Raw genomic sequence first — 288,358 nt, forward strand, 5'->3', positions numbered from 1 at the left:
ATATATATATATATATATTTATTGATTAAACAGATTCATCACATTTCTTATTATTTGTGTGTACAGCTTTTTTATTGAGCCATTTATTAATTTTGATTTGGGCTGTTCTGGTCCTACACAATTAGCCAGGGTGACAATGAGTTTAACTAAAGTTAGACAACGTAAAGTAGTCGGTGATTTATATTTTTACATGTCGTTTTGCAACCTGGTAGCGCTCCGCTTGGGAGCGCTATTGTAACATTAATGGAGTGCGTAATTGTATGCCATGTGTAACCCACATAGAGCTAGACGGGTCTTGTTACATGAAGGGTTTAAGGACTTGTTCATCCAATTTTTTCTTAACGAAAAGGTATTTTTAAAACAAGTATATACAATTGAGTCCTTTGAAGTTAAAAAGAAAAACCAATCGCGCCTAAAAAGCTGATCAATGTGGTCTGACACCCACTAACAAGGCAGCATCTACATAGCATGAATAAAAATGTCATGTTGAAGTGCTCGGATAGTGACTGGCATGTGCCATAGTCATAACTTGTTTACTTATTTTTACCGTGGGCGGTGCTACTGCGCACCAATTGATCGCACTACCCAATTTGCTGGATACCCCTGCTTGTGTAGTAATTGAACGCTTGTTCACCAATCGGTTGTAATGGATGGAGGGTGAGATAGGGGTTATCGCGCCTGTTGGTCTTTCCTAGTGCAGAATGTTGCACGGGGGGTCTGTTGCTTTGCCAGTCCCCGAGATGGACATTTGGAATTACTGAGGAGGCAACGCGGCCAATACGACTAATTTCTTCGTTTTTACAGAAACGATACGAGTAGAGCTCGGCTTGGACATCAACACGCAATACGATCGCCCGGGTCGATAATTACATTTTCGGCAATTTTCAGGGGGAGGGGGGTTCCTTTTTAGATGGGAAGTTCTATGCTGGAATATTCTTTTTGAAAAGGAAAGGTTTGGAGAACAAACTGGAACGCTACTCCTGGACCAAGTGTATTGAACGCGTGTGGAGAGGATGGCGTTTTTCGTGTAGCTTACCGTGGTGTGGAAGTGACTCCGAGCTTTGTTGGATCCTTATGGTGTTGATTATTGAATGTTTTCTACTTTGAAAACTTTATCTAAGAAGAAACCAAATTAAAGGCCAGCATTGGAGGGGAAATGGCCAGTGAATTGAAACCACGGCTTTGTCTCATGACAAAGAGTGAGTACGGGTATGGGTTTCACTTGCACGGCGAGAAAGGAAAGAGCGGGCAGTACATTCGCAAAGTGGAGCTCGCGTCGTCTGCGGAGGCGTCCGGACTGCGTGCGGGGGACCGTGTCATCGAGGTGAACGGGGAAAATGTGGAGAAGGAGACGCACCATCAAGTAAGTAAAGCACAATCCACTGTCCCACTACATTTGTTTAATGCTCACTGACATTATCTCTACATGTAATCTACATGACATTATTATAATAATTGGCCCTAATCATAATTACCTGATTTAATCAACTTCAGGAAAATCTTGAATTGAATTACACAGCAAAAACAATGCAGACAAAAAACAATGTACCAACAGAACATTACAATTGCTTCCCCCTACATGCACTATTACCTAACTCAGTGACATGATGCAAAACACCCCAAAACCCCTAATAACCTATCCGGACCAAACTATCCACCTTTTTCCAGTAGCCTAACTAGGACATTAAATCCATCTGCAGACACAGTGCAAGGTATGAGAAAAAGCAGACAGTCTACACGGCCTTTCAGCACTAGATAAAAGGATAGCAGGAGGTTGCTGGAAGACATCACAGACCTCACTATGTCATCTGAGTCTGGTCACTCTCACACACAAGGGACCCCCAATTACCAACTCTAATATATTGTGCCTCATCATCAGGACTGCCCGGATCTGTATCCACCACTTCTCATGTGTTGTCTCACTATTGTCATTGTTTATAAAAAAAGATTCCAAGGACGCTGGTATCTTCCAGACATGGGTCACATTTTATAAACATTAAATGGAGGAAAACCAACTGAAAGTGCGAGGGAGTTCCCAGCCTGGCCTGAAAAGAATGAAACAGCTTGATGCTGTTTTCTGCTGCGCAACTGCTTGAAACATGTTTTAAATATCTTGTTGCCAATTGATCAATCAATCAAATGTATTTCTAAAGCCCTTTTTATAAAAGCAGTTGTCACAAAGTGCTTTACAGAGCGATCCTAGTCTTGGCGGTGAGAAGGAGTTGAGTACATTTTCTTACAGTAACAAACACGGAGAAGGAAGTAGCTACTTTACTGTGTTGCTCTTCACCAACAGTCTCTACAAATAAGGCCACCTTGTTCATGCAAGGCAACTGCTATCAGGATAGTAACCCCAGGTCCTGACTGAGTACTGTATTGTACCTCAGAAGGGAAACCTTAAGGTGAGGACAACGCACGCGAACACAGTCACGGCACGACAATCTATTTCAGTCAAAGCGGGTCCATATCCCTTGTTGGGTCACATACTCCAGCGGGTCTGCGGGGGGGGGGGGGGGGGGGGGGGGGGGGTTGTGTCCACACCCATGTTCTTACTGAGGCCTTGAATCTAATCTCGCTGTCCTTTTCCTCTCCTCGCTCCCCTCCTCCCGTCCTCGACCTTCTCCCTCTCCTTCACCCCAATCCCTCCCGACCCTCCCTCCCCCCCGTCCCCTCCTGCCAGGTTGTGCAGCGTATCAAGGCGGTGGAGAACCAGACCCGGCTGCTGGTGGTGGACCGGGAGACAGACGAGTACCTCCGAAGCCTGCGCCTCGTCTGTACCGAGGAGATGGCCGTCCACCTGGCGGGACCCGCCTCGGGGTGCCCCTCCTCACGCCCAGACTCGCCCTCCTCGCCCGCCGCCAAGAAGGAGAACGGCTCCGTGTCCAAGCCGCCCGCCGCACTGACCAGAGAGGTGCCCAAGCCCACGCGGCGGTCCCCGTCAAGGTCTGCTAAGAAGGTATGTGTCCATGACTGAGGGTACAGTCCCAAGCAGCTGACTTCGAGGCATTATATGATGGTTCCAGTGTTAGTGCAGGGCGGGAACAAATACAGCTGCTGATCATAAAATTAGAATATCATCAAAGAGTTGATTTATTTCAGTAATTCCATTCAAAAAGTGAAACTTGTATAATGTATACATTACACACAGACTGATATATTTCAAGTGTTTTTTTTCTTTTAATTGTGATGATTATAACTGACAACTAATGAAAACCCCAAATTCAGTATCTCAGAAAATTTGAATATTACTTAAGACCAATACAATTTTTTTTTTATAAATGTTGGCCAACTGAAAAGTATGAGCATGTACAGCACTCTACTTATTTGGGGCTCCTTTTGCCTGAATTACTGTAGCAATGCGGCGTGGCATGGAGTTGATCAGTCTGTGGCACTGCTCAGGTGTTATGAGAGCCCAGGTTGCTCTGATAGTGGCCTTCAGCTCTTCTGCATTGTTGAGTCTGGCGTTTCGCATCTTCCTCTTCACAATACCCCATAGATTTTCTATAGGGTTAAGGTCAGGCGAGTTTGCTGGCCAATTAAGAACAGGGATACCATTGTCCTTAAACCAGGTACTGGTAGTTTTGGCACTGTGTGCAGGTGCCAAGTCCTGTTGGAAAATGAAATCTGCATCTCCATAAAGTTGGTCAGCAGCAGGAAGCATGAAGTGCTCTAAAACTTCCTGGTAGACGGCTGTGTTGACCTTGGACCTCAGAAAACACAGTGGACCAACACCAGCAGATGACATGGCACCCCAAACCATCACTGACTGTGGAAACTTTACACTGGACTTCAAGCAACGTGGATTCTGTGTCTCTCCTCTCTTCCTCCAGAGTCTGGGACCTTGATTTCCAAAGGAAATGCAATATTTACTTTCATCAGAGAACATAACTCCGCAGCAGTCCAGTCCTTTTTGTCTTTAGCCCAGACGAGACGCTTCTGACACTGTGTCTTGTTCAAGAGTGGCTTGACACAAGGAATGCGACAGCTGAAACCCATGTCTTGCATACGTCTCTGCGTGGTGGTTCCTGAAGCACTGACTCCAGATGCAGTCCACTCTTTGTGAATCTCCCCCACATTTTTGAATGGGTTTTGTTTCACAATCCTCTCCAGGGTGCGGTTATCCCTATTGCTTGTACACTTTTTTTCTACCACATCTTTTCCTTCCATTCGCCTCTCTATTAATGTGCTTGGACACAGAGCTCTGTGAACAGCCAGCCTCTTTAGCTATGACCTTTTGTGTCTTGCCCTCCTTGTGCAAGGTGTCAATGGTCATCTTTTGGACAGCTGTCAAGTCAGCCGTCTTCCCCATACTAGACTGAGAGACCATTTAAAGGCCTTTGCAGGTGTTTTGGGTTAATTAGCTGATTAGAGTGTGGCACCAGGTGTCTTCAATATTGAACCTTTTCACAATATTCAAATTTTCTGAGATACTGAATTTGGGGTTTTCATTAGTTGTCAGTTATAATCATCAAAATGAAAAGAAATAAACACTTGAAATATATCAGTCTGTGTGGAATGAATTTATACATTATACACGTTTCACTTTTTGAATGGAATTACTGAAATAAATAAAGTTTTTGATGATATTTAAATTTTATGACCAGCAGCTGTACTTGCACATGCAAATAAGTAATGGGCCAAATGAGGCCGGATAAGAGGATGTTGTTTTGATGGGATGATGATTACAGTCAGCGGATGCTGTGTGGCTGTCGAAGGGTCTCCTGTCATGTGTTTCCATGACTTCCCACTTCCTTCATCCCTGGTTCTGTGTCACACCTCCAGGTAGTCTTGGCACTTCCTCAGTTATTTTCACCTTGTGTGTTTCAGGTAAGCTCCAGTTTAAACCTAGCTTAAGGGCACAGCAGTTAACCACTAATTGCTTTGACAGTGCTATCCGCTATAACATCATACCTTTCAAATGACAGTAACATTGAGTAAGTATTGATATATTGGAAAGATGTTGCAATTTTATTTACCCCCCAGAAGTGGTTTGAATGCTAAGGGAAGATCACTCCATTGGTCAGTGAAGAACAGCGATTAACATGAGTCAGAACAAATCTGTTATAATGTGTTATGTCTGGACTGGACGCTGCTATGATCACATTGAGGTGGACGGATAGAAGTTATAGGGGTATTTTCCTTAGCCTATGAAAACAACACAAGTCATCCTTTCACACACACACACACACCTACACAGTGCGATACAGTGAGAGGGTGCTGGCATTGGATTCAGCACTCTGTTGCTGCAAAAGTCAGGGAAGCAGATGCATAGCGTCTGATTTATCTGTAGTTACAGATCTAGGATCAGCTTACCGTACGCTAGCCTGACGTTAACCATTTGAGGGGTGTATACAAAAACGGACCTAAGAACAGTGTGGAGAGGTCACATCCTACACCTGCTGTACAAGAGACCCCCCCCCAGCTGTGATTTGGCACTGATCTACGATCAGTTTACCGTAACTGTATAATGGTCTCCACCTTTGGTGGTCCCCATCAAAGTGGCCCTAGATATCACTGCCTAAGGGTGACTTTGCCCGCTGAGATCTGATTGCATGGATCTTGTTTTCTATCTGCTTGACTGAGCTCTTCATCCTGATGGCCTAGATTAGATTAGACCTATTCTCTGCATGAGGAGAACCCTGTCCAAGGCCTGTCAACACCGTGTGTGTGTGTGTGTGTGTTTGGCTGCTTGTTATTATCCTGCGGATGGCATGATTGGTTCCAGATTCCTTTCAGTTGTAGAGGTCAGAAGGTCACCAAAGTCTTAGGGATTCTGACCTGGGACAATGCTTGCAATGTATATGTATGTCTCTGGCCTCCCAATAGTGTAAAGGTAACATTGTGGAGTAATTGCTTTTTTTATCGAGGTATGCTGAGGTCTGAAATCCAATAGCCCCAGGTTACGAAACAGCAAGGGGCCTAGAGTTTGATTTTTGCAATTCCATAGAAGTATTCCATGTTGGTTTTGAAAACAAGATACATTTCCGTTATGTCCCTGTCTTCCTGAAAAATCTGCTCTGCTTTTGTTTTACATCTGCCCTGTGTGCAAGATGATGAAGCTTCTCCACTTCTGTTTTCTGCATTCACAGAACATGTGTTTTCACTTACACTAGGTTTGCCAATATGCGCACGATCCAGCACTCCGTTTCTACATTAGCTCTGACAAGGCGTGTGTGTGTGTGTGTGTGTGTGTGTGTTGTTCAAGCTCAGCTGCATTCACTTTGTGTGCGGCGTAGAGAAATCCCAGCAGTCAGTGGGGTCAGATGGCCCGGCTAAGCTCAGGACATTTCCTTTGTCTTTCTTTCTCCATTAATGTCCCTGTACTCCATGCTTGTACAGAGAATACACAGACTCCAGAAACAAATCGTTCCAACGGGGGACAGGAGGTTTATAAACGCCTTCTGTAAATGCCTTCAGGCGCTGTACGCCAACAGGCATGACAAACTAAAAATAAAAGGATTTGAAAGACAAAGCCCTCCGTTTGGAATGGCTGGAACACTAAAGCCGCATGTCGGAAGCGTCTTTTCAACATGTTACTAAACTATTAAGTTTAGTAACATGCGAAGGGGATACTTGCCAAAAGAAGGGAAGCTAAAACAAAGTGACAGTAACACTGTGGTCAAGTCTTCCTGTAAGAGGTCTGTAAAACATAGAGGTCATCCAGGGGCAGGAGGATTGTCCAGGATGTGACCCAGTGATGACAACCCAAACTGTGGGACCACGTCACTCTGACTGGATGTACTTTATCGGACATAGAAATTAATGGGAGAATGGACTGATGAACGAGTTGGTGAATAACCGAACCCAGATTAAACTTTTCCTTCCATCCATTCATCATCAAATGACCAGTCTATTGGTCTGTGTTGATGTCCTGCCCAGATGGGTGACAGTCATTTCCCGGCTGTTTCTACAATCACCTCATACTGGAGGACAGGCGCACGGCGCAGCTAGTCATGCTTATTTATGTTGATACATAATGAGGTGGAGGCTGCTGACCGGAGGTTATTTCCTGTCTTTTTGGAGGGATTACAGAGTATTCGGTCGTGCGCATGCTTCCATGCTCATGTGTGCGTCGTCTCGGATCTACAGAGCTGAAAGCATGTGTTTAGTCATTGGTAAATAGCATGTGGCCAGGACCCATGATGAAACGATAAAGAGAGAGTACCTAGTCAGCAATGTTCCACTGTCCCCAGCTACTACTCTGTCAGTAGTAATAGTACTACCTTCTGTCAAGGGTCTCCGTTCATCTGCATCGCGGTAGTTCATTGCAAATATCTTTAAGGCTCTGTTCTCATATTAGTCTGCGTTCACGGTAAACAGTGTTACCCTTGACAGGAGGTAGTATTATTACTTTGTTAATGTCCCTACTCGGTTAAAAGTCACATTTAAAATTCAGGCACTGTATAAACATTCAGGCCCTGAATGTCCTCGACACAGATCAAATTGAGCCCCACCCAAAACAAAAGATGGATTATTCCGCTGTAGTGTTGCCATTGTAAACTGCTGAGGTTAACATTCAAAGTGAGCAGAGAAGTCTGAGTTAAAACAGCCACATGAGGAGTGACAGTCATTGGGGGACCATAGCTCACTGAGTGGAGAAAAAACCCAGACCATACTACTAGCCAGACTCTGTTTACAACTGTAACACAACATCACTTTTATTACTTCATTTTATCAACTGGACGTCCCCTCTAGATGTCACTGCTAAGCAGCGGCCGTCTGTCTCCCATCCCATCTCCAGTTTGTGTCTGTTTTACCACCACGGCCTCCGCTGGGGGCCATAAAACAGCAGTTTACATATGACCTGCTGGTCAGAGGGAGGGGGCGCAGGCTGGAGCTCTAACTTTCACAGTGTTTTTCACCACAAAGAATGTGTCATGATTTTCTCCCGAATAAGAGTGCGGTTAGCTATAACACATGGCTGCATAATGTCTGTCTGCCTTCTCTAGTAAGGGCAGAAACACATCTGAGGCTAAAGCTCTGGAGTTGGTACTCAGGCCCAGCAAAATCGGAGGCTTAGGACATGGGATCTCATCTCATGCGAATGCAGTGAGGGCAGCTTGCTACAAAACATGTTGTCAGGGCAGCCAGACTCCTAGGGTTACCTTGAATTCCAGGACTTCCTGAGGGGGCGGAGTCAGGGCTGAGGGAGCAGACGGGAGTGTTGTTTTTCTGGCCTGGGGAGTGCTGCAGACTTGGCCTCTACGGAGCTCCACAGACCCCCTGTCACTGACCGTAATCACTAACACATTGGCCACTTACACCTCTGGGGTGTGGAGATGGTTGGGAGTGAAAGAGAGAGTGGCTGCATCTGTGTCTGCGTGTTTGTGTTTATGTGTGCGTTCGCGCGCGCATGTAGAAGTTATACGACTGTGTTTTTTGTTGTTGTTGTTTTCTGGCTTTTATGGTCCTTCATCTTCTGGTTTCCTTTTCCTTGCATTCCTCTACTGTTTACACTCCTGAAGATTTGTGAGACGGCTAAGAGAGTCCAGGAGAAAACTGAATCCGAACCAAATGATTTCAGGCTGTATTGGACGCAACTGCTTTTGGAACAATGTTCACCCGTTAATAGAAAATGATGTACAGTACATTTTACAGTGTATGGGTGATATGGTTCTGCAGGAAGACGAACTGATAGAAGACATAATACAGAGAGGGGATCTGGGAACGGAGAAGGGGTGGAAGAGAGTTGGAGGAAGAGAGAGCGGAAGATGGAGGGAGACACATGGTTGTGATATTATGTACGAATGTAAACATCTGAGGATATAAAACCCGAAACAGGACGGAGAACATTTTTAAACGTTCTTCATTTCAAAACAAAATAGTCAGCCATAAGCACAGCGGGCAACTACATGAAATGCATTGTCCAGCTTTAAAATGAATCCGAAGACTCAGAACCCTTGTAGAGTCCTGCTGAGGACTCAGTCTGAAGTGAGTGGGAACGTTATATAAGACAAATCAACAGGGGGCCTGTTTATCTGAAGGCCGCTCTTTCACGCGCGCTCGCGCACACTCACACCGAGTTATCCAATTTCTCCCAGAAGATAAGACACCAAAAACCACGTAGGCCCCACAGTGAACGCATACATTTCTATTAGAAGCAACTAAACAAAAATGTGGAAATGGATGCAGGCTAGACCCTTGCATTATTTACCTATAAGATAAATTATATTGTTTAACGTTAACTTGATAAGGCATATGGGACCATTAAAACACAGCAGCCTCTGGATCCCTTGTCTGTTCTTCCTGTGTCATCCAGTATGTTTGCAGATATTGCTCATCTAGTTATGGTGTTAGCTAGCCTGATGAAATAAATACAATAGTATAATAGTGTATTATTGTGAATAATGGTGTATTTATTGTAGTATAATGTTGTATTAACTGTGGTATACTGTAGTGTATTTACTGTAGTAAAGAAAAATACATATATCTCAAAGGGTGCATACTGGATGCAAAAGATTAGCAAACAACTGTCTAGATTTGTAGAATATAATAGACCAAAAATGACAAATGCAGCATGCATACTGGAAAATGCTGTGACAGGCAACGAGCAGCAAGTCAGAACAATTAGCTATCTTTCCTAAAAAATAAGTATATTTCCTTATCAGTCAGTTTTCAGCCTTGACTAGAACAGGTAATCAGCTTGTTTATCTAGATCACTTCCAGGTCACACTGTACAGTTCCTCCAGATATGTCACAGGTCGGAAGAGCTTCAGACTGACTGTTAAATTGATCAGCCAAAGAGCCCGAAACTGTTATACATACTGTAGTTATACTGTTTTAGACATTACTGTAGTAGGACAGTGATTTGAAACCTTCAATTTAGCATCTCTGCTCTTACTGTATGTACTGTAAGAAACATACAGCTCCAGAAGAAATTAAAAAGGACATTTTTGAGTGAGGAACAGAAGCGTTCAATTTGCAGTGGTCTCTTAATTTTAACCCTTCTGTTCCTCACTCAAAACCTTCCTTTTTTACTTATTTGGAAAGGAAAGAAAAAGGTGCAGTGGTCTCTTAATTTTTTCCGGAACTGTATATATGGTGTAGGGAGAGACACACAGTTGTGATATTATGTGCAAATGCAAATGGATATAAAACCCACAACAGGAGGTAGAACATTTTTTAAGTTTTCCATGCCTAGCAGACAGCAACCCATAGTCAATGCGTTGCCCAACTTTAAAATGAATAGTACTATTAGAATCCTGCTGAGGCCTATGTCTGAAGTAAGCTGGACTGTTATATAAGACATATCCACAGGCGTCTGGGTATACCACACAAATGCATGTATGTACCCCCCCCCACACACACACACACACACACACACACACACACACTCTTAAGGGCCTTACAGCAGCTAAAAGCTTCTCAGACACATAGAAATGTAATGATATGGAAGTGTTTGCTGTTCCGTTGTTTTTATGCTCCTCAATTTCTCTCTTATTTCAATTTCAATCTCTCTCTATTCACACAATTCCCCATCAGTCCCGCTATTACAATTGAATAGGATTAGTGAGTTTTAACTTGATTGTTAATTGGAGAAGGGAATGAAAACCAAACCATGTGGTCATGAGGATGTATCCTTTTACCTTTCTGCACACTTTAGGCTGCAGCTATTACCTATTAACACTTAGTCAGTCATGCGCACACACACACACACTCACTCTCACTCTCTTCTCACACTGAAAGTGTTCTCCAGAAAGGACAGGGCTTCAGTCTTGTAGTCTGCCAGGACCCGTGGTTGTGTGAAATGCCACTCTCTCACTGAAAAGAAGCCTCAGCCAGACACACACACACACACGTAGCCAAACCAAACCCCCAGAGAGATTAGCCTTCTCACTCATACACACAGTGCTGCTTCTATTTATCTGGGGATGGGAGATCCTTGGGAAGCAGTGTAGAATCACAACTTACTGTGGGGTGGTCAGGCTAACTCAGTTTTCTCACTTGTGTGGGGTTTGCCACTAGTCGATAGAAGGTCAATGGTTTTTGTATTTTAGGGACCTGTGTGAAAAATAATCTGTTCACCTTAATGTCTGTGAAGCTCTTGCGTCATTTGTTTCCCAAAGGAAAAGTGTATCATTACATATAACATACACGTCTCCACATATTCCATATTTTGGAGCTTTGTGGAAAAGTCTCTCTGACATTTGGAGGAAGAGGGAGAGGGCAAAAAAAGATAAAGAGCTATACTATTGAGGGCGAAAGATGGACATACAAACTGTATATGAGACATGAAAGCCAACACAGAATGACACATTAACCCCCCGCCTTGTCATCAAAGCCCTAGTTCTGATGCCGTCAGTCCACTGATGCCTCTGAGGTCAGCCGGGGAAGTGTTGCTGTTGACCTGGCTAATATACCCGCAGTGGTAAGAGCCAGGGGATGTACTGTATGAACTGTGCCTTAACGCCACTTCTGTTCAGCCCCTCCATCCCTTTGGGGCCTCCTGCTAGGACTCCCCCTTCTGTCTCTCTCCCTTTCTGCTGCTCCTTCTGCTGCTCCTGACACCATACGGACCCAGACAGCCATACATCTGGGAATAACGTCCCCCCTGTCAAACTGGACCACTTGGGTTTTGTTGTTGTTCCGTCAGACTCGGGTTGCAGTTGGGTTGTAGAGAACAGTAGAGTAGTGCAGAGGAAGTGAAGATTTCAGTTAGGAGATTTAAATTAAGGCGACTAAGTAAAGATGTAGCGTCTGAAGGGATATGTTTATCACACTACATAGAGTGATTTGTTGATCTTTTGACTGTTTTCATGTACATGGTGTTTTGATTGTATTTACATGGAACTTACTGTCCCTTTCATTCGTAATGCCTTTGGCCAGGTTGTCATTCTACAAGGTTGTCATGACCTGGTTAGATAAAAGTTATAATAAGGATGTGTGGTCACTACATGCATACAACACAAGCACCTCCCACATTACCAAGAACTGGACGACCTCCAAAATGTATGAAAAGACGAGAAAACTGGTCAGGGAGGCTTCCAAGAGGCCTACAGCAACATTAATGGAACTGCAGGAATTTCTGGCAAGTACTGGCTGTGTGCTACATGTAAGAACAATCTCCCGTATTCTTCATATGAATGGGCAATGGGGTAGGGTGGCAAGCCTTTTCTTACAAAGAAAAACATCCAAGCCTGGCTGAAGTTTGCAAAAACAAACATCAAGTTCCCCAAAAACATGTGGGGAAAATGTGTTATGGTCTGATGAAACCAAGGTTGAACTTTTTGGCCATAATTCCAAAAGGTGTGTTTGGTGCAAAAGCAACACTGCACATCACCCAAAGAACACCATACCCACAGTGAAGCATGGTGGGGGCAGCATCATGCTTTGGGGCTGTTTTTCTTCAGCTGGAACCGGGGCCTTTGTCAGGGTGGAGGGAATTATGAACAGTTCCAAATACCAGGCAGTTTTGGCACAAAACCTTCAGGCGTCCGTTAGAAAACTGAAAATTAAGAGGAAGTTTACCTTTCAGCACGACAATGACCCAAAGCACACATCCAAGTCCATAAAGGCATGGCTTCATCAGAAGAATATTACAGTTTTGGAATGGCCCAGCCAGATCCCAGACCTGAATCCAACTGAACATCTGTGGGGTGATCTGAAGAGGGCTGTGCACGGGAGTTGTCCTCGCAATCTGACAGATTAGGAGCGCTTTTGCAAAGAAGAGTGGGACAATATTGCCATGTCAAGATGTGCCATGCTAATAGACTCCTACCCAAAAAGACTGAGTGCTGTAATAAAATCCAAAGTTGCTTCAACAAAGTATTAGTTTAAGGTTGTGCACACTTATGCAACCAGGTTATTGTGAGTTTTTTATTTTAAATATTTCCCCTTCAAAGATTTGTTTGTTTTTCAATTGAACTTTTCATGTTAAAGTTTACATTAAAGGTGGAAAAGTTCTAACATGATTTATCATTGTCTCATTCTTTTAGATCACAAGAACCTGGCATTTTAACAGGGGTGTGTAGACTTTTTATATCCACTGTATCATCCAGTGGTTTCTGTGGGATTGTGGTTGTTCCTTATGTCTTATGTGATTTCTTCCCCAGCCCCCCCAGTTACCATACAAATTCAAATCTTAACTTAAAAGAGATTTTCTTTATGTTTTTTAAAATGTTTTTAGTTTGTAATATATCAATTCACATGTCCTGTTATTGCAGGATAGTTTTCCTGTGTGTATGGTTTTCTTCTCTTCAGGACACATTCACCAATAGATCCCAGCACTGAAAACATAAAACATTTTGCAAAACTTTCTAAAATGCTTAGGTTGAGGATTATTTTGAATATTGAAGTTATGGTAAGGTTTAATTTAGTGTAGCGATGAGTAATGAAAAGTCAAGAAAACCTGTGCGGTTTAAACTGTTAGCAGTATCTCTTCACAGGTGTGCCTATTGTGTGTACACACACACACACACACACACACACACACACACACACACTCTCTTCAGGTCAGCATGTAGCCCATGGATCTTATCCAGCCTACTTCCATAAGAGGTTAGATGTTCTTACTGCAAAGTGAGGCCCAGGTGATACTTCTCTCTCATTTTACACACACGCGCTCACACACACACAATGTCCCTTCTTATGTCTTAGAACATTATGTTGAGGTATATGAATTTGACTAAATGAAGGAAACATCTGCTCCACTCTACATTTCCCATGTGTTTCAACAACCCCAGAGGTGTGGGTGCCCTGATTTATGTGTTTGTGTGTACATAAGCATGTCCGTGTGTGCTCATGTATGTGGTGTGGTATTTTTATTTCAGGTGATTGTGAATCTAGAAAATACACACAGTAAGCTGTGGATGCTCACTGTATGTTTACTCAGTCGAAGATGATGGGGCAATAGACTGGAATCTGATCCATATTCATATGTCCGCCTTAGTCCTCCTCTGCAGGGCTGCTGGTGAAGCAGTGGTATAGAATCTGCGTGGGAATTAATGAATTTTGGCAACATGGTGTCGGGTCCGGTTAAGGTCAGAGGTGAGGATGGGTTAAAGGAGATAAATGATAGGGAGGAGGAAGTGAGAGAGGGAGGAGTACAGTATAAATTTCTCAACCACTCCACAGATTTAATGTTAACAAACTATAGTTTTGGCAAGTCGGTGTGGACATCTGCTTTGTGCATGACACAATTCATTTTTCTAAGAAGTGTTTACAGACATAATTTCATTTATTATTCACTATTTCACAAGTGGGCCATAAGTCTACATACACTAATTGACTGTGCCGTTATACAGCTGGGAAATTCCAGATAATGATTTAGAAGCTTTTGATAGGCTAATTGACATAATTTGTGTCAGCTGATGTATTTCAAGGCCTTCTTGCCTCCTTGCTTGAGATCATGGGAAAATCAAAAGAAATCAGCAGAAACCTCAGAAGAAATTGTAGACTTCCACAAGTCTGGTTCATCCTTGGGTTTCCAAATGCCTGAAGGTACCACATTCATCTGTACAACCAATATTACACAAGTATAAACACTTTGGTACAACGCAGCGTTCATACCGCTCAGGAAGAAGACTTGTTCTGTCTCCTAGAGATGAACGTACTTTGGTGCGAAAAGTGCAAATCAATCCTAGAACAACAGTAAAGCACCTTCAAAAAATGCTGGAGGAAACAGTTACAAATCTACACTCACCTAAAGGATTATTAGGATCACCTGTTCAATTTCTCATTAATGCAATTAGCTAATCAACCAATCACATGGTAGTTGCTTCAATGCATTTAGGGGTGTGGTCCTGGTCAAGACAATCTCCTGAACTCCAAACTGAATGTCAGAATTGGAAAGAAAGGTGATTTAAGCAATTTTGAGCGTGGCATGGTTGTTGGTGCCAGACGAGCCGATCTGAGTATTTCACAATCTGCTCAGTTACTGGGATTTTCACGCACAACCATTTCTAGGGTTTACAAAGAATGGTGTGAAAAGGGAAAAACATCCAGTAAACGGCAGTCCTGTGGGCGAAAATGCCTTGTTGATGCTAGAGGTCAGAGGAGAATGGGCCAACTGATTCAAGCTGATAAAAGAGCAACTTTGACTGAAATAACCACTCGTTACAACCGAGGTATGCAGCAAAGCATTTGTGAAGCCACAACACGCACAACCTTGAGGCGGATGGGCTACAACAGCAGAAGACCCCACCGGGTACCACTCATCTCCACTACAAATAGGAAAAAGAGGCTACAATTTGCACTAGCTCACCAAAATTGGACAGTTGAAGACTGGAAGAATGTTGCCTCGTCTGATGAGTCTCGATTTCTGTTGAGACATTCAGATGGTACAGTCAGAATTTGGCGTAAACCGAATGAGAACATGGATCCATCATGCCTTGTTACCACTGTGCAGGCTGGTGGTGGTGGTGTAATGGTGTGGGGGATGTTTTCTTGGCACACTTTAGGCCCCTTAGTGCCAATTGGGCATCGTTTAAATGCCACGGCCTACCTGAGCATTGTTTCTGACCATGTCCATCCCTTTATGACCACCATGTACCCATCCTCTGATGGATACTTCCAGCAGGATAATGCACCATGTCACAAAGCTTGAATCATTTCAAATTGGTTTCTTGAACATGACAATGAGTTCACTGTACTGAAATGGCCCCCACAGTCACCAGATCTCAACCCAATAGAGCATCTTTGGGATGTGGTGGAACGGGAGCTTTGTGCCCTGGATGTGAATCCCACAAATCTCCATCAACTGCAAGATGCTATCCTATCAATATGGGCCAACATTTCTAAAGAATGCTTTCAGCACCTTGTTCAATCAATGCCACATAGAATTAAGGCAGTTCTGAAGGCGAAAGGGGTCAAACACATTATTAGTATTAGGGCTGTCAACAAATATTCAAAATTCGAATATATATTCAAATAGTTTTTAAAAAACGAATTTCAAAGGTGAAAATGAATATTCTAATAAAATAATAAAATTTTGAAAAAAACATTTGCGGTAGCAGAGGTTGTCTGGCTATCTGCTTTGCGAGTGGGCGCGCTAGCGCGCCTGACGGTACAGATCCATATGTCCGACACAACTGAAGCGTGGTGTCGCGACGTCATACAGCCATGGTTGATGCTCCACGCCCCTGACCAGCAGCTGATTGGATGAACGCATGATGTGGGTCTGGCTACTCGAGAATTTCAACAGAGTGTCATGGCGGCTCGTTGAGAATACAATCTCGTATTTTACAAAAATAGTTCACTGAAACTTGTTTCTGATTTTTTTTTTGTGAGAAACAGGCCATGCAGTTGCTGAATCTGTTAATTTGAAAGATATTCATCTACTTCTACTGGATACTCTACAACTGTGAAACTTCAGTTAATGTTAATATTTGTTTCAATCACTGAATGAAGCCTGCTATATTTGGGACAATAGTCGCAACCTTATATTGCTTGCACAAAACTCTTGATCAGCATTCAAAATGTTTATTGTTGTTCATTTTAAATAGTTATTGCACAGACAGCGTGAGGGCGAGAGAGAGAAAGTGCTCGAGTGAGTGAGCGAGCGAGCGTGATGTCTGCGGTCTTGGTCATCATTTGATTTAATTGTTTTTGTGTAGGTAATACGTTGTCAAATATATTTAAACTTAAATAGACTACCTATACAAGTAGTTATGTCGCTTTGTATTAATTTGTCCTGTTATTGACGTAATGCGCATAATTGACAAAATGCGCGTCATTGACAAAATGCGCATGCGCAACCAGATGTTCGAATAGTTCGAATATTATGTGTTTTTTTTAGAGGGAATATTCGAATGTCATTTTTGAGGAATTTTGACAGCCCTAATTAGTATGGTGTTCCTAATAATCCTTTAGGTGAGTGTATATCCACAGTAAAACAAGTATTATATCGACATAACCTGAATGGCCACTCAACAAGGAAGAAGCCACTGGTCCAAACCCGCCATAAAAAAGTCAGACTACGGATTGTAGCTGCACATGGGGACCAATAGAACTTTTTGGAGAAATGTCATTTGGTCCGATGAAACCAAAATTTTTACTGTTTGGCCATTATGACCAAGGAGGAAAAAGGGGAGGCTTGCACGCTGAAGAGCATCATCCCAACTGTGAAGCACGGGGGTGGCAGCATCATGTTGTAGGGGTGTTTTGCTGCAGGAGGGACTGGTGCATTTCCCAAAATAGATTGCATCGTGAGGAAGGAAAGTTATGTGGCTATATTGAAGCAACATCTCAAGACATCAGTCAGGAAGTTAAAGCTTTGTCGCAAATGGGTCTGCTAAATGGACAATGACCCCAAGCAAACTTCCAAAGTTGTGGCAAAATGGATTAAGGACAACAAAGTCATGGTATTGCAGTAGCCATCACTGTTACGCATGCAGGTACTGTTACGCATGTATGTGCGTTTGTGTTTTTCCCCTCATGCCGTTTCCACAGGTATCCTTTATGTTCCTGATTGTGCTCGTTGGTGTTTCCCACCTGGTAGCCATGAGTATTTCCCACCTGGTAGCCATGAGTGTATTTCTGATGGCAGTCAAAGTCAGATGTCTTCAGCACTCAGTGGCCCCATTCTATGAGTCTACGTGGTCTACCACTTTGTGGCAGGGCTGTTGTTGTTCTTATTGCTCCTTAACGCTTCCACTTCACAATTACAGTTGACCGGGGCATATCAAGTAGGGCATACATTTTATGAACTTACTTGTGACAAAGGTATCGTCTTATGACCAGGGTTGGCCCTAGGCATAAGCGACATAGGTGGTCACTTAGGGCCCCTGACACTAGGGGCCCCCAAACCGCTAGTGAGCCCTGGACCACTAAGGTACACTGCCTGGCCAAAAAAAATGTTGCACACTGATATTTGGTTGGACCGTGTTTAGCTTTGATTAGGACGCGCATTTGCCGTGGCATTGTTTCGACAAACTTAAGCAATGTCACTACATTTGATTCCGTTCAGTATTGTATATATTTTTGGCCGAGATCTTGTATGGATGACTGGAGAATCAAACCACTCCGTTAAGTCTTTTTCAGCACATCCCAAAGACTTTCAATGGGGCTAAGGTCAGGACTCTGTGGTGGGCAAATCATGAAAATTATTCTTCATGCTCCTTGAACCACTCATCCACAATTTGAGCCTAATGAATCCTGGCATTGTCATCCTGGAATTAGTCCATGCCATCAGGGGAAAAAATGTATGGGATAACCTGGTCATTGAGTACATTCAGGTACTCCGCTGACTTAATGTTATTGCCACATAACGTTGTTGAGTCTAGACCTGACCAACTGAAGCAACCCCAGATCATAACACTGCCTCCAGAGGCTTGTACAGTGAGCACTATGCATTATGGGTGCTTTGCTTCATGTGTTTCCCTCGTTGCCCATTGCTCTGGAATAGGGTAAATCTGGACTCATCAAACCACAATCTTTTTTCATTTCTCCAGAGAAAATTTAATTTTTCTGGTTCGTCTCCCTAACGAGTGGTGGACTATTTAGTCCCAATCCTGTGAATTCTCGTCGCATCGTGCGTGTGGAAATGCTTTTACTTTCACAATTTAACCTGGCCGTGAGTTTTACTGTTGATAATTTTTGCGATTCCGACTTCACGGAGCGACTTCACTGAGCGTAAGTGATCTCTGATCACGGTCATTCAAGATCATTTATTTCCAACCACATTTATTTCCCGCGAGGTTGTCGGTTTTCACCACCATCCTTCTAGGTTTTAATAATGCGTTGGGCACTTCTTAACCCAATTCCAGTAATTTCAGCAATCTCCTTAGTTGTTTTCTTTGCTTGATGCAGGCCAATAATTGCACCCTTCTGCAACCGTTACATCTTTTCCACCACCACGGGATATGTCTTCCGACATGGTTGTTTTTAGAAATAAGAGGCTACTCACTGCGTCAGTTAGGGTTAAACGAAGTGTTGCCAGCTGAAACATTAATCACTGCAGTAATTATTCAATCACAGGCTTTTTAGTGTTTGCTTATTTCAATCTGTACGGTCATTTTGTTTTGGCCAGGCAATGTAGTTTTGGCCATATAGTGTATTTTAGGATACACTTCTAAATATGTTTGGAATACCTATTTTACTGTGTGACCAATTTGTTACTATTCGCATATTTTAAAATGTTAATGTTTTCTAGTATAGGAAATCAATGAGGAAGGGAGGATGTCCGTGGAAGTGAGGGAGAGAGAGTTGTGTGTTGGAGGATCTGACATTGGGTTGTAGCTATAAAAGACAAATAAAAAGGATACATGACTAATGTGCTTTTTGAATAGAGCTTTACAGGACAGACAAATTACAATTACGAAACAGAAACGCACACACACACCAAACACACTGCTCTCCATTGTGATGAAGCTCAGCAGTTTTTCTGGATCACAAAATTACGACATAATGACCCTTCTTATATTTATGCAAGTCATTAATTTTCATACTGCCCTCCTGTGGGAATAGAACCCACAACCCTGGTATTGGAAGCACCAAGCATCACAAACTTAGCAGGATCTGTTTCCACTTTTCTTTTCTCTTCTTTCCTTGTCTCTCCGGCACTGTGTGACAGATTTTTGTTTAAATAAACACCAAATGCATTTCAGAAATACATGAAAAAGGAAATGGTTGTATACAGTACATGATTTTCTTCAGGTGATGGAAGAAATGCATGTGGTTGGTTGACTTTCATTTCAGTCAGAAAGGAGATGGAGCTTGCATTTGTCAAAAGGCCAATGAGAACCCTGTTCTTCAAATCCTAACCTTATCCCTTACTCTTAACCCTAACCTGAAAAAGTGGTGTCCTGTACACAAATGTCTTCCTTCAGCGCCGATCTGAAGAAATTGTCCTGTAAAAAAGTTTTTTGGGGGGTGATTATTTTTTTTTGGCAATGATTTGTCTATTTTATGAAAAGCTGTGATTGTATGTTGTGTTTCTCATCTCTATCTGCATCATGAGTAAAATGCTCCAGTCTGGGGTGAGATATAGATTTTCTCTTGGCTTGTAACGTTCCCTTCCAGTCAGTCAATCAGTAAGACTCTGTCTGGGTTATTATGACGTCCACACCTGAACACTCTAAAAAGTCACAATTTCAAGGCCGTCATACCTGAACAGACATAACGATCTTTAATGCCAGTCCGTTCTAATGAACATATAACAGGCAGACGGGTACGTTACATATCAGCATACAGAATGTTTTCATGTATAAACTGTAGGTATCTTTTAGGCAGTCTTCTGGAAATGTCATCTGGCTCTTTGAAGTCTCACATCGTCTTAGAGTCCCAGTTTGTCTCTTGTCAGTTCTCAGTAATGGGATAAATATGAGGGTTGTCAGCTCCACTCTAGAGGCACACCGTGTAGTATCACCGCAGTCTGGAGGGGAGAGCTGAAAGCACGATATTCACGATTTGTCTCCAATTTGTTCAGACCATGATTAATGTGATTATGGAGAGGTGAAACCTGATCCTTGGTCAGAACCTTGAGACTGGTGAATACAGACCCATTAACCAGTGAGTTTGTTACACACTGATGGCATATCTCACCAATATCTTCTGACTCACTGACAATCCTAAAAACAGGACATACTTTATTTGTGGTCATTTTCACTGACTACATGGTCTGTAATGGTGATTAGTCATGGAACTAAGACTTTGCGGACTTCTTTCTAAAACATAGCCCCCTTAGTCGTCTTAGTTCTTTCCTCCTCCACCTCCCCTCTAGCCTCCCCCTGCTCCCCTGCTGAAAGCCAGCTGTGTTATGTCCAGATGTGGGGGTCGTAGAGGCCTGGGGCTAAGGAATGCTTGTGTCATGTCGGGTATGGGGGTCTGGTTGGCGGGGGAAGGGGTTAGGAGTATGGTAGAATTTGTGCGTGTTTGTGTGGGAATACAGGCGTGTTTTCCCTGTGTTATCGCACCAGGCATGACTGCATGGCTGGCTCTGAGGCCGTTCCCCTGTTAACCCAACGCATGCACGCACGCACATGCACGCAAGCACACACGCACACAAAGTGACCTGTCTGTTGCACACACACACAAAGTGACCTGTCTGTTGCTCTGTTGGGGGTAAATGGTCAGTGGTCCGAAGGTTGTGACGTAATCTGCTGGTATGGAATGCGGTAATGGGGTCCATGTTACTGTTCGGTTTGAATACTGTTACATTTCTCATTGGTTGTTTGGACCGCCATATCATTGGGAGTATAGTTTAAATGGCTTTTGGCACAGACCATACCAAAGAGAAGATGGTTGCTCAACATTCCCATGCCCTCACGCTCTGGTCTGCCATGGTGAATCAGGAATGAAGCCTACAGACACATGCACAGCTGCGTGGTTTGGAGGTCTGTTAGCTAACCACACATGGGCTGAGACCTCTCTCTTTTGGTCTCTCACAAACACACACAGACACTACAGAGCAGGGCTAGAGGACTGTGTTATTCTTAGGAGTGACTTTGTGACAGCTCCCAAGTGCTGGCTATGTCACAGATTAAAGACTACTTGATCACAGTTGAGAAAGCGTAGAGATATCTAATGCTAGCTTACTAATTAACCCAATTACCTTATGATAAAAATTTTATTTCACATTGCTAAATGTGAAATGAAGTATAGCGTACTATAACTGTACGAGTGAAATACAATCAAAACAGTTGAAACACAAGTTCCTGCTCAATAAGACACCCATAGAAACACAGCATTTTACAACCAGCCTGAAGATAATATACTAATCAAAACATGTAGCAGAAGGTGCTCACTGGCAGGTAATGACGTCACATCTAAATTGACAGCAGTTCAAGAGAAGCCTCTTTTCATACGCACATATGCGCACACACACACACACACACACACAACGGTGATGTAACAATAGAACTCTCTGAATAATGCGTAGGTTCTTTTAACCAGGAGAGGATCGATACAGCGGCCCACTCATATCCTGTGGGAACAGTGAAATGAGGGAATAAAAGTGGGAGGGAGGAAGAGAGAAGGCACTTAAAATAGGATGTGCAGTAGGACTTGTTCTGTACTGTAGGTGTCATAATTAGTGGATTCATAAAGCCTCTTGGAGGCCCTTGAGTGGTGCAGTGGTCTAGGTCACATGCCTCCGAGCGCGTCTTCGTCACTGGGTCCAGGTGTTTCAGTGATGGTTATCCCTGCTGTGCCTTGGGGTCCGGCAGAGGGTGGATGTTTAACGGGGCTGTCTTGGCTTGTCGCGCAGCAGTGACTCCTTGTGGCAAGTCAGGCGTCTGCGAGCTCAGTCGTTGTTGCCATTGGCCGGGAAATGTGTTCCTGAGCGTGTGCTGGTCAATACTTTCTGGTTGCCAAAAACACCAACAGCTACAAAAAATTTTTAAAACAACATGAACACACGTTCACTAGTAGAATATTTTTTCACAATAGTGTTTTGATTTTGTTGTAATGTTGTATTTACATTATATTTAGATATAATTTACACAGAAATTCGAAAGTAGGAAGATGTGAGATTTTTAGTTGCAGTTGACAGGCCCTTGGATAGTCTTTGTAATTAGATGCATACAGCTGCTTCCAACCCCCACATCTCCACAGTAATTCAACTCATCCTAACATCCAAGCTCTCCAAAATTCAACACACACTTTCCCACACTTCAAACTCTTCTCCTCTCTCAGCTGTTGTCACAACCTAAAACTCTACCACCTCCACCAAAAACCACCATTACCCGCACAATTTTGTCATCCATTTTATTTACAATTTAAAAACGAACAGAGAGACATTTTCATATTATCTATCATAACCCCTAATCTTGAACCCACCTTTTCTCTGGATAGATTTTTCACTGTCAGCCAATGAATGGAGCTTTGGGATGAATATGATTCAGGAAATTGCTTTCTGGATTCGAGGGAATGTGGAGTGGGCTGGATCAGGACATACAGGAATAATACTTTGTATCCCTATGGATGAGTAGGAGTGCTCTCGATCCAGCCGTCCCTCCCTGGGTTCCTGGGGTATGTTAGGTGGGTTGGATTAGACGGAAATTAAATTCTGTATTCCTGTGTTGTTGTGAACAATGATGCACTGGAATAATGCTTACTGTGTGGATTGGGAGAACAGGGATGTATGGGAATAGCGGTCTTTGGATTGGGTTAGGAGTGGGATTAACTCAGCAGCTTCAACACTCCAGGGATTAGCACAGTGAGACAGTGAGGTGGCATGCATGAATTACACTGGCCCTAATGCAACTTTAATAGGGCATGGCGTAAGAAGTTAGGAATTCAGTCTAATTGATTCAACATGCCGTTTGAGTCATACTTGTGAAGGGCTGGTTGAAATTCCTGGTGCGATTATAACTTAGTTTTGTGATGTAAGAGGAGCCTTGTTGGTTGAAGTGTCAGATGTTAATTTGAAGGTTAAATTTAATTTTGGATGAATAGGTGTTATCTGTCATTATCACTCTTCTGTATATCCTCAGTATCTCTTCTATACCTTCATTAACACTCTTCTATGTGCAGTATATCATCAGTATCACTCTCTTCTACAGTGGGGAGAACAAGTATTTGATACACTGCCGATTTTGCAGGTTTTCCCACTTACAAAGCATGTAGAAGTCTGTAATATCATAGGTACTCTTCAACTGTGAGTGACGGAATAAAAAAAAATTATGAAAAAAAAAATTATGTATGATATTTAAGTTATTCATTTGCATTTTATTGCATGACATAAGTATTTGATACATCAGAAAAGCAGAACTTACTATTTGGTATAGAAGACTTTGTTTGCAATACAGAGATTATACATTTCCTTTAGTTCTTGATAGGGCTGTCAAAATTGCTAAAAAATGACGTTTGAATATTCCCTCTAAAAGAAACATAATATTCAAACTATTCGAACCTCAGGGTTGCGCATGCGCATTTTGTCAATGACTGGCATTTTGGCAATGACGCGCATTTTGTCAATAACAGGACAAATTAATACAAAGAGACATAACTACTTCTATTCTATTTAAGCTAAACATATTTGACAGCGTATAACCTACACAAAAACAAGTAAATCAAATAATGACCAAGAACGCAGACCTCACGCAAGCACTTTCTCTCTCTCTCTCGCCCTCACGCTCTCTGTGCAGTGTGCAGCTGTGCGCATAACGGTTTAAAATGAACAACAATAAACACATTTTGAGTGCTGATCAAGAGTTTTGTGCAAGCAATTTAAGGTTGCGACTATTGTCCCAAATATAGCAGGCTTCATTCAGTGATTGAAACAAATATTATTAACATTAATTGAAGTTTCACAGTAGCCTATATAGAACCGACATTGAACGCTCCGAGCGAGCTGTGCTGTGGTAAACATGGAGCTTTTCCTTGACATGAAACGGTAAATAATCAAACCGGTGGAAGCAGTGCATTTAACCTTTATTCTTGCATATCTATTCAGTCGTAGCATACACTTTAGTAATGTTTCTGTTTAACGTTAAATAAAATGAGGCACACAATTCCGAGAAATGTGACAACAAATAACTTTTACCCTGAGGTTCATAAAAAATTAAGTGCTTTTAAAAACGAAAAAGGCTACTTACATTCTTGGCGCTTGATCTCGTGATACATGGCCCCATCCATCCTCCCCTCAATATGGTACAGTCGTCCTGTCCCCTTTGCAGAAAAGCATCCCCAAAGAATGATGTTTCCACCTCCATGTTTCACAGTTGGGATGGTGTTCTTGGGGTTGTACTCATCCTTTTCTTCCTCCAAACACGGCGAGTGGAGTTCAGACCAAAAAGCTTTATTTTTGTCTCATCAGACCACATGACCTTCTCCCATTCCTCCTCTGGATCATCCAGATGGTCATTTGCAAACATCAGATGGGCCTGGACATGCGCTGGCTTGAGCAGGGGGCTGCAGGATTTTAATCCATGACGGCGTAGTGTGTTACTCTTTGAGACTGTGGTCCCAGCTCTCTTCAGGTCATTGACCAGGTCCTGCCGTGTAGTTCTGGGCTGGTCCCTCCCCTTCCTCATGATCATTGATGCCCCACGAGGTGAGATCTTCCATGGAGCCCCAGACCGAGGGAGATTGACCGTCATCTTGAACTTCTTCCATTTTCTAATAATTGCGCCAACAGTTGTTGGCTTTATACCAAGCTGCTTGCCTATTGTCCTGTAGCCCATTCCAGCCTTGTGCAGGTCTACAATTTTATCCCTGATGTCCTTACACAGCTCTCTGGTCTTGGCCATTGTGGAGAGGTTGGAGTCTGTTTGATTGAGTGTGTGGACAGGTGTCTTTTATACAGGTAATGAGTTCAAACAGGTGCAGTTAATACAGGTAATGAATGGAGAACAGGAGGGCTTCTTAAAGAAAAACTAACAGGTCTGTGAGAGGCGGAATTCTTACTGATTGGTAGGTGATCAAATACTTACGTCATGCAATAAAATGCAAATTAATTATTTAAAAATCATACAATGAGATTTTCTGGATTTTGGTTTTAGATTCCGTGTCTCACAGTTGAAGTGTACCTATGATAAAATGTACAGACTTCTACATGCTTTGTAAGTATGAAAACCTGCCAAATCGACAGTGTATCAAATACTTGTTCTCCCCACTGTATGTCTTCATTATCACTCTTCTACCACCAGTATCACTCTTCTGTATCCTCATTATCACTTCAGTGTATAACCCCAGTGTCACACTCTTCTAGCTTCACTATCCTCCTCTGTCTCGTCGGCAGAGTGAGGGAGTGCTCTCCCTAACTCAGTGACTGTCACTTTCTGTCGCCTGCTCTTGGCTCCCATCACTGTACATCCTGTTTGGTTTCTAAAGTTTCTTGGTGGGGGGTTATGCCGGGGGTGATGCAGCTTTCTCCTCTTACATCCACCACCCCCCCCCCCCCCCCCTGACAAACACACGCACGTACACACACTCCCACTTACACACGCACACACCAGGTTTTCTTTCCCTGTCAGTCGCAGGACGCGTGTTTTCATATGGAGGCCTCACAGGGTGTTTTATCGCGTTGAGGTCACACATGCGTTCACCCAAACACAGCTCAGCCAGAAAGGCCCTGTAGAAGGGGCGGCTGTGCTAAACTGATAACATGGGTGTGGAACCATTTGTGACACACATTATTGCACCAGGAGACACACAGAGTAGTAGTTGGACAAAAGAGAGTCCAGTTTGGAGAGCAACATTGAACATGAAAGAGAGAGTGAGCTTGAAAAGCAGACAGAAAGACACATGGGTGCAGAGAATTCTAAACCAAAGGTCTTTGCCAGCTGTTTGGATTCTTCACTCTGTTAGATAACAAATTGAAGAGCCCAAACTGAATTAGTCAAGCCGTTATGGCTGTTTTTAGTTGCGTGATATATACGGTGTGTAATCTCTATTCAGTTTGATGCTGATATAATGGATGGCTAAGGCGTTACAAGTCAGGTATTGTTTCAGGTTCATTTACTGACAAATGCATGCAGTTTTTTTACCTAACTTTAATTCAGAATGACTTAGAAAACAAAGGCAGCACGTTTCTATAGGAATGTGAGTGTTTTGTGACACTCATACTAACGCGCGCACACACACAGACACACACATTTCTTAGCAGTGCAGGAGACAGAAGGTCCAGTTGTAACATTCTGATCATGTACTCAATTGCTCATAGACCATTGAACTATGCCCATCACTGTTTTTATTTAATAAAGGACAATATCTAATCCTAATCATAGCGTTACTATGCCCTCAAACCCAGCAGCCACAACAAAATCTCTTATATCTAGCAAAAGACAACCATCCTGACCCACATCAGTTGTGCAGATTACCAGTCAGACATTTGGACACACTTACCCATTCACTTAAAACATTTAAACATTTATCCATAAAACCCACAAATAGTTATCACTCTAGCTTGTTTCTGTTTGGAGTTTGTCTCACTGTTAGTGTTTACCCCACTCTGCTCAAGTTTGATATATTGCACTGTAGGCTGTTTTCTCAAGAAAATCAAAGCTCTCTCTAATGCAACTTGTGTCGATGCCACATGTGAGTTTGTGTGTTTTTTTAAAGTGAGAAAAATTATACTATTTGTTATTGACTGATAACATTACATAGCTAGACTTTGTTTCTATGGCCCATATACTGTAGCTTGTAGTTCTTTCTCCGAATCCCCACTAGAAACACTGATAAATGGATTACGCAAAACGCACAGAACTGGGTCCACATTAAAAACGTTTCAGAGTAGGAGTGCTGATATAATTCCATTGTGCCTTAAAATAACATTGTATGGATGACCTGATTCTAGATCAGCACAATGACACTGCTTTATATGGACCCTGGCAATTTTATTCCACAGGAAACTGAATGAACCGACCATTATGGTAAGCAATGGAATATTTCAACCCAACATGCCAAGAATAGCTGCTTTGATTTGTTTTAAATGGACAAATCTATTCAATGGTAGATCTGTGTCTAAATAGCTAGTTGTTTAATCTTTGCTTTCTTCATCCTTTTTTTCTTCATTCTTTTCAAAGTGCATTGGAGGAAATTAGCATCAATCTACCTCTTTTGGATTTGGTGCTCCAATTAACTTTAAGAGGAATTAAGGAATCAAAGGAAAAAGCAAGGTCGAGACCAGGTCATACAGACCGTTAACTAGGAACCAAAGTGACGACAACAGAATGAAACACGGAGGAAGTAAGTACTCCATCCAATTATACATGAACATGTTTGTTTTCAGTTGCAAAACTTAGTAAACATCCTCTTTTCTTTGCCATTATAAATTGATAACTGGTGTAATCTCGGTTCCCAACAGCAGCTTGTATAAATACAGTTTGATGGACTGTTGCGCTGTGGAAAGAGTGGGTTCATATATTCCAAATATATTTCCACATATTATTTCTGTGTATGGGGTTCCACCTGGTTGTGATTGGTCACAGTTTCGACTTCATATCTGTCTTTCCGCGGGTTTTTAAAGGGCTATGTTAAGCATGGAGGGAATATGTTGGGATAACTCCCACCAGATGAGCTGCACTGCCACCTGAGCTGAGTGGAGTTGATGGGTGTAGAATAGAGATGCAGGGGAGGGTGGAGGAGAGATGCAGGGGAGGGTGGAGGAGAGATGCAGGGGAGGGTGGAGGAGAGATGCGGGGGAGGGTGGAGGAGAGATGCGGGGGAGGGTGGAGGAGAGATGCGGGGGAGGGTGGAGGAGAGATGCGGGGGAGGGTGGAGGAGAGATGCGGGGGAGGGTGGAGGAGAGATGCGGGGGAGGGTGGAGGAGAGATGCGGGGGAGGGTGGAGGAGAGATGCGGGGGAGGGTGGAGGAGAGATGCAGGGGAGGGTGGAGGAGAGATGCAGGGGAGGGTGGAGGAGAGAGGCGGGGGAGGGTGGAGGGAGACTGAAAAAAGTCCCTATCAGGGAAAGAAAAGAGATACTGTATATGAAGGGTGGTGGGAATGGGGGAGATATGGAATGGGGGTGAGAGGGAATGGGGGTGAGAGGGAATGGGGGTGAGAGGGAATGGGGGTGAGAGGGAATGAGAGTGAACGGGAATGAGGTAGATGAATGGGAGAGATATAGAATGAGGGTGAATGGGAATGAGGTAGATAAATGGGGGGATATAGAGTGTGGGTGAGAGATGGTTGGGTATTCAGTTGGGTACAGATGGTTTAATTCGGGGAGCATCTCCAAAAACTGCAGCCCTTAATTTGCTTTTGAGATAAGAAACCACTTGCCCATAATTTGCTATTGAGATATTTCAGTGTCCCAGTGGAGTTGACCTCATCCCTTAACGACCTTACCTAGTCGTTTGTTGTTGCTCACTGCCTGGCCTGTTGTCCTAGAAAGTCAGCAAGCTAGAACAGATTAATTAGCTAGCGTTTTCATGCTGTGTGATGCTGTACTGGGTTTCTATAGTCGTCAGCACATTGAGTTGTGTTGTGCTTCAACTGCCCTGTCTCGTTGGTCACTGGGGATTCAAGCCCTTTATTTCAAAGCTGAACAGGCTGCTTTGACAGGACTAAGATGTGCTGCCAACACCATTCTGTCTGGCAGTTGGCGGTTGTTTCCCTGTGCTGACTGATAGTTTGCCCTTAGGACATGCTTTAAAATTATTCATGATGCTTGACATTTCTACCAGCTAGCAGCACTGATTGAGAGACACTTCACACGGTGACTACTGTAAATTGTGTTGGCATTTTGAATATATATTCTCACTCACACAGAGCGATGTCTGATTGTATTTTGTTAATGTAGCAACAACAGCAGCTACGGTTATAAGTAAACGCAACCTACATATTTACATATACGCACTGATCAGCCATAACATTATGACAACCTGCCTAATATCGTGTAGGTCCCACTTTTGTCGCCAAAACAGCCCTGACCTGTCGAGGCATGGACTCCACTAGACCTCTGAAGGTGTGCTGTGGTATCTGGCACCAAGACGTTAGCAGCAGATCCTTTAAGTCCTGTAAGTTGCGAGGTGGGGCCTCTATGGATCGGAGCTGTTTGTCCAGCACATCTCACAGATGCTTGATTGGATTGAGATCTGGGGAACTTGGAGGTCAAATCAACACCTTAACTCGTTGTTGTGTTCCTCAAACCATTCCTGGACCATTTTTGCTTTGTGGCAGGGCATTATCCGGCTGAAAGAGGCCATATTTATGCCATCAGAGAATAATGTTGACATGAAAGGGTGCACATGCTCTGCAACAGTGATCAGGTAGGTGGAACGAGTCAAAGTAACATCCACATGAATGGCAGGACCCAATGTTTCCCAGCAAAGGGCCAACCTTCACTCCCCACATGCCTCAGTGAGCCTTGGACGCCCATGACCCTTTCGCTGGTTCACCGCTTTTCCTTCCTTGGACCACTTTTGATAGGTACTGACCACTGCAGACCGGGAACACCCCACAAGGGCTGCGGTTTTGGAGATCCTCTGACCCAGTCATCTAGTCATCACAATTTGTCCCTTCTCAAAGTCACTCAGATCCTTACACTTGCCCATTTACTTGATTCTAACACATCAACTTTGAGGACAGATTATCCACTTGCTGCCTAATAAATCCCACCCACTGACGGGTACAATGATAATGAGATCATCAGTGTTATTCGCTTCACCTGTCAGTGGTCATAATGTTATGGCTGGTTTGTGTGTCTGTGTGAGTGTGTGTGTATACATTTAATCTCTCAACACGGTCATATGTAATCTGAAGCACAATTGGCAGCAATCACAGCCTTGAGTCTTTTTACGTTTGCCCTTACCCGCTTTGCTCTCCTAGATTTGGGCAGTCTCTCCCATTCTTCCTTCCAGATCCTCTCAAGCGCTGTCAGATTGGAAGGGCGCATCGGTGAACTGCAATCTTCAGCTGTTGAATGGGGTTCAAGTCTGGGCTTTGCTTGGGTTCCTCAAGGACATTCACAGACTTTTCCTGAAGTCTGTGAATGTCTTTGCTGTGTGCTTTGGTTCGTTGTAATGCTAAAAGATTAATCTTCTCCCTAGGCTGAATTACTTTGCCCTAGTGATGGCCATTCGAGGCTTCTTTACCATTGTTCTAGCAGCAGGATATTATGCTAGCTGCGCTAACTCAGATTTCCTTTTTCAAAATACAAGCCATTATTGAAATATATAAGGCAATATTAATCTAGTCGTTGCATTTTATGTTTACTGTCTGTTCCAATGTAGCTCGTCTGTTCTCCTTTACAGACTATATTAACTATATTGCCTTGTAAATTTCAATAATGGCTTTTATTTTGAAATAGAAAATCTGAGTGCGGCCAGCATAATATCCTGCTGCTAAAATAATGCTAATGAAGCCTTGTTTGGCCATCACTACTTTTCCCTTCTGAATTTACATTTGAGTCATTGAGCAAATATTTTACACCCTTCATTCTTCCCTCAATCCTGACCAGCCTCCTAGTCCTTCCAACTGAAAAGCCTCCTCATAGCATGATGCTCCAACCACTATGCTTCACCATATGGATGGTATTAGTCAGACGTACTGTAGGTCTTGTCATCCAGACGTAGTTCTTGTTATCCAGACGTAGGTCCCGGCCGCGTGTTTATTTTTCTCTGGACTGGCTTCCCTATAGCTACTTCACCGTAAAGGGCTGATTGATGGAGTGCTAGATATGGTTGTCCTTCTGGCATGTTCTCCTACTTTTGAAAATAAACTCTGAAGCTCTGTTAGAGTGGCTATTGGGCCCTTTTTGCTGGGTGTCTTAAGAGCTCTCAAGACTGCCAGCTCTAGGAAGAGTCACAATACACATCTGAGCTCAGTTTGCCATGGTAATGTGTCTGTATTATTTTGTATGTACATACTCATCTTTCATTTTCAATAAATATATGCAATTAGAAATGTTTAATGTTGTCAATCCTTCTTTCAGTGTTTACAAAAATATTTGAGCTCTTAAAAATCCCTGGTGCAAATACAACTTCCAAATCAGTTACTTATCCACAGCTGATGAGTACCACATTGAGAAGGCCAGCAATGAAGTACAGCAGTGATAGGCATCCAGCAGCTAAAGAGATAATTGACAAAAAGTTATTAAGCTATCAAAATAGCCCAGTTGCACAAAGCAAAGGTTAACATAATATAGCAGCTATCTACAATATACACTCACCTAAAGGATTATTAGGAACACCATACTAATGCTGTGTTTGACCCCCTTTCGCCTTCAGAACTGCCTTAATTCTACGTGGCATTGATTCAACAAGGTGCTGAAAGCATTCTTTAGAAATGTTGGCCCATATTGATAGGATAGCATCTTGCAGTTGATGGAGATTTGTGGGATGCACATCCAGGGCACAAAGCTCCCGTTCCACCACATCCCAAAGATGCTCTATTGGGTTGAGATTTGGTGACTGTGGGGGCCATTTCAGTACAGTGAACTCATTGTCATGTTCAAGAAACCAATTTGAAATGATTCAAGCTTTGTGACATGGTGCATTATCCTGCTGGAAGTAGCCATCAGAGGATGGGTACATGGTGGTCATAAAGGGATGGACATGGTCAGAAACAATGCTCAGGTAGGCCGTGGCATTTAAACAATGCCCTTTCCCATTCTGACATTCAGTTTGGAGTTCAGGAGATTTTCTTGACCAGGACCACACCCCTAAATGCTTTGAAGCAACTGTCATGTGATTGGTTGATTAGATAATTGCATTAATGAGAAATTGAACAGGTGTTCCTAATAATCCTTTAGGTGAGTGTATTTTCTCCTTTTGCGGAGAATGGACCAGGTCCAAACATGACCATCAACAAAAACAGTCAAGTTTTAAGATTTAACTTTGCTAGTTATCTAACTGAAACACATTGTCATTAGATGTTTATTTGGGGGTCTGACATAATTTGCATTCATCAGTAGGTGTGTAACGGTACGCTAAATTCATAGTTCGGTACGTAACGGTACGCTAAATTCACTGTTAAGTCACGGTTCGGTACGATTTCGGTATAGTGGAAAAAGATATGCTAAATATAACATTTCTTTCAATTTATTATGAAGTTATACATTTTGCCCATTGCCACTGTAGTTGAAGCTGCACTAGGTAGGATTTTTTCAGTAAATAAAGAATTACAACAATTTTGCCAATACACACAGGTGAGAAAGTGGTTCTGCACCAATGCCCAATAGAGAATGAATTTCCGAATAATAATGTGAAAAATAGAGAATCTTTTATTAAATATGCGCTCAGAGTTCAGTGTTATAGTTAGCCTTGCTAATGTTAGCTTAGGGCTCCTGGTTGCAAGCTGTTGAAAGCTAGTCTAAGTCTGCTGTAGTAGACGAGGGAGAAATTGTCTGTTTGTCATCCTGTCATCCTCTAGCTGACATTATAATTTCTTACAGTAAGCAAACTTCGCTCAGAGTTCCGTCCCTGGGGGAAACTCTGAGTTTAGAATGTTATAGACTATTTTCATTCGGAACACAACGCGTACCCAACCAAATGTCCTGTACAGAACGGTACAGTACGGATATATGTACCGTTACACCCCTATTCATCAGCTTTTTTACAGCAGCAGTTCAATACATTTATCTTTTTTGACATATTATCCATTAGTTTTTCACTTCAATATGATTGGTTAAAAGATCTCATGAAAGGTGCTAAAAGGACCAGCAAGGTTTGTCTTGATTTCAGACTTTTTATAAAAAGAAGATTAATTTTCATTAAGAATGTGACAACCTCATATATCCACTCTAGTCCAAAAACACAACCCAAGGTCATACATATTATAGAAAGACGTGCACTCTTTCCCGCTACATTGTTTTTAGTTAAATTAATGCTTGTTAATTCTGCTGTAGCCTAGCTTTGTGAATAGCATCATTATCATCTCACAATGTCAGCTTATGTTCCAAAGAGTTCAAACTGCGGTGTACATATTTAGTTAGTTGTTTTTAAATGCATTTAATATGCTGGGATAACAGTTGATTGAAAGGCTATGTGCAATGCTTTTGCATGTGTGTGTCCTTGTGTATGTGAGTTCTTGTGTATGTTTTCAAACCAGCACCATTTTCTGTCAGAATATAATGAGTTTCATCTGAGGCTTGGCCAGTGCTCCCATAGAGAAAGCCTTAGAGCCTCTCTGGATACGGAGTGCTAGAGATGCTGGTTCCAAAGAAAGCACATTGCTGAACACGTCACAAAGAAACACTTGGAACAGTGTGTATGGAGCTACACAAGGACAGACCCACATACACACAGAACTTCTAAGGAACACACACACCTATTCATGTTGGAGATTACTGATTTAGAGGGTATATACTCTAGGCCTGCTCTGTACCCAGTAACCTAGTTCCTGATCCTCCATGGATCGTTCACACTGAGGTCAACCATCTTCCCTTTTGACTAGTCTGCCATTCATTTTTTTTATTCCAGTCCTCTTTTCATCCCTCTCCCTATATACCCCTGTGGTCAGAGGGAGGTGCACAAAGTTTTGAGGTCACATCGTGATGCAATTAAATGAGGTCACATGGAGGTGCACGTACACGTGAGGTCACAGCGTGGTGTTCGTAGACGTGAGGTCACAGCGAGGTGCACGTAGATGTGGAGTCACAGTGAGGTGCGCATAGATGTGAGGTCACAGCGAGGTGCGCATAGATGTGAGGTCACAGCGAGGTGCGCGTAGATGTGAGGTCACAGTGAGGTCCGTCTTTCGCTTCTTGGCAGTTTTCATAGTGTATGCTGTAGTAAACAAGGGAGGAATTGGCAGTTTGTCGTCCTGGTCTGTAGCTGCCATTGGTGTTTCTTAGAGTAAGTGAACTTCGCTCCCGTACTTATGCTATCCATCCAGTTCATAAAATAAGCCAAGGAGGAATGCTCGCCCCGCAGAAGGCGATTGGCTGGAAGGTCCATCCTCACAGAAGGCGATTGACTGGAATGGGATTGCTGGAACAGAATTGGCTGGAAAGTAGCGGCATACAAATATTATAAATTGACATTCCGCTGGGACGGTTTGCAGCCGAGTGTGAAGCGGTGGGGATGAGAATCAGTACCTCCAAATCCGAGGCCATGGTCCTCAGTCGGAAAAGGGTGGCTTACCCACTTCAGGTTGGTGGAGAGTGCCTGCCTCAAGTGGAGGAGTTTAAGTATCTAGGGGTCTTGTTCACGAGTGAGGGAAGGATGGAACGGGAGATTGACAGACGGATCGGTGCAGCTTATGCAGTAATGCGGTCGATGTATCGGTCTGTCGTGGTGAAGAAAGAGCTGAGCCGCAAGGGGAAGCTCTCGATTTACCGGTCAATCTACGTTCCTACTCTCACATATGGTAATGAGCTTTGGGTCATGACCGAAAGGACAAGATCCCGGATACAGGCGGCCGAAATGAGCTTTCTCCGCAGGGTGGCTGGGCGATCCCTTAGAGATAGGGTGAGAAGCTCGGTCACCCGGGAGGAGCTCAGAGTAGAGCCGCTGCTCCTCCACATCGAGAGGGGTCAGCTGATGTGGCTTGGGCATCTGTTTCGGATGCCTCCGGAACGCCTTCCTGGGAGACCCCGGGAGGAGACCCCGGGAGGAGACCCCGGGAGGAGACCCCGGGAGGAGACCCCGGGAGGAGACCCCGGGAGGAGACCCCGGGAGGAGACCCCAGGAGGAGACCCCGGGAGGAGACCCCGGGGAAGACCTAGGACACGCTGGAGGGACTATGTCTCCCGGCTGGCCTGGGAACGCCTCTGTGTCCCCCCGGAAGAGCTGGAGGAAGTGTCTGGGGAGAGGGAAGTCTGGGCATCTCTGCTTAGACTGCTGCCCCCGCGACCCGGCCCCGGATGAAGCGGAAGAAGATGAATGAATGATGACATTCCACTGGCCCTGAGCTGTCTGTGTTGCTAAACAACTTTTAGAAGGCCTCATTAGCTTACACAACATGTATATAGGGGACAGTTTTTTTTATTGGAAAATCCTACCTAGAGCAGCTTTAAGGCTACACGTCCATCTCCAGAGACCTTTCTGTTCCTGTTTTCACCGTATATAATGTTATCAAGAAATTTACGTGATGAAGGATTACAGCGAAGGTTTGTTTGAATGTCGGTGAAAGCATCGCAATCCACTGGCACAGAGATTCCAGCTGCTCATCAGACACAAGGTACAATTGTTTCAACTCGCGCCATCCATCACCATCTCAATGAAATCTGGTTGTATGGCAGGAGACTCAATGCTGAGAGAGAGATATAAGACTGCAATTTGTCAAAACTCAAACGAACATGTCACAATGGTTCTGGGAAAACTGAGACTAAATTAGAGCGTTCTGGTGAGGCTCACTATCTCTATTTACAAATGAAGGCTTCAAAGTAAAGAACACCTTCCCCACAGTCAAACATGAAGGGGGTCCAATTATATTGTGGGGTTGCTTTGCTGCCTCTGACACTGGGTGCCTTAAATGTGTGCATGGCGTCTTAAAATCAGGCAAATACCAAGGCATTTTGCAGGGCAATGTTGAACCAAGTGTCCTAAAGTTGGGTCTCTGTTGAAGGTAATGAGTCTTCCAGTAGGACAATCACCACAAACAAAGCACCAAGGAATGGTTCCAGCAAAACCCTCAGCTGTACTTGGTAGGAAGTCTTCATATCTGTAAAAGAGTGGGCCAAACTGCCAGTACAAAGATGAAGGAAGCTCAACAATAACTAAGGGAAGTGCTTAATTTGCTACATAATATATAAAAATAAGTTTTGTTATGACAATTTTTTCAGTACAGTTTCTGCTCACTTTCTGATTTAAAAATATATGTACGGTTCTTCAAAAAGACAGGTTGTGTAATATCAACAGTGAAATACAATTATGAAGACCAAATACTTGAGTCAGTTTCAAGTACTTTTTAGACAAAATTGTCATTTACTTGAAGTGGTTTGTATTTAATATATTAATGCCCAATATATTCAAATACCTTTCAGTTTTATCAAAATGTAATTGCATATACTGTAGATTCGAATTTTTGCTTGTGAGATCCCTGGAAGTGAAGGGGTTAACAGTGGTCTTGATCTAACTATACCAGCAGTCTCTTAATGAATAATTCAGCAAGGGAGACTATCATTTTCCATCAAACCAACGCAAACAAACACAGAGTCAGACTGCGGACACATTGGAGAAAATGACACACTGACACATGCTCAATCATAATCTTACTCACACTCTCCACATACATACACTCAGGGCGCACGCAGTCATACACACGAAGACGGGGAGACAGTACAATGCCTTATTGTGACAGGATATTGAAGTGCACCATGTCACAGCATTGCATCCATTGATAGTTCTTTAACACTCTGTCAACAGTGCAGAGTCGTTGGGGCCGGTGGGTCAATGAAAAAGCCCAGGGGGCTGTGGAGGGAACTGGGGAAAGGCTTCAGACAAGGCAGAACACAATGCTCAATAATATATTTTTCTTATTTTTTTCTGGCCTGGTGACCTAACCAGGAATTGTATTTATTTTATTTGACCTTTGTTTTACCGGGAAATAATGTTTTTGTTGTAGGCTGTAACTATGGCCCAGAGTTTTTCCTGGTGTGGTCATGAGCTGCGGAAAACCTCCAGCGGTTTTTCATGGGAGAAAGCTTTATGATGGTGGAAACTTTTGTTTTGGTTTCCCTGAAGTTATCATTATGAGTGTGTGGATTAGTTTCCACTGGCTGTGTTCGGAACAGAACTGTAACAGAAGCTTGCTCATGGAATCTGAGTGGAGCATGGAATTCTGTACAGACCGAGGACTGTAGTGTTGCTCTTCCCAAACAGAACACAGGATTTTCCAAAACACGGATTGAGTTCTCCCCTAGGACAGATTCCATGATAATAGGCTAGTTTGGGAAAATAGGGAAAATAAGTTGATTTGTTCTGTTTCCCGTCAAAATATCTATAAACCACATATTAGAGCTAAACATTATTGAACATAATGGCCCCCACCAACATTTTTAAAGTGCCCTCGAGGATTATTGGCACCCTAGGTAAACTTCTACTACTCAAGGTAAACTTTTTTTTTTTGTGCAACATAGTTCTAAACTCTACATAAGAAAATTGCTTTGACTACACTGGGCCTTTAAATGAAAGAACCTTCTCATTAACTTTCCTCTTTTTTCTTCCCCTTTACTAAATGTTTTTCTGGCCACTGTAACAGTAGAAAGCAATCCCACAAACGACTGTTGAAGAACAGACATTGGATCAGTGCTATCACAGTGCAGAAGTACAGGAATCCTATTTAGTTATGTTGTCACGGCATTTCACTTTGAGTGCTTGACTTCGACCGATACGCAGAAAGGTACACATCCAAGTCTGTAACTGCTTAGACAATGTATTGTTTCTTGTCCAATCCTAACCCAATCATCAGTCTTTAATAACCCTTCTTCCCATTCGCTGCACCTGACTTGTTTGGCTCTCACTAACGGTCCTAACAGAGCCAAGTGTTCTTTCGTACAGAAAGAGGAGACCCGATATTAATATATGCACATGTATTAAGTAAAACTGAAATGGGTGATCAATTAAACAAAAAATGCTTTAAAATTAACAATTATCTGTGAATTTATGTAAATACAAGGCGTTTATTCAACAATCTGTAATTGGCATATAGTGTTATGACATTATGTTATACAGTTTATATTCTGAAACCAAAACATTTCTGTGGAGATTATTACATAATGAAGACAGGAAAAATGTTTTACGTTGGAAAATCTTTTCAGTGGCAGCGGACAGAAGAAACAGGCAAGATAACGCACACAACCAAAGTCACATGTACTTTAAACATACACACAACCACACGTACACAACACACACCCTCACAGAGGGATGGATGGCATGGGCCACGCTCCAGGGGGTCTTTAGAGCGTTTATATGCAGTCAGAGTTTCACCTGGCAGGGACAGCCGTCTCCCCTCACTAATGTCTGCCAGCTGGGCTGTTCTCACTGTTTATCTTTCTTATAGACCCTCCAGCACTTACTCTCACTCTCTCTCTTTTTCTATTTGGTCTATCAATGTCTCTCTCTCCTTTTCTCCATTTGGTCCATCAATGTCTAGCTCTCTTTCTCATTTGGTTTAACTTTGTCTCTCTCTCTTTCGCCATTTGGTCTTTCCTTGTCTTTCTCTCTTCCACCCTGGATTCATCCTGACTTTTCTCATTTGCTCTCACTTACATACACAGACAACCTATTTCTCTATTTCACTTTATCATCTGTCTCCATCCCTCTCTCCCTTCTTTTTTTCTCTCTTACTCACCATGGGGTGGCAGGTCTGAATAACTGAATGCCTTTAAGGCCATTTAAATAGGTCATTGGTCAGAATGGTCAAATATGTACTTGGCCATGGTAATCACTGATCTTTCCCGCTACATTTTTGTGCAAAAATGTGTTATTATTGATGCTATGAGCATTACAGAGACCCCATTTGAAATCTTCAGGCCCTACCGGTTCATTAAGTAAAGAAAAGACAGGCCTTTCATTAACTATAGCTGCAGTTAGTGTAAATATAGCATTTTACACATCTTAGTGTTTATATATAGAATTTCGCACATATTAGTGATTGTCTGGGACATCTCATTGTGCTATTAACTTTTTGTTTTCAATTAAACAATCTAAGTAAAGTCGGTAAAAAATTGCAGTATTTGCAGAAAATTGTACATTTGTCCATTTCAAACTCTGACCAATGGGAAAATTAATCATTTGATATTATACTTCACTTGGTGTGCCATGCTAATCATAGTTTTTTTTTTCTAGCATGGATGCCCTCTTATACCTCACCTATTTTAGTTTTCCAAGCTCTTTTATGGGCTGGTCTGCTAAAAGGCATTTTATGGGTTTCCAAATATGAGATGAAAAGTTTGTTGCTCATTATCATGCCCCAAAAGTGCGGTTACCCCACGTCTAAGTAAAAATGACTTAAGTGTATTGTGTTATCGAAACTCAGTGTAGCACTCTGCTGGCTGTGACTCTTGAGTGGTAGGCTGAGGGACAGGGGGCCGGTGAATAAACCTAGATGCTCAGTGTCAACTGTTTTGAATATACTCAACAAAACATTGGTTCATTTTGCTATAAAATGTTGAATGGTTCTAGCATTATCAGGTCTTACCTTGAGTGTGGTAAGTGTTCAATTCAGCTGTACTGCAAGACCCCATACATATAGTATTGATGAATTTCCATCAGTCCAAATCATGATATTGTAATGGTTCCTCATTCGGTTCCATCTTTGCCAAGGAACCCGACGGTTGCAACCGTTTCACCTCCCTCCCGGAACCGGTGTTCAACATCCCTGGTCTATTATGAGCCACTGAGCGAACGCACCTCCTCACACTCCTGTCTTGTCAAAACCCACACCTTCCAGCCATCTGTTTAATCACCCAGGGAATTTAGTGTTTGTCTTGTCTGTCTTCACTTGTTGAATATTCAAACTGTAAATGTCTCATGCATTACATATACTGTTGGAAATCTTCTGTTCTGTCAGAAGCCCCTTTTTGATTCTTATTACGTTTGAGGTCCATTCTCATATATATCTAACTTGCACTGAGTTTGCATTTCCTTAATTGGCAAATCATTACACAGTAGTGGAGCTCTGTGAGAGAAAGCCCTGCCTCCAGCTGTTTGTTTAGAGATTCTAGGTACAATTAAAAGGCCTACATCTTACGATCTAAGGTTACGTGTAGGTATGTATGGATGGATCATTTCAGCAAGGTAAGTAGGAGCAGCCCTAACCCTAACAGGCAGCCAGTGTAAAGAGGCTAGTATGGAGTAAGGTGTTCACATTTTTTTGTTCTAGTTGGGATTCTAGCAGCCGTGTGCAGCACTTATTTAAGTTTATTTATTGATTTGTCAGGGTAACCGGAAAGAAGAGCATTGGAGTAATCTAATCTAGAAGTAACAAAAGCATTGATTAGTTTTTCTGCATCAGTTTTTGATAGATAGTTTCAGATTTTTTGCAATGTTTCGAAGATGAAAATAAGCAACACTTGAGACATATTTTATATGTTCTTCAAAGGAGAGGTCAGGGTCAAGGGTAGCGCCTAGGTTTTTTACAGTTTTTTGGGATACGACAAATGCAGCCGTCGAGGTTCACAGTGAGATCTGCTAACAACGCTATTTGTTTCTTGGGTCCTAAAACAAGCATTTATGTTTTTCTTGAGTTTAAAAGCAAGAAGTTCTCTGTCTTCCACTTCCTAATATCTGAAACGCATGCTTCCAAAGTAGCTTATTCTGGGGCTTCTCCATGCTTCATTGAAATATATAACTGTGTGTCATCAGCATAACAGTGAAAATTGTGATTCCGGATTACATCACCCAGAGGCAGCATATATAGTGAGAACAATAATGGGCACAGAACTGAGCCTTGAGGAACACCAAAACATACCTTTTATTTGTCAGAGGATATGTTATCCACACATACAAACTGATATCTTTCATAAAAAAATTTGAATACTATCTTCCATGACTACAAGGTCATGGAAACTCATTGAGGAACATTGTGTATGGCGTGGGGGGCCTGTAAATAGTAGCTATGTAAAACAATGTATCAGCCTGGTTAACTTTCATGAGTAAAACATCAAAAGAATGAAAACCAGTGATGTGTTTGAGACTATATTTATATTTACTGTCATAAATATTAGCAACACCCCCTCCGTTTTGGGATGCACAGGGGATATGATTACTAGTATAGCCAGGAGGAGAGGCCTCATTTAGGTCAGTGAATTCATTAGGCTTAGCCACGTTTCACACAAGCCAATAACATCTAATTAATTTACCGCAACTGCCTTTGGAGCAAGGGATCTAATATTTAGGAGTCCCATTTTGAGATACGAGGTGATACAGTCATTTTTATTTATGACCAAGGTGGAGGGATGCTTTATCTTAATAAGGTTGCTATTGTTAGCACTTCCTGGTTTAACTTTTCTCAGCCTGGAACGAGTCAGAGTTGCAATAGGTAAAACTGTACTAACTACTCTGGCTATGCTATTGACAGACTCCACTATGCCAGCAGGCTGGCTAACAGCCTGCTGCCTGACCTGCACCCTATCTCATGGTGAGGCTATAGGAGTGAGACTCCTGTCAATGTTCCTAGATAAAAGTAGAGCACCACTCCAGCTAGGATGGAGTCCATCGCTCTTCAGCAGATCAGGCTTGGCCCTATTTCTGGGTAGAGTCACAAAAAGAGAGCCAGTTATCTACAAACTCTACCTCCTGCTACGGGGCAGAACTCAGTTTTCAGCCAGCGAGTTGCGCTAGTCTGCTGTAGAGCTCGTCACTACCCCTAGCTGGGAGGGGGCCAGAGACAATTACTCGATGCCGACACATCTTTCTAGCTAGTTTACACGCTGATGCTATGTTCTGCTTTGTAACCTCTGACTGTTTCATCCTAACGTCGTTGGTGCCAACGTGAATAACAATATCTCTGTACTCTCCATACTTGCCAGTTTTAGCCTTCGCTAGCACCAACCCCGTCGGTGGCTCTGCCCCCCGGTAAACAGTGTACGATCGCCGGCTGATTCTTTAGTCTATTACTGCGGGTAATGGAATCGCCGATGCCTAAAGTTTTCAGTTTTCCCGGGCCACCGGTAGAAAATGCCTGCCGATTATTCCCCTCCGAAGACAGCTCGGGCCTTGACTACGACTCCAGTGGGGAAAACCTGTTGAAAATCTCACTCGGCTCTAGCAGCGACTCTTCCCAGTGACCAAGCGAAAGTTCTTGCCCGGCTTCGGGAGCTGTGCCGGGGGACTAACAACACTGTTGTTTCTTCCTGGTGGCACTGACGCAGTTTTATCCATTTCTGCACTAACATAATCCTTGCCTGACATTTGCATCTGAAGCCGAGCCTCTAACTCATTGGTGAACTCTTAAAGTAGAATTTAACCAATTAGTTTAACCAATAACACTGATAATCCCGTTATCATGGCACCTGTCAGTGGGTGGGATATATTCGGCAGCATCGGAACATTCTGTGCTCAAATATGATGCGTTAGAAGCAGGAAAAATGGGCAACCATAAGGATCTGAGTGACTTTGACAAAGGCCAAATTGTGATGGCTGCACAACTGGGTCAGAGCATCTCCAAAACTGCAGCTGTTGTCGGGTGTTCCTGGTCTGCAGTGGTCAGTACCTATTAAAAGTGGTCTAGGGACAGAAAAGCAATGAATCGGCAACAGGTTCATTGATGCACATGGGGAGCGAAGGCTGGGCCATGCAGTCCGATCCTACAGACGAGCTACTGTAGCTCATATTGCTGAAAAAGTTAATGCTGGTACTAACAGAAAGGTGTCAGAACACACAGTTGATCGCTATTTGTTGCGTATGGGGCAGCGTAGCCGCAGACTAGAAAGGGTGCCCATGCTGACTCCTGTCCACTGCTGAAAGCACCTACAATGGACACGTGAGCATCAGAACTGGACCACAGAGCAATGGAAGAAGATGGCCTGGTCTGATGAATCAAGTTTTCTTTTACATCACCTGGATGGCCGGGTTTGTTGCTTACCTGGCGAATACATGGCACCAGGATGCACTATGGGAAGAAGGCAAATCTGCAGATGCAGTGTGACACTTGTTCTGCTGGGAAACCTTGGGTCCTGCCATGTGGATGTTACTTTGACATGTACCACCTACCTAAGCATTGTTGCAGACCATGTGGCTCCCTTTCATGGCAACGGTGTTCCCTGATGGTATTGTCCTCTTTCAGCCGGATAATACACACTGCCACAAAGCAAAACATTTTCCGGAATGGTTTGAGGAACACAACGGGTTCAAGGTGTTGACTTGGCCTTCAAATTCCCCTGATCCCTGTTCAAATCGAGCATCTGTGGGATGTGCTGGACAAACAGGTCCGATCCACGGAGGACCCACCTCACAACGTACAGGACTTAAAGGATCTGCTGCTAACGTCTTAGTGTCAGGTACCACAGCACACCTTCAGAGGTCTAGTGGAGTCCATGCCTCGGGTCAAGGCTGTTTTGGCGGCAAAAGGGGACCTACACAATATTAGGCAGGTTGTCATAATGTTATGGCTGATCCGTGTATATCTAATATAGTTGTAGAATAAAGCATAACTGCAGTTGGTAGAAAGAGCTGTTGGTTGATACATAAAGCTGTTTGGTTGCTCGAAACCACAAACGATCAATAAGGGATATATGCCGTAGTCTCAAACTTCTTTGTTCGCCTTAAAAACGATACACCTTATGCGTACTGTATGACCACACTGTAAGAAATGACGTATCGTTTTCTGTGTTCCCTGTAGGAGGCATTAGCCCAGGCCCATTCCCAGGTGACGGCGGCACCGGTTGACCCATCAGACCTGCTCCCAAGACTGTGTCACCTGGTCCGGGCCGAGACGGGCTACGGCTTCAACCTGCACAGTGAAAAGTCTCGACCGGGCCAATACATCCGCTCCCTGGACCCAGGGTCACCAGCCGACCGCGCTGGACTCAGGCCGCAGGATAGACTGATAGAGGTGAGCTGAGGTTCGATTTCTACCGCAGCATCAAGAAATACACGAGAATGGGTGGTTGTGGTACAGGGTTGTGGAGGTTGTGGAGACAGTTTGTGGAGAAGGAGTGGAAGGAAGAGAAGGGGAGGAGGTGGGGGAGGAACGCGTGGAGAAAGTGGAGAGGTGAGGAGAGTGAAATCTGATGTTGATCATGGATAAATGGACCAGGAGAGATTTAAATGTTACCCCGAGGGTAAGAGGTAACGAGGCAGGCATATATCAGGTATTTTCCAGTTGTTTTGAGAAATGAGGTAGGCATTCTTTTCCTTTTGGAACACTCGAATGAAAGAGTTTTTTAGAAAATGTCAGTGAGAGGGTGACTGAACATGTGTACACGTTGTGACCAGAAGATGCCTCCTAGTCCCCCAGGTACTGTACGTACTGAACTTTGGGGCTGGCTTGAATGTTTGGGCTTGTGGATCAGTGTGTGTGTGTGTGTGAGTGTGTGTGTGTGTTCATGTGTTTGTCTGATGCTTATGTTTGTTGATGCGTGGCAGTGAGCTTAACGCTCATACGTCATGAGTGTGCCGGGTCACATGTGCCTGGTTTAGCCCCGTCCCGTGTGGGGGAGTCCCTGGGGGGAGTGCAGGCCCGCAGAATGAGAAAGCTATGCATGTCAAACTTTTGGGGTCTCTAAATACATTTTCAGATTTGTTTGTCCCAAAAACGAATCAGGGTTCATTTGAAAAATGGTTAGTTTGAAAAATGAAATGGCCATTCCAATCCCAGAAATTCATCGGATTCAGGAAATCTTGTTCCCACTAATTATTTCTCAGTGAAATCAATGTATGAAATGTTTTTGCCTATTCTGTACTCAAAAATAATATATGGAAAGACTGTATATTTTAAACTAATATATGCGCATGCATGCAAGGGACGAAAGTCTGTTTGTCAGTTTGACTTGAGGACCCAGACAAGAAAGAAACAGAGGGACTACAGGATAGAGGCACAGGAGATGCACGGGAGAAATCTAAATATAATAGAGGTATATCATAGATATAAATATGTCTGGTTTTACCAGGAAGGGGGGTAACACACAGTGTGAGTGTGACGAAGAAAACCATATTAGAGGGATGGAAGTTGGAGGAAGAAGAGTATAGGGAAGGAGGAGAGGACAGGATGTACACATTACGGACACCCCGCTGGGAGAGAAGATTATGGATGATAGATTGTGGATGATGACAGAACATGGATTATCCATTATAGATCTCACACTTAACGTTACATGTACTGTACAGGCATCATAAACACTACCCATACTATACAGCCATCATTCATTCTGTAATTCATCTTTCTGTTTTCTCCCCTCTGGGGCAGACGGGTTGACCCTGCTCACCATATACCCGCTCAATCAGGGCACCAGACACATTCCCATGAGCCCTGACCCCAAAGAAGTACATCAGGGCCAAATCAGAACCAGATCTGGAGTTAGACCCAACAAACACAGTTCAAATTCACAGGGTGACACACAAGTCACTCTGAGACATACAGAATCTAACAAAGCTGAACTAAATTTTCAATAGCTTTTAGTATTACTAGAATCCATACCATACATAACCTAATAGTCTAATACAGTGGAACAGTACAAACCTAATAGTCTAATACAGTGGAACAGTACAAACCTAATAGTCTAATACAGTGGAACAGTACAAACCTAATAGTCTAATACAGTGGAACAGTACAAACCTAATAGTCTAATACAGTGGAACAGTACAAACCTGATAGTCTAATACAGTGGAACCGTACAAACCTAATAGTCTAATACAGTGGAACAGTACAAACCTAATAGTCTAATACAGTGGAACAGTACAAACCTAATAGTCTAATACAGTGGAACAGTACAAACCTAATAGTCTAATACAGTGGAACAGTACAAAGCTAATAGTCTAATACAGTGGAACAGTACAAACCTAATAGTCTAATACAGTGGAACAGTACAAACCTAATAGGGTCTTATACAGTGAAACAGTGCAACACACACACACATCCCATTCCATCCCGGTCCTGTCTGTACTTAATGTGTAACATAGAAAGGGCACACCCGCTGGAGGCAGAGGCAGAAGTTGTTTTCAATGCATTGATGTCTCTCTGACAGTCCAGCAACAGGAAGCATTGACAGTGCTTTAGCTATGGGAGTTAGCTTCCTGTGTCTGTCTATACAGAGGACAATGGAAATAGCAGACAATGAAAGTAGACTCCCTATCTTTGTGCTATATGCTCCGTGAATTGACTTTCATGCTTTTTGCAGCTAGTTTGCACTGTTCTGTGAAGGGAGTAGTACACAATGTTGTACGAGATCTTCAGTTTCTTGGCAATTGCTCATATGGAATAGCCTTCAGACTGACCAGTTTTATTGCTTTTTTAATCAGCACAACAGTTTTCAGTGGTGCTAACATAATCGCAAAAGGCTTTTCTAATGGTCAAGTAGCCTTTTGAAATGATTAGGGATTAGCAAACCCAATGTGCCACAGGAACATGGGAGGGGTTGTTGCTGAAAATGGGCCTCTGTACATCTGTATAGATATTCCATGTATAGATATTATTTCAGCTACAATAGTCATTTACACCATTGACAAATTCTACACTGCATTTCTGATCAATGCAATGTTATTTTAATGGACACTTGTTTTTATTTTCGTTCAAAAACAAATAAACTTCTTTGTGACCCCAAACATTGAAACAGAAGTGTGTATAACGGCTGTATGTATATATAAAGTCACACACTCACGGACATTTCCCTACCAGGGATATCAAATGGGGTTTCATTGGGTTCCAGTTGGTTTCAGAATAGGTTAAGGCAGCTTGCAGGGAATTCCACTGAAATGCTTGGCAATATGGAAAATGTATATTGCAATACATTTCCCTAGATTGATACGATGCAGATAAATGGAATGGGTTTATTAATATTATTTTGTTTCACATGTATTACCTGTTTAACTAGTTTAGCTAGTAATTTGATTATGGTAGACATCAGTTCACCATCACCCATATTGGCAAGAATATCTTTTTTCAAACACATTTTCCTATAGGCTACTTGTCATTGTAAGTTGTCAATAGTGTTGGCAGTGTTGTTCTTTTTCAGTAATTGTGTTGGGCTCCCCACTCCCTAGATACTGTAAGAACACCATACATGCACTGTCAGTGTCTGCTTGGCTCTTCAGCCCATACAAATGGAATTCTATTTATATGCTTCCATCTACCCCCTATACAATATGCCTGTAGAGTGCCATTCAACAGCCATCTGTGACATTCTGCAAAATCGCATTCAATAAGGTCTTTGTAGGTAACGCACCTGTTTACTGTAAGTGTCCTCTTCTGATCACAACGCAGTGAAAAGCCTTGGCCTTTTCCTTCCCTACATGAATGGACTCCACACTAGGAGTCTCAACCACTTCATAAATCACAAGAAAGATGATTTAGACACCTGTCCTCTAAGATCGCTCTGAAATCAGTCCTGTATTCAGTCACAGATTTGATAAACATTCCCAAAATATTTGTTTTGCTGAAATCTGACATATCTGAGAAATTAAACTGATTTAATCCAAATAGGCTTTTTTAGTTTATAGCAGTGGTTTTAAACCCTGCTCCTGCCCCCCCCCCCCCTGCCCTACATGTTCTAGGTCTCTCCCTGCTCTATCACACCTGATTCAAATGATCAGCTCATTATCCAGTCCTTGATGAGCTACATCAGGTATGGGAGGGCAGAGAGAGATCTGAAACATGCAGGGCAGGGGGCCTCCAGGAGCAGGGTTGAAAAACACTGGTTTATAGAATTCACATAATTATGTAACTATGGTACACAATATCTGAATTGGATTAAATATCTAATAAGAAGAATGTAAGAAACTATAAAAATGTCCGGAAGCAGACCATCTGACCAGAAACCCATCCTGCTGGCCAATATACAGGATCAGTTCTCTATGTTTAACAACTAATATGAAGCAGTGGCTTGGATAATCATTTATTCAACCTAAGTAATGTATTCTCTGTGAATTTGGTGATGTTTTCCCATTAACTTGAATTAAATAATGGGATCAGTTTGACAGAGAAAAAGCTAACTAGCTCATGGATGCAAATGGATCCATTAATGGATCCATCTTGTCCAGACTACTGTAATACTTTGTTTACATGCCTCAACAGTAAGCCCCTCACGTTGAACAGAATTCAGCTGCCAGACTTCCAAGGACTAAATAAAGGTCTCATATAACCCCAGTGTTGTCAGCTCTACATTGTTTACCGGTGAATTTCAGAGTAGAATTTAAAATTCAATGTATCACTTTTAAGGCACTACATGATCTGGTACCTGATTACATTAGTGACATGCTCAACACATACTGCCCTGTTAGGCCTCTCAGATCAGCTGAAAAAGGATTTCTGGCTGTTCCGGAGGCTAGACTGAACACTAAAGGGACTTTGCTGTATGGGCCCCTAAACTCTGGAACAGCCTACCACAGAATGTCAGAGATGCTACTTCAGTTAATTATTTTAAATCTTACCTAAAAATGCCTTTTTATAAGATGGCTTTTACAGATATTTAATAATTTTGTAACTCTATATTTTTTTTACTACTTTTACATTTTTCTTTTTAAATAATGTTTTTATATATACAGCTCTGGAAAGAATTAAGAGACCACTGCACCTTTTCTTTCCTTTCCAAAAAAGTTGAAAAGGAAGGTTTTGAGTGAGGAACAGAAGCGTTAAAATTAAGAGACCACTGCAAATTGAACGCATCTGTTCCTCTCTCAATACTTTCCTTTTCAACTTTTTTGGAAAGAAAATAAAAGGTGCAGTGGTCTCAGAGCTGTATATTTGTATTATTATTTTTATGTATTTCAATTTTTACTGTGTGTAAAGCTGCTTGTGTAATTGTACTTAAGTGCTGAACAAATTAAGTTGTTGTTATTATTATTATTATTATTATTATTATTATCTCATGGAATACTTGCATTGTCCACAGTTGTCAGTAGCCAAGCCTGATCATAAGCCTGGGTGGTTAATTAGGTTTCACCTTGGATGTGTAAGCAGTCCCACAGGCACAGCAGGCAAAGTGTTTTTGTGAACACAAACACAAGACAAACACCCAAAACCAACTTTTGTATAAATGCAGTACTGTGAATGGGGAATCATCAATTGCTTTACCCCTCCTGAAAACCCTGGTACTCCTCATTGCTTTACACCTCCTGAAAACCCTGGTTCTCCCCATTGCTTAACCCCTCCTGAAAACCCTGGTTCTCCCCATTCAAGTGTGTTATCGGAACTACAACCTTTACTCACACAAATCATGTACATGCAAAGGGATTGGCCCGTCAAGGTTTCGGATCTATCTTCACCAAAAAACGAATTATTCTGCATGTGCATGTAGCTTAACTTGGAAAAGCACTTTAGTGCATTGTTAAATGTTACGGACGACTTTTAGCACGAGCATGATGCGCCACAGAGCCATTTTCTCCATATATTTTCAGTGTCAGTGATGGTCCTATTTCAATCAGTTTGTGGTTCCAATGCTGGGTCTGTCAGCTACCGCTACGTTAAGGCTAAGTGGCTAGGCCACTGTACCCACTGGATCTGCAGTCGGAGCCCTTGGTTTGGCCTACATAACCTTAGACAGGTGTTTCTGGCTCTGCGGCTGACTGGGGGTTGATTATGTGGTTGTTATTCTCTGTGGGTAATGGAGGTTGTCCCTGACAGAGCAACGGGCGCTACGACACACTGCTTGGTTCATCTGTCAGCAGCTTGTTAGCGAGGTGAAGACCCATGACAGACCTCTTGCTTCGATGAGGATGGCAACGTTGAGGCTCTCCTCACTCGCTCGTCCTGTCATAGCCAAAGCGACCTCATGCTCTCTCCCTCTATCATTTTCCTCTGTTTATCTCTCACTCTCTTTCTCTCAGTCTCACCCCCTCTCCATTTCCTGTCTCGCTCCATTAACCTGGAGCAGTTTGGATGTCAGCGCTTGGCGTTACAGTGTGTATGAGAGGGAAACCCCCCGGGCTGAGACATGGTGAAGTGTGACAGTGCTGTGCTGTCCTCTCAGGGCTGTGTTAAGGATGTGTTGTGACCAGGGCTGCGCTGTCCTCTCAGGGCTGTGTTAAGAATGTGTTGTGACCAGGGCTGCGCTGTCCTCTCAGGGCAGTGTTAAGGATGTATTGTGACCAGGGCTGCGCTGTCCTCTCAGGGTGTGTTAAGGATGTGTTGTGACCAGGGCTGCGCTGTCCTCTCAGGGCTGTGTTAAGGATGTGTTGTGACCAGGGCTGCGCTGTCCTCTCAGGGCTGTGTTAAGGATGTGTTGCATGCATACGCACAAACCCACATCGAAGATCAAAGTGAAACCTTTGTAATGATTCCATGGTCAACGACCTATAAGCAAACATTTCTGATAATGCCTTGAAAACGACTGCTAAAGCATTTAAAACGACCTCAATGTAAATCATGTTTGGCCGTCCAGCGCCACCCTTTTATTGTGTGGCATAGTCACCTACTGAACAAAAGCCCTGTGACCCTAATTAGCTTGAGTGGGCTGTATTGCTGTGTTTTCTCGTTAAGCATTGCTCCTATGAAACATGAGACAACATCTGCTCCCCTGACCTAACACAAAGGGGACCTGTTCCTCCTCCTGTACTACGCTGTTGTGATGGGATGAGGCTCTGAACAGTTTGTGATGACCCCCGAAAGCCTTGTGACACCTACTCTAACAGAGAGGGAATGAATGGCCAAACAGCTGTTATTTCGTTCCTATCTGCTGTTATTGTTTTGGATATTTCGCTCCATCTTCCTCTCTCTACCTCTCCTACACACAACAGATGCGCATACTGCTCCCCACATCTCTTAGACATTATGTTGTTCTCTTTCTTTCGCTCTCACACCCAAACTCCCCAGCTTTTCTCTCTCACTCAATGCCTTCTTTCACTTTTTCTTTTTCCTTCCCCGCCTTTCCTTCTTCTCCTAGTCCATGCCTAGCAACCATAGTCACTCCCTGGACTTAAACCTGTGAGTTAGTCATGAGGGGGCAGACGGCTAGCCGTGCTATCAAAACTGTATTAGAGGAGCGTGTTTGCCAATCACCTCCGACTTCCCGTGTTATAAGCCACGGGGTTAGTGAATTTTAACCCCGTATTTTAACACCCCCCCCCCCCGCCCCGACACTGATACCTGAAACCCACACTATTGCCGGAGCAGAAGCTCTGCATCAATATTAGATGGCGTGTCAGTGGTAAGGCAGGTAAGGCACCGTGTCACCCCACAGCATCACTGAATAGAGTTAATGGAACAGGCAGTAGGTCTAGAAAAAGTCACAGAGAAACTGGTTGAGGTGAAGGTGAGAGGGCACCTTTTCACCTTTCTTACAAACTCTTTATTTTCTCTTACACGCACTCTCCCCTCGCACTCTTTTCCAACTGTCTTTGGAGTTGAACTCACAAGTTGCTGAATCAATGTAAAAGTGGACATATGGAGGGGGGAATGTAATGTTTGAAAATAAATCTTTTTTTTTTTTTTGTTAGTCTATGACATGTTTATGTTTCATCCCTGTTTTAATGTGGAATGGTTAGGATGTTTTTTTTTAATTTTTTTTATTGGATATCATTGAGGAAAGAAAGCACTTGACTCTCTATTCATCCTCAAGCAAAGATGTGTGACTGACAGCTCATAGGTTTTGTCCTCACTCCTCATTGGCTCAAGTGGAAAACAAATGTTTTGGCGCATAGCACCCTCTACTGGTTTGACCAGGTGGCTGTTTGCATATTCAGATCATCGTCTTGATATCTAGAGCTCTGGGAAAAAATTAAGAGACCACTGCACCTTTTTCTTTCCTTTCCAAAAAAGTTGAAAAGGAAAGTTTTGAGTGAGGAACAGAGGCGTTCAATTTGCAGTGGTCTCCTAATTTGAACCCTTCTGTTCCTGACTCAAAACCTTGCCTTTTCAAATTATTTGGAAAGGAAAGAAAAAGGTGCAGTGGTCTCTTAATTTTTTCAGAGCTGTATTTTAGGCTTTGCCATGGTTTTGACTTTTCAAATGTGTTCTCAGTGTGTAGAGAAGACCAAAGAATGTTTCACTGCAATGAGATTGCAAGCGCTTCCCCTATCCAATGTGCGTCTGTGAGCAATCAACTGTATTCACTCAAAGCCTCCGTTGACAATCACTGTCAAGGAACGATGGCGAGAAACACCGCAATGTGGACGGAAACAAACAAGTGGTTAGAAAAAGGCTATTAGTGTCACTGGCGCTTAACTCTCTTTCTCAATGGGTCTTCTCCCATGTGCAGGTGAATGGGGTGAACATTGAGGGAATGCGCCATGCAGAGGTAGTGGCTTTCATAAAGAGCGGAGGGGATGAGACCAGGCTGTTGGTGGTGGACCCGGACACAGACGAACACTTCAAGAAGATGGCCGTCACCCCGTTGGTCAGTCATGTCAAAGGTAAAGTGTGAACAACGTCAATCACTCAAAATGTATTTTATAAAGCCCTTTTTGCACCAGCAATAGTCAAAAAGTGCTTTTACAAAACACCCAATCCCGAAACCCCAAAGACCAAGCAAAAACATGGTTGAAGCCCAGTGGTTAGGAAAACTCTCTGAAAGTGCCCGAAACTTAGGAAGAAACCTAGAGAGGAGCCAGGCTCTGAGGGATGGTCAGTCATCTTCTGGCTGTGCTGGATGAACATTTTAAGAGTACAAACTGTAACAATTAATAGATGCAACATCCTTGTTTATATTTATTTCCGCTGCCCTGTCTGTTGTTATTGCTTTGTCTGTCATTATGGCGTTAACCCTGAAATCTTGCCAGACTATGCAGGTCCGTCCATATCCAATGGCTCCCCCAGTCCTCAGGTCAACGGGAGCTCCACCACCCGCTCCATCCAGTCCCAGAACTCGGACCTGAGCAGCCTGGACAACAGCATGCAGGTGTGTGGCTTTTGTGTATTTCCTGTCTATTAACAGTGGTGGTTCCAAACTCTGCCAAAGTACGGGTCAAATTAGATTGCAGATCTAATTGCAGACATATTTTATTCTCAAAAGAAATGTACATAGTACTGAAACTGATCATTGTTTTATTTGTTTTTAAATTTGTCCCTTTGTTGGTTTGTTTGTTTTTTAATTCTCCAGTTATCAATCGGATGCTGTATTTAGAAGTTTGCAAGAAAAATACCAAATGTTATTGTTTTTTTCCCTCAAAGGGTATTTATTAAATATTTATTAAATGTATTTCCCTCAAAGGGTATATTTTCTCTGATGTATAGCAGCAGTTTTATTTACCTGCTTTTTGTTTGTTTTTTCTTAACCCTCAATTTATAGGCTTAAAGGCTATGCCAGTTACTTGGGTTACACATACATCTTCAGAAATGTTTTAAACAGAAGGGCTAAAATGAAGAACTTTTTTGGAAAGGAAAGAAAGGTGCAGTGGTCTCTCAATTTTTTCCGGAATTGTATATGTAAACATTCCTGACAAGATGGAAAATCTCATTAGTTACATCTCAAACCTATAAAAAAGGACTAGGGGTACAAACCCTTGAAGATTTATGAAATGTAGGAGATGATTTCCAGCACTAGAGGGAGACAGTAGGGGGAAACAATGAAATAACTAAGAAATCCTTTTTTTTTTTTTTTTTTTTATCCACAAGATGCTATCTGGTCATTTATTCATATTATGTGCAATTGTGCACGACAATTATTTTTGAGTTTTACATTGCTCTCCTGTTTTGTTGCTGCTTGAAACACATCAGTAAACATGTCAGTGGAACATAGAAAGGTGTGGCCACAAAACCTGATGGCGAAACAAAGAAAAGAAGCTTGTCCTGAAATAGAAACTCTCAGAACTATTGGAATAAAAACCTTTTTAGATGTTGTTCTTTTGAAACTCTCACCGGCTAGCATGGTGTTAACTGATTTCAGAAACATTAACAATTTAAACTGAGGGCAAAATAACACAGCATACGTTCTTATTTTCTGCACAATCATGGCTTTTTGACTGGAGAATGCGCTGAACTCCAACCGTGCGCTTCCCAGCAAGAAACGCGCACCCACCAAATTAGGCGTTTGTGTTTTAATTTACAGCGGAGATCATCTACAGTCTTCCTCTCTGGTAACCGTTGCCTCTCTATCATTGTGTCTAGCTGGGGGAGGACGAGTCAAGGCGTCTGGGGGACCCTTTCGCTGAGATCGGCCTGCTACTGAGTCCCACGGCAGCGGAGGCGAAGGAGAAGGCCCACGCCAAGAGAGCCAAGAAGAGGGCCCCTCAGATGGACTGGGACAAAAAACACGAGCTCTTCAGCAACTTCTGAAGTCCGTCGTCGGTCGGAAGTTGATGGAGGAACTAAATGTGTCAGTGTACTGGCTGGTATAGAATAGCAATTTGTCTTTCAATATAAAGTAATACCAGGCTCCTGCTGACACCACCGCATTACTCCACCGTCATCCTGTTTAATGGGAGGATACCAGAATGACTGTTTCTCAGTAGCTTCTGAAACTGTCCTTCCGGCCACAAGTTCAAGCGGGACTCCAGCCCGGTTCTGTCTTGCTTTAGCAGCTGCTGCAAGCTTTTCTTAGCGACTAATTCGAGCTTCCCCAATAGACTGGAAGGAACAATGAACTCGAGCCTAGATCAAGAAGTCTACTTGTAACCCCCCCCCCCTTCTCTTCAGCCCTCCTATTCGTCCTGTGTCTGTCCACATATCCCAAAGAGAGTGGGTTTGGCTCTGCAAAATAGACTGCTGGACAGGAATAAAGCTGTAAAAGAGTCAAGATTTACAGCGTGTTTGTAATTCTCCCATCGTCTTCCCTTCTTTCCATCATCCCCCTTTCCCGAAAAGTTCCATTCCCATTATTTTCTACCACTAAATCCCACCTTCTCTCAGGACTGTCCTGGAGTGAGGAGGAAAGTTATTTTTGTATTTTCAAAAAAGGAAAATAAACCAACCATAAGAAAGTGTTAGCCAGCCCACCTATATGGATTTCGGGAATACAGACTGTGAGACTTTTGTCAGCACTGTGACCTGATCTTTACCCCTGGGGTCTTTGTTGACCCTGTACGTCTGGAGAAGGGACAGACGCCCAGATTGTTATATCTCATCCTCCTTTGATTCAATTGTATGATCGATGCAACTCAGATTGAACTCATTTATTCACCAGATAAAGCACAAAGTAGAAGCTTAATAGCATTGCTTCTGTATCATCTCTAATTTTGTATTCCTATCTTTTCATCTGTCGTCTAGTAATTTCTGGCCGTGAACGTTTTTCTCCAAATGTTGGATATGAACTGGTATTCATATATTATGTGGTGTTTTACATGCATAGACAATCCAAAGACTTACTCCATCTTATCCTTGTCCATATGATAAAGCTTATACTACATTGAGCACATACTCACAGACAGCTATGACTCTTGAGCCTTTAGCCTGCTTTACTCAACTGTTTATTTAATGAAAAACGATCATAAAAACATCCTCTTCAACATCCTCTCCACTATTATGTTGGTGTATATACAATATATGCCATTTAATATTCATATCCCGATATCCTGAACACTATTTGAATTGGAATACTCATTGAAAAATTGTGTTTCTATGGGGCTATTAGTGTTATACCAGCCTGATCATCCAAGTCTGACCAAATGAATCAGGGCATTATGGCTAGGTGAGTATTATTGGAATACGATCAAAGGAACTTAATGAAGACTGAAGCAGTTAGTCTGCTTAAACCAGATGGGACGCAGTGCAGATCAATACAAAGTAAAATATCTGTTTGGATTCCATGCTATGCTTTTCTGGGCAACTTTTTTTTACATTGCCTGTTTAGTACACCAGGGGGTGCTAGTTACACACAGCAACCTGAAGCCACCATACAACTGAAAGATAGGTGATGGTTAAAGTTTTAACTTTCACCCAAAAAAAATTTTTTTAGCTTAAGGATTCTTCTTTTGCTGAGTCTTTCAACCAGTAGTTCTGGAAAACAAAGGAGTTTTGGGAAACACAAGCATGTTCTAAACCTAGTACATCAAAGCCATAGAAATTAACATTCTCTTTGGATATGACCAGTAGTATGATATCTACTTAACACTTATGTAAAGCCTTCAGTTATAAAGTGCTATTCCAATCTAACATTGACTTTGAGTGCTTTATTAAACATGAGCATCTGTTGCTAGTTTAGAACATTGACAATGCTGTATTACCAGTTAGAAAGAACCTCCATCCAGGAGCACAAATCCTTTGCTGAAATAGAGATACAAATTCTATTAACAACATGGACATTATAATTACAATATGGACATTATAATAACAATATGGACATTATAAGCAACGATGGCATGTGAGCACAGAGGATGAATCTATGAAGTCGTATACCATGCAGTGTTGATGTGATGTAATGTTTTGCTAAGGTTATGCTAAAGTGAAACGGACATTGTTTTTTAACAGCTACTCGAGACTCACTTGTTTTTCCCGGTTTCGCATAAGAGGGGATGACACTTTCCTTATTTTTGTATATAGTCTGTCAACAGATCTCTGTGCAGTCTTGTCTAAATCCATGATCATTGTCAAGAGGTGTCACACAATGAGAACATAAGAGTCAGACAGCACAAACTAAACTGGGACCAGCCTTTAATTCAGAGCCCTAACATCTTGAAGTTGGTGTAAAAAAAGAAAATGTGCAGTCAGATTTGGGAACAGAGTTACTCTGAGCAATTGTGAAGTACTGTGGGTATGGTAGAGGCCTATCCTGGAGACCAGACCCAGAGATGGTCTGTGATCTAATCAATGGGACCGGGGAACTACAGGGCTTACAGAAGATTAGGACTAGCATGGGGGACAGCTGTTCTACACACAGACAGAATCCCTATTAAAACTGGCCTCTCACATGTCCTTCATCCTGACATTAAATCTGTTTACACTTGTAAGATCTGATTACAATGAGAATATGGACAAGATTAAGACAAAAGCTGGTTAGAACCAGGTGAAAACTGGGCTAGGGACACCCCAAACTAAACCACTGTCACATCTCAGAGGGTAAAAAAGGTTGCAGGACTGACTGTGTGTCATCCACTCTTTTCAATAGTAATCCCATGCTCCCCCGCCCCTGGCTCTTTGTATTGTGGTACGATCTACACACAGGCACATTCCTTGGATCAAATCACTGGTCCCGTTTTACGGGGACATGTACAGTATGGAGCTCGAAGGGAATGTTTGCCTTTGCCATCCATTGTTTCTGTCTACCGAGGGTGTGCGTTCATACGTCTCTCATTCACTGAGAGTACAAGTGCTGATCTAGGATCATTTCACCCTTTTACGTGATAATGTAATAGTTCATCACTATGGACTGGGGCATCTCATCCTAGTTAAACGTCATGCTTCAGGACTTGTTGTGAATATTGTTCCTGGTGCCCCAGAATGTTCAAGCGGCTGGGTCTGAAATGCAGCTCTCTGGTTGGGCTAAGTCTGGGTCACAGGTCAAAGGGTCGGCTATGAAGTAGAATGCAGTGCTGACTAGGATACAGAGAAATGTCTTAACTGTTCTCATTTATAGAAAAATATATTTTTAGTTAATATACATATTCGTGTCATTACTATTACTCTTCACTAAAGTACCGAAGTTGTATTGTTTGTCTTTGTTGTCTCTCATGTATTTCTTAGTGATCTTGCTCCAATGTGTTTTCATTAGGGTTTATACTGTTGCTTCATATGATGTGCTGGGTGTCAAACCCTGAGCAGAATTCTATGCTACATGACTGATGTATATACGTTATATATACGGCATGTTGCATTTTGTTTCAATAAAGTGTGACAATCTGGTCCTTGAATACTTGATCTCATTGTCATCCCTGTTTCCTCTTAGAGTCTCGCTACTGAGTAAAAGAGTATTTTCAACATGAATGAGGGATTTTCAACATCTTGTGTTTACAGGGTCTAGTCATATCTTTGATATGCAGAGCCGGCTAAGAAGAGCGAATGTCACTTATTGAGTGACTCACTGACTATCCCTTGTTAAATAGAGTAGTGGTTAGAGAAACGGACTTGTGATCTATAGGTCCCAAGTTCGCATCTCCTCGCAGGCGAAGCGAAGTATGCATTATGAATTATTCCGTATAGACGTTAACGTTGCTAGTATCTACATTATAGTAAGCCTCAAATAAAACAGTTTATGGTTATATTGTGACTGTTTCTGGTGGATTTTCAAAGTAAGCATCCATGCATGCGTTTTGGGTCAGGATAGACAAACACATTTGCTGGCTACAACATACAGTAGTTACGTTATAGTGAGCCTTAACGGAAACTATATACGGTTATATTGTGACTGTTTCTGGTATGGAAAAGTTCATCTTCAGTCTCACTAGCAATTGCTCAATTCTTATGATTATTCCTAGGAAGTTTGTAGATACTAGTAAGCCTATTACTGTTTAAACGGCCAGTGGCAAAAGCAATACAGTTCATAGACGCTGTGGTGGAGTTAACTTAATATGAAACATTAGTCAGTGTAACACAATCCTCAATGGAGTCTGGCGATTGCTGAAACGAGTAATGCTGTGGTGTAGTGGTTAAAGACAGTGCCTCTCATGTGGAAGACCTACGTTCAAATCTATTGAGAGCAATTACATTTATTAATTATTTCTGGTAGATTCCACGATTCTCTAGTCTTTTCACTTGATGAAAAAGTTAGTTATCACCTTTATTGATAGTTGTTGTATAAATGTAATTCATGAATGAAAGCAAAAAGTATGTTGTTTTGCCATGAAGGAAAAGAATACATTCTTATGCCATGAAATGAAATAGCTTTGGCAGAGTCGCTAGCAATTTCTCAATTCTCCTGACTATTCCAGTAAGTTAGTAGATACCGGTAAAGCTTATTACTGGCTAATAAGCTGTTCAAACGGCCAGTGGCAAACGCCATACATAGCCACTATTTGTGGTGGAGTTAAACTTAGTAAGAAATGTTAGTCAGTTTAACTGTATCAATGTCATTCATGAATGACCAATTAACTATTAAAACGGCCAGTAGCAGAAGTGGATTTTGAGGATTAGACAAGGCTATACTGACACCCAGCAAATGTACAGCTCCTTGGTGTAGTGGTTAATGACACAGCTTTCCATGTTATCGACTCGGGTTTGAATCTCGCCATGGCAACCCTTTCTATTGCGGGCCGGCTGAACTAGGCTTGCCTGTTTCTTGTTTTACTGAGCGGGGTCTCATCTGTTCAATGAGCTAATCTACAGCTGAGACTCTGAGTTACTGACTGTGTTTCCCACCTCCTCCTCTCACACCCCCTTCTCCCTTTTTCTCCCTCTCTCTCATTCTGGCCCTCACCCCTCCATCCCTGAGGATTAGAAGTGCTGGCGTATGGATTCACTCTATTGCCAGAATGAACTTGTGCGTCCAGCTGCCGTGAGTCTTCAGCTCAGTTAGAGGTCACCCAGAGTTCCGGGGAGTGTTTTTTCAGAAGAGTGCGCGTGTTTGTGTTAGAAAGAGCATTTGCCTGTGTTCGGTCAAGTGTGAAATAGTCTCCAAAAATGTGTGGGTGCTTTATTGTCTACCCCTGCGCTTCAGTCTGTTTGTACTAGACTTATAGCATAGACACTGAATGACTAGTTGGTGGTGTGTGTGTGTGTGTCATCCTGCTTTCCCAGAAAGCCAGTTAATACAAAGGTCAGGGGTCAGTGAAAGGTTAAGTTAGGGGTCAGACAGTGACAACACAGTGATGACATGTTTACGTAGGTCTCATTCATGGTAGAGACACCTTTTTCAACTGAAAATGAAACTGAGCATTTATTGGACCAGTCCCTGCCTGTTTCAAACCGTTTCTTTAGATTGAATGCATAGGGAATGTGCAGGTGGTTCACATAATTAAACGTCAACGTCAAAAATGAATCCAGGTCCTTCAAACATAGAAAAATGACCTATTTTCCAATTCCAGCAGTAGGCCAGGAATTGATCTGGCCTACACGACATCAATAACACAGGCTCCAGAAAAAAAAAATATTGACGTTTGTCTATAATATTTCCAGTATCCATATAAAACTGTGAGTTCAGAAAATTGTCTTGTTGTGGGGGCATAGTGATGAAATGTTGATTGGTGAGACTGTGATGTTAAGATGTTTATAAGACAGTCTTGTATTTAATAGTACCTAACAAAATCAACAATACACATTAATTTCACTAGGTGGAGCAACCAACAACAGAAAATAATTTGTAGGTGTGTATGTGTGTATACAGGTTTTACTATCCTAGTTATGACCAAAAATCCCTTCAGAGATATTAAAATAAGAAAATGTTTTCCTTATATGGATTTAACCAGTCCGCATGAGATAAGGCTGTTTCTGGTTCAGAGGTTTACGGTAAAAGTTACAACTGCGTTTAGGTATCAAATTAGGGTTAGAGGTTACAGTAGAAGATAGCCGTTTTTGTTTAGTTAATTTGATCATTCAGTTACAAGCAATGCACTTGATTCAAATGAAAATCAAGATGTATTCAAATTGTATCTTCGTTCAGACTTGGCAGGTACTGCAGATTTATTTATTTTTATATTTATTAAACATACACACCTTCTACACAATGAATGTTGTTGGACATCATTGCTAGTGAGGTTATGGTTAGGGTTATGTTATAGGATTTTTAGGATTTTTGCAGGACATAAAATGTCTGTGTGGTTTGTGGCCTTTGGAAGAAACTGAAAGTATCTGGTTTTCAGGTTTCAGCCCCGCTTTTCGCCTTTGCAAATCAAATGCTTCTTTTTTTCTGTCCTCACTGAGTGGTAATACAATGCCTCACAAGGACACATCAGAAGGTCCCCCCCCCAGAGGCGCTGGTGGAGAATGGCTATGTTCTGGCTCTGACGCCAGGCAACAACATCAAAGATGGGTGAGTTCAAAGCAGGCAGCAATTTATCAGAGCAGTAAAAAAAAACGCAAGACGAAAGGATCCACAGGTGGGCATTGCTGTTCAACCCGTCCCTGTACATGCAGGCTTTATGAAGGCAGGTTTAGCCTCCATTGTTAATGGGTTTTAGGTGATTGCTCGCTCTTGCAAAACTCGTCTATTTCATTTCTCTCTCCATCTTTTCCTTTGCAAACATCTCTCTGGTTCTCTGCTTCTGTCTTCTGTCCGTGTGTCTGCCTAAGTCTCTTCGGTTCCCTTTCTCAATGTCTTTCCGTCCCACTGTCTTATTCGTAATCTGCCCACTGTCTGCCTCTTTGCGTCTCTGTCACACTGTTTCTCGCCACTGTTTTTTGTTTCATTTTCTCACTGTCCGTCTCTTTGGGTCTGTCTCAGTCTTCTTCATGTGCTCACTGTCTTTGTCTCTCCGTGTCTGTCTGTCCTCCTGTCTTTTTTGTTGTTGACTTTCTCACTGTCTACCTATTTGTGTCTCTCCAGCTCCCTTGTTCTTTTCCTCCTGCCGGCTCAGGCTGGAGTGCCATCTATTCAGCCGAGCCCCAGTAATGCCGGCAGGAGAAACCAGAGCCAGGGAAACCAGGATAGAGGAAGGGGGTAGGAAGGGCGGGAGTCTCTGTCTCCATGGTAATGGTGTTTTTGTTAGCGACGTGTGAGTCAGCCGAGCGGTGAGTCACAGTCAGGAGGAAACACACTGAGGCACTTCACACACACACACACACACACACACCCGAACACAAACACATAACACACAAACATATCGGTGTGCTGACATGAACTCTTACTCTCTGAGGAGCCAAATAAGGACAACCACACTAACATGCACAGAGATAGGAAATAGAAAGAGAGAGGGGGCAGAGTGGAGAGGGAGAGAGTTGACCAGGAGAAAGAAAGCGATAGGGAGACATGGACGGCGAAAGGCAAAATAAGGCAAGAGGGAGAGACAGAGATATGGAGGAAGATGGAGAGAAAGGGCAAGTGGAAGCTTAAGTAGACAAATATGGATGAATAGATTAAAGAGGGCCCAGAGGCACCCAGTAATGAGGGAGGCAGGGCGGAAACAACACACCCTGCTAGAGTACACCTTGAGCTGACTAATCCTGCCCTGTACTTAAGGGATAGTCCTTCACACAGTCAAGAAATGAGCCACTATGGGGTGTGGTATATAACAATATAGATAAGGGCTGTTCTTAGAAACTTTTACCTATAAGCCATGTCGCTGACAATCTTCTGGAGTACGACCTCACATCCCACCTGTGAAAATCAAACCCACTACCAACTGAGCTACACAGGGCCCACAACCCTGACACTCTACCAACTGAGCTACACAGGGCCCACAACCCTGACACTCTACCAACTGAGCTACACAGGGCCCAAAACCCTGACACTCTACCAACTGAGCTACACAGGGCCCACAACCCTGACACTCTACCAACTGAGCTACACAGGGCCCACAACCCTGACACTCTACCAACTGAGCTACACAGGGCCCACAACCCTGACACTCTACCAACTGAGCTACACAGGGCCCACAACCCTGACACTCTACCAACTGAGCTACACAGGACCCACAACCCTGACACTCTACCAACTGAGCTACACAGGGCCCACAACCCTGACGCTCTACCAACTGAGCTACACAGGGCCCACAACCCTGACACTCTACCAACTGAGCTACACAGGGCCCACAACCCTGACGCTCTACCAACTGAGCTACACAGGACTACAATGCTACATGCAAGGATACTGCTGTGATATACTGGCCATATACCCTAATCCCGGAGGTGCCTTGTTCTTGTTAGGGCTTGTCCAATGGCTGCATACCATATAGAGAGATGTACTCCATAATATATGGAATAGAGGGGTTTCTTCTTTTATTTGTACAGAGCTTCATCACAGACAGTCCAACAACTGCACACCTTAACAGAGATATACATGAATCTGTGTAATAGATTTTAATCCTCATATAGGCAGTCACTTTCATTAGATAAAGGTCTCTATTATCTATGTATTCCTGCATCCACTGAATTTGCTTCTTGTCCCACATGCCCGGCAAGCACAGAACACAAACACACACACGCCTGCATGCACAGACACATACATTTTTCTCTTGGATTTCCTGTATGGGCCTGGGGGTTAACGTGTGTAGACTGATGTATATGTTCTAAGTACTGCACATCTGGCCCAGTGTGTTCTGGCTGTAATAACTCTAATAGTGGCACTGTGTGCACGGCACATCTCAGAGGGAAAGAAAGTATCATACAGTGGGGAGAACAAGTATTTGATACACTGCCGATTTTGCAGCTTTTCCTACTTACAAAGCATGTGGAGGTCTGTAATTGTTATCATAGGTACACTTCAACTGTGAGAGACAGCATCACACACACGCACAAGCATGCACACTGGAACACGCTCACAATAATTCCATCCTGCATACATGCAGCCCCATGCTCTGTTCAGTTCCCTACACTGACGTGAATTTTCAGATTTTCCAGTATCATAAAAGCAGCAATGTACTCAAATTCTCAACACTGAACATCCTAAACTTCACTCGAACGACCCTAACTATCCAACAGACGCTAAAATAGAACTACTGTTCAGGATGGCCAAAGAGTTACAAAGCTGGCTCATGCATGGCTATAGACATTATTCCAGCATTATTAAAGACTTTATTCTAGGGGGAAATTTTTCATTTCTACTCTAAATTCTACTATAATAGACAAAGGTAATGTATTGTATGGAACAGAAATATATGATTAACATAACGGATTAAAAATACTCTCGTTACTGGCATTGAGTAGCTTTTCCGTTAACTTGTACTTAATTAATAAATATTTTAAGTCTGTAATTTTACTTTTACTTAGGTATATTTTCAATTCAATTGAGATGTCATACCTTCATTACCAACTACTTCAAACTCTCTCAACAAGCGACGTCAACCATGGAAATGTTAGCAGTCCAGAATGCTGACTAGCCATTTCACACCTGTCACACAGCCGCTTACTGAAGTCATTTGTTTTGTCTTTTGAGACTGAAATCTTTTGTGACTTATATTAACACATTATTGTTTTCTTATTATTATGTCAAATAAATGCTGTAATAGAGTTCATACTGTACCATACATTCATTTACTGAATGTAAATGAATTCATTTACACTTCTTCTTCCTATTTTGCATGTAAAAGATAATGTATAACATTCAGTTAACCTTAGTGAAATTAGCAAATGATTTGGTGAAATATTTCAGTGCTCTCTCCACCTCTGCTAAGTTCTATTCTTCTATACTCAACTCTGTAATACTGTAATGCATTTCACTTTACTCTGTTATATTATCCTCTATTCTACTGTACTCAATTATATTGCTCAATTTTATTCTTCTGCTATATTATATTCTACTCTTCCCTATTCTACTGTATTACAGTCGACAGTACTCTAACACATTTCTCACCTCTGTACTCTGTCACTCCACCTCTCTTCTAGAATTACTGTGAAGTAACACAGGGCCACTTACAGTTGTAAGTGCATGCATTTTTCCAAAATGTGAGTGCTAATTCTATTGTCCTCAGAGTCAAAACAACCATGACAATCCACGTCCGCCAGGCTAGTGACATGGAACAGGCGTACACTGACACAACTGTTGGAGACCATGAGTGTTTACTTGCATTCATGCCTGCATATGCATTGACATCCTAGTGTGTGTGTGTGTGTGTGTGTGTGTGTGTGACAGTGAGGACATGTAAGACTCTAACAGACAAGAGGAAGTCACTGAGCAGGCCTTGTGACATAGAGATGATCTCAGACCGTTGAATTGAGGAAAAGGAACTCAGTGTGGCTGCTTTCAGACCCCCCTCCCCCATCCCCTCACCCAATAGTGAAAAATGGCCCAAGGAGTTTCTGTTATATCGTTTTTTGGACTGTCACTTCTCTCTTCGTATAAGTCGATGCAGTATTGAGAGGCCCTTTTTCACTACAAAGTTTATTAAAATGTCAAGATCTTACTAAATGACTTTCTGTCTCAACAAGCCCTGTTGTCCTTTGAAAGGGACCTAAGTTTCTCTTTGGATTGGATGAAATAACCTCTTATCTTCAACACCGAGCCTTGGCGTCTACACCTTGTGCTGTAAAACCCAAAACATCCACTAAAGATAACATTCCTTGTTAGGTCAAAGCTATATGTGTTTAATTCAAAGTGAAATCATTATTTCTTGTTATCACATACTTAAATGCCATAGCATTTCCTTATTCAAAGGGAGCTGGCCTACTACCTCACACTGCCGTGCTTAGAAGCTTTAGGATTTTCATGTTTTAATGCTTGCCTCGGCACGACAGGTTGATAACAACTTGATTTGAGCATTTCTCTCCTAGTGCATGAATAAGCAATAAGCTGTTTGCACATATTCCAGGCTGGATTTGTGTCCCAGAGCTTCGACCGATGCACTGACCATGTCCTGAATCCACCTGCTGTGCCTCTACTTGACACCACTATTTTGGGTGAGGTGGTGTGCTTGATGTTAATGACTTGGACTGTCAGATTGAAGACACTCCATCGGTTATCCATGTTTTTTGACAGCATAATCTTTACCATCACTACACTCCCATGTTTGCTGTAACCTCTTTCCCCTTCAGCCCATTCACCAGCGTTGTGTGCGTTTGCTACACTTACTTGGCTGATTGTTTTTCAAAGGACATTTGGACCTGTTGTCACGATTACACTACGTTGTTTATGAGAAATAAAACAATCTGAATGCACAGATTTTCATTTAAATGCACCAAGCCATGGTACACCTTGACTTTATGCCGCTAGCTGAAAAGGGCGTTACATTGCAATCTTTTAGGCAATATGACAATTAAATGCTTTGTACAAAAGAATCAGTGATTGGATTATAATTTTTTGATTCGCATAATTCTAGTTTTTATTTTTACCACCCCTCCCCAATCCGCCAATTCTGTGAATTCCAATTTGCAAGATACGGCCTCAGAATATAGTTTCATTGCAAACTCAATGTCAAAGATCAAGACATAGATTGTCTGGTGCCCATCTTGCCAAGCTATTCTGCTTGTTACCACACTACTTGCCCAACCAGGAGTTATTACTAACTGCAAAGAGTTGCAGAAGTATAACGGTTCAAGGCAACCCAGTTTACCCACCCCATACAGCGTATTAGAACCCTGATCGCAAGGACTACAGCTACACCACGAGACAATGATTTTACCACTGTGCCCTTTGGGAACCCCTGTACTGGACCAATCAACCAGAGTGTCAAAGCTAACGACATAAAACAAAAAGGCATCAACCATGTGGGATTTGGCTCTGGCCCAGTACATCGTATAATGAGGAAAATCAGGAAACCATTGGCTTCTGGATGCAATCAAATACTTGAGTCATTTTCTGACTTGGGAGTCCTTTGGGATGTGTTCATGTTGAGACTAACATCCAGACTCCTGTCAGAGAAGATTCTAACATCCAGACTCCTGTCAGAGAAGATTCTAACATCCAGACCCCTGTCCGAGAAGATTCTAACATCCAGACCCCTGTCCGAGAAGATTCTAACATCCAGACCCCTGTCAGAGAAGCTTCTAACATCCAGACTCCTGTCAGAGAAGATTCTAACATCCAGACACCTGTCAGAGAAGATTCTAACATCCAGACTCTTGTCAGGGAAGATTCTAACATCCAGACTCCTGTCAGAGAAGATTCTAACATCCAGACTCCTGTCAGAGAAGATTCTAACATCCAGACCCCTGTCAGAGAAGATTCTAACATCCAGACTCCTGTCAGAGAAGATTCTAACATCCAGACCCCTGTCCGAGAAGATTCTAACATCCAGACCCCTGCCCGAGAAGATTCTAACATCCAGACCCCTGTCAGAGAAGCTTCTAACATCCAGACTCCTGTCAGAGAAGATTCTAACATCCAGACACCTGTCAGAGAAGATTCTAACATCCAGACTCTTGTCAGGGAAGATTCTAACATCCAGACTCTTGTCAGAGAAGATTCTAACATCCAGACTCCTGTCAGGGAAGATTTTAAAATCCAGACTCCTGTCAGAGAATATTATAACATCCAGATTCCTGTCAGAGAAGATTCTAAAATCCAGACTCCTGTCAGGGAAGATTCTAACATCCAGACTCCTTTCAGAGAAGATACTAACAGCCAGACTCCTGTCAGAGAAGATACTAACATCCAGACTCCTTTCAGAGAACATTCTAACAGCCAGACTCCTTTCAGAGAAGATACTAACATCCAGATTCCTGTCAGAGAAGATACTAACATCCAGACTCCTATCATAGAAGATACTAACGCCCCTTGGCATAACATTTGGACAGTCAGGCATCTGGGTGTGGAATTAATGGAGGAATGTGATTTCCACAAATTCTTAAAAGGGTGTTGTTTTAAACATACAATATATAATCTTTGCCACATTTTTATCATCACCATCACCTCACCACTATCATCATCTTCATGAATATATTTTACAAAATGAGAACCTGTATGGAATATCCCCACCACTGTATTTATCAGTGAGATTAATCTGTGTAGTGTACTTGACCTGGGCTGTGGTGGGTGGTGTATTTGTGTGTGTGTGTGAGAGTGTGAGTTTGTGTGCATGTACCTCTGGGTACTAGGTCGCGAGGCCTTCATCAGAGGGACAGGACAATCATTTGTCAAAGTTAATTGGGTCTATGGTAATGTAAGCAGTCACTTTGGTAATGTTTACTTGAGAAAACTGAAGTAAAAAGTTAGAATTAACTATGTGTTAAAACTAATATAGGAAAAGGGCCAAACAAATCAAACTTTATAATTTCCAATTACAGTTAGGTCTGTAAATAATTGGACACTGACCAAGTTTTCTTATTTTGTCTGTTTACCAAATTATATTCAAGTTAAAGTTAAATAATGAATATATGCTTAAAGTGCAGTCTCTTAGCTTTATTTTGAAGGTATTCACAACCAAATTGGAGGAAGAGTTTAGGAATTACAGTTCATTAATTTGTAGACCACTTTTTTTCAAGGAACCAAAAGTAATTGGACTATTTTAACGCAAAGGCTGCTTCATGGACAGGTGTGGGCTATTCCTTTGTTTTCCTTCAACAATTAAACAGGTAAAAGGTCTGGAGTTGATTCCAGGTGCTGCATTCACATTTGGAAACTGTTGCTGTAAACCCACAACATGCAGTAAAAGGAGTTCTCAATGCAAGTGAAACAGGCCATCCTTAAGCTGCAAAAAATAAAAAATCCACCAGAGAGATACTGTAGCAGGAACATTAGGAGTGGCCCAATCAACAGTTTGGTACTTTCTGTGAAAAATAGAACACACTGGTGAGCTCTGCAACACAAAAAGGCCTTCACGTCCACAGAAGACAAAAGTGGTGGATGATCGTAGGATCCTTTCCATGGTAAAGAATACTCCCTTCAACACATCCAACCAAGTGAAGAACACTCTCCAGGAGGTAGGCATATCATTATCCAAGTCTACCATAAAGACACAAGAGCAAATGTATTATTGTATTAGATTACATTCAACTTTATTGACATTGAACAGTACAAGTACAGTACAACGAAATGCAGTTAGCATCTAACCAGAAGTGCAAATAGAGGAGAGCAGGAAATGTACAAGTATTAAGTATAGTGTATGTTACAAACAGAATGTATAGATGTACAATGAAGGCAAATATAGTGCAAATGGCAATTTTAAATACGCAATGAAGGCAGAAAATGTACAGAAAATGTACAAATTTACAGTATTAAGTATACAGTGGGGAGAGTATTTGATACACTGCCGATTTTGCAGGTTTTCCCACTTACAAAGCATGTAGAAGTCTTTAATTTATATCATAGGTACTCTAAGGTAGTCTGTACAACTGAAATGTGGGGATTGCATCAATGAGGTTTCGAGGTAGACATGTGCATGTAACATCTGAAAAAAAGAAAAGCAAGTACACTGGCAATTCTAAATTGCATACCACATCATCCGTAAATGGTGGAGGCAGTGTGATGGCATGGGCATGCATGGCTTCCAATGGCACTGGGTCACTAGTGTTTATTGATGATGTGACAGAAGACAGAAGCAGCCAGATGAATTCTGAAGTGTATAGGGATGTATTGCTCAGATTCAGCCAAATTCAGCAAAGTTGATTGGATGCCGCTTCACTTTACAGATGGACAATGATCCAAAACATATTGTGTAAGCAACCCGGTAGTTTTTTAAGACAAAGAAGTGGAATATTCTGCAATGGCTCTGTCAATCACCTGATCTCAACCCGATCGAGCATGCACTTGCTGAAGACAAAACTTAAGGGAGGAAGTCCCACGAACAAACAACAACTGAAGACAGCTGCAGTAGGACTGGCAAAGCATCACAAAGGAGGAAACCCAACGTTTGGTGATGGTTTCTTGACAAAGTATTGAAAAAAAAACTTTTATTTATGATTGTGTTGATTTGTCCAATTACATTTGAGCCCCTGAAATAAGGGGATTGTGTATGAAAACATTTCATAAACGTTTCATACAATATTTTTGTTCAACCCCTTGAATTGAAGCTAAAAGTCCGCACTTCAATTGCATCTCGGTTGTTACATTTCAAATCCATTGTGGTGGCGTACAGAGACAAAATTATGAAAATTGTGTCAGTGTCCAAATATTTCCGGACCTAACTGTATCTCACATTTACCTTTATTTTCACGGCCATCAGAATGTTGCCAAATCACTGACAAGCACATTGACATGAATACACTAATATTGTTAAACTCCATTGATATTCAATATTTTGATGGTTTACATATCAGATGTTTTTCTAATCAATTTAATTTAGAAATCATTATATTATTATTTAATACATTCTGCAAAAGCCGCACAGTGGGTCACAGAAAATGAATGACACCAGTGTCTGCTATAATCAGAAGTACCCTGTAGGTCCACTAGATGTCTGTAAACTTTAAAAGTTTCCAGGAACATACCCTCCCGATGCAATCCCAGAAAGGATAGAGTAGAGAAATGAGGGGGGTGGAGAAAAAAGCAAGTAGGACAGATATGGATGAGAGGGGGATGCAGAGATAGGAAAGGGGAGGGAGGTGGATAAATGGGAGAGGGAAGAAAGGTTGAGAGATAACTGAAGGCTAGTGAAAGACAGCAACCATGTTTCACAAATTCACTTGAGAATCAAAATGGTTCAGTTCACTTTTGATTCAGACATCTTCAGAGTGAGGACGACATTCCCAGACACCTCAGCCCAGATGTGTGGAAGGTCTCGTGGAACAATGTGTCAAACTTGGCCTATGTTAGCCAATAACAAAGTTGTGAGGAATTCGCAGCATGATAGGCATCAAACAACCAATCATCTCCCACAACACATTTTGTGTTGTTTACCCAAGCCCCAATCTCCACACTGTAACATTTTTATGAGACAACTGAGCTGCCTTGAAACAATCCTAATGAGAGGAAACTACCTAGCTAGCAGTAATGACAGATATGTTACTTGCAGCATCTTATGGTAAGTGACAAGCATTTCCCATGTCTGTGAGACAAGCTACCCAGTTACTCCGTCATTTCTACTGATTTCAGCTTCATTTGTAAGATGTCGTTCTAAATTAGGTGATAAGATGCTAGAATTGCTAAGATGCTAACATTGCAAACATGCTTTGATAGGACACATACAGTGGCTAAAAAAGTCTACACACCCCTGTTAAAATGCCAGGTTCTTGTGATGTAAAAGAATGAGAAAAAAGATAAATCATGTCTTTTTCCACCTTTAATGTGACCTATAACGTGAACAATTCAATTGAAAAATAAACTGAAATCTTTGAGGGAGAAAATAAAAAATGTAAAACTCACAATAACCTGGTTGCATAAGTATGCACACCCTTAAACTAATACTTTGTTGAAGCAACTTTTGATTTTATTAATACACTCAGTCTTTTTGGGTAGGGTTGGGTATTTTGTACCCTTCTCCTGACTGATATCTTTCAACAATGAGATCCCTCTGATGCTTTGGAACTCTCTGCTTACCATGGCTTTTGTTCTAAGATGCTACTAAGAAAATGTCAGGAAAATCCTACTAGAACAGCTGAACTTTATTTGTGATTAATCAGAGTCACTTTAAATGATTTTGAACACAGCCACATCCCCAGTTAAAAGAGGGTGTGCACACTTATGCAACCAGGTTATTGTAAGGTTTTTATTTTTCATTTTTTCCCCCTCTAAGATTTCAGTTTGTTTTTCAATTGAATTGTTCACATTATAGGTCACATTAAAAGTGGAAAAAGTTCTGACATGATTTATCTTTGTGTCATTCTTTTACATCACAAAAACCTGGCATTTTAACAGGGGTGTGTAGATTTTTATATCCACTGTAGCTAGCAAATATAAAATAACTAGTCATGGCTTCATGGTGCCAGTGTATAAACATAACTACTGTAGCAAGGCTAACGAGCTGGCTCATATTTACATTATAATTTGCTTATGACACTATCAACACATACTTATGTTAGCTAGCTATGAGGAAAAATCAGCATACTCAAATCCGGTAGCTAGCTAGTTAGCTTCTCTTTGTAAGTAAGTAAAAAGATGCAAAGATTAACTTTTGTTGGTTTCAAAATTAGTTTTAGGGAAGAGAGAGAAAAGGGGGAAATCAAGGACAGAAAACCAGGGGTGGAGGGAGAGAAAGGTGGTCATGTCTGGATATATTTAGCCAGCGAAGGGGGAGAGGGCGGTCTCTACTCAAGGGGTTTTTCCAGCTGATTATATTTAGACTAGTATGCTGCAAAAAAACAGAAAGAAACTAAATGATGGACATACAGTAGGACCACCGGTCTGATGTAATGCTGTGCAATAAAGGGCCACACACGCACACCCTGCATAAACACACACACACACACACACACACACACACACACTGCAAACACACACACACACACACTGAATAAACACTGCTGATGAACTATGAACACACACACATATACATACACAGCGTCCCCACTTTTTACATTTTACACTGTCAAGTACAACACGGCGCATCATGGACACTGCTTTAGTATTACAACCCCCTGAAACACTTCAACGCATCAACCGTCACTTAACTCCCAGACACCACAAACGTAGCAGACAGCGGGACCCATCGGGCTGCAGTCTAGAGCTTTGTGCTCTCAACAGAAAAGCAGCTAACCCGAGTGAAAATGAAAGAGTAATAGAGACACAGCTGAAAAAGCAATGCTAATAATAATAAGACCAAAGCTAAGCAGTCTCTGTAGCATTAACGATAATAGCATGCGTGCTGGCCGGAGAGGCATGGAGCAGAGAGTGAGCTCCGAGCCGCAGTGACGCCATTGTGGTTCCAGAGCACTTCCTGTCTCTGCGCTGCCGCAATGTTTGTGTCTTGTCTCCATGGTGACTGCCAACACATAAATACCAGAGAAAGACAGAGTGAGAGAGGGGGAGACAGAGAGAAGGGGGAAGGTGGGGGGAAGAGCGAGTGAGGGAGAAAGAGTCAAAAAAATGAACAAAGGAGAAAAGGAAGTGGGAGAGAAAAAGGGAGAGAAAGGAGTGAGACAAAAAGGAAGATATGAGAAATGATAGAGGGAGGAAGAGAAAAAGAGAGAGAAATAGAGTGAGGGGGCATAAAGACAGTAAAGGGGGAATTAAGTGAGTGAAACAGAGGAAAGGAGAGAGAGGACTTCTTACAGAACAAATTCAAGTGGATCCAATCTGTCGTAAAGGGCCTGACTTTATTACACAGAGTCTGGACAGCATTCTGTTGACGTGGTACCTGGAGAACGACTGACTCTGACCCAAGAACTAGTTCCGGTTCTGGTCAGAGATCCATAGACTGTACACTCTAAAAGTTGAAACGTTTGGGGAACAGTTGTACTGTAAGTCCTTTGAAGAACAATTTTAAAGAGTTTAAAAACTTTTTTAATGATTCCTCAAATAACTTTTTGAAGGAGCTTTTTAAGTTTCATTGTGAAAAACCCTCAAAGGATCTTTTAATAACATTTTATTTCATGTAGAAATGATAATTCCTATATACAGGACATTCGGAAAGTATTCAGACCATTCACTTTTTACACATTTTCTGATGTTACTGCCTTATTGTGAAATAGATTTGATTAAATTTTTCCTCATCTATCTGAAAACACAATGTGAAAACAGTTTGTTTTTTTTGCCAAAAAAATTATCACATTTACATAAGTATTCAGACCCTTTGCTATGACACTTGAAGTTGAGCTTCTGTCTTCATTGATCATCCTTGAAATGATTCTACAGCTTAATTGGAGTCCATATATGGAAAGTTCAATTGATTTTAAATTATTTGAAAAAAACACACACCAGTCTATAGAGTGGGGAGAACAAGTATTTGATAACCTGCAAAATAGGCAGTGTTTCCCACTTCCAAAGCATGTAGAAGTCATAGGTACTCTTCTAATGTGAGTGACAGAATCTAAAACAAATTGTATGATTTTTAAGTAATTAATTTGCATTGTATTGCATGACATACCTATTTGATACATCAGAAAAACAGAACTTAATATTTGGTACAGAAACCTTTGTTTGCAATTACAGAGATCATATGTTTCCTGTAGTTCTTGACCAGGTTTGCACACACTGCAGCAGGAATTTTGGCCCACTCCTCTATACAGACCTTCTCCAGATCCTTCAGGTTTTGGGACTGTCGCTGGGCAATACAGACTTTCAGCTCCCTCCAAAGATTTTCTATTGGTTTCAGGTCTGGAGACTGGCTAGGCCACTCCAGGACCTTGAGATGCTTCTTACTGAGCCACTCCTTAGTTGCCCTGGCTATGTGTTTCGGGTCGTTGTCATGCTGGAAGACCCAGCCACGACCCATCTTCAATGCACTTACTGAGGGAAGGAGGTTGTTGGCCAAGATCTTGCGATACATGGCTCCATCCATCCTCCCCTCAATACGATGCAGTCATCCTGTCCCCTTTGCAGAAAAGCATCCCCAAAGAATGATGTTTCCACCTCCATGCTTCACAGTTGGGATGGTGTTCTTGGGCTTGTACTCATCCTTCTTTTTCCTCTAAACACGGTGAGTGGAGTTTAGACCAAAAAGCTTTATTTTTGTCTCATCAGATCACATGACCTTCTCCCATTTCTCCTCTGGAACATCCAGATGATCATTGGTAAACTTCAGATGGGCCTGGACATGCGCTGGCTTGAGCAGGGGGACCTTGCGTGCACTGCAGGATTTTAATCCATGACGGCGTAGTGTGTTACTAATGGTTTTCTTTGAGACTGTGGTCCCAGCTATCTTCAGGTCATTGACCAGGTCCTGCCGTGTCGTTCTGGGCTGATCCCTCCCCTTCCTCATTATCATTGATGCCCCACGAGGTGAGATCTTGCATGGAGCCCTAGACCGAGGGAGATTGACCGTCATCTTGAACTTCTTCCATTTTCTAATAATTGCGCCAACAGTTGTTGCCTTCTCACCAAGCTGCTTGCCTATTGTCCTGTAGCCCATCCCAGCCTTGTGCAGGTCTACAATTTTATCCCTGATGTCCTTACACAGCTCTCTGGTCTTGGCCATTGTGGAGAGGTTGGAGTCTGTTTGATTGAGTGTGTGGACAGGTGTCTTTTATACAGTTAACAAGTTCAAACAGGTGCAGGTAATACAGGTAATGAGTGGAGAACAGGAGGGCTTCTTAAAGAAAAACTAACAGGTCAGTGATACGTGTCAAAGTAACATCAACATGAATGGAAGGACACAAGTTTTCCCAGCAGAACATTGCCCAAAGCATCAGACTGTCTTCGCCAGCTTGCCTTCTTTGCACAGTGCATCCTGGTGCCATGTGTTCTCCAGGTAAGTGACGCACACACACCCGGCCATCCATGTGATGTAAAAGGAAATGTAATTCATCAGACAAGGCCACCTTCTTCCATTGCTCCGTGGTCCAGTTCTGATGCTCACATGCCCATTGTGGGCGCTTTCGGCGGTGGACAGGGGTCAGCATGGACACCCTCACTGGTCTGCTATGCAGTCCCATTCACGACAAACTGTGATGCACTGTGTTCTGATACCTTTCTATCAGTACCAGCATTCACTTTTTCAGCAATTTGAGCAACAGTAGCTTTTCTGTTGGATCGGACAACATGGGCCAACCTTTGCTACCCACGTGCATCAATGAGCCTTGGCCGCTCATGACCTTGTCGCCGGATCACCACTTTTCCTTCCTCTGATCACTTTTGACAGGTACTGATCACTGCTGACTGGGAACACCCCACCAGGGCTGCAGTTTTGGAGATGCTCCGAATCAGTACCAGCATTCACTTTTTCAGCAATTTGAGCAACAGTAGCTTTTCTGTTGGATCGGACCACATGGGCCAACCTTTGCTACCCACGTGCATCAATGAGCCTTGGCCGCTCATGACCTTGTCGCCGGATCACCACTTTTCCTTCCTCTGATCACTTTTGACAGGTACTGATCACTGCTGACTGGGAACACCCCACCAGGGCTGCAGTTTTGGAGATGCTCCGACCCAGTCATCTAGCCATCACAATTTGGCCCTTGTCAAAGTCCCTCAGATCCTTATCCTTGCCCATTTTTCAATTTTTCACATCAACTCTGAGGACAGAATGTTCACTTGCTGCCTTATACATCCCACCCAGTGACAGGTGCCATGATTATGAGTGTTATTCAATTCACCTGTCAGTGGTCATAATGTTATGGCTGATCGGTGTAAGGTCCCACAGTTGACAGTGCATATCAGAGCCTTAAACCAAGCCATTAAATTGAAGCTATTGTTCATAGAGCTCAGCCAAACAGAGCAATCAGGGGAGAAAATGTTGTGTCAGAGAGGTGACCAAGAGTCCCTCTAACAGAGCTCCAGAGTTCTTGTGTGGAGTTGGGAGAACTTTCCAGAAGGAAACCATCTCTGCAGCACTCCACCAATCAGGCCTTTATGGTGGAGTGCAATGACAGAAGCCCAGGCACTTGTTATGAATTGTGATTCCACTGTTAATTCCCTGGCACTTGTGTTGTTGCGAGGAGACCTCCTTCAGTGTTAGATTAGGCAGGACCCTGGTCTATAAAATAATGATAGATACAGTAGCACAACCAGCACCTTCTATTTAGATTTAAATGGACTAGAACTTGACGCTGACAATTATTGTGGTAATTTGAGGGCAGGCTGGTCTAATGGACTTAAATAAGACAGCTCTTGAATTTAATTCCAAGTCTGGCAGTTTCCATAGTTTACAATAAAACACAGTTTACAATAAAACACTGTATGTCTTTAACATAAAACATGATGCACTGCTTTCAAATGTCTTTGTAAAAAATACTGCAAATTCAGCAAATACAAATTAAATAAAAAATGTACACGTTGTTATCAAAGGTCTATCTTGCGAAATTGTAAATGGGTAATCCAAAACATCCAGATTTTATTGTGTATGTAATTATTCTTGTTATGAGGTTGGTAAATGTTTTGGCCACATTTAAACATTGTAAAATTGAACAGTGGTTTTTCTTCATCTGATATGCTTGTAAAAATCAATATTGAAAGGGCGGTTATTAAAATACTTGTTGGTCATCATCATTTCTCCATATTTTCAATCTAGCTGTAAACATTCAATTGTGTTCTGGAATTATTTTTTTGTATTTTATTTCTTCTAAAAGGCTGGATTAAATTGGACATACTTTGCACCCACCTGCTTAATAAAATCTGTACTTATATTTGGATAGTTGCAACTCATCCCAAACTTCCTTAATATAGTATGTTTGCATTTATTTAAACTGCCAAAATTATAACCCAGCAGCTATTTAAATTAACAGTAAAAATGTAAAAATGTGTGTGTGAATATATATATATTCACACACACAATGGATATAAAAGGTTTACGCACCCTAATGCTTTGGAAATTCTTTTGTACCCTTCTCCTGACTGATATCTTTCAACAGTGAGATCCCTCTGATACTTTAGAAGCTCTCTGCGGACCATGGCTTTTGCTCTGAGATGCAACTAAGAAAATGTCAGGAAAATCCTATTAGAACCGCTGAACTTTATTTGTGATTAATCAGAGTCACTTTAAATGATGGCAGGTGTGAAATGACTTCTATTTAACATGAGTTTGAATGTGATTGGTTAATTCTGAACACAGCCGCATCCCCAGTTATAAGAGGATGTGCACACTTATGCAACCAGGTTATTGTAAGGTTATTTTCCCCCTTCAAAGATTTCAGATTGTTTTTCATTTGAATTGTTCACATTATAGGTAACATTAAAGGTGGAAAAAGATCTGACATGATTTATCTTTGTCTCATTCTTTTACATCACAAGAACCTGGCATTTTAACAAGGGTGTGTAGACTTTTTATATCCATTGTATATTAGTTTTTTGTTTTTCTCCCAAATTCATGATATCCATGTGACTAATGTTTTCTTTGTAGCAACTCGACATAGATTTGGGATAGCCGATGTTGAGATGTGTCCTCCAAACCATATCTGATGCTGTTCTGGTTCTTATCATACTGCTCACTCAACCACGAGGTCTACACTGGAATCCTTACGCGCCTGAAGGAACTCACTCTCTGGCCTTCTAACTTGAGTGAGCTCCAATGTGCTCAAGCCACCACAGGGAGATGTAAGACTGCGGTGAGATAAGACAACCATAGATCAGATGATTCATAGCCAGGAGTTCAGGAGTGTGTAATAATTCTATGAACATGCCTGACTCTACATGACTGTTCTACATACTATATCTTAATCAGAATGCTCCATAACATTGGACTTGTTTATTGTGACAGGTCAGAGATTGTCTTGATGTCCTGTGCCAGTGTTCAAAAAGCCTCTTAGATTTAGAATACCCATCCAGGATCAGTTGAGTCATCTAGACCTATATAGATGAGATGGAAAGTACAATGTGAACTTGATGCCAGAGGACTGCTATGAGACTTTCAATACCAGCCATAGTCTTAGATCTAGAGGGGCCTTGGCCGGCTAGTCCTCTGCATGACAACGGTTGTCTGGGGAAGTTGGATAAAGCACACAGATCAGGGTCCAACCCTTTGCCCAGTCTCCGTGTCTTCCCAGAGGGGAGGCATGGATGAGGGAATGGAGTCAGGGATAGGTCCGGTTGGTGAAGGGAGGTTCTCTCTCTCCAACGTCTCAGAGGAAGATCTATTTCCTCAGTAGAATGCTTGTATAATTGCATCCGTGCTGCCATGACAACCAAACTGGATCATTTGTTTTATGTACCGCAGGGCTGAGATTAGAGTCACTTATAGTTGAGTGACTCACTGTCTGAGAAACACTCTCAGTCTGACACTTCACATGACTACCTCACACACACGCAGGCGGGAGTAGAGGATATAACACCGCTTACTTGGTGAGTACCGATTCCATCTGATTTGGCACATACCAAGCGCAGGACCTCTGTTTCTCAAACACATAACCTCAAGAGTCAATCCTGGTTGAGCCCCTCAAAAGATAACAATAGCACTTTAAATATGGACTCTTAAGCCTGAAGAGTATGTTTTACATAAGTATGTGGTACATGGGCACACACACACATGCATAGAAGTTGTGCGCAAAGAAAATACACGTACATTACTCTTTAAAGTGTAAACCTTAATAGTAACAAATTTAAATATTCCAATTATTCCGAGCATTTCTTTTGCACACACACACACACACATTCACTCTGTGAAGTCCCCAAACCCAAACCTAACACCTAACCTTTACCCTTACACAGTAGTTAACCACAACTGTAAACCCAAAATCTGACACACACGCTTAAAAAGGATTATGTAATATCAGTTATAGTGCTGAGAATTTACAGAAACAAGTATCCACACACACACACACGACAATGAGCACATGAGCATGTATTGTAACATTATTTACAATGAACTTTGACCTGACATGTTGCCAAGCAGGAGCAGATAATTGCATAAACCTTGTACAGTGGATCTCTCTGAACACACACGCACACATGCAGCTGACATGTTCTGTAGTTTGAGATTTGCTCTGATGTATTCGTTGCTTTCTTACTACTGGGACCCACATGATCCCCACGCTCATGTTTTCTGTCTAGACACTGACATTTTACGAGACAGACCACTGATAGAGTTTTAGGAACAGACAAATGCAGCATAGGTCATCTGACACTGATGCACTCATACAAGCAAAAAGCTTTTTGTGACCGATTGTTACTGTACACACACAGCCTCACAAACAAATACACACATGCACCAAAAGTGTCAGCTTCAGTATTACTTAAACAGACCAACTGCGTCTCACTTGTTGCAATTCCGCAGAAGTTTCATGACAACAAAAGCGTAAACATCCGTAAACAAGCTAATTCGTCAAACTGTAAAGTCATCCTGCGCTTGGGAGACGAGTACTGTGTATCTCTGTGATCACGTGTCTTACGGGCAGAATTATTACGTGCCTTTGTGACTGTTGCTTAGAAACCAGTGTGTATGTGTGTATGAGTGTGAGTGTGTGCGCGAGAGGAATGTGTGACGCGCGTACTGTGCTTACAGGGGCGTGGTCATCCAAGCAATGCTCTTTTCTCACACTGATACTTGCAGCGGAAAGGAGAGGACAGTGGGAGGAGAGAAGGGATGTCGTAAAGCCCCTAATAGTCCCTCTCTCTGTCTCTCCGAGGCTTGTCTTACCAATGGTGAAGGAGAGGAGGTGGGGAAGGGGGGAGGCTGTGTCAACACTGGACAGGTGCAGATTAAACCCACAGAGGCCTTCTCCTCCCCTCCCCCGTCCCCCACAGAGTTACCCACCACCAAACCTCACGGCCACGCGCGACCATAGAAACGAGCGCTTGTTGTCTCCTAAACGACGACATGTGACCTGATCTAACTTAGTTTGATGCGCGTGAGTATAGGGATGAATAGACAAAAACAGCAAAAAGACACAAATATTAGGCTTATTGAATTATTATTTTTTTATATATATATATATATATATATATATATATAGAGAGAGAGAGAGAGAGAGAGAGCGATAGAACGTATCGCCCCTGATGCTATATGTCAGTGCGTCAACAGGTAACCATCAAAGTTCATTATTTCAAACAAGATAGTTCCCAATTAAAGCCCCATGAAGCCTCCACTTGGCCACGGTGAGTCCGGGTTAAACAGCGTGCCCTTTTCTTAGCAGAAGTACAGCTAATTGCCTCCCCTCCCCCTTTCCTGTGTGTTACGGCGATGTGGGGAAGGGGAGGACCCAATCTCTGACGTTTACAAAAAGGAATCCCCTGCCATGGACAGGGCTGGGCTGCCTGACTCACTCACCCCGTCTGGCTCCCAGACTCTCACACACACCATGCTCTCACACACACTCTGCTTTGGGAGCGGAGAGAGAGAGAGAGAGGGGGAGTTGAACGTTTAATTGAAAGGAGGACTGTGCAACCTTGAGGTTCAACACAAGCTCTTGAAGACAGAGTGTGAGTAGGAGTGAGAGAGGCAAACAGTCTCCTCTCAGGTATGTAACGCTTCTGTTTTCTAACACTTAGGATGTTCTTTCTCCGGTTTCCTCTCAGACTTGGTTTTAGACAATGGTCTTATTGGCTTATTGTCAACTTTTAGTTTGTTTAAAAAACCAAAAATGAAGGATGTGCATGCATGTTTGTATTAGTGGAGGGAACAACTTCTTGCCACCCTGTGGATCAGGCTGTTGACGTCTGACGGTGAATGTTGGATATCTTGATCCGAGTTATTTGGATGTGCGAAATGTTCTCCTGATCTATGAGTAATCTCTGTCGCCAATGTGAACTTCCCCACCAAAGGTCATGCGGTATATAGTTTCACTGAATGGGATGTCTGTCTGGCCATCTTTCTACCTGCCAGTTGTCTGTCTGTTTGTCTGTCCGTTAATCTGTCCTTCTATGTGTTTGTTTGTCTGCTTACGTCTGCCTACCAGCCCCATCTTTGTTGGTGGCTGACAGACAGAATGGAGGTCATTAAAAGTTTGTTGGAAAAGCAGTCAAGAGGAAGACGTGGAGTAGAGAGAGAGAGAGAAAGAGTGTGTGAGAGAGAGAGAGGGGCGGAGAGCACTGAACATTCTTGTCATTGTTCAGAAGCCCTGTAAGTCTACTGTGGCAGCCCAGAGAGGAGAGAACCATGAAAGGAAAGGGAATTATACAGCTCAGGGTTCCAGTCAAGGGTTTAGCAAGCCTGCAGTGGTCATTTCAGTCCCTGGCTGTCTGACTCCGCCTCTGGGGCTCTCAGCATGTCTCTCCACTAGGGTTTACTGGGTCCTCAGTCCCAAACCTCCTGTGAGTTTCTGCCAGGTGACTACCAACGCACCGGGGAAGAGAGAGCGATAGGGAGTCCTAGATAACACACCAAAGTGGTTGTTTGTCCTCAAGCGACGCTAATCAAGGACGACACTGAGGAGAGGGCCAGGGGAGCGGAGGAGTAGGGAGGTGGAGGAGGGAGCCAGAAAGAAAAAGAGAGATGGAAGGAAGGGAAACGGGGGAAAGGGAGGAGGTAGAGGGCGAGGAGAAGATGAAGCGGTGCAGAGGGACGAAGGAGGGAGCAGAAGATGAGGAAGAGGGTCTGGAGCTCGGCCCGGGGGTTTGGGCTGTCTAATTCGGGGAGTCTGGTGGGTGGGGGTGTTGGTGGAGTCCCCAGCAACTGGGCCTGTGCTCAGGAAACAGTGGCGTAGTGGAATAAAGAAGAAGAGGAGGTGCAGAGTGCTCTGAGGCGGCAGAGTGTGTTTGTGTGTGTGTTGTGTGTGTGTGTGTGTGTGTGTGTGTGTGCAGGCGGCTCGGGCGGCAGTGGCTAAGTAAAGGGCTGGTAGTGGTGGTCGGGTTTGGCAGGGGTTGAGGCCCAGAGTTGGGTTACAGATGCTGGGCCCGGCTGGGCTGAGCTTGGCTAAGCCCTGGGTTGGGTTCTGGGCTGGTTAGGCCTCTGAGCTAACAACTGGAGCTGGAAATACTTGTTTTTTTTCCTCCTTCATACTTATGTCTGCTAAATGTGGTAGTCGGTTCGGCCACCGGTGAACTTTCAGTTCACTGTGTGTGACCACCATTCAGACCAAGAAATGACACTGACGTCTTTCTTTGAATGTCAGCGAACGGCACAGAATCCACACTAACACTTGCCACACATGCACGCGAACACACGCCCCCAACCACACACACCCAAATGCACTCACTTAAAGAGAAGGGTGCGGCCATGATTAAAGGACTGTGGCATAGAGCACAAGGTTAAAGTCGGTGTTTTAGGTCACACAACACACTACGATAGCAATTCCCTCTTAGAAGGGACCATCTCAGAAAGGGTTCATTGCGCATGAACAATCTAGTTTAGCGCAATCTCCCTCCTGATTCATTAAACTTTACAGAAGTGAACAATATTTAGGTCACTAGGCAAAATGTTCCATTCTCTTAAATAGGTATATTTCAGGCTGTCCACTTTTGTGTGTGTCATCCTGTCCTTTTAGTATTTACAGTACGCTGCTTTGTGGAACCTTACGGCAGAACACTATGGTACAGTAACATGTACTGTGTATGTACTCTGTTCACACCGAGGTGAAGCAGATGATATTCGGCCGGTACTCTGTTCACAATTAATCAGAAACGCTGAGGTCACAGAGTTGCTAACACACTCCCCTTGTTTGCCTAAAAGGACATTGGAAAAAAAGAATGTGTGCGTATTGTGGGAGTACTGTCAGTTGCATTCTGTGACAGTCTTTTGTGTTTGTGTGTGTGTGTGTGTGTGTGTGCGTGCGCGTGTGTACATGCGTTTCTGTGTGCGAGATAGGCTGCTTGGAAAAGCTAACAGGGGGGAGGAAAAAACGATGTGTCGAGACAACACACACTGAGATCCAGCTGTCTCCACAGAGTGTTTTCCACTTAGCGCCATGTCTTTGTGTAAATGGCCATGTCAGGGCTACTGTCCAGCGCACACACTAGCAAGAAAGTGGAGAATAGAGATCATAGAGCCCTTGTTTTCACATAGAAACATAAAGACGCAAAAACACACCCTACACTCAAATTTCCAGAAACACACACACGGGAACCCACATACACACACAATCACACAGACACAGCCTATGTATGGTGCACAGACACACACACACAGACACACACACTCGTACCAAATTAAACGACACGTTTGCTGAAAAGGAGGGCAGTTAACAAAATGTTGCAATTAGTTTCAATTGCATTTTTTCTACAAATTGGACAAACGGACACACCGGGTGCCTTTAACACAAGTTTGCCCTCGGCTACACTACCACTTAGTAAATATCTTTACGTCACATAAAACACACAGGACATGGATCCTATATTGCTGGCATTTGTTGAACCTGGTAGATATTAGCAGTCGATCCCTTAAACAAGTGTCTGAGGCGAGGAGGGAGGGCGCCGGGGTTGAGTGCGTCACCAGCCACGCTGTCATTAGAGCAAAAGAGGAACGAATGAGCTCATGGGTATCAACGACTATGGATTTGATTGAGGAAAAAGGAAAAAGAAGACGCCAACGGAAAAGATGAAATGAGACAGAGACACAGAGGGAGAGAGAAAACGTACAATTAGTTACAATGTGGCCCAGCTAGGAGGAGGGAAGGCCAGTACATGGAGTTGACTCTCTGGGATGTTGCATGAGATGAGATAGTGTAGCTTTTCTTTCTTCAGAGAGTGCTGACAACTCTAGTGAACTTCTGCCTTCGTGGGACTAAAGCTTCAGTGAACTGTCGTTGCGTGCTCATTCGTGAATACACAGAGTGAGTAATACTGAAACATTAAATTCTATCAAATAATGAAAGGCTGCATACTCCAGCCTAAATCATGAAAGATATAAAGTATTATTCTTTCCAACGTGGAGCATCGCTGTGTCTGTTGAGCCATGTAAACAACAGTGGAATGATTTGTGGGTTGACAATGCAAAAACGATAACTCAGCAGGAAATTCAATCGTACCCCAGTTTGAAGTCACACTCGTTACTGTGAGCAGGGAAAGAGAGTGTAATGGCAGACAGACACTGCTGTTGTGTCTTGGTTTTTTTCCCAGTTTACCGCCCTATCACATCCTCTCCGGAGATGTTCATCAGGCTGTGATTGGTTAATTGACCGCCAGAGTGGCTGAACAGAACATTGATCTGGCAGACCAAGCCAGGGTTTGGTCAGCAAGTGAGTCGCTTATTAACTATCACATGCTCATCACAGTGCTAGTTTGTCAAAGAGAAAGAAAAGTTTTTTGGCATTGGCCATGTACTCCTAGGGCTGATGTGTACCCCAGAAAGATATTTGTTAGTATTAGCATGTCGGACTTCTTTTTCCATTTGCAAGCGCTAGCTGCTCGATACACTTTACATTGTGACAGAATTGGGTATATAATGTGTATCTCTTAGGACAATTCACTCCAGTTATCCTTAATACATACTTAATACATTCTGACATTTTATTAAAACCACAGGTCTGTTTGGAATCAATGACACACAAACACTACATTTGCTATTTATAACCTACAGCTACCCTTCATTCACAGAACTAGCTGACTACATTTGTTTAGTAAGTGTACAGCTTAACTTCCACAACAATTCCTGTAGCACCTGTCTGTACAGACCACTGTTATGTAGCATTCTAACAACTGTGATGCTAAAACGGGTGTGTCTTGGCTGGCAAGACACGTCAGGCCTTGAGACACCAGATTAACTTATTTAGGGTCTGGAATTTCCCCTAAAAGTGAACACTAACACTGACTCATCCCATGCAGTGCTATCAGAATCACTAGACTAGAACAAATACCTCTCTAAAATAGATATTTGTCTATATGAGGTGGTTGCATGCTGCTTGTACTAAATAGTTCGGCAGTATCGGATATATCAAACTCTGTGTGGATGGGTCATTCAATGGGGCAGATTTAGGAGTCCCAGCTCCCGTAAGGTGTGGTTGTGAGACATAGCCACTAAACGGCAAGTCTTTTTCCCCAGACAGGGGCAGTGAGACAGGACACAGTGCGTACTGTACCACGTCTTGATGGGAGTGCCACTGACCTAATTCTCCCCGCTGTCATTGAAAAGCTATTTATAAGAGGCCACAGGAAGCTGGATCTCCAAGAGGCCACGCCATACTGCTGAAAAAGGGCATCAAAATGGACCGGTGAATGACAAAGACATGATGGCACTGAAGAGACACACTTAGGCACACACATTCAGGCACACAAACAAACCTACAGACACACAGGGCCGGCTAGATTTGTAGACAGTTCAAGAGGATGGACTGAGAGATCACTGTGCGCCATCCAGTTCATCATCCTCATGGAGTTACTGTGTAAATAACCAATATCTTTTCATGTGGTGATTATAGGGATAGTACATCTTATCAAGGCCATAGAACCTAAGCATACATATCTAACATATGTTGCCAAGGACACACACAGTTATCATAAGTTGCCATGGACACAGACCAGCGCGCACACACACCTCTAGTCACCTATGCTGTCGGCCAGGGGAATTCCTGGCGGGGTGATTTTTAAGACTAAACACTGAATCACATTGCCAGGGATTTCCAATGGCCGGTATGAAGTATGCAGCCTGGACAAAGGGAATGAGGTGTATGAAAATATTTTTGTAACACACACTATTCAAAAGACATGCAAACAAAACTGCCCTAACACACAAAAAACACCCTAACACACACATACATTCACACTTGCAAATACTAATCCACCACAAACACAAAAAGTTTCAATTCAGTTTTATTGGTCCCATGCATTTTACAGCAGATGTTGCTGTTGTAGAAAAATGCTTATGTGTCGCTCATAAGCAATGCAATTAAAGAAATTCAGTGAAATAAATAATTCAAATGAGAATCAGTATATACCAGTCCAAACAGCACTCAAATACAAAAATAAAGTAATATTAAGAAGAAACTGGACAGAAATAACTTGAGTGACCATGAATGAGTTGGAGTGTGTGCTCTGTGTTTGAGGCAGATGGGTAGTCAGACACACACACCTGGTTGCACGGCGGCAGGACTTAGCCCACATGTGAACACTGTATGTTGATCTCCATGTTCACAGTGGTTAAGTTCTGCCGCACTTGGGCCACAACCTGCAAGTCTGAACCCAGGACAGAAAAGGTAGCACTGGGGAGGATCACTGAGAACTTTACCCAACCGCCTGGTTCTCTGTGGATGTACCACTGTGTAGCCAAAGTTCCAAATAGTGCTTATTCTACTTTACTATATGCCTCGTTAATCATATGACTTTCTCAGGACTGTGTGTACACTACACCTGTATTTTGATGGTTTATTATTTAAACAAATGCCTATCCAACTCTTTTATCTTCCTCTGGTGTATTTATGCCAAAATGTATTGAACTCAAATTTGCAAATCCTTGTGCATGTATATCAGTTCTTTATTGCACAGTATTGGTTAGTGTGTACATGTGGTGTGTGTTAGAGAGTGCCTGACAAGGGTGTAATATGGTGGTGTGTATGGGGGTGTGTGTGTGAACCCAATACCCAGATTGTGGACTCATCATGCATCTTGTGGTTTTGCCTGTGAATATTTGTGTGCCCACATTTTATTGTAATAGGCAGATTACAACGTGAATGCTTTAATCTTTCTATGTATAAAACTTTCCAAATGTCAGTGTGGTTTTCAATCTCCATTAGAATAACAAATGCACTGCATTCTATGAAATGTGTCACTCTCTTTCTGTCTTTCTCTATGCGTCTCTCGCTCTCTCTGGCTACTTTTTTTTACTTTGTGTAGTAGGTCTGTTGTACATTGTCAGCATATTCAGGTGCGTGTGTGTGCACATATTATCAATGCGTGTGTATAAACGTGTGGGTGTCTTTCTGGGCCGGTCTCCCGTGCCTGCTGCTCTGATAATCAGTGTGTGACGTTGGCTGGCTCAGTTCAGCAGGAACAGGAGCCTGGTTCAACCACAGAGGTTCCAGGAGAAACATGCAGTACAACAGCCGTCCTACCTGAGGCTACCGGCACCACATTCAACCACTGGTAAGAAAAAAACAGACCAGGAAGTACATGACAATACAAGTAAGGATGTCCTTTTGAAGAACCTGGCCCTTAGTAAGTTCAGAATGCATTTTACTATACCGAAAAAACAAGCCCACAGATCACCAGAAAATAGATGAAGTAGTTTCTTAAATGTCCTGTTAAATTATAACAATCTTTTGTTTTTATGTTTTCTGATATTAAATTGTGCAAATAAAGGAACTCTAAAATTGACATTGTATTTTTTTGTCTTATGTTTCAAGTTGGTTATTTCTAATTATATTATTCTATAGGTTTTTAACAAGAGATTCAATATCTACAAACTGAAACATTTTAATCTCATTCTGTTTTTGTGACCAACTAGTGCTCTGAACTCTGTTACCCCGCACATCAGATATTGATAAAACAGCAAAACAAGCCCGTCACAGAATGTGTTTTCAGTTACATGTGCCAGTTGTGAAATTGAAACACATAACAGCAGCCTTGTTTCAATATCTTCATAACTGTCATGTTTTTTGTTGTTGTAAAGGTACACGTACAGTACATTACAAAACCTCAAAATGAACAATTCTATTAAAATATTAACTCATATGCTGACTAACCACAAATCCTTTCCTACGATCAAAATTACAACAAACGTATATGAACACGCTCACAGATCATAAACACTTAAGAACATGCTGATGCATGAGACTAACCAGGAGACAATCACCCAACTGGATATTAAACAGCAAAGTAACATGCACTTTTAACCAGCCTGAGGCTAAGGTTTGTAAGAATATAAAAACAAATAAATTATAGCCTATAAGAAGGCAGAATTGGGAGATTTAATGGGCCTTTCCAAATGTAGCCCCAGTCCCACCATCCAACCTATGAGTGTCACACAACCGACAGGTGTTTTCTGATCTACGCTGTGATCCCTCCCCTATCTGACCAACTGTTGGTGGGGGGCAATTTCAACCATAGATAAACATTCTATATCTGTGTGGTCACATCATCACTGACTTCTGCAACCACGAACCAACCTTATATTTCCCTCCCTGCCCAAGCCAGCTGTCGCAACTAATGGTCGTAACGACAAAGATGATAATGACTCCGATGATAGCGTTCCTAGTGATAACGACAATGACGATGACGCTAAAGAGGTCGGTAAAGAGGTTAGCGGCAGTCTGGATGTTTGTATTCTCCGGGTCGTCACCAGGGCAACAGAGCGACTGTCCGTCAGCAGCGGCAGTTGGTTGCGTCACTGAATGAACACTGCATCACTCAGCTTCCTGTTTGAAAGCAAGCGGTGTCTATGTAATGCTACAGGTCTCTCTCTCTCTTTTCCCTGTCTATCTGTCCCTCTCGGTTCCCTTTTATCACTCAAACACATACCCTCACCTCACCTGCAGCCCCCTCTGTCGATTTGTTTTGGCAAGGATCCAAGGCGGGAGTCACCATGGCAACAAAACAGGTAAACAGAGCAGAAGATATGGGCATGAGGACGTTGCTCAAAGAGCAGAGTTCACACATACAGGCACACACATAACATGCACACAACACAAACACACACACGCACGCACTCTACACGCAAGGCTTGGGTCTTAACAGGCATGCCTCACTCAAAGATGTGCAGCCAGTCATCTATCACTTTCCCCCATTGTGTCCTTTCTCCATCCCTACCTCTATCTTTCAACATCACCCTCTCTCAAGGTATCTGCCAATCTTGCTGCTGTACAAGGAACATTATCTATATGACTGCTCTTTAACCTGCACAAAGTGAAGACTTTTCCACTTAAGCAAGACTTAACACGGGCAACACTGTGGAGAAGCCAAACAGCATTTTCATAACATGACTAGGGCTCATTCATATACAGCTCTGGAAAAAATTAAGAGACCATTGCACCTTTTTCTTCCCTCATTTTCGAAAGAAAAGCCATTTTTGTCCATTAAAATAACATTGAACTTATCAGAAGTACAGTGTAGAAGTTGTTGTAAATGACTATTGTAGCTGGAAACGGTTGATTTTTTATGGAATATTTACATAGGTGTACAGACGCCCATTGTCAGCAACCATCACTCCTGTGTTCCAATGGCACGTTGTGTTTGCTTATCCAAGTTTATAATTGGCTCATTGATAATTAGAAAACCCTTTTGCAATTATGTTAGCACAGCTGAAAACTGGCCTTCTTAAGACTAGTTGAGTATCTGGGGCATCAGCAATTGTGGGATCGATTACAGGCTCAAAATGACCAGAAACAAAGAACTTTCTTCTGAAACTCGTCAGTCTATTCTTGAGTAATTAAGTCTAGTCAATATGAAAAATTGTTAAGAAACTGAACATCTCGTACAACATTGTGTGCAAACTTGCTCTAACCAGAATAGAAAGAGGAATGTGGGACCCCGGTACACAACTGAGCAATAGGACAAATACATTAGAGTGCCTAGTTTGAGAAACAGACGCCTCACATGTCCTCAACTGGCAGCTTCATAAATAGTATCTGCAAAACACCAGTCTCAATGTCAACAGTGAAGGGGCAACTCTGGATTGCTGGCCTTCTAGGCAGAGTTGCAAAGAAAAAGCCATATTTCACATTGGCCAATAAAAAGAAATGGTTAAGATGGGCAAAAGAACACTACACTGGATAGAGGAAGACTGGAAAAAAGTTTTAGGCGTTCGGATCACAAAGAAGAACATTCATCAGATGCAGAACAAATGCTTGTTGCCCTCTGTCAAGCATGGTGGAGGCAATGTGATGGTCTGGGGGTGCTTTGGTGGTGGTAAAGTGGGAGATTTGTACAGAGCAAAAGGAATCTTGAAGAAAGAAGGCTATCACTCAATTGTAAAACGCCATGTCACACCCTGTGGATGGTGCTTGATTGGAGCCAATTTGCTCCTACAACAGGAGAATGACCCAAACACAGCTCCAAACTATGCAAGAACTATTTAGGGAAGAAGCAGTCAGCTGGAATGCTGTTAATAATGGAGTGGCCAGTACAGTAACCAGATCTCAACCCTATTGAGCTGTTGTGGGAGCAGCTTGACCATATGGTACATAAGAAGTGCCCATCAAGCCAATTCAACTTGTGTGAGGTGCTTCAGGAAGCATGGGGTGAAATCTCTTCAGATCACCTCAACAAATTGACAATTAGAATGCCAAAGGTCTGCAAGGCTGTAATTGGATGAAAGCAAAGGACACAATTATTATTTCAATTAAAAATCATTATTTCTATTCTTACTAATTTCATATATGTTTTCATGGAAAACAAAGACCTTTCTAAGTGACCCAAAACTTTTGAACGATAGTGTATACATACACACACACAAACCAAATACTTGATTAGAAGAGAAACATGGAAAAGGCCTATTCTGGGCTAGTCCGTATAAATGGACTAATCTGAAATGTGTGTTGGCGTTGTTATGGCTGTGCATGTACATACACAGACACATAGTTACCTGAAAAGTCAACAGGTTTGACATTTTCATTGTGCAAAACCAACTGACGGCATCAACAGCTTGTTTCTGGGACATCAGTCACTCTACTATATACAGAACCTAGTTGAGTAAAAAGTGTTTTTCTCACAGAAATAATACCGCCACTGTTTCCGGTCATCATAGTTCCCGCCTACAGGGATGTTATGTTGACAATGTTTCATTTTTAGCCATAGATATATGGGAAAGGGAAAAAAAGAAGATATTAATAAACATCCGCCAAATGTCTTCTATACAAATACACATAAGGACAGATATATACAGCATGCACACACACACTGTGGCACACACACTCACAGATTTGTTTTCTTTTCTTGTGGGGTCTTGAGACCTAACCCTTTCCTAACTTTAAATATAATATCAATAACCTAACCTTTATGCCTAACCTTAAACTAGCCCTAATGCCTAACCCTGAACCTAAGCGGTAATGACTAAACCTCAGTGTAACCCCAATTCTAACAATGTCCAGTTGTAACTGAACCACTGAGTCGGATTTTCCATTATTGGTTGTCAATTATTTTTGTACATGTCCCCACATGTACACATAGACCTGGATCACAGTCACACAGTCCAGTTGGGCGTTTCTTTTTCTGCACAAACTACTTTTCCATTCATTCAATCTTTCTTTAATTTCCTATTGGTGGTGTCTCTGTGGTACTGCGTGCTGTGTCTGAGCGTGCGCTTTAGGGCATGTTTGTATGAGTGTGTGTTGTGTGTGTGTATGCGGTACCATGTGCTGCAGAATGTGTATTTACCAAAGGCTAGACATTAGATTGACAGCACAAAGGACGCTGTATGGGTTTTCTATCACATAGAGGCTTAAGTTTGTTTAGAGTTGGATGATGAAGAGGAGACAGAGAGCTTGTCAGATAGTAAGGTAGTTGCTTGTGTGTTTAAGTGTGTGCGTGTATGTGTCTTTGGCTTCATGAACTTCTCAGGGGAACTGGGAAGGGTGGAACCACACACACAACAACAGCCGTGATTGGTGTAAGCTTTGCTTGACATGACCTCTTGGATTTAGAATCACATTCCCTTAACAAAACTGAAAACACCAAACTGAAAACAAATTGAAAACAACCTGAAAACATAAACTGAAAACACAAACTAAAAACAAACTAAAAACACAAACTGAAAACCAGAATTGAAAACACAAAATGAAAACAAACTGAAAACACAAATTGAAAACAAACTGAAAACACAAACTGAAAACACAACCTGAAAACATAAACTGTAAACAAACTAAACATTTTAGTAATTGAACAGACTCTCTTATCCACACCAATACAAAAATGCACACGTAATCCAACACATCCGTAGAACAATATGAACAAAACACACACTAAACAATCACCATTATTGAAATAAAATGCCAACATTCTCAAATTGTTGGCATTCATCTGGCAATGCAATGGATGCATTGCCAGATGAAAGCCTGTTCTCTCATCAAGACATAAATGTCAGTGCCTGGAATTTTCTAAAGGTCTTTGGAACTTTGTTTGGAACTGGGTTTTGTGGTCAGATGAAACAAAAATAGAGGATTTTGATAAAATGAAAATGAAAGGTGGGTTTGGCATACAATAATGGACGGTTATAACAAAATAAATCCTTACTGTGAATTATGGTGGTGGATTGGTGAAATTGAGGGGCAGTTTCTCATAGTCCAGGGAACCTTACCAAGTAGAATGCAAACAATGAGGCCCTCAATAACTACAGCAAACATATTGAGAGATTTTCACTTAACACATTATTAGCACTGCCAACCAGAGACATCCCATACGGAAATGTAATATATGGCAATATATGTAACTTAAATGTTTTATATGAGCACATACAGCTCCGGAACAAATTAAGAGACCACTGCAGCTTTTTCTATTCTTTCCAAAAAAGTCAAAAAGGAAGGTTTTGAGTGAGGAACAGAAGGGTTAAAATTAAGAGACCACTGCAAATTGAATGCTTCTGTTCCCCACTCACAACTTTCCTTTTTGACTCTTTTGGAAAGGAAAGAAAAAGGTGCAGTGGTCTCTTAATTTTTTCCGGAGCTGTATGTTGTAAACTTGTATTTGGTTTGATCAATACATATGTACATATATGTCAAAATATACAAAGATTGGTCATTTTTATATGTCACATTGAAATATGCAATTTACATATATGATAATGTTTTTTAAAATAAGTATTTTAAATATATATAGCCATATATAAAATGTTCGTATGGGATGATGAACTAGTAGCTTCCAATAATCTTTTCCTGTAGTGTATGCATGGCCTAAGTTATTGATTATGATGATGATGACATAAGTCAATAAGGTACAAGGGAGTCTGATGTATGGCCAATAAAACAAGGCAAAGGCTAATCTTATGGACAACACATCAGAGAGTACCTGGATACAGTCCTCAGCTGGGGTATATTGACAATATATCACAAACCCACCAAGTATCTTATTGCGATTATAAACTATTCACCAACACAATTTGAGCAGTAAAAGTAAATGTTTTCTCATAGACTGGTTTCATATGAACATACAGAGTTTGAACTACCCCTTTATACATTTTATATTTTGATATTTTGTATTTTGACAATCAGCAGTGCCATGCAAAGGACATTTCATTTGGCCAAACTAAATTATTTCCATTAATGAATCCTCTGGTCTTGATGAATACATTTTTTTTATGAATATTAATATAAATTGATAGGATGTTTATTGAAGCTAATTTAAACATCACCTGACACATCGCCTGCATAAAAAGTAGACAACCCACAGAAGTACTATTTAACTATCAACACGTTTAAAGTGTATTTATTAAGTACTATTAAATCCAGTCAACGAAATGAATCTCAGCATCACAGGCCAAGCAGCGAAGCACTATACCCTCCCATCAACAGTAAAGGGACATGTGCGTTTTGAACGTGTTTCAATTAAGTTGAAGGTAGGTACTGGTAATCAGCAATTAATAATCTGGTGCCTCTCCTGAGCTTTTGATGCTGTGTTCGTAGTTACTTTGAGAATAATGCTAGTGAATCAGACATTACAGAATTTAATTTAATTTTGCATTTTGCCTTATATAATGGCTATAGTTATTACAGTATATTACTTCCCAAATAGCACATAGTTGGATTAACAATTTTAACACACATCCCTATATTTTTTTAATATGGCATGAAATGAGTCTATAGACTCACAAGGTTTTCCCTGAAATGTAAATTTTGATTATAGTTTTCAACTAGTATAGTTTGATTATATTTCAAAATTTTTGATGGTAATCAGAGATCTGAAGATTATATTAGAACATTTCTGACATGATATGAATAGTTAAAAATACATTTTTATCTGCATAACATACATTATAATTTCAAAACAAGTTTCAAGGTAACTCCTTACAGCTGACATGTACCTTAAATAGCCCATAAATTACATTATTAGTCCTGATTCCTAACGTGAAATTCCTTGCAATGTTTGGCCTATTTACTTTTAAAGTAAAAATGCTTAATGTTGGTATTGATTCATGGACGTTATAATTATGATCAGTTTGATTTATGAAAATCAAGCGACAACTGCAAAACTCAGAATGTTTTTTACATCCACACTCTTATCAAGAGCCGACAAAACACAGGTAAAAAAAATGTGTTGGAGATCAAGCCTTGAAATGACAGAGGAAAGCCAGGTTTACATGTTTACCAACAACAACAAAAAAAATCTGGTTTAGCAATGCACTCATACCTGGACACGGCCCTCTTCATTTCATCAGCCCTTTTTGCCTCATCTGGGATGTTTCCCATGCCTTGTTTAAAAATGAGGCTGTACACTTGAGGTTTGACAAAAAACTGTTTTATAACAGAACAGCCAAACAGCCGGACCTTTGGTAAAACATTTCTATTTTCTGTAAGTAGAATTAAATAAGCGGACACTTTTTTTAAAATGCTAATAGCGTCTTGGTTCTGAACTTAATAATGAAAGAAGGGATGCCAGCTTCTAGCAACGTGAAAGCTCATCAGAACAGTATAATTTGGAATTTAGCAGGGAAGGAAGAGGCAGGTTGTGCAGAACCCATTAGCTGCAACATCATAAAACCTCATCTCAATCAAGATTAAATGTCATGGGATCTACAACCTTCCAGTGAAAACCAATGCAATTTCAATCATGTTCGCCATCTTTTTGCAACTGGTGAAATAATTAGAAATGAAACAGGTGCACAAAATAATTGAAAATAATATCATTGAAAATCTAAGAAATTAAAATGAAATTAAAATGTGGAATTGTAATGTTTTTATGCATGGCCTTAGTGTGCCACTCTTGGCACACATGCTGACTCTTGCTTTAGATCATTTGGAATTGATATGCCAAAAATGCTAATGGGAGTGTTTGGACATGGATAGACGGCACAACCAATAACATGCTAGTATTTGGAAACCGTGCCAGGAAAACCAGGACATCAATGTGCCTTTGTAATAGTAGTGAATCATCCCTTACAGTTTTATTTTGTTGGGCTCAACACACATTGTAAGAGTCAGAAAACAGAGTTAAATGATTATATTAAGGTCATGTTTATTGTTAATGATTTGCTTGCTTGCATGGCATTATATACTTGTGTGCATTACCAATAAATAAAAATAATGGAAAAAATCTTTATCTAGATCATTATTCAGGAATGTAGTTGTGAGTAGTTGACTAAAGCACAAACAGACCTTTCTACCAGGAATGACAAAAGAAAACACTCAGTTTTTTATTACATTTTAAATGTGTTGATACTTGGTGGAGTCAGTCTCATTGCACCTTTCTCCACTTAGCTACGGTGTTAAGAAAATGTAAAAGATCCTTAAAATGTGAAACCATTTTAAACTTGACCCTGACGACAACACATATAGAGATATAGCAGCTAAAAAAGTTTCTGTGGTGGTAGACTACAGCGTGAGGCAAGGGAAGCCTCTGCTGGTACCTGCAAGGACTACAGCAGCTGGGGTAAATGGCCTTTTCTCAGCAGCCAACAACACCTTTCATTGAACTCTTTATCCCCCAGGATAACAAATCCTGTAACTTGCATGAATTTACTTCTGCTCAGGCTCACATGTGGGTGGTCATATTAGTCATTGTTATTCATGAATAATAAACCTTCCAGTTAGTGTTGAGTTATAAACCGTTGAGGTTCAAATGTACATTGACAGAATTAAAGCTGACGCTGTATAGAAAAGAGCAGCATAGCCTTCCTGTGTAGAGGAGCATGCTGATAAGTTGTGTGACAGTGGAGAAAAAACTCCCAGTAAACATAATACTATAGCTATGCTTTAATTGAGAGGCTGCGAAGAGGGAAAGCGAGGAGAAAAATGGAAAGTGACAGTTTACAAATAAACTGAAAACAACACATGAACTTACAGACATTGATGAATATCATATTGTTTTACACATTTGTATGGTTATCCTTAAATTTCCAAACTACTGAAACCCTAACCGAATCCTCACCAACACATACAGTAGCCATCGATAAGTGGAGGAAACATGTTTGACAACTAACAAGTAGATGCCTCAACCACTTGGGAATAAGACACAAATATGGATTTTTAAAATAATAAATAAACAATTCCAATATTGTTTCTTCCCTATGCTGTAAGACAATCCTTATAAACTGTGTATGATGATTAGGCACTAAGTAAAGAAGTGAATACATTCAATGTCAGGTAATACTTTCTTTGAATAATGATGCATGCTCCCACAGAGATCATCTCTCACTAACATGAAATACAAATATACTAACCTCTTCTTATCTTCGAAAGTTCATCAGAATAGTGCCTTACTCTCCAATGTGAGTCTCAAACATGCAAGTACACACACACACACACACACACACACACACACACACACACACACACACACACACACACACACACACACACACACACACACACACACACACACACACACACACACACACACACACACACACACACACACACACACACACACTCTGCCCGTTCTAGTAACTACAACACATTTGTTGGTACACATGACAATTTACCTAATGTAACACAAATGATTAGGGACAAATCCACATATTGTTTGGTCAAACAAAACATCAGGTGGATAATAATCTATTGTGACATTCTAAAAATAAGAGGAGCATTTCATCATTTTACGAGATAAGTATGCTAAGAACACATTTTTATTTAGCAAATAGGGTTTAACTGTCTTGCTCAGGAAGATAATTAATTTTTAACCTTTTTGACTAGGGATGAGAATCAGATAAATCTTTAATGGGATGAGACCCATGAAATCTAAAATAATGTAGAGAATAGTCAGCAAATAACATGTTGACTAAATGCATAAAACAAAGAAGTTAGTGAGTGACCCATCAAGTGTTCAGTTGGAAAAATGTTTGTCATTGTGTCTTCTCAGGAATCAGCTTATCAGCATGGAAGGCAAATGTCTCAGCTACCAGCAGTGGAAAGATTATGGAAGCATCAGCATAGACCTGGAGGGAGAAGCACAAGTGGCACGCTACTTCATAGCTTACACTTACATATAATATAAACACACTAACACACTAAACATAGCAATTCTACTGACCAAATACATCATTTCATTAAAACATGGTTGTGAGTCAAATATATGAGATTGTTTGTTCTTATAGAGATAATACATATTCTAAGAAAGGTTGAGTGTGCATAAAGGTTTCAACCATTGCTGTTTCTGACTGAGGTTCAAAACATGGTAATCATGGCTTAGTTAGCTGCTGTGAAACATGGCATACAAAGGATAATCATTTTATTTCTGTTTAGTGAATCAAAACTTTACAGAGTCCCAGTTGTAAGTTGTGTGACTGTACCTTGACTGGCTTGGCATCCATGCGGATCTTCCCCCAAGACACTGCCTCATCGGGTCTGGCACCGGAGTCAGAACCATCAAACTCCTGCCCCGTGTTCACAAACACTGCGTAGTCCGCTCCATTTCTCTGAGGGAGAGGATGGAGAGAGCATGGAGACCGAAAGGAAGGTGGAAAAAAGGAAGAAAGAAGAGTAACAGGGAGAAGCGGACAAAATAGCAGTTACCCAAAATGGTTAGCTAATTGAACGGTTAGCTAATTGAACCACCTACAAAACAATAAACATATACAGAAGTCATATACAGATGAAAAACCAAATGAGACGAGTTACCATGAGATTGGCATTGGCAATATGGTGTTTGACCAGCCCCCCTCCCAGAATGATCATCCCTGTTCGCTTAGCAAACACTGCCTTGCTGTTCAACATGCGGATATCTGAAAATATACATGGTTACACTGTTAATGTAATGTCCAATCAATAACCATCTTCATAATAGACCACCCAGGCACAACAGGAATAAACACATCCTATCACCTCTCTCCCTTACCCTCCACTATATCCAATATAAGTCCAGGGTTTTTATAGGAGTGGAAATAGATCATGTCTCCTATCGAGCCATCAGTAAGGGCAGGGCTGAACACCGGAATGTCATTCTGAAACAGATTTCAGATGTAAAAAAACTTTCATGATAAAAGAAGGATACTTATAAGACACTTAATAGAGTTCAAAGAACACAAGCTGCCACTTCAATGCAACATAAGTGACTAACTAGCTCATCGAAGACCATCTGAGCATTGATCTCCAGATCCAGACCTCACCTTGTAAGCCCAGTAGTATACTGACTCTGGGTTGTTGATCTCCTTGCCTAGACGATGAATCATCTTGGACGGAGTCCAGTGGGTACCCTAAAGGGTGAGAGGTCAAGGGTCATCTTAATGTTACTACATAGAAACCAAAAGGAACAACATAAAACAGAACTCTTCTTTTTAAATATCAATTTTCTGTGTGAGGGTTATAAGCTCACCTCATCTTTCTGCTCCTGCACCATCTGGTCCAGAATGGGCATTAGCCAGTCCTCAAATTTACAATAGTTGTCATTAGGTACCAGGAGGTTACCTATCCTACAGATAAAGAAAGGGAAAGAAAGAGAAACCAATACTGTATATTAATATTTGAATGGGTCATTAACAGATACAAACATTAACAACTGTGTTATGATCTGTGATCCATGATGGAGGTAACTGTTCTTTACCTGTTGATGCCTCTCTGTCTCAGCTCCTTGCCTGACAGGCTGAACTCCCCCAGGTAGGTGGGGGCCAGACACTTGATGAAATCCTCTTCAACTCCCCCAGCTGTAGTCACTATCACATCCACCTGTTAGGAAGGTCCTAATATTTAAATGATTATGATAAATAGTGTTATTTTTAGATATTAGGGGTTAATTCAAGTTCGAACGTATTTATTCAAGTTCCTTATTATTATTCTTCCAAGCATAATGTTGGTACTTTAAACGGGAACTTCATGCTATGGGGATGCTTCTCAGTGGCAGGGACTGGGAGACTGGTCAGGATTGAGGGAAGGATGAACAGAGAATTCAGAGAGGTCCATGAAGAAAACTTGATAGAGAGCATACAGGAGCTTCACAGCATGCGGTGAAGATTTATCTGTCAGCACGACAATGACCGGAAGCACACAGCAAAGACGGCGCTGGAACTTATTAGTCTGTGAATGTCCGTGAATTGTGCAGCCAAAGCTCAGACTTGAACCTCATGAAACATAGGGAGATCTTAAAATCACAATTCACAGATGCTCCCCATACAACCTGACCAAGCTTGAGAGGATCTGCAAGAAAGAATGAAAGAAACTGCCCAAATCCAGGTGTGCAAAACAAGCAGACTTATACCCAAGAAGAATTGAAGATTTCCAACTAATTTAACAAAAATGACAGGGGAGGTACAGGGGAGGAATGAAAAACAGCAGACATTAAGCCCTTCAGCAATGGTGCTTGAGATATTCAGCTATTGTTGTATAGAACCTAGTTGTATCTGTACCATTCTGTGCTGTGCCAGATAGCGTATGGACTCTCTCACTCCAGAGCTGATGAGGTTGGAGGTGTACCCCAGGAAGATGGTACAACCAGAGTGGGAAGGGGAGGAGTCTGAGGGGTCACATGCTTCCTGTTCCTCAACTGGCTCCAGACGTTTCTCAATCTGGAGGTATAATAGGTGACAAAAAACAAAAATATGAAAATTAGTGATAGAATCCCGCTAACACTTCTGTCTTTTTACCTCTCTCTCAAAACTGATTCTGGCTTATAAACAGATAATGAATGCTGTATTTCTACATTAATGGCAAACAATTGTTACTATTGCTATCACCTATTTTGGTATCCTAAATATCTATGTAATCTCTTGTCCTATTTGTCCTCGGGTGTCTGGATTACAATCCCCAGTCCCCATCTGTACTCTGGTTTTATGTCACGGATTCAAGACATGTGCCTAGCAGATCAATTCCATCACAGAGCGGGACATCCTCTGGTCCAGTAACTACACTAGCTTGCTTCCAAATCTGTATGTGCTGTGACACTGCTCTGAGAAGGATCAGAGATGGATGGTGTCATCTAGCCTGGAATCTAACTTTTTCAAGTTTCAACACTGTTTCACAGAGCATAGATTGGATTCTAGGCTAAATGCCTTCCAGTGTGTCTCACCATCTTGTTAATCTCCTGTATGGCCTGACCCACACTGCTAGCCTGGAAGCCAGTGGTGAGGAAGGACTGGAGCAGTGCCCGGTGGTCCACTCCTTGGTTGAAGTCGTAGCCCTTAATACGGGGCATGTCATCTGGAAGGGCTATGCTGCGCACCAGCACCGCATCCATGGCAACCGAGGGAGCGTTTTGTTCTGCCATGCTTTCTATTAAAAACAATAGATAAAAAGACATTGGTTGCAAAAACTAAAATAAAAAGGTAATGTAAATGTATAGTTATGGTAGACACATGCTAAACATTCTCTGAGACGGCTGCAAAGGAGGGTTTAATGGTTACAAACAAAGAACTCAAGAGTAGTGATGGACTAATGGCCCTTTTCACTGACTCAAAACTTTATCTCCTTCAATCAAATAATATTTAGATAAATTTTGTCTATTCAATTACATAATCCTCAGACCATTAAGGACCCACAATCTGGTCATGATTAACTAAAAACTACAAAAAAGAATGAATCAAGAAGGCACTGAATCATGATAAACACCTTGACTCAGAGTTCATTTAAATGGGCTTCAAACTATTTGTATATTTATGCTAGGCAGACGTATTATTCTATAAATGAGGGAACCATGTTTTGACAAACTTCTGCTGGTGGATAAACAAAATAGCCTATTTATCGAGAAGTGCCGCAACCCAAAAGAAATGTGTTCTTTTGTTCAAGCTTGTGGAAGCTTGTGGATTGCTTATACAATCGTCCCCATCAAAATCAATAAACCAACAGACAACAAACAACCTGATTTGTATTGTGACTAAACTGTATGGTCGGGTTCTTTTGGTTACATTACTGCATAACAGGTGGAAAGCAACACAATTAAAATCATACCTTGTGTTGTGCTTTTAGTAGCATGTTATAGACAAAATTCGAATATGTAGCAAGTTTTTCAATACCTAGCTAGCTAGTGCGTAACTCCATTGCATGCTGGATGTCTTGCTTGTATTTCGCTAGCTGGCTATCAATTATATGCATTCACAAGTAAAACAACGTACCAAGTTTTTTGATGACTGCAGGGTAGTTTTAATAAATTAGACTATTCTGAAAATAAACGTTTTCATTTTAATAATCCTGCATATCTAGTGTCTTGACATGCTCCCAATGCAACACGCGTCACTTCGAAAACAACTACGGAAAGCCCAAAGGTTTACACCCAGCAAACCATTCTGGTCATAGTATGATGCATAACGAGAAGGCAGATTGAGTGGAACTTTTTGGGAGGTATGTGGCGTATCTTTTTAACGTCATCCAAGCGAAAACGACAAGCGGGTTTGTATGCAAAATATTAAGCACATTAATGTCTAATAATGCCTAATGTCGAAAATGTATTATATGTAAACAAACCCTGGCAGAGCCGTCGGCATAAAGTGTGGCGAGCTGGCATTTGGTCCAGTACTTTTCAAAGTGGTGTGGCCTCGCTCCATCATAGCAGATGGTTATTTCTAGCTACTTTTTTGCTCTTGCTCCCCTATCGCCTGCCTTTCTTGTCAGGTGAAAACGCAAAGTCTGTGGACATTTTATTTGTAAAAAAAACCCCAACGTAAGTCAAAGTCGCTTAACTTATCCCCATCACAATATAATTTCCATGACTGACAAAACCGCAAATGTTAAATTAAGTAGCCCGCATTTGTAGCGACTATGTGTTAACTAGAGCTAGCTCACGTTACAATATTAACTAGCCAGCTAAGTAGTATTATTTTAAGCTCCATGATTACGTTTGCCACAGAAAAAAGACGAGTACAGATGAAAAGATTGTTGCTGCTATCTAACGCCAAAGCAATTGATGAGAGCGCCCATCCGGGTATTTTGCCTTCGCGTCTTGCTCCCGCCCCTTTTTGGGGGTAAGCAGCCCATTTAATTTGACTGGCGGTGAATACATAATCCGACGTCTTTGGCCATTCATTCATACAAAATAAGAAAACCATATTGCTTTTTAGCTATTAGAAGCACATACACCAAGGTCAGTTAGGCAAACAATTATTTTATGTCAATGATCAATCAATCAATGATCGGCAAGGTTATGTAGAGAAAACTCAATAAATAGTGGTTGAGTGTCCATTCAGGCAACACCCAACCCAGAGGCAGGAGGTGTCATATCCTGATATACTTTACGCAAGTACCTTATTGAATCTCCAGGTAATGTATTTATGACATCTGTAATTTTATTTTTTTAATTCGTTGACATTACTGTCAACAAATTAAATCGCTAACATGTTTTTCAAGCTAACTAGTTAGCACCCGGCGACTATACAGGTGCTGGTCATAAAATTAGAATATCATCAAAAAGTTGATTTATTTCAGTAATTCTATTCAAAAAGTGAAACTTGTATATTATATTCATTCATTACACACAGACCGATATATTTCAAAAGTTTATTTCTTTTAATTGTGATGATTATAACTGACAACTAATGAAAATCCCAAATTCAGTATCTCTGAAAATTTGAATATTACTTAAGACCAATACAAAAAAATGATTTTTAGAAATGTTGGCCAACTGAAAAGTATGAACATGAAAAGTATGAGCATGTACAGCACTCAATACTTAGTTGGGGCTCCTTTTGCCTGAATTACTGCAGCAATGCGGCGTGGCAAGGAGTCGATCAGTCTGTTACACTGCTCAGGTGTTATGAGAGACCAGGTTGCTCTGATAGTGGCCTTCAGCTCTTCTGCATTGTTGGGTCTGGCGTATCGCATCTTCCTCTTCACAATACCCCATAGATTTTCTATAAGGTTAAGGTCAGGCGAGTTTGCTGGCCAGTTAAGAACAGGGATACCAGGTCCTTAAACCAGGTACTGGTAGCTTTGGCACTGTGTGCAGGTGCCAAGTCCTGTTGGAAAATGAAATCTGCATCTCCATAAAGTTGGTCAGCAGCAGGAAGTATGAAGTGCTCTAAAACTTCCTGGTAGACGGCTGCGTTGACCTTGGACCTCAGAAAACACAGTGGACCAACACCAGCAGATGACATGGCACCCCAAACCATCACTGACTGTGGAAACTTTACATTGGACTTCAAGCAACGTGGATTCTGTGCCTCTCCTCTCTTCCTCCAGACTCTGGGACCTTGATTTCCAAAGGAAATGCTAAATTTACTTTCATCTGAGAACATTACTCAGCAGCTGTCCAGTCCTTTTTGTCTTTAGCCCAGGGGAGACACTTCTGACGCTGTGTCTTGTTCAAGAGTGGCTTGACACAAGGAATGCGACAGCTGAAACACATGTCTGTGCGTGGTGGTTCCTGAAGCACTGACTCCAGCTGCAGTCCACTCTTTGTGAATCTCCCCCACATTTTTGAATGGGTTTTGTTTCACAACCCTCTCCAGGGTGCGGTTATCCCTATTGCTTGTACACTTTTTTCTACCACATCTTTTCCTTCCCTTCGCCTCTCTATTAATGTGCTTGGACACAGAGCTCTGTGAACAGCCAGCCTCTTTAGCTATGACCTTTTGTGTCTTGCCCTCCTTGTGCAAGGTGTCAATGGTTGTCTTTTGGACAGCTGTCAAGTCATCAGTCTTCCCCATGATTGTGTTGCCTACAGAACTAGACTGAGAGACCATTTAAAGGCCTTTGCAGCTGTTTTGGGTTAATTAGCTGATTAGAGTGTGGCATCAGGTGTCTTCAATATTTAACCTTTTTTAAAAGGTCTGAGATACTGAATTTGGGTTTTTTATTAGTTGTCAGTTATAATCATCAAAATTAAAATAAATAATCAATTGAAATATTAAGTTTCACTTTTTGAATGGAATTACTGAAATAATTCAAATTTTATGACCAGCACCTGTAAGGTAGGCTGAATGAATGAAATGAATAATGTGTATTGTTACAATAGTTTGCAATGACAGTTACATCTGTTGGTTAATTACATTTTTGAAGATTGAATTCCCTATAATTTTCTTATCATTGCATTAATGCAGCATTTAGACACACTTTGAATTTGGATTATTATGACGGTAATCGTGACATAAAATCACTTCAAGGGAGTGGATTTTCAGAATGTTCTATGTACCTTTTCAATGCAGCATCAACATTCACTTCATTGACCTGTGAAGATGTGTTTGCCACAGATATAAACGTGTCGACAGGACGGGTCCCATAGTTGACCATTTTCACCCTTTCTGCATGGCCTGAAGCCACAGATCTCTTCTTTTGCTGTCCTTTGCTTTTCAGAGAAGTAAAGAAAAACGTAAACTATCGTTTTTTCTTCTTATTCAACGTGCAAAACACAACGCAGCAGCTTTCAGGCATGGTACCAGAGATATTTCCAATTTGGCGCGGTTGACTTCAACAGCGTTAGCTGTCCACCAAAAGGAGGCGTGGTCTTTCGGACGAGAGGAAAGTGACGTATAGCTGCTCTCATCTGTGGACACTAATTGAGACTGCTGACGTGGGATTGTTACTTTGACTTTTGTAAAAGATAGCTAGCAAAAAATGGCAGTCCTCTACACGGAAAATATAATTCTGTCGACCCATAACAGATGGATGAAGACAAGGATAAGTAGCTAATTAATTCTAGCGTCAACAAAATGGTCTTTCGCAGACAGCCATCGTGAAAAGCCAGCATGGTGACAGCTAGCGATAGAAACAAGTAGGATGGATTTAGTAAGAAGAGTGCAATACATAGTGACCTCATTCAATAGAATCTAATATATGGAATCGAAATATCATTTAATAAACACCTTTCTGAAGTGAGCTGTTGATCAATTTAATAATTGATTATGTAAAATGTTATACTTATTTATAATTGTTACATGCCTTGTCCATCTGGATTCGTGTCTCCTGAGTTACTCAAATGTATGTGAATGTTTACAATAATCTTTCGTAACTTTCATATCCTGGTAACTTGTTAAACTGTTTATTGTGCAAAATTGTGCAGTTCTTTCACTCAGAGAAATTGTGGTAGATACAGTGAATAATCATTCAAAACACAGAGACATTATTATATGTTTCTTTAACTTCACTATCTTCCACATTGTAGAATTATAGTGAAGACCTCAAAACTTTGGAATAACGAATATTGAATAATGTAGAAACCAAAAAAGTGTTAAACAGATCTAAATACATTTCAGATTATAGATTCTTCAAAGTAGCCACACTTTGACTTGATGAGAAATTGCACACTCTGCATTCGCTCAACCAGCTTCATGAGGTAGTCGCCTGGAAAGCATTTATTTCCTTAATGTGTTTAAGGCAATTAATTTTGTTGTGACAAGGTAGGGTTGGTATACCGAAAACCATTATATCGGTACTCTAGCAGTCCATATTATGGCAAGATCATCTAATATATGCAAAGTGAAATGGCAGTCCATCATTACTTTAAAAGATGAAGGGCAGTCAATACAGAAAATGTCAAGAACTTTGAACGTATATTCAAGTGCAGTTGAGAAAAACATCAAGCTCTATGATGAAATTGTCTCTCATGAGGACCGCCACAGGAAAGGAAGACCCAGAATTACCTCCGCTGCAGAGGATAAATTCATTAGATTTACCAACCTCAGAAGTTGACAATTAACAGCCCTTCAGGATGCAGCCCATATAAATACTTCACAGAGTTCAAGTAACAGACAGATCTCAACATCAACTTTTCAGTGTAGTCTTTGTGAATTAGGCCTTAATGGTCGTATTGCTGCTAAGAACCCATAACTGAAGGACACCAATAAGAAGAGACATGGTTGGACCAAGAAACATGAGAACTGGACATTCGATCAGTGGAAATTGTGGATTATTTCTGCAGTGTCTTTGTGAGACGCAGTGTGGGTGAACGGATGATCTCTGTATGTGTGGTTCCCACTATGGAGCATGGAAGAGGAGGTGTGATGTGTGGGGGTGCTTTGCTGGTGACAATGACAGGGATTGATTTAGAATTCAAGGCACACTGGTGCTGCCTTTCCTTCACTCTGCTGTCCAAACCATTCCAAACCATCTTAATTGATGTGAGGTCAGGTGATTTTCGAGGCCAGGTCCTCTGATGCAGCACCATCACTCACTTTTCAGTCAAATAGCCCTTTCCCAGCCTGGAGGTGTTTTTTTGTTGTTGCGAGGAATGGGTGCTGGGGGTCATAATTTCGGCAGCCTAAGCATTACAATATAATTATTGTAATGCTTATATTACAATATAATTATTGTAATGCTTAGGTTGTTGACAGTGTACTGATAAGTAAAATACACAACTTACAGACAAGTATTTGATATTGAAGTGCAAATTACACATTACATGTTTTTCCATTGTGACTTACTGTATGTTAGTCTTTCCAATTAATTCTACAAAAGGACATCTATCCAATTATTTCTGTCTGACATCTTTCTGTCTGACATCTTTCTGTCTGACACTTCTGCTGAAATAAAGAAATCTCTTCAGCCTTGGATCCCAGAGTAGATAACATTGTTCTTTGCTCAGCAGTTGGCTGAAACTTTTCTACCCCTCCACTATAAGAGTTTGTATCGCTCACCTTCCCGAATTTCTCAAGCATTTCTGTGAGTGTCCTTGTTAAAAATGAACGTTGCAGAACTTCTACTGGTGAAACTACTTAATTTAAAAATGCACTGTCAGTGGCGCCTGAGGTATGCCCCAAACAAAGACTGTTGATGAGGCACCAAGAGGCCAGAGGTGGTAGACTGAAGAGCTTTGTTAGGGATATGGGGTTTGGACACTGCCTGTAGGTAGGGAGAGACATTTTTAAGCTGAATGGTCTTCTAGTGAAGGCCACTTTCAACTAGAAGCCAGTACAGTGCGCAGAGGATTGCGTTAACTTGGGAGAACTTGGAAATCTGGAATACAAGGCCGACTGCAATGTTGTAAACTACAGGGTCTTTGATCGTACAAGCAAGAGGACCTAACTTAACAGTGAGTTGTAGTAGTCCTAGACTCTTAAACCAGACCTACAATGTCATTAGGTCTGGGGAATACCTTATGGATCTTTGTTTGCAAAGGGGTAGGAAACAATATTTTTGTCAGTAATGTCTCAACACGTCAACCCAATCAAATACTTTGCTCAGAAAGGGCTTATACAGGTGCTCACAATAATAATGCCTTCAGTGCAACTGTAGCTAGCTAAGCGAAGATGGCAGCAAAATCGGTTTGTGGTGAACCATCAGTCTTTGAGGAACAAGGATGGTCTTTTCCTGGGTAAATCATCATTATTGTGACCGAACTACACACTCGTATTAGAAGATATAATACAAATGCTTGTAATGCTGAATGATTGGTTTTCTAAAGCAGTATTTGGCTCCTGTCACAATATTCTGCTAATATAAAAGCGTAGATGAGGTAGAAAAACAAACACTTCTGTGAGTGGAAAAGGCTCATTTTAAGCTGAATGAGAACTGAAATACAAAAGGTGGTGTGGCAGTCTCAACCCCAGACATCCCAACCTGCAAAAACTCATTACAGGGAGGTGGCTTCACCGGATACTAACTGCTGCTGCCATTCCTTTTGCGTTCAGAACATGAACCTGATCCTCGATTATGGAAATCAGAGGAATAATCACTAGTATCATTGACCTGTCCGTTTTCAATTTCAATAAATCGCAGACTGTCGGCCATACTTGATTGAACTTTAAACTTAAACTTTTACCATAGCTTGTAGGAAGGCATGTGAAAACATCCTTTTTTTCAGAATAGTATTTAAGCAGAGAAGTTGTAATGGCTTTATTGACTCTGTCTTATATATGAAAACTAACATCCAATAGAAATATTTTTTTTAATAAGCAAGTTTCCAGACCCCCTTAATGATGTATACAATTTTGAGTACCGTGACGTCGCCCGGTATGGCGCAGCCGGGGCCCCACCCTGGAGCCAGGCCCGGGGTTGGGGCTCGTATGCGAGCGCCTGGTGGCCGGGCCTTCCCCCATGGGGCCCGGCCAGGCTCAGCCCGAACGGGCGACGTGGGGCCGCCTTCCCGTGGGCTCACCACCCACAGGAGGGACCATAAGGGGCCGGTGCGAAGAGGATCGGGCGGCAGTCGAAGGCAGGGGCCTAGACAACCCGATCTCTGGACACGGAAACTGGCTCTAGGGACGTGGAATATCACCTCGCTGGTGGGGAAGGAGCCTGAGTTAGTGCGTGAGGTTGAGAGGTTCCGATTAGAGGTAGTCGGGATCACCTCTACGCACGGCTTGGGCTCTGGAACCACACTCCTTGAGAGAGGATGGACTCTTCACCACTCTGGAGTTGCCCATGGTGAGAGGCGGCGGGCTGGTGTGGGTTTGCTTATAGCTCCCCAGCTCTGCCGCCATGTGTTGGAGTTTACCCCGGTGAACGAGAGGGTCGTTTCCCTGCGCCTACGGGTCGGGGATAGGTCTCTCACTGTTGTTTGTGCCTACGGGCCGAACGGCAGTGCAGAGTACCCGACCTTCTTGGAGTCTCTGGGAGGGGTGCTGGAAAGTGCTCTATCGTTCTACTGGGGGACTTCAACGCCCACATGGGCAACGACAGTGACACCTGGAGGGGCGTGATTGGGAGGAACGGCCCCCCTGATCTGAACCCGAGTGGTGTTCAGTTATTGGACTTCTGTGCTAGTCACAGTTTGTCCATAACGAACACCATGTTCAAGCATAAGGGTGTCCATCAGTGCATGTGGCACCAGGACACCCTAGGCCGCAGGTCGATGATCGACTTTGTTGTCATCTCATCTGACCTGCAGCCGTATGTCTTGGACACTCGGGTGAAGAGAGGGGCGGAGCTGTCAACTGATCACCACCTGGTGGTGAGTTGGATCCGATGGCGGGGGAGGAAGCTGGACAGACTCGGCATGCCCAAGCGTGCTGTAAGGGTCTGCTGGGAACGTCTTGGCCGAGTCTCCTGTCAGAGAGATCTTTAACTCCCACCTCCGGCAGAGCTTCGACTGGATCCCGAGGGAGGCTGGAGATATTGAGTCCGAGTGGACCATGTTCTCCACCGCCATTGTCGAAGCGGCCGCTCGGAGCTGTGGCCGTAAGGTCTCCGGTGCCTGTCGAGGCGGCAATCCCCGAACCCGGTGGTGGACACCGGAAGTAAGGGATGCCGTCAAGCTGAAGAAGGAGTCCTATCAGGCCTGGTTGGCTTGTGGGACTCCTGAGGCAGCTGACGGGTACCGACAGGCCAAGCGGGCTGCAGCCCGGGTGGTTGTGGAGGCAAAAACTCGGGCCTGGGAGGTGTTCGGTGAGGCCATGGAGAAAGACTATCGGCTGGCCTCGAAGAGATTCTGAACCATCCGGCGCCTCAGGAGAGGGAAACAGTGCCCTACCAATGCTGTTTACAGTAGAGGTGGGCAGCTGTTGACCTCAACTGAGGATGTCATCGGGCAGTGGAAGGAGTACTTCGAGGATCTCCTCAATCCCGCTGTCACGTCTTCCATTGAGGAAGCAGAGGATGAGGGCTCAGAGGTGGACTCGTCCATCACCCGGGCTGAAGTCACAGAGGTGGTCAAGAAACTCCTCTGTGGCAAGGCACCGGGGGTGGATGAGATCCGCCCTGAGTACCTCAAGTCTCTGGATGTTGTGGGGCTGTCTTGGTTGACACGCCTGTGCAACATCGCATGGCGGTCGGGGACAGTGCCTCTGGGATGGCAGACCGGGGTGGTGGTCCATCTTTTTAAGAAGGGGGACCGGAGGGTGTGTTCCAACTATAGGGGGATCACACTTCTCAGCCTCCCCGGGAAAGTCTATGCCAGGGTTCTGGAGAGGAGAATACGGCCGATAGTAGAACCTCGGATTCAGGAGGAACAGTGTGGTTTTCGTCCGGGCCGTGGAACACCGGACCAGCTCTATACCCTCTACGGGGTGTTGGAGGGTTCATGGGAGTTTGCCCAACCAATCCACATGTGTTTTGTGGATTTGGAGAAGGCATTCGACTGTGTCCCTCAGGGCATCTTGTGGAGGGTGCTTCGGGAATATGGGGTCCTGGGTCCTTTGCTAAGGGCTGTCAGGTCCCTGTACAACCGAAGCAGGAGCTTGGTCCGCATTGCCGACAGTAAGTCAGACTTGTTCCCAGTGCATGTTGGACTCCGGCAGGGCTGCCCTTTGTCACCGGTTCTGTTCGTAATTTTTATGGACAGAATTTCTAGGCGCAGCCAGGGGCCGGAGGGTGTCAGGTTTGGGGACCACACAATTTCGTCTCTGCTCTTTGCGGATGATGTTGTCGTGTTGGCCCCTTCAAACCAGGACCTTCAGCATGCACTGGGACGGTTTGCAGCCGAGTGTGAAGCGTTGGGGATGAAAATCAGTACCTCCAAATCCGAGGCCATGGTCCTCAGTCGGAAAAGGGTGGCTTGCCCACTTCAGGTTGGTGGAGAGTGCCTGCCTCAAGTGGAGGTGTTTAAGTATCTAGGGGTCTTGTTCACGAGTGAGGGAAGGATGGAACGGGAGATTGACAGACGGATCGGTGCAGCTTATGCAGTAATGCGGTCGATGTATCGGTCTGTCGTGGTGAAGAAAGAGCTGAGCCGCAAGGCGAAGCTCACGATTTACCGGTCAATCTACGTTCCTACTCTCACCTATGGTCATGAGCTTTGGGTCATGACCGAAAGGACAAGATCCCGGATACAGGCGGCCGAAATGAGCTTTCACCGCAGGGTGGTTGGGCGATCCCTTAGAGATAGGGTGAGAAGCTCGGTCACACGGGAGGAGCTCAGAGTAGAGCCGCTGCTCCTCCACATCGAGAGGGGTCAGCTGAGGTGGCTTGGGCATCTGTTTCGGATGCCTCCGGAACGCCTTCCTGGGAAGGTGTTCCGGTCCCGTCCCACCGGGAGGAAACCCCGGGGAAGACCTAGGATACGCTGGAGGGACTATGTCTCCCGGCTGGCCTGGGAACGCCTCGGTGTCCCCCCGGAAGAGCTAGAGGAAGTGTCTGGGGAGAGGGAAGTCTGGGCATCCCTGCTTAGACTGCTGCCCCCGCAACCCGGCCCCGGATAAGCGGAAGAAGATGGATGGATGGATGGATGGATGGAAGTTTCCAGACCTCCGAGGAGGCTAGTGCGTTAATGTTGATGTGAACAGAGCTATCACGATAGATCTATCACGATACTCTGTAACAAGGCAGATCTTGCCTCCTGAAATCGTGGTCAATGAAATAAAATCTGTGATGTAATCTATTACTTTTGTATAATTCATCAAGGGACCTTTTCGCTTTATGCATGGAGGGGTAATAAACAGTTTGGTAACATTATTTTGAGAGTACCTGAAGTGTGTCCATAGATGTTCTACAGATAATCTTGTGACTACTTAACCTTAACCCTAACCATAACCTTAACCCCATCCCTTCTTCTAAACCTTAATCTAACCATATCAAGCAGCTGCGTATCAAGCAGTTTAAATTTTGTTGAATCATCTCAACTGAGCAAGTAATTCCATGATGCGATTTAGATGTAAGTTGATCTTATTTCTTGTCATTTAGAAAACATTGTCATGTGATGTGATGAAGGTAGACCTCTAATCAGATTGATATGTCAATAGGAAGGCTTTAGGCTAAGTAATCCTCTTGTTCAGAGAAAGAAATTATAATACCCTTTTTTATCGAAATCCTGTATTTAGTGGTGTTCATTTTCCTTTGGGGGAAAATGTCCCTGGGGGTAAAATATATAATATAATTATAACAAAAAATGTCCAGAAATATTACAAAAGATCAAGATATAGCATAATTTAAGTCGTTTTTAATTTAATGGCTAGTTTACTGAGTATATATTAACATCTAATATAATAGGCCTTTCAATTGGCGCTGATATTGAATGAGTTGCTAAATATTATTGATTTCATGTTTTTAACTTAATGGTTTCACACAGGTAACAAAATATATTTAAAAATAATCATCAAAAGGTATTTGAAATTGTAATAAAATGTTATACATAGCTTTTTGCCTTTGGATATTGGAATGTGCAATATCACAGAAAAAAATCTGTTTTTGAAATGTAATTATTTTCAATAGAATAGATTACATTGATAGAATGATTTGGACACCTAAATATGGAAGAAATTTTACCCCACCCGATAGTGGGGTAAAACGCCCCATTTACAGTTGTGCTCATAAGTTTGCATACCCTGGCAGATATTGTGGCATTTTGGCATTGAAAAAAAACTTGTTTATTTAAGGATAGTGATCGTATGAAGCAATTTATTATCACATAGCTGTTTGGCTCCTTTTTTAATCATAACGATAACAGAAATCACCCAAATGGCCCTGATCAAAAGTTTACATAACCTTGAATGTTTGGCCTTCTTACAGACACACAAGGTGACACACACAGGTGAAAATGGCAATTAAAGGTGAATTTCCCACACCTGTGGCTTTTTAAATTGCAATTAGTGTCTGTGTATGAATAGTTAATGAGTTTGTTAGCTCTCACATAGATGCACTGAGAAGGCTAGATACTGAGCCATGGGGAGCAGAAAAGAACTATCAAAAGACCTGCGTAACAAGGTATTGGAACTTTATAAAGATGGAAAAGGATATAAAAAGATATCCAAAGCCTTGCAAATGCCAGTCAGTACTGTTCAATCACTTATTAAGATGTGGAAAATTCGGATTTCATGATACCAAGACCAGGTCAGGTAGACTAAAAAAAATTTCAGCCAAAACTGCCAAAATAATTGTTTGGGATACAAAGAAAAACCCACATGTAACCTCAGGAGAAATAAAGGCTGCTCTGGAACAAGACTTGGTTGTTTCAAGGACCACAATACGATGATACTTGAACAGAAATGAGCTGCATGGTCAAGTTGCCAGAAAGAAGCTTTAACTGTGCCAATGTCACAAAAAAGCCTGGTTACAATATGCCCGACAACACCTTGACACGTTTCACAGCTTTTGGCACACTGTAATTTGGAGTGACGAGACAAAAATCTGGCTTTATGGTCAACCATAAGCGCAATGTATGGAGTGGGGTCAACAAGGCCTATGGAGAACAGGATATTATCCCCACTGTGAATGGTGGTGGTTCACGTATGTTTTGGGGGTGTGTGAGCTCTAAAGGCACGGGGAATCTTGTGAAAATGTATGGCAAGATGAATGCAGCATGTTATCAGAAAATACTGGCAGACAATTTGCCTTCTTCTGCACAAAAGCTGCGTGTGGGACACTCTTTCCAGCACGATAATGACCCTAAGCACAAGGCCAAGTTGTGACAAACTGTGAAGGTTCTGGAGTGGCCATCACAGTCTCCTGAACTTAATATCATCGTACCACTGTGGGAAGATCTCAAACGTGCGGTTCATGCAAGACGACCAAAGACTTTGCATCACCTGGAGGCATTTTGCCAAGATGAATGGGCAGCTATACCACCTGCAAGAATTTGGGGCCTCATAGACAACTATTACAAAAGACTGCACGCTCTCATTGATGCTAAAGGGGCAATACACATTACTAAGAACTAAGGGTATGCAGTCCTTTGAACAGGGGTCAGTTAATTTTTTTCTTTGTTGCCATGTTTTATGATTGTGCCATTTTGTTATTACCTACAGTTGAATGTGAATTTCATAAGAAATAAAAGACGTGTTTTGCCTGCTCACTCATGTGTTCTTTACAAATGAAACCAAGGGTATGCAAACTTTTGAGCACAACTGTACATACCCTGGCATTTGATTAAGTTGCAATCAAATGGAATCATTCCAGATGACTGCTCAAAGGAATTAAATAACTGTTTGTAAAAAAAAAATTGTTAGTCAATATGTTCCTCTAAAAATATGACCAAACATTGCTTTTTTTTGTAAAAAAATTTCCCTTAAGCTGTGAGCTTCCACCAAACTGTTTTCAAGGGCCTGGGCTCCACTATGCTTTTGGACGGCTTTTAATTCCTTTGAGCAGTCATCTGGAACCCAAAATCAACCAGGTTTAAATGCACTAAGCCGAAATTGCATTACCTTTTAGTTAACCAATTCATTACTTGATGGATTCAACATAAAATAGTCGGACAGGTGAAAAAGGTTCCAGTCAGGTCTACGTTCTGTGATATACTTTCTGTAGGCTATTTAACAAACTATAACAGCCGAACATTAGAATTGGATTGGTCCCAAGGCATTAGCCTTAAATACACATCACGAAGCAACCACATTATCAAGGCATATATCTTCTTCTGAGCGTTCAGACTTGACATGCATAGTTTTTCAGCAAGTTCAGCAAAAATACTTCTGAAACCCTCAAACCTAAAGTACTAGCACGTTCCACCATTTCCTGATACTCCATCAGTCTATTTACCCTTTTCAAACTCGTTACCACTCCCTCCATGATTACTAGCAGGTGTCAAAAACTAGACCTCAGGACTTGATTTACAAGCAAATCTGCTAGGTCTATAAACATAGGTTTTAACTTCTGGCTTTGATTCATGGCCGTTCAGTTCCTCTAAATTAAACGTTCCTATTAGTCATTATTGGGCTTAACATTCACATTTCTTTCTACCACACACACACACACACACACACACACACACACACCGCTTCAATCAGACTGTTTTCCTGTCTTGCCTGTTCTGTCCAGTCACTTTTATCATCTGTATGTGATGTTGCTGTGACATTTCCATGACTGTGTGTGTGACCTTCACACCTGACACATCACAGAGGCTTTGAAGAACCCACTGCAGTGACCACAGAGAGCAGAAGGGGAGGCAGGAGGTTAAAAAGGGAGTCGAGGTGCCACTGTCAGGAGGTTCACAGCATGTCCTGGATAACATTTCCATTATTATTTTAAATCTGAATCCACATTTGAGGTGCAACAGGGTTCTCTGCCTGCGTTTTCAGCTTTTTAGCTGTTTCTACAATTTAGTTTATTTTCACTGTTATTTTAGCTATATGGAGGAGAGGTTGTTCCTGCTTACTGGCTGTACCTAGAAGGGGGAGTGTGTGTGGCTCCAAGGAGGACAGGATGTCAGGGAAGGTTTGCAGCAGTAACAGTTTGATCCAGGCACGGAGAACTGTAGAAGAACTACGAGTGGAGGCAAGCATGGAGAGGATCAATGTGCGTGAGTACACTCCAGTAGCCTGTGTGTGTGTGTGTGTTTTAGGTCTTATTAAACTCATGGGGACCAAATGTCCCAATGAGTATAGTAAAACCAGAATGAATTGGACTCATTGGGACATTTTGCTGGTCCCTGTGAGGCAAAAGTAAATTTCCAGGTCAGGGTTTAGGTTTAGGGTCAAACTTACAATTCATTTTAGAGTTAGAATTGGGGTTTCTTTAAGGTCCAGGCATTGTTGATTAAGTTTAGGGGTCAGGTTACGCATTACATCTAGGTAAAATATAGGCATAAATGTTACTTTATTGAGCTTAAGGTTAGGGTTAGGTTTAGGGTTAAGATTAGGGCAAGGGAGCATGCAATTTCTATATAATGCTTTGCTAGCAGGAAAGTGTTGTTATATCTTTCAGTAATAGTGTTATATTTTCTTATCATCTTCATTTAAAATGAGATGGACTGTAGAAGTGGGGCAGAGCAGTTTCATACAGAAAGAATTAATCCAGTCCCGGATGTGTCCAGTCTTGCCTACTATACATACCAGATTTCTGGTGACTTTACAGTGACTTCAGGTTTCAGATTGCTGGTGACTGTACAGTGACTTCAGGTTTCAGATTTCTGGTGACTGTACAGGGACTTCAGGTTTCACATTTCTCGTGACTGTACAGGGACTTCAGGTCTGTTTCGTACTTCTTCCTCCCAGATCTCCATAGCAGCTGCCCAGCTAGTTCAGTACTGCCAGGAGCACAGTCGCAGTGACCCTCTTCTCACTGGCATCGCAGCTTCTTCCAACCCCTTCAAGGACAAGAAGACATGTGTGCTGCTGTAATCTACACGAAACAGTCAATGGAAATACAATAACTGGTGGCTGAAACAATAGACTAGTTGAACTGAGTGGTACCACAAAGTTATGGTTCTTTAATAATTTTTCTAAAATTGCAAAGGAAGGAAATATGTTCTTAATGCGTTATTGAATTCATTTTTTCTAGGATTATTTCATCAATACATTATCCATCAGTAAACCAACTATATTAGAATCATTTGAACTCTGTTTATTTATTATTATTGTAAAGGTTTTTAATGTTCAGCACCGAAAAACACCAGCATGAGGCATAAAATAAAGAGACTGGAGGCAGCTGAGTCATGTTTGTCTTTCAAATATATTATCCGTTAGTGACAGTTTTTCTCTTCACCATAAACATCCACCCACATACCGCTCTCGCCCAAGAAATGGCAACATTTCATGGCATACAGTTGAAAAAATATATTTATAATAATAGAGAAAACAGACAAAAGAATAATCAAAACGGGTCCCACCGGAGGGTAATCGCCCCTGTTAACTTGGGTTCTACTTTTTCAGTCCATCTCCTCACGCCATCGTCCTCCCGTTCCCTGCTCTCTTTCTGTTTGTTGTCCTGTTCTTTTTATTTATTTTTATGCACACCTACACCCCACATACACTCACCTCACACAGACGCAAACAAACCCAAAACTATCATGGACAGTGTTGACCATAGCTCCACAATCCACTGTTGGTACTGGGACCCATAACCTGGGACAAATACATTAGGCTGCCAATTGGTGGCATGCCAAACTCAAGTTTGCAATAAAATAAGTCTGTAACTTAGTTCCCTCGGCCATCACAGGCCTGCTTTATAGTTTAGTTTTTATGTTACAGAGCGACGGGGCAATAGTACAAAAACATAAATAAATATTAATTTATTGAATACAGAACAAATCACACCGAAGATCCTGAATCTCAAAGATGTCATAACCCCTAACCCAATCAGCAAAAATGTGGACTTGATTGTTTCGTTTATTTCGTATGTTAAGCAATACGTTTTAATGGCAATGCTTGTACGGATGTCAACCCCGATGTTGAAGTTTCAAGTTACAAGAAAGGCTTAAACAATGTATGCCACTGTAGGTTCCTTCTGACCATGCAACACAATAGAAAAATACAAATGGGAAGTATTATAATAAGTGTATGTACAGTTCACAGATTTATGTTTAATATGTTATGTATTCCCATGAGATCACATTGATTCTGTTGTGCCTGGGGCCTGCTAAATGTTAACTTGCTGGCTTGTTGTAGGCATGAAATATGATCAGCAACAGCATTTAGCCAGGTAGATTTGCCATATGTAACTAGTAGTTAGGACAACAAAAACAAAACAAGTGCTGTCTTTTGTATGAAGTTAAGCCATTTTACCAAGTTGGCAACAGAAGTGTTTTACCAAGTTGGCGCACACGCACACACACAAACAAACAGTAGCATACCACACAAAATTGTATAAAGTAAATAGTGATACGTATAAAGGTAATAGGGGTATTTTTGTGGTTGCAATCGTAAGTTTTCACTGCTGTAGGTTATAAGAATGATCTGTATAAGAATTATCCTGGAATAGTGAAGGCAGCTCTATGCCATTTTTCCAACTTGCGGTTTTGTTATGACGTTTGAAATAATTTATTTTGCAACTAAAATCACTGTGTGTGTACAACTGTGTATGTATAGGCCATGAATGACGATGTATATTATTTATTTTTTATTGGTTTCCCCACCCACACCAGTGGTCAAACAAAAACCAATCACAACTTTGAAGCCTGTACATTAACTCTGAAGTGGTTTTTGGTGTTTTGAAGTAAACTTTGATTCTTTTGACACATTAATTGCAGTAACTTATAATACTGCAAAGTTTTGATTTTGTTGGTCACAGTATTGCATGCATTGCAGTTACAATGCAATAGAATTCCAATATAATCTCTTTTCCATGAAATATAAAAGTTTACATTTTCTTATATCTTTTTAAATGGTAAAGCACAGTTTAAGTGTTTTTCTTTAAGCTCCACAACTTCTCGTATGAAATCCTACTCATTATGCCACCTGCTAATTATGTAACTTCTGAGCCAAGCGGGAGCCTGTTTTCAATATGAATGCATTCAGCTATCACCAGCTTTCCCAAGTATTATATAACTTGTGCTGTCCTTACATTTAGAAGCGATGGTGAGAACAGGATGTTAAGAGAGAGAAATGTATACTTCATTGCCGTCTTGCTCTGGCCTTGAGACACCTCTGTGAAAATTACACCAACACTTCTCTTGGCAAGAACAAGAACTCATTCAGGTGTGGAGATATGTTATATTACCAGTCTGAAAAGCTCCAGACAAGAAAATAACACAAACCAGATGTGATGTATGACTATCATTCAGGGATGAGGAAGGTGTTGTCATTAGGGGAAACACACCCAGCAAGTCCATCAACATTCCATGTTGCCTCATTAAAATCCATCCTAACAAGTGAAACTATAGTGAAACTTTCAGCACTGTAGCAAGCACACCTGATGTATAGTTTAGTATCATTTATTTTGTTTATTTTGTCTTGACCCTAACCTCTTTAATTTCAAATTAATAATAACAAAAAGAAAAAAGTGCAAAGATCAGTTTGCCAGATTGTCATTAAAACTTTTGTTTTCCCCATTCACATACCCACCTGTACCACATAAAATAATAGCAATACCAGCACTCAATCAATTCAGTTAAAACTGATTTCCGATTTAAATTCAATTACAAACGAATGAAATACTTCCATTCTTACTTTTGGTATGCACCAAGCTTCTCTCTAATGCAATTTTTAAAATTTTATCTGAGTATGTTCACCAAAGTCACTATCATAGACATATATGCAAATTAACTTATTCACTTGTGGGCATGCACACGCATACACACAACACACAAAAGAGCTCAGACCAACATTCACCACTTTAAACCTTGAATTACCTGTGGATCTGTGGATTTGGTACAACTTTTGGTACACCTGGTCATTTTCCAAATGCAACACTAAAGCTTAGCGACAAATGAACATGACATGTTTAGGTAAACAAAACACAAGTATATGTACATTATGATATTCTATTAAATACTGTGATTGAGGTGAACCAATGTACCTGAAATAATATAGAGAATAGTCAGCAAATAACATGTTGACTAAATGCATAAAACAAAGAAGTTAGTGAGTGACCCATCAAGTGTTCAGTTGGAAAAATTTTGTGTCTTCTCAGGAATCAGCTTATCAGCATGGAAGGCAAATGTCTCAGCTACCAGCAGTGGAAAGATTATGGAAGCATCAGCATAGACCTGGAGGGAGAAGCACAAGTGGCACGCTACTTCACAGCTTACACTTACATATAATATAAACACACTAACACACTAAACATAGCAATTCTACTGACCAAATACATCATTTCATTAAAACATGGTTGTGAGTCAAATATATGAGATTGTTTGTTCTTATAGAGATAATACATATTCTAAGAAAGGTTGAGTGTGCATAAAGGTTTCAAACATTGCTGTTTCTGACTGAGGTTCAAAACATGGTAATCATGGCTTAGTTAGCTGCTGTGAAACATGGCATACAAAGGATAATCATTTTATTTCTGTTTAGTGAACCAAAACTCTACAGAGTCCAAGTTGTAAGTTGTGTGACTGTACCTTGACTGGCTTGGCATCCATGCGGATCTTCCCCCAAGACACTGCCTCATCCGGTCTGGCACCTGAGTCAGAACCATCAAACTCCTGCCCCGTGTTCACAAACACTGCGTAGTCCGCTCCATTTCTCTGAGGGAGAGGATGGAGAGAGCATGGAGACCGAAAGGAAGGTGGAAAAGAGGAAGAAAGAAGAGTAACAGGGAGAAGCGGAAAAAATAGCAGTTACCCAAAATGGTTAGCTAATTGAACAGTTTATAACAGAAACACCAACAAAACAATAAACATATACAGAAGTCGAGAAGCAGGCGGGATGAAAAACCAAATGAGAGTAGTTACCATGAGATTGGCATTGGCAATATGGTGTTTGACCAGCCCCCCTCCCAGAATGATCATCCCTGTTCGCTTAGCAAACACTGCTTTGCTGTCCATCCTACGGATATCTACAATAAAGACATTGTATTAGTGTTGTGGAAATTCTTGAACTGATATAAACTTGGTCCTTTACATGTATAAATGGTACTGAGTCCCCATGTTTGGATAAGAAAAGGAATGTAGGAGAGGGGGATCTGGTGTTTAGGGTCATTATTCACTGGTATCAGCAGATTATATGGTTACTCTCTTTATAACCCATTTTCCGGGGGTGAAGATGTTACCCATCTGGGGGAGGATAGCCTGCCCCTTGTGTGAAGCTTAGGTAATAATAGAACAAAGGGAATGTGCTTTGTTGAGTTAGGACGGCATCTTACCACACCCCTTTTTCCTCTATGAACTGTTCATGTCTTAAGTTAGAGACTCCTCGGGTTGATTATTTTTGTAAGCGTTTGACGCGTCTCTCTACTTGCAAATAAACTGTTAATTGTGGCAAGGGAATTTTGTTTCTGTATTTACTCCTTTAAGAGTGTCGATCGATGGAATTGCCATCACAATTAGTATTATCTTAACGTTCAACAAAACACAGTATAGGATTTGTATTTTAGACATATTTTTTTTTAATCAAGGGCCAACTAGGAGCAAATAGGTTAGAGGGAATTCTTCCAGATATTGATTATTAGGCAATTTAACTATATTCTCAGTCAAATTTGTGGGTAACAGAGTGGCGTGCAAATATTGGATAATTTTATTAATATTCATAGCTTTAGATATTGAATGAAATCAGCTTAGTTGTTTTACTAAAACTAAACATCTGTCAACATTTTAAAGATAATACTTGATTATCATAGGAAATGTTCTCTATTTGTTTTTCACATGTCAACCACCATCACCTACGAAAACTGTAGTTTTCACAAGCTAGACAGTTATCACATAAGAAAGCCAACAGGCATTCTTTACATTCTTTGGTTGTGCACACCAAATTTGCTAAAAAACCCATAACGGTTTACTGTTTAAAAGCCAATGTGGTGAGACATCTTCATGTTCTGTTATAAATATCTTAATGTGCTTATTGTAGAGACTCATACCTGTTTTGTGTTTGTCTGGCTCTTCCAAATATTTCACTATAAGCCATTCATTGATTGAATTGATTAGGGCTTGGTAAGTGCAATGTTTCAGTAGAAGTGCAAATGTCACAATAGATCCACAATTATTTAGAAAGCAACTCAAGAGAACATAATTCATTAGTGTAAATCGCTGCCTTTTCCCCTAAAATTTCCTTTAAAAGAATGACTGTCAGTCATCAACCAGCTTGGGCTACGAACTTTCATTTACATAAGTGAGACTCACTGGACTCTAAAGAACATTCAAATGTTTGCAGTTTAGCTGTACAATGCTCACCCAATGCACAGGTGTTAGGAGGCCCATAAGGTGTTAGGAGGCCCATAAGGAGTTAGTGAGGACCACAAGGTGTTAGGAGGCCCACATGGTGTTAGAGGGCCCACATGGTGTTAGAGGGCCCAAAAGGTGTTAGGGGGCCCACAAGGTGTTTGGTGGCCCACATGGTGTTAGGTGGCCCACAAGGTGTTAGGTTGCCCACAAGGTGTTAGGAGACCCACATGGTTTTAGAGGGCCCATTAGGTGTTTGGAGGCCCACAAGGTGTTTGGAGGCCCACAAGGTGTTAGGTGGCCCACATGGTGTTAAATGGCCAACATGATTTTGTCACCTCTCTCCCTTACCCTCCACTATATCCAATATAAGTCCAGGGTTTTTATGGGAGTGGAAATAGATCATGTCTCCTATTGAGCCATCCGTAAGGGCAGGGCTGAACACCGGAATGTCATTCTGAAACAGATTTCAGATGTAAAAAACCTTTTTTTTATGGATTTCATGATAAAAGAAGGATACTTATAAGACACTTAATAGAGTTCAAAGAACACAAGCTGCCACTTCAATGCAACATAAGTGACTAACTAGATCATCGAAGACCATCTGAGCATTGATCTCCAGATCCAGACCTCACCTTGTAAGCCCAGTAGTATACTGACTCTGGGTTGTTGATCTCCTTGCCTAGACGATGAATCATCTTGGACGGAGTCCAGTGGGTACCCTAAAGGGTGAGAGGTCAAGGGTTATCTTAATGTTTCTAAACAGAAACCAACATGAACAACAAAAAACAACTGGAACAGAACAGAATTTAAATATACATTTTCTGCGTGATCGGCAGAGATGAGCAAAGATACATCAAAATGTATTCAAAAAAAGATACCAAATACCTTAATTTTAGGTGTATCAAAATAAACTGCAAAATACAGCAGCCACAAACAAGTTGTTCATAAGAAGACAACTGAACCTTTAATCATAGCAACTAGTTTCTATGTAATTAATAAGTTGATTATTAATGATAAATATAATAAAAGATTATGTGTTAGGCAGTGCAATGCATGCATGCAATGGTATGCAAAATCATGATCATTCTAAACAGCTACTTCAGTTAGGGTACAATCATTTAGCAATCAATTATTTATTTATCAATCATTGGACACCTATTTGGAAGTTGAAAACAACCATTAATGCACTTTGTGAACAATTATTAAATGATCGATACGTTTTTATTTAAAATTTAGCCAGAAATGTAATCAGAAAGAAGTAGAATTTGTCTAGGAGTATTAACCCAACTCCAACCACTGAATCTATTGAGAGGACACATTCAAATTAATTCTATAGTAAGAACATTTACTCCAATAGAGAATACGACAACAGAGAATACCAGGTAACAGTTCAAAAGTTCTACCAAAATGGTTCAAAAGCCTAGGCTACTAAAATGCCAAAAACGTACATGAACTGTTAAATTTTTTTGCTATTTATTCTAAACATTTATGGATTTTTTACCTTGACCTTCTTCAGGTATACATTTCCTGTTCTGATCTCAACAAGTCTGGGCAAATTACTGAGTAGGCACCAATCAGAGGCCGACTTCTCACAGAGTATTTTATAGTATTTTTAAACTACAAAATACGAAACACTCAAGTATTATGATAAGAAATATCCAAACCATTTTCATCAACACAATCAAATACAAATGACAAAATTCAAATTTGTATTTAAAATACATATTTAAAATACATAAATACTACCCATCCCTGGTGAGGGGTACATTCTCACCTCATCTTTCTGCTCTTGCACCATCTTGTCCAGGATGGGCATTAGCCAGTCCTCAAATTTACAATAGTTGTCATTAGGTACCAGGAGGTTACCTATCCTACAGATAAAGAAAGGGAATGAAAGAGAAACCAATACTGTATATTAATAATTGAATGGGTCATTAACAGATACAAACATTAACAACTGTGTTATGATCTGTGATCCATGATGGAGGTAACAGTTCTTTACCTGTTGATGCCTTTCTGTCTCAGCTCCTTGCCTGACAGGCTGAACTCCCCCAGGTAGGTGGGGGCCAGACACTTGATGAAATCCTCTTCAACTCCCCCAGCTGTAGTCACTATCACGTCCACCTGTTCAGAAGGTCCACCATCATAAACACACACATGCGGCATTTCACTAGACTGTTTTAAGCTGGTTTTAATCTTTAATTATAAAACTGCAAGTCATATCACAATCTTTGAGAAACTTGCATTGTTTGTAGAATATATGAGAGGGACTGTATTATATTTTTGTTTGAAATCCTCTGGTAAAGGTGATATGGGAAGTGAAAAATAATACTGTTTGGGTGTGGCACCATGTCTTAAGTGCGTCACCTGAACATTAGGAGTATTATTTTTCAAGGACTAGTGACTTTCACCGAATAATATGCATTAATACAGAGATGTTGACAGCTTTGTTCTGTATTTGAAGGTATTGTCACAAAAACATTAAAACATTATTTAGGTTTAATATACTCCCTTGAAAACAAGAACAATTTTGTGAGGGAAAAATAAGCGCATGGACTATGTTTCAAAGCACTGTCATCATGAATTGTTTTTGAATGCTCTGTTGTCTGGTGGGGTTTGTTGTTTCCTTTTAATTTGTGTGGAGGACTGTTGATTGACATGTGTAAGGCTGGGTGGTTGTATGAGACAGTACCATTCAGACTTGAACCTCATTAAACATAGGGAGATCTTAAAATCACAATTCACAGATGCTCCCCATACAACCTGACCGAGCTTGAGAGGATCTGCAAGAAAGAATGAAAGAAACTGCCCAAATCCAGGTGTGCAAAACAAGCAGACTTATACCCAAGAAGAATTGAAGATTTCCAACTAATTAAACACAAAAGGGACATTAAGCCCTTCAGCAATGGTGCTTGAGATATTCAGCTATTGTTGTATAGAACCTAGTTGTATCTGTACCATTCTGTGCTGTGCCAGATAGCGTATGGATTCTCTCACTCCAGAGCTGATGAGGTTGGAGGTGTACCCCAGGAAGATGGTACAACCAGAGTGGGAAGGGGAGGAGTCTGAGGGGTCACATGCTTCCTGTTCCTCAACTGGCTCCAGACGTTTCTCAATCTGGGGGTATAATAGGTGACAAAAAACAAAAAATGATACAGACAGTATGATAGAAGATCGGACCAACGGAGGAGTTTAGGAACCTCCTCCTTCTTATTCCCTTTTGGCCTCTCAGGCCAAGGATCAGTCCCGCAATACCATCTACGTTAATGGTTTGCATTCCTGACTGACCATGAATCACAGGTTGCTGCTTTACCAGTATCTAAATACGTTTAGACTGAAAGTACTATCTTAGAAGTCTTTTATGTTACTTATAGTAATTATAGTTGCTATACAAAACACATTCATTTACTCTGACAAAGATAACCAATCAGAGTATTAAAGATGATTGTGTACGTTAGGCTGGCACTGGACCAAACCCACCAGCCTCAGAACATATAGACATCATGCCTCTAAAGCAGAAAGGACAGGTTACAGTTAAAAAGTGAAAGTGCATGCAGTGTTCTGGAAAAAAAGGTACTAAAGTAATGTCAAAAGGAATGTATGGATAAAGGAACAAACTAAGATTTACAGTATACCACTTCATCCGTGAAGTATGCCAAAGGGTTTGTTCTCAGTTCTACTTACCTGGTTAAATAAGGGTAAATAAATGCTAAGGGGGCTTTGTACAACAGCAAAGATTTCATATTGTCCAGGTCTAATATCAGTTTACAGTAGATGGCCTCCAGTGTGTCTCACCATCTTGTTGATCTCCTGTATGGCCTGACCCACGCTGCTAGCCTGGAAGCCTGTGGTGAGGAAGGACTGGAGCAGTGCTCGGTGGTCCACTCCTTGGTTGAAGTCATAGCCCTTGATATGGGGGATGTCATCTGGAAGGGCTGTGCTTTGCATCAGCACTGCATTCTTGGCAGCTAAGATGGCGGATTGTTCTTCCATTCCTTCTGTCAGAAAGAAACTATTAGGCAGATGCATATGAATGAAAGTGCTGACAGTTTCCTACAGACTTTTAAACAATATTTTAATAATTGTTTATGTTTTTATTTTAAAATGTATATACTGTGTATTATTAATATCCCTGACTTTTATTTGGCCCTTGAAATGTCTGTCTTATTGTCTGTCTTATTGTCTGGCATTACAATTTTCCTTTTTTTATTGTATATATCTCACCCCTTTATATTGTTATACAGTCATATTTTATAGTGTCATTATTTCACCAAATCTTTGCCCAGTCCCTGTTCCTCATTTATCTTTGCTATTTAACCCCAACCCTGACTTTCAACACACAAGAAGTAGCCTACACCTACCAAACCATAAATAGAAAATCGAGGTTTGATTAGGACAGTAACGCAAGTTAACAGGTTACATCTAAACACCATTTATTCCCTCTATAACAAATGTATCGAACCCTAAACCTACCTCCAACCCTCTGCTGTCCGCAGACTAACCCATTTTTCCCCATATATTTTTTATGTATAATTTCCTTTTGTAATTAAACTCAGCATTTTACTTTGATGCCTTACAACTGTTTTAAAACTAAAAAGTAGGTTAACAAGGCAGAGTAGGTTAACAAGAAACAAGATTTTACTCATCTGGGAATGAGCCCAAGGTACCTCTAGTACTAGCGTTTTTCTTCTTATATCAAAATAAATATAGTCAATATTATTTGCTATTGACTGATTAAGGCTTCTCATGTCCCCCAAAAGTACATATTGCAGATATCTGAAAATGAATATAATGTAGAACATTCCGTTCTTGCTGCAAAAGACAGTCCTGGAAGAGGTGTTCTATATTTTTATATTTTTTATAGCAGAGCCTAAACTCCCAAAAAGTTTTTTATATAATAATTCAAATTGGAAGGTGCAAATTGATGTGTGAGTTTTATATATTTGAGCAGACTAGAAAGTGCTACCACATTGTTTTTGTCGCAGTATTTGTTCTGTGTTCAAGCTCTGCATGGAACACTTAACAATAGATACTACCTTAAAAACTGCATTATCAGTTCCTCAGAACTGGACATTTGATAAAATGTAAAATGTTTAATTCCAGATAAAACGAAATATTGTTTGCTCATATTGAAAAAAAAAGTAATATAAATGTGTAAGCTGCAATACAAACAAGTTTAGAAGCTGCAATACAAGGTGTAATTGAATGTAATCTTCCCATAGAATTTCCTCTCCAAGGTTGCAGGATGTTATAGATTTTTGCTAAATTCCTATTCCTATTTTTGCTAAATTGCTAAATTCCTATTCACATTTGTTGTAAACCTTTTGTTTACAGGAATATTAATACAGAGGACATCTACTTTTTCCACTGAAGGCAGCAGGTGTATCAGACTGGAAATGGTGATGCTGGGCCAGAAAAAAACATGACATTTCTGACCCTTTTTTCCAATAGTTTTTGTAGAATATTTTTGTGAGAAATCACAGCTTTGATTCTTCCTCGACCAACTTTGTACACCTGGATAAGGGCAATTTCTCTCATTCTTGAGTTCCTTTCAATTTCTGTCAGATTGGATGAAGAGTATGAACTGCCATCTTCAGGTTACCCCAATCATGTTCAATAGTGTTCAAGAAAAGGTTTTGGTTGATCCACTTGAGGACATTCATAAATTTGTCTCAAAGCCACTCCAGTGTTGTCTTGGCTGTGTGTTTTAGGTTTAATGTCGTGCTAAAAGATGAATCTCTGCCCTGGTCTGTGGTCCTGCCAGCTCTGGTTCTGTATAGATTTGTATAGGTTCTGTAGGATCTCTGTATCTTGCTCTGTATATCATCCCCTCGATCCTGATTAGTCTCCAGCTCAAGGAGTTTGATGTTTCCAAACTACTTTTATTAAAATATAACGAAAGCCACTGTTTTCTTGGGGACATTGAGTGCTGCAGAACTTTTTTGTTACCCTTCCCCAGATCTGTACCTTGACACAATCCTGTCTAGAAGCTCTATGGATAATTCATTCAGCCTTATTGCTTGTCTTTTGTTATGACCTGCACTGTCAAACATGGGACCTTATATAGACGGGTATGTGCCCTTTTCAAATCATGTCCAATCCATATAATTTACCACTGGACTCCAATTGTAGCTTTGACTGTCAAAGCAAAGGGTTTTAATACTGATGCATATGTGATATTAGTAGTTAATGTAGGGTATAATGTGTCAGAATGGTGACTTATGGCCCTGGAGGGCAGGGCTTCTATATTGATATGACAGGTGGACATCCGGTTTGTAGGGTGGGACTTCCTGTATGATGTATGTTAGGGTGGGACTTCCTGTATGACGTGTGTATGGGCGGGACTTCAGGAGTGATGTATGCATGTCCGGTGACTTTGTAATTTATGATGTGTGATTGATCTTTTACAACGTCTGATGAGCAAAACAGACTAGTGTTATAACAGGTGGGTTATGTTTGATTATTAACAAATTGCCCTTAGGGTTCCAGAATGTTAAATTCCCAGGCAATAAATAAGTGTTGTGTCAGCGGTAAGTTGTTTGGTGTTCAACAAAAAGGTGCCAGGGTTCCACTGCCATGTGGTACGACAGATGTAAACACAGATGTAAAAACACATTGTTTACAGATGTAAACAATGTGCATGTAACATGGTGTTTTTCCACAAGCACATAGTTACACATGCAAAACATGCTTTTTGTGTAAGATATAAAGAAGGGGGGGGGGGGTAGGAACTTACAATTCAGAGAATTTCAGCCCACTTCCCATTTGAACAAGAGATGGACCTTAAAATGATATCTGCCCTGTAGTAACCGCCCCTTATTAACCACTACTACAAACTGTAGTATATGCAGGCCTAAAATCATCCCGTATTTCACGGTTTGTAGTCAAAGACAGCACTACAGCAAAATAACATCGCATGAGTGATGCTATTATTTTACAGAAGTATTCATGGCCAGGGCCAACTATACATTGCGCAAAGGTGGATTGTGTCGCGGTTTGGGTTTTAGAATATTGTTATAAATAAAAACATGGATTTAGGCACATGTGTATGTATGAGCAATGCTGAGTTTTGTAATAAAAATGGTTGTTTTAAGTAAGCATTAACTTTTAAGTTGCATTATATGGCAAAACGTTACAAAGTTACCCGCCAGGTAGCGTATAAATTTGCATGAACAACGACGAATCGTTGACAGCTCAGGATTTGTTCTTTCAGGTAATTAAAACATTCCTAAAGACGTCTTTTGAAATTGTACAACGGGGATCAACGCAAGATTGTTTTCCACACAGTGGTAGAAATGTTTAATAATAGGCAACGTTGGTTAAAAATAAAAAAATACTGTAGTATCTGCATTCTCGTAATGACCAACTCTTGAAATCTGATTTTTGATTGCTGTATTACGGTCTTGTGTTTGTTAAATGTTTAACAGATCAATGGCGATATGGTGACAATCGCCTGCGTTTATATATAAGCAGATTAGTTTATCGTTAATATATAAAATTATATGACGCGATATGTCACGGCTGAGCCACGAAAATGAACGAGAATGGCGTTTCTACCAGACAGGAAGTATCAATATATTTGGTTGTCAAACGTCAACAATCAACAGAACTAAATAGTTACGTTTTATCCAGAATTTTAATCATTGCAGCCTGTTTAGTTCTAACAGATGACATGTAACCAATGTAACCAATGACAAAGTTAAGAGGCGTGACTTGAAAGCGCCGGCTGCGATGTATAGACAGTAATTAAACCTGCAGCATCCACAGAAGTCAGCTGTTGTTTCAAGCGCGGAGTATATCGTTTCTGTTGTAAGTACAAGTTATTTTATTTGAAGTAATTTATTTGAATTGTGCTGCAATTACCAACGCTTACAAACGAGACATTTGAACTTTTTAATAATGTGTAAATCAATTTTACGATTACGCAATCCATGCATTTTTAGCTGTCTTTCATATTGCCTGTTTAAATCTCCGGTTTAGGTTGAGTGGAATTAAACACCAGCCGTGTTTGGTAAACACATTTTTGGGCCTTCAAATCTTGGTAAGTAGACTTTTGAAATTATTGTTAATCAGCTTTAATTACCTGTATACGCTTGTTAATCCTATTTGTATTTAGACCACTTTTTGTGTATTTGTGTAATATTTACAGAAATTTTTAGGCTTGTTCTAAAGTGTTATTAACAATTCTGACTATGCATACAGCTGAACCTTTGTACAACATTCTTTATTTCAACAGATTGAACAGCCCGGTGATGATACAGAGTACGGACACCCTACCTTGTGGCTGCTCAGCATGAGGGGATTTTGGTTTCATTGTTTTCTTTCATGCTTGAAAGCTGAAGGTAATACCGTCAACCCATCAACAACTGCGCTGTATGTTTGAGTTAGAATATTTTAACCTGAATAGTGTATCGTTGTTTACACGTTAAGCTAGAGAAATGGCGAAAGATAATGCTAACAACAGACCAGACACGGAACAGCCAACAACCTCTACACATAATCAATCGATCACACCCCAAAATACAAATGAACCAAACATTACTTTGTTACACAGCAATGCACACAATGTCATCATGTCATCATCTTCCGCTTATCCGGGGCCGGGTTGCGGGGGCAGCAGTCTAAGCAGAGATGCCCAGACTTCCCTCTCCCCAGACACTTCCTCCAGCTCTTCCGGGGGGACACAGAGGCGTTCCCAGGCCAGCCGGGAGACATAGTCCCTCCAGCGTGTCCTAGGTCTTCCCCGGGGTCTCCTCCCAGTGAGACGGGACCGGAACACCTTCCCAGGAAGGCGTTCCCGGAGGCATCCGAAACAGATGCCCAAGCCTAGCCACCCTGCAGAGAAAGCTCATTTTGGCCGCCTGTATCCGGGATCTTGTCCTTTCGGTCATGACCATAGGTGAGAGTAGGAATGTAGATTGACCGGTAAATTGAGAGCTTCGCCTTGCGGCTCAGCTCTTTCTTCACCATGACAGACCGATACATCGACCGCATTACTGCATAAGCTGCACCGATCCATCTGTCAATCTCCCGTTCCATCCTTCCCTCACCCGTGAACAAGACCCCTAGATACTTAAACTCCTCCACTTGAGGCAGGCACTCTCCACCAACCTGAAGTAGGCAAGCCACCCTTTTCCGATTGAGGACCATGGCCTCGGATTTGGAGGTACTGATTCTCATCCCCACTGCTTCACACTCGGCTGCAATCCGTCCCAGTGCATGCTGAAGGTCCTGGTTTGAAGGGGCCAACACGACAACATCATCCGCAAAGAGCACTGACTAAATCGTGTGGTCCCCAAACCTGACACCCTCCGGCCCCTGGCTGTGCCTAGAAATTCTGTCCATACAAATTACGAACAGAACCGGCGACAATGGGCAGCCCTGCCGGAATCCAACATGCACTGGGAACAAGTCTGACTTACTGCCGGCAATGCGGACCAAGCTCCTGCTTCGGTTGTACAGGGACCTGACAGCCCTTAGCAAAGGACCCAGGACCCCATATTCCCGAAGCACCCTCCACAGGATGCCGCAATGGACATAGTCGAATGCCTTCTCCAAATCCACAAAACACATGTGGATTGGTTGGGCAAACTCCCATGAACCCTCCAACACCCCGTAGAGGGTATAGAACTGGTCCAGTGTTCCACGGCCCGGACAAAAACCATACTGTTGCTCCTGAATCCAAGATTCTACTATCGGCCGTATTCTCCTCTCCAGAACCCTGGCATAGACTTTCCCGGGGAGGCTGAGAAGTGTGATCCCCCTATAATTGGAACACACCCTCCGGTCCCCCTTCTTAAAAAGAGGGACCACCACCCCGGTCTGCCATCCCAGAAGCACTGTCCCCGACCGCCATGCGATGTTGCACAGGCGTGTCAACCAAGACAGCCCCACAATATCCAGAGACTTGATGTACTCAGTGCGGATCTCATCCACCCCCGGTGCCTTGCCACCGAGGAGTTTCTTGACCACCTCTGTGACTTCAGCCCGGGTGATGGAAGAGTCCACCTCTGAGCCCTCATCCTCTGCTTCCTCAAAGAAAGACGTGACGGCTGGATGGAGGAGATCCTCGAAGTACTCCTTCCACTGCCTGACGACATCCCCAGTTGAGGTCAACAGCTGCCCACCTCTACTGTAAACAGCGTTGGTAGGGCACTGTTTCCCTCTCCTGAGGTGCCGGATGGTTTTCCAGAATCTCTTCGAGGCCAGCCGATAGTCCTTCTCCATGGCCTCACCGAACTTCTCCCAGGCCCAAGTTTTTGCCTCCACAACCACCCGGGCTGCAGTCCGCTTGGCCTGTCGGTACCCGTCAGCTGCCTCAGGAGTCCCACAAGCCAACCAGGCCTGTTAGGACTCATCCTTCAGCTTGACGGCATCCCTTACTTCCGGTGTCCACCATCGGGTTCGGGGATTGCCGCCTCGACAGGCACCGGAGACCTTACGGCCACAGCTCCGAGCGGCCGCTTCGACAATGGCGGTGGAGAACATGGTCCACTCGGACTCAATATCTCCAACCTCCCTCGGGATCCTGTCGAAGCTCTGCCGGAGGTGGGAGTTAAAGATCTCTCTGACAGGAGACTCGGCCAGACGTTCCCAGCAGACCCTTACAGTTCCCAGCAGATCCAACACGTGCTCCGGCATCAATATTTTTCTCGACAGATGTCTGTGTGAATGGAACTGTGAATAAAACCAACTCTGTTTTCATACATTCACCAGACATACGGTGTAGGAGTGCCATCTTTCTAAAATATATTCTTAAGCAGCTTTGCCGTGTTCCCTTTCAGTATGTCCTCTTTTAATCGTGGCTCTTGTTTTTGTCTCATTCTTGTGTTTTTTTACTCTTGGATAGGCTCCGCCTACCTGGTGGTCTCTTTCTAAAACCCAGAGTCATAACCATCAATCCAGAACCATCCTGCTGTTTTGTTTGTCGTGACATAACACTGTTGACAACATCACCAACTATATTCCTAGCCGCATTCTTCAGATGTGGTTTTGCTATTGAGAACCCTCGTTTCAACAAAGGTATTGCCATCCGGAAAAGCCCTCGGGAAAAGGCCCCCTAGACCAGCCCCATACATTGCAGCGTTACCATGATACCCCGGTAAACCGTTACCGGCCTGTGTTGTGTAGTATTCAACATACCTTTGAGGATCATCGTAGAGTTTCTGAGGCTGCATCTTAAATTCTAAACAAATGTTTGACGGGTCTGAAGTGTAATTTTGCAATCACCTTACCCACTACAAATGAAACCAGCTGGTTTTGATCAGATTTTACTTCAATACAGATCTCATCAAACTGGCTCTTACTAAGAGGTACGTAGTGTGGCTTGTCGTACGTCACTGTGACAACTTCGTTCTTTTTCCCTGCAATATGTACAGTTTGCAGCAGTGGGACATGACTGTCACCAACACGTTGATAATTAATTATATCTGTGTAGATGTATAGGGTGTTAAACCCAACCAGAATATCTGTGGGGAATGTCCCGTACCATGGGGTGTACCACTGCTCGCCTGGTTTTAAGCCCAATATCTGTTCCAGTTTTGCACTACATTTCAAACTAAACTGGGGCACACCTTTTAGAAACATTCTATATTTAAATTCATCGTACCCCGCTCATACACCATTTTTATATAACTGTTGATCTCTGTCACTAGTTTTAATATGCTGCTGTAATAACCGGTGTTGAGTTCATATTTCCAAGTTTTGTCACTATTCGAGTCATGTAGTTCAAATGCGTTCACCCCATGTAAAAGTCTTCCACGTATGCGGGTATTGGAATTCTATCAAAGATACTTCCCAGTCACCTTTCAAATCTATACCTTTGGCAAATTCTGTGGTATAGCACAAACTCGTATTGCTTGGATAGACATGCCTCGATGAGTTACTGGGCAGCATTATGTAGAAGCCACCGTCACCCATGCTGATCACAGTCAATATAAATGACGTGATCCTGAAAATCCTGGAGTTCTATCCAGTTTCTTGGTCAACCACTTGTTCCGATGGTATCCAGCTGTTGAATTTCTCAGGCCAACCAAGCCATTTCACAAGACACATTTTCTTCCCTTTCTGTACTTTCTTATTCAAAACTGCTTCCACTTTAAAAGTTTTATCCTTAGCCACGATTATTTTCAGCAATTCCTGTTCATAAAGGTTCCCAACTATCACATCACCATCATAATCTTTTATTCTATATACTGGAGGTACCCGAGGAATACATTCTGTTATTGTAAAATATTCATCTGTGTACCCTTTTTCATAGCCTTTTGTAAACACACCTCTCAGCTTTGAGAGTCTCACAGTATCCCCAACCTGGAACTTGTAGTTTTGATTAGCATTTCTCATTAATGTTGTACCATACAGGCTCTTGAGAACTAATCTAACTTTTTCTTCACAAACGTCAGCAGGCTTCATCTAAATAGATGGATGGTAGCTATGGTTGTATCCGTGAACTAAATCTTGAATAACTTCAACATAGCGATGAGTGTTGGCAGCTGTGAGATACCTCCATATTCGTGATTTAATTGTTTTATTAAATCTCTCAACGATACTCGCTTTGACATCATTTCCTGTAGCAAAATGTTTTATGTTGTACTTCTTCATCAACATTTCAAAATGTGAATTAAAAAACTCCTTCCCCTTGTCCGTTTGGACTTTTTGCTGTGTTCTTCCTTTTTTTAATATGTCTTCAAATGCTCGCTTTAACTTGATAGCACTTTTATTTCTCAGCACACGAATCAAGGGCGTTTTTGCTTAATACATCCATGCATGTTAAAATAAATTTCATGTTATCGTTTTCCACACTGTAAGCACTCATGTCAACCAAATTCAGCTGAAATTGGGAACAGTTACTCAATTTCTTTTAAAATGTATAGCTACAGGCGTGTGTAGCGTGTATGCATCCTGGGCGAGCAGCCAGTCATCGGCCTCACTATTTTTGAGGATCTCCCCGGTTTCTTCCAAGTATGCTCTTTTCAAACCCTCTCTACCCACATAAGCACCAGGGTTTGCCGGGTCGTAGTAAATACTTTTCATAACCCATTCAGACATCGTAGAGTGTTCGAGCAATAATGAGAATTAATACATGTTTAACATAGTTTTATTTGAGTTTTCGAAATTACACAACCAAGATATTCAGAAAGGTTACACAAACATTCAGATTTCTTTGTTTTATATACATGTTAACATGAGAACTGAAGCTACCCTGGCCTTAGACAACAGACTCTTTGCTTTCATCACACCATGACGCCGCTGCATCGCATACAACATCCTCATTAAATGTGTCCATGTATTCATCCCTGTTCTCACTCAGTCTCTGTGTGATGTTCAGCTCCAACTTGAGCTCATGCAGAAAGTTCTTAGCGGCCTCGTGAACATCAGTCATCGATGCGTGAAAGCCCGATGCGTTCAAAGCCTTGACCAACACATTTCATTTGCGGTGTTAAAACTGTCGCCACAATGTCATCATAATGGGTTCGATACATGAATGTCTTGTCTGACTCGGGTGGTCCACTTCACATCCGATGCATGCTTTGTGTAGAATAGCCCCAACAACGTTTTCCAGAATCATACCCATTGTTGTTTTGATGATCTTTCAAACTTTTGGTACAAGTTGTTTGTCCATTTTGTGATAACTCTTAGCATTTGAAATGTATGACAGATTAAGAGGACCTAGCAGATCCCCAATCCGGTCAATCCAGTGGTAGTTTCTTGCTGGGTATGCCGGTGGAATCAAGCTGTCGGGGTCAGGGGTTCCGTAGAAGTCTTCAGCGTTGTCATCCCAGGTGTCACACAGCCAGTCCTTGGGTTCTTCAATCACCGCTTGGTTGTTATCTTGAGAAATGTTTCGTAAATCCTTCCGACTGCTTGGAATTCTCAGGCAGTCTGTTTTTATGCTGTGTTGAGGTCGGTGTTAGCTTAAGGCGGGGCTTCAGGGTCTTACGTCAGTCGATCCACCTGCAGTCACAATCTACCCCGTTGACATTTTCCGGAAATTGCTCCAATCTAACAGAGTCATACTCTTTCAACCCCTCTACAACTTTAAACAGTACATCAACTGTATTATGTGGGCCTTGTTTTGGCCCCAAATAAAACACTTTTTCGAAAGGTGGCCCATAACCCGGCATTAAAAACCATTTGATCGGTCACACCAGCCTTAAACACATGGCCTTCGGGTAATTCATAAAATGCCACCTCCGGTAGCTCTGGTTTGAAAATGTATCCACCAATCCGACCATCATCCAATCCCCATTCCTGTGCCAACATATCCTGGTGTAGTTGATGGATTCGGGATAAACTCGGTTTCTTCGGGGCTGGCATGTTGATTGCATCTCTGTGGTCCATCTGTAATTTCTTACCAAATCACTGAACGGCGTTTAAGACGTTAGCTTTCACCGGTGTTTCACCCAAAACATTGATCGTAGCACAATCCTCCATGTTGTGTACTGTGTATGTAAGTTTGCTCAGGCAAGACTGAATGACCATCACCGATGTCAGCGTGATTTAAATACACAGACCACGCCAATCAACCCATAAAACATGAAAGGTTAACAACCACCGGTTGTAGGCCATCTGTTGCACCACTTGCCAGAAGATTAAACACTGGGGGTTTTAGAACTGACGAACACCATTTATTGAACATCAAACAACCGCTGACACAACAATAATTTATTGCCTGGGAATTTAACATTCCGGAACCCTAAGGGCCATTTGTTAATCATCAATCATAACCCACCTGTTATAACACTAGTCTGGTTTGCTCATCAGACGTTGTAAAACATCAAACACGGACACATCAATGTAATCATAAATTACAAAGTCACTGGACATGCATACATCACTCCTGAAGTCCCGCCCGTACATACGTCATACAGGAATCCCACCCTAACATATGTCATACCCGGAAGTCCCACCCTACAAACCGGATGTCCCACCCACCTGTCACATCAATATGGAAGCCCTGCCCTCTGACACATTATACCCTACATTAACTAGTGATATTTCTTGTTTTTATTTTGCACTAAATCTTCTAAAGACTATTTTTTTGCCACGCCCTAATGGGTTATTGGCTGTAGATTGATTGAAAAAATCAGTTATATACATTTTAGAATATACTATGAAATATTATTGTCCAATTAAACAATTATACTCCTACCAACAGTACACTCAGCAACACTCAGGAAAGGACCAGGTATTAAATTAAACTGGGTTTAGAAGAAAATCAGGAATGTCAACATTCTTTTCTAGACCGATTATTTTTGCATCCACTGTCCCTATGTATTTTTCTCATTCCCATATTAAAAGGTTTTGTGACTTGTGTTTCAGTTTTGATATATCTTAGTTATTTTATTACATTTTTATTGTTCTCTCTGTGCCTGTGTCCAGGCTCCTAAATGCAATGTTACAATTACTGTCTAAAAGTCATTCTGAATCGTTTCAAACCATATCTTCAACAGATGAAAACATTCCTACAAATGAGTCTAAAACTTTTTAACAGACGGTCAAAATCAAAATTCCAAAAATAGACTATGGGGATTGACTGCCTAATTTTGTTAGATGGTGGGGTCAAGATAAAATGTCATCAAAATTGAGACCAAACATTTATGGGAACACCCTGTCCTAATGCATTTTGCCAAAGATCCTCAACATAAATCTAATACGTGTTATAAACATGCAGTATAACCAACTATAATACCTAAAAATCTACCCAAAAGTAGCTAACTTTAAATAACCCGTAGGTCTTTGAAAACTCTATAACTTGACTACCAGTACTACAAAGTCACTAACACACTTAAATACATAAAGAATGCCACTAACCTTTAATTTGCTATATCCTTGACTGTTCACCTTAAGGAAACAACGGGTTTTCCGTTTGATCACTAAAGGTAGCACCTGGTATAACTTTGCTTTAGAGTTATCCTTAAGTAGCCTCAATTTATGCACTAAAGGGCTCTGATGTGTAGTTGCAGGCTCCTCCTTTTTTCCAAACCTGCAGAACTCACTCTGTAACTAGCTTTGCTCAGATATAAAACAAGACCTACCAAGTTGTTGACTTGAGAACACCTGTTCTTCCACACAGACACCAATATGTAAGATGGATTGCTAGATTTAGAGTACTTATGTTTAAAATGTGTTTTTAGTTTTAATTTACAAGTGTTTGGAAACTTTCAGGACCTGTTTTTATCGAGTGTCAACAGTAGGATTACTGTATTTATTGTGAAATGTTTTGTCCTGAACATGATTAAGATATAGAAAATGGAAATCTGAGCCTGTAATTACTAAGTTGTACAGTAGTGTTGATCTAGAATCACTTTTTTCAACAGAAGTGGAATGAGAAACTCTGTTATTAAGATCTGTTATCCTACTATTTCCATCGTGATACATATAGGTCAAATTATAATATAAGGAAATAAGGTATCTTTAGCAATAACATTCTTCCTTGGGGTGTTGCATACAAACGCTGCACAAGATATTGAGTGTCAAACAGGCACAGATGCCTGTTAGTCACACTGATTTGTCACCATGTTAGTCACCATGTATTTTTTTTCTTCACACACTGTTTGCACTGTATCAACCAGTTTCATGAGTTAATAACCTGGAAAATGCTTTGAAGATGTTCCCACATCTACTGAGCACTTGCTGGCTGCTTTTCTTTCAATTCGTCCCAAACCATCTTAACTGGGTTGTGGTTGATCCCACACCATCTACCTGGTCAAATAGGCTGGGGGGGGGAACCACGCATGCAGAGATCATCCATTCACGTATTTTACGTTTCACAAAGACATGGATGGAACCAAAAATCTGGTATCACCCGACCGAAGGACAGATTACCATTGTTTTATTGTCCACTTCTCATATTTCTTGGTCCAACCACGTCTCTTCTTATTGGTTTCCTTCACTAGTGGTTTCTTTGCAGCAATTCAGTCATAAAGGTCTGAGTCACGCTGTTTCCTCAGAATAATTGATTGCGATCTGTTTGTTACTTGAACAAGGTGAACCAGTTGTACAGACAAAAAGTGTCTTCTGTATACCAACCCTATCTTGTCACAACAAATTTTTTCCAACGCATTAAGACGTTAACAAAATAGACAAATTAACTTTCAACAAGCCACACCTGTTAATTTAAAGGAATACCAGAAAACTGCCTCCGGCAGCTGGTTGATGGAATGCAACGCAAAGCAATGCAATGCAAAGCTGTCATGAAGGTAAAGGGTGGCCACTTTGAATAATCTACAATATGAAATGTATTTTGATCAGTTAAACACTTTTTAGTTTCAACACGATTCCATCTGTTATTTCATAGTTTTGAGGTTTTCACTATTATTCTACAATGTGGAAAATAGTAAAAACAAACAAATACCCTTGAATGAGTAGGTCTGTCCAGACTTTTGACTGGTAATGTATATTCAAATTACACTTAAAAAAAAAAAGTATCAGGAACATAGTAATAAAAAGTAATGTAGATTAATGATAAGGAAGAAGGTACACTGGCACACAATAAATTCATTAAGTGTAAACATTTTATTTATAACAAAAGAAATCACAACACATTCACACAGTAACAAAATGGTCATAATTTGAGTATTGTACATTCAGAGGGCTCTTTTGTAACAGGTGAGGAGGAGTCGCAGGCAGTGAGCTAATATGATATAATTTACCATGCGAAGGAAACTAAGCAGCATAAACACTGTCGGTGTGTATGACACAAACTTGAATGGAAAACATTTGCGAGCAACACATTACAATTGGGCATTTACAGGTTTTGCACTCAAACGAGGCACTTGAGCAAGGATTCCAGTAAAAGGATTCAGATAATGTCTATGTTTATTTGTCACCTGCACAGCACAGTGGGTGTAAATGGTACAGTGAAAGGCTTACTTGATAATTCTTCAAAATCTGAATATAGTAATTAAATAAAGACTTCACAACATGGCCAGATTTGGTGTGGTACTCTACAAGAGAACGATAACTAAAGAATGACAGAATGTTTCTTTAACTGACACAAGATCAGAGTAGTACGGAGTGCAAGAACGTCAGCAGACACGGGCTAGAGTTACCCTTCTCAGAAATAAAGACATTAAAAAATATATATAATAAAACTTTACAATCAATATGTCACATACAGCTTGACAGATTTTTTTTATTTGTTTCCACATCAGTTTAAATGTTTGTACACTAAGATTCAAATAACACTCAAATGGTTAAAATTATGATAACGCCTTTCTTTCTAAGTGCTGACATGTCCACCTTCTAAGGTTGGATTGTACCTTTGGCCGAGTGTATGATTATAGGCAGATTTTAATATAATAAACCAATAACTGTTCAGCTGAGGCTGGCTGCATGCTGATCAGGTCTGTGTACAGAAGTGTTTTTACAGCTGTTAACAAACCACACAATCAGACCAAATATTTCAAGGACCAATGGAGGTTGAGGGAAATAAATAAAAAAATATATTTTGGTTACAAAAAATAAATACACAGTGATATTAGACTAAGTGATTTAAAAATCCAATTAAACACTGCACAGGACCTGAAAATTGTCACAGAGCAGAAGAATGACAATCCCCAAAAAATAGAACTAGAACAATCTTGAATGCTTTTACTGGAGTGTCTTTTCAGTCAACAAGCAACAACCAACTGCCTGAAACCCTTAATTATAGTGTTGTGCCTAACATTAGCTGGCAATGATACCCTTTAAGCTGAAATCCAGTTGACTAAGTCAAGCTTTCAAATGAGTGCTTGGTATACAACACATGGACACACAAAGACAAAATTACACTGCACCAGGAAGTGTTATTAGCACTCTAACATTTTAACAAGAACAAGAAGCTTTCTTCACTTGGCTTATTTTCTTTGATAAATGTATGGTAATGGGTAAGGACTTAAATAACAACACATTCAACACACAAGTGGTTTGATTTTGTACGCACAGGTTTTTGGGTAAAGCTAAAAGCACAGGTCTGTCACATGCTTAAAGCTTCTCAGGAAGTTTAGAATGTAAATTATTGACCATTAGAATTCAATATCTTGTCAGTACTTGCACCACAATGTGATCTTGCATCACTTCTGGAACGTTCTTAGACAAAGGGCTGTGTAAGCCCTGTGGTCCTCCTCACCTCCTCGCCCTCCACACCTCCACACACATTTCTCCCGAGGCAATGGCCAGCACTCCAGCCTCCACACTCAACTAAAGTGAGAGAAAGAGAGAGTGAGAGAGCAGGAGAGAGTCTAACAGATCTTTCCTCAACAATATAAAGGTTGGAGAGAGGTTATGAGGCCATCATCACAATCCGTCATACCGTGGTTTTTTTTTTCGTTCCCACCCCGCGTTCACTCTCCTCGAATACCTTACCTTTTCCACCAGGAGTTCAGAGGATGAAGGAGAGTGGAGGCAGGACTGAGGAGCCCCCCCCCCCCCCCCCCCCATCAAAATCTCAAAAGGACAAGTGTAGAGGGAAGAAAGAAGAGGCTCACCCCACTGACGCCTGCCTGGTGATGCAGTGTGCACAGCGTTCTTGGTGGGGCACAGGGGAGGTGCACCTGGAAGATGAAAGAACAGAACACCAGATAAAGTGTATATTCACCATGTTTGAAACATTTTCAATGACTAACAGAAAGTGTATATTCACCATGTTTGATGAATATCATTTTCAATGACTAACCGATAGTGTATATTCACCATGTTTGAATCATTTTCCATGACTACCATTGCCTCTGACGGACAATAAACACATTCCATTCCTTTCATTCTAATGACGTGACGTCCTCTCAGACCGGTCGGAGCGGGTTAACCGGACGACCAGGGCGTACCTTGATGGTGCGGTCAGCAGAGCAGGTGTAGAGGCTCCCAGGGGACCGGTGGATGCCGGTGACCAGCGAGGTGTGTCCCACGTCAAACTGAGAGATGGCCTTGAAGGAACCGGCCTGCATGGAGAAGGCATGGAGCGTGCCCCGGTTGTCTCCCGCCCAGACCTCACTGCCACTGTAGCACATCGAGAGCAGGTAGGAGCTCAGCTAGAGAGAGAGCAGACAAGGCCCAGTGTTTAACATGTCTGACCTTGCTGATTTGTCAGCTCCAGATCATTGTTGAATCCAACAAGACAAAATAGCAGAAACAAAGATCTGGGATTTGGCTTGTCTCAAAGCATATTATATTCTTCCATTAGAAGTCTACTCCATATGGGATATCATCAGAGGTTTATGTAGTGATGTGTGTTGGTTGGGGAATTAAAGTATGCACAGTTTTCTACATGAAAAGGAACATTAGGTGGTGGGTGTGGGAAAGGACATGGTCGGCACAGAAGTTTAGATAAATCTAAGAATCCCCAAGCCTCTTGTTTACATTTTGAAGCCAATTTCCTGCTATTACACACACTTCCGCATGGAGAAAATGTTCCCGCTCTGCAAAATGTTTCCATCCTGGAAGATCCAACTATTCTACCATGAAGCTAAGAGAAAATGACATTTGTAAGCTAATTTACGCAATTTATTTTTATAATGAAAAATGATTCTATAAAGTCTTTGTAAAACAACAAAATATAAAAAATGCACTTTTTTTAATCAATTCCGATAACAAATAATGAAAAAAATAATGTAACATTTGTTAAAATGTTCCAATGTTCACTAGTCCCAAGGTCACGGTCACTTGCCTAAAAGGCTTTGGGGGTTTTGTAGCACGTAGAAATGGTTAAAACGTCACATTCTTATTCAAAAGCCATATTTACGGTCTGAAAAACTGTACAGGAGTCACCACTGCCCCTAGTGGTCAGTTATGACATTACAGTATGTAGAGACCTTCAAGCACCTGTGTAGACATCTGTATAGGAGTCAGTCAGCATTTTCCATCCTGGTGTGTGTGTGTCTGTGTTCATATGAGCGTGTATACCTGTAGTTTCTGCAGGGTTTTTCCTGCCCTGCGGTCGTAAATGACAACGGTGCGGTCTTTACTTCCAGACAGTATGTACTGCTCGTCTGCGGCTAGGCAGAGGACCGCGTTGCTATGGAGACGAAGACTCTTCACCAAAGGCTCTGCCACTGCACCAGACACACCAGGGCATATGACATCATCATCCAGCGACAGTGTACAGAATCAACTTTAGAAGTGCATTAACACAAACCTTTAACTCTAAAAGGAGCTGCTAGTGGTAGACGACATTTCACACTAAATTTAAAAGCATAGACTGTAAAAATTGTCGGTTAGCATGTAAGACAGAATATAATCCAAATTAGTGGGACAGAGACCACGAGTCTCCATCTCGCGAATCCCTCACCTCTGGTGTCGTAGATGCTGACCTTCTTGTCGTAGGTGCCAGCCAGCAGCACGTCCGTCTGAGGGAGAGCAAGGCAGAGCACAGCTGCCCGGGCCCTGATGAGGCCCCTCTCTGCACCTTGGGCCCCCAGGTCCCAAAGCCTAACCGTGCTGTCGAACGAGCCGGAGGCCAGTAGGGGTCCCCGGGCCGCCAGGCACCATACCCAGCCCCTGTGGGTGCTGAAGAGGCCCTGGCCCCCCAGCGTGTGGATCAGCCTGCCGGTGGAGCCCCCGTCCCGTAGGTCCCACAGGTTCACGTTCCTGTCCCGGGAGCCTGAGGCGCACACCGCCCCCTCGCCCCCTACCAGGAGGACCGAGTTGACCTCGGCGATGTGCCCCGAGGGAAGGGAGAGTCGCTCCAGGGCCGGCGGAGGGCTGGGTGGCCGGCTGGACCCGTTCCTCTCCTCCTGTCTGGGTTCCGCTGCGTCATCATGAGCGTCTCGATCCGGCAAAACACCCACTCTCTCCTCCACCTCGATGGCCTCCAGCACTGCCTGTTCGTCGTCCCGGTCTTCCTCCATCATGGCCTCGGCTGCAGCCTCCTGCCTCTCCTCCCTCTCCCCAACACCGATCCGGAGATCTCCTCCCGGGTCCTCCATCAACTCTTCCCTGTCCAACGCTACTTCCCTCACTCCCTCCAACCGAAAGCCATCTTCGGCTACTGCCTCCACCTCGATCCCCTCATCCATCTGGGGCCTGCCCGCTTCCACCTCCTCCCACTGGCCAACTCCTTCCTCTGCCAGGGCCTCTCGTTCCCTCTCCCTCTCCTGGGCCCTCTCCACGTCCCTCTCCCTCTTGGCCTGCTCGGCTTCCCGGGCCGCCCTCTCTCCCTGCCCCGTCCAGCAGGCAATCAGCTCCTCCATCTCCAGGCAGGCCGAGGGCCAGTCAAAGTTGTCCCGAGGCCCCACGGGGAAGGAGGCTCTGGGGCCGGTTAGCCTGCGTGCCCTCAGCTGCCAGGCCGTGCTGTCCTTCCCCACGTTACCCAGCGCATGACACACCTGGAAGGGAGGGACACGAGTCCAATGTACCATGCTGGCTTGGAGATTTTATTTCAGCAAAAAAAATAATCGCTAACCATTTTTCTTACCCTAGAAAATGACGCCTTAGGCTTTACAGCAAAAGTCTCAAAGTCTAGAATGGGTTGCCAGTGTAATTAAAGGCCCACTCCTTAGGCATCGTCATGCTGAACAACCTAAAGCAGACAGCAAGGCATGCACGACCCCCGTCAGCTGACGCGCGCGCGCACACACACACACACACCTGGGGCAGGACTGTGATGACACACTGCGCCGGGAGGTGTGAGGCGATGCGGGCCACCATCTCCCACGGCAGCGACAGCAGTCCGCTTCCATCACCGGAAGGGGAGGGGCTTGGCTCAGCAGAGGGAAGCCGGGAGACTGAGGGCAGCCTGAAGAAAGGACAGTGTGGTACTGAACTGGTACACCCTTATTACACATCTGTGTCAGTGCAAATACCACCGAGTGGTGTAATGAATCTGAAAACTCAAATGTATTATGTATTAGTATTAGAGTAAAGTTACCAAGTGTTGTGAGGCCAGTGTCTATAAGCTGATTACCCCGTTAGCAAGTGGGCCTGCCCTTGCTAGATCGGTTACAGGAATTGTGTTTATTTTCTTTAAAGCTACGAGCTTAGTCATTAGTGGATGCGCAGAGTTGCGTGTGGTTCTGATCAAATTTGTAACAAACCAGACATTTTCATTGATTGATGATTATTGCAACAACAAAAAAAAGGATTAATCAAGTCAGGTTGTATGGTTGTGGAATTCTTCTAATATAGCTTATGTACAAATGAAGTGTATTTCACCTTTAATGGTCCAACAAGAACATGACTGAAAAGGTTATGAATTGGAAACATTGTCTTAGGCCATATCGCTGCGGCCATACAAACTGTGTCGTATCCAATCTCACACGTTCTTCTAACACTTTCCTTATCAGCACAATTCCAGCACCAGAGGCGGCCAAATTCTAACCCCTCCGGGAGTGCTAATTATCTCACCACTTTTTGTTTAACAGAACGGTTGTGAAAGCAGGAAGACTAATGTGAGAGTGTCATGACAGAAGTGACACTAACCCCAGCTGCCCAGGTCTCTGAGCTTCATCCGAGGACTGATCTGGTTTGGCCGACCTGGCGTTTCTCTCCCCTCTCCCGGCTCCAGCCTCCTCTTCCTCCATGCTGACTCGGGGCTCGGACATCCCGTCTACTTACTGCAGGACACCGATGAAAAGGGCATCATTTCATCTCGGCATCATTGCAGACAGTCTTAGTTAAATGGGTGCTTCTGCAGTTGCGACGTGCATTTCTGGACATAATAAATGTACACATTGAGCATAAAAGATTAACATTCATTTCCGCATCAAACATAAACTGCACTGTTATAACAAGAGGAGAAAGATGTAGACCCAGACTTTCCATGCACTATAACCTCCACCCGCCAAGTGGGAAATGACAAACGACATGCAGCATTTCAGGCCTCAACGGAAAACAGATTGTCTCTCTCTCTCATACAGCACCCAGAAGGCTTGACTACTGGTCTATTTTATGTATGCAAAGCTTTTATCAGACTTAGGAATTCAGAACCCTGTTCTGCCAAGCCTACCACTCAAAGAGACACACCCAGATGTGATCCACCACTCTATGAGAATGTTGGCTGGTTAACTATGATTGGATATCGTACTTCTGGTCTGGTCTGTGGATTGGTCAATGAATGATATTGAATATCAACAGCTATTTCTTGTCCACTGTTTCCTGTTTGTTGCAGTGAGATAATCTCTGGCTCTCCCTACCCAGGAAGGGTTTTGGACATGGCAATCAAGCCACACATTCCCTGTCTCTCCCTCAATTAGGATGCCTAAAATAACGCTTTGTAAAATCCTTACTTTGGAATTCAATATATATATATTTACAATGTGAAATGTTTCCATTCTCTGTCTCATTCTTTGCCATGCACAATAATGTGTATTTACAAATTATTCTACTAGAGTTTAGAGAAATATTAGAAATGAATAGTACATCTTGAAAGCCAATGACTGATAAATTTGACACACAGTGTGCATCCCGATGATGACGAAAGCAAACAAAAATCCTGAGTCAAAAAATTTAATGTGTATTGACAGTTTGCCTCAAAAGCTGAAAAACAAAGGCAACGGTCTTGCACCTCAAGTAGGCTAAATGCAAGTTGCAAATTATATCAAAGAAAATCTGCAATAAATGTAACTGAAGCATTTCTTAGTTTGAGATTAAACTGCAATTCCTAGAAAACGTGAGATGATAACAGTTGTCAGATTCAAGGGCGTTCACATTAAGTTCGCTGAAGATGACAATTCCAGCATTAAGACTGGCTGCAGGACAGGCTTGTCCAAGCATCACCATAGAAGACACCCAGCAATTGGTTGCGTTAATAGGTCACAGACTTCAAGGAATTAGCACGTGCAAAGGAAATGAAACTAATTGCTACACATACATGTTTAATTTGGACAATATTATCACTTGTCCCCAAACGTTTGGTATTTCAACCTCCCTGAGAAACAAAACCAGGTCTTAGAAAGAGCATTCCCGATGATCAAATCAGCAGATCATAGGTTGATTTAAGTTTTGCATGGATATGGTGAGTAGTTTCAATCAATCACATTTATAAAGTCCTTTTTATATCAGCCTGAAACCCAAAGAGCAAGCAACAACAGGGTTGATGCACAGTGGCTAGAAAAAAATCACCATAATTGGGTCGAAACATAGAAAAAATCTTGAGAGGTACCAGGCTCTGAGGGGCGGTCAGTCCTCTTCTGGCTGTGCTGGGTGAAAATGTTATGAGTACAAATTGTAATAGCCTAATTAATAAAGGCATGTGGGGTGTGTCCAGATTCCATAAAACATAGTCTAAATCTGCTGCACAAGTAGCTGTTATGGCTAAGACTTTCTGTGTGGTACTTTAGTAGTAGTCACTTTTGTTAAATACCCGTGTTATAACAAAGTTATTCACATTTCACGTTCAGGTAACGTTTATGCACAGTCCTTACCATTCTTTACCCTTCTGGTGCTTGTTGATACTAAATAACACTTTTTCTATTGTTTTATATCTGATATTCCTTTTATATTGTTGCAATGACGCATTCTTGTAAACAAACCCTTGTCAAAACGTCTCATTGTAACCTCCCTTTAAAAGAAATGTAAACAATGAACACATGTTACAACAAAATTAAGAAATCGATCAAATCATGTATTCCAATAAGACTGATTTGGATCAGAATCATCGTCTGGTATGGCTGCCATTTTGATTTCCACTCCATTCTGGAACTTTAAATGTTTGTACTCATAGGATGTGATGCTAGCTAAAGCTAACTAGCTATATCATGCACTTACCCACAAGTCCTGTCAATTCTGGTTATGTCTGACAGTTCATTTGACAGTACAGTAGCCTCTTTGATACTCCCCTTATGCCATGCTTTTGTCACTGAATTTTCTGATCAGTGTTTCTTATAGGACCTCGATAAAAGACGAACAGGCCGAACAACTAGCCAGCGTTGGATTTACCAGTAAAAAAATATTGTTTTTTTTACCAGGCGGGGATGGCACCACTGAATCAGTCAAGCTAACATAAGATAGCTAGCTTACAAGTTGCCAGGTAGCTTTTGATTGAAGTACAGTAATAATGTTAATCCGGAGTGCGAACTGATGACACTCAACGTCTTACAAGAAAGCTGACAAGCCGCTTCGCTAACTACAACGAATTTTAATTATATCGACGTAAAAACATGACAGTTGCAAGAACACTACTGCAAGCAGAGAAACGTTTGTAGAGGTTGATAACTATGCTAGCTTCCCATCAGTTATGTTGTCCCTCTGTTGTCAATGGGTCGCGCGGTGCATTGTTGGTAATTATTGGGAACTATGGGAAGAAGTGCATTCCTTGATTAACCGACATTAGCATGATTTACTTGAAAAAGAAACACACCATTAAACATTTCCAGAGACCTGATAGTTTTGAATATGGTTTTATTTCTTAGTGTTTCAATTATTTACCCTGGTTTTCTGCAAGGGATTTCATGACGATTAGCTTAGCAACCACGTGAAGTAGCAGGACAAAGTTCAACGCGGTTGGTTTAACGCTGCTATGTTCCATTCATATCCCAATGCACACACGGTTGCCAAATTAAAGGAAAAACCTTTGCAATTCAACCCTACTATAATATTCGTCTCTTTGTAGTTATCGACATACTGCTGACACAGTCTGATCACGTCCTGCAGTTACATTCTCAGTGACCTGGGAAAGAGTTGGTCTTCTGTTTTTTCTTACATATTGCAGTAATGCTGGAGCATCACAGTCATCAAATATGCACTTATGACCACCATTTTCGTCCCTATTTACTGATGTATTTCCCATAAATAATAAAAGAAATGCAGATGTAACTATAGTCACTGTTCCTGAAACACTAGCTAGTTGACCAATCTTTGTGACTGCCATCCATGCCCCACTAATAAACCCTCTTTCATCTCATCAGTTTTCTTATGTTCCTCCACTCAGTTCTTCAGGTTTTTCCTTAAATTTGCTTATCTTTCCTCCTATAAAGTGTGGAGTACAAATGTCATTAAAAGGAAATCTGATGAGATACATAATTTAAATGCACCATGATTAGATATCACATACCGGCCAGGCATTTAAGACTCACCCTTGTCATAAGGGAACAAGAAATTTCACACAATTAAACTGCTGAATGAATACGATGAGGAAAAATGGAAATAGATGAATGTTTAAACTGATCTCAGACAGAATTTTTTTTTTGTAGACGTTAGGTGGACCAGGTAAGGATAAATGGAAGAGTTAAATAAAAAAGGTTTTACATTTATTTTATTGATTGATTGGAGCTAAAAGCAATTTTTTTTTTTTTTTACAATTTATTCAACTTATTTAACTCATCAGATAGCCCATTTTTGGGAATCCATAATTATGTCTACTGTAACAGGTCATGGGGTTTTGGAATCCCTCAGACTAAAAGTTATCTCCAGTACACATTGTAAATTAAATTGGTGAAGGGTTGAAATTCAAATTTCTTTGGGTATATATTTCATGAAATCTTAGCTTATTCCACATTCCAAATTACTGTTTAAATAGGAGACAAAGCACAGAAGTAGACAAACGTCCCCACAGATTCAAGCTGACCTTCAAGTACAAAGTTAAATTGCTTCGACTGGCACCATCCGTCAACAACTCAGCGGAAGGTGGTTGTGTGGTAGGAGAACCACTGCTGAAAAGAAAGCCTGACTGCAGTTTGCCAAATCACATGTACTGTAGCGAACATGCTACAATCCTAATGGAACAACCACATGTGGACTGATGAAACCCAATTAGAACTGTGTTGGAACACACACCATATGTATGTACTGTATATAGAAAAAATTAAGCCTGCAAAGAATATGACACCCTCCCCACAGTCAAAATGGCAGGAGGTTCAGAGATGTTTTGGGTTTGCTTTACTGCCTCTGGTGTGCATGGCATCATGAAATCAGGAGAATACCAAGGCATATTGGAGGGCAATGTCAAACCCAGTGTGTGAAAGTTGGTTTTCCAACAAAATTACTGGGTTTTCCAGCAGGAAAATGACCCAAAACACACTTCAAAAAGCACTCAGGACTGGTTCAAGACAAAACACTGTACTGTTTGGAAGTGCCCGGCAATGAGGAAACATGTGGAGAGAAAACAACAATTTGGAGCCACCAGTGGGGAATAGTCAGGGTCTACTAAGGCTTAAGAACTCATACAAATTGTTGGTTCATATTATCTTTGGTATTATTTAGTCTTTTGTTACTGGTTTAGTCTTATCAAAAGTTCAAATTGTCTTCTGATTCTATTATTTCTTTCAGTTTCAGTTGGAAAGAGAAGGGTTAATGCCAAATAGAAAAGAATATCCAATAAGATATTTTTGATGGTCTCTGATGCAGCTCAGCCCAGACAGTCACTGGTTGAAAGCAAATATCTAGCAGTTTGCTTGTTTGACAACTCTAACAGGCATGGCAACTCTAAAGCAAATTTTCCAGTAATTGTTTGCAAAAATCTGAAGCAAAATGCACTCTAACCAGGACCAGAATGTGAAAGTGTACTCTGTAGTAATGTTGAGTCACGCATTTCCTAACACTATTGTAGCTGCATTAATGTCAGCTCACAAAACAAGCATACATCATCTCCCTATTTTGGAATTGGATAAAAAGACCCAGGGCTGTTCCAAAATGACCCAGGGCTGAAGCCATGGATGCCCAAGCCTAACGATGCTACTGACACTAACCAAATTACGTGCACTCATTACACTCCACTGCACTCATATTCTGTCGGCCTGTTTCATAAATAATTTATTAACTCTCTTCTATAAGAGGTAGACCGGGGACATGAAGTAAATGAGTGATGCTGGGAATTCTCTTAATCATTCAGCTCGATACAATGCTTTAGAGCAGAGGTCTCAAACCGGTTCCACGGAGGGCCGAGTGTCTGCAGGTTTTTGCTCTCACCTTGTACTTAATTGACTAACTAATTGGTTCGTTTCTACCCCCACCTAGTTGTTTAGGTCTGAACTGGGAACCAATTTAAAGGCAAACCCAAAAACCTGCAGACACATGGCCCTCCGTGGAACCGGTTTGAGACCTCTGCTTCAGAGCAAAGATTTCCCAAACATTTTCCAACAGGACTTTACTTGTGGTACAGTAGGTTCTTAATTGTGGAGACCAAAAAAGATGTGTGGAGACCAAATTCTTCAGTCAATTTCAACTCATTCATAGAGACAATGTGAGTTTATTGTATTTGAGGAAAGAGCCAGAGTCCTAATACTTTTGACCACATCTCCAGAAATCGCTGTAAATTCTTGGTTGCTAAACATCTAGACAGATTTAGCATTTGAGAAAATGATGCTAGATTAACAGGCTATATAGGCATAGATATAGGTAGATAAACAAAATATAGAGACAGATAGAACATTTGTTAAACAGAAACAGAAAAACAATTAATTTAGATCGATATGAAAAATATACAGCTCCGGAAAAACTTAAGATACCACTGCACCTTGTTCTTTCCTTTCCAAAAAAGTTGAAGAGGGAAGTTTTGAGTGAGGAACAGAAGCGTTCAATTTTCAGTGGTCTCTTAATTTTAACCGTTCTGGTCCTCACTCAAAACCTTCCTTTTCGGCTTTTTTTGGAAAGGAAAGAAAAAGGTGCAGTGGTCTCTTATTTTTTTCCAGAGCTGTAGATTGAAAAACAATTCATAGAAAAAGATACATATCAAATAATGTATAAATTAATAGAAAAATATATATATCAAACAAAATAGAATGGAATTAGACAGATCAACTTTTCATAGAGAGAAATTGAATAACAACCCATCGTTATAGACAGATATCAATTGACAGGGATAGATCAACAATTAATTCTTCCTACCTTCACATTATTGCTTCCATGTCACCTCATATTTCTCCCCCACTCTACAATAATAGCTGTAGATGAATATGGTGAATGTAGAATGGGGCAGTGTTAGTAACAAAAGAGGTCAAAGGGGCTTGATTGTGTTGGTTGTGTCGGAAGAGTAGGTGTCTTGAAGTGGAATCAGAACATTTGGCAGTTTTGTTGCCACATTCAGACCATTCTACCTATCATACTGGGCAACATGATGAGCCACTGCAAATAACTGAAGGAATTATTTTACAGTATCTGGCCTGGCCACCCAGATAGGCATGTTTTCACTTGATCAAACTTGATTAATTTCATTCTAAAAGCAGCTGCCTCATAGATTTGAGCCAGACGGCCTTTTCAAAGCCCACAGATGAAGTTGTTTCTTCAAAAGTTAAGTAATTAAAATCTGAAGTTATGAGCAGGATTCTATGTTTTCACAAGGGATGATAGAAATGTTTTGTATACCTTCCAAGTGAAAACATATTACAAAATTCTAACATATATTTAATTGAAAAGAGATGCAGTGAGGGAAAAAAATATTTGATCCCCTGCTGATTTTGTACATTTGCCCACTGACAAAGAAATGATCAGTCTATAATTTTAATGGTAGGTTTATTTGAACAGTGAGAGACAGAATAACAACAAAAATTCCAGAAAAATGCATGTCAAAAATGTTATAAATTTATTTGCATTTTAATGAGTGAAATAAGTATTTGATCCCCTCTCAATCAGAAAGATTTCTGGCTCCCAGGTGCCTTTTATACAGGTAACAAGCTGAGATTAGGAGCACACTCTTATCATGAGAATGGTGAGAAATTAGCCCAGCACTACATGGGAGGACCTTGTCAATGATCTCAAGACAGCTGGGACCATAGTCACCAAGAAAACAATTAGTAACACATTACGCCGTGAAGGACTGAAATCCTGCAGCACCCGCAAGGTCCCCCTGCTCAAGAAAGCACATTTACAGGCCCGTCTGAAGTTTGCCAGTGAACATCTGAATGATTCAGAGCAGAACTGGGTGAAAGTGTTGTGGTCAGATGAGACCAAAATCGAGCTCTTTGGCATCAACTCAACTCGCTGTGTTTGGAGGAGGAGGAATGCTGCCTATGACCTCAAGAACACCACAGATGCACAATGTTTTCAAGTTTCACACAAAAAGTAAACAATCCTGCAGCAACAGAAAATGAAAAATGTGTTGTGGAAAATACTACATTTAAACATGTTGTAGGGTGTGTCAGTTTTTAATTTAGGGCAAAAACTGCTCAAATTAACAGCATCTGTAAAGAATACACTATGGGCAAAACTGTTTGCACAATGCATGGTAATTGCAAAATGTGTTTTATATAATTCAGAAATTCGATGCAGTCATGTAGAAAATGTCGCGTCCATGGGGCAGGACATGAGGTGCCGAGCAATTGTAGGGAAATACCCTTTTATTTTTAAACACAAAATAACAAAAGGAGAGGCAACCGAGGCACAGGGCACAAACATGACTGGCACAAACAAAGATCCACAACACAAAAAGATCCACAACGTGAATAGGGTCACCATTTAGAAGCAACAAGGTGCAGCTGCCTCTAATTGGGGACAACAGAAAATGGAGCATAGAGGTGTTTAGAGACATCTCTGTAGCCAGGCCCTGACTGTGACCCCCAGGTGCATAGAGATGCCTCGAGTCCTGACAGAAAAGTAAGTACACCCCCTGGAAGTTGTCTTTTATATATTTAGACATGTGGACATGTAATTTTCACATTTACACTACTGACAGATAAAGGCAACCTAATTTAACAAATTACCATGAAAGATAATACTTAGAAATATCTTCTTAGAAATAATTTCTTTCTGCCACAATTCCATAGACATTTAATTTCATGATGCAGAAAAGAGTACACCACTTTAACACCTAGTGTTGTCCCCTTTGGCTGATGAAGTGTAGACTTTCTTGTAACTGACTACCTGTCTCTTATTGTACATTGACTGGGATAATATTTTTTTCCCCACTCTTTTTTGTAGTACTGTTTCAACTGTCATGTTTGCAAGCTTTCTTGCATGGCCTGGTTGAAATGTTATGAACAGGATATTGCTTAAACTAAAGTATTTGCTATGCAAGACCTGCAGTATAATTGCTTCAAATATAATGTTCTGAAACTGGAAAAAAATCAACACTAGAACACTAATTAAAATAGCCACTGAGGTGGAGCGTGTGGTCAGCTTCAAATTCCTTGGTGTCCCCATCTCTGAGGATCTCTCCTGGACCCTCAACATCTCAACCTTGGTCAAAACGGCACAGCAGTGCCGGTACTTTTTGAGGAGGCTGAAGAAGGCCCACTTGTCTTCCCAGATCCTCGTGAACTAATATTGCTGAACAATCAAGGGCATTTTGATGAATTGTGCCACAGTGTGGTTTGGTGGAGGCTCCCTGGTCGACCGGAAGGCCCTGCAAGTGGTTGAAAACCCTAACGCTGCAAGTGGTTGAAAACAGCCCATCACATCAATGGTGCCCAGCTACCAGCCATCGTGGACCTTCAGCACAAACGGTGTCTGCGAAGGGCATGCGGCATCATCAGGGACCCTTCACATCCACGCCACTAACAGTTTGCCCTCCTACCATCAGGCAGGCAGTACAGGTCTCTTCGCTGCCTCACCAGCAGGCTCAGGAACAGTTTCTTTTCATCTATTGTGACCCTGTTGAACTCTGTGACCCATCCCATCACTCACCATACCCACCCACCCACAGCTTAGTACTGCTTCTCAGACCTTGTGGCACTACTCCCTTGTACTACTTGTCTACCTCGGGAACCTCATTGCTGCTATCCCTACATTTCAGTTGCACATGACACCTTGTCCCTTCAATTTGCCTGCACTGCACATTTAGAATTGGCAGTAATTTTCATGTACACATCTACCTCAGGAACCTCATTGCTGCAATCCCCGCATTTCAGTTGTGCACTGTCAGATTTGTCATTTGTACTTGGGTTTGCCTCATCGCACAACTATTCTTTCCCACTTGCACATACATATACTTGATACTTGTACATCTGTAAATGTTCTGCCATCCCTGATTTGCCTTCATTGCTAATTAGAACTTTCCATTTTGCACTATGTTTGTCTTCATTGCACATCTATACATTCCACTTGTAACATACTTACTACTTGTACATTTCCTGCCTTCTTCAATTTGCACTACTGGTTAGATGCTAACTACATTTTGTTGTACTGTACTCGGACTGTTCAATGACAATGAAGTTGAATCTGATCTAATCAAATGTGGTGCTGTAAAACCAACTGTGATGGTTGCGCCGCATGGCACCGTGTGCTCTTCCCCTCTCTGGCGCTCCACCTCGCCGGTGTACTAACTGCCGGCTGGAGACGATGGCAAACACCCCCCCACACACACACAGACACACCTGTTTTTGAGTTAGTCATTAGGATGTCTGTTTTAGTTCCACGGGTTATTATGTTTCATTGTTTGACCGCGTGGTGCTGCCTTTTTGCACTGAACCTTAAACAAAGACTAAGCGTTGATTCTTCGTTTGGTTGTGTTCATTTTGCCTCTCCTTTTCATGCACTCGCTTCCCTCGCACCTCACACCTACAAACAAAAAACATGTTGAGGATGTGTAATACCTATTTCAATAGTCTTTATACTCTTGTTAGCTAACTGACTTTATGCTCTCTCAATTAGTAGCATTTTATTTTTAAAGTAAGGGATCAAAGGAATTTCTCTATTTGTTGATATAAATACATGTTTAGTCAATCAAAATACACAATATATGGAATGTATTATTAACACGAAGAAAATATTAACATCAATAGAGATTTTTCAAGAATACCTGCATTATAAAGAATTGTCATTGCATATTTATGTCAGTTTTTCTGTCTTTTTAGGTTTCTGTTTGTTAATAATGTACTGTGATGTGTCAAAAGTCGGTTTGACATGTTGACTCAAACATTTTAATGGGAGTAATTTTCCATGTACTTCACATAGATCCATGAAACCCTCAGTAAAATAATCACTATATTATTGCACATTCAAAATGATCATTCTTTATATATATAGACATTTATTGCCAATAAAACAATTTATCTTAAGACTGGATATCTAAAATACTGTAGGTATTTTTCTCAACAGTAGGTGAGAATTAAATAAATATTTCCTGTTAGAAGCTGTCATTGGAGTCAGTGTCAATTAACAAAAAAAAAAACAATATGGCATACCTAGGGATTAGCAGATGATTACAAAAGATGGAAGCAACGTACAAACAGGCTTCCGCCCTGACAACATGTAAAATAGCGTTAAGATCTTGGATTGCATTAGAATGCTAAAAACAACAGCACAAGCCTGTTAAAAGTAATTAAGTAGCCACTTAAACATAATTAATTTAGGTTAACGAAAGAAGTTGCTTTAAAACTCCATTTGATACATACTGTTATTTAGACAACTGAGCATTCATCAACTGGATACGCATGTGAAACTAAAATAATATTTGTCTCTACTGAGCCTGCAGAATGTCGATCAATGTGTGTTTGATGAAAAAGCCAAAAGAGGTGATAACGGATATGAAGCCCCTGAGAATAAAAGCCTTGCCCAGCTTGAGTCATTGGCCTGGTGGCAGCAAGCATCACTGCGTTAGCTTTCTCTAAGTGTGATTAGCCTCTAGTACAAATCCTCTTAACCCTACCAGTCCCAGAGACCCAATAAAAAAATTGCACTGCGATTGTCCCACTGAAACACATTATAAGTGAAAATACAAACAATAACTAATGACGGAGGCAGAGCACGGGCCCACTTTTTACCAAACATGTGCCCTCCACCCACCGCGGGCCCTGGTGCAACCGCACCCCCAGCACTACGCCAGTGCTGCCCTTAGTGTATCCAGTACAAACCAATCCTGTGTCCTTGGTTATCTATACATTGTTTATTAATGTTTAAGATAAGTGGAAGAGTAAAACTATAAGGGAAATGCATATTAACACATTTTGTTTCATATACTACACAGAAACTGTGAGAAGGAGAGTGAAGGGGGGAAATATAGTCCACTGCTGTGAAACAATAATCCATGGCCAAAGGAAGCACACCTTCATGTTTTCTATGTCTATTTCTGTCTGGTCACAGCCAGTGTTTTCCTGTCAGGCTGCCCTACAGCTCTCTTATCCTTCTTCCCCCTGCTCACAGATGTCTGTCAGAGTAGAGGTGGAAGAAAAAGCAGGATGGAGGCCAGTTACTCAATACAGCCATGTCACCACTAGACTGTGTTTTATCCCATTCTGATCAGATACATCTACAGCAATACGGAGGAATTCTAGGACACTTTATCATCCCTTTAATCTTCCTTACACCCTAGTTGCATATTGTCTAGTTAACTTGACGAACCATCTCAATGCAGAGATCTCTTGCCCTCTTAGCAAGTGTCTCCCTCTGTGAACTGGCATAAAAGGGAGACTGAGATTAAACTAAAGAGAACTGAGGAGCAACTGATAAAGTTAGCTGGAGAACCTTCTGAGATGCATCTGGTTCACAGAGGGACACACTGTACATAAAGTTCCAGGGATGTTAGGTTTGTCTGTCAGTCTCTCTCTATTAGTACTCTAGGGCTTTGTGTGCTTAGTCACAGACCCTCAGGCCTGTGCCTACCATTGAGGAAACCAAGGCCATGTCCCCAGAATCAAGGGGATGAACAGATAAACAAATGTCTAAAGCAAAGTAGAATTTTGTAGAATTCAACATCACTGCTTGCTTGCATCATTGCCATTTTGATGACTGTGTTGTAGGGGGAAGCCAAGCTGACAGGCAGAGATCTTGGTTTTATAAAAGCTGTTCGGGGTGACAAAGAGGTGTAGCTGCAGTGAGGGAGCAAAGTCTTTGACTAAAGATTAGTCAAATACTTCTGATAATGAAGACAAGCACACTAGGTTGCTAAATAAATCACAGAGCTTTATTTATTAGATGATGACTGTTTTCTAACCAGCTAAATTAAATGTATCTCTAGATACCATAAACTCTGGTGATATGTTTTGTAGCACAAGTGAACTTCTCAATGTTTATCTTGGGTGAGGAAGGAGCAGAAGTTTGAAGGGCTCTGGGCTATTGTCCGATTTATTTAGGAGAGCTACATCTGAAATGCTGAATGTGGAAGCAATGTTTGCAGTGCCAATGTTCTCAGCTCTATGTAAAAAGGTATAGAACTGAAGGAAATTTGCTTAATGTTAAAAGGATATTTCAGTTGTAGACATTCCATAAAGAGTTTAACAAAAACAGTGTCCCGACCCAATTTTCAAACAAAACTATTGGCCAGTTATCATACTAGCTAGCTGGCACTGCTTTCCCAGATCTGGAATAAATTCGATAAAGTGAAATGCCAATGTCTGCAAATCCCTGTTACCCGTCTTGGTCCGCTATCTAGGTACATATTCACAGGACTTCTGTGCATCCTCGGTAAACATATACATGTAGTTGCCATAGTCATCGCAGCTATAGGACCTAATGTTCTTCATGCCAACCAGTGAGCGCCGCTGTTGCTCTGTGCTCAGCTGCTGACGACAAAGGGAACTGGCCGTGGTGCTGATTAGGTGGTGAAAATAATTGTACGGATCAAGAGGAGTAATTTACACACCAAGGTATGAACTCTATTTTATTTCTCTGGTGGGTAATATCAAACAAGCTTATTTTTATTTGGTCTTCCATGGGCTACTCTGCCAACTGGGATTTTTTAGAAAAGGAGTACTAAAACAATATCACTTATGTTGTATTATCACTCGTTAGATGGCGCTGCAATAGACAATAGATTTTCTTGCACAATATGGAAATACACTGCCAGAGCATACCACACTCTGCCACACATGAATGAAACAGCAGTCGTTTCCCTAAGAATTAAACATTTGGCTGTTTCTTATGGACTTTTACCCTTCATAACTCTATAGCCGTCCCCTATTTGAAACACGTAAAATGTTTACAGAACAAGATTACTTTTGTTTTCCAACAGAACGGCTAGAACCCATTGCGCAGGAGACGGAGTTAACGGACTAGTTGCGGAGGAGAACTGTTGTAGCCTATGCAGCGGGGCACGCGAACATATCGCTGAACTTCACCCTTTCTTGAAGCACGTGCACTATTGGTTATCGGTAACGGAGTTAATTTATAATTACTACATTGACGTCTGCGGTTTACTACACTTCAATGGTCGGTGGATTTGGTGTTTTCTCTTTCTTCTAAAAATGATTGCTGTTAACACAGACTATTCAACTATGGTGAGAAGATGCCTCCTCACGTTCAAACCATTCAGGTAAGCATTTACATAAAGGCTACGGTTTTACTTTTAGTTCTCGTAATCTTGACGTTAGACAACTGGGTTTTCTTGGTGTGTTGCCTGTCTCTGTCTCAAATTTAGTTTTTAGTTTTTCAGTTATCCTTCCGTAGTTTTTAATACGAGTAATACTCTCACGAGTGCCTTGAGAGGGCTACACCGTTTATGGAAAGGATGTGTAAAAATGATGCCTCGAATTCAGAAACACCTGTAGGACAACCTAAAAGCAAGGAGTAGGAGGATAATGGCATACCTGATCCACAAATAAGCCTGGTTCAGATCGAAACATCTGGAAGTATTAACTTATTATTACTACACCAGTTTGCATTCATTATCCCGTATTTATAATTTCACTTGTATATTGCCACTATACACATAAAGTATTAAAGGTCAGTGAATTATTTCAGAATTCAATTATTTTCAGAATTCAAAGTTCCCAGCCCGAATTCTGCCAACAAAACCCGAATAGAGTGCCTACAGACATTCTACCCCACTTTCAACTTCAAATTCTCATCAGTGCCTCAGAGTTGCATGTATTTGTTCCCACTTATCTCCACACCAAACTCCTCAGTGTTTAGTTGAGATCTTTATATAGTAATTTCACTCCTCCAATGAGACTTGAAGGAGGCACATTTGGCAGTAAGTACAGCTGTGTTGGGATTGGTCTTCTTCAATGTCTCAGACTTAGATTTGGCAATTTTTGACCATTCTTCTTACAAAACAATTCAGATTTATCTGAAGCATTGGCTTTTTGCTAGATGGCTAAGAAATCTCCTGTATGTTTCTTTTTGGCATACAGGATTCAGTGCTTGACTAGTACTGGATATAAAACCCTCTGGTTCTGTAAAAGTTGCCATTGACTTCTTGGTACCCCCTCTGATAAGTGTCATATTTGCTACAGTTAAGTCATCTAGTTTGGAGGAACAGTCTGATCTAGACCATAAACTTGGTGGTGTCATAAACCTTCCACTTCTTTTGCATCTTCAACATGATTCAATGGATATTTAAGGCCTTTGAATTTATTTTGTGCCAATTCCCTGGTCTGTATTTTTGCCAGACCGGGTAAGAAGAGCAAATGTGTCTGACTGACTGATGGCAGACTGGCTGTCATCCCCTTATTAAATAGTGTAGTGGTCAGAGACGTGGACTTGCAACCTATAGGTCCCGGGTTTGTATCTCGGCGAAGTGACATACACATGTTGTGAATTATTTTGTATTGGTGAAAAGGTCGCTTGCCGAAACCTGAAATCGTATACAGTTATATTGCGACTGTTTCTGGAATGGGAAGGTTAATCTTCCGTCTGGCTAGCAATTGCTCAATTCTTATGATTATTCCTAAGAAGTTAGTAGATAACAGTAAGCCTATACTGGCTAATAAGCTGGCCAGTGGCAAAAGCTAATAGCTCATAGACGATATTTCTGATTGGAGGTAAACTTAGTAAGAAACGTTTAACTGTATCAATATCATTCACGAATGGCCAATTAGCTGTTAAAATGGCCAGTGGCAAAATAGGATTTGTTCATAGACACCAGAGGCTATAGTGACACCCATCAAACATAGAGTTCTGTGGTGTAGTGGTTAGTGACACAGCCTTTGATGTGGTTGACCTGGGTTCATATCTCAAGGGGGCAATACTTTCTGTTGCAGTCTGGCTGAACTAGATTTGCTGGCTTTCTTGTTCACAACTTTGTCTTATAGGACAATGTTCAATATCAACAAAGGAAACCTACCAAAACTGGTGAATTTATCCCCAGATCATGTGAGTCACCACACTCTACCATAGGTGCAAGTCAGTGAACTTCATGTGTGGTTTCTAGGTGATTGGTTATACTTGAACTGATTTAGGATTGCTATTTCAAAATGTATCCAACTGTCTGTACCAATTTATATAAAATGACATAATTTATTTTATATATAGATATATATCATTTCATTTCACAACAAAACAAAAACTCCCCACGAAAGTGTGGATTACTGTGTATGTAGATGAGTGTAAAAATATTTATAATTTAGGTTCATGAAATTCTGAGGCACTGACACAACACAGTGTGAAGAAGATTTAAGGGTGTGTACACATATTATTAGTATGTACAATACAAGTTGAATTCAAGACATAATAACATATTTTTTCAACTAAATTAATAAATATAATGCATAAATATAGGTCCCCTAAAATATATTTTTTAAGTAAAATCGCAGTCACAAACACACATTTACGAAACTTCCAAAAAGGAAGTGATACAAAAAGTACTAGTACAAGATATTCCTTGTCGTATTTTGTAGTAATTAATTGTGTGTTCTTGGGGTGTAATATTTTTTTTTTTATATACGTTTTACATTCAGGGAGGCCCATCACACTTTTTCTATCAAAATGGAATGATGAGTCTTTTATCTATCCCCAGTTATAAATTGCAAGTCACAGTGAAAGACAACAACTAATGGTTTAAGTATATAAGCTGCAGTTTTCATACAAAGTACATTACCAATTTAGGTCACATCAACATTTTTGCATTCAGATGACAGATCCAATAAATTCAGGTATGCTTTGTCCAGAGTCTTTAGGCAGAATCTTGATCAAGGACATGGATGACATGGTGGCCTTTGGGCAGTGACTGGTGGCAGAAACTAGACCCGCAGCACAACCAGGTGGACTTTGGACATAATTAAAAGGGACATTATCTCCACTACAATTGAAAACCTTTGAGAAGTAGCTTAAAGCTAATTCAGGTTCCGGTATAGCTGAGGTATAATACAGACAGAGATGGGAAGTATTTCTGTTACTGGTATTTGAAATATGTTTTTCAATTACTTCTGAGTGTTTTGTAATTGGTATTTCACAGGACTAAACAAATTAAAATGTATTTTGTACCAAGATACTTGAGAGTGGAGTCATTTTTCTATTTTCAAAATACTTCAAATACAACATAAAATGAAGAACAATAAACTAAGATGCATTCACATGGTGATTTTGTATACTCACACTACTCACAGTATTTCCAGTTAAGTTCTTTATAGGCAGACCTGCCTTTTTAAACACAAAATAACAGAGTAAACTAGATTCTCTCATAACTTTGTATGTAGTGAAGAAAATGCATTCTATGTCCACAGTTGAACAAACTGAATTTGTTGAACTGATTCATGGATTAAGCTCCAATACAAATGCGATTTCCAGGAAAATAGAAGCAGATTTCAATCAAACCAGATTCAACTGAACACGAATCCGTCGACAAGTTCACATGCCAACAACTGCATTGCTGAGATATTAGAGGAAATTCACTCAGAATTTGGCCTGTCAAATGAAGATGTTGTTACAACGGTGACTGACAATGGGTCCAATTTCTTTAAGGAGTTCAACATATATGTTGTTGCAGGTGAAGAGTATGATGAGACAGTAGAGGATGGACTGTCCCTCATAACCATTAATTCTTCAGGAGAAGAAGCGTCTGAAGGTGGAATCATCCTACCTTAATGTGAGATGTGCCACTCATACTCCCAGCTTAGTGTGTACCACTGATGCAAAGCAGGCGATGAAGGACTCTCCCACACTCTCCTGCCTGAACAATTCAGCCATGGGAAAGTGCTCAGCATAGTGGAATGCATCCAAAAGACCCAAGACAGCAGAGCTCCTATTAGAAGCAAGAAAGCAACATTTGAAAACACCTTGCCCAACACGTTGGAATGTACTGTATGACAGTTTGAATCAACTGAGCCATTTAACAAACTACCTGAAATGAAGGCAAAATTCCAGCTCCTTGTATTCAAAGAGTTGGAGCTTGACTACCAGGCAGAGTACTGCAAAATGAGACCTATTCCAAAGCCATAGATCCGCTGCCGGGACAGATATCCTGCTACTGTGATTCCCAACCATTTTGCTGTGCATTTCAAACTCCATGACCTACAAGCTTCAAATCTACGGTACACATCTCCCTTTTACAAGCCATCTTGGGGAGCTTTGAGAAAAGGTTCTGTAGTTATCTGGAGTTGAAAATGGAAGTTAACAAAGCAAATTCACCAGCTCATACTCCACTCAGCTGAAGAGCTTGGCCTGGTGGCAGAGAGTGAAATGGCATCCTCTTACCTCCAAGATGATGAAGAAGAAGACTTATTTGTTTTCTCAGCTATAGAAATTCATGAAGAAAACTGAGATCACAAGCCACAGCGAAGCTGAGTTAGAGACTTCATTTTCTGGAGGACACCAGAAGCGACCTGCTTCCTCAGGAGCTGTACCCACAGATCAAGCTCCTTTTTGCTCCATTTGACACAACCCTCCCCTCTTCAGCTCCGGTCGAGAGACTTTTCTCATTTGCAGGAATGATATTCCATCTGCACAGGAGGTGGATAACACCAGAAATATTTGAAACGTTTGTTGTTCTTAAAGGCAACTAAATATGCTACTAATTGAAGTGGTTGGGTCTCAACTGCCATGTCTTTGAATTGGACAGAGAGGAGGACTCTAAAGATTGTACAAGAAATATTATTTTCAGTGTTCTATTTTTTACAGTTTTGATTAGATACAGTAGCATTCTTGTAGTGACCACGATGTCCTTTGTTTTTCCTTTGTTTAAATCACCCTGGGCTGACAGGGTTTACCTACAGTATTAGATGCTTGTATCATTTGAGAAAAAACACATTGTCCAGAAGAGATTTACAAATAAAAAGATCTTCATTTAATAACAGCCCTGTTTCCATAACATTTAATTGATCCAACCAAATATCCCAAAAATAAATATTATACACCGATCAGCCGTAACATTATGACCACCTGCCTAATATTGTGTAGGTCCCCCCTTTGCCACCAAAACAGCCCTGACCCGTCAAGGCATGGACTCTACTAGACCTGTGAAGGTGTGCTGTGGTGTCTGGCACCAAGACATTAGCAGCAGCTCCTTTAAGTCCTGTAAGTTGCGAGGTGGGGCCTCTATGGATCGTGCTGTTTGTCCAGCACATCTCATAAATGCTCGATTGGATTGAGATCTGAAGAATTTGGAGGCCAAGTCAACACCTTCAACTCACTGTGTTCCGCAAACCATTCCTGAACCATTTTTGCTTTGTGGCAGGGCGCATTAACCTGCTGAAAGAGGCCAGTACCATCAGAGAATACCGTTGCCATGAAAGGGTGCACATGGTCTGCAAAAATGCTTAGGTAGGTGGTGCATGTCAAAGTAACAACTACATGAATGGCAGGACCCAAGGGTTCCCAGCAGAAAATTGCCCAAACCATCACACTGCCTCCACTGGCTTGCCTTCTTCCCATAGTGCATCCTGGTGCCATGTGTTCTCCAGGTAAGCGACACACACGTACCCGGCCATCCAGGTGATGTAAAAGGAAACGTGATTCATCAGACCAGGCCACCTTCTTCCATTGTTCCGTGGTCCAGTTCTGATGCTCACGTGTCCTTTGTAGGCACTTTCGGCAGTGGACAGGGGTCAGCATGGGAGCCCTGACTGGTCTGTGGCTACGCAGCCCCATACACATCAAACTACGATGCACTGTGTGTTCTGACACCTTTCTATCAGTACCAGCATTAACCTTTTCAGCAATTTGAGCTACATTAACTTGTCTGTTGGATCGGACCACACGGATAGCCTTCTCTCCCCAAGTACATCAGTTAGCCTTGGCTTTTCATGACCCTGTTGCCGATTCACTGCTTTTCTGTCCCTGGAACACTTTTGGTAGGAACTGACCCCTGCAGACCGGAAACACCCCACAAGGACTGCAGTTTTGTAGTTGCTCTGACCCGGTCGTCTAGCCATCACAATTTAGCCTTGTCAAAGTTGCTCAGATCCTTATGCTTGGCCATTTTTCCTGCTTCTAACACATCAACTTTGAGGACAGAATTTTCACATGCTGTCTAATATATCCCACCCACTGACAGGTGCCATGATGACGAGATTATTGGTGTTCTTCACTTCACCTGTCAGTGGTCATAATGTTATGCCTGATCAATGTATACTCCTACAATTTTACTTCCGGTTCTTCCTTTCTGAATGGTTCAAACTCTCACCAGAGCCTTGTGTTGCCATTTTGTACAAACTCAGAAGGAAGAATTTTACTAATGCATTTTCCGGGATTTTGAAAATACTAAATACATGTATTGTATCTTATCTATATACAGCTCCGGAAAAAATTAAGAGACCACTGCACCTTTTTCTTTCCTTTCCAAAAAAGTTGAAAAGAAAAGTTTTGAGTGAGGAACAGAAGCATTCAATTTGCTGTGGTCTCTTAATTTTAACCCTTCTGGTCCTCACTCAAAACCTTCCTATTCTTCTTGTTTGGAGTTGCAGTGGTCTCTTAATTTTTTCCGGTGCTGTATATCTTATATCTTCATTTTCTGGCACCAGTAATTTGTTTTTTATTTTGTTACATTGATTTGAGGGGTATTTTTCCCATCTCGGATTATAGGTCTCTTTGGTCATGCAGAAAGTTCACTTTTAGCGATGAAGCAAGGCTTCCAAATTGGAAGAAAGTTTTAGGAATGACAGCTCTTTAATATGTAGCACATTTTTTTTCAAAGGACCAAAAGTAATTGGACAATTAACTCAAAAGCTGTTTCATGGACAGGTGTGGGCTATTCCTTCGTTATTTCTTCATCATTTAAGCAAATATAAGGTCTGGAGTTGATTCCAGGTGTGGCATTAAGCTGTTGCAGTGAACCCACAACTTACAGTCAAAGGAGCTCTCAATTTAAGTAAACCAGGACGTCCTTAGGCTGCAAAAATAAATAAAAGAATCATCAGAGAGATTGCAGGAACATTAGGAATGGCCAAATCAACAGTTCCGTACATTCTGAGAAAATGTTTTACAGAAGACAGAAGCTGCTGGATGAATTCTGAAGTGTACAGGGATAGATTGTCTTGCTCAGATTCAGACAAATTCAGCGAAGTTGATTGTATGGCGCTTCACTTTACAGATGGACAGTGACCCAAAACATACTGCGAAAGCAACCCATGAGTTTTTTAAGGCAAAGAAAAGGAATATCACCTGATCTCAACCACGATCGAGCAAGCATTTCACTTGATGAAGAAAAAATGTAAGGCAGAATGACCCATAAACAAACAACAACTGTAATCAGCTGCAGGAAAGGCCTGGCAAAGCATCACAAAGGAGGAAACCCAACGTTTGGTGATGTCCATGTGTTTCAGACTTCAAACAGTCATTACCTGCAAAGGATTCTCAACGAAGTATTAAAAATGAACATTTTATTTATGATTGAGTTATTTTGTTCAATTTCATTTGAGCCCCTGAAATAAGGGGACTGTGTATGAAAAACCAAATCACCTAGACCCAAAACTCTATGTACTACCAGTGTGCAGCAAAAAACACAAAGAGACCAGGTAGTGACCCATAGGAAAAGAGGATGCATAGGGGTACAATTTACCTCAGCTTCCTTTCCTAATTGGCTATGAGGTAAGCATACACTTGATTCAAGTTGGACTTCAGAGACTGGGAATAAATCATGTCACACATTGCTTGAACTGAAAAAAAACTTATGTTAGGTAATAAAGAAAATGTTGATGAAATGGATGTTAAAGAGTACCTGAAACCATTTTCATTCAGCCCATAATGTAAACTATAGGCTAGTTAATGCATAATTGGCTGTAACTGGGATGGCTACATCTGTACATCAGCTGCGTTGAGCAGTGTCATATTGTCAGATGATATGAAATATGCGTCCATCAGAGGCTGTTGGTCGCATATATTGGCTAACTTGGTACTTAACCATGCATTCTGTTTAAAAATGCAAATAGCTTTTTTAGCCAGTAGCTTATCAGCTAATAGCCGCTGTGACTCTGATTATCAAAGTGTAGGCTATTTCTGAAATAGGCTATATGCTTAAATCTAGCTTTGACAGCCTTATAGCCAGTGCTTATATCCAGCTACCAACATCACTAAACATGACAGGACTGTATTGTTTTGCATTAATAGCCTGATTTTACTTTTTTCCAATCTCTAACCTACAGTGGGGAGAACAAGTATTTGATACACTGCCGATTTTGCTGTTTTTCCTAATTACAAAGCATGTAGAGGTCTGTAATGTTTATCATGGGTACAATTCAACTGTGAGAGACGGAATCTAAAACAAAAATCCAGAAAATCACATTGTATGATTAAAAAATAAAAAGAAAAATGTATTGCATGACATAAGTATTTGATCACCTACCAACCAGTAAGAACAGCTCTCACAGACCTGTTAGTTTTTCTTTAAGAAGCCCTCCTGTTCTCCACTTATTACCTGTATTAACTGCACCTGTTTGAACTCGTTACCTGTATAAAAGACACCTGTCCACACACTCAATCAAACAGACTCCAACCTCTCCACAATGGCCAAGACCAGAGAACTGTGTAAGGACATCAGGGATAATATTGTAGACTTGCACAAGGCTGGGATGGGCTACAGGACAATAGGCAAGCAGCTTGGTGAAAAGGCAACAACTGTTGGTGCAATTATTAGAAAATGGAAGAAGTTCAAGATGACGGTCAATCTCCCTCGGTCTGGGCCTCCATGCAAGATCTCATCTCATGGGGCATCAATGATCATAAAGAAGGTGAGGGATCAGCCCAGAACTACACAGCAGGACCTGATCAATGACCTGAAGAGAGCTGGGACCACGGTCTCAAAGAAAACCATTAGTAACACTACGCCATCGTGGATTAAAATCCTGCAGTGCACGCAAGGTCCCCCTGCTCAAGCCAGCACATGGCCCGTCTGACGTTTGCCAATGACCATCTGGATGATCCAGAGGAGGAATGGGAGAAGGTCATGTGGTCCGATGAGACAAAAATAGTGCTTTTTCATCTAAACTCCATTCGCCGTGTTTGGAGGAAGAAGAAGGATGAGTACAACCCCAAGAACACCATCCCAACCGTGAAGCATGGAGGTGGAAATATCATTCTTTGGGGATGCTTTTCTGCAAAGGGACAGGACGACTGCACCATATTAAGGGGAGGATGGATGGGGCCATGTATCGCGAGATCTTGGCCAACAACCTCCTTCCCTCAGTAAGAGCATTGAAGATGGGTCGTGGCTGGGTCTTCCAGCATGACAACGACCCGAAACACACAGCCAGGGCAACTAAGGAGTGGCTCCGTAAGAAGCATCTCAAGGTCCTGGAGTGGCCTAGCCAGTCTCCAGACCTGAACCCAATAGAAAATCTTTGGAGGGAGCTGAAACCTGAAGGATCTGGAGAAGGTCTGTATGGAGGAGTGGGCCAAAATCCATGCTGAACCTGGTGTGTGCAAACCTGGTCAAGAACTACAGGAAATGTATGATCTCTGTAATTGCAAACAAAGGTTTCTGTACCAAATATTAAGTTCTGCTTTTCTTTCAAATACTTATGTCATGCAATAACATGCAAATTAATTACTTAAAATTCATACAATGTGATTTTCTGGAGTTTTGTTTTAGATTCCGTCACACACAGTTGAAGAGTATCTATGATAAAAATTACAGACGTCTACATGCTTTGTAAGTGGGAAACCCTGCAAAATCAGCAGTGTATCAAATACTTGTTCTCCCCACTGTAGCCTATATGAAGTTTATTTTTGAGTATGTCTTTTTTTAACTTATGGGTAAAAGCACAGTGACAGGGTTAGCGTTCATGTGTGTGGTGCACATCTGCTAATATCCTGGTGTTGCCGTGTTGAGAAACATGTTGAGCTACAGACATTTGAAAAAATTAAAGACAGTTCCTGGAGCTACTTTTTTACATATTGACAATTGAGCTAAATTCCAACAGAAAGTTGCTGGCTTGTTGCATTCATTAATGATGGCATAATTCTCAGTCGTGAATTCTTAATTCTCTCCCACATACAAAAAAAGGTACAGGAGATGATCTGACTTGATCCGCAATTGTTATTCTAAGGGTGTGTGTTTGGGTGGGGTGTTCATTTGTAATTCATATTTTCATTTTTTTTTTTGGATTAATTTATCTTTTTTAGATTTTATTTTCACTTGGATATTGTGGGTTATTGCGCTGTAAATATAGCCTAAGTCACATTTAATGTGTTTTCATTTCAGGCTGTAAGGCAACAAAAGGTGAACAAGGGTGGTGTCTTTCTATATCCAGTGTACTGTATATGTCTGTCTATATGTGTTTGTGGCTTTTGGTGAGTCTCCCAGGTTGCTGTCTCCAGTAAACTTACACTGCTGCAGCGTGGGTTTCAATCCCGGGCCACTGCTCTTTGTCCCAAAATGTTTTTCTTTGTTGAATTGTTTGTGTCTCATGTTTATCTTCTATACATCAACTCTTTGTAGAGGATGTATTTTTCAGATTTACATTGCATTTTGTATACTGTACCGTGGCGGGAGTGCATCCTCTCTGGCCCACGATACGAGGCCAGTAAATGCAGTCCAGGGACTTCCCCATAACATGGCTAACCTGTCCTTAATCCGGCCTTGTTTAGGGGGAGATATAAAGGCCCTAGGTAAGCAGATCTGGGCAGATGGAGAAGTGAAAGGGAAAGTGCCACAGCATGCTGCCTTTAAAACTGCTTTGCCCTGGCGACATGAGAGCCAAAGGAGGAGGAAAACAGCCAGGGGTCAAAGGGTGCAGAGGTCATCTGAGTATTGACCAACTGCAACAAACCACCAATGTGAGGCCGACTGCTGTCAGCAGCGGTTTGCCTTCTGGTCTTTGAATCTTCCCACAGTTCCTCACTTTAAATTTTCTTTAATAAAAAATGACATCCAGAGCCCTGAAAATGTGCGATGTGTCTGTTACTTGTGCCTGTCCTCGTTACAATGTTTTGTAGACATTTTTATTAGTTGTGTATTTGCTGTTTGATAAATAAGTATGTGTCTTTATGCTGTGTGAAGTTTCTTCCGGACAAATAAAATAATTCAACTATATTGTAGTATTTTCTATTCTTAGTGTTGTGAAGCATTAAATCTGCAGTAAATGCTTTATACAGTCCCATCACGTGCAGTGAGGCTGGTAGCTGGTTACAGTTGCTGGCCGCAAGGCTGTAAAGCCAGATTTAGGCGTATGATTTTTCATGCACAGGGTATCACAGGATGAAAGACTGGTTTGCTTAGGTGTAACCTCATAATTGAAAAATACTAATACTTTTTTGGATTGCAATTAGTTTTGAGAGTCCCAATTTTCATCTTTTGATGTTCTGTAGATAGTTTGTCAAACGTGTTAATAGTACATCCATCTGTTGATAGGCAACTGTTTGCTAAGGTTAGGGTTAGGATCTTAACAGCTTGTTAAGATTCGGGTTAGTAGATAGTTAACATGTTAGTAATAGATAAGTAGGGCACATAAAGACACACACTGGTATTCTTAAAATAAAGTGTTACCCTTTTTTGCCTAACATATTATACTTAACTGTAAAGGTTAAGTATAATTGAAATTTGCATAAAATTACATCCTAGTGTTTTGAAGCATTTCAATTGGATTTAGATTAACAATTCAACTAGGGGGCACTACATCTCACTCAAAGTTAAATTGGGACATTGATTTTGATGAGGCTTGTGGGGTTGGGCATTGGGATTGAGCCTTAGAATTAGTGGTCGCTCAAAATTAGTGGATTTTCTGTTAGAAGGGTTTCTTGGGGGGGAGGACTTTACCCACAGTTTCCCAGTCACAGATCAAGCCTAGTCATGGACTTAAAATCGATGAACTGAATTAATAGAGGGCCTGGTTTTGCAGACACATATTAAGCCTAGTCCTTTAGATTTTTTTAGGCCAGAATTTTGCTTTGTAGGGACATTATATTAAATGTATTTCCTGTTACTCATTTTGCGTTTTATTTTAGATTTATTTTCTGTCACCATGTTAAGGTTAATCATTGGTAGTTTTGTAGCATCAACAAGGCTCAAAGAGATGTACAAGTTCCTCAAGAGCTGACTTTGCACACTCCACAATTTTATGTTGAAAAAATAGGCAAGAAAAGTACATCACTTTTAATAATCTTCATTATTCACAGAGTGAAGAGGGATTAGGTTTGAGTGTTGGGGTCTGTGTGAGAAAAAGGCCTAAATATGTCCCAAAATCTTTATGCCAATACACCATATATCCACAATAAATCAATCTTTTCAGTTCATAGGTTAATCCCAAAATAATTAGCTATGCAGTTCAAATACTTTTTTCAAATACTTTTTTCTTCCTCATTAATTATGTGTAATATCAATGGCCACCAAGTACAGCTCTTTTGCTTCTCTTCTGAAACCTTACTTTTCTTCGGCCTGTCTTCCCAGTCCTGAAGTCCCCTGTTCCTCTCATCATATCCCCCCTGAGTACTAACCCTGTGTCTTTCTCTCTCTGTCCCGGCTTCCCCGGTCCCTTTCCTTGCAGGATCTTTGTGGTGGGGATTGGCTTCTTCAGCCTGTGCTTCCTAATGACCTCCCTGGGGGGGCAGTTCTCTGCCAAACGACCCGGAGACTCTCCCTTCACCATCAGAGCTGAAGGTATGCTCCAGAATGTGGACGGCACAGCCAGCGTCTCTCTCTTCATACACACGCTCCCCGCACACAATGAACAGGGATGAACCCCCCGATGCTCCAGAGGCCCTTGATTGCAGGCGGTCGGCAGACTGTCTAGGGCTTATCGGGTGGGGGTTGGTGGGGGCTGTGGAGATGGGATGTCATGTGGGTCTTTCTCTTCCCTCCCCCTCACGTAGGCTCGATAAGATGTCACCCGCTTCAGGTGTTAAGTATTCATCCTGTTCAGTGCTCTGTGCTTTAAGGGGGCTGTTGAATGTCGGCGCACGCTTCCTGTGTTTGTGCCATGTGCCCCTGCATATAGAACACAGTACAAAAGCCATAGAATAGACAGTGTTAGCTTGGGCCCTGTAACTTCTAGCGGGTCACAAAGCACCTGGAACAATGTCGACACTGTGCTTCATCCTCGCTCGGCACTGTGTGCGTAACTAAGTACCTTAGCCAGCGTCAAGATGCTTTAATACCTCACAGAGGGACAGTGGAACGTCAAGAGATTCTCATTTTGCTTTGCTCTTCTGCTTAGACTATGTGCGACAGGTCGTTTGCTTTCTAGTTTGTTTGGTGGTTATGTCTGCTTGTAGACTTCAATACTAATACTGCAGTGTCCTTAACATGTACAGTTGGAATCTCTAGTGACATTTTTTCTGTCTGCGTAAAAGCCTGGTCTAAAATAGAATCCCTTGCTGTCCTCCAAACTGGATAAAATCCATAAGTGATGGATAATCTTCATGTAATGTATAATCTCCCATACTGTGTGCCAGTATCATCTGAGCGAGGGAGAGATTAAGAGGGACAGAGAGAGGAGAGAGGCAGGGAAAGACCGAGGCAGGGATGCGAGCAGAAGACTGGAGTGCTGTCTGATTAACATTAACTTCAACCCAACCATGCTGGGTTAACTCAAAAGTTTTTTCTGTGCATCTCTGTGTGTGTATGGAATGAATCGGCTGGAGTAGAGTTTTATTTGAAGCAGCATAGTACACACCAAGTCAGACACTTCTGGAATAAAGGGTGATACAGAGAGACTGTTGACTTTGTATTTTGATGCCGTTATAACAGGCATTCTTTTGGTATGCTTGTCCCCACCCACACAGACACACACACACACACACATTCTTGGTGGAAAGAGGGAGGAAAAAAGCAGAATATACCTGATAAGGCTGTATTCAGACATTAGCATAGATATACAGTTCCACCCAGATTTACTGTGTAATCTTGAAAACGTCATACACGGTACATTTCTGCAGGGAGCGATAAACCGATATGCACAACACTGCCCTGGTTTTGTTTACCATGGTGTAACAGCATCAAACATACACACGCAGATACTGTGTGTACTGAATGAGAGCAAAAATGTCATTAATTCATCTAAATATCAGCTCCTCATGGCAACATCATCCATGAATTAATCTCTAGTTGACAGATTAGCAGTTTGGATGTATAAGAAGTGAAGGCAAGTACATCCCTTATGACAAGTAACAGGCTACCCTTTTAATATAGGAAAGAGGAACTTGATCAGCATAACGGTTAACTCTCCTCCAGCAGTTTGTCATACAGGACCTCCCTTAGAATTCAACCAGAGAATAAAGCCCCAATTCGTATATTGTACTGTGTTCCCGTCATTATAGACCACTCAGTCCAGAGGCAGCCTGATCATGGCCTGTTGTCCATAATGTTGTTTCAGAGAGGTCTTATTTTGAGAGGATACGGTCTAGTGGGCAAGTATTGTTTCTGCCTACTGTGAGCAGTGCAGTACATTTGAATCATCCGTAGATTCTGCCCAGATACTGACCGCACAGCATCCGTCAGTTCAGGCTTTGATGCTATTTACATTGCTGCAGCATGATCTATTTGTCTAGGGCTTTATTGATTTGTTTTGTAGGCCCAGAGAGATTTATCAGGTCCACTCCAAGCTCTGTTGTTCATCCCCCTTGGATGAATGTACACCCTTTGGATTAGTGTCCACTAAGGATATAAACTCAAACTTGCATTGAACAACGTTTTACGCGATTGATTAACATAAATTTAGTATAATAGATTATTGTGGTTTCCTACTGCCAGACTTTCAAATGTTGATTTTCAGTTATTGCTACAAATTGATATAGTTTGTGATATACTGTTATCAATCAAATAATCGCCCCGCAAAAAAAAATTAAGGACCCTACAGTTAAATCATTGACCTTTTAACATGTCCTGTTCATTTTTAAGCACAGTTTATTAAGTAAGGTGTTTGAATGTTGTAACTTACTAGTATGTTTGTTTTGTGGGTAATGACATGTTTCTTTATTGTGATATGCAGCTCTGGAAAAAATTAAGAGACCACTGTACCTTTTTCTTTCCTTACTAAAAAAATTGGAAAGGGAGGTTTTGAGTTAAGAACTGAAGGGTTAGTGGTGCAGTGGTGCATTTTTCCGGAGCTGTATTAACAATATATGTCAACATTGTAACGTGTTATGACACCTTATGTCGGCATCATAATACTTAGTGGCACCATCCATCATAATAAAATGTTACCAAGAATTCAGAGGGTTTGTTTGAAGCATGCTCCTGTAAAAACATTTACCTCATTATTGGTCTTTCCTGGAACATGAAACAAAATAATATGTAGTGAGGAATAATTCCTGGAAAGGAAAGGGGTGAAGCATTTGATCATGTGTATTTCAGGCTGCCAAGATACTCCAGGGGCTTGTAAGGTTTGTTTTGAAGCCCTACCCCATGCGGATCCTTTTTTCCATGGGGACGGTTAACCTGAACCTTCTCTGATGGAACTCTTGGATTTTGACACGTTTTAGATCAATTCCAAATAGTAAATGAATTCATGTAACAAATTAATTTAATATTTAAAGAGAGTATTACAATTACAGTACAAGTATCAAAGATTAAGGTTCTCTGGATATTGAAGATGTTTGCAAGAGCAAAGATGCAGCCAGAAGGAAAGTAAATGCAAAGGAGACCTTTCCCAAACTCCACTCTGGTTTATATCCCCTAACTAAAGGTGTGGGGGGTTGGTTTACTGACCTAAGGATAACAAAACTAGTCCTGAAGAATAGACCCCTTATCAATTAGGGACACATTCCATTCTATTTTGGGGCCATCTCATATGTCAGAGTGGTGTTATCTCGAGAAGCAAACCAGCTAGGCAAAAACAAGCAAACTTTTTTGTCTCTGCATTCACACCATAAAGAAACAAATGCTAACTGTTAACATTCCAATGATTGCCTACTAGGAAAGAAATTAAGTACATAGGTATACGTGTCTATAATAAATAATGAAAAATAATCCACATTTTGACCTTCAGTCCACATTTTGTGTCCATAAGAATACTCATAGTAAGTATTCACATTAAAGTAAGATTACTCAGAGGAAATGCAGTTACACGGTTACAGATATAAAAGCAATGACAGCTGAAGAGAAACAATAAGAAGCATGAAGCAAGGAAAATGTGTTCAAACTAAAGGATTTGAAGATATATCATGAACTTTCAAAAACCAAAGATAAGCGATATTTCACTCTGAAGCATGGAGGCAGGACACATGCACAGGGAGAATGGAGGACATTAAATAAAAGAACTAAGACATAACAAAACTGAAACAAACTGGAAAAACAGAATAACGTTACAGTTGGTATGAGAACCAAACAAAGACAGACAAGGAACATTGGGGAAACAGAAATGTAAGTAGCGTCCATGGCATGGGAAACAGGTGCGGGCAATAATCAAAGAAAACAGGTGTCCGGGATGAAATGAAGAGAGGGCGTTGGATTTACTGGGAAGGCAGGCCGCCACGCCAGAACGTGACATCTAAGTAATGTGGAAATGATACATGTCAGGAATCTCCGAAATTGGTGGTGGTTGTGTCTATCACTCTTGCTGTGTTCACCCCAAACATAAAGGCTGGGTTGTTCTGACGACCCAACTGTTGGGTTTCAGGCATAGTCAAATTTAGCTGGGTTGTTTTCTTTAAAAAATGTTGGTTTATAGATGCTGGGTTATACTGATGCTGGCTAGAGAAATGTGGTCAAGTGGGTAAGACTTAAATGTTAGCCTGTTCAAAAAACAATCATAGGAAGGAAACAGAAACCCATCACACAAAGGGTCATGCACCCTGGTTTGAGAAATGCTGATTGAGCATAATCACCATGTGAGAAGCTTTTTGCCAGACTGCGTAAGTGAGCCGGCCAAGAAGAGCGAATATCTCTTACTGAATGAGTGACTACCCCTTGTTAAATGGCATAGTGGTAAGAAATGCATATTCAAGCCTTGCTGCAGTCAAAACATATTTTGCTTGAGGATTTGTTCAGGACTGACAGAAACTTTGCAGGCTACAGACTTCACTAAGCCTATAATAAAACTGTTTGGTTATATTGTGGCTATTTCTGGTGGATTTTCAATGTACACATCCGTGCAGGCTTTTTGGGTTAATATACAGCAGATCACAACCCCTTGCGCAGTAAAGTGGAAGAAGTTTCCATGAGTCTCTCATATTTTCACTTGACAAAAAAGTTTGTTATCGTCACCTATATAGATTGATACAATTACTATGTCATCGATGAATGAAAGAAAAACGAATGTTGTTGTGCCATTAAATGAAATAGCACAAAACAAGTAATGCATTAGGATTTTCTCAGGATAGACAAAAATACTGAAGCAGAGTGGCAGCGGAAATCGCCAGGTATTGTTTTGATCTGCAACACAACCAGGAGGGCTTTGGACAGGGACAGCAACGACAAGGACAGCAACGAGTCTTTCAAGCCTGGTACTCTGGAGGTGTGGGCCAAGACCTCATGTCCTCCTTTAAACAGGGCAGAAGAAAGGGAAAATATAGAAAGTGCATTCCTTTGATCTAAAAGGATTTACAGTAGAGGAGAACTGACCCTACTCCCCCAGAACAATAATATAGCAGTGTAAGACCCTGGGGCTGAGACGCGGCATAGTGGTTAAGGACAAAGCCTGACACATGGGAGACCCCGGTTCAAATCCTGTGAAGGAAATGATATTCATCCATTCTAATTGTGGGTTGGCCGAACTAGGCTTGCCTGTTTGTTTATTTACTCGTTCACCATTTCACTTAAAGTAATGCTACATTTTGTAAAGAACATTTTTAGATATATTTCAGGCAAAGAGAGTGAGATAGAAATATTAGAGTTGATTTGCAGAATGATGGACCACCCCAGGCCACCATTTTATCAATGCATTTAATACATTTTATGTTTTGCAATAAACAAACACTATATTTGTGTTTACTCAATATATATAAAATAGAATATGTTATGAATTTAAATTTGTACAATATATTGTTGTAATTGTATTTACAATTATGTAATTGACAAATACATTTTTAACGTGCTGTGGCTGTGCACAGAGTGCGTTTGTGTACGAGCCTTCAGTAAATGCAACTAATGGATGTTGGTACATATCTTACATCGGGCAAAAAAATATGGGTCCAGGGAAGTAGACTGGCTCATACACTTATGAAGCCTGGAGGCCAAGTAAGGGGTAATAATTCATGAACTCTTACTGTGGAAGTTATTTTTTTCTTGTTAGCTTTAATTAGGTCATGTATTCCGTCAGAAAATGCAGTGGTTGGGCAATAGACACACAGAGAGCCCTAAATAAATGATTACAGAGTGAAAATGTCATGACGGGTTGACACATTGTGTTCAAGAGTTCATTAAAATGCTAATTACCTGGGGTCCCGAGTGGCAGAGCTGTCCAAGGCATTGAATGGCAGCCTGTGACGGTGTCCTTACGCTCATTCTACTCTAGAGACTCCTTGTGGTGGGTCATGTAACCTGTGGCTGTGGTCATTAGCCAGAGAAGCCAATATTTAATTGAAACAACAGACAACATATTAAATGTTGAAACTGAGAAATTTAAAAAAAGTTGGGACAGGGGCATGTTTACCACTGTGTTGTGTCACTTCTTCTATTAACAAAACTCTGTAAGCGTTTGGGAACTGAGATAACCCACTGCTGTAGTTTTGAAAGTGAAATGTATTCCCTTTTTAGATTGCAGCTGTGCAACCATTCCGGGTCTCCTTTGTCATATTTTTCATTTCATAATGTGCCAAATGTTTTCAATGGGTGACAGGTCTGGACTGCAGGCAGGCCGGTTTAGCACCGGGACTCTTCTGTTACGGAGCAATGCTGTTGTAATACGTGCAGAATGTGGATTGGCTTTGTCTTGCTGAAATAAGCAGGGCCTTCCCTGAAAAAGACGCTGTCTGAACGGTAGCATATGTTGCTCCAAAACCTGAATAGTGTATATAGTTCAGAATTAATGGTGCCTTCACAGATGTGCAAGTCACCCATGCCATGTGCACTAATGCACCCACATGCCATCACGGATACTGGGTTTTGAACTGTGTGCTGATAACAAGCCGGATTGTCCTTCCTCTTTAGCGTCTGATGAAATCTTATTCCACTACTAGTTGCTATCGGGCATGAATATAGCACAAGGTATCGAACATCAACAGTTCTGGTTGGAAAAGTAAATTATGGAAACTTGTCTTAATGGGGTGTGCGCTTCACTCTAATGATGGAACTTCTGAGATCCACACATTTTCAGGACTGATCTATTGTCTTCATTGTTGGGAGTTGATGGAAGAATTCCCAGTGGATGAAAGTCTGATGGACTGTTGCACCACACTAATCGTTGTTTTGCAGTTATACTTTCAACAGATCAGGACATCACAACCCCTTATCTGATGATACATCACGTCACTGACTGGACACCGACAACTGAGTGTGAGTAACAGCAACATGTTTACGAAGGATTGTTACAACCACACTGGTCGAATCTTTTCCAAATCTTCCTGACCACTCACATGGCAGGACATGCAAGGGTCAGATCACTTGGCCTCAGACTCCATTTCTAGATGAATCATCGACAGCGAGGTGAGAGGACTCCACATTCTACAGGTCAGAGTACCACGGGCCAGTTGACTGGACAGGTCACATGGTCCCATCACAGTGGAAGACACTGTTGAGGTGTTAATCTTGAATTAGTGAAGTGTTGGAAACTCACTGTTCCATTATACACCTACACTGACTTGTTAGGACAACCAGGCAATTTGCTGGGTCCACATCACGCTGACTGCAATAACTGATATTGGAACTTTCATCACTGATACAAGACAAAGAAGATCGAAGACTAGAACTACAGGACACATGATTGTAAACCAACTTCATTCCTTACAATCTAAGATTTTCCTAAATGAACTGAAATGGTGATTTCATATGTTTGAAGGTTTGTTTCTCGCAAGACAGGTGGGAAACTGTACGATGACAATCCCGATATTGGACTTCGACATATTTTGTGATGATGCTTATTGATCTACATTATGACGGCTGTCATGATATGTTTGGATTGTGAAGCCTTCCCTATTAAAGGTAGAATTTTTCTCTATTTAAAGGTAGAATTTTTCTCTATTTAAAGGTAGAATTTTTCACAGGTCCAGCAGGATATGCACGAGTCTTGTTTATGATATTGTAACAAGGATCATGATACGGACAATGGGGGGTTTTGATTGTTCAATGGACTTTTGGGGAATGTTTAATGATGATGTCATGTTCTGGCCATGTTTTAGCCTGTTGACGTAAATGTTTCTCGACCCTTATAATCTGAGGTTGGGGAGGGTTTGATGACTGTCCTACAATTAGTTATCTGTCAGAGTGGGGTGTGACAATTGTCTTGTTTACATACATTTTCATTTGAGGAACAATAAGACCTCATTGGTCAGTTACGCCTTTTAGTTGTTTTGTCTTAGTCATTTGTAAGATAAGTGTGTGGGCCCTTTCTTTTCATTAGGAATTTAATTGTACTGTTTTTTTTGTAATGTTTTCTCAAACATGTAATGTTTTTGTTTACATGTGTGATAGAGGGGAGTGTTGAAGTGTATGAATGTATGCTTGTAATGTTTAGATCACAAAAGAACATTGTTTGTCCGTACATAGGAAGTCACTTTCAGTAAATGCGCGACAGTAATTTGCCAAAGGGCTTACAGTGCGGTGTTGTGTATTCTCTGTTGCATTGTCTTTAAAGTAGAGATATGACTAAAGGTTTCTTTGAGATTGAGTGAGATAAGATCGAGTTAGTAAGACTGAGCATCGAGTCCGTAACATCATGAACAATAGCCTATCAAATGCTGCAATAAATAATTTAATTCCTCTCTCCCTTGACAACCGGGTACACAATCATTATTTCAACCATGATATGAAATGGCTGATTTCTAACAATGCCCATTACCAATACCCTATTCACTTAATTAGTTATAAGATGTTCCACCAGGTTTTTTTCCAGTGTTTTGCTGACCCTGTCCCAGGTCTTTTAAAAAGTGTTGCTGGCATCAAATATCAAAGTTGGCACAAGTTTTTAAAGAAACAATTAAATGATTAGCACATCATTGCATTTGGTTCTTCTTTAACATTTTACACAGCGTCCCAACTTTTTGGAAACGGGGTTGTACAATTTTTATTTGTCATTACAGTCATTTGGCAGACATTCTTATCCAAAGCGCAGTGCATCCATCTTAAGATTGATTTGTTAGACAATAACAATGAAGTGTGGAGTGCACTCAGACAAATTGAATTAAAAACATGTACCCGGCTAGTCTTTTGTAAACACAATATAAAAGGCGATGGTATTTTTGCAGTGGTAACTGTTGAGAAACTATGGTAATTATTTTGATTATTCTTATGTTACGACTGAGACTAGAGCGACACATGCTCTTCTGTATCAGGCAGTGGAATCCGGTGCAGCAGTCACATTGGAGAACCTCAGTTGAATTGCTCTGCTCAAGGAAGAATTGGCAGTCTATAATAATTTATGTAACCACCAACAAAGGATTGTATTTGATATGTGTGTGTATCCAATGCAGGTTGGTCAAGAGAAATGAACAATCCGACAAGAGACAGATGTTTTCTACATTGATCAAACACCCACTACAACTCCAAAACAGTTAGGGTATGACTAGGCTAGGACTTGACATAATAAACAGTTAGGGTATGACTAGGCTAGGACTTGACATAATAAACAGTTAGGGTATGACTAGGCTAGGACTAGACATAATAAACAGTTAGGGTATGACTAGGCCAGGACTAGACATAATAAACAGTTAGGGTATGACTAGGCTAGGACTAGACATAATAAACAGTTAGGGTATGACTAGGCTAGGACTAGACATAATTAACAGTTAGGGTATGACTAGGCTAGGACTAGACATAATAAACAGTTAGGGTATGACTAGGCTAGGACTAGACATAATAAACAGTTAGGGTATAACTAGGCTAGGACTAGACATAATAAACAGTTAGGGTTTGACTAGACTAGGACTAGACATAATAAAAAGTTAGGGTATAACTAGGCTAGGAATAGAAAAACTAAACAGTTAGGGTTTGACTAGAACTTCTTGCTCTCAAACTCAAGAAAAACAGAAATGCTTGTTTTAGGACCCAAGAATCAAAGAGCTTTGTTAGCAGATCTCACTGTGAATCTCGATGGCTGCATGGTCGTATCCCAAAAAACGGTAAGAAACCTCAGCGTTATCCTTGACCCTGACCTCTCCTTTGATGAACATATAAAATGTCTCAAGAGTTGCTTATTTTAATCTTCGAAACATTGCAAAAATCAGAAACTTTTTATCAAAAACTGATGAAGAAAAATGAATCCATAATTTTTTTACTTCTAGATTAGATTACTGCAATGCTCTTTTTTCCGGTCACCCTGATATATCAATAAATAAACTTCAATAATTGCTGCACACGGCTGCTAGAATCCTAACTAGAACAAAAAGAATTGAACACATTACTCAAGCACTAGCCTCTTTACACTGGCTGCCTGTTAGGGTTAGGGCTGATTTTAAGGTTTTATTTTTAATCTATAAATCATAACATGGACTTGCTCCTACTTACCTTGCTGAAATGATCCAGCCATACATACCTACACGTAACCTTAGATCACAGGATGCAGGGTTTTTAATTGTACCTAGAATTTCTAAACAAACAGCCGGGGGCAGGGCCTTTTCTCATAGAGCTCTACTACTGTGGAATGATCTGCCAATTAAGGTTAGAAATGCAAACTCAGTCCAAACGTTCAAGTGTCTACTAAAGACTCATCTTTACAGCATGGTCTATGATTAAGTGTAGTCTGGCCCAGGGGCGTGAAGGTGACCAGAAAGGCTTGATACTGTCCCACTTGCTGTCTTGCCAGTTGTGCTCTCATCGCCACTGGTATGCCCCTTCAATGCCATTCGGGGGTGGAGTCATTGGCTTGTTGTTGTCTCTAAGTTGCGCACTTGCGCAATTGAGCTGTACTCTGCTGGCAATACTCGGCCCTCATTCAGGGTGGTTGGTGGGTGTCCCTTTGGTTGATGCTTGGCAATGTGGGTGGATTGACTTCCTGCCCCGTATAGGGCTGCAGTGTAACTAGATCCCCGTCGCAGCCCCAAGGTTTTATGCTGCTATATTATTGTGCTGGAGTAAGGTCAGTTCTCCTTCACTATAAATCCTGGTAGATCTAAGTAATGCATTTTCTATATTTTCCCTGTCTCCTGCCGTTTTAAACTTAGGAGGACATGCAGTCCTGGCCCACACCTCCGGAGTACCTGGCTTGAAAGACCTGTTGCGGTCCCTGTCCAAAGTCGTCCTGGTTGTGTTGCAGATCAAGATGATACCTGATGATTTCAGCTGCCACTATGCTGATACCTCCGTCTTGTTGTCCCTGTCCTTGTCCAACAGGTCATGCTTCCGACCTGGACTAAGTTTAAATAGACTCTTGTCTTTGTGACTGTAACTGCTGATGTAAAAAGGGCTTTATAAATACATTTGATTGATTGATTGATTGATTGATTGAAACTGGCCGGCAATGAGTACATTTAACATACTGAACTGTTGGGTGCAAGTTCTTGCAGAAGTTGGTTCGGGACCAACATAACAGACTTGCATCAAGTTATGATTTGTTTTAGCATCAGACAAATCAATTTGCCAAGTCTCAAATTTACCAGTCCAAACACAACAAACATACAAGCTATTTCATTTGGATGACCGAGCCTCTCATGGTATGTATGCTTTGGAAACCTGACACTACCACTACTTGCTTTGTCTGCTCTGGGACAATGGTAAGCCAGAGGTAGTTTGACCAAGACTGGTAAAGAAGTCACTGGCCGCTTCTGAAATCAGCTTACTTGACCTGAATGTCATTTAAGATGCGGTCCATGACATCAGATTAGCTCTCACATGCACAATATGCTGCTTGCTACATCTTGTTAAGCTACATCTTGTTAAGTCCAATCAGGTATACCGCCAAAGAATAAATTTCCACAGTTGATGTGAAAAAATATGCATATGCTTAAGACATAGGGTGGTCCTCTCTGATGAAAAGAGGAGAATGTGCCAGTGTGCAAAGTGGCTTTGGAAGGAAACATTGCAGGAGGTCCAGCAGGCTGTAATGTGGCAAGCTGCTTGGACTTAAAACATGTGGTTTCATCACAGGGGCTGCAATGCTTATGACAGGCTTGCATAGATGTTTCCAACTCTATTTTCTGATGTTTTGGCAACAAAAACAGAATATGTTTCTTTTGGAAGAGTGGCCGAACAAATGTTGATGGCAATGAAATTCCTCTTTTTCATCTGAGAAGCGAAAAGTCATCTTGATTAAGTACCGTCATTTTAATTGCCTTATCTCAAACATTATATAAATTAAGGTAAAATAAGAAATGTGCATTATGTTGTGCTGACTTTTTAACTTTTAACTGTGGAGCCTGTAAAATGAAGATTAAACACAGGACACAGTGATTCTAGGTTCTTCTCTTTTTTTGTAATTTATGTTGGTATAAAAGTGTTTGCAACTACCCTACAGCAATCGGCTTTGAATGTTCATACAAAAAGAATACACAAACATACGGTAAAATAATACAGCAGTGGGCTACAGATTAAGTACAGATTAAGTGCATATGGATTGAACCCACTGTTCGACGTGTCTCCTTTCAGACACGTTGCATTTTGCTAACAATAGAATCACTAAAATCTCAGTTTGTTAATAAAGCACATTAAATCTTTAGAACACACATATGCGCTCTAAACCTTATTATGTAACTACCTACCTTTTTAACCACAATAAGGCGAAACTGGCAATTAAGACCTTCTGGCCACCAGGTGAATATTGCGTGCTTTCTTCATGGAGCGCAAGAACGAAAAGAAAGCATTTGTCTGAGGGACGGTTCTAGCTTGTATGGCTCCCTGGGCAAACCCCCTGTTCAGCACTGATTTCAGTAATTGTGTTAGTACTGTAAAAAGTGAGAGGTGCGCTGTTTGCTAGATTCCCCCTACCTCAGGCTTCCAGTGGGGAGGCCTTCCCAGGCAGTAATCTGCCTTGCTCACAAAGTAGAATCAGGGCGCCTATTCCGTTTAATTGACCCACAGTCCCACACTGTGACATGATATAATTTAAGTGATGTGCAAATGAGTGATAGAAATCCCATCACACAAATGTCACCATTCCAAAAAAAAAAATTGTGCAGGCGCCTCGTGCCGCCCTGGGCTGCTCCCCATATCGCCTGTACCTAAATCTGCCGCTGACTAAACTTAACGTAATTGTTCCGTCTGTTGAACGGAAGTACCGTGATGTCATTTAGATATTAACAAACTGTTAACCATTACATCCCCAATGCCTGAGAAATTCAACATTCAAACTGTATTAAGTTGCTGTATTAACTGTATTAAATTGCAGAATCTTTATGCAGCAGCACATATATCTCTATTAAAGTGCTGTAATACCACTAGATCACAGTTGACCACCTGGCTACATAACAATGAGCTATCATGCTGACACTATAAGTGAATATATGTACGACTGTAGCCTCCAGATAGGAATGTAATAGGGCCCATTACTAAATGCCTAGATGTGTGTTATAGCAGGTGGAATAATTATCTGTTGATTCATTTATTTTCTCAAAGCCAAGGGCAAAAGAAAGTAATACAATTTTTATGGTTCTTCGGAAATGTATGTGATATGCTACCTCAGTATTAAATACATGCACACATCAAACGCACACGCACTTGCATTGCAGACACATTTGGAGGATACGGTTTGTTTTTTGGGTTTGGTTGTTAATCAGGACGTGACCACAGATCTATTATTGAGAACAGATGTATTATTGATCAGTTGTGTACATTATGCTGCAGGGTCTTTCTATAAACTAGAGTACTAGTTACCATTTCCTGTAATGAACAACTGTTCAGAGATGTTACAAAGTCATTACAAATAATTAACCATTATTTTCAATACCACTGCATTGACATATAGTGGATACGAAAAGTCTACACACCCCTGTTAAAATGCCAGGTTCTTGTGATGTAAAAGAATGAGACAAAGATAAATCATGTCAGAACTTTTTCCACCTTTAATGTGACCTATAACGTGAACAATTCAATTGAAACATACTGAAATCTTTGAGGGGGAAAAATACAAAAAATTACAATAACCTGGTTGTTCAGAATTAACCAAATCACATTCAAACTCATGTTAAATAGAAGTCATTACATACCTGCCATATTTTAAAGTGACTCTGATTAATCACAAATAAAGTTCCGCTCTTCTAGTAGGATTTTCCTGACATCCCTGTTTCCAAAAAAGTTGGGATGCTGTATAAAATCTAAATGAAAAACAGAATGCAATGATATGCCAATCATTATAACCCTATATTCATTATAAAATAGTACAACGACCGCATATCAATTGTTGAAACAGACATTTTATTGTTTCTTTAAAAATATATGCCCACTTTGAATTTGATGCCAGCAACACATTTCAGAAAAGTTGGGACAGAGGCAACAAAAGACAGGAAAAGTTGTAAAAAACTAAACCTGGTGGAATATCACACAATGAATTAGGTAAATTGGCAACAGGTCAGTTAGATAATTGGGCATTTAATGATCATTCCAGAGAGGATGGGTCTGTTTATGGCTTCTTCCTGAGGAAGAAAAACCAGATCCAGAACCTCCGCTGCCTTCTCTTGGTCCAAGGTCATTTAAGATGGACTGAGGAAAAGTGGAAAACTGTTCTCGGGTCGGCCAAATCAAAATATGAAATTATTTTTGGTAATCATGGATGCTACGTCTTCCAGACTAAAGAGGAAAGCAACCATCCAGCTTTTTATCAGTGCACAGTTCCAAAGCCAGCATCCGTGATGGTATGTGGGTGCATTAGAGCATATAGCACTTTTGACTTGCTCATCAGGGAAGACCTTGCTTATTTCAGCAAGAAAATGTCAAACCCCATTCTGCACGTATCACAACAGCATGGCACCGTAGTACAAAAGGCTGCATGCTAAACTGGCCTGCCTGCAGTCTAGACCTCTCCCCTATGCATTCTGAAAGTAAAAATACAACAAAAGAGACCCTGAACTGTTTAGCAGCTGCGATCCTATATCAAGCAAGAACGGGAATACATTTCACTTTCAAAACCATAGCAATTGGTCTCCTCAGTTCCCAAATGCTTACAGGGTATTGTTAAAAGAAAAGGTGATGCAGCATAGTGGTAAACATGCCCCTAAACCAACTTTTTTTAAATGTGGTACTGGCTTCAAATTCAAAATGGGCATGTATTATTCCAACAACAGTCAAATTTCTCTGTTTCAACATTTGATATGTCGTCTTTGTACTATTTCAATTAAATATAGCGATAAATGATTTGCACATAGTTGTTGTATATATATTCTTTTAAATAAAAGATTGTTTGCATTTTACATAGGGTCCCAAATATTTTTGTTATTCATTTTGCTAAGCATTAAAAACACAATTACACATTTAGTCCTACAAATATGAACCAAATATTCCCATGTTTTAGTGACTTTATGATAGAAATACAAACTTGGTACACTAAAATCAGATACCTTTAGGAACATGTTATAACTTTTTTGCCGTTTATGAAGAGCATTAGACGATGTTGGCGAAGTTTAGAAACATCCTCCCAAACAATATCAAAATTTCTTCTAGATGTTATTTACCTACTAAACAAAACAAAATAAAAATGCAATACAATGACGAAAATTATTAAATACTTTATAAGATCCATCTCCCACCCTGTGTCATTACAGAGCAAAAGGTGAACAGACACTTCAGTAAACAGAACTGCAGGAAGGCTGTTTCCCCCAACAGGGTCTTTCCAGCCACTCTTAAGCACTGCACTAACCAGCTCAGAACAGCCAAGATTCTGCAGTGTTTGTGCCGGTGCGCCCATCGGCTACAATAGACCATCCATGTCAAGATCTGACAAGTTGTGACACCTGAGATGCCATTCTGCCCACCACTGCTGTCCTGGCATGTCTTTTGCTGCATGTCGCCCAATATTTTGCTTCCGCGATTCTAGCCCTTCCCCTTCAAGCTATTCTTTAATGAGATGTTTTCGCCCATGACTGCCACTGACTGGATGGGGGGCTGTTATTTTTGGGAGCAGTCATAGTCCAGTCGCTATACGACCTAGTGGTCATAGCTTGATAACATACATAGAGTAATAGCGTAAATTGTTTAAGGGTTCGCAGTACAGGGTGGCCGGGCGATCCCTTAGAGATAGGGTGAGAAGCTCGGTCACCCGGGAGGAGCTCAGAGTAGAGCCGCTGCTCCTCCACATCGAGAGGGGTCAGCTGAGGTGGCTTGGGCATCTTTTTCGGATGCCTCCGGAACGCCTTCCTGGGAAGGTGTTCCGGTCCCGTCCCACCGGGAGGAGACCCCGGGGAAGACCTAGGACACGCTGGAGGGACTATATCTCCCGGCTGGCCTGGGAACGCCTCTGTGTCCCCCCGGAAGAGCTAGAGGAAGTGTCTGGGGAGAGGAAAGTCTGGGCATCCCTGCTTAGACTGCTGCCCCCGCGACCCGGCCCCGGATAAGCGGAAGAAGATGGATGGATGGATGGTTCGCAGTACATGCATACTATAAATATTTTGCAGAAAAGTGGAAAGAAAGTAATGAGTGTTAACGAAGTGCAATAACATGATTGTTGAACATATCCATTTTGTCATTACACATTTTTGCTAACAAGAGAAGTGTGAACATTTTGGGGACCCACTGGTTTCAAGGTGGGAGTTTGTTAATAATGGATACATTACAATATTCCATATGGGCACTGAAGGCATTTCTGTGACCTGACATTTCTCAAAAAGCAATGTGAAAAGCCCTGAATAAACAACAGCATTGTTTTTAACAAATGCGCTATACAGAGTGACGGTAGAAGCATTTAAAAGATTTCATTCACATGTAGGTGCTATGGGTGTGTCAAGCTCACAACCAGTGCAAATCGGTGTCCAGCAATTAAATCACATCACGAACCACAGGGGTTGTTATCATACCTCTCAAGAAACCACTCCAAGCCAATTGCCCTTGGATACCCTTGGGGCCGTTTGCGCCAGTTGGCTGTAACCAAACGCCCTTAGGCCCGAATGGGTTCTATACTGGAGCTTAAAATTATACCAACTCAGCATGAGCCCTTAAATAGCTACACCTGGTCGTATGTAGATTATATGCCTAGTAGCTAGCAGCTAGTAAGCACAGTCTATGTTAGGGTCACGAGTATAGTTGCAAGACTCCATTGTAGCTTATTCTTCATAGTAACAATATTTCACTACAACTAACCAACTCCCTCCTCTCTCAACATATTATCCAAAGGGCATTGAATAAAAGGAATGTGAATAATCAAGGAATTTAAATAAAGATTCTCACCTTGTTTCTTCGGTTCCTCACCTCCGTTTTGAAACACATTGTGAAAGAGGAGTGTACTTACAAAGAATGGCAGGATATATAGGAAATAAGGACAGACGAAGAAAGAATTTGGCAGCTGGAAACGTTTGCTGTTCTTTTTCATATTCTTCAGGAATAATTACCATTGGCACACAGTGCATTCAGAAAGTATTCAGACCCCATTACTTTTTCCACATTTTGTTACATTACAGCCTTGTTCTAAATGGATTGCATTTTTTCCACCTCAATCTACACAAAGTAACCCATAATGACAAAGCAAAAAACTGATTAAGACATTTATGCAAATGCATACAATTTTTTTTTAAACGGAAGTATCACATTTTTAAAAGGTATTCAGACCATTTGCATTGACACTAGACATTTTGCTCAGGGGCATCCTGTATCCACTGACGATCCTTGAAATGTTTTTACAACTTGATTTGAAAAGGCACACCAGTCTTTATAAGGTCCCACAGTTGACAGTGGATGTCAGTGCAAAAACCAAGCCATGAGGTTGAAGGAATGGTCCGTAGAGCTCCGACACAGGATTGTGTCGAGGCACAGATCTCACATCACAGAGAAGGCTAACATTTCTGCAGCACTGAAGGTTGCCGAGAGGAGCCTGATGGTCACTCCAACAGAGCTCCAGAGTTCTTGTGTGGAGATGGGTAACTTCCAGCGGTACAACCATCTCTGCACCCCTCCACCAATCAAGCTTTTATGGTAGAGTGGCCAGATGGAAACCACTCCTCAGTAAAAGGCACAAGACAGCCGGCTTGGAGTTTGCCAAAAGGCACCTAAATTACTCTCAGACCATGAGAAACAAGCTTTTGTCTTTCTGGCCTGAATGTCAAGCATCAAGTATGGAACATCGGAGAGATAAACAGAGCAAAGTACTGATTGATCCTTGATGAAAACTATGATTCATGTTACGCTTTCAGTGATATCTGAAGGTTTTATTGTTGCTAAGTGGATTTATGGTCTCATTGTGCCAATATAGACTTTTATTTTTCTAACAGATGTGAAGGTACAATCCAGTGAAATAATAACCAACACTATCAGCCAAAAACAAAAATGACTGATCTTGAATTGCTTTCACAGTGGTCAACCCATGTTTCAAGGAAAAAGCAGCTGCATCCTTCAAAATCAATTAATTAGCATTTTATTGAATGACATAAGTATTTGATCACCTACCAACCAGTAAGAATTCGGGCTCTCACAGACCTGTTAGTTTTTCTTTAAGAAGCCCTCCTGTTCTCCACTCATTACCTGTATTAACTGCACCTGTTTGACCTCGTTACCTGTATAAAAGACACCTGCCCACACACTCAATCAAACAGACTCCAACCTCTCCACAATGGCCAAGACCAGAGAGCTGTGTAATGAGATCAGGGATAAAATTGTAGACCTGCACAAGGCTGGGATGGGCTACAGGACAATAGGCAAGCAGCTTGGTGAGAAGGCAACAACTGTTGGTGCAATTATTAGAAAGTGTCACAAGTCTTCAGGACCTGGTCAATGACCTAAAGAGAGCTGGGACAACAGTCTCAAAGAAAACCATTAGTAGCACACTACGCCGTCATGGATTAAAATCCTGCAGTTCACGCAAGATCCCCCTGCTCAAGCCAGCGCATGTGCAGGCCATCTGAAGTTTGCCAATGACCATCTGGATGATCCAGAGAAGGAATGGGAGAAGGTCATGTGGTCTGATGAGACAAAAATAGAGCTTTTTGGTCTAAACTCCACTCGCTGTGTTTGGAGGAAGAAGAAGGATGAGTACAACCCCAAGAACACCATCCCAAACGTGAAGCATGGAGGTGGAAACATCATTCTTTGGGGATGCTTTTCTGCAAAGGGGACAGGACGACTGCACTGTATTGAGGGGAGGATGGATGGGGCCATGAGATCTTGGCCAACAACCTCGTTCCCTCAGTAAGAGCATTGAAGATGGGTTGTGGCTGGGTCTTCCAGCATGACAACGGCCCGAAACACACAGCCAGGGCAACTAAGGAGTGGCTCCGTAAGAAGCATCTCAAGGTCCAGGAGTGGCCTAGCCCGTCTCCAGACCTGAACCCAATAGAAAATCTTTGGAGGGAGCTGAAAGTCTGTATTGCCCAGCAACAGCCACGAAACCTGAAGGATCTGGAGAAGGTCTGTATGGAGGAGTGGGCCAAAATCTCTGCTGCAGTGTGTGCAAACCTGGTCAAGAGCTACAGGAAACTTATGATCTCTGTAATTGCAAACAAAGGTTTCTGTACCAAATATTAAGTTTGGCTTTTCTGATGTATCAAATACTTATGTCATGCAATAAAATGCAAATGAATTACTTAAAAATCATACAATGTGATTTTTTGGAGTTTGTTTTAGATTCCGTCACTCACAGTTGAAGAGTATCTATGATAAAAATTACAGACTTCTACATGCTTTGTAAGTGGGAAAACCTGCAAAATCGGCAGTGTATCAAACTCTTGTTCTCCCCACTGTATTGTACTGTTTGAATGTATGTGTGTGTGTGTGTGTGTGTGTGTGTGTGTGTGTGAGTATGTATAAACTGTATGTGTATATATACACTCAATCAGCTGCCTATCACCAGTGTTTGCACGGAGTCCCTCATTCAGTGGTACCTCTGTCTTGGCTGTGAGTTTTCGTATTTAAAGTTTAAATACCACACGTTCCATCAGAAAATAAGAATGCTGGTTGTGGGAGGTAAAATGTGAAAAGCTGAATCTAAAAGAAATGTGCTACTATATTAATCGCATCCACAGAAAACTCTGCAGTCAAGATGTGCCGTACATATGTCAGCCAATCGCACCAAAGAAGTTTCCAAATTGCTTGGGTTTTGTTTGGGCCTGTGTTAGTTAGCTGCTGGGGAAAAGCTAAGGTTAATGGTAGAAACAGGCAGATGCATATTTTAATTGAAGCCATTGCGAAGCACAATGAATTAGTCGAGACAAGTTTACTCTTTGCTGGGCTGTCAGGTGCAGTGAGGATGCAGGGAGGATAAGTGACAGAGGTTGTCGGCTCTAATAGGCTTGTTTTCTGGCAGCTCCCACGTGGGTGCCCTGGTAGACTACAACTCCATCTCAATAGCTCTGCCTGTTGATGAATATATGATGAGCGAGAGCTGCTGGAGTAGCGGAAGTATGAATCTACCAATTTGACAGTTGGGGTGGGCAGTTGCACCAAGGGAGAACAAGACCTTTACATGCACCTTTACATGCACGCACACACAGTCATGTGGATGACTCTTGCTGCTAACCTGGCTTGTCTCTTAAGGATATCTGGGGCTAAAGATCCAGAATCCTCTGTGCGTGTGTGGATCATGTTCTGTGCATGTTTCTATTGTCTATGTTCTCTTTATGCATGTACCTCCTGCTTACCTATATAGGTGTGTATTTTGAAAATGGGACACAGGATTTCCATTACAAACTTTAAAATGTCCTGTTTTGATGATTGACCTATTTATGAAGTACTCAACGTACATTATTTGTTTGTTTGTTTTTTTACTGTTTTACACTGAACAAAATTATAAACACTTGTTTTTGCCTTCATTCATCATGAGCTGAACTCAAAGATCTAAGACTTCCTCTATGTACACAAAAGGCCTATTTTTCTCAAATATTGTTCACAAATCTGTCTAAATCTGTGTTAGTGAGCACTTCTTTGTCGAGATAATCCATCCACCTCACAGGTGTGGCATATCAAAATGCTGATTAGACAGCATTATTATTGCACAGGTGTGCCTTAGGCAGGCCACAATAAAAGGCCATTCTAAAATGTGCAGTATCACTGTATTGGGGGGTGCCGAAAAGCAGTCAGTATCGGATGTGACCACCATTTGCCTCACGCAGTGCAACACTTCTCAGAGTTGATCAGGTTGTTGGTTGCCTGATCAGGTTGTTGGTTGCCTGAATGTTGGTCCACTCTCCTTCAATGGCTGTGCGAAGTTGCTGGATATTGGCAGGACCTGGAACACGCTGTCGTATACGCCGATCCAGAGCATCCCAAACATGCTCAATGGGTGACATGTCAGGTGAGTATGCTGGCCATGCAAGAACTGGAATGTTTTCAGCTTCCAGGAATTGTGTACAGATCCTTGCCACATGGGGCTGTGCATTATCATGCTGCAACATGAGTTGATGGTCGTGGATGAATGGCACAACAATGGGCCTCAGGATCTCGTCACGGTATCTATGTGCATTCAAAATGCCATCAATAAAATGCACTTGTGTTCGTTGTCCATAATACACGCCTGCCCATACCATAACTCCACCGCCACCATGGGCCACTCGATCCACAACGTTGACATCAGCAAACCGCTCACCCACACAACGCCATACACGCTGTCTGCCATCTGCCCTGTACAGTGAAAACCGGGATTTATCCATGAAGAGAACCTCTCCAAAGTGCCAGACACCATCGAATGTGAGCATTTGCCCACTCAAGTCGGTTACGACGACTAACTGCAGTCAGGTCAAGACCCCGATGAAGACGACGATCATACAGATGAGCTTCCCTGAGACAGTTTCTGACAGTTTGTGCAGAAATTCTTTGGTTATGCAAACCGATTGTTGCAGCAGCTGTCCAGGTGGCTGGTCTCAGACGATCTTGGAGGTGAAGATGCTGGATGTGGAGGTCCTGGGCTGGTGTGGTTACACGTGGTCTGCGGTTGTGAGGCTGGTTTGACGTCCTGCCAAATTCTCTGAAACTCCTTTGGAGATGGCTTATGGTAGAGAAATGAACATTCAATTCACAGGAAACAGCTCTGGGGCACATTCCTGCAGTCAGCATGGCAATTGCACACTCCCTCAAAATTTGTGACATCTGTGGCATTGTGCTGTGTGATGGAACTGCACATTTAGAGTGGCCTTTTATTGTGGCCAGCCAAAGGAACACCTGTGCAATAATCATGCTGTCTAATCAGCATCTTGATATGCCACACCTGTGAGGTGGATGGATTATCTCAGCAAAGGAGAAGTGCTCACTAACACAGATTTAGACAGATTTGTGAACAATATTTGAGAAAAATAGGCCTTGTGTACATAGAGAAAGTCTTAGCTCTTTGAGTTCAGCTCATGATGAATGGGGGCAAAAACAAGTGTTTATAATTTTGTTCAGTGTATTTATTTTTTCTTTAATAACTCACATGAGTGATGATTAAAATAACAAACACTGATTATTGGCTTTAAGAGAGTTAATTTAGTTTCAGTTAGTTCTGGGGTATTGAACTCTTACCCTACAAGATGTCATCGGGACATTTCAGCATAACTCTTCCCTCAACAGCAGTACTTTTTCTACAGCTCCTCCCTCACCATCACTCTCTCTCTCTCACACACACACACACACACACACACACACACACACACACACACACACACACACACACACACACACACACACACACACACACACACACACACTCTTTCTTTGCTATCTAATTCAAATGCCTGGCCGGTTGATTTTGTCTGAAGAACAAAGTTAATAACAGCTAATAAATACCTAATCTGGTTGTTGGAGCGTGTGTTTGTAGGATTAGCACAGCATGATGGGATACAACTCAGAAATCCATCCCTCTGTGATGCTGCCGGAGAGTGCAAATCAGTACAAATCCACACACAGCGCAGGCTGAGGAAATAATACGCACGGATGGCCACAATATCAAGGCAACACAGAGGTTGACATTAGGCAAGGTCACATTATATGTGTAACTTGGCAAATACAAGCGTTAAGCTGTGATATGTTTGTCTATCTGAAATGAAGATTTGGATTACAGTGTAGTCATGAACCCACAGCCTGGCAGACAATGATGCTGTACTTTTTTCAGCTGCACAATGTTTTCTGTAATTTAGAAATGTTCCATGCCAGACTGTTTTGATTTAATCTGAGGATGAGCATTACTGGCCAAAACAGTGGAGGTTTGATCGTTCACATTTCTTATGTTAGCTCAATGAAGAAACCCTCTCTCATTGTCTTTTAAAGGCCCAGTGCAATCAAAAAATTGATTTTATATTTCCACCTAAGGCAACAAGTTTATCACAATTATGATTGAAATTGTGATACATGTAGAGACATGACTAATATTTTAATTGCAAAGTTCCTCGATTTTCCTTTGAATTTACTTTTTAATTAGACTTGAATCATGTGAGCTAAACTGGCACGCTCGTCCGTCCATCATCTGTTTTTCATGCCGGTGCTCCATCAAAATTGTGTTACCCAAGTGGTGGAAAGGGTTTGTTGGTATTCACAGAAACCTGTTTTAGAAGTATTGTGTCCCTTCATTGTATGCGTTGACGGACAGAATTGGCAGCTGCAGACTACACAAAATAGGCCACCTAGAAAGTGGGCGATGTAACATGTATTTTGCATCTCCTTTGTGATACTTGGCATTTATGTTTCGTGGCTGTTTACATTTGTTTTGTTCAAATACTTGATGGTTTTCAATGTCAGACTTCACGCTGTAACTGCTAGTGAAGACTACTGGCAGTGGCACCAGTGTCATTGCATGAAAGGAGCTGCCTAAATAGCATACAAGTACAATGTTTTAGATACAGGCTGTACCTTGAAATTGGTAGGAAGTGTTAATGTTTTAAAAGCCCTTTTTTTTTAGAACTGAAGTCATCTCTGCTGTTTATACCAAGTCAAAACATTGTATCCAAATCGCTCAGCCCTTATTCCACTTAGTAACATCATAATTACATGGAAGGGGTTACAGTAATGATGCACCTGTTGTGTTAGAGCTGATTCGTGAAACATCTAGGATTTCCACCTACAGTATTTGGGTGAGAGGTTTTTTTGGGCCAACGGGAGGGAAATCACACAATGTCCTTTCTGCATTTCAGCACTAAATCATTTTGGGGCAGCCCTAAATCAATTTTGCTGTTATGATTTTGCAAAAACTAGTGTGCCTATTGAATAAGACAGTTAATTAGTTCATAGACTAGGTGTTTTGTAAAACCCCCAAAGTCATCAAACCCTTCTAGCCTAAGCAAGTGGTATGTGTTAAGAAATGTTGGTAAAAGCTAAGGACTTGCTGGATGAAATTCCCAGTTGTGTTAGGAAAGTATGAAATATTACCTAAGTTGACATGCTGTGCTCATAATCATAACCATATTTTGCTTATCTATTAATAGGACCAATCAGACCATTTTGTTTGCATTTTGTTTTTTCTTTAGCCTTTCACAAGAACAATCTAAATTAATCTATTAGGATTTGTTGGTTAGGCTATTTTGCCTTAAGGAGAGTACAGTGCATGGAAGTAAACAGCTGTTTTGATACAATGAAACATTCAAATTATATAAATTATGTAATTAATCAAATCATAGGAAACAACATTAAAATGCCACAAAGGATCAATGACTTGCTTATAAATATTGCTTTGGATTGTGTTTTGTCACATCTTAGGCATATTTGGCTGCCAGCTGTGAAATATCAAACAGCTGACTGTTGAATTGTGGCTGCCTTGGTGACTGTATACAGTCTGTGGACCCCTAAACCTTGTCTCTATGGGCTTCACCAGAAATGGTATGAAACTCTGGTAACATACCAGGCCAACTGAATTTCTAAAGGCTGACCAAACTTGTGGAAGCAAAGGGGGGGTTACACCCACATGCTACTGTAGTAAGTCCATCAGCATATCGGATTGATTCACCTGACAAGTAACTATACAGCTACAAAATCTGATATTGTAACATCAATATTGTAATATCCCGATGTCAGCTGATTACCATTGATGCTGGCCAATTACCACTCAGGTTTCCTGGCATGAACTACCTATTAAAGTTTTTGATGATTTACAAATGTAATTAAAAAGACTGCATGGGGCTTTAATATTCTTTTTCAAGAAGAGAACCAATATACAGTGCTTCAGAGATAAGGTTTTGTTCTTTTTGAACTTCTTGAAGAGGGTGGGTTTCCCGATTTGGGAGACTCTTTCTAATACTTGTACTTGGAGATCAGAGAAGATTCTGGTCAGATTCAGAAGGATGAGTCTCCAGGCATTAAGCGCTCTCAGCTCAATTAATCTTAATCAGAGTGATCAATAACCCCCCCATAGAAAATTGATTAGTATTCTGACATTTAAGGCAATATTTGTTTCCGTGTTGATTCATACATGCCTTATTTGTCTATTAGGGGCCCATTTGGTTCATTCAGTTACTATCACTCCTGATATTGGAAGCAGTGATGTTTTGCAGAAAAACGTTATAGTTCAGGCAGTGTACTATCAGGCACTGAACTATGTCTTGATAATAAAGGTACCTGTTTCAAATGAAAGTTTAGCAATTGAGTAGCCGAACAGTTAAAGCAAAGCTGTTCTGAAAATTGCTAAAATGACCATTGTTAGTTTCAGTTGGTTTCACCAACATCCGTCTAGAAGATGCTTCTGTATCACAGTGCCTGTTTCTAGCATTCGGCACAGTAAAGCGTCTCTTCTGTTGTTATATTCATAACTTGTAAAGTACTTTCATCTTGCATTTCTGTGTTATACCATCCACCATTGTATTACAAATTAATAGTCAAGAGTGTCTGCTGAATTACTTACATTTGTCTGGAATTCAATAGCTTTACCCGGTCTACTGTAGGTTTTGGAATTTCCATTCCTCATTGAAGATTTTCTGATGCTTTTTCAGGTTGAATTGGAATTGTCTGCAAATAAACATCCTCAAGTCTTTCCACAGATTTTGAATAGAATCCAAGTTTGAGCTTTAGTTGGGCCACTCAAGGACTTACACATTACTGGTTTAAAGCAATTCCAAAATTGCTTTGGCTCTTTGAGGTCATTGTACTGATAATGTAAATTTTCACTCAGTCTATATTTTGTTCATTTCCGCTCTGAACATGGTTTTTAATCAAGGACTTGCATGTATTTGGCTCCATTCATTATTCCCTTTCATCTAATTAGACAATGTAATTTTTGCTTTGAGCATTCAGAGAAAACTCCAGGTATATTATGTACAGTGATGTGTCTTCTCAGGAGTGGCTTCTGTCTGGCCACTCACCCAGAAAGCCAAGATTGGTGAAGTGCTGGAGAGACATGTCCTTTTGGCAGGTTCTTCCATCTCACCCAAGGAACTCTGTAGTTCTGTTAGTGTGGTCATTGGGTTTTTGGTCAAATCCTTGACTATGACCCTTCTTGTCTTTTTGCTCTGCCTTCTGTGGCAACTTTATGTTGTTGTTTTTTCAAATAATTTAATTGGCCAAAGGTGGAATCCAATAATGTTGTAGATAGTTATAGAGACATATCTAGGATGATGAAAGGATATTTGATTCTGATAAGTGGAATATGTATTGACTCATTATATTTCACATTTTCATTTGTAATTAATTTCTGATAGTTTCATCAAAATTAATTTTAAATGTAGACCTTACTACATCGAAAGCGCACAAAAAATATAGAGCCTGTATGTCAGCAAGAATCAGCTGCAGTGCCATCTTGTTGGGGATGTAAGTCACTACAGTGTGGTGTCCCCTGAAACCTAAATGGGTCCCTGAGAGTATCTGTAATCTCATTAAACACACTATTTTTATAATATTCAATACTACAATACTTTTGTTCAGAACAGTTTGTCTGAACTTTTTTTATTTTTTATTATCTCAAGCCAACACCTGCACAATTGCTTGATCATTTGATACAGTATCTTTGACACTTTACTTTTTTATCAATACAATGACTATCAGCAAAAACTGTCCTGAATGGGCTCAACAGAGGCTGTTTATAACTATTTTATGTTAGTCGTTTAGCAAAGACTTATTCTGAGCAATTTACAGGAGGAATTACGGTAAAGTGCCTTGCTTTAGGGCACAGCAACAGATGTTTCACCTTGTTGACTCAGGAATTTGAACAAATGACCTTTTTTTTGTCACCCTAATTCAAACATAACGTGAGTCGAGAAAATCATGTGTTATTTTATTTAATATTATGTTTGTTATAAGCCAGTATATAACTGAACCATACAAGGTCTGGTTGATTTTATCTGTATGTGTTCAGTTTCCATTGGAGCAAGCTATTTCAAATGAGTGGACCCATGGTTACCTAAAAATGACAGTGCTCTGTTTGTTATAGTAGAAATTGGCTGTCTAACGGGAATTAGATATTGGAATCATCAAATCAATTGTGTTGTGCCGCTTTGGAAATGGAGTTGTTAATTAAAGGAGATAAGTTACAGTTGAATGGGCCCTTTATTAACCATTAGAAGAGGAACGACATGGCAAGGGCCAAATTTGCACACCAGTAATACTGGCAAAATGGTTGCTGAAACTATTGTAACAGCACAGGACTCAGTGAAAACACATTAGCCTTTTCACCCCCAGGGGATGGTTTTGCTAAATGAATCTGTTCCAATTTTACCTGTCAAATAGGATTAAATACTGCATATAGAAATTGAATAAACTCACCAATTATTTACTTTAATTGGGATTCCTTTGCTATTGATTATATTTCTATAAATGTTTTCCTAACCGATTCTGTCAATTTATTTCACAGGGATAGCCTATGCTAGAACCACACAGAGATGGCTGATTGAATAATGGATTACAAACATAAAAATGTATTCAAAAGATGTGCAGGAGGTTGGTAGCTTAGATCATTATTTATGGCCGATATACGTGAGACATTTCTTATTGTGATGCTACAGTATGTTCCAGTTCCTCCTACTCTTGAGGCCCAGGGGCAGAGTTTAGATTCAACACAGCAGGCAGAGCCTCCCTGGAAACTGGAACCTGTTTTAAAGCATCTATTTTGGTTGAGAAACTATGTCTATAAGCCTCTTGCTTAGCCTTTGGAACAAACAGCTCATTAGAACAAATTGACAATTGTAAATTACTTTTTACGCAGATATATTGTGTGTATCGTTTAATTTTTGCCTTTCTTGTAAGAATCTGCCACCTGTCAACATTGTAACATCAGAGAAAGGGACACTCAGTATTTGTTACATCTCATCCTCTCCTCAGTATTTGTTACATCTCATCCTCTCCTCAGTATTTGTTACATCTCATCCTCTCCTTTGAGTCATTCCCTTACTAATATCGAATTAAATAGCGCCATACAGTTGGTCAGTGTATGTAAAAACAGCCCATGCTAAGGGCCTTTTTATAATAAAAATATATCCCAAAATGTACAGAAGAAATGTCATGCCAATAAAGGGTTTTACAGTAAAACTTGCAGAATCCTCCACATATATATATTATATTTCATTATTTATTTATTTCATTCAGCCCCTCCCTGTACAATTTTGCTATGATGCCCAATTTCACATTGTGATCTAGCATAATCTTAAATGGCCATTTATCTTTTATGATCTTTTAAATAATGAAAGGATACTTGAAATGTTAGATAAGTTCATTTTTAACCCGTCTCTCTTAGTAGGACTATGCTGCTATTATGGACAGTTGTACTCTATGATCCATTCTTAAATGCTCCAGATATTAGGGCTGGACCCTTCAGGTCAGTTTATCATGATCATTGGCTTAATGTGCTTACATTTAACCAGGCTTTTAGTCAATAAATGTTAGAACATGATCAGTATTTCTACATGCCATACCCAACTTAGGAGGACCTCTTTCTTTTATCATAGTTATTTGATCTTTTAGCCATTTATACTCAGCATGTGCACTGGAACTAAAGGGCCAGCAGTTGTGAGCTTAATTTTTATCCCATTAATCCATTATACCTTCAAGTACATAGCATTGTTTTATGTCTTTTCATACTTTATTACAAACTGTACTGTATCGATCACAGCAAAAAAAGCTTTCTAAAAGAAAGCTGCAACCCTCTGACAGCATTAATCTTTGGTTTCTTTTGTCAAAAAACGCATCCTAGCCAATCGTAGCTAGACTATTTGTTTTATAACTGACCGTGAAAATGATAAATTGTATATTTTGTCTGACTAACCTAACAATAAAATGTGCCCTATGCAACTTAGCGCCACCTATCGCCAGTTAGTTGTACCAATTGAAAACAATTGGTAACACATTACGCCGTGAAGGACTGAAATCCTGCAGCGCCCGCAAGGTCCACCTGCTCAAGAAAGCACATGTACAGGCCCGTCTGAAGTTTGCCAGTGAACATCTGAATGATTCAGAGCAGAACTGGGTGAAAGTGTTGTGGTCAGATGAGACCAAAATCGAGTTCTTTGGCATCAACTCAATTCGCCGTGTTTGAAAGAGGAGGAATGCTGCCTATGACCCCAAGAACACCATCCCCACCGTCAAACATGGAGGTGGAAACATTATGCTTTGGGGATGTTTTTCTGCTAAGGGGACAGGACAACTTCACTGCATCAAAGAGACAATGGACAGGGCCATGTACTGTCTAATCTTGGATGAGAACCTCCTTCCCTCAGCCAGGGCATTGAAAATGGGTCGTGGATAGGTATTCCAGAAAGACAATGACCCAAAACACTTGGTCAAGGCAACAAAGGAGTGGCTCAAGAAGAAGCATATTAAAGTCCTGGAGTGGCCTAGCCAGTCCCCAGACCTTAATCCCATAGAAAATCTGTGGAGGGAGCTGAAGTTTCGAGTTGCCAAACATCAGCCTCAAAACGTTCATGACTTGGAAAGAGGAGTGGGACCAAATCCCTCCTAAGGTGTGCAAACCTGGCAGCCAACTACAAGAAACGTCTGACCTCGGTGATTGCCAACGAGGGTTTTGCCACCAAGTACTAAGTCATGTTTTTTGTTATTCGGTCTCTAACTGTTCAAATAAACCTACCATTAAAATTATAGACTGATCATTAATTTGTCAGTGGGCAAACGTATAAACAGCAGGGGATCAAATAATGTTTTCCCTCACTGTATGAGCATACTGACCGGTTTGAAGCAGTGTCACCTGCAACCATCGGTACTGGAATAAACTCAGACTTTTATTTTCAAATGGGGTTAAAGAAGTTGATGGGTCCTTTCCATAACTACTGAACACAGAATAAACAAAGTAAACAGCTTAAACAACCAAAACGTCATCTGGGCTATCTATTGCATTAGATGCATTGGCATATTTCAGAGACTTGTTGATGGCTATCTAGCGAACATGAAACCATAACTGTGCTACCTAGCGCTAGCTGGAACAATAATATGCACACTTCTACCAGTTTGCACAAGGCTAAATCTAGCTAAGAAGCAATATAATAGCTTCTTCCGTGTAATATTCGCTTATGCATAAGTTTTAGACAAACAACCCACAACGCATGTTAGTTTTTCTTAACATTATGCAGAGTAAAACAGGTTGTAGCATATTCTAGCAAGAAATGGAATCAAGGAATGTCTGCTCGGACACAACCTTAGCTTATTGTCTCGACCAAAGACTTAGTAGAAAATTCCTAAAACATATCTGCGCTCATACAAATAGAATAAACAAGAACATTGAACGATTTACTACGTAGTATAATTGTTTCTCTGTCATCATCAATATAGAAACGTACACATATTTCCTTGACTATCTAGCCAACTAACTAAATGAGGTGATGTAACCTACTTGTCAAGTTGAAAGGTAGCCAACTCTGCATCACTGTTCACACAAACTTCAGCTCTCGTCATCAAATGCAAAATGTACCCTCGTCTGTATTATGCTTGCGTAGCTTCCACATATCTTCGTTTCTGGAGCTTTCGGTATAGGCTACATGAACCCAAACAAAACGTGCCATTGGCCTTCACCTCAAACACCTTCAAGGAACTACACGGCTCCGAACGTCCCGGCCTTCTACGTTTTACTTGCAACTTAGGCACTGGGGATAGTGTCAGTCCTGACCCTCTGTCAGAAACTGTTTATTAACATTAACTGTTAAGGGTTATTATTTGATATTTTACATGAAAATGTTGCATAGGGCACCTTTAAACATTTCCTTTACTATAAGACTTCCTTCGTGTGTGGCAGATTGGATATTGGATTAGGACACTGTCATGACCTCATCGGCAGTACATACGGAAATTGGAATGAGGAATAACTGTACAACTTTAATAACAGAGTGAAATATTTGTAACATTTAAAAAAATGCTTTTTACAGCTGTTCCAAACTGTTTCACCAAAAGTGTTTTTTTTTTTTTACATAGAATTACAGAATATTCTAACATTTTGACAAAAGTACCGCACGTCACAAACATTGTACTACTGAACTGTTTCTAATTATCGAGAAAATACAGATTTTTTGGTATACCTTGCAGCAATTGACGGAATGGGGTTAGGACCTGAATTGTTACTGCTGAAACGCCGTGGTGTATAGTGGCTAAGGACAGTGCGTTTCATGTGGAAGACTTAAATTTAAATCTATTGAGAGAAACAACATTCATTAATTCTTTCTGGTAGATTCCACGATTCTCTCATCTTATCACTTGATGAAAAAGTTAGTTATCGTCGCCTTTATTGATAGTTACTGTATAAATGTCATTCACGAATGAAAGAAAACAGTATGTTCTTATGCTATGAAATGAAATAGCTTTGGCAGATTAGTTAGCAATTGCTCAATTCTTATGATTATTCCAGTAAGTTAGTAGATACCGGTAAAGCATAGTACTGGCTAATACGTTGTTATAACAGCCAGTGGCAAACGGCATAAGTAGACACTATTTGTGGTGGAGGTAAACTTAGTAAGAAACGTTAGTCAGTTTAACTGTATCAATGTCTTTCAAGAATGGCCAATTAACTATTTAAACGGCCAGTAGCAAAAGAACCTCGGGATGGCAACTTTTTATATTGCGGTCCGGCTGAAGTAGGCTTGCCTTGTTTCCAAAGGAAACCAAAGAGTACGTAGGAACATGAAAAATAAGCAGCATATGAGCAGACACCTATCTAACATACAACATACGCTGGTTTACTGATGAGTACGTGAACCAACTCTTCCTGCTACTGTTTTCACCCTCCCTGTCTAACAGTGTGAAGTACTTCATCCCCTAACAACTGAAATAGACATACATTTAATAAATCGCTTGCTACCCAGCTAGTTACCCCAAGCTTTAGTGGTGCTAGCTTGGAATGTATTGCTCAGCAGCATTAGTAGCTACATTAAATTAACAAATCTGTAACCTTACTAGGCTCAGTTGACACACATCCTCCTGGTAGGCTTACACATTTGTATTCAGAAATGAATATACCATCAGTTAATTTATTTATCAGCTCAGGAGGTCTGTTCATCCTTTCTACAGTCACATAAGAAGGCAAAAGATAATATACGGATTCTGGCTGCTGTTCATAATATGGCATATTTATATTCCAATCAACCATAACATGATGACCACTGACAGGTGAAGTGAATAACACTGATAATCTCGTTATCATGGCACCTGTCAGTGGGTGGGATATATTAAGCAGCAAGTGAACATTCTCTCTTCAGAGTTGAAGCTTTACAAGCAGGGGAAAAGGGCCAAATAGTGATGGCTAGACGACTGGGTCAGAGCATCTCCAAAACTGCAGCCCTTGTGGAATGTTCCCGGTCTTCAGTGGTCGGTAACTATAAAAAGTGGTCCAAGGAAGGAAAAGTGGTGAACCGGCGACAGGGTCATGGTCGGCCAAGGCTCATTGATGTACACTGGGAGTGAAGGCTGGGCTGTGTGGTCCGATCCAACAGACGAGCTACTGCAGCTCAAATTGCTGATTAAGTTAATGCTGATAACTGATAGAAAGGTGTCAGAACACACAGTGCATCGTAGTTTGATGTGTATGGGGCTGGGTAGCTGCAGATCAGTCAGGGAGCCCTTGCTGACTCCTGTCCACTGCCGAATGCAACAACAATGGGCACGTGAGCATCAGAACTGAAACCTTGGGTCCTGCCTTATTTACCACCTACCTAAGCATTATTGCAGGCCATTGTGCACCCTTTCATAGGAATGGTATTCCCTGATGACAGTGGTTGACATGTTTTACTGGATAAAAAGTTTGCCCAAGGTTAAGGTGCAGTGGAATGTTTTTTAGGCGATGGGTAGAGAAACTAAGGCCCTGGGTGATTCAATCTGTTCCAATTTATGTTCTTTTGTGGTTATTAAAAGCACTCCAACCTTCTATTAAAGATTTATTTCTGCTCTTTTTGATGGTTGCAGTGCAAACATGCCACGCAAGGATATAATTCAGAAAATGAAGGCGCAAGTTACAGCAGGCAGCCAAGGGTAGCAGCTCACTTCATGGCTGGAACCAAGTTGCAGGAGAGAATGCCTGGGAAGAGGAAAGGATAATTTAGATTTGGAACAAGATACAGACAGACACAAGTAATAGACAGTAGTGGAAAACACAATTGTTGTGAGAACTACTTATTGCTGTTATGCATTAACATTTGGGCTATTTCTCCTGCGAGTGTAGGTAGTTATTTTTTATATTATAATTTTTTTTTTAAATTGGTTTCGGCCCCTGCCCCTTCAGAGGTTTGTGCACGGGCCTGCACTGTTGAAAGAGCAGTGAAGAATTTCTTAAGCAGCTTGGGTTTCGCAACATCAACATAGTCAGTCATATCATTATTTGGTTCAGTGCCTGCCAGCCCAATACGATTTAGAATGGGGTAAAAGACAATTAGCTATCTTCATCAGATCAAGATTTCTCAATGAAAATCGGTTCTCCATTTCAGCAATGGCTCTATCAAGAATATTTAGAAGTGTTCTCTTGAGACGGACTTAGTGTTGGATGAATCTGAGTCAGTGTGCCCAGCAGTATGCCCAACAGTGTAGAGAACAAGTATGTCTGTCCGCTGCCTGTTCATTGATCTATTTCTCTTTGAGGCAAGGCTATCTACTATCTCAAAGTGACCCCACGTTTCATCTTCTCTGATATATTTCAAAGCCTGCAAGGAAGCTCTAATGACTTCCCCAGGACTGCACAGATCTACAGAGTGAACCTACAGAATAGAATTAGTTGGCTTCAAGATCCTTTAGAAGGAATTTGCCTATTTAAAACAAAATCCTGATTCCCTACCAGGCATTGAGTTAGTTTGTAGTGAGTTAACCACCAAAAAGAGCACTCCACTAATATGGTAAATATGAGCAAAACTGACAGTAAAAAATAAATAAAACTTTTGATCAAAGTAAAAACATTTTTATCATTAAACAAATAGGTTTCTCAAATATATGTTCCACAATTATTGGCACCACTTCATTTAATACTTTGTGTAACCTCCCTTTGCCAAGATAACAGCTCTGAGTCTTCTCTACAATGCGTAGTGAGGTTGGTGAGTGCTTGGCAAGGGATCTGAGACCATTCCTTCCTACAGAATCTCTCTAGATCCTTCAGATTCAGAGGTCCTTGCTAGCGGACTGTCCTCTTCAGCTGATCCCACAGGTTTTCTGGGATGGCCCCTGACCTAAACCCCATTCGGCTCTTCAAATGTTAAACTTTGATTCTGTTTTTGTGTTAGTTTTGAGGTGTGTTTTGGATCATTGTCCTGCTGGAAGATCCCATGGAACAGCCCAGTTTTAGCTTCCTGACAGGAGCAGTCAGGTTTTGATTTAATATCTGCTGGAAATTGATGAAGTCCATGATACCATGAATCCTAAGAATATGTCTAGGGCCTTTGGAAGAAGTTTTAGGGGTGCCAATAATTGTTTTATAATCAACAGACATTATGATTATTTTTTACAGAAGACCAGGTAGATTACCTTCCATTTATACAGTTTTCTCAACAGATTTCAGCAGAGTTTGATAGAGCAGGGCAGGGAACCCAGAGAAAACTAAAACACTCTTCTTCAGGCTGCCACCCCACTCCACAGCCTTTCAAAGCACGTATAATAAATACAGACAATGCCGGCCTAGAATTCGGTAAAATCCCACATAAAGCAAAATGCATACACATTTGGTGTAAATCAGGTGAAAATCGAATGTATTCAAGGCATGCAACACAGAGCAAGCTCTGCAGCCAAATCCAGCAAAGGAGTTGCAGCGATGTGAATCGCACTCTGTTGGAATGAATGAACTTCTGCTGCAATGAGGCTTGATGTATTCTGTTTGTCCCCAGCATTTTACCTGGATCAGGTGCTGCAGAATACCTGTGTCCATAAGGGGTTATTGTAATGTACTAGCAGCAGCACTAGACGTAGCAGGCGTGGGGACAGCACTACTACCGATAAGTTGGTTCATTTTCGCCTTTTGGGCCCATCCAACTCTAGGGACTTGACATATTTATGAGGTACTTGGCCCCCCCTTTGCATTTTTTATTAATTCATTCTTTCTCCTTACTGCACATTAGATTTTCTAATGCACATAGATTTTCTCTATGGCGATTTCAAAGTGCGCAGGAACTGGGAAATGGGGTAGCGGCTGGCAGTGAGGACTTGTCACAGGAAGAAGAGACTAGACGGCCGGGGTCAAGCCAGTCCGAAATGGCCAAGCGGGTCGGCCCAGGCAGCCCCCAGTCCACGCCCCAGTCAAATGACATGGGCCGGGGCAAAATACATGCAGCTACAGACATGCACTCACACGTATAATGAACAGACACACACTCACCTGCCAAGGTGTCTGTCGTGCTCAATCACAGCAGATCAATTCCTCTTCAGTTAGCTGCCATGATTAAGCGGTTGGTCCTAGGTTGATTTCTTTTGTGATTTAATAAAGGTGAATTTCTCATGGACAGAAAATTATGAACTCTGATAGAGAAAGCAAGTGAGTCTGCACACAATGCATTTTCTACAGCATGTATTGTTAACAGATGAGTTAAACTTCCTGCATGCTATTTAAAGTTCTTTATGTGTTTATATCCACGTGATGTAAAAGGAAATGTGATCAGACCAGGCCACCTTCTTCCATTGCTCTGTGGTCCAGTTCTGATGCTCACGTGCCCATTGTAGGCGCTTTCGGCAGTGTACAGGGGTCAGCATGGGCATCCTGACTGGTCTGCAGCTATGCAGCCCCATACACATCAAACTACGATGCACTGTGTGTTCTGACACCTTTCTATCAGGACCAGCATTAACCTTTTCAGCAATTTGAGGTACTACATCTCCTCCTTTGGATCGGACCACGTGCATCAATGAGCCTTGGCCGCCCATGACCCTGTTGCCGGTTCACCACTTTTCCTTCCTCTGACCACTGTTGATAGGTACTGACCACTGCTGACTGGGAACACCCCACAAGGGCTGCAGTTTTGAAGATGCTCTGACCCAGTCGTCCAGCCTTCACAATTTGGCCCTTGTCAAAGTCGCTCAGATCCTTACGCTTGCCCATTTTTCCTGCTACTAACAAATCAACTTTGAGGACAGAATGTTTACTGGCTGCCTAATATATCCCACCCACTGACAGGTGCCATGATAATGAGATTATCAGTGTTATTCACTTCACCTGTCAGTGGTCATAATGTTATGGCTGATGGGTGTATCAGTGTTATTCACTTCACCTGTCAGTGGTCATCATGTTATGGCTGATGGGTGTATCAGTGTTATTCACTTCACCTGTCAGTGGTCATAATGTTATGGCTGATCGGTGTAGAGGTGAAGCTCTACTTTACAACCCAGTCACATCATTTTGGGGTCATCATCGGTTTCTGCCAGTGTTCTCTCATTGTGCTCATCAAAACTGGATAAAGAAGGGTATCTATTATGCTTTGTTTTGTTTTGTATCTAGACTCTCTGCGCCTTGCCTTAAGCCAAACTAAAGATTGGATATTAGTGGGTTGAAAACCTTTGTGGGGAAGCACTCTCACTTTTAACCTCAATGGCTCAATTTAACGGTAGAGATTGTTCATTATTGATTCTACTGTTGATTCAGGTGCGCTCTTGTGTTAATATCTGATCCGTTATGGATCCAGGCCAGAGTAATGAGGTAAACATCAGGGAGAGCATGGCTGTTAGGAGTGTGGTGCCATGACTTGAAACTGCTCTAGTAGCTACAGGCTCATCCATTGACCAGAGTGCTTACTGCACCCTTATGGATCACATGCTCTACTCAGGACATGGGTAATTGGAGCCCAGAGAGCAGAGAGTCTGTCAGACTAAATGGTTCCTGTCCTGTTTGTCCATGTGTTCTGTCTTATGGGCATTGGAATAAAAAAAAACTGCTGGACATTGAGGATTTGTTTTTCTCCTGCAGGACGTTGAGTGCACCAAAACGCCACAGGTTCTGTGTGGGCTATCTGTCTGCAAAGTCTGTAGTTGGATGTTAAATGTGAGTCTGAATGTTATTCAGATTTTTTAAATGCTTTAAGCTTCATGGGGTAGAATGAATTTGACAGGGGAGTGGGAGGATTGTCCCTAAGGTGTTGCACTGGCCCAGAGATGTTGAATGCTTAGCTAACGTAAGGCATGGATTTAACATGGTTATCTTTCCAAGCCTAGCCTGTTATTTTGACAGTGTGGACCAAAGGCACTAGTGCATGTACTTTCAACATTTAACAGGGACTTTAACACTGCGTTTTATGTGTTAATATTATTCATCAAACAGCAAATCTGATTCAATATTTCTTTTTTTTATCTGTCTTTGTCTCGATCTGTAAAAAAAAAAGAAGTTACGATAGGATTGTTAGTTTGCACAATTACCTACATTACCTACAAGACTGTATTGTACTGTTGTGATCTGACCGGGCAGCATGTCTTTGTGTGTTGGCAGTGCTGGGAGGGCCAGAATCTCGCGGAGTGCTAAGGAAGATCAGTGATATGCTCGAGGTCATCATGAAGAAGATGGACACTTTGTCCAAACTGGGCAACATCACCACTGGCTCACACAGGCTGGAGGATCTCAGCTCAGCACTGGACAGGTATGGTGGTCAGGTTTGGTGGGTGGGGAGGCCAATATGTCACATGTGCTGTTTGCATGTACAGTATCTGCATGGATTCCTGTGCGCAAAAACACTTAACTGGAGTATTTTGAAACAGTCCTTTCATTAGTCTCAGTATTTCCTCATCTGTTCGCCTCGTTATTGGGTGGTCATGGACAGGCTGGCATGCTGCGCTGCCAGGCATGCATAGGCTACCGACGCGAAGCTGGCTCCATCATCTCCATAGCAACTGACCTCTTTCTTACAGGGAGTTGGGAGGCTCCATGCTAGCGAGGTTTGCCTGTGTCTGACACTTACCATCCCTTCAGGACATCTCCGGGCCTACGCTTATTCTGGCTGACCGGCCAATCATGCAATGCCTGAGAGTAGAGCGGCCTGGCTGCCAGCAACTGTTGAGTTGTGGATTCTACCCTCCAGAGTAGACTGTATGGTTAGAACAGGGATCACTCCCTCTGTTAATTGGCCTCTTTGGGAATTATTTATAAGATGTGGCTTTTCTTTCTAAATGTTATCGGAAAAGGGCAATTAAGTCAACCTAACGGTTAGCAGTGATGGAATAAGGGTGGCATCTCCAACTTAGGTAGTTTTTGTCTGCTAGTAAAATGTAGTCTGCCTCATGACAGAATGAATGAAAGGTGCATTGCAACAGAACTACATCCAAAGAACCCAGAGACATTCGCAGCCATCTGTTTGGTCTTTAAAAAGTAATCAGAACTTTCTTTATATATACACACACATGTGCAGCTCTGGGCCCTGACACCCAGTCTAAATGTAGGAGTGATGTACTATAGAGAGGGACAGCATTGTCTGCGTGTCTGGAAGAAGTGTTCCCATCCTGACGTGTTCTGTGCTGTAGTCTGGGGCTCTGCTGTAGACAGCTCTGTCTGTGTGGCTCTCATCTCTGACATGACTACCTCCTAAGTCAGAACAGGAAGTGATGGCCAACAATGGCCTCCAGGGCAATAATGCATAATACATGATCAAGTGATATTGGAAGGTTATGCAAATGTATGCAATGTTCCACACTAATACCACTCATGCTCAGACACTCACACAAAAAGCGCTGGTATGTCATTGCACTGCAGTTACTTCTTTTCAAAGAACCCTCTTAACTGTTCATTAAAATCCATATTTTAGATACAGTTGGGCTTTTAAAAAAAAAAAGTAAAAGTCCTATTTTGAAAACGATAGACTATCCATTAACATTGAGCTGCGTCTTGTTGATAGGACACTAGGACAGGGCTGTCAGACCACGGTTATTGATTTGAGTTTAGCTGATAAGTCCCTGCCAGACAGTGTCTTTGGCTGTCAACAGTGCATGTGTACTGCAGGACAGATGTGCACCAGCATTTGTCCTCTGTGAGGGCAGTGTGCTTCCCCTGATCAGGTCACAGCAACTCTGGGTAATGTCTAGGGCTGTGGACTCAGTAGACTGGAAACACCTCGATGCTAGATAGAGGACCGATGGTAATACATTGTCTCTGAGGGCTTGCTAACTAATGGCTTTCACCAAGAACATTTGTTCCTCCGTATTCTACAGCACACACAGGAGTTATTGTTTTATACTGTGGGCCACAGCCGGCTGGCTGTATACAGGCCAATGCCTTTCATTGCCAACAAACAATAGCAATAGCTTAATAAAACTGATTTTACAATAGGCTTACTTTTATTTTGTTCGGGGCACAGCCTACTTGCAGAAAGAAATGCATTTATTGGGTCCCATTTAGGTTTAAAGTTAATTTCCTCAAATTGTAGACATTTTGCTATAAGGCAGAAGAGATTTGTGCAGTTTTCAAGCGGGTTTTCTGCAATTCTACAGATTTTGCTATTGGGTTTCTAGCAGTAAGAACTGGTAGGTACTCAGGGAACTCTGAGCTGAAGCATTAAGGCAGTGTGAACATTAAAAGACAGACTGGTTCGTAGTCCTAACAGATGAATCAATTACTAGCCACAAAGAGGCATCAAGATATTACCAGCTGTCCATATCCCAATACCACAGGGCTGTGAAGGGGACATTGCCCTGGATTGTGTGGCATCTATCAGATGGGATGTGAAACGGGTGTCCTTACTCTCTTTGGTCCTATGGCTTAAAGGAAGATCAGTAATCAAGAACGCTCAAGTCAGAGGCATTTTTGACAAAAACAAGTGCAGATATAAGAGAAGCCAAAGCAAGCTGACCAGAGAGACAAAATCTGGTTACAGTTCTATCAGTATTTTCTCAAAATCTTTTTTTAATACCTAGTTTTGCATCATAATGTGCTTCGCTACAATTGGTTACAGGGATTAATATAACATATATATAAACTTACCAACAGCTTGAGTATAACGTTTCAACAAACCAGATATGGCTACACATCCAGATAATAAGAACACAGTCCCTTCCTTCTGTACATGAGAGGAAGTTATGGTGACATATTATTGCCTAATGTTGGGCATCCACAGAATTGCTCACGCAAGGAGGAATGTACTTGAAGTATCCAAGATTTTAAAAAAAAGTGTCTGTACAGTAAGAAATGTACATTTGTCCCACAGATGTCTTTTCTCATTGACATATTTCAATTTTTCTCTAAATATGAATGATGCCAGAACATTTTACAAGTGAATGTCAATTTACTCTTCAATAGATGTGGCAGCCTGAAGATTAACTAACTGATATTCTGTATTTCATTAAAACAAGGCGATTTTTCAGTCTGATCTGTTGGCTACTATAGCCGTTATAATAGCATAGCCAACTACAATATGTAGGGTTGCAGGATCAATCGAATTAAAATCAAAATTGCGTTTTTGATATGTGCAAATAAATAACTTATTTCTATGATTTTCTTTGCTCCAAAAATAGGGGATTAAATGCCAGTGGGCATGCTTTATCCTTCCCTCATCAGTTTTTCTTGAGAGTTGTCCGTCGATGCCAGTGGGGGTCAATGTCTATATTTTGCATAAGATAATTTTTATCTCCTTAAGTGAGCTTTTTATGTTTCTTGGCTATTTCCATTGTTTTGTTAAAATGCTGGATGGTTTTTCAATATTAGTTTGAGTTCAAACTGCTAGAGAAGATCTCTGTTTTGAGCTTTCGAGTGACACCAACATATTTGCCCAGATGGTGTACACAACAGCATGGCATCAAGACTTTCCGCTTCAAGGTCTGTGGCTGCAGACATACTTGATGAAGGGTAATATAAGTGTCAAGGGTTGAGAAGGTTTGCCTAACTACTGGCAGTGGCACAAACATGAGGTTATAAAGTGTTTGAAAAAAATAGCAATTCAGTATTTTATACTATTTTTGCTGACCTACCAGTATGTGCTCTGTCGCTCAAGTCAGGTTAATAAAACAGTAGTTTGTATTTATAGCATATTTTCTGGTGAGAAAAATCTGAATAAGTTTAAATATGGTTATTGAAAAATAGCGTTATTTGGCATTTTTAATAAGGTATGCCAAATATGGGTCTGTGTTTTGTGTAAGCTTACACCACTTCATCATTTTGATAACCATGTAAATATCTATAGGACAAGTTGACTTTTATCAATATTGGCTAAATACAAGCAACAGCAAGAGATTTATACAGTTGTCAAAACACAGAGCCAATGTAAATCTAAATGAAACAGAACTTATTTCAATTGATTCTAAAATTCCTTAATAAATGAATGGTGGAATGCGGAAAGAACCAGTGTTAAATTTTTCCTCTAGGTTGTATAGGGATTTTGATGTGTTGACAATTTCGGTCTGTATCTTTCAAATAAAAATCATTAAAACTAGTTACAGTCATAATGGACTGTTTCTAGACAACAGTGTCAATTAGTACATATTGATTTTTCATTTATGATTTATTTCTATGTATATTTATTTTGTTTGCTGTTGAGCAGTTGGTTAGACAATCATTTAATTTCAAGCATGTGATTCTCCTTTACATTAGACCATTTTTTTTATATTGAATGCAATATGTCATTCAAACATATTGAATAGGGAAAAAGACACATTTTCCAGTTTCCTGTCAGTGTGTACACCAATGAGTATGGAGAAAAGAAAGAAAACCAGAGAATTGTCTGAGGAGGTAAGACACAGCATTGTAGCAATGCATTGAAAATCTGAAGGTCACAAGTCTCCAGAGACATATTTCCACACAGATTCAAACTGACCTTCAGACACAAAGTATGATCATTTCTGTCTTGCACCATCCGTTGTCAACTTGGTGAAAGAGGGTTCTATGGTAGGACATTCGGTCAGAGGGTTCTATGGTAGGACATTCGGTCAAAGAGGGTTCTATGGTAGGACACTCAGTGAAAGAGGGTTCTATGGTAGGACACTCAGTGAAAGAGTGTTCTATGGCAGCACACTCAGTGAAAGAGGGTTCTATGGCAGGACACTCAGTGAAAGAGGGTTCTATGGCAGGACACTCAGTGAAAGAGGGTTTTATGGCAGGACACTCAGTGAAAGAGGGTTCTATGGCAGGACACTCAGTGAAAGAGTGTTCTATGGCAGCACACTCAGTGAAAGAGGGTTCTATGGCAGGACACTCAGTGAAAGAGGGTTCTATGGCAGGACACTCAGTGAAAGAGGGTTCTATGGCAGGACACTCAGTGAAAGAGGGTTCTATGGCAGGACACTCAGTGAAAGAGGGTTTTATGGCAGGACACTCAGTGAAAGAGGGTTCTATGGCAGGACACTCAGTGAAAGAGTGTTCTATGGCAGCACACTCAGTGAAAGAGGGTTCTATGGCAGGACACTCAGTGAAAGAGGGTTCTATGGCAGGACACTCAGTGAAAGAGGGTTTTATGGCAGGACACTCAGTGAAACAGTGTTCTATGGCAGCACACTCAGTGAAAGAGGGTTCTATGGCAGGACACTCAGTGAAAGAGGGTTCTATGGCAGGACACTCAGTGAAAGAGGGTTCTATGGCAGGACACTCAGTGAAAGAGGGTTTTATGGCAGGACACTCAGTGAAAGAGGGTTCTATGGTAGGACACTCAGTGAAAGAGGGTTTTATGGCAGGACACTCAGTGAAACAGTGTTCTATGGCAGCACACTCAGTGAAAGAGGGTTCTATGGCAGGACACTCAGTGAAAGAGGGTTCTATGGCAGGACACTCAGTGAAAGAGGGTTCTATGGCAGGACACTCAGTGAAAGAGGGTTTTATGGCAGGACACTCAGTGAAAGAGGGTTCTATGGCAGGACACTCAGTGAAAGAGGGTTCTATGGCAGGACACTCAGTGAAAGAGTGTTCTATGGCAGGACACTCAGTGAAAGAGGGTTCTATGGCAGGGCACTCAGTGAAAGAGGGTTTTATGGCAGGACACTCAGTGAAACAGTGTTCTATGTAAGGGCACTCAGTTAAAGAGCGTTCTATAGTAGGAGGCTCAGTGCTGAAAGACATTAGAAAACCATATTGCAATTTTCCAAAACTCTCTTCAACATTTCAGAGCTTACTGTTGAACCCAGTGACATAAAGCTGTGTCTCTGTCAAATGTCATGGGTATTCCAGGAGGACAATGACCCCAAACACACCTCAAAACACACCAACTGTGGACTGTTTTGAAGTAGCTAGGAATGGGTCCGGACGTACATTTTATTGAAATTATGTGGAGACATCTGAAAACTGCCCCTCCTAACTGCTGTTTTCATATCTGTGAGAACTGGAGCAGTTTGCTGAAGAGTGGGCCAAACTGCTAGTAGAGGTGCAGCAATATCCATGACAATCAGACGCGTTTGATTGCAGTCATTTAGGCAAAGGCTGTGCTACAAAATATAGAGTCTGTAGCTTCTGTAATATTAACAGTGAAATAAAAAACTGACAACAAATACTGGTATATTTCAGTGTATATATACTGTGTATGTGTATATATATATATATATATATATATATATATATATATATATATATATATATATATATAACTACTAAATACATTGTTTTTGAAGTAGAGGTTGACAAGTTAGGATTTTTTAAGGCTGATACCAATAATTGGGACAGGAAAAAAATGATATCAGATTAATTGTATTAATAGTTTCTAAATTAAATATACTGAATGAGCATGTCATGTAATTTCTTAACGTATCTGCCCAATCGTTATTATAGTTGATCGTCATTATAGTTGCCCAATTAATGACTATAGAATTGGTGCAGAAATGTGCACCAAATATCCAGCTTAATAACCTGAAACAAATTGAGGGTCTGTACAGGTCATGGGGGGAGATGAATAATTGGGCAACGAATGCTGTACTCTGGTGCATTTTACAAAAAAAACAGTGCATCCCAGGACCAGCAATCAGAAATGCGGTCAATGGCACAAAGGGCTGCTTCAATAAATGTACTGCTACAGAGCTAGCTAGCTAGCAAGTATCCACCACCGCTCATATTATACTTTCTGATCTATGAAATATCAAATCAGTATCATGATAAATCTAAAATAAACTGCTTCGATGCCTGTGTGTCACTGTTACCATGACAACGATTTAGCTGACAGCCAGTCAGCTGACTGCTTGACACTCGCACAAACACGCGCACACACAGTACATGGAGGCAGCGGTCTGGAGCTGATCTTTGACATGACAGTGTTCTAATGCATCTCTACATCACAAAGCATACACTTTTTGTTACCCCAACCGCTATTTGACACGGTTCATGTAGGCAATATACTGAGGGTATAGGACGTCACCATCCCTTTTCAAAATGGTTACCTTTTGTTGCCTTACAGCAACGACTTTCAAGTGAAAAATAAGAGCCAAAAAAAAAGATTCAGAAAAATCTCTTTAATACATCGCTACTACTTTTGCACACCTACACGATGCAATATTTGCCCACTCTTACTTGCCAAATTGTTCATGCTTAGTCAAATTGCATGGTGACCGGCTATGGACTGCACTCTTAAGTCCTTCCACAGACTCTCCATGAGATTTAGGTCAGGGCTCTGACTAGGTCACTCATGGACATTCACCTTTCTTGTCCTTCAGCGTCTGTACGGTTGCTTTGGTGCTGTGCTTTGGGTCACTGTGATGTTGAGACATGAACCATCTTCCCATTTTCAGCTTCCTGGCAGAGGGCTGCAGGTTCTCCTCAAGAAACTGTCTGTATTTTGCACTGTCCATCTTCCCTTCTATCCTGACAAGTGCTCCATTCCCAGCTGAGGGGAAACCCACCCACTCTGTGATCAGCCTCCTTCCCTGGTCATCCATTTTGGAGGGATGGCCTGATCTATGCAGGGTCTGGGATGTACCATATGCCTTCCACTTCTTAATAATGGTCTTCACTGTGCTCCAAGGGATGGACAAAGCCTTTGAAATCTTTATATACCCATCCCCTGACATGTGCCTTCCCATAACTTTATGTCAAAGATCCTTTTAAACTACCTTTCTGCCCCTAGTGGATTCTTTGCCTTGAATTGGACTACTAAGCAGTGGAGTCATTTATGTGAACAACTGCTTTTATTCTGAACTAATCAACATCACTACAATTGATCATAAAGGAATGTCAATTAGCTTAATTTGTATTCTGGAACAGGGTTGGTTATACCTCAGCAAGTTTACAGTTACAATGCTAAGGGACGGGAGGGGGGGGGTTTGTCTTATTCAGAAAGGATTTTAATAAAAAGGGTGTTCATGAACAATGATTACCAGTTTTCAAAACCTTTAATCAGCCAAGATTATTTGGCCAGGCAAATCAATCGGTCGACCTCTAGTTTGGTGCCCCTAACGACCGTTATGTTACTTATGTCTGGTACAAACAATAAGACAAATTGAAGTTAAATCATCCAACAAAACAAACATCCGTATAATATATGTCCACAATATTGTATACAATGTACAACTCAATGTTTATTTACATGAGACACTGAACTTGTAGACATTTCATTGACTTACACAATTTCCTCTAACATTTGTTTTACTAAAATAAAAAAGATGTCCTTGTTTTCCTAGGCTCCACTTTGTTTATTCAAAGGGGCATCTGAAATGTTCACACTGCCATTACGATTCAGCTGAGAGTTCCCTGGGTACCTTCCAAATTTCATTGCTAGGGCCTGAGAGCCATGAAATCACTGTATCTAAATTTCTCTCCTGTCTCATTTTCTCTTTCTCACTGTCTCTTTTTTCATAGTGGTTCATGATTGTTTTCAACATTGCTTTCAAGCCATGGCAGTCAGCTCCAATGAAAGGCATTTGCTAACAAGCTAATTGTGCTCTGTTCTCAGTCTCCCGGGGACCTGCTTTATTGTGCCGAGTCACTTTTTCTTCTGAACAAATACATTGTGTCAGTGTTTAAAAGATTTTCTATTTCACGCTCCAACCAACTTCTACACAATTAGCAATTCCTCTGCTTGTTGCAGCTCTTCTCTGTCAGGGGAGCATAAAGTCAGCAAATACTATAGGGGGATTACATGAAAGAAGCCCTCAATTTGTCTTTTTTATTATTTCATAATAACTTATTCTTCATGTTGAAGATAAAGGGTAGTTGGACATAAAGCATAAAGACTGAATGTGCATTGTTAAGCTACTAATAAACAATGCACAAAACTTTGGACAACATGATATACATTTTGTTGAGTCATTAAACCTTGAGCCCAAGTCAATTCCCAAGTCCCCTGTGCTCAAGTCCATGTCATGAGTCCCTATGACAAAGTATAGTTGAAATCTAGTCCAGGTCAGTGCCAAGATTGGTTTTCCATTGTAGTGTCCATGATTTAAGTTTTTATCCCAGCCCTCAAATAATGGCCCAAATGTTATGCAAACTCAAAAGTCTGAGTTACTTAGTCCACATAACCTTGTCCATATAAAATATAGTGTAATGGCAATATTCATTTTGTCACTAAATGGTTAACTCTATCTTTCATACGACTATCTCCAGGTCACCAATAATTAAGTCCAAATGGTGTTATAGCACATGCAAAATGGGAATTAAGTCAGATTGAGTTCTATTCCTGGACTTGGGTACTACAACACTGATACAAGGTAGCAAGAGCTATTCAAGCTGGGTCTGGAAGCTACTCTGAGCTTTGATTGGTTGATATTTGCAGAATATTTGCACAGAGTTCAGCTCTCATTTGATCCCGGCCTGTTCATGCTCCCAAGCCACACTCACATTGCTTAATGGTCTTTTGGCCCATTTCGCTTCATTTTTTCTATTTTTTTTAAGAATGAATTGCTTCATTGCTCCAAACACATTCAGTTATGTCAAAGATTAAAGATGTGATCAATCAGAAAGAGCAGTCCAACATATAATTCAACTGGGCTTCCATGAGTCCAATTAATGGTTTTGTGTGTGTGTGTGGGTTTGTGTTGGCAGGATCCAGCCAGTGGGTCTGGTGGAGAGGATCCAGGCTATCGCTCAGAACATGTCTGACATGGCTGTGAGGGTGGAGCAGATCCTACAGCGCAGCATCGCTACAAACAGAGGTACCACAAGCACTCTCAGACGCAAGCACTCACACACACACACACACACACACACACACACATACACACACACTCACATACACACAAACACACACACACACAAACACTCACATGCACACAAGCAGCTGAACACTGCCACGTTTTCACCTCATAAAACCCAGACTAAAGGATTCCTTCATGAACGTGTTATACCATAAGACACCATTGAACATGACAAGCAGCATTTATGAAACAGCTTCCATTTTTTTTTCTTGTGTGTAATGTGATTCATGTCTGTGTTAGAGCAACCCTATCTTTCTGTGTCAGCATAATCATGAATACTGCTACATGATGTTGAATGCATGCTCATGAATCCCCCCTCTTGTTAATAACTGAAACTGTCAGCTTTGTTTTATTAGCCATCTTCTCAATGACTTCATTGGCCACAGATAGGCAACTCGGCTCTGTTCATTCCAAGAGCAACAGATGCAACAGGGTATTTTTAATTGTTGTACCAACTCATTCAGATATCTGAAACAGAATTCACCTCGAGACATTGGACATCATTCACCAATAACTCCATAGGTTTTTTCTTAAAATCATTCATGAGAAACGTCCTAAGGAATGTCTGCATCAGATTCATGAGGTATGCTTAAACCGCAGAATTGTTTGCACATATGTTCTTATAATGATGAATCCCATTGTCCTCGTAAATTGAAAGCGTGTGCCAGTTGTTCCTGATTAGCTTAGGTAAACACCCCTCCAATCCCCAAAAAAGGCCATGAGACTTCAGGGCCATGTGCACACACAAGAAATCACACACAGAAATCCAAAAGAAAAGAATGCCCAAACCAATATCTAAAGACAGTGGAGGCCCGGACACTAAAAGTAAAAAAGAACTTCAGTATTTCTGAAGTGGAGGTACTGCTGCAAGACATTTTCAGAAAACGAGCTGTCATATTCAGTAGCGTCGTTAGTGGATATAAAATAACAAGAACAAAAGATGCATTGGATGCCATTACTCATACATACATCTGTGAACGCTGTATCCGGAGAAGGGCGCACAACTGACAAAGTAAGGAAAAATGTTTTGATCACAAATCTGAGGCTACAACAAATATTGAAAAACACAGAAGAATAATGTACATTTCTATTACAAAATTATTATAAATGATGAAATATTATTGCACTTTCAATCCTACATATTATATTATAACTGTAGAATTGTAGAAAAAAACGTCAGCACTCAAATGTGTGTAAGAACAAATCCCAAATTAGAAAACATTGGTGAATGTCAGAATCTTGGTGGAAACTGTGTAAGTGGGATTCCTTCTTAAGAATGGTTGGTGAATAAGATCCTTTGCTGTTGTTGGTATTAACCTTGTTGCTGAGTAAAGCAAACCATTTCAGTTCTGTAGAAACATGTTACCAGAACGTTAGTTTTGTGACACTCCTTGCCCTCTAAAGTATGACTTATGCCACTAGTATGTTAATTAAACAGAATGGTTGCTAATCCTTTGTCTGTGATTGATTGCGCTCACCAAGGTTTGACAGCATGCAGGAAGAAACACCACAAACGCTTGATTTGGGTAGGCAAACTGGAGCTGGACGTCGCCGAGAAGGGGGAAGAAAGCCAGGGATATAGAGAATGATGGGAGGAAACTGAAGAGAGAGGGAAGGTTGGAGAGGTTTTTTGATTAATCAAGCCCACGCTTTGTCATTTATCCACTGTTCTCAGTAGGCCACGGAGAGCAGCAGGGAATTCAGATTCAGGAAACATTAATGTCCTCAAAGAGGCAATTAATTTGGAAGCAGTCTCACCACATTTAGAAAAAATTAAATGGAATGGGATATTTACAGTGAAGGCTGGATTAGTGCTGTTAAAGTACTGTTAAAGTGCAATTAGTCCAACTGTTACATGTAAAGGAGTCACTTTGAAAACCAAGCCAAAACAAAGAGGTTCTTAAAAGGGTTTCTGAAAGACATACTTTGGGGTATCAAAGAACAGGGAAAATGGGTACAATCTATAAGTGCCCAGGAAAAGTACTGGTTGATGTCAGATTACTTGCTCATGCTGATAACGTGAAGTACAACAACACTTTATTCTCGTATCACAACCGTCTGACCATCTCCTTGAGATTAGGTAATATTGTCTCAAATGAGAGGGTGTAGTTTTAATCCTCCATCCCTCAGAGATCTATAACTCTATGGATATTAAAAAAATAAAATTACACTTCATTAAATCTGGTGATAATACAAATAATTCCCATCTTTGTGGTGGAAACCCTTTAAGGCTTCTTCACAGGGCTGTATCTTATCATTCCCGACGTCTAGACAAAACTTTAGGCAGGTCAAAATCAACTGTTTGGTACATTGAGTAGAAAAGGTAAAACACTGGTGAGCTCAGCAAAGGCAAATGTTCTGGTAGACAAACTAAAACCTCTACAGTGGATGAGCAAAGAATTCTCATGCTAATGAAGATGAATAGTAAACTGTCCAACAGATCAGAAACATTGTCCAGGAGGAGGATGTGTCAGCCACTACCGTTGCATATGACTTAAACAGCTGAGCTACAGAGGCTGGTGTGCAAGACACACAAACCCCAGATAGCCTCAAAAACAGGATCACATAAAAACAGGGTTTCCGCGGCTCCGTAAAAAGTCTTATATTAATTTATCTTAATAAAAGGCCTTGAAAGGTCTTGAGTAAAGTCATTGTAAACTTTTTTTTTTAAAGTGTTTAGTTCTGTTCTGTTCTGATTGTGAAGAGGTAATTCAAAAAATAACGTGTGGTTTGTGAACGCATTTAGCTCTGGTTGTGCGCAGACAGGAACCACGATTCCAGTCAGAATGTTATGGCTCTATTCCACTGCATGGTACCGGCTCAACTGGCTCAACTCGTTTCGATTCTACCAGGGGAGGTTTTCCACCACTATGTACCGGTTCTACACGCCTCGCCTCAGGTCATTTTCCACTGCACCATATACCCTGTACCCACCTTGTACCCGCCCTGTACCCTGTACCCGCTTTATTATTTGCCGGCAATAATACTATGCCGACTGACTCAAGAGTAGCCTACTGTACACAAGGCAGCGTTTACCAGCAGTAGCAAGGAAGCACACATGAGCAGTAACATGTCTTACATGGCAGACTGCAGAAATGGTTAGAAAGCTTGGTACATGTAGGCTGCTTCTGTTTGACTTGACATTAAAAATAACTTGTTTTTAATGTTGGTGCTGAGCTAGTGTCTTAACAGCTTAGAAGGCATGACTATAGGGCAACCCCCGAATATGTAGATCTATATTTGTTGGAACATCCAAATCACACCATTGAAACCATGGACCACTCTTTTACGTCTCCCCTTTAGAATAAGACCATCCCCAAGTATGTGTGATGGATGGTTGATATTTGAGAGTGGATACCACTTTGAACAGTGCAATGTGTTCCAGTTAGGCTATAGAAAAACCCAGAGGAGGAAGAAGACGAGGTCCTTTTGTCCAAGTGAATAGGCTCCAGAATTGTGCGCGTTTGCGGGTCTCTCACGGGGGTTGTGATGGGGATAACGAGTTGATTTCAACGCCAGTGCATAGATCCAAATTGAGAAGAGTTTTGGGGAAATATGATCGCTTAAATTACCAGTCTGGTCCTATACACATGAACCCATTTCAATGCAAGGACTCCTGGGACAGACCCGCAATGCGTGCCATTTTCTGACACTGGACGACTAACAGCAGAACAGCTTGTTTTGTTTTACTTTGCTGTGCTGCACGCTGGGTTTAACCCCGTTTATGCAAGATGTCCTGTGTCACAGTGAGTGACAAGTCACTCTTGTCCAATTAAGCAGGTAAAAGGTCTGGAGCTGATTCCAAGTGCGGCATTTGCATTTGGAAACTGTTGCTGTGAAGCCACAAAATTCGGTCAAAGGAGCTCTCAATGCAAGTGAAAAAGGCCATCCTTAGGCTGCAAAAATCTAATGAAATCCATCAGAGAGATAACAAGAACATTAGGAGTGCCCAAATCAATAGTTTGTTACATTCTGAGAAAATAAGAACACACTGGTGAGCTCTGCAACACAAAAAGGCCTGGATGTCCATGGAAGACATTTTTATTACTTACTATTTCTTTATTCTTACTACATCAATTTTATATATTTATATATTTCTTAATTCTTACTCTTAATTCTTCTTACTATGTTGTGTGCTATGTCACAAGTATTGCATTGCGCAGCCTGACGCTGTACTGGTGCATCTGATAAATACATTTTGAACTTTTGCTTTGTTTGTAAGTATCGATGTCGACTTCTGCCTGCTCGTGGATCTTCAGTAAATTAAATTCTACCTCTGCAATTGGGACAATACCGCTGCCTCTCCTGAGTCGTATTGTGGGAGAATTAATGAAGCAACTTCACCAACAAGACATACAATTTTTTAAAGAAACATTTTGATACAGAGGATCGTGACCCACGTTCACTTAGAAGAGGACTAAAGGCAAATGCAATTCCATCAAGTTATCCAGTTCAACCCGGGGAGACAAGACCGATTGTAAGTAATACTTCTGATTGCTACGCAACGTGTAGTGTTGATTACACCTATACTAAAGTAAGACTCAATAAATTCTCAAATAAAAGATTTGTTAAATTAATTATATTTGTAGAGGTACTGAAAAGGTTTTAAAAAGCATTGAATTTTTACTAAAACTGGGCGATAACCATGTGTAGGCCTATTATAATTGTATTGATTAGTGTTATAGTTATTAAATGCAAATACTGGCATTTAAAATTATTTACACAGAAAAATCTCCCTACCAAACATGGATAGCGAGAGGAGGAGGGTTGTTGCATTGTCCCTGTAAACTTTATAAAGGATTGCGGCAGCAGCATCGTATCTTTTGAGATCACCTAATTCTCCAGTACCAAGCAACCCATGGGAAGTACCATTGGCTTGTACAGGAGCTCCGGCTTGATGATGCCAGTGTTATTTTGACCAAGTACTGGCTAGAGTGGGACCCCAGATTGTGAGGCAGGACACCCTGTTTCATTGAGCAGTTGTTCCAGTCTCGCCATTTGCTCTCAAAATCCTGACACCACAATTATTTATGTTGGTTGTAGAATAGTGAGATAGTAGGCTATGGTAAGAACTTTTCACAGCGTTATCACGGAAATTAGGAACAGACACATCTTTGCTGATTGGCTATCGCCCACGCCGGCTAGAGAAATTCGCCTCAAATTAGCATTTTACAGAGGGGTGCTCTATTTTCCTGCGCCTCTCATGTGAGCTTCGCTCTGCCAGGTATCCCACACTACCTCTCACACATGGTCACATGACTCCATTGACAATTAATTGAAGGTAAAATTTTGATAGCTGAATTTCATCTTTAAAATGCCCAGTGGACACTAGTAAATGCGTTTGGTAGTTGGTTAGGCGAGATCTTCGCATCTTATTCTCTCTTTGTTTTCAATTAAGTCACTTGACCATGTGCGCGGGCGCAATGTGGGATACCGAGCAGCGCAAAGCAAGTGTTGGAGGTGCTGAAAATGAGAACACGGGCTATTATGAAAATGTGAGATTAATTTTGCTTGCCGGCGGTGGGCAACAGCCAATCAGAAAAGGCATGTCCAGTACACTTTTCCGTTGGATGAAAAAGTAATTGCAGTGATCGTATTGCCTAAACTCTACAATGTGTCTGTTCAGTTACAGGGACATAAACTAGCTAACTCCTAAGACACTATTGGTAGTAGCTGCTATATCTCCTGCAGAACAATTTCGATCTGTGTGGATTGACATCCTACTACTACTATTATGTAGCTGTACTAGCTAACTACAGGAGCTAGTAAACGTGAATGTCCGGCTTTGAAAAACAAAACAAATAGTGTCCACAAGCGGATAGCGATAAATGAATCAAGCGAAAAGCCAAAATGCAGATGGGCACCCACCATTACTTCAGACCAATTTGTGTCCTTATGTATTTTTTTTGCCTGGGGTGTTGTTGTGAAATTGGTCTTAAATTGAATTTGAATTGATATTAACAAAGTTTCTTTAATTGAATGTGTTGAAACCTGCAGATACCCTGTAAAAAGTTTGTGCGGAAAGGAAAAATATGACAAAGATGAACATGTATCATATTGATTTTTCATGAGGAATGTGTAGAAGGGGAACCACCTCATCTGTGAAACATTAATATAAGTTAACCAGAAATATGTGTAGCTTGGATAACTGACTCTCTGAAAGAGCGTGTTAATATATCCTTGATTGTATCGAAGAACAAATCAAAAGAACAAAAGTCTCATGGCTCTTGAAAAGACTGTGGTCAATGTGATAATGGAACTGCTGGCATTTGTTTTGAAATGCACGGAAACATATTGTTTGCTTAGATTCAACACAATGACTCAACTATGTAGATGTTACTTCATCATGTAGCAGGACAATGACCCTAACGAAAGATCATAGCTACAAGGGGTTTATTATTGACAAATAAAGTTATTGACTGGACAGGTCAGTCACCTGATCTAAATCTACCGTACATTCTGAAGACAAGACTGAAGGCAAAACCAACCAGGGATCACCAGCGAATATGCCCAGTAGACATGTCTGTGGATCACGTACTTCAGACAATCATTGCGTGAAGAACATCTAACCAAGGACTAAAGAGAATACAATCATACAAAGAGAAACCAAATTCAATAGAAGTAACTTTGAGCAGAGGACCATGCACTTGAGCAAGCGGGGAAGCATTCGCGCGCAAGTATTAACATTGTGAGAACATAGTGTTTCATGGAACTTGTCTGTCTTCATGATATTCACCCATGCTCACTTGACAGCAGGACTTGCTTAGCAAAAAAAGATTGATTAATAATGATTGCAGTGCTGTTGGTTAAACACAAACATTTTCTACAATGCTGTTGATTGGCTAGTTAATAAATGCCCAGGATCCATACAACATGTAACAGAAGAGAGGTGATGTAAGAGAGACAGTGAGCAGATAGGGTTGGAGGGAGAGAAAATAAGTAAATGTATTTTATATAAATGGCATTTCTGTGTCAATATTGTGAAGCTTGTCTTTAAATGAAATGCATTACTTAAACATTTTAGGCCAATAATATAACAAGGAGTCCTATATTCTAATAGTCTGATAGAAATTTGATATATGCTATCAGAAGAATAAACATTGGGTTATATTTATGAAGGTGTTACATAACATTATTATGGGGTGTCGAATGTAAAAGTTTGGTTAACATTTTTAGCTGATACATTTTCAACATTTAGCTCACTTTCCTCACATTTAGCGCATTTTCCTCATATTTGAGACAGAAATTATATATATATATCTAAATGTTAAATCTAAATGTTAAATCTAAATGTTAAATCTAAATGTTAAGTTTATATCAAAATGTTAAATCTAAATATTATATCTAAATCTTAAATATATATATATAAATATTAAATGTTAAATCTAAATATTAAATCGGCAAAATTTAATATTTTTATATAAATTTAACATTTTGATTTAACATTTATATATAGATACAACATTTAGATTTAACATTTAACATTTAGATATATATTTAACGTTTAGATTTAACATTTAAATTTAGATATAACATTTAGAGATATATATATAATTTCTGTCTCAAATGTGAGGAAAATGCGCTAAATGTGAGGAAAGTGAGCTAAATGTTGAAAATGTATCAGCTAAAAAAAATGTACCAAACCTTTACATTCGGCACCCCATACATTATAACACGAAATTATATTATATATACACACACACATACATACATACACACACACACTGCTCAATAAAATGAAGGGAACACGTAATCATCCCAGTATAACAACAAGTAAATTAAACATCAGGGATTTCAGTCTGACCAGTTAGGAGGCATAAGCGATTGTGAATCAATGTCACCTGTTTTGGGGCAAATGAAAGTGACAACAGGTGCACTGGAGAGGCAACAGCAAAACAACTCACAAAAAGGGAATGGTTTTGTAGGTGGTGGCCATAGCTGATTGCCCCCTCCTTATCCTTCCTGACGGATTGTTCTCTAGTTCTGCATTTTGTTAGTGTCCTTGTCACTACTGGTAGCATGAGGCGGTACCTGCAGCCCATTCAGTTTGCACAGGTAGTCCAGCTCCTCCAGGATGGCACATCCATAAGTGTCTTCACAAGAAGATTTGCTATGTCTCCCACCCAGTACATTCACAAGAGCATGGAGGAGACAACAGGAGACAGGCTGTTACATGAGGAGAGCTGGACGGGGCTGTAGAAAGGTATCAACCCAGCAGCAGGACCAGTATCTGGTTTCCTTTGTGAGAGAAGGAACAGCAAGAGCACTGCCGGAGCCCTACAAAATGACCAGTGGGCTACTGGTGTGCATGTTTCTGACCAAACTGTCAGAAACATACTCCATGAGGATGGTACGAGGGCCCAACGTCTTCTAGTGGGACCTGTGCTCACACCCCAGCACCGTGCAGCTCGATTGGCATTTGCCAGAGAACACCAGATGTAGAAGGTCCAACATTGGCGTCCTGTTCTCTTCAAAGATGAGAGCAGGTTCACTAAGCACATTTGACAGACATGAAAGGGTTTGGAGACGCCGTGGTGAATGTTATGCTGCCTGCAACATCATCCAGCATGACCAGTTTGGCGGTGGGTCAGCCATGGTCTGGGGAGGCATGTCCTTGGAGGGTCACACAGACCTCCACGTGCTAGCCAACGGTACTCTGACTGCTGTTATTACCTGAATCCCATTGAGAACCTCTGGGACGTTATGTATAAGTGCATCTGACATCGCCAAGTAGCGCCAGGAGCTCACTGAAGCCCTGATCCAGGTCTGGGAGAAGATCCCCAGGACACCATCCTCCGTCTCATCAGAAGCATGACCAGACGTTGTCGGGAGTGTATATAGGCACATGGGGGCCATACACACTACTGAATCACATTATGAGTTGAAATTCACACAAGTTGGAACAGCCTGTGATTCAGTAGCTACTACCAGCTTCAGTAGCTACATCATAGTAAGCCTAAAATACGGTTATATTGCGATGGATGAACTGCACCGACAAGGTACATATTGCTCTCAATTTCGATTTACATGGTGTAGTTCACAAAGCGTAATTCAATCAATTATTTTGTTGATTGACCTTTTTTGCAAGTAACTTAATTAGTTGGGTGGAGTCCACCTGTGTGCAAAAAAATATTTTAAGTTATTCATCTGTCTTTGGGAAGTCCCACAGTTGGTTAGTACAATGATTAATGGCAACATTACTATGAAAGTGAACATTCGATACTAGTCTGGACAAAGGATCTTCAAAAGGATCGTAAGCATCATAAGAGGTAGCATATAAGAAAATGTCAATCACGAAATGTAGAGAATAAGGCACAACTGTGAATCTGTTCAGAACAGGCCAAGTCCTCAAAAACTGCTTGAAGGCCACTAATCAGGAAGGCCACTAAGAGGCCTATGGCAATTCTAAAGGAGTTTCAGTCTTCAATGACTGTGCACTGTGCATACTGCAACAATAGGCCATGTGCTCCCAAAAGTGGCCTCTATGGGAGAATCGCAAAAAGAATGCCATTGTTGAAATCAACTCATATCAAATCTCAGCAAATGTTTGCCAGAAGGCATGTGGGAGATTGTGAGACCAAGTGAAAGAAGAGTATATGTTTAGATGAGACCAAAATAGAGCTTTTTGGCCTCATATTTTGTTGTATTTGGAGCAAGCCAAACATCCTTTAAAGAACACCAAATGAAATAAATGTATGATCAGTAAAGGATGGAGATGTAGTAATTTTGCAAAAAGGAATGGGCAAAAATGCTATTTCCAGAGACGTACCTATACCAAATATTATCTAAAGGGTGTGAATACGTATGCTGCAATCAATTATTTTCTGTTTAGCATTTTGTCATTTGTTATTATACTATTTTTTATCAATAGCAAAAAGTTTTGATTTATTATTGTAATACAAACTGGAAATATCCAAGCCGGGGTGAATCCTTTTGTCAACCACTGTATATATATATCAATAACGTGTGTGTATGTATATATAGATTGATAGATAGACATGTATATAATATACAGTATATAGTAGCAGGTGGCAGAGAAAGAGGACAGAAAGGTAGTGCTGAAAAAGTCTGGGGGGCAGTTTAGCAGCTAAGTATTTGCCAAACCAGAATAAGAGAAACCCCTTGTTTTTAAGAAAAGAAACTGAGGCGCCGCACTTCACTCTCTTCTTCCTCAGGCTTGCTGTAGTACTCTCTTCTTCCTCAGTACCCTCTTCTTCCTCAGGCTTGCTGTAGTACTCTCTTCTTCCTCAGAACTCTCTTCTTCCTCAGGCTTGCTGTAGTACTCAATTCTTCCACCCCAAACACAGAACAGCCTCTGACGTAGCCCACTAATTAGAATGGGAGACAGCTGTAGCAGGGCGGAGTCAGCTGGCTCTAGCTATCTTCGGAATCTTCTGGCGGTGCTTCTTTCTTCTGCCTGGGGAAGATGCTAATACCAGGTGGTCTTGCTGCCTTCCTGTGCCATGGGAACAGCTGATACTGGGCACCCGGCACAATGTTTACAGTATGAACATAATAGTATTTTAATTAGTTCAAGCTGCTGTAGGCAATATGTAAAACATTTAAAACAACACATTTTTGTGACCTCGCTTGTGCTTACACAATGACAGCAGTTTTCCTAAGTAGTTGACACAAATCTTTATGGCTTTATCTATACAACACCCCTTTCAGACCAGTTGCTCACAGGTTGCAGATGCATTGTGGTTCTTGAGTGCATCAGGCTGTTTCTCTTTGCGGGCAGATGTGTGACTGGGAACTCTGCGCAATGCTGATTTGCATTATTTGATATTGACACACCTTTAATTGGCTGAGTGAATTGTCCCAGGTTTCTCTTGGTTGTGTCCCCGATGACGCCAACTGTCGGATGCATCGTGCTCCATGATGAAAACATTACCTCTTATCTTGCCTCAGTAAGGAGCGCGTGTCGTCTTGCCATTTTTCATCACAACAAATACCTTCCAGTTGCCTTGTATTACGCTGAGGGAAAGAGCTCTCTGTTAAGTGTTGTTGATGTTGTTTTTTTTTGTTCCTTTTGCTGTAGGGCCCTGTCTCTCCATTATGACGTTAGGTGCTGATCATTGGTTCGTATCATTGTCACCAGCTGGTTCTATCCAAAAGGCGCAATCGTTCCCTGCCTTCTGTCGACCCGTATCGTTTGGTCGCGGGCACCTGCTTGGTGGGCATCTCCCTGGCTTATTTACGCTTAAACCTCTGAGATGCAGTTTCAGGCTGAGACTCACCGTCAATCTGAGTCTTTTTTTGTTCATATCTTATCGCCATGCTAAAGCTTCATGTGCATCCATTCGTCCTGGACTTGCGACGTATCTCACACTGTACTGGAAGTAGGCCTGGAAAAGACAGATAAGACTGCATGGATTCGGTTGAGTTATACTGTGGTTTGTTTTCTTTGGTAGATTGTCCGATAATTTTCATTTAACTTTTTAGTCGGAAGGAACAGTGTCCCAGACCCTGTTCCTGGACATTAAAGAGCAAAATATAAGATGATTTACCAAAAAACAAACCCCAGAGAAACATGGTTCTTGACACTATAAAACATGGCTCAATTGATATAAACTGAATTTTTGTTGTTACAGTTTGTTTTTTGATGCAATGTACAGCTTTGTCTGATATTATATCTCCTTAAGGGGACCCCTGGCCTGGTTACTGGTACTGTCATGGAGTTTAGGACAATGCCACACCAGCATTTACAGTAAGTCAAGGAAGTGGAAAATATTTTTATCCACATAAAACATTTAGCCAGTTTGAAGAATGCTGTCAATATCTTGTTTCTCTGGAACAGTTACTTTAAAAAAAAGTATCTGACATGTTTCATTGTTACGTGCACTTCATATATAACAATTACAATGCAGAATAGATTCAGTATTATTTCTCAATGGTTCTGACTTGCTTGTCACGCATTGTAGGACGCGGTATAGTCTTGCTAATGATGATTGACGACCATTCAATTGTTAGTTAATCATTCATGATACTGGCTACGTTTTATGTTGTTAGCCCTAATTGGAAAGATAATTGATGCCGATGATGAAAAATGCGTGCTTTATTGCCCAGCTAGGCCAAATGGTTTTGACACGTCTGACAGGAAACCTTAACTTTGGAATGTATTTTCACTTGTAGCCTCGAGAACCTTGCAGCCTTGTTATTGCACACAGCTCATATAAGCCTGGCACATCAACGTTTTGAAGTGTTTCTATGGGAGTTCCTTTACACTAGTGTGTTATCTTTTTATTGTCATCAATCAAATTATTTGGAAGAATGGCTCCAAATGGAATGGTATTTCTGACGTTTGATTATGTAAAAGAACACTTGTCCAGTACGTACAGTCTAGCTTGAGCTGGCCACTCCACATTACAAATTGAAAATAACTGCTTAGTTATGCTAGTAGCCTCCATTAGAAAAATCATAAGCTGCTTTAGTGACATTATTTTATCACAAGTTTAATGTTCTGTCCTGAGTCGGTGCAGTTTCAAGATAGCTCAGCTTTGCGGTATCAGCTTTAACATGGTCATTACCATTTCTTTTACTGAACATTCATGTCTTGGTTGTGCAGTTCAGCACCTCTCATATGTCCATCTAGGCAGGTGATTATCTAAAAAGGTGCACTTCCATCCTTCGGCTCTATGTCTAAGTATCGACATAGAAGTCCTCTTTCACCACTACTAGTGACTTGAGTGACGGCACTGCAGGGGGTTATTTGAATGAAGACTTTCCAAAACCTCTGCCACGATATGCCTAAAATAAATGGAAAGGACATTAACACAACATACAGAACCATTCTAAAGTTTTGACTGGTACTGTAAATAAAAGGCCCATGGTATTTAACACTATAATAATCTATAATAATTAGCTGAATTTGGTTACCTTTATATTTTTCTTTATATTTTGAGATGCTAATATGCAATATTCACTTTAATCGTATTGAAATAAAAAGGTAACTTGATTTAGCAAATAACACTGAATGAATATACTAGCAATCACTTTTTCGTCAAAAATCAACAGTAATTCAGTTTCATAGAATGGGAAAATAAGCACACCCCTAGCTTCAAGAACTGGTGTTGTCCCCTTTGGCTGATGTAACTTCAAGTAGCAGTTTCTTGTAACTGTCTAGCTGTCTCTTACATTGGCAGGGAGGGATTTGTGCCCACAGTTCTTTACAGTACTGCTTCAACTGTATCTTGTTTGAGCTTCTTGGACCCCCAGAGCATTTTGATAGGATTGAGATCTGGGCTTTATCTTGGCCATGCCATAAGCCTCCATTTATTATTGTTGACCCATTCTGTTGTAGCTTTGCTTGTGTGTTGTGAATCATCTGATCTGTTTTGATCAGTGGCCTCACATTCTCCTCAAGAATTCTCTGGTATGATATGGAATTTCACGGTTTACTCAATTAAGACATTGAGGCCCTGAGGCAGCAAAGGAGCACCAAACCATAATTCTATTGCCTCTATGCTTTACGGTGGGTATGAGGTTCTTAATTTCATTGTAGCTGAACAACTCCAACCTGGACCAATTTATCCTGAGCACATTGTTCCAGTAGTACAGAGGTAGTGAGTTTTTACCCAGGTGTTTTATGGGATAAGCCAGTATTGATATTGTTTTTGAGATCTGAGGCTTCTGTCCTGACCTCCCATGTAGGCCAGGTTTTTTGCAGCCTCTTTCTGACAGTTGACTCATGCACTTTGACACTGATCGTGGCGAAAGAGGCCTGTAGATCCCCTGATGTTACCCTGCTGTTTTCAGAGACTTCTAGGTGCATTTTACATGAGATCTTGGCCTGTATGGGCTGGGCTGTAATTTATTCCATCACGGCTGGTTTCACAAGGGTGATTAGCGCACGTCCCATTACATTCTGACACATTATGCACACAGAATTCAGCCTGCAGTGAGGGGTTTGTTGTTGATGTGTGTTTTGTCCAACAGTTAGAGATGGTGCAACAGGACAGTGTGAGGTACCCAAAGACCCTCGCTACCCAGACTGCCCCAGCAAGGTGGACGTAAGTCTCTGTTTCATGATATATAACAGTTGTCTTCTTCATCCCACAGTCTTACTGGCCTTTTGCACTAAGACTGTTTATTACCCTCTTGTTTATTAGCCTACAACTCCAGCAGGTTTATGTTCAATTTCAGTCAGCCCTGCCTGGTTTTACAAGGCTCCGTGTCTAGTGCTGGGTTTAGATCAATATGAAATACATCACATTTATTCGCTTGTTTGACCGATCAAGGTACTGTAGTAGTCTGTCTTAAGTCTATGACTTTTCCTCTCAGTGGATGCGTGCACGCTGGACCTCGGACCCATGCTATGCCTTCTACGGAGTGGACGGCTCTGACTGCTCCTTCCTGATCTACCTGAGCGAGGTGGAGTGGTTCTGCCCTCCGCTGGCCTGGAGAAACCAGACCACCACGCCCACACACAAACCCTTCCCCAGGCGACAGGTGGGTTGGCCAAGCTGCTAAACTGTTAACAAGGTTGCTTCATTGTGTGTGTATGTGTGTGTGTGTGTGTGTGTGCGTGCAGAGTTTGTGTCTGTGATACTTGAATCCAAACATAATCCCTGGCTCTTTACACACAGTCTCCTGGGAGTGGTGTGTGGATATACAGTCACTCAACAGACAGTCTGTTCTCTCTCTGCCTTGAATCATGGCTGTGACTGTGAGTATTCCAGTTATTTACAACCCACCAGGGTTACGTTTTCCACAGCCCCGCCCCACCTCTCCCCGGAGCGCTGAACACTACACGCAAACGGGCCCGGCTGCTCATTTGAATTCTCTGTGCAGCTTAATGATAGATTCTAATTACTCCCCTGGATTGAGTGTGGCTAATCCTATGACTTCCCTCAGGGGCTCCTCCTCGTTCAATGTTTGATTTCCTAACAACAATTCACTTCTAGTGCGAATGTAACAGATCCCATATTGACTGCGCATGTGCGCAGAAGCGATAGAGTGTTCGTGGGATTGAATGAGGCGGCGTGCGGTTTGCCTGTCTGCGTCTGTGAGCCATGCACAGGTTCCTCTGTGCTCCCTGTGCGCTTATACCGTTGATTAGCATTTGGCGGCTCGGATTGCACTGTGATCCGGTGATTGAAGAAAAACGTGGAGTAAAATGAAAGGAGCCTGTTACTGAGCAGGATGCCGGCCCCTTGGGCAACACGGTCTGGGCAAGATGCAGCCATCTAAGGTCCAGTTCCACTCAGCCCCAAGTAGTTCTGCTGTATGTTCGTAGCCTGCATATTTGCTGGGGTTGTTTTCCAGGCTTCGATTGGTTCTGAGTTGTGTAACGATTGGATTTAACATAGTGACCGTTGCATGTACTTGGTGTCCCTCTCTCCTCTCCCTGTTGTCCAGTCTACATTCCGGTCGGACGTCGGGGCCCTCCTAGAGCAGGTGGGCACGGGCAAGGAGTCTCTGAGTTTCATGAAGAGGAGGATGCGGAGTTTGGCTGCACAGTGGGCCCTGGCAGCTCGCAAGCTGGACGTCAGTCTGCAGAGTCACAGGAAGGAGGAGAAGAGGGTGAGCGTCAGTTGACTCCACAAAGTTTCTGGGTCTTAGTCATATCTGGCACGGCTCAAAATGTTGATTGTCTCTCTGCCATCCCTTTACATGGAGACTCTAAAAACAGCCGTAGGAATCTTTCTCGGGTGACTCAGTCACGCTTTAGGGGTCTTTCATTTCATATGTTTTGTTTTGCCTTAATTTAATTAGATCGGCCAATTCAGGACACATTCTCATTTAAAATGACTACCTGGTTAGAAAAAGTAACGGTTGCAAGACAAAACATTTAGCTACCCAAGAATACTAAAACAGACATCAGAATTGTATCACGTGCAATGTATTAAACAAGAGGTCCATGAGTTACACCACATGATATGATACATATATTTCCAGATGGATATAGTATATAAGTCACCATATGAGCTAATACTTAAGAATACAAATGGAATATGGCATTTTGAAGTGTACTAATAATTAAGATGTGTATACACTCCGGAAAAAATTCAGAGACCACTGCACCAAGTGCTAAAATTAACTGCAAATGGAACGCTTCTGGTCCTCTCTCAAAGTGTTCCTTTTCAACTTTTTTGGAAAGGAAAGAAAAAGGTGCAGTGGTCTCTTAATTATTTCCGGAGCTGTATCCTTTTTATAATGATGGATTAAATTACGAGATTGCATTTTGCAATGTTTTATTTTGACCGAAGTGTAGTGTTGTTTTGCTAATTTCTACTAACCGCTGAAATGCTTTAATGAAAAGCCATCACCAAAAGACTGTTCAAAGAAAAAAATATTTTTTTGCTGTGTCATTGTTACATTATTAGTGTTGTTTCATGTGAAGTGCATGAATGGGTTCCCACAATAGTATGAACTGTGAAAGGTAGCCCGTCTTTCCATAAGTGTTCTTATTTTTATGAGAGATGAGTGCTACTGGATCCTTGGTGTATTCCCCCATTGTGATTATGTTGGATATCGCAAAAATTTTTTGATGTTGAATGCAATAGCATAATTAGCATCAAATCTCTGTCTTCAAATGTTTGTAGTTGGCAATATATTTTATTTTGGGCTAAGCCTGATGAAAAGCTATTAGGTTGGCAGTGGCTTACATGACTATCTAGATTTAAAGTTTAATCCTCTCATTATATTGAGGTTTATAACTGGATGTCTTATCATGTACAGAAAAAGACAATGGCTTTCTCCTATTAACTTACATGGTCACAGGTCTTATTAAAGCTGAACTTACCTGGCTGGAATCGTATTCTCAAGATGAATGCAGTATGCATCTAGTAATAGAATGACGCATATGCAATACCCGTCAGGTTTTGGGCACACCTACTCATTCAAGGATATTTCTTTATTTATACCCATGTTCCACATTGTATAATAATAGTGAAGAAATCAAAACTGCGAAATAACAGATGGAATCATGTTGCAACCAAAATAGTGTTATATACATGCTTCAGATTCATCAAAGTAAGCTCTTGGCATTCTCTCAACCAGCTTCATGAGGTAGTCCTCAGGAATGCATTTGAAGTTACAGCTGCAACATTAATCTGTATGTGTTATTTCAATGTTTTGATGTATTCACTATTATTCTAGAATGTAGGCGAAGGTACATCTAAACTACTGTATATTAAATATAATTTAGAATTTAATTATTGAAGTCAGCTTACAAAAGGTTTGCAACCAGTACATCGCAGCCCAACCAATATAACTGGGGTATTGACTTTAAACTAGGGCTAATGAATGTTTGGTCTAAATTTCACTCTAGGGGGCCTGGAAATAAAACTGGCTATTGGTTAAAAGTAATATTGCCATTACTGCGATACTATTAAAGATATTTTGATATGTTGCCATTAACTAGCGCATTCTGTCAAGAATTGCTAGTTGTGCTAACGTTAGCTAGCTAAAATTCAGGGTATTCCCCCCATTATTAAAGAGGTAGTTAATGTTATACTGCATTTCAAATCAATTTGATAATAAAATGTTAAGTTACTAATTATTTGTCTTCTTTATTTGTTTACCACAACACAATGGTAAACATGCCTCTGTCCCCTGTACTTAATATGTGTTGCTGGCATCAAATTCAAAATGGGCACATATTTTTCCAAAAACAAGAACATCTCTGAGATTCAGGATTTTGTTTTTATTAGCATTTTTACCCAGCGTCACAATTTTTTTGGAAACAGTGTTGTAATTAAAATGTTGTTTGTGCTTGAACTTCTAAGTTCTTGTCCTTTGTTAAATAAAAATGCTTCTTTAAGTGACCTGCAGTGAAACATTTTACTTTGGAAGATGGAATAGCTGGTAGAGAAATTGCATCACAATTTTTGTTTCTCTGAATATGAAAGACAATAGCTCAGCCTCAGAATATCATAAAGACAAGGCGAACACACAATCATATACTTTAGATTCACATCGTTTATTGTTTAAACTTGCATGTGCTCAGTCTAAAACAATGAGCCGTTAGAGCGTGATGAGGCAAGGTGACCTTGTCACTTCGATCTTGGGTATTGTGGAAATGCTGCAATTAGGATTTACTGCTTTGTAATTTGAAATTCAGAAGCCTCAATTGTGGTCAATCAGGAGCCGAAGTGATTTTTTTTACATTTAATTTAAATTTAAAAATAACTTCATGTATTCTATCCTATTTGTCAACAGGGTCTGACATACTTCAAGTACCCGCCCTTTTTAGTCACTCTCTTCACAACCCGAGATATTGAAGGAGTGCATGATTACAGTATTGAGGGACTTCATGCTGTAATTGCAGCTGTCAAGCAGTTAGGCTTCAAAATGCCTTTTCTGTTGTTACTGAAGACAACTGTTGAAACCATTCACTGTCCACCTACAGATGATTTTGTTGCAGCCGTTGCTTCAGGTTTTAGCACTTCAAAGCTGTCCCCTGCCTGCCTCATTAGTTTCCCACACTCTCCTGATGAATTGAAGTACAGATTTACTTTTGCATAATTAAACTGTAGTAACTTCCTTCTTGGGACAAATCTCCACAACCTCATTTTCATTAGATAATTAAAACTAATTTCTGTTAGACAAATGCAGATAAGTGCACTTTGTTTCCAGTCAAAAAAGTTAAGAGACTTCAAATATTAAACTCCAGATGCACCAAATGCATGCAGTTATCTTTTGAAATTGCTTTCTTATTTTTGCTGACGGAGGATGCACATGAATTGCCCCTGGAGTGTTTTTTTAGGACTGGTAATGTGGGATCCCCCTGCCGTCAGAAAATAGCCACAGGACATCCATAAAACATTTTAAAGGTGTTGTTATGAAAAGAGCAGTCCTGGGATTTTTCTTTTGTTTTTAGAGCACTCGACCAACTTGACATTTAGAGGGACAATTTCAGAGAGTCGGGGCAGAGCCTGATTACAGGGACGTTGCCCCACCATCACTGCTAAAATGTGACAGTGGCTTTATCTCCCCAAGCCTGATCTTGGCATTGAAAACCCCTTTTTTGTACTGTCATAAGTTGTAATTCAACTTTTGTGTGTCTAAGCTTTTCTGCGTTGCACTACATCAAGCATACAGTTCTTGTGCATTCAATGGTAAGTCACAAGGGGTAAGTCACAAACCCAAGGCTAAGGAAGGTATATATTGCCTGCATTTTTATTGTAGTTTATCACTTTGAACATGCTTATTGTGCCCACCCTACAATCCTTCTCTAGTTAAAAAGGGACAACTTCCAAAATAAAAATGAGATGCAGCGATTTATAGGTATTTATAAATACCCCGATCTTTGGCCAAGTGGTGCTTTTAGAAGGTACATAAATAGGATACTTCTTTTCATCATTGTCTCTTTAGAAAGCCATTGAATTTGCACCAGATCTACACAGACCATCCTTTTAAAGCCTGTTCCCTAATCTACCTCCAAAACCCAAGAGTCTCTATGTTTAATTTAATGTCCTGTTTGACAGTAATGGGTACTATACATTAACTGGTGACTCAAAGACAAAAACTAAACTATGTCTAGAATACAGCCAAAAATAGCTCTGCTCCTGTAAAAACAATTGGCAACAAGAGAAGAATAATCTCTCATTGGGAAGAATCGTTAAAGGGAACCTTGATTTTTACCTTGCTCTTTTCTTTTGTAATTTTTTTTTAACACTGCAGTACATTTACTGTACTTTCAAATGTTTTAAAACAATTTGTCCTCCATGTAATTTCAACCACGGGTTCCAAAAAGGTTGGGATGTTGTGTAAAATGTAGAGAAAAACAGAATGCAATGATGTGCAAATCATTTAATCTTCAATAGAAAATAGTACAACTTTTTTTAAATGTGTTGCTGGCATCAAATAAAAAATGGGCATGTACTTTTCCAAAAAACATAGTTTCAAGATTTGGTATGTTGTCTTAACATTTTTAATCAAATTTAGAGATAAATGATTTGCACATCATTGCATTGTTTTTCTTTGCATTTTATGCAGCGTCCCAACTTTTTTGGAAACAGGGTTGTTTAATGATTTGAGAAATTTGTATGGCTGCCAGCCTGATTAGGTGCTTTAGTCTGATCAGTACTGTATGTTGCGTCTATTATTCAAGCTTCTTACAGTGATTCCTCCAAGTAACATGCAGGTAGTTTGGGAATTATTTGGACTACATTTTCATAATTTCGGTTCTGTATGCCACCACAATGGATTTGAAATGAAACAACCAAGATGCAATTCAAGTGCAGACTTTCAGCTTCCATATAAGGGGTTGAACAAAAATATTGAATGAAACATTTAGGAATTGCAACCATTTTCATACACAGTCCCCTTATTTCAGGGGCTCAAATGTAATTGGACTTAAATAAACATTTTCGATTTTAATACTTTGTCAAGAATCCTTTGCAGGCTTTGGCACCTTGACGTCTGGAACGCATGGACATCACCAAACGCTGGGTTTCCTCCTTTGTGATGCTTTGCCAGTCCTTTACTGCAGCTGCCTTCAGTTGTTGTTTGTTCGTGGGATTTTCTGCCTTAAGTTTTGTCTTCAGCAAGGGAAATGCATGCTTGATTGGGTTGAGATCAGGTGATTGACTTGGCCTTTGCAGAATATTCCACTAAAACCCCATTGGGTTCCTTTGGCAGGATGTTTTGGGTCATAGTCCATCTGTATAATGAAGTGCCGTCCAATCAACTTCGCTGAATTTGGCTGAATCTGAGCAGACAATATATCCCTATACCATTCAGAATTCATCCAGCTGCTTCTGTCATGATTCACATCATCAATAAACAGTAGTGACCCAGTGCCACTGGAAGCCATGCATGCCCATGCCATCCCAATGCCTCCACCGTGTTTTACAAATGATGTGGTATGGTTCTGATCATGAGCTGTTCCAAGCCTTCTCCATACTTTTTCCTTCCCATCATTCTGTTACAGGTTTGATTAGTTACATCTGTCCACAGAATGCTGTTCTAGAACTGGGCTGGCTTTTTAAAATGTTTTTGTCAAAGTCTAATCTGGCCTTTCTATTCTTGAGGCTTAATGGTTTGCACCTTGTGGTGAACCCTCTTGCCACTCTTGAAGTTTTTTCTTCATGGTAGACTTGGATAATTATATGCCTACCTCCTGGAGAGTGTTCTTCACTTGGCTGGATGTTGTGAAGGGGTTTTCTTTTCTATGGAAAGGATCCTACGATCATCCACTTCTGTTGTCTTCAGTGGACGTCCAGGCCATTTTTGTTGCAGAACTCACCAGCGTGTTCTTATTTTTTCAGAATGTACTGAGGATGGCCTGTTTCACTTGCATTGAGAGCTCCTTTGACCGCATGTTGTGGATTAGCAGCAACAGCTTCCAAATGTGAATGCCTCACCTGGAATCAACTCCAGACCTTTTACAATTGATGAAGAAATAACGAAGGAAAGGCCCACACCTGTCAATGAAACAGCCTTTGAGTCAACTGTCCAGTTTCTTTTAGTCCCTTGAAAGAGAAGGGGCTACATATTAAAGAGCTGTAATTACTAAACCCTTTCTCAAATGTGGATGTAAATACCCTCAAATTAAAGCTGAGAGACTGCAGTTTAAGCCCCATTTTTTAACTGTAACTTGAATATACAAAATAACAAAACTTGTTTCAGTGTTCAATTATTTCCAGGCCTAACTGTACTTCCATACTACCAAAGCAGCAGAGTACATCTTAATGCAAATTGTCACTGGTTTCCCTGTGCATTCAGTATGCCCTGCAAAGGAGTTTCCTGTCTCCTCAAGCAGATTGTTCTTAAGTTGCCCAGTGGACTATGACACAACCTCCCAAAATGTCAGTATTGTGCCGTTAGGTATAACAATTGTCTTAATAGGTCAGTTACAATTCACATTTAAAATACATTGATTGTGTTTGCCTAGTGTTGCTTGCCAATAAAGGTTTCAAAGCTTGCATTATTATTATTCCTGTCTTTGAGTGGCGATAATCAGTGTGTTGCTATTCTTCTCTATTGCCTATTAGCGGAGTTCATCTCGTGTAGCACAATCCATCTATATTACAGTCGCTCAGTTGATTTCAGTACAGTTGGTTTGGGGTGATATAAGATTTACAGACATAAATGGAGATAATGGCAAGTCATGAATAAGATCTACTTATTAGTCAATGGCTGGAAGCTCATCAGGATGAGACTAGAAATGATTGAATCCTGCGGTTCTGAAAGCTCAACCCTCTGCTTTTCTCTTAGATCCTGGTACATGTGGGCTTCCTGACAGAGGAGTCAGGAGATGTGTTCAGCCCCAAGGTACTGAAGGGAGGTCCTCTGGGGGAGATGGTCCAGTGGGCCGACATCCTCACTGCTCTCCACATTCTGGGACACAACCTGAGGATCTCCGTTTCCCTCAAAGAGCTGCAGGGGTAAGTCATGTGGTGTCATTTATCAATATCCTATGAGTCCTACTAGTGTTACTATAAGGGGGGATGTATCACATTGGCAGAGTTGGGGAGTAACGGATTACAAGTAATCCGTTGCATTGTAATCGGATTACAGATACTCTTGAAAAAATGTATGATTAATTTTGAATTACTTCAGTTGTGCAAAATAATTATGACACATTGTATGTTTGAGTTTATTATTTAATATTATAAAAACATAGTTATTTTAACCAAAATATGAATTGTGCGCCTCAGTTGTGTGTGATCATCATGCACACAAAGGTGGATGCGCATAACCAGTTTAATGATGGAGTAAGCGCTAGTTTCCCTTTTCAGGGAATTTACATTTATTTTTCAACAATGTTTTGAAGCAATTAAAAACATGAATAAAACACATAACAGAACAGGCTTAAGCAACATTAGATTTTGGTTTATGTTCAGATAAATAAATATTCCTATTTGTTTTCCAATGCCTCTTAATATGAAAGTAATCTAAAAGTAATTCAAAGTAATCAGATTTTGTTACTGCGTTTGAATAATCAAAAAGTTACGTTACTGATTACAATGTGGACAGGTAACTTGTAACTGTAGTGGATTACATTTAAAAAGTAACCTACACAACCCTGCATTTTGATCAGACTAATGTTGCTGTAAGGGTGGATGTAACGCTTTGGTCAGACTAATGTTGCTGTAAGGGTGGATGTATCACATTGGTCAGACTAATGTTACTGTAAGGATGGGATCCTATTGGTCAGTCAGACTAATAATACTGTAAGGATTGGATCTATCACATTGGTTAGACCAAATCGTTGTCATTCAGAGCCTCTCTTACTCTTGTGCCAATTGTTTAAGTCATGCATGTGGAAAGCCTTTTCCAAAAACATGGAGTGCTCCCGGGAGAACAGTATTGTGGTCATTGTGGCGATGGTTTTGCCGATTTTTTTTTTCCCTCATCGACAGGCACCTGTTAGTTAGAATAAACAACTGATAATATTGTACTGTTACCAAAGAGTTACAAAATACAATTACATCTGTTAACCTGGTTCTGTGGTTTCCATGGCACCATGAAGCAGCCAATAGGCAGACAGCTCTTTAAATATAAAGTAAGTGAATGGCTGGGTGATTGGAACTGATCAAAACAACAGGCGGGACTAGTGGATATTTAAACAAACTGGTCAGACAATAGAGCTGGAGTGCAGATATTTACTTTATATAGAGTCCACAAACCAAACATCAACTCAGGGCCATTGCACAAAACACCCAGATCTAGGGTATAATCTGTGTTTTATCTCCCCCCCCAAAAAAGTCAACAGGATGGCGGAATACATAAAAAAAACTAGGAGCTTACATGTCTTAATGATTGGATTCTGTAGTTGAACAACACATAAGCGTCTCTAACAGCACGCCTAAATCCACACCAGTACTAACAGTTTATAATTATGCAACACCGACGTCCAGGAGCTTAAAACTGAGTGTTCTCCTCTTGATCTGTAACTGTGTACCGTGGTGCGTTCATAGCCGTGAGGTTTGGTTTGCCAATCCACCGGTGTCTACCCCCAAACTCGTTTAGAAGGGACTTGGAGATGATTATCCCCACAGGTGTCGACGGTTCTGTCTGATTGCCCAGTACTCATGGGTCGGGCAGGGCCGCTGGGTCTAACTGCCTCAGGTGGTGTTATTATTATTGATTTAACTGTTCAATCACATCCAGTCCCAATTTTCCTCATATCCAGTTGTATCTACGACCCTGTGTTATCAGAGCAATTCCCAATGGATTCGGGAGAGTTAAAGATTGCGGCATTTACTTGGCCTCTGCGCATTAGGATTTTGTGATTTTCCACACTTCTCTTCTAATCAGAAATGTGGATTAATGTGTTTAAAGGCACGCTTACACACCTGCATTCATCAGCGCTGCCTGAACTGCGTCAACTTCCAGAAAATGTACTATTCCTTCAGCTCATTTTTACTGTCCCTCCTTCCAAAAGTTGTAATTAATCAGCGTTTCAACATACAACCAAATACTTAACATGTTTAATCCTTTATGAAATGCATTCTGGGTATATAAAACCCTAACATCACATTTCTAATTATAAAAAATTATAAAAAAGATAACAGAATGTGACTTTTAAACAAAACACTAACTCATTCATTCCCGGGGAACAAGGCAAACAGCTGGTCCATTTTTGTTACTAGGAATGTGGTTGTTATAAGTTGGGCAATCACCCAATGGGTATCTACATTTAAACTCCTGACCAGTACGGTCGGTCCCAGAAGACTGATTGTCAGCCACCCGCTTGGCTGTCATGCAGACCAGGTGTTGTTTGTTATTGGCACGGCTGCACATGACTGTGCATCTGAATTCCATCGAAGTCAAAACAGGTAAATAATTTTTTGCACTGAGGTAAAAATGTTCTTTTGTTTGAGTTCGTAGTTATCCTTCGCTGCTTTCTTCACTTGAGTGACTCGCACAAGTTTTTAAATGTTTTATTGAAAAACAATACCAGACAGCCATGCATCACATCACTGCTCAACACTTGACTGGCAAACAACGTGCGCATAGAGCAGTGTAGCCAGGTTTTGTTGACCGTAAACCGGCCAATCACCCACGGACTCCACAATAAAACCGCATGAAACTTATTTGTTCTATACAACTCTTATCTGTAAATGGACCCACCCAAGCCCATTTTTGCCTACACACTGTCATTAGAAATAGCCCAGTTGTGCAGTAAACTTCCCCATCTGGCAACACTGGCAAAGAGCTGCAAGGTACTTTAACATGTGTTTTTTTGTAACAGCTGTTGTAAACTATATTTTGAATGCTACTGATTCATAGTTTCTATTGATTGCTTTATGAGTGTCATAACTTGTTATGCATGTCTAAATCCTCCGACACACAGTATATTGTATTTATTTGTAGTCATGTGATCTTTAAGGATATTATTATTATTTTACCTGTGTTTGAATCACAACTGAACATATGTTATTTTTTTTTTTTATTATTATTTTTTTACACAACTTATTATTGCTCTCTATTCCTGCTTTAGGTGTAGTCTTATACATCTTAGGGCTCATTCCCACATTTTGTTGATGTTGGCATCACCTTGACAACCCACTTGCCTCTTTGTGGACTGCAGTACCAGCTCCTGAAGGCGGTCGGACAAACAACATTTCTGTGTTCTTCTAACAGCTCACTGACAACAGACTGATAGTACCGTCTGGCTGGGCCACAGAGAAGCATCCAGTCTGACCACAGCTTTTTAAAATGTCTCTGAAAAGATAACACTATTGATTTTCTAACCGACTTGGGGAAACTGCTGGAGTTAAGAGAGCAGAGTGATCAATCTGGGACTAAATGCCCTAAATGTCTCCTGGGACCCAGCTCCTGTCTCTACTATTCTCCTTTTATCTTCTTACCTTTGCCAGCTTCACGCGGCTGGGTCAAAATTGCACCGTTTAAGTCGGGCTGGAGATATGGTGTTTTGTCGATTTCCTGCCAGTGTGGACTGGGTGAAATTGGGGCAGGCATCAGCAGCCTATGATGTGGCTTCTGTTATTGAACAGAAATTCCTCACTGTGTGGGGAGAGAGCCTGAGTTAGTAGCACTGATGAGTTAGAGCTGCCCTCTGATCTCAAATGGCATTTTGTGAAGGACCGCTGCTTCAGTAAGAAGACTAGACAGGATATCAGTGAGAGTGGATGGGATGCTACATGTCTTTACTGCCCACGTTAATATTTATTTACCTAGCTAATTATAGTCGTCGTGGAGTATGGAATTACTGCATTCGCTCTTCGCAGGGAATCCCAGTGTGTATGCGACTGCATGTGACACGGACAATAATTCCCCATTTAAGGTGAATGGAACTGTGCAAGGTCTAGGCTGGCTCTGTTTCCAAAGGTTTGAATACTGTGTCTGCGCTTTCAGGAGGGAATGTGCGCCGTTGTGTCTGCATGTTTGCTGGTTTATTTGTTTGGGGATCTGTGATTGTACGGTCGCCTAATGGAAGGCCCATGAAGCGCTCTATTCATCAGGAAATAGAATTTTCAGCTATATAGAGAAATAATGGTAGGTGGAAATTGAAGCCTATTGGATTTGTCAGACTAAGACCCTATTCCCCCGTCGCACACGGAGGAAAGGATGCAGTACAGTTCCCACTTTTTTTTTTATGATCCCGCCTTCTCAAATTGGCCAGTAAAGAAGAGAGATGCTGAATGTCCAATAAATCCTGTTCCAGGATCTTTAATGAATAAGAAAAGAGGACATTTCTCCCTGTCTCCGCGTCTCTCTCTCCTTCCCTCCCTCACTCGCTCCTACTCACTATTAAGTTGACAGATCGTTATGTGGGTTGTTCTCCCACAGATTCCCCCAGGGTTGTATTTATTTAGATTTCATCCTCCTATCTCTCCCCCAACCTCAGCCTGGAAAACATGTCATCCTAATTTCCCTTCGTCTGCTACGGCTGTTCTGAGAGGACGACGGTTCATATTGTTATTTTGGGTCTCCTCACATGGACTGATTGGTAGTGGCTACAGTGCTCATTGGTTGGGATGAAACCGAGCCGTTGGATTGGTTGGTTGTAATCACTAATAACTCTGTTCCACTGCCAGCTCTGGATGGATCACAAGTCCTCCGGTTCGGTTTCATACAAATCTGTATGTATTGAAATGCCTTTGTTCCAGACACTGTACTGTAGTTCTAGTCTTTTTGTTCATGATGATAAACGGCCAGATTCATAATGATGGTGTTAGTAGTGGTAGTTGTGGTAAAATTAGTGGTGGTGGTTGTAGTTGTGGTGGTAGTGGTTATAATTTTGGTGGTGATATGGCCGCAGTTTTACTGGACCCCCCGGTCTCAGACCCATGGTGCAATATTATTGTGCTGGGGGAGTAGAGTCGGTTCTCCTCCTCCACCGTAAATCCTTGTAATTCTAAGGTATGCGATCTCAACATTTTCCTTGTCTCATGCTCGGTTTAAACTTAGGAGGGCATGTGGTCTTGGACTACAACTAAGGATTACCAGGCTCGAAAGACAAGTAGCTGTCCCTGTCCAAAGTTCTCCTGGTTGTGTTGTATTGTCCCTGTCTCTATCTGGTCATGCTTCTGACCTGGATTATGTTTCATAGACTCTGGACACAGCCCACAAGCATTTATTAATTACTACAATTTATCTTCTTAAAATGTCCACCCGCCACGACCTGAAGAGGACTGGCCCCCCTTGGTTTCTTCCTAAGTTTCGGACCCTTTTAGGGAGTTTTTCCTAGCCACTGTGCATCAACACTGTTGTTGCTTGCTCCTTGGGGTTTCAGGCTGGGTTTTTTGTAAAAACACTTTGTGACAACTGCTGATGTAAAAATTGCTTTTTAAAATATTTGATTGATTGGTGATAGTAGTGGTGTATTGATGGTGGGTTATGGTGGTGATGGTGATAATTGTGATGGAGGTGATAATAGTGGTGGTCATTGTGATAGTGGGGTGGATGGTGGTGGTTATAGTTGTGGTAGTGTTGTTGATAGTGGTGGTGGTACTGGTGATAATGTTATAGTGGTGGTGACCGTGGTGACTGTGATGTTGTTGATATTGATAGTGGTGGTGACTTTGGTGTTGTTGATAGAGATGTTAGTGGTGGTGCTGTTGATAGTGGTGGTGACTGTGGTGATAGCTTTGATAGACGTGTTAGTGGTGGGGCTGTTGATAGTGGGGCTGTTGATAGTGGCAGTGACTGGTGTTGTTGATAGAGGTGATCGTGGTGGTGGTGATAATGGTGGTGACCGTGGTGACTGTGGTTGATAGTGGGGGTGCTGTTGATGATGGTGGTGGTGCTGATAGCCGTGGTGCTGTTGATGGTGGTGCTGTTGATGGTGGTGCTGTTGATGGTGGTGGTGGTGGTGATAGCGGTTGTGTTACTGATAGCGGTGGTGGTGATAGCGGTTGTGCTGCTGATAGCGGTTGTGCTGCTGATAGCGGTTGTGCTGCTGATAGCCGTTGTGTTACTGATAGCGGTGCTGCTGATAGCGGTTGTGTTACTGATAGCGGTGCTGCTGATAGCGGTTGTGTTACTGATAGCGGTGCTGCTGATAGCGGTTGTGTTACTGATAGCGGTGCTGCTGATAGCGGTTGTGTTACTGATAGCGGTGCTGCTGATAGCGGTTGTGTTACTGATAGCGGTGCTGCTGATAGCCGTTGTGTTACTGATAGCGGTGCTGCTGAAAGCCGTTGTGTTACTGATAGCGGTGCTGCTGATAGCGGTTGTGGTACTGATAGCGGTTGTGGTACTGATAGTGGTGCTGGTGATTGTAGTGGTGGTAGTGATTGTGGTGTTGACAGGGGCGGTTGTGGTAGTAGTTTTGGGGGACAGTGCAGTGTGTTCTGGTTTGTGACATTCCATTATCGGCGACCATCTCCCTGTATTGTGCTGTGTTGCCTTGACAGACAGATAACTCCCTAGGCTAACCCTGGGGATGGCAGAGGAATGGAGGTTAATTGAGGCTAGAGCCTCAGAGGTTGTGACATCGTATTTGTCTGCAACAGCATCAGGTCGTGTGGTAAAAGGTGCCCGACAGCGGTTAGCTGAGCAGCGCAGGCTACGGGAATCTCTGAGCGGAAATGACATATCAACTAGTATCATAGCATTTCGACACCTGAGGACGAGAGAGGAGAAAGGAGGTAAAGGCTCTCTGACAGTGCATGGATGGCTGGCTGTTCAGTGATGACAGGGTGGAGACATTACTCTGTTCTACTGCAGCCTTGTCTGTCTCCACCCACACTGAATGACCTCCATCCTCCCCAAACCAAATAGGTAGAACAAACGGACGGGAGACCTTTCAATGAAAAAAAACATTTTGGCATATCATGCAGTCAATGTAAGCAGTTGATGATGTTTGCAAGTTGCTCAGGATAACAGCATGAGCTAATTGATTAAAATTGAAGAGGCTGTTTCGTTCTGCTGTAATATTTGTACTGTAATGTGCTCTGTAGTATTGTCATATGAAAAATTATGCTTTTTACCGCAAACAGATTTGATTAATTTTCCTGACATTTCAAGAATCATTTGAATCCACACTTGTAGCACGATCAGATACATGATGGCGCACTCCAATCGATGGCCAGTGGGTTTCTCTGGAATCTTCTAACATTGACACAGCGATACACAGCCACTAAGTGTCATCAGTCCCCCTGTCTTTTTCCATCTAACAAATCACATGTCGAGGTTCATTTGGCTGCCAAAACTGGTACTGATGTCTGTATGTGCCTGCAAGTGCTTCTGTACTCTCCCCCTCCAGCCTTTCCATTCATGTACTGGGGTTTCTCCGCTTTGAAAAACCAAACTGAAGGGGTCCTCTTAACAGCAGAGTGTTGTGTGTGTGTGTACGATATGTTGTCGGGTACAGCATTTTTCACAGAATCCTTATTGAAAGCATTTTTTCATCGCTTGCAGTGAAATGAAGTTATGATTAAATTGTTTGGGTCACGGAATGACAACGCGATGGACTCACCTTACAAGTTTCAGTCACGGCGTCAGGGCTTCAAATCCAAAATCTGAGAAGTGTTTTGAGATGCCTAAATGGGTTTACACCAGTGGGCCACACTGTATGGTACATTTATTGACAGTGTTTACAAGTCAGTCTTTCATTCAGTATGAACCTCTAGATGAAATTACACACGGATGCAGTCTAACACAACCTCTTCCAATGATCCATTTTATCAGTCATGTCTAATTTGTTCTACTAGCGCATGGTTTATTAGTACAAGCCTGAAAACCACTACAATAACAAAGGATGAAATATGTACACCAGTTACATATTGTGCAGTACAAACTGAGGACGAGAGCCCAAAACAGTTTATTGATCCTCCACACAGCCGCATAGCTGCAGTGGTATCTGTCATAGCCACTCAGTGTTTTCCACGTCAAGGTTTTTACCCACAAGACTGCACAGAGTAGGCGGCCCACATTTAAAAATAACAATAAGCAACTTGGAGTGGGGAAACGGTCGGAACAACTGAATGCCTCAGTTGGCGGTGAACATTAAGAGGACGCTGTGCTTTGGTTGTTGGCAGAGACACCACCTGCGTCTCTCGTGTCCCACTCCGTCAACTGGCTCATTAGTATGCCCGGCTCCGCTAGCCAAGCGGGTCTCCGTGCCGGCACTGCCTTCCCTCTTTGCCCGTGTAATTTCTTCCACTCGTAGCCCTCATCACCCTTTGGCCCTGGCCCACTCCCTCTAGATTGAACGTGTCCGAGCATCCGCTACAGCCACTTTCCGTCGCCGTCTGCCTTCCGGCCTCTTTGTTACAGGTCCTGCGGCTTTCGGCACTGAGCACTCAGCGGGACGCGCCTAGGTGGCCTGCTCGCATGCGGCTGGTGCTTTTCCGACGGTTTGCCTGTTCAACAACTACCCACCCCCCGACCGCCTCTTCTTTCCCCCCTGCCTGTCGACGAGCAGCTCATTTCCAGCGCCCTAACGGCACATTTAATCCCTGCCCTCCCCCTCCATGTGTGCAGGGATTTGCATATATCCAATTAAAAGTCTGAAAAGCCGATTGAGTGCGTATGTGTTAGCGACTGCCTCGTGAAATCGCGTTCTGCCGAAACATTTGTTCTCACATTACCAATAATATTTTTTTCCGCAAACCTCTCTCTCTAGTAATTTTTGCTATCTTGTTATGTATTCAATATCGTGGCGGGTTGTCATATCTATGGTGACGCTAGCGCTGTTTTATTGACTTGAAGGTTCAAAGCACCTATGTGGACTAAGAAATGCACAGGAGACGCGACCCTATGAACCCCCATCTACAGTGTGCTGCTGCCGGATACAATGTGTGTCACAGCGGAGAGCTGTATTATTGTTCAATCTATGGTTGCCCCCAGGGTAGGCAGGTCTGGCACTGCCCAGCCAATGGGGAGGTGCAATTACTTGTCCTGCAGCTCCCTCCCTCCCCTTGTGGAGGTGTTTTAGAATGAACACTCAGACTTAGCTGCTGTTTATATGCCCTTTTTGAAACAGAGGGCACATCCCCCCTGAACAGACACACATATAGGGAAAGGTAACGACTGAATATGTCATTTTGGGGCACGTCGCCGTCTTGATGGCAAATTGCCGTTTAAGAGTGATCGGGCTAGAAATAAATCCTGATGTTGATCTGAAATTTCAAAACCAGAGCCCACAAGACAGGAATTGTGTTTTAATTGCAGAAACAGGGTGTGATTGCAATCAGATCCATTTCAGTCAGGTGAAGTGTACAGGGCTTGTGTTTAAGTGGTGTTTGGATGCAGCCACCGGTTGACAACCATACAAGTGGCAGACAAAGATGGTGGAAAACACTCTTAAATGAATAGCTCTTGTGTTTGTGTAAGCACTGAAGTGCCATGCCTTTGTACTTCTGACTGATGAAGCTCTAGTCCAAAGCACCGACGGCTGACACAGACTCTCTGCTCATTATCCCATCTGCAGGGGAACATTCTAGCCTTCCTGCTACCACTCATTTGCATTTTTGACTAAATCAGTTGAGTGAACAAAGCAAGATCAATAGATTTTGTTTGCAGGTGTGTGTGTTCGTGTGTGTGTGTGTGTTTCGAGCACTGTTTACACATTAGCTGTGTAAGCCTTTCTGCTATTATTGCAAAGCCTCACTTGAGCAGCTCTGGGCTGGAGCACATCTAGAACACAACACCTAAACAAAGCATCTTATCAACTACATTTAAATCACAAACATTGTCCTCATTCTACTTGCTGCTGGGATTTTTGCATAATTGTTCCTATTTATATACTACTTGGCCTGGAAATTGTGCAATCATGTTTCGGTTATTAACAAATCAACAGAATTCTTTGAAGACACTATATTACTGACAGCTGTTCTGATGCATGGATCAGACCTGGGGTCAAAGTAAACTTAATTTCTCCATTTTACATTCAGCTGGCACTTGAGAGCATCTTAAAAACTTTTGTGATTTGCAAACATTTAGTACCTTTAGTGCTTTGCATTTTACTGTTGTTAAAGGGGAAGGACAGGGAAATAAGACCACTATTCAACAAACCCACCTATCATTGATAGTATTCAAAAATGTTTCATTGATTTCTTTAGTGGATACCATCTCATCTACTTGATACCATCGTCTCTAGCTGTCTGTTTAGGCTATATCATGTCGATTACACAACTGCTCTCCTGGTCTCCCCTGCAATTACATCTCCTCCCTCACAGAGTCAGTCCATCCTGCCTGTAATACTGTTGACATTGCCCCTGAAATCACAAGAAATTATACAATTTAAAGGCATATAACCTAGCTGAAACCTGTTTGATTGCGTTTTGTACAGGGGCCATTCTGTGGTTCTGGCAGCCTTCCCAAACCATAACTCCGGCGAGAGGAAGCCATTATTCCGTCGGCTGACTAGGGCAATCTCATTGCATCTCAAGTACACTTCAACAACTGGAAATCTCGCCACTCTCTAAAGTGGAATTAATCAACAAATCCACTTAACTAGCTATTCTTTAATCATGACAGTGTGAGTGCGGGGCTTGATTTTAGGCTGTATTGCAATGTCTCCAAGTTTCTGCAGTCTGTCAGAAAAACGACTCTGTCATTGTTGTTTTTTCCTGAGCTATTTCTGGTAATGATTGTAACATGAGGCCAATATTCTGGACTACCATTTTAGTTGTACTGCTCATTAGCATAAGTCGTAGCTATAGAGCTTGGTGCTTCTCCATCAGCCAGAGAGCCTGAATTGGAAGCTATCATTTCGATCGAAACACCTCACTACCTCTTCCACACGGTGACAACTGGAAGACTCTCCATACTCATCCATGCATTACTGACAGCGATGATATGGGGAATCAAGTGCCTGGATATCCATGTACATACTGCCTGCCTATTTATTATCTCCCTGATGTGATAGTGGGTCATTGATGTGGCTTAAAGTGGAACTGACAGTATTTCAACTACTCTGCAGATATGAAAGAAAAAGAGAATAATAAAATCCAAAGTATAAATATCCAGTTTTATCCCACAAAACCAGCTTTTAGTAATGGGTTCAATTTGAATTGAGTGACCTGGAGTGAGGAGTGAGTAGATTGATGCAGTTCAGTACATGAGTCATATAATTTGCCAATATACAGCTTAGTAGTCAAAGAACAATTGCTAATCAAGACTAGTAACCGCTAAAAACAATTGTTTATTGGATCGGATTGTAAGAGAAAGCATGTCAAAGGGAAAATGGATATGTTTCAGATCCTTTAGTCCAGTAAGTGTCGTGGTGGGGTTGCCACCGTGGATCAGACTTGTTGGTCCAGCCCGTCCCACCGATGCTCGATTGGATTGAGATCTGGGGAATCTGGAGGCCAGGGCAACACCTTGAACTCATCGTCATGTTCCTCAAACCATTCCCAAACAATGTGTGCAGTGTGGCAGGGCGCACTATCCTGCTAAAAGAGGCCATTGCCATTAGGGAATACTATTGCCATGAAAGGCGATAGCTAGTGTGGAATCTGAGCATTAACAATTACAATATGAATGCAAGTTTCATTGGAAGTGAATGTTCCTAGATAATGAGAACAACAGAAACCTCACTGTTTAGATGATCTCTCTGTAGGTAGCGCTCTGATAACCGCAGGACTGTTTAACTAGTCTGCAACGATGTTTAGGTAGGTGGTACTGTACGTGTCAAATGGACATTCTCACGAGTGCCCGGACCCAGGGTTTCCCAGCAGGGCATCACACTCCCTCACCAGCTTGTCCTCTTCCCACAGTGTACCCTGGTGCCACCCCTTCCAGGTAAACAGTTCACATTAAGACAGCCGTCCACGTGATGTAAAAGGATGCAAGATTAATTGGAAGGGGCGACCGTATTCCACTGCTCCAAGTCCCAGTTCCGACGTTCGCAAGCCAATTGTGGGCACTTTCCACGGTGGACAGGGGTTGTCATGGGCACTCCCGATTGATCTGCGGCTACGTAGCCACAAACGCGTTGGGTGCGTTGTGACACGTTCCTCCCATAACGGTCATTGAAATGTTCTGTGACTTGTGCCACAGTAGACCTTCTGTCAGTTCGGACCAGACAGGATGGCCTTCGTTGCCCCCGCACATCGATGAGTCTTAGGCCCCCAACACCCTGTCGCCGGTTTGTGGTTTGTCCCTCCTCTGACCACTGTCGGTAGGTACTCACCACTGCTGACCGGGAGCACCCCACAAGCGTTGCCGTTTCAGAGATGCTCTGACCCACTATAACAATTTGGCTCTTGTCATAGTTGCTCAGGTCTTTACTCTGCCCATTTCACCTACCTCCAACACGTTGACTACGAGAACTGGTTGATTTCTTACCATCTAATCTACCCAGAGCTTGACAGGTGCCCTTGTTTGGAGATGATCAACGTTATTGGCTTCACCTGGGCCTCTGATCATGAATGGATTGTACTACTGTAGGCAAAGTAACATGCAATTTCTTTGCAATTTTACATTTAAGAAACTTTATGAAATTGTTGCACTATTTGCCCATGCAGTCTTTCACAGAGTGGTGAACCCCACCACATCCTCTCAGGAATAATCTTTTAATACCCAATCTTGTTACTGACCTGTTGCCAATTGATCTAATTAGTTCATATTATGGCTTAGTCAATATTAGTTCATATTATGGCTTAAACCAGGTTTAGTTTTTTAGCATTACTCAACATTTCCAGTCTTTTTGTGCCTCTGTCCCAGCTTTGTTGCTGGCAGCAATTGTAAGTGAGCTTGTATTTTCCAAGAAACAATAACATTTCTTAGTTTGATATGTTTGCTTGGTAATATTTTCTATTAAATATATGGTTTAAATGATTTGCACATCATTGCGTTCTGTTTTTCTTGGCATTTCACACTGTGTCCTGACATTATTTTGGAAACTTAATTGCACAACGCATGTGGAGTATGTAAAGGTGTTCCCAGGGCTCCATGTTGGATACCCGTTTTATGCTGTATTTAAATGACATTGGGACACTGTATAAATGGTTACCCTTCATGTTTATGATTCATCACTGTATTTCACTGCACCATCTATGAACCAAGCCATTGTCTTCTAACAGTCTGACAGAAGTCTCTCTTGGATCGGTAATTAGTGTTGAATGAAAAAAAGAAAATAATACATGATGTTCTCTTATTCGTGTAACTTCGATTTAATTAATCTTTAAAAACCTAGATTGATCACAAATTTTATGAGTTCCCTCAAATAAATATCTGGGTATTTGTCTTGATCACAAGTTGTGCTTTAAAACACAAGCTACGGATCTGTTAAGAAATGGAAAGTCAAGCTCCGATTCCTTTACAGAAATAGAACCTGTCTATCTTTTGATAACAATAATGAAATAGTCCCCATAGTCCAAGACAGACAAAACAGTGGCCTGCAGGGATGCAATGTATATGCAAGCCACAGCTTCCCCACTTACACCATTAGATGCTGTCTACAACTGTGCCCTTCAATTCATAGCTGTAGGTAGCTTCAGAACTCATCAGTGTAAATTGTATGAGAAGGTGGGATGGGCCTCTCTCTATGTAATAAGACAGAAACATAGTCTTCTTTTTATTTACATAGTGCGTTTGCCGAAACATCTCATATCATTTATTGGTTTGTACTGGATTGTTAGCTGACTTAAGGAATGTTGTCCACAGCAAGCTTTTCATTGTCAGTTACATGTATTTGACACTGATCAAATGGGTGTGATGGGAAAAATCCCATTTAGTTGTTGTACGTGAGTTGGGACAGAAGCATTCATTGGCAGACAGACTGCAATATTGATGGTCAATTAAGTTGAGAATGTTGAAGAGGGTTTTTGTAATGGTCCCTTCTAGGATTTTAACTCCTATTGCTAGTTATTTTTCTTGTGTTGTTGATGTGCAAAACTATAGGAAAGAGCCCTCTTTGTGGTTGTTTGATTGTTTGTAGTGTATTCTTATTTTTATACCGTTCTTATCCAAGCAATGAGATGAGGGGATGACCAATATAACATGCCTAAGAGCTGTTCTTAGGCACGGCGCATCACACAGTATACCAAGAACCCTCAAAATGCATTATTGTAGTTATAAACCGGTTGTTAGAACAATTAGCGCTGTTAATCAGAATTCAAAGCAACCTGTTTGACATAATTTATAGAATTATTTTGTTATATGGTATATATCATCACACAAATCATTATATGTCATAAAATGTATATTAAAATGTTATATACACAGTACATAATATACAATATATATACACAGTACCAGTCAAAAGTTTGGAAACACTTTCCATTCACTTGAAATGGTGTGTCCAAACTTTTGACTGGTAATGTTTTTCCAAACCCCCTTAATGATGCGTAAGATTTTGAGTTCCGTGACGTCGCCCGGGATGGCGCAGCCGGGGCCCCACCCTGGCGCCAGGCCCGGGGTTGGGGCTCGTATGCGAGCGCCTGGTGGCCGGGCCTTACCCCATGGGGCCCGGCCGGGCTCAGCCCGAACGGGTGACGTGGGGCCGCATTCCCGTGGGCTCACCACCCACAGGAGGGACCATAAGGGGCCGGTGCGAAGAGGGTCGGGCGGCAGTCGAAGGCAGGGGCCTAGACAACCCGATCTCTGGACACGGAAACTGGCTCTAGGGATGTGGAATGTCACCTCGCTGGCGGGGAAGGAGCCTGAGATCGTGCGTGAGGTTGAGAGGTTCCGATTAGAGGTAGTCGGGATCACCTCTACGCACGGCTTGGGCACTGGAACCACGCTCCTTGAGAGAGGATGGACTCTTCACCACTCTGGAGTTGCCCATGGTGAGAGGCGGCGGGCTGGTGTGGGTTTGCTTATAGCTCCCCAGCTCTGCCGCCATGTGTTGGAGTTTACCCCGGTGAACGAGAGGGTCGTTTCCCTGCGCCTACGGGTCAGGGATAGGTCTCTCACTGTTGTTTGTGCCTACGGGCCGAACGGCAGTGCAGAGTACCCGACCTTCTTGGAGTCTCTGGGAGGGGTGCTGGAAAGTGCTCCGACTGGGGACTCTATCGTTCTACTGGGGGACTTCAACGCCTACGTGGGCAACGACAGTGACACCTGGAGGGGCGTGATTGGGAGGAACGGCCCCCCTGATCTGAACCCGAGTGGTGTTCAGTTATTGGACTTCTGTGCTAGTCACAGTTTGTCCATAACGAACACCATGTTCATGCATAAGGGTGTCCATCAGTGCACGTGGCACCAGGACACCCTAGGCCGCAGGTCGATGATCGACTTTGTTGTCGTCTCATCTTACCTGCGGCCGAATCTCTTGGATCCGATGGCGGGGGAGGAAGCTGGACAGACTCGGCAGGCCCAAGCGTACTGTAAGGGTCTGCTGGGAACGTCTGGCCGAGTCTCCTGTCAGAGAGATCTTTAACTCCCACCTCCGGCAGAGCTTCGACTGGATCCCGAGGGAGGCTGGAGATATTGAGTCCGAGTGGACCATGTTCTCCACCGCCATTGTCGAAGTGGCCGCTCGGAGCTGTGGCCGTAAGGTCTCCGGTGCCTGTCGAGGCGGCAATCCCCGAACCCGGTGGTGGACACCGGAAGTAAGAGATGCCGTCAAGCTGAAGAAGGAGTCCTATCAGGCCTGGTTGGCTTGTGGGACTCCTGAGGCAGCTGACTGGTACCGACAGGCCAAGCGGGCTGCAGCCCGGGTGGTTGTGGAGGCAAAAACTCGGGCCTGGGAGGAGTTTGGTGAGTCCATGGAGAAGGACTATCGGCTGGCCTCGAAGAGATTCTGGCAAACCATCCGGCGCCTCAGGAGAGGGAAACAGTGCCCTACCAACGCTGTTTACAATAGAGGTGGGCAGCTGTTGACCTCAACTGAAGATGTCGTCGGGCGGTGGAAGGAGTACTTCGAGGATCTCCTCAATCCCGCTGTCACGTCTTCCATTGAGGAAGCAGAGGGTGAGGGCTCAGAGGTGGACTCGTCCATCACCCGGGCTGAAGTCACAGAGGTGGTCAAGAAACTCCTCTGTGGCAAGGCACCGGGGGTGGATGAGATCCGCCCTGAGTACCTCAAGTCTCTGGATGTTGTGGGGCTGTCTTGGTTGACACGCCTGTGCAACATCGCGTGGCGGTCGGGGACAGTGCCTCTGGGATGGCAGACCGGGGTGGTGGTCCCTCTTTTTAAGAAGGGGGACCGGAGGGTGTGTTCCAACTATAGGGAGATCACACTTCTCAGCCTCCCCGGGAAAGTCTATGCCAGGGTTCTGGAGAGGAGAATACGGCCGATAGTAGAACCTCGGATTCAGGAGGAACAGTGTGGTTTTCGTCCGGGCCGTGGAACACTGGACCAGCTCTATACCCTCTACAGGGTGTTGGAGGGTTCATGGGAGTTTGCCCAACCAATCCACATGTGTTTTGTGGATTTGGAGAAGGCATTCGACTGTGTCCCTCGCGGCATCTTGTGGAGAGTGCTTCGGGAATATGGGGTCCTGGGTCCTTTGCTAAGGGCTGTCAGGTCCCTGGACAACCGAAGCAGGAGCTTGGTCCGCATTGCCGGCAGTAAGTCAGACTTGTTCCCAGTGCATGTTGGACTCCGGCAGGGCTGCCCTTTGTCGCCGGTTCTGTTCGTAATTTTTATGGACAGAATTTCTAGGCGCAGCCAGGGGCCGGAGGGTGTCAGGTTTGGGGGCCACACAATTTCGTCTCTGCTCTTTGCAGATGATGTTGTCGTGTTGGCCCCTTCTAACCAGAACCTTCAGCATGCACTGGGACGGTTTGCAGCCGATTGTGAGGCGGTGGGGATGAGAATCAGTACCTCCAAATCCGAGGCCATGGTCCTCAGTCGGAAAAGGGTGGCTTGCCCACTTCAGGTTGGTGGAGAGTGCCTGCCTCAAGTGGAGGAGTTTAAGTATCTAGGGGTCTTGTTCACGAGTGAGGGAAGGATGGAACGGGAGATTGACAGACGGATCGGTGCAGCTTCTGCAGTAATGCAGTCGATGTATCGGTCTGTCGTGGTGAAGAAAGAGCTGAGCCGCAAGGCGAAGCTCTCGATTTACCGGTCAATCTACGTTCCTACTCTCACCTATGGTCATGAGCTTTGGGTCATGACCGAAAGGGCAAGATCCCAGATACAGGCGGCCGAAATGAGCTTTCTCCGCAGGGTGGCTGGGCGATCCCTTAGAGAGAGGGTGAGAAGCTCGGTCACCCGGGAGGAGCTCAGAGTAGAGTCGCTGCTCCTCCACATCGAGAGTGGTCAGCTTAGGTGGCTTGGGCATCTGTTTCGGATGCCTCCGGAACGCCTTCCAGGGAAGGCGTTCCGGTCCCGTCCCACCAGGAGGAGACCCCGGGGAAGACCTAGGACACGCTGGAGGGTCTATGTCTCCCGGCTGGCCTGGGAACGCCTCAGTGTCCCCCCGGAAGAGCTAGAGGAAGTGTCTGGGGAGAGGGAAGTCTGGGCATCCCTACTTAGACTGCTGCCCCCGCGACCCGGCCCCGGATAAGCGGAAGATGATGAAGATGATGTTTTTGCTTATTTACTGTACAGCGTGTTGACTTTCCCACTCTTGTTTGCTATGGAATTTTCCCAAATGCCTTACATCATTCCCAAACATAATTTCAAATTAATTAGTATTCTAATAACATGTTTTGTTGTTAAATGCTGTTTCTTCCACTTTAATGATCAACAATATCAATAGATAAAGCAGATATTTGCTCATAGAGTCACGCAGGAGGGTAATATTGTGGTAACAGACATCAGGTTGTGAATAACAGGCAGCGCCCAGCTTGGTTTTCTAGGTGCACTGTTTCTTTTGACAATCCCTTTGGCCATTTTACAAAGCAACATGTTTTTCAGTAGCAGGTGGTAAGTGTTAGAAAAACAGTGGAAAATGCTTGGGATTTGCATTTCAATAACAGTACAGTTTGTAGTGTGGGAATTCTTAGTTGTCTCAAGATGAGCCGAGTATTTTACTGTTCACAGTTTGACATGCCTCCTGTTCTTTAATTTTCCAACGAACGGAACATGGCGCAAGTGGTAAACCAATGGCTCAATTGGAAACATTCTGTGACACATCTTTGTTTCACTACCTATTAGTTTGGAGAACATGGCTTCTGGTGACACCTGACATGGTCAGCAGAAAAAACTAAATGTAAATCTCAGTATAACTAGAGAAACCAAGGCTTCATGCTGCTATAGGCATGATACTTATACTTAACCTGCTATTTAATGCAAATACTTTTCATGCTTTTTAAATCAATTTCCGGGATATAAGAAGGAATTTAAGTTTTATTAGATATAAAAAAAAAAAAGAATGCATAACAAACATTTCAACTGAAACGTGCATGAACGACAGATACACAAGCCTTACAAGTTTGTCACAAATATATCATTATGTAATACAAGAGAACCATACACATCCTTACCTACATTATAAGCAACTGGAAGTGGGAGTTTTTTCTCTCGGTGTATTGTTACTGTCTGTTTTCAAATATCCATTCCTGTTTTATTGAAAGTAGATGTACATACAGTGGATTGTGTTGTGATTGCTGGGTCTAAGCCAGGCTCTGTGTGCTGTGTGTTCAGATTCCTTGGGGTTCCCCCAGGAAGAGGAAGCTGCCCGCTGACAGGACCTCTGCCCTTTGACCTCATCTACACCGACTATCACGGCCTGCAGCAGATGAGGCAGCACATGGGGCTCTCCCTGAGGAAGCACAAGTTAGTGAGGTTTTTATATACGTCTGTATGTGTATGTACAGAGGTGGTCAATTATGTTGGCACCCTTGTGTTTAACAAAGCAGTGCAATGGAGCCGAATGTTCAGATTTCTCGTTTTAAACTGTTTGAATGACTATTTTTACCCCAGGCGCCTGCAATGAAGTACAGGAGAGATCACTTACACAAAAACTAGATTCACTTGCTTCCAACCAAATTAAATTTGATTCAGAATAATTTAGTTAATGCATTTGTTTTACTTTGAAGTAAGATCTCAATTTGATTTGATTTTCTTGGTTAAGTCTACATTTTAATTAACAGTGTAAAGCCGATAATGGGCCTCAGCGTGACCCAGTGGTCTTAGCTTCTTCATGTTACAGCGTGGGTTTGAATTTGGCCCTCTACAAAATCTCTTTCCTGTCCAATAAAGCACAAACAAATACGTAAAAACAGATATACAATGCTTTATGTGTTATAACTGGCGACAGACTACTCTTAACTATTGTCCAAACTTGCTTCCTTTTGCGGTGTCATTGTATGCAAAGGATGCGGCGCCAAGATACATGCTGGCAAATCACAAAACTAGTGTAGGACGGTTTACATCATTATCTAATGCTTTGGGAGCGTTTCAACCTTGGTAAAAATAGTTTTTCATAGGAGCCTTGAGCTTGTTCTGTTCCACCACAGCCATCATATGAAAATATGAAGGTGGTGCATTGCCTCTCATGGTGAAATGTCCATGTTACTGTGGTAAAATAGCGTTTTTGATATAAGGGGCCTGTGTCCTATAAAACATTGCGGGCCAATTCAAAGTTAAGCTAAATGACGGGTTAATTAGTCATTAGCCACTGACGTTTTGTGACTTGAGAAGGGCAAACATAATAACAAGGGCTAAGATTAAGTATGAGCATAATCATTTTGTTCTGTGCCGTTTGCAGCTTCTCTATAGATTGTGACCTTTGGACTGAACGGGATACTCTGCGAATCGTCAGCTAAGCAAAATGAAGATATTACAAGTTCATTTTTTAAGTGATTTGAAATTCTGTTTCCCTTTCAGTTGGAGAGAAGCTGATTTGTCTGGGGTGTGATGAATCTGTTCTGCTACAGTGCATTCAATTATATAGTGAAGCGGTTGTGTTCAAGTCTGTTTTGTGTCCTGCTGCATATAAAATTTTATCTAGAATACTCAGAAAACGGTGACTTGTTCCCTTCCAAAACCTTCTAATACCTCATCACATACATGCCCCACACACTGACGCATGTGCTCGCTCGTACACACACACACACACACACACTCTTAGTTATACACTATATTAAACACTACAAACTGCATAGCACAATGTGTATTGCACCCACTAACATTTACAGCACTCAATTGAACTTCTAATAAAGATGACTTTCCACCCCCCCTAATTTCCACTGTTGACCTCATACATCATTTTATTACAGAGAAAGACAAATCTCAAAATACTTTTTTACTAGACCCCTGTCTATGTCTTTGCCCCAGACAGTACCCAGCAAATTCTGCTGTTAAATCAACACTTGGAGTGGTCAAGTTGGCACCATATATATAGACTGGTATATTAATTGGCACCAGAGGTAAATCTGAATTATATTTTAAACCCCAGATATTTATTATCCGTTACTGTATTTATTAATGACAGACATAGTTGTTGCATTCATCCTTAATCAAATGGTATTATAATTAGGACTTTACACTATTTACTTTGAGAAATGTAAATGAAAACTTTTTTTTCATATAGCATTTTTTGAGGTCCTGGTTCAATCCTGATAAGGGGACCTGAAATTCATATGTCCTGTGAAAAGTGCCACTGATTATCATATTTTCATATTTGCTGGCTTGCTCCATTACAGGTTTGTCTTTGATAAGGTGGTTTGCTATAGAGCTTGAACCGTTCCCTTTTTTCTCTGCTCTAACACACTCTTTTCTTGAACTCTTGTACAGTAAGTACCTTTTAGCATTTATAACCAGATTTTCTCTGGAGAACCCAGTTCTGCTGGGGAATCTTCCTCTGATGGAAGTAGCTGAAATATCTAAGGATTTAACTGTTTGTGATAGTTTTATCTGATTTTTCTAGCCACATAATGGCTTTATTGACTTTCAATAACACCTGTTTTGCCCTTATTAAAATAAAACAAACAAACAAGATGCAATTGAAGGGGTTGACTTTTGGCTTTAATTGAAGGGGTTGAACAAAAATATTGTGTGAAACGTTTAGGAATTGCAACCATTTTCATACACAGTCTCTGAATTTCAGGCGCTCAAATGTAACTGGAAAAATTAACACAATTATGAATTAAATGTTCATTTTTTATACTTTGTTGATTGCAGATGTGGCATTCCCATTTTAAAGCTGTTGCCGTGAACCCACAACAACAGTTTGGTACATTCTGAGAAAAGAGTACGCAAGCTGTTGTTGTGGGTTTACAGCAACAGCTTCCAAATGCGAGTGCCACACCTGGAATCAACTCCAGACCTCTTACCTGCTTAATTGATGAAGAAATAATGAAGGAATTGCCCACACATGCCCATGAAACAGCTTTTGTGTCAATTGTCCGATTACTTTTGGTCCATTGAAAAGGAGGGGGCTACATAATAAAGAGCTGTAATTCCTAAACCCATCCTCCAATTTGGATGTAAATTCTCTCAAATGAAAGCTGAGAGACTACCCTTTGAGCCCATGTTCATCATTTAACTGTAACCTGAATATATATTATTCAACTAGTTGCTCAGCTCATTTGAATATTCCTGTAGTTTACTCCAAATATCACCTGAATTTAACATCTTCCGATTATACTTCACTTTTTCTGGTTATAACATTTTCTGGAATATTTTTAATTGACAGGACAGTAGGAAGGAAAAGCTAGGGACACAGGTTCAGTATCAGTCAAAAGTGTGATCTCAGCCATTCAAGTGAATGGGTAAGTGTGTCCAAATCTTAGACTGGTCTTGATATGTCAAATTAAAATGTTTATTTTTCCCCACGAAATTTAAAGCTTAACACCTGAAAGCATCTTACATTTTCATTGAATAATTTTTTTATCCACCTGCTTTTCCAAAGTTTATCCTCATATGATCGATGAAAGCATGTGGGCATTTTCTGAGTATAGAGATGTGTCCTCTTTGCTGTTTGTCCATGAGTAAATCACAGATACAATTTCCAAGTTTCTATAGGGCCAAAAGTGTATGAATGCACCAACTATTTATAAAACCAGTAATGGGGGTCACTTACCTGAAAGACAAAGCCCTTAATTTCACAGTTCCAGTGTATATGCTTCTACTTTTAACACACTTGGTGTTTATTTAACACTGGGGAATACAAATAATTTGTCCAAATGTGGCAGGCCTATACTTTAATTAACTCTAGTGGCTGGTTATTCAGAACATTGATGAATCATCCAGATCTGATAAGAGCCATTGATTCACCCAGCCTAGATGTGCAGAGGTGATGAAACAATCCTCTATTCTCGGTCTCAGTATTCTCATGTGGCTTTCTGTCACTGTCCTTTTTTTGGATCTCAAATTTGAAAGGGCAATATAAAAGCAATGAAAGGACTTTGGTGTTGTAGCTATTTACTATATTTATATAACATTGTATTTACTGCATTTCTGTGGTATATGGTGGTATTTACTGTGGTTTCATGTTTTTTTTTTTTTTTTTATCAGATTGTATTACTTTAATAAAAGATATTTAGTGGACTTCTTTTTTTTATTTCAAGAATGTTGGCCATTTTAGAAATAACTTCATATTGGTAGGACTTTTGTCTGACCTGTTAGGTTCAGGACTGACGTAGAGAAATTTGGAGGCTTGTAGGGGAGAGCTCAGCTTTGGGAAAACGTTCCTTCATAGCATGCCCAGTAGAGGGTTTTGTTTGGCTGGGGTCTGCACATCTTATCTTCTAAGACATCATTGTCGATAGTATGCTTGCTCCACTTTTTATGTTCCTAAAATGTGACACCAAGGAACTTGACTGTAGGAGGGGTGTGGAGTGTGTGCCCATAGATAGATAGGGAGTTGAACAGTTGTATTTGTCTTGGAGAAAACATTGTGTTTTTAAACAGGTTCAATTGAACTTTGCACAAACTACATGCTTCTTTTCAGCTTTTTGCTGCATGGAAGTAAAGAGGAAGCACAGATCATAAGCTAACTGCGAGACCTGTCCATCTCTATAGAACATGCCCTGCCTCTCAAGAGAACCTGTCAGATGTAAATTGATATCCTGTAAGGAATAGCTCATAGCTTCTGGCCCTTTCATTGGTTACCTCAAGGAAAATGTATATATCCAGCTTAGGGGTTTAGGTGCTTGGGGTTAGAGTTAGGGCTAGGTATATAGATATATATATATATGTGTGTGTGTATGTGTGTATGTGTATGTACCTATGTGTATATATATAGTGGTCTTGTATTTTTTTCCGGAGCTGTATATACACACCGATCAGCCATCACATTATGGCCACTGACCAGTGAATTGAATAACACTGATAATCTCATTATCATGGCACCTGTCAGTGGGTGGGATATATTAGGCAGCAAGTGAACATTATGTCTTCAAAGTTGATGTGTTAGAAGCAGTAAAAATGGGCAAGTGTAAGGATCTGAGTGACTTTGACAAGGGCCAAATAGTGATGGCTAGACGAGTCAGAACGTCTTTAAAACTGCAGCCCTTGTGGGGTGTCCCTAGTCAGCAGTGATCAGCACCTATCAAAAGTGGTCCAAGGAAAGAAAAGCAGTGAATCGGCGACAGGGTCATGAGCGGCCAAGGCTCATTGATGCACGTGAGGAGCGAAGGTTGGCCCGTGTGGTCCGATCCAACAGATGAGCTGCTGTAGCTCAAATAGCTGAAAAAGTTAATGCTGGTTCTGGTAGAAAGGTGTCAGAACACACAGTGCATCGCAGTTTTTTGCGTAGGGGGCTGCGTAGCTGCAGACCAGTCATGGTGCCCATGCTGACCCCTATCCACTGCCGAAAGCGCCTACAATGGACACGTGAGCATCAGAACTGGACCAGACAGTCTATCCAGGTACACCTCAATACGTAGCTTTAGACAAATTTCTCATGTAGCCCAAAACTTTTGCACAGTACTGTATAGATGTACATCTATAAACATGAATACAAATTCAGCATGCCCACGTGATGGGAGAAGAGGTGTCTAGATACTGAAACTTAATTGAGCTTTGTTAAAAGTGACTGGGGGAAGACATTGGATGCTAAGGTCTGAGTCCAGTCGATGAATATGGTTCATATGATAGCGAATAATAACCGCCCGTGTACAGAGACAGGAAATGCACAAAAACGAAGTAATTACATACTACACAGTATTAAATTGAGTTGTTTTATTGTCCTATTATGATGGAACGGTGCTCTAACAAACTTCTGATGGTACTGTTCGTTCTGAGGCAGTGGGGTTTCTGACCTCCATCAGCCAGGCAATGCAAATGTCCCTTCTCTGCACAATTGTCGCTCGTGATTGGTTGGTAGAGATACTGTTCCTGGCAAAGGCTTTATTAAACCAGCAAGATTTACTAATACCTTCTCTTCGTTGCCAAACGTTAGAAAAAATACAGAAGTACGGATCAAAGATTATTTGTAATCAGTTATAGATTTTATGTATAACACATCAAGCAGACCCCAACAAAAAAGATTAGGCTCCCCGAGCAGAAATGGCAGAGATTCAGTAGGAAAATTTTGATTTTAAACCAGCATTGATGACAGAATCTTCCACAGAAGTACTAAACTATTTAGACACAAAGCAAAATTAATAGGAAATTGATAGGAATGCTGTAAAGATTAACTTTCATGCACCTGAAAGACAGAGCTAATTGGATCAACCTGTGGTTTTCCATGCTGATTTCTGTTGGATGAGATAACATATAAAAAGCAACACAGACATTTCACTTTTTTGGCTCGTTTATTTTACCACCTTCATATTGTTTTTAAATTTTTTCATTCTGTTCGCCCTCCAACAATTTACAATGTATTGTGGCTGAGAAAACAATCCTTAACAGGGTTGGAGGAGCCAGAGTGGTGAGTGGTGGCCAGTCTACTTCTGGCTCCACCAGGTGATGATTATTTGCATGTTCTAATGAACAAAGGGTCAAATACTTCTGGGCTGAGTCCAGTTCTGCTGCAGAACCAGGGGAACAAAGAGAGGGACAAACAGCTAGGCTGTGGTAGATCTTATGTTGCATGTGGGAATCGAACCCATAACATAGCGTTTTAAGTGGAATGCTCTACAAACTGAGCTACACCAGAACCATAATGTGGCAATTGAGCAGGTTAATCAAAGCATATGTGGCTGCTAAGAGCGTTTTGTCTCAGACATACCTTTCTTCTGCTTTTTAGAAAACACAATCGATCAAACAAGTCCTGCAGACAGTATGTTTATCACACCTGGACTGGTGCCCAGGTATATATTCGAGTGCCGCATTGAAGCACACAGGTAAACTACAGTTGGCCCAGAAGATAGCAGCTTGTGCTGCCTGCAAATGTACAAAGAGAACATAAGTCAATTGCATGCATCTCAACCTCCCCTGGCTTTGAGTAGAGATTGACTGTATCCCTATTGGTTTTGGGGAGCATGTTGATGTGGTACAGGTATAGAACTGTTCATTAAAACAGTTAATGCAGTGTTTGGGCGCCGATCAATACCACTCAAGACCTTCCACCAGGTGTTTTGGGCTTTTGCTACTGGGGAACCTTAAAATACAAGATATGTTTTGTGTATAGATACCGGAAAAGGTCTAATGACCTTGCAGCTGTTGACTTTGAGAGAAAATTTACCAAATAGACTGGATTTTAAAAACATGGAGAGAGCAATGTAGCCATATACAGGAACACTTGTCCTGATAAATTCTCTGGTGATATCAGTAATGTATTCACCTTTACATTATTCATATGGCCATAAAAACTCACAAAGAGTCCGAAATCATGTGAAAATCATGTGATATTTACGAAACGGAAAAAAGGGGGGTTTTGAATGAAATATGGATATTTCTATTTACAATATCTGAAGGAGAGAAAAGGCACATTCCTTCCGACTGCATTATGGACCTGGTCCAAGAACCAGGGAGCGTTCTGCTGCAGGATGGGATGGTGCTCTCATCACACTCTAGTCTGGGACCATGAAAACCACCATGGTCATCTGCCGACTGACTCCAACGACTCATTGTTGGAGTCGTTAGAGTCATTATTTGCCGTTTGGTTGGTCTCAATTTACCCATAACACATTGCGTGGCAACCCTAAAGGTTCTTCCGGGCTCCAGTCATTCTAAGAGTGTATATTCCCATGTTAGTACCAGTTTGTTCTCTCAACTCTTCCCTCTATGTCTCAGGTGTCACATACGTGTGATTGACACGTTTGGCACAGAGCCAGCCTACAACCACGAGGACTACGCTACCATGAACGGCTACAGAACCAACTGGGGCTACTGGAATCTCAACTGCAGGCAGTACATGACCATGTTCCGTGAGTGGACGGGGAGTGTTATTGAAGGAATTAGGCATGTGGGGGTGTGGATGCATCGCTTAACTGTGGCATATTGGCAACATACCCCAAAATACCAAGAGTTACCTTATTGTAGCTCGCAATTAGAATAGTAAAAGGATTGCATTGTCATACCCAATATTTACGGGTGATTTGAATCCTGAAGGCGGATGCCTGTTAGGTGTTGTACAGGAGACTATGCAACGTATATGACATGGAATCAGTAATTCCGTTGGTAATCGGTTTATAAGGGCAATCAGGCATTGCAGGAATTTGGAATATTTCCAATATACCACAGCTACAGTAATTGCTGTGTCCAGGCACAATACACCGTGCCTATGGACAGCTCTTAGTTGTATATTGGCCATACACCCCACCGCCCTGTGCCTTATTGCGTACATATACAGCGACTTTTAGACAGTCAGCGTTCAGGATTCAAACCACCTGATCTCTAAAAGGGCTTTTGGAAACGGTAGTCAGAAGTGGTTGTTAAGCCCACGGGCCTCTAACCGTGGAAGCTCATGTGCCAGGTGACAAGTGGGATTTGACGAGGAAAGCACCAAAATAAATTGATAATGGACGTTGGTCTACAAACGGCGATGTTTTGTTAATTCACGGATGCTTAGAGCCACACACTACAACTTTGCAGCACACGTGCTCCCTATCTCCCTTTAACTCACTCACTACACACACACACCCAAACCACTGAGGGAGTGCCGTCATTCAACAGGCATTGGTGGATACAGAGAGGAGACTTCCGCTGTGTGTGTGTGTGTGTGTGTGTGTGTGTGTGTTTGTGCTTCCAATTAACTCAGCATGCCTGGATTCTGTGGCTGTCCTGCTGTTTTGGAAATGCACATTATTATAGTAGACTAAACTGTGCAGATATCGGCTTTCATGTAGGATTTGGAATTGGACCAAAGATATGTCATGAATATATATTATTTTCAGATTAACACTTGACATGCTGTAACCCTGGGCTTTTTGGGTAATTTATATGTACTGGGAATACTTATTTAGAGTAATGCTTAATGGAGTGACTACTCTCCCCCTCAGTTGATGCCATGCCAGTTAGACTGAAATATTCCTTTAACCACTTATTATTTTGTGTAACACATCTTAGTCAGCAAATTTGTGAGTTTATTTTTCTAAGTGTTTTTGATGTTTTGACCTATTGGCGCTAACACTTTGCTATTTCTGTCCGTCACAGCACACACTCCGGACAACTCCTTTATGGGTTTTGTGGCCGAGGAGCTGAATGAGACAGAGAGGCTGAGCATCCAGAAGAGCAAGGTGGACAACATGGCTGTGGTGTACGGAAAAGAGGCCAGCATGTGGAAGGTGATCCGTGATGTTCATACTCCCTCATGAGTGAGAGAGAGAACGGTCGTCAGTTTGTCACACACTGCACGTGTTCTGTGGTGATATGATAAATGGACTGCACCGCACTCGCAGACTGACGGGCTGAAACGGGTCATTTAAACACTCCTCTCTCCCGAGTATGAGCCTTCAACTATGTGTATGTACGCCCAGAGAAGTGTGAAGGCGTGACAAATGCTTTTGGATAGCGTAAACTCTCCCTCCGAGCTACAGGAACACGATTTACCTTGATTCGTTGATGTGATTCTTTGGTGACACTTTGATGTGTTTCTGGCGTGACCTCTCCGTGGTAAGGTTAACTTGGATCCGTGTTGATTCTCTGTCTACGCTTATTGAACTTCCCCTTGCTCTGAACAGCGTGAGGTACAGCATGCAATACATTTGTGAGTGTGAGATTCTGGCGTGGGAAGGGCGTGTTGGTGTGGGTTTCCCTCGATACTGTGACTGCCCTGCACTACCGCTGGCAGCTTCCTCAGTTCTCTGGTTCACTTGCCTGTCAGCCATGTATTGTTCTGCCTGTATCTATACAGGGAGACCAAATGACAGCCATTTTGTCTTCCACACTTACTGTCTCTCTCTTGTCTTTTCTTCCTCCCACACGGTGTCCTCTTCTGTTTCCATGACATGTTGATGGATTCCCTCCAGCTCCAAGTTAGTATTCTTGCACTTCCTTGATATTCTAAACCCCTTCAGAAACTTGGTTTTTGGTTGCTTGGCAGATCCCTTTTAACACACAATGTATGCATGTGTTTAATTAAATGTACCTGACATTTAACTAAAACCTATATGGAATAGGTCGGCAAAATTAACTCTTAAGACACAGAGAAAGAAAGGTGCTTCATGTGAATCATTTTTATGTAGGCCTATAAAAAAGTTGAGTTTTCCTAAAAAGCCCTGAGGGTTGGTATGAGTTCAGCCTGATCTGTCTGGAGCACATCTGCCATTTCCCTGTCTGATCAATACATTCCTGCCCTGTGGCTGGTTTATGAAAATACCACAAGGTGGGGTGCCAATCAATACTCCGAATGCCAGCTCTCTACTAATCCTTTTTTTTTTTTACTTAGTTTGAAGTGGAAGGCTTGTTAGCTGGCAGAAAGAAAGCTCATATGCTTTGTATTTATTTAGATTGCGTTCAATTAAAATGTCCTCTGTTTTGTAATTTGGTTTCAGTGATTTTTTTTCTGTCGAAAGTAGACACCAACATGACACAAAAATCAAATGATACCAAATACTGAAATCAAATGTAAACCTGTACTATTTATCTGTCAACAGGTTGAAACATGCATTAAATATTCATTAAATATTCATGACCATTTAAGCTTGCTAATTTGACCTGGCAATAAAAACTGGGTTGTTGTTTTTATTGTTGATTAAATGTGTCATATGATTAAATAAATACATAAATACATGTATTTGCATTCTGTGTGCATTGTATTGAAAATGTGTACAACACTGCAGTCCAGTCAGAACAGTTCAGCCTAACTACAAGTCCCAGCCCCTTTTGCATTTCCAATGCCATGCACACACACAATGCAAATACATGTGTATTCATTTGTAGATTTATTCAATAATATCGTACATTTAATCCTCCAGTTTAATACCTAAAATTATTTTTTTACATTTTTGTTGGATCTTTATACAACCCTGTAAAATGCAATAAAAAAACAGAATGCAATGATGTGCAAATAATTTATGCCTATATTTAATTGAAAATAGTACCAAGAAAACATGTTGAAACTGAGAAATGTTATTGTTTTTGGAAATATTAATGCCCATTATGAATTTGATGCCAGCAACATGTTTCAAAAAAGTTGAGACAGGGACATGTTTACCACTGAGGGTTTTCCAGTCTTTTGTTTCCTCTGTCCCAACTTTTTTCAAACGTGTTGGTGGCATAAAATTCTAACTGGGCATATATTTTCCAAGAAACAATAAAATGTCTCAGTTTTAAAATGTTTTATTAGTTTTTTTTTACTATTTTCTATTGAATGTAAAGTTTAAGGGATTTTCCTCATCATTGCATTCTGTTTTTAGTTAATGTACACAGCATCCCAACTTTTATGGAACCTGGGTGGTAAAAATGTTAACCCGAAGTCTCACAAAATCCTGTTATACTCTACTTCTAGGACTGAGCCACAGATAAAAGGCAGAAACCAAGTTCATTTTTAGTAAATTACCTTCTGATAATCTCTAGCAACGCAAGCGCATTGGTGATGCACTCAAGCGGTTTTGATGACTGAACCCCCTGTAATCTCCCTGCAGGCTTCAGAACTGGCCATAGTTGTAATGCTGAAACAAAGTCCCAATGGAAATTAGATCGAATCTGCTACAGACAACATGCTCTTTCAGTCATCTGTCAATCTGTCAATCTTCTTATCCTAAATTAACCCACAGACTCAAGAGCCTTTAGTCATTTGAACTAGTCTGGCTTGAAAATATTTCCAAATGTGTAGTTTGTCAAATCCGAGGCAGTGACTCCATTATCCACCTTTATGCAGATAACACAGTTGTTGTCTTGAAATCCTCATGTATTTGGCCAGGTCGTCAATGTAAATGAGTATTTGTTCCCAACTGACTTACCTGGTTAAGTAAAAAAAAAAAAGGAATGTATACATTGTGTTTGCATCACTGGAATATGCTTGGTTTAGACCAGGTGTTACTATGTCTCCCACGATTTGAGGAACACAACAAACTCACCACTGTACATGTAAATCAACATTTTGACAGGAATGTAAAATTGATGCATCACAATTAACTTCTCATAAATTAAAGTTAAAAAAATAACCAACAAACACTTGCTTGTTGCATTGTCAATGATTAATTCATGAAATATATGATCATTAATTTCACTCCTTTAGATGGTTTGTGTCTCTTTTTATGATTTCATTGAACGTCACCATGGGATATGTTCTACACTTCACTAATCATCTCCTCTGGGACCATATAAAAGGATATGGGGTTTTTGTGTGTGCTTATTTATTCCTTATATGTTTATAGCATTTGAGATTGCCAAAAATTGCTAATGCGTGGACTGGTTATATTGGTCAATAATGAGGGAGTGTCAACTGCTTAACTCTCTGTGATCAGTGACCTGTGTGGAATTATGCCCCAGGTGAAGGTCATGCTTGCTTTCTCCTTACGCTCTCCGGCCATTTACACATCATTTACTTAATGTGCTACTTTTTCTTGGTGTAGGAATCCCCAGTCTAATTGACTATGGCAGTACATCTGCACCAGAGGCTATTAGTTGATTACTCAGGCTTCAGTTCCATGGAGCCAGTCGGCAGCTATACTCTTCAGAGGCAGCTCCTCACTGGCTGGCAAAATAGCTTTTTTCTTTTACTTTAACAGACATAGATCCACTAGTAGCTGGGCTTCCAAGCTTTCAACAGTTCCATGTTTTTGCACTCTTAAAAAGCCTTAACTCACTGACGTAGTGACTGATTACAAAGTATCAACACTCCAACTCTGAGCCCTCAGACCAAAACAAATAACACTGCTGACAAATTTGCTTGCCTGTAGTGAATTAGTAAACCACAAACGTGTGTGGAATTCAAAGACTATGAAACAACTGGTCAAACAGGAAACATGGATGTACCGTGTCTTCTGACTGCAGTGCAACACAAACATGAGAAATGGCAGCCATTATCCAAAAACGCTGAAACAAAAACTCTGGATAATATTAAGGAGTTGTTACCTTACATTGTGACAAGAATACAGTCCAGGAGCTCACTTGAAACACACCTTTTCTTAATTGTCTTTCATTACACTTTCCAGATGTCACAAAATCGTCAAAGCCTCCTCAACTCCCCTGGGTTCTCTGATTCTTCGGTTTTGTCATGTCTCCTAGCTAAAATGCTCCAGGCAGTCATATATGATTAGGCAGTTCCTATCAACTTTCCAGATTGTGTTTCATAAATACCAGCAAGCATGGTCACCTTTGTCCAACTTTGTTGCTATGCTAGCTTTACCAGATATCACTGACTGGGGCGTTATGCCATTTTGGTTGTCCTGATGTGTCATCCTGTCAATTCACTGATAAACTGAATAGGATGCAGGGGTAGCACAGTGTTTCCGATTAGAGAAGACACGCAGGCATGTTTTTTTCATACTAGATCTCTGAGAAATACTGAGTAGATTCCTTCCTTCTGTAGCCTCTCCTCTGATGCAATGTGTTTGATGTGGATGTCCATTTTATCAGGTCACGTCTGCTTTATTTGTGGACCTGTGATGACAGCCATGATGACCTTGACTGACATTTGGTTAGAAGTGAATGAAAACTGGTTTGTTAGTGCCATTTATGGACTACCTGAAATAAATAACTGGGCGTTTTATGTAAGTGTTTCATTAATCTAATTTTGAGCCATTTAATAGTTTTCATAATATAATGAAAGTACCATAAGTGTATTGTGTTTTTATAACGTTGTGTGGCCTTCAAAGACTTTGTGTGGCCTCCCTTAGAACAGAAACCTAAAGCAACTCGTTCAAGGTGTCCTTTAGGATTTGCCATAGCTCTTCTGTTGACTTTGGCTACTTTTTGTCCTGTTCCCTTTCCTTGGAGGGAATCACTGATTCTCCCTTTCCCAGTAATGCTTGCAATTAACATACAGGGCAGCATTTTTGAGAAATGATACAGAATAGGACTAAAATAAGAAATGCCTCATAATATCTGGGGTGTATATAACGCTTTGTGCTCAGTGTGGTTTTTTCAATGGTAACTGTGTTCCCATCACTCCTACAGGGTAAGGAAAAGTTCCTGTCCATCCTCCACCGCTACATGGAGATTCATGGTACAGTCTACTATGAGACACAGCGCCCTCCAGAGGTACCTGCCTTTGTCAAAAACCACGGCCTGCTACCCCAACAGGAGTTGCAACAGCTGCTTAAAAAGGCCAAGGTATGGGGCCTCCTTTGGCTTTCAAAACCGTTCATGTACTGTAATTCAAGTTGACATGATTTTTCAGACAGTTAGGTTCACCTATCTCTTGTTGGTCTCCAACAAGCTCTTCGTTGGATTTGGGTTCCCATATGAAGGACCAGCTCCGTTAGAGGCCATAGCCAATGGCTGCATCTTCCTTCAGCCCAAGTTTAAGCCATCCCATAGTTCCCTGAACCACGAGTTCTTCCGAGGGAAACCCACTTCCAGGCAGGTGAGTGGAACGTCTGTCTTTGTGGTGTCAGCCGTCGTCTCTACTATAGAGGAAACACAAGTTAGTCAGAGTGAAGCAGTGCAAGGTAGGGTTCAACCTGACCTCTGCTTGTGACTATGTGACCATGTTCATTTATTAGCTGGGTAGCAACTACATTGCCTGGTACTGTATCTGTTCCTCCATCAGGTCTCGTCCCAGCACCCATATGCAGAGCAGTATATAGGCAGGCCACACGTCATTACCGTGGATTTCAACAACTCCCAAGAGTTTGATGCTGCAATACTTGAGATCATGAGAACCAAGGTTAGTATTCTAACTTAAAGGGACATTTCCCCATAGATCACCTGCTTAATGTATGAAATACTAATGTAAGCAATGATTCATTTGTATTATAGAAATACAATATATCAACGTAATCTAAAATGAGCAAATTTAACAGTAGAAGTTTTTTTTCTTTATTTTTACCACAACATAGCAATATCAAATTCATGCTGTTTCACAGATCCCTATCTATCAAGCATGTCAGGTGAATAGCTTCCTCCAATATTGTTGTAAGTTTCCCGTTTTAACAACATTATTTAGCAATTTTTACATTTACAATAAAAGATTGCTAGCCACAGAAGTGGCAAGTAGGGCTGTCGCAATTATTGCATAATTGCCTGATTGTGATTATTTGAGTCAGATTGCGATTATTTTTATGACAACAATCGTTTTGCACAATATTTTGATCCCAAAATAATATGTTTCCGATCTGAATAAGGAATTTGTACGCCAAAGTTAGAAATGTTTCAACAAATACCGCACAAATTATGTCAGTTTCTATCAGTTAGGACAGTGGTTCCCAAACCCAAATTAATCGTCAACTAAAATGTCATAATCGTGACAGCCCTAGTGGTAAGTTAATTCTCACAGCCACTGTTTAGCAATAAGCAATGCACAAATCAATGGAATGAACTTATTTGTCATCTTGATACTCACAATGTTTGATGTCCTAATGCAATTAGGAAATACATTCTTTCATCCTAATTTGAATGCGCTTCACCAGGACATTGGCGGGAGAAGATAGCTGAGCCAGTTAAAATGTTGAGCTCCCTCTTTCTTTCCCTCTGATCTTAGTGCTTTCTTTGAGACAATTGATCATACCATCCTTCTAGATTGTCTGAAGCTAGATGTTGGCATTCAGGGAACTGCCCTGAAGCTGTTTACTTCATATTTGCAAGACATTATGTTTTCTGTAAAGATTGGGAAGTTCTCCTCCTCTGCATCAATCACCTGTGTGGTACCTCAAGGCTCTGACCTAGGCCCTATCTTATTTTCATTATATATGCTTCCCTTGGGCTCCATCTTTCAGAAATATAACATCTCTTACCATTGCTATGCCGATGCTACACAATTGTACCTTCCCCTGAAAAAAATCCCTGAAATCACTCTCTAAATGTCTTAGAGACATAAAATACTGGCTAGCTAAAAACCTTCTCCAATTAAAAAACACAAAAACAGAAATTGTTGTATTTGGTCCCACAGACTCCACCAACTTTATTCTTATTAACTTAGAGCCTATATATATCAATGTAGATAACTGTGCAAAGAATCTCTGGATCATTTTTTGAATCTGATCTCAAATTTGAGAAACAAGTTAACACTGTTGTCAGAGGCACTTTTTCCAGCTCTGGGCCATTGCCAAATTCTCATTCTTACTTTCAAGGATTTGGAGACAGTTATTCGTGCATTAATTTCCTCCCACCTGGAATATTGTAACACTTTGTTATATGAGAGTCTGTTAGTCGTCCTTGTCTTGCCTTCAGCTTGTCATGAATGGAGCTGCTAGGCTTTTAACCAGTACAAAAAAAAGAGTGAGTGAGTATCACTCCTGTACTGGCCTCTCTCCATTAGCTACGTTTTAAACATAGGATAGATTGTAAGGTCTTTTTATTTGTGTTTAACGCCATACATGGATCAGCACCCTCCTATATTTCGGACCTCCTTATCCACCACTCTTCCTCCAGGACCCTTAGGTCGTCCAACCAATTGTTTTTGTGTCCTGATTAAAGTTCAGAGGAGACTGTGCCATTTCTGTTGCAGCTCAAAAGATGTGGAATAGCCTAACTTTATATATTAGGTCTTCCACTAGTTGCGACCTCTGTTCTTTAGCGGTTGAGTCTGCAAGTGGGTAGGAAGTTGTTTGTGTCTGTCATGTCCTATGAGAATATGTTTAGTTAGCTATATGTTTTAGGTATGGTTTTCTTTTTTCTGTCCTAGACACTTGATTGTACAGCACTTTGGTTGACACTTGTTGTTTTTAAATGTGCTTTATAAAGACATTTGACATGACTTGACTTTCTCTCCAAAACTCATTGTACACCTATTATGGCCTAACGTATGATAAAATATTGCATGTAAGACCAGTTCAGAGAGAATATTAGTTCATCCTCCATCCAGATGAGAAGCCATTGTGGTCACCGTCCCTCTAGAGTTGTAGTCCTTTGTGGAAAACTTGCTCAATGATCAATATATCATCTAAACATCACTGGAAGACATCCAATGGTTCTATTAAACAGTGATATCCACGACCACACATTGAATGACTTGTCTTTTGATTGGTATAACATGGAGTCTTTGTGAAATGAAAATGTTTGCATTCATTCATTTATTTTAGGTCAATACACTTTCTGACTTTCTACAGTGTGTCGTTTAGCACACACATCCCATTCCCGCGCTTCTTCTGGCCAATTATGTGAGAAATAAATCTCACCTGACCTAGAAACCTCTCAAACCACCTAAGGGTGCCCCAAGGTGAAATGCTCCTTTAAAGTGAGATATCGCAGGTGACATGTTAGACAAGTCACCTTTTCCGATCGGTGCTCTTCACCGCGTCTCACGTTAAAGAATGTCGTGAGTATGACCGTACGTTGCCTACCCGTGTGATTAACGGTGCCGTGGGGGTGCAGCATCTCCCCAGGCTGTGCTCCCAGTTGTGACCCACTTCTCTGTACTGTAGCTAACATTGTTTAGTTCAGCTGTTAATTCATCACAGGATCCGGTGTAACTGCGTACCTTTTAGCTGGCACCTTTCCAAGCTTATCGTTTCACATTGCTTGAGAGGACGGTGTGTTGCAGTAGGTGAACTGCACAGCCCACATCTGTGTCAGTATGGCGGCACTCCAGAACACTACCTATTGTTTGCCGGAGGTTTATCTTAATAGGCCATACTGCGTTCAATCTGTCATTAGGCCGGCTCGCAAGGAACAGCCAATCGATCTCTCACCGCGCAAGGAGGCGGGTCCGAGCAAGGTGTCAGATGTGCTAAATGGATAGGAGACTGGCTGCTGAAGTGAAGGGAAAGGATCTTCTGGTTTTAATGCTGCAGCGTGCAGCAGGTTAAGAGTGGAGAAAGGATTCAAAGTAACACAGGCCCCTTTTTCATTATGTTGATACACCGTGCTCTGTGGGAAAAGGAAAGCTTGTTCGTCTTTGGTATATAATGCGGGTGAACAACATATTCCCTGTTATGCCGGGCTCAGGTATGCTGGTCAGGTATGATGCGTACCTCGATTCAGGAGATGCAGTCGGTTTAAAGATGTAAATGTATTCCAGAGCTGAATTCAAATCGGACTCCATGGAGAGCTGTTTTTTCCCCCTCTCATTCATCGTTCCATTATACTGTATAAAGATGCCCAAAAGGCAAAAATGCATTCTGGAATAGCTAATGAGGTGCCAGATACATTTCATTAAACTTTCATGAAATAAACTAATAAGTGAATGCTAAAAGGAAGTGAACGCTAAAAGGAACCATTTATCAATTTAAAAGCCCAAGTGCCTCTGAGGGAGACAATGATAAACAATGAGGTCTTTTTCAAATGACAGAGACATCTAAGGTGATACAAAATTGAACTTTACCATCACACTGATCGAACACTTCCCACCTCAAAATATATAATCATCTAACCCAAATAGGCTTTCAGAGAACAGCAATCCATAGAAATCAGTTCCCTGCAGGCTTCATCAAATCAACCTGATGACTAAAGTGTGTTTACTGCTGCAGTGAAAGGAAGTGCTTTCTTCCTGCGGTTTTTACTGCAGAGAACTGTTATGTATGTGAAATACCTCCTAACCTGTAACACTGGGAAATATGCCAGCCCTGGAGAAAGTTATCGCATGTTCTACAGCCAATGTGAGATGGTCATCACATCCAATTGTCGGCTAAATCTGTTGTTTGTCATATTGATGTACTCAATATGAAATCAATAATGAAATCAATTCAAAGGCTGTCATCTGTGTACAAGGTCAATGATTAATGTGACGCAGAGCCAGCTGTATGTGTACAATGATGTCTTTCTCAATTACCTTAATGAATATGTCAGCTTTGATAAACTATAAAACTCTTTGGCACTATTAACATTGCTGTGAATGTTATGGAGGAACTATGCTGTGTGTTTGTGTGTAATGTTGATGTCCTTCCACAGGTGGAGCCGTATCTGCCCTATGAGTACACCTGTGAAGGAATGCTGGAGAGAGTACATGCTTACATCCAGAACCAGGTTAGTTTGTGTTGCATACCGGGAAACCTTTACTCAGTTCTGTACTGTATATATCCATACTTTTTGTATGCACAGCCCGGTTCAAGTCCCCCCACAGCATTTCGATGGCACTGAGATCTTGGCTTTGACTCAGTCATTCCATAACCCTCCATTTCTTCTTTTTGAGCCATTATGTTGTAGCTTCGCCTGTGTGTTTTGGATAATTTTCTTATTGCATGTTCAATATTCGTTACAACTTTTTGACAGATGGCCTCACATTTTTGTCAATAATTCTCTGGTACAATATGGATTTCATGTTTGGCTCATTGATGGCAAGTTGGCAAAGTCCTGAGGCAGAAAAGCAGCCTCTAACCAAAACGTCTGCATTCATTATGGTTTCCATTAAGTTTTTATATTCAAAGGCAGTCTTTTGTGTTTGCCAAACATGGCGTTTGGCATTGCGGCCAAACAACTACAACTTTGACTCATTTTACTCATTGTTCCAGTAGTGTTGGTCTCCACCCAGTTGTTTCCTTCAAAAGTCACTCAAGTGTTGATATTTTGCGTACGTTCTGACCTCCCACATAGACCGGTTTTGTCCAGTTTTTGGTAGATGACTTGAGTATTTCAACATGATTGTGGTAAGAAAGGCCTCTAGATCAATTGATGTCAATAATGAGTTTCTTTCAGACATCCATTTGGCTGAACTTGATGGGTCAACCTGTCCTATGGGATTTCCAGTGGTCTGGAATTTTCTCTATTTGAAGATGATCAGTGTGACAGTGGTATGATTTACTTTGTATTACTTGGAAATGGGTATGTAACCCCTGCCAGATTCATGGGCATCAAAAGTCTTTAATCTCAGGGGCCTAGGATAGGTCTTTTGAAGATAACTCATGAAGATGTAAACGCATATCTCCAGGAATCAGATTAAGTTGAAATGGTTACTAGGCTGCTATGTATAACTCATTACGATCAAATGCAGTGATGTTTTTTCTTATACTATGCTTTAAAAATGTGTTCTGTATTGTAGCACATTGTAACAACATTTGGATGAATGATGTGTCTTACTGTTGAGAGTAGGCATTTTAAAATGAACTTTGATTGTCACAAGCAGACATGTATGAATCCATTAATGTGTGTGTTTGTGTATGAAACATTTGCATTCGGCTCCAAGCTGCTATATTGTGAATTGGTCAGCATAATTGTCTTTATATCCAAAGCTGGAGATTTTAAATCCAGGTCAGTCTATCAAGATCAAGCTATACTTTCTGTAACATCTAAATTTGCCCACTCATTCAAAACACTCTAATTTACTTCTATACATCTCCGTATAACTCATGAATATCTAAATACATGTTCCCCATAATCTGAACATGATTAAATGCTTACATTAGGGTACTATGGAAAATCATAATTTACAATCAAATGCGTTGATGTTTTTTATTATATTATTCAATTTTGGGGAAGTTTTCCTTCAGCTTAATATATAAAAAACTTAATTATTTTCTATTTTTTTACATTCAGATGCATGGAGAATATGCTAAGCTTTACCCCTCAAATCCAATTTGTGATTATGGTCCTGTCTCTGGCTAAGGAAGCACATCTGTCTTCCAAAGCACATCCCGCCAGGCTATTCTGTTTCTTATTGTACGTACTTGCTCAACCGGGAAGTGTGCTGGATGTTCTCACTTACTGGTTCTCCAGCTAATGAACACAGTTAAAGTTGCAGGCACCCAACCAGCCCCAATGAGATGCTGGAGCATGATGTGGATATCCCTCCTACCAACCTAGTTCGTGCCATTTCTCAAAGATGCCACAACCCTGGTTTGCAAATAAGCCCCACTTTAGACAGCTGGTTGTAGAGCCTCGTATTTTACTGTCTATTATACCCTCAACTTACAGTTATTTAGCCAATTTGATCTTGTATTTTTTTTTACACAGAACTACGTATAGGCAATGTATACATCTTGAAATATGATTCAGTATTAATTAGTACCATTTGCTGATGAAAGCATGGGAGAAATCAGCTGACTGCTGTGTTTCTCAGGAGGGTTTCTTTTCAGTCATTCAACCTAGAAGTTTAAATCAGTCATTCACACCAGAAATTAAACAGGGAAGAAAATATCATGTTTTTTTAATCAAGATTATCCCTGTACAAATAAAACCACATATGATATTAAACTGATAACATTAACCCAAATTTTTTTTCAATAGACGTTTGCATGTCAAACCTGTCCCTGTTGGTTTAAATGATGGGGAACATGGAAAGATCTGATTAATTCATAAGGATGCAAACAAGCATATATATATACACACACACACACACAGCAGAGAGAGTATGCATGCACACACACCCATGCGCACAACCACACACACCCCAAAATGGCAAAGTCTAACTGTAGCCTTTTAATACCATCCCATGATTGTACACATTGTCATGCGCCGGTACGTTGATCATGCTAAAATGACTAGCGGTCTAGCTCGTCTGCTAGTCTGGTCACGGTCAGGGCAGTTGCAGAGGGGACGCAAGGTGGCCTATACTGCGACCCCCAGTCCCTCGTCATGGACCAGTGAGAGTGTACCCAGAGTTCCGTGACTGATCCAGACTGCAGTAGTCCCCCAGGCGTGTACAAGCTCAGACTCCCGGTCACCCCGGCAAACGCCGACACCTCTGCTCCTCAAAAGGCAGCGCTAACCCACTCTGACCCCATAATTCCCGCTTCACAAAACCACATGACACAAACCCACAGACACTCCTGAGGAGCTGGGTGACATCCGGCTGCCCTTGGTCGCTCTGTTTTCCTGATGAGCAGTAGCCCAGGGCAGAGGGAGTGGAAGATGAGCAGGAGGCCTGCTTATTGCAGATGTTTGCTGGGAGGCTGTTTAATAAACAGGTCTGGGGGCCGGAGGGATATGTCAGAGAAATGTTATTACCTGCGCCTTACCCGGCTGTGGGAAGAATGTATTCCAGGCTCTACAAGGCGTGATTCCTATCTAACCCTCTTATGAATATTGGTGGTATTACGGTGTTCATATTATTCCAGGAGGATGGAAGAAAATGTCTGTCATAACCTATAACGCTATAGTGATCCCACTTTTTGTTCAAAATCAAATTTCATCTGAATGTGTAGGGCCGGCCTTGTTGATTGTGCTTTGTTGATTAAGTGGAAATCATGAGTAGAATGTACTTACTACTACTAAGTCGTACGGTCATATAACTGTAGCTCAGCCTGCTTAATGACTAAAATGTAAATGTTGATGTCTTAGGAATTATGTTTTGCGCTTTACAACCCCTATTCTTTCACCTCTGTTAGCAGAGTTTCGTCTGTCCTAACATCTAGTGGTTCTGGTATTTAATTGGATATGGTGACCTTTAAAGTACTGCTATTGGTCCACAACTTTTATTTGGAGTATAGATCGAGCTTAGATCGAATGTTCTTTCTTTACTGGAATGAGCTACAAAATACCCTTAAGCTTGACACTTTCGTCTCCTGTTACTCCTTCAAAAATTAAATTAAAAAGCTGCTATCTGATATTGGATCAGCTAAATCCCCTATGCCTATCTGCACATTTCCTTTGTAATTAAATATAAATTTATCTGTTTGTATTTGTGTGTATTTTTTCTTTGCCTTTTTTATTACATTTCTTACGTTATTCATAGTGTTCTGTGTATTGTCTTGTTATTGTCTTTACAATATCATTGAAAATTCAAATTAGTTCTCAACAACTTGAAAAAAAAAATGTTCTGCCAAGTTATGGGGCTTACTGGTTATTTCTCTGTGATCACCTATAGAATTATACTTGGTTGTTGTTAGTAATATCTCGTAAGTTAAGCTGTATGCTTTGTATAACGTAAGTGTTCATATTACAATGTGAAGTAAATATATTTGCTGATATGTTTACATTCTGACACCCATTCTTGTCATCACATTGATTAATATTGCTTGCTTTCATCGCACCTATCGTTTTATCTTTATTGAGTCTTTTATATAGGCTTTCTTAATATTGTGGCTCTTAAAAGTATTCACCCCCTTGGACTTTTCCACATTTTGTGTTGCAGCATAACCCATATGGATTTCATTATGTGTTTTTCCTATTGATCAACACAAAAACAGCTTGAGTATGAGACTGAGACCAAGTGGAAGATTTTATGATATAAAAAGCATTTTGGCCTTAACACTAAGCACTATATTTGGCACACGCTTAACAAAGCACATCATCGTGACTGCACCATCCCTACCATGAACAATGGTGGTGGCAGCATCATGCTATGGGGATGCTTTTCAGTGGCAGGGTCTGGAAGACTGGTCAGGACTGAGGGAAGGATGAATGGAGCAAAGTACAGAGAGGTCCTTGAAGAAAACCTGATCCAGAGCTCCAAGGATTTTGAACTGGGGTGAAAATTCATCTTTCATCACGACAACGTCCCAAAGCACACAGCCAAGACAAAGCTGGAGTGGCATCAGGACCCAGATCTCAATACAAATGACAATAATAATGTGGAAAAAGTTGAATATTACTGTGCACCTAAGGTCCCTGCCCAACTTTACAGAGCCTGAGGAATCTTGCTAATAAGAATGGGTCAACATTGCTGCTTCAATTTCTTTCTCCAAATGTGCAAAGCTAGGACTCAGCTGTAATTGCTGCCAAAGATGCAAGGTGTTGATTACTTATGCAAACTTTTATTCTGTATTGTATGTTTTATTTATTTAGGCAGTTTATAGATTTTATTAAAAAAATCAAATAAATGTTTATCAGTGGCAAAACCTCCTAATTACATCAATTATTTTTTTTTTAAGTCCACATTGGTAAGAACCACTGTAAATATGCATCGTTTTATGTGGGACAAGTCACATGAAGTACACAAATTATATAGAATATTACTCCTCCACAAATGTGTAGCTAAAAATGATTGTATACCACACAGCCTTTGAATTGATTTCTGAATGTCTAAATTGCTCAATTAATTATTATTTTGTATTCTACTCCTGCAGGAATTCTGCTCACCAGAAGCTCCGTTTCCCTCAGCGAATGCTTCAAAGAGTTGGCCAGGCAGCCCCCCAAGACCGTTCGTTCATTTGTCCAACTCCAGCACCCTAGCCTGGGCTCCCAATATCAGCGCTCCACCTTCCTGGCCCCCGCTCAGCGCCCTGCAGCTGTTGGCCTCTCTGGAGGGCCAGTCATGTGTGGAGGCGTGCCAGAGCACAGGCCTAATCTGTGAGCCCGCCTTCTACCGCTTCATCAACATCAAGGAGGCCTTCAGTGGGTGAGTTGCCTGCCTTCCCACCATCTGTTGGGCTTGGCACCATGAGGGGACCAATTAAAACTTGAGCCCCCTAAGTTTTGTGTTACGTGTTTCAACATGTCCCTACAATACACATATGGCTTAATCAATCTCACCAGAGCATTCAAGTGAGGAGAGCACTCCTCGGCCTCAGAGTGTGTGTAGTCCCTGCTATCGGAGGCTGTCTGGTCAAAAATAGCGTGACATCTTGTTCAGTGTAAATGACGTGCCGTTCTTTGCCAGATAGCATGAAATACATGGGCTACACATATTGAGACGGAGCACTGTGTCACTTAGCTCTGATGTTTTTTCCAGTGAGATGAATGTGCCTTGCTGTCAGCATGTGCCAGTTAAACTATCATCATTAAGAGGCGCTGCCAGTGTTGAACATTTGTTGCCTTTACAGGAGCTCATGTCTCATTCAGGAGAGCTTAGCATCACTGTAATTCAGCCCTTTTTCATGGTATAGTGTGATATGAGCAGAATTTAATAATGAATGCAAGAACATCTTCCCTCCCTTCCCTGTACTGTCCAGTATGGTATGTTGGTAATAATATGAAAAGCTACTCATAAACCCTTTCAAAACTTTTGTTATGTTGTCAATCGCATGACTTAATAAAAATTACTATGCAAAGGATGTTTGAATCTTCCTTCTGGTTCCTCCCAGGCTGAAAGTGCAATGTGTGGGGTTGGAGACTGAGATGAACCACATCTTCCCAGCCTTCTCCGTGGAGCGCAGTGAGTGCGGCCTTCAGAAAGACCCTCTGCTGTTCAGCTGTGCAGGGGCCAATGCCAAGTACCACCGCCTCTGTCCCTGCCGAGACTACCGCAAGGGCCAGGTGGCATTGTGCAGGGACTGCTAATGACCATGATTGAGGGGGAAGATGACCTGCCACCCTCAGTCTGGTCCATCCCAGCAGCCCTTCCTGTCGGTGGGAGGGACACTGAGGAAGATGGCCCTGCTAGAGGTCACTGGGAGCTGGGGCTCACCAACTCAAAGGGACCAGCAGGGACAGTTTTAGTAAAGTAGAGGAGCAGTATAGCCTAGAAACGAGCGCTGCTGGTATTGTTGTAGCATAGGTTGGAATTCCTCTCAGAACTCCACAGTTTGATTTATGTTAAAGTGAGATAAATGAGACTCCATACCTGAATATCTGACCACGAGTCTGGTGTACTGATTACCAAAAACTCACGAAAGGGCTGCTCAACAAAATGGGTCGCTGACATGGTAATGCATCTCAGGGAAATGCATGGTTGTACAGGACCCTGCTAAAGTAATGAAGCTGTTGTTCATTGAAAAATTTAAAGAATTTGGATTGAATGTTAGTCCAACACGAATGTTCATGATTAACACATAAATAAAAGGGATTCAAAATGACATCTCTGTTAATTATATTTCAGTTCTACAGTATAGTTGCTAGTATCTGTATTGCATTAAGTGATTTGCAGATACTACTGTATGTTTGGTAAAGTTATTTGATCATAGTGCATTAGTACTGTAGATATGCTCTTAGATGTCCTATTTTCCATGTCTTATAAATGTGTATATTTGTACATAAGTGTTGTTTAATAAAAAAAAAATAAAGGGTAACTCTTTTTCTAGGAAAATTATTTTTCTAAGTTACTTATTGAGGCAAAAGTAATAATGTTGATTTAGAAAATCAATTTAAAGTGGTCATCAATGTTTATTTGTCAATTTCACAAAGCCAGATTATATATAAACTCCAAATGGCTTCTTACAAAGTTAGGGATTTGTCTGCAGGGACTGATCTGTTGGACCCATTTAATGTTAGTTCAATTTAAAATACCTGCAGGCAAGTTCTGAGAAGGGTAGGTTGCCAGAGTGGGTGGAATGCTGCTTTGAGATAATGCAAATTTCAGAATAATTCAGCTTGGACAAAGGCTTGTGATGGCTTATCCAGGGCTCTTGGAGCAATAGATTTCACCTCTCACCAAAGTCTCCCCAAATATATCTTGTCTATCTTGGTCTGTTCTCAAAGATTTTCTCCATTGTAGAAACCGTATTTTCAGACAAGTCAAAAACACACTCCAATGCTGTCATACCATCATTAGGCCCAGTGGCCTCATCAGGAGATGGATCAGAAAGTCCATAAATAAACTATCCAAATACAATGAACAGTACTGATAGCCTTCATCAAAGTTTTGTTTCAATAGAAAACATTTAGGGATGAATAGACACTATTAGGGCTGATTATGATTGTAGTGAATTGCATTACTGTAACCTCCACATAACCGCACATCCTGTTTCGATGGCCAAATAAAGTTCTAGATCCAAACTAATTTTCTTCCCCGTTGTCTTCTCCCTTTTGCTTGTCCTGGGCTATTTCCTGTTTCAGGTTTTGTTTCGCTCAAAATTTTTGCAAGGTAGAAATAAGAAAATGTACCTAAAGTGAGATAAATCTGCAAGCTCTAACTTCAAATAGGATTCTGTCATTGGGTCTATCAACCTTTGACCTTTAGCCGACCTAGACATTTTGATGTGTAGCCATGTTTTTGTTGGCAGTCTGTCCAGATATAATCCGGTCCATCTGTTATCTTTCATGGATTATATTTTGGTAATGTGATGATGTAGGAGATGTGATATGGGATTCAGCATAAACACAGTTTTATAGTATCTCCCGCTAACTTTTTCAGCCTCACTAGCCTTTGACATACTCAGAATTTCTGAGGTGACAGAAAAAGAGACTAATCAGAGCTGCTGCAGAAACACTAAACACTCATCCAAGAGAAGAGAGGTTTTGATTAGGTATGTTCAAAGAAGAGGATTGTAATTTGCCAGTTTAATGAAGGTGTTTATTGCCTATTCAAATGTCATCTGATTTGGATTGAGAGACACAATTATGCACAGTATTATTTCTTCTCATAACTGTCCTGTCCTCAACTATCTTATGCTTAAAAAATGCATAGGTGTAACTAACAAATGGGAACAAAATGAGGAAAGAGATGCAAGTGAGCAATGGAGACCGTGAGCTTTTCATCCGTTTCAAATTTATTTTATGAAAATATATACAGTACATGCACAATATCCATAGCGGAAGTATAGAGAAAGTTTAATTTAACATACAAATACAAAAGGGTACAAAAAAAAACATCACTGCCAAATGCATTGTGTTCATAAATCACAGAATGTTTCAGAGCTACAACGTACAGTGGGGAGAAGAAGTATTTGATACACTGCCGATTTTGAAAGTTTTCCCACTTACAAAGCATGTAGAAGTCTGTATTTTTATCATAGGTACTCTTCAACTGTGAGTGACGGAATTTAAAACAAAAATCCAGAAAATCATTTGTATGATTAAGTAATTAATTTGCATTTTATTGCGTGACAAGTATTTGATACATCAGAAAAGCAGAACTTAATATTTGGTACAGAAACCTTTGTTTGCAGTTACAGAGATCATATATTTCCTGTAGTTCTTTACCAGGTTTGCACACACTGCAAGCAGGGAGATTTTGGCCCACTCCTCCATACAGACCTTCTCCAGATCCTTCAGGTTTCTGTGCTGTCGCTGGGCAATACAGACTTTCAGCTCCCTCCAAAGATTTTCTATTGGTTTCAGGTCTGGAGCCTGGCTAGGCCACTCCAGGACCTTGAGATGCTTCTTACGGAGCCACTCCTTAGTTGTCATGCTGGAAGACCCAGCCATTACCCATCTTCAATCCTCTTACTGAGGGAAGGAGGTTGTTGGACAAGATCTCGCGAAACATGGCCCCATCCATCCTCCCCTCAATACGGTGCAATCATCCTGTCCCCTTTGCAGAAAAGCATCCCCAAAGAATGATGTTTCCACCTCCATGCTTCACGGTTGGGATGGTGTTCTTGGGGTTGTACTCATCCGTCTTCTTCCTCCAAACACGGCGAGTGGAGTTTAGACCAAAAAGCTCTATTTTTGTCTCATCAGACCACATGACCTTCTCCCATTCCTCCTCTGGATCATCCCGATGGTCATTGGCAAACTTCAGCCTGGACATGCGCTGGCTTGAGCAGGGGACCTTGCGTGCGCTGCTGGATTTTAATCCATGACGGCGTAGTGTGTTACTAATGGTTTTCTTTGAGACTGTGGTCCCATCTCTCTTCTGGTCATTGATCAGGTCCTGCCGTGTAGTTCTGGGCTGATCCCTCACCTTCCTCATGATCATTGATGCCCCTCAAGGTGAGATCTTGCATGGAGCCCCAGACCGAGGGAGATTGACCGTCATCTTGAACTTCTTCCATTTTCTAATAATTGCACCAACAGTTGATGCCTTCTCACCAAGCTGCTTGCTTATTGTCCTGTAGCCCATCCCAGCCTGGTGCAGGTCTACAATTGTATCCCTGATGTCCTTACACAGTTCTCTGGTCTTGGCCATTGTGGAGAGGTTAGAGTCTGTTTGATTGAGTGTGTGGACAGGTGTCTTTTATGCAGGTAACGAGTTCAAACAGGTGCAGTTAATACAGGTAATGAGTGTAGAACAGGAGGGCTTCTTAAAGAAAAACTAACAGGTCTGTGAGAGCCGGAATTCTTACTGGCTGGTAGGTGATCAAATACTTATGTCATGCAATAAAATGCAAATTAATTATTTAAAAATCATACAATGTGATTTTCTGGATTTTTGTTTTAGATTCCTGCAAAATCGGCAGTGTATCAAATACTTGTTCTCCCTACTGTATTATTATTATATTATATTTGCATGGCAGAGTCACAGATAGTGGTTTTCAGAAGTGTTCCTGAGCAGTGATTTCCAATACAGAATCGTGTCTGTTTTTAATGCAGTGCTGCCTGAGGGCCTGAAGATCACAGCCATCAGATATTGGTTTTTGGCTTTGTCCTGGCATCAAGAGAATTTTCCGGACTCTCTGAATCTTTTAATTGTATTGTGTACTGTAGATGATGAGATCCTCAAACTCTTTGCAATTTTATGCTGAGAAACATTATTCTTAATTTGTTGCACTATTTGCCCATGCAGTCCTTCACAGAGTGGTGAACCCCTCCCCATCCTCACTTCTGACAGGCCCATCCTCTCTGGAATGATCTTTTAATACCCAATCATGTTACTGACCTGTTGCTAATTGACCTTGTTAGTTGTGTGATATTCCACCAGGTTTAGAATTACACAATTTTTCCAGTCTTTTTTTGTATCCTGTCCCAACTCTTTTGAAATGTGTTGCTGACATCAAATTCTAAATGGCCATGTATTTATCCCAAAACATTAAAATGTCTCAGTTTCAACATTTGATATGTTGTCTTTGTACTACACTGCTAAAAAAAGGGACCATTTGAATCACACATTGTGTCTCAATGAATGCAATATATTAATGATCTAAATTTAGTGTACATTGTGTAATTCGTTGAGAACAAAATGATGTAAAAACAGTCATTGTAAACCAAAATCATAAACTGATTGATGACTGGATTCAAACTCAAAACGAAAATCAAAGTAAACCATTGAAATCACAGGCTGTTCCAACTTGCTTGAATCTCATCACGGCAACTCATAATGTGACTTAGTATTGTGTATGGCCCCACATGTCTGTATGCACTCCCGACAATGTATGGGCATGCTCCTGATGAGACCTCAGGGCATCTGTGAGCTCCTGGACAGTCTGTGGCGCTACTTGGCGGCGTTGGATGCATTGATACGTAACATCCCAGAGGTTCTCAGTTGGATTCAGGTCTGGGGAAGGTGAGGGCCAGTCAATGGCATCAATGCATTCGTCATCCAGGAACTGACTACACACACATGAGGCCGGGCATTGTCCTGCACCAGGAGGAACCCAGGCCCCGCCGAACCAGTGGTCTGACGATGGGTCTGAGGATTTCCACACGGAGGTATTCGAAAACATATATTTTATGTTATTTAATAAAATCCATCCATCCATCTTCTTCCGCTTATCCGGGGCCGGGGCCGGGGCCGGGTCGCGGGGGCAGCAGTCTAAGCAGGGATGCCCAGACTTCCCTCTCCCCAGACACTTCCTCTAGCTCTTACGGGGGGACACCGAGGCGTTCCCAGGCCAGCCGGGAGACATAGTCCCTCCAGCGTGTCCTAGGTCTTCCCCGGGGTCTCCTCCCGGTGGGACGGGACCGGAACACCTTCCCAGGAAGGCGTTCCGGAGGCATCCGAAAAAGATGCCCAAGCCACCTCAGCTGACCCCTCTCGATGTGGAGGAGCAGCGGCTCTACTCTGAGCTCCTCCCGGGTGACCGAGCTTCTCACCCTATCTCTAAGGGATCGCCCGGCCACCCTGCGGAGAAAGCTCATTTCGGCCGCCTGTATCCGGGATCTTGTCCTTTCGGTCATGACCCAAAGCTCATGACCATAGGTGAGAGTAGGAACGTAGATTTCTTCACCACGACAGACCGATACATCGACTGCATTACTGCAGAAGCTGCACCGAT

At 41.4% G+C, this 288,358-nt stretch overlaps 6 protein-coding genes across 19 annotated transcripts; 3 read left to right on the forward strand and 3 right to left on the reverse strand.

The window, feature by feature from the left end:
• The first annotated feature begins 600 nt into the window (after positions 1-600).
• On the forward strand, positions 601-56,434 carry LOC105012884 (Na(+)/H(+) exchange regulatory cofactor NHE-RF2). Of its 2 annotated transcripts, XM_029123685.2 has the most exons (7): positions 601-1,363; positions 2,681-2,956; positions 4,783-4,827; positions 43,557-43,769; positions 52,066-52,219; positions 52,586-52,704; positions 53,913-56,434. In XM_029123685.2, exons 1-7 carry the CDS (start codon positions 1,157-1,159, stop codon positions 54,078-54,080), a joined length of 1,182 nt encoding a protein of 393 aa, XP_028979518.2. In that variant the 5' UTR covers positions 601-1,156; the 3' UTR covers positions 54,081-56,434. The 2 variants fall into 2 exon arrangements, with proteins under 2 accessions (XP_028979518.2, XP_028979519.2); XM_029123686.2 differs by lacking the exon at positions 4,783-4,827 and having other exon boundaries at positions 602-1,363.
• Positions 56,435-79,926: 23,492 nt separating this feature from the next.
• Positions 79,927-115,710, forward strand: LOC105012885 (guanine nucleotide-binding protein G(I)/G(S)/G(O) subunit gamma-12). Of its 6 annotated transcripts, none has more exons than XM_010874013.3 (3): positions 79,927-80,123; positions 114,406-114,575; positions 115,274-115,710. In XM_010874013.3, the coding sequence occupies exons 2-3, from the start codon at positions 114,483-114,485 to the stop codon at positions 115,397-115,399; spliced, it is 219 nt and encodes a 72-aa protein (XP_010872315.1). In that variant the 5' UTR covers positions 79,927-80,123; positions 114,406-114,482; the 3' UTR covers positions 115,400-115,710. The 6 variants fall into 6 exon arrangements, with proteins under 6 accessions (XP_010872315.1, XP_010872314.1, XP_010872316.1 ...); XM_010874012.3 differs by lacking the exon at positions 79,927-80,123 and adding an exon at positions 100,822-100,928; XM_010874014.2 differs by lacking the exon at positions 79,927-80,123 and adding an exon at positions 100,823-100,880.
• dhps (deoxyhypusine synthase) lies at positions 96,226-100,814 on the reverse strand. Of its 2 annotated transcripts, none has more exons than XM_029123386.2 (10): positions 100,655-100,814; positions 99,613-99,815; positions 98,954-99,112; positions 98,155-98,276; positions 97,927-98,023; positions 97,721-97,807; positions 97,450-97,555; positions 97,233-97,336; positions 96,905-97,030; positions 96,226-96,550 (listed from the first exon to the last, which is right to left on the reverse strand). In XM_029123386.2, the coding sequence occupies exons 2-10, from the start codon at positions 99,808-99,810 to the stop codon at positions 96,458-96,460; spliced, it is 1,092 nt and encodes a 363-aa protein (XP_028979219.1). In that variant the 5' UTR covers positions 99,811-99,815; positions 100,655-100,814; the 3' UTR covers positions 96,226-96,457. The 2 variants fall into 2 exon arrangements, with proteins under 2 accessions (XP_028979219.1, XP_028979220.1); XM_029123387.2 differs by lacking the exon at positions 100,655-100,814 and adding an exon at positions 100,491-100,594.
• A 2,608-nt stretch (positions 115,711-118,318) lies between the features above and the next one.
• On the reverse strand, positions 118,319-136,798 carry LOC105012888 (deoxyhypusine synthase-like). Of its 3 annotated transcripts, none has more exons than XM_029123385.2 (10): positions 136,630-136,798; positions 124,612-124,828; positions 123,775-123,933; positions 122,819-122,940; positions 122,591-122,687; positions 121,449-121,535; positions 121,165-121,270; positions 119,392-119,495; positions 119,059-119,184; positions 118,319-118,704 (listed from the first exon to the last, which is right to left on the reverse strand). In XM_029123385.2, exons 2-10 carry the CDS (start codon positions 124,807-124,809, stop codon positions 118,600-118,602), a joined length of 1,104 nt encoding a protein of 367 aa, XP_028979218.2. In that variant the 5' UTR covers positions 124,810-124,828; positions 136,630-136,798; the 3' UTR covers positions 118,319-118,599. The 3 variants fall into 3 exon arrangements, with proteins under 3 accessions (XP_028979218.2, XP_028979217.2, XP_028979216.2); XM_029123384.2 differs by having other exon boundaries at positions 124,612-124,811; positions 136,630-136,797; XM_029123383.2 differs by having other exon boundaries at positions 124,612-124,814; positions 136,630-136,797.
• Positions 136,799-138,314: 1,516 nt separating this feature from the next.
• Positions 138,315-146,997, reverse strand: fbxw9 (F-box and WD repeat domain containing 9). Of its 3 annotated transcripts, none has more exons than XM_010874025.3 (8): positions 146,497-146,997; positions 144,211-144,344; positions 143,380-143,527; positions 142,082-143,117; positions 141,697-141,845; positions 140,622-140,825; positions 140,286-140,351; positions 138,315-139,998 (listed from the first exon to the last, which is right to left on the reverse strand). In XM_010874025.3, exons 2-8 carry the CDS (start codon positions 144,330-144,332, stop codon positions 139,924-139,926), a joined length of 1,800 nt encoding a protein of 599 aa, XP_010872327.1. In that variant the 5' UTR covers positions 144,333-144,344; positions 146,497-146,997; the 3' UTR covers positions 138,315-139,923. The 3 variants fall into 3 exon arrangements, with proteins under 3 accessions (XP_010872327.1, XP_019906829.1, XP_010872331.1); XM_020051270.2 differs by having other exon boundaries at positions 146,154-146,997; XM_010874029.4 differs by having other exon boundaries at positions 145,601-146,997.
• A 10,097-nt stretch (positions 146,998-157,094) lies between these two features.
• LOC105012891 (alpha-1,6-mannosylglycoprotein 6-beta-N-acetylglucosaminyltransferase B) lies at positions 157,095-283,525 on the forward strand. 3 transcript variants are annotated; one of them, XM_020050582.2, is made up of 19 exons: positions 157,095-157,184; positions 157,550-157,849; positions 170,172-170,284; positions 207,543-207,690; positions 216,984-217,093; positions 231,074-231,147; positions 231,419-231,586; positions 232,496-232,660; positions 239,303-239,472; positions 257,994-258,125; positions 265,476-265,609; positions 266,838-266,968; positions 267,653-267,658; positions 271,749-271,904; positions 272,011-272,157; positions 272,344-272,460; positions 276,621-276,695; positions 281,672-281,943; positions 282,629-283,525. In XM_020050582.2, the coding sequence occupies exons 2-19, from the start codon at positions 157,782-157,784 to the stop codon at positions 282,822-282,824; spliced, it is 2,382 nt and encodes a 793-aa protein (XP_019906141.1). In that variant the 5' UTR covers positions 157,095-157,184; positions 157,550-157,781; the 3' UTR covers positions 282,825-283,525. The 3 variants fall into 3 exon arrangements, with proteins under 3 accessions (XP_019906141.1, XP_010872332.1, XP_019906142.1); XM_010874030.3 differs by lacking the exon at positions 157,095-157,184 and having other exon boundaries at positions 157,389-157,849; XM_020050583.2 differs by lacking the exons at positions 157,095-157,184; positions 267,653-267,658 and having other exon boundaries at positions 157,390-157,849.
• Positions 283,526-288,358: the final 4,833 nt, after the last annotated feature.

This window comes from Esox lucius, chromosome 11 (genome assembly GCF_011004845.1).
Source record: "Esox lucius isolate fEsoLuc1 chromosome 11, fEsoLuc1.pri, whole genome shotgun sequence".
NCBI lineage: Eukaryota > Metazoa > Chordata > Actinopteri > Esociformes > Esocidae > Esox > Esox lucius.

Bases quoted from the DNA above. Each gene is read 5' to 3' on its own strand.
- LOC105012884 (XM_029123685.2), top strand. From the start codon at position 1,157: ATGGCCAGTGAATTGAAACCACGGCTTTGTCTCATGACAAAGAGTGAG. The intron at 1,364-2,680 runs GTAAGTAAAGCA...CCCTCCTGCCAG, and splicing joins AGAAGGAGACGCACCATCAA to GTTGTGCAGCGTATCAAGGC. The intron at 4,828-43,556 runs GTAAGCTCCAGT...TGTTCCCTGTAG, and splicing joins TTTCACCTTGTGTGTTTCAG to GAGGCATTAGCCCAGGCCCA.
- dhps (XM_029123386.2), bottom strand. From the start codon at position 99,810: ATGGCAGAACAAAACGCTCCCTCGGTTGCCATGGATGCGGTGCTGGTG. The intron at 98,277-98,953 runs GTACAGATACAA...CCTTCCTAACAG, and splicing joins ATCTGGCACAGCACAGAATG to GTGGATGTGATAGTGACTAC. The intron at 97,031-97,232 runs GTAACTCGTCTC...CCTCTCCCTCAG, and splicing joins TTGCCAATGCCAATCTCATG to AGAAATGGAGCGGACTACGC.
- LOC105012885 (XM_010874012.3), top strand. From the start codon at position 100,883: ATGTGGCGTATCTTTTTAACGTCATCCAAGCGAAAACGACAAGCGG. The intron at 100,929-114,405 runs GTTTGTATGCAA...CTGTTATTTTAG, and splicing joins CAAGCGAAAACGACAAGCGG to CTATATGGAGGAGAGGTTGT. The intron at 114,576-115,273 runs GTGCGTGAGTAC...TCTTCCTCCCAG, and splicing joins CAAGCATGGAGAGGATCAAT to ATCTCCATAGCAGCTGCCCA.
- LOC105012888 (XM_029123385.2), bottom strand. From the start codon at position 124,809: ATGGAAGAACAATCCGCCATCTTAGCTGCCAAGAATGCAGTGCTGATG. The intron at 123,934-124,611 runs GTGAGACACACT...TTATACCCCCAG, and splicing joins TACAGGAGATCAACAAGATG to ATTGAGAAACGTCTGGAGCC. The intron at 119,496-121,164 runs GTAAGGGAGAGA...TCTTTATTGTAG, and splicing joins TATATTGGATATAGTGGAGG to ATATCCGTAGGATGGACAGC.
- fbxw9 (XM_010874025.3), bottom strand. From the start codon at position 144,332: ATGTCCGAGCCCCGAGTCAGCATGGAGGAAGAGGAGGCTGGAGCCGGG. The intron at 143,528-144,210 runs GTTAGTGTCACT...TCCTTTCTTCAG, and splicing joins CAGAGACCTGGGCAGCTGGG to GCTGCCCTCAGTCTCCCGGC. The intron at 141,846-142,081 runs GTGAGGGATTCG...TGTCTGGTGCAG, and splicing joins CAGCATCTACGACACCAGAG to TGGCAGAGCCTTTGGTGAAG.
- LOC105012891 (XM_020050582.2), top strand. From the start codon at position 157,782: ATGATTGCTGTTAACACAGACTATTCAACTATGGTGAGAAGATGCCTC. The intron at 170,285-207,542 runs GTATGCTCCAGA...GTGTGTTGGCAG, and splicing joins CTTCACCATCAGAGCTGAAG to TGCTGGGAGGGCCAGAATCT. The intron at 239,473-257,993 runs GTAAGTCATGTG...CTGTGTGTTCAG, and splicing joins TCCCTCAAAGAGCTGCAGGG to ATTCCTTGGGGTTCCCCCAG.